The following is a 287,089-nucleotide window of genomic DNA, read 5'->3' on the forward strand; positions in this document are numbered from 1 at the left end:
CAGCCCGGGGATGGCAGGGGTCACAGCCTGCTAGACTCTGGTTAGAAATGGCGACATCTGAGCGTCAAGGCGGCACCATCTGTTCCCAAAATCGGGCTCAGCAGAGTCACAGCTGATCCAACCTTGCAGTCCATCTTCTCTTCCAGGTTTCTCTCCGGCTTCCTCCTGTGTCCTCTGGGAAGGCGCCCCCCAGGCTGGCCAGGAGCAGTCGTCAGCACCTGGCCGCCCCGCGCAGGGCCTGAAAGAGGGCCCGTGGGCAGGCGTTGTTAGGGAGGGCCCCAGAGCGCCCCAGCAAGGGGAGGAAGAGGGTGAAAGTGGAGGAGGAAAAACACTGCAAGACACAGGGGAGGTGGGTCACAAGGACTTGGGCCCCCAGGGCATCAGAGTTGTCAGGTGAGGCCAGACAGGGAGCAGCCTTGCCCATCCACCCCTGACTCCCAGAGTCAAGCGGTCACTCCCGCATCTCCTGGCGCCCCCTGCATGCCAGCTGGGCTCCACGAGGAGAAGCCAGGGGCAGGAAGTGAACAGGGGTCCCCCAGACCTGCCCCCGTAGTGGCGGCTGGGACCCCGGGGACAGGGCACAGGAGGCGTTGGGGAAACCAGTCCCCCATGACATTCCTTCCCTGCAAGGGCAAAGATGGTAATAAGTGAGTGGGCAGGCCCTTGCAGTTGAGTCTGGGTCCTGGGAACCGGGCCTCAGCCAGCAGGGGAGGCCGTGGAGAGCAGCTGGAGGCAGGGTGGGGATGGGGGAGGCCACCTTGCCGCCACTGACTCACAGAGGCAGGAAACACTCCTCCCTAAAGCCATGGAAGGCCCCAGATCTGTGCCCTACAGTCACCAGCTGACACCCAGCTGGTGGTGGGGGGGCTTCCTGACCGGCCCTCCCAAATGAGTGCAAACTGGGTGTGAGATGATGAAAATACCCATTTATTCCACACCTGCTACAAGGCTGGGGCTCCTTCTGTGGTATTTTATTGACCGTCCAGGATCCCTGCAGGGCAGGCATGTGTAGGTCCCATTTTTAGAGGAGGACCCCAGGGCTCAGTGGGGTTGGCATCTCAGCAAAGTCCACACAGCAGGCGTGAGGGTCAGAATGCAGGCCTGTCCACGCCTCGTTAGCCAGGCCCAGGTTGACTTGGTTTTATGTGCTTTGTCGACACCCTGCCAGGACACCAGTAGAAGGAGGGCCCCGCGGGAAGACTTGCAGGGGCCCTGCCATGGTGTGTGAGGGTGTGCACGTGTGTGCACGTGTGTGTATGCCTGTACTGGGACGAGGAAGAGCCACACGTCCTCAGAACCGCCTGCTTTGGTTCTCATTCAAACCTACGGAGGGAAAGAAACAAAACCAGGATGCCCAGTCAAACTTGCACTTGGATGTCAGATAAACAGATATTGCATACGATATACTTTTACCAACACATTATTTGTGTTTATCTCGAATTCACACTGAACTGGGTGTTCTGAAGCTTACCACTGGCTCTCATGAGCAGTCAGCTGGTCTATCCTCATGCAGTCAATTCCTCGCATTAAATACCATGTTGTAAACATTTAGAGGGGTTTCTGTATACCTAGTAGGATGCTGAGTTATACTCAGGGAAAATAACCTGGACAGAAATACACTAAATTGTTAATAGCCCTTGTCTCTGGTTAGTGGGCTTACAGATGGTTTTATTTCCTTGTTTATACTTTTCTATGTTTTCTAATATTTTCAACTCACATCTACTTCACAGAAAATATTTTAATGACTCCAGTAACAATTACTCTCTCCTTCTTGGCACCTGAGTCCAAAGGGCAGATTCTACCAGTGTTGGGGAGGGGACGGAGTGGACTTTGGCAGCTGTGGGTCCCAGGCCATGTGAATAATTAACCCTCAAGAGGGAGTTTTTCGGGGCTGATGAGGGTCTGAGTGCCTGGAGAAATGGGGCTGTGATGAGAGCAGTGATTGGAAAGAGTGGTTCAAAGGCAGTTCACGAATTGGCCACTTTGGATGAGAGGACTGTGCAGGGGCCACCCTGCCAGGTGCAAAGGCTGCTACCCACCTGGAAATGGGGAAGACTCAGGATGCTCTGGTGGAGAGGCTGAACTTCACCCACCGAGGGGCACATGTGCAGTAGGAACGCCACTAACATCGGCTACAGAGGCATATTCCCTGACAAAGCTTCCACTTCTCCCCAAAAGAAAAACGAAGATCACAAGACCAGGTGTGGATTACAAGCTCTTTTTTTTTTTTTTAAGGAAAGGGCATGCATCCATTCGCTTAGAAAAGAGTCGCAAGGCTATAAGCAAAATGAGAACTTGTCCTCTCTGGGTGCCTCTGCAGACTGGCTGCAGGAAATCAGGGGCTGAGAGGTCCCACACCCAAGCCATGGGGTTGGGGATGTGAGGTAGGCATCCTTCTAGGGGGCTGTCTTCATGCAAAGCCCATCCCTCTGCATCTCCTGGCAAAATGCTCCTTCTGCCATTTGAGTCATCCATCATTGTAATCAGAGCTTCTGCTATAAATCTCTCTGTCACTCTGTAATCTGATACATTCTTTATTACCTGACATATACTACAGACATCCCACAGCAGTCATCTAAAGGAATGATGTGTTTTTCACTTGTTGGCCAAAGTCAGCCAATAAAATGAAAATTGCATGTTTGTTATTCACTTAACAAATTCAGGTCGTTGATCCAGACATCATATAGTTCATTTTTCACTTATTTCCATATTAACCTTAAAATTACAAACAAACAAAAAAAATAACCCTCTATACTTTTGATATAATTGAATAAAAGACTTAAAAATTAAAAAAAAAAGAGTGGGTATCCTGAAGCTCCAGATAGGTCCTGGCCACTGATTAAATGCAGTGGGCACCTCCTTCCAGATTGTGACAGGTGGTCCAGTGGCCAAGACTCCACGCTCCCAGTGCATGGGGCCTGGGCTCGATCCCTGGTCAGGGAACTAGATCCCACATGCCACAACTAAATATCTCACATGCCTCAATGAAGATCGAAGTTGCCACATGCCAAAACTAAGACCTAGCACAGCCAAATAAATAAATAAATATTTTTAAAAGAAAAGCAAAGTGTGGGGCAGGATCTCAGAGCCCACCCCTCACTCATTCCCCAGGGCCTGGGGAAGGGGAAGCCCTGATTGCTTCAGTTCTTGCTGGGCTGTCCACTCCTGAGGAGGGGTTAGCCTCACACCTTAGAACTGCTTGGATCAAATGTGAGTGTGTATGTGTGCACATGAGTGTGGTGGGGGACACAGGCCATCCACCGCAGAGATCAGACACTTCGGGAAGCTCCCTGCCCCCGTTTCCTTTTCTTTAAAGTGCTTGAGTGTCTGACAGTGGCTGTGTGATTCTGTTTTGTCGGTGATCAGGAAAGTGAAGTCACCCAGGGCTTCTGGACAAGGTGATACAGAGCTGTGAGAATAGAAGCCCTTTGCCACCTGCCCCTCCCTGCATTGGGTGTTGCCCTCGGAGTATGTGATTCCTGGAACCCCTGCAGCCATCTTGTCACTGTGGGGAAAGCCAAGACAATCTCACCAACTCAGTGCCTTCCCTCCATAGTTTGTGAAATGATTGAAGGCATTACTATCAACTATACTTCAGTTTTTAAAATGCAAAAAAAAAAAAAAAATTAAAGAAAGCTTTGCTTTAGCTTCTGAGAGTTAGAGATTCTATTATTTATGACCAAAAGCACCCTATGACTACAGCCATTCTGTTGACAGACAAATAAATGGTCAGGAGGCCAGCTTAGTCATCTGGGTAGAATTTGGCTGAGACCTGTTCTGACACCTTTCTACTCAGGTACTATAAATGAAAACTTTGCCCCTTGATGTCTCCCCAGCTCCCCATTCCCACACGACCATAATCTTCTGTGTGTGAAATGATTCCCGGTTGCCATGGGGACCGGGACACCTGCATTGGAGACAGACTGCACAGTGGGGTTGAAGGTCAGTCTAGGAGTAGGGCGTGGGAAGGCAGATTCTCCTGGCCCTTCTCTTTAATGGCCTAATTGTTATTTCTCACACAATAGTCTAATTATTTCCCTGAGGTTGGGAACAACGGCTTGCCTGGAAGGACTTACTGAGTTGTCACAGGTCCCCTCCTTCTGACTTCTACTTGTGCCTAGCAGGGGCGGGGCAGCCTCCTGGCAGGCACTGGCTTAGCACCCCTGGAACAGCAAGGGGGGGCCAAGGGGAAGCCACCCTTAATCTCACCCTCCGCAGGACTGGACCTGGGCAGCACAGCTGGAGGTGTAAAGGTTCTATTTCTAGAACTCTTCAACCTGCCTGCTGAGCTCCAAGTCTCATGGCAGTCAGGCAGGTGGGCATGAATACTTATGAGATGCCCACTGAATTCATCATCCACCCCACTGCTCTCGAAGCAGGACAGGCTCTTATAACACTTCCAGGACCAACAATCAGGCCTAGATTTGGTTTCATCTGACCCCTATTCTTTCATTCAACACATATTTATGGAGCATATTTCTCTGCTCTCAGGTGGGGATGCCTATGGTGGGCAGAATAACCCCCCTCCACCCACCGCCCACCCCCCCCCCATCTAGGGATGATGATCCTGGCCCTGGGACCTGTGTCATTGCTTCTGGCAGCAGGGACCCTGTAGCTGTGGTTCAGGTAAGGATCGTGAGCTGGGAGATCATTCTGGATTATCCACGTGGGCCCAACGTCATCCCAGGGGAGGAGAGTCACTGATGGTCACCTTCAGGGAAGCAGAGAGGGAGGGATGTGATGGCTGGCTCTGAGGCTGGAGGAAGGGGCCAGAGGGCCAGGAAGGTGAGCAGCTTATGGAAGCTAGGAAAGGATTCTCCCCCAGGATTTACAGAAGGAACCTCCCTGCTGCCACTTGACTTTATCCCAGCCAGGCCCACATCAGACCTCTGACCTCCAGCACTGAGAGCTGATAAATGCAAGCTGTCTTAAGCCACGTGTAACAGCAGCCAAGGGGAACCAGCCCGGCGGCCCTCTCACTGACCTCCATCCCCAGACCCCGCCTCCTCCCTGCGAGTCACACCTTCCTCCTGCCACCTCTGAATCCAGACTTTTCTCTCCCAATACAGGGTCTGATCAAACCAGTCAGTCCTAAAGGAAATCAACCCTGAATATTTATTGGAAGGACTGATGCTGAAGCTGAAGCTCCAGTACTTTGGCCACCTGATGTGAAGAGCTGACTCATTGGAAAAGACCCTGATGCTGGGAAATATTGAGGGTAGGAGGAGAAGGGGATGACAGAGGATGACATGGTTGGATGGTATCATGGATTCAATGAACATGAGTTTGAGCAAATTCTGAGAGATAGTGAAGGACAGGGAAGCCTGGTGTGCTGCAGTCCATGGGGTCACAAAGAGTTGGACATGACTTAGCAACTGAAGGACAACTCATATACCACATAATTCACTCATTTAAGGTGTTCAGTGCAATGGCTTTTAGTACATTCACAGAGTTGTACAACCATCTCCCAACCATCTCCATGGTCAATTTTAGACCCTTCATCACCTCCAAAAGAAACACTCTACCCTTTCACTAGTGAAGTGTTGGTCGCTCAGTCGTGTCTGACTCTTTGCAAACCCGTGGACTGTGGCTCAACAGGCTCCTCAGCCCATGTGATTCTCCAGGCAAGAATACTGGAGTGGGTTGCCATTTCCCTCTCCAGAGGATCTTCCCGACCCAGGGATCGAACCTGGGTCTCCTGCATTGCAGGTAGATTCTTTACCATCTGAGCTGCAATTTCTGTCAGCCCCCAGGCCCTGGAAACCAAAACACTTACTGTTTTCTCTATGACTGTGCCTGTTCTGGACACTTCATATGAGTGGAGTCTTGTAACACATGTTCTCGCCCTTCCTTTTCCTCCTCGCCACCTCCAAGCCTCCACCTCTTGTACCCACCTGCCTGGCACCGTCTTCTCTAAGGGCAGGGGGGGAGGGCGTGTCACCTGTTACGGGTGTTATTGTTGCCTGTCCTAGTGGTTGGGGGAGAGGAGTTGGGAGATGTTCTCAGCGTTTCCTTCAATGCAGACACTGGGGAGAGTCCCACGGTGAGGCGGGGCGTCGTCCTATTGGCCCCAGTCACACCTGGACGTGGGGAGGACTTCCTGGAGAATGTGGCCAGGACTGTGTTGAGGAGGAGGGGGTGGGCAGCAGGCCAGCCAGGAAGCTCCAGGAGGAGGGGCATGGATGTGTAAGAGGGGCTGCCAGCCCCTCAGGGGCCAGGACGGAGGCCAGGGATGGTAACTGAAGTGCGGCTGGACACAGGCTAGAGGGAGCGGCCTTCATGGCGGCACAAGGCCTGGGGGTGTCAGTCCTGGGAAGGAGAGTCATGTTCCTTTAGAGGCCACTGGCTGCTGAAGGGAGAGAAGACAGAAGGTAAGATGGAAGGAGGCCTGGAGCCTCTCAGAGGGACATTCCTGGCTGGTGTCCTGAATTAACCTCGAGTTAATTCATGCTCAGAGCACGGACGAGGCCAAAGTTCCCGTCAAGTGCCCCGGTGAGCACTCACAGCCGCCTAATAGAGTCCTCGGCACTTTGCACCCGGGACCTCAGGGACTCCAGCCAGCACCCCCGGCAGCCCACTCTCTCCCAGCTCCCTCCCGGGCGCTTTCCAGGTTCTGGCTCCACCCCAGCTGCTTCACCACTGAGTGCCGCACCCACTGGGGGTACCTGCAGAGGGGGCCAGGAACCCCCACACCTCCCCCAGAGTCCTTGGTCCCGAAGCGGTGGCCAGAGACAAGAACAAGCAATTTAGCAGATTGGAGAGGGTCCTGTTCCCTTCATCTCCTGGCTGGCTTTGCAAATTGCAAAGCACATTGTCTTTGTAATGCAAGAAATGTAAGCTCTTTGCTAATGGTCATGACCCTGATGCTGGGAAAAATCAAGGGCAGGAGGAGAAGGGGGCAACAGAAGATGAGATGGTTGGATGGCATCACCAACTCAATGGACATGAGTCTAAGCAAACTCCAGGAGACAGTGAAAGACAGGGAAGCCTGGCGTGCTGCAGTCCACGGGGTCCCAAAGAGTCGGACACAACTGAGCAACGGAACGACAATAATGACGTCTGTGGGTTGCAGTAAACCCTATACGATAAACTTACTTGAGAGAAATTCAAATACTGAACTATTTAAAAACAAACTCTTTTTGGGGGGATAAATTAAGAGTTTGGAATTAGCAGAAATATATATATGTGCTAATATTTAAATTACAATATACAAAATAGATAAACAGCAACTGTACAGCACAGGGAACTATATTCATTATCTTATAATAACCTATAATGAAAAAGAATCTGAAAAAGAAATATATATATATATACAAGAAAAAATTTTATATATAATATAAAACTGATTCACTGTGCTATACACCTGAAACTAACACATTGTAAATTAACTATACTTCATTAAAACAAAAAATAAGAAAAATTTCAAAATTTAAAAGATAGAAACACAATTTTACACTCTTCAAAGAACCAAGAATTACTAAGAGGATGTTATGTAAGTAAGGTTGCCAGATAAAATGCCGGGCACCCAGTTAAATGTGAAATTCAGATCAGCAACAATTTTTTAGTATAAGTAGTCCCTGATAGCTCAGTTGGTAAAGAATCCATTTGCAATGCAGGAGACTCCGGTTCGATTCCTGAGTCGGGAAGATCCTCTGGAGAGGGGATAGGCTACCCACTCCAGTATTCTTGGGCTTCCCTGGTGGCTCAGCTGGTAAAGAATCTGCCTGCAATGTGGGAGACCTGGGTTCGATCCCTGGGTTGGGAAGATCCCCTTGAGAAGGGAAAGGCTACCCACTCCATTATTCTGGCCTGGAGAATTCCATGGACTCTATAGTCCATGGGGTCACAGAGTTGGACATGACTGAGTGACTTTCACACATACCCACAGTCATAAATAATAAAGTATAAGTGTAAATTATAAACATTTGTGTGAGCTATTCATCATTTTTTGTAAGTCCCATGCAATGTTTGGGGTATACTTGTGCTAAAAATTATGTGCTAAATTATTATCATTTTGTGCTAAAATTATTACTATGCTTTTATTATTTTTTATTTTTTATGCTTTTATTATTTTTATTATTATTGTACTAAAATTATTATCATTTTTAAAATTTCAAACAAAACATTAGTAAAATTGAGAATTGTACATTTTAATAAAAATTAATAAACTATATTATGGCTAACTTTTTATTATAAGTATGTCTCATGCAATATATGGGATATTAAAAAGTGATCTTGGGCAATAGCTTCACCTCTCTGGGGCCTCGATCTTTTCATCTCTAAGGTTGCAGTCCAGTATACACACTCCCATTCCCACTTAATCAGGATCCTCCTTGTCCCCCGGGAGTGATGATACTGGCCTCAGTTTTAACCAACATGGTCAGGGAAGTTGGCCCCTGGCTGTGACGCTCTGACTCAGGTCATCCTGGAAGCCCCTCTCTAAGGGGACTTGGGACCATGGGGAGTCATTCCTGGGGCTGAAGGTCGAGGGAGAGCTGGGTTGTGAGTGAGGACGATGGGGAGGCCACCCCAGGAAGGTGTGTTCAGGTAGGTCCAGGTGATGATTTCCTGTGGCAGGTCCCAGCAGGCCGTTGCTGCCTTTGATGAATGAAGGAAGAATGTGGCCAGATCAGCAGAAGCGGTTTCCTGTGACTTGGCGTCCTCGGCGGTGCTGTGGTTGTCTGCATTAACCTCTTCCTGCCTGATGTTTCATCTCCAGAGAGGATGTGTGGTCCGGGCCCCTAGTGGGACTGCCAGGCCACCCTGCATCCCTGGGGAAGCCAATATCTTCAACGTCTTGTGAGTTTACCTGGATGTAAGGTGGGGACAGTGACATTCACCCAACTGAACAGTGTTCAGTGGGAACCTAGTGATGCTGAGGGGGCTCTAGCACCCAGGGCTGCTGGTAAAGGGGAAGAGAATGTGATGTTTAATGCTATGCATCAGCTGGCTGGACCATGGTGCCCAGGCATATGGCCAAACACTTTTCTAGATGTTACTGTGAGAATGCTTTTGGATGAGATAAGCATCTAAATCGGTGGACTTGGAGTAAAGCAGATTGCCGTTTGTGGTGTGGGTGGGCCTCACCCAATCAGTCAAAGAACCCAATAATACAGAAGGTTGCCTTCCCCCAAAGAAGAGGGCTGCTGCAACAGATGACCATTGGACTTCAGCAGGGTCTCCAGCCATCTGGTCTACCCCATAGGATCGGGACTTGCCAGCCTCCATAATCTCATGAGCAAATTCCTCATGATAAATCTTTTACACATTTCCACATCCACTGTTCTGTTTCTCTGAACAGATGTGATGAATGCAGGGTGCATCGGGCCCACCCCCTCCCCCAAGACCAGGAGAAGCTGACAAGCATCAGACACACAGCTCCCCAGGCTGGACCAGGGCTGGGAGAAGCCTTCTGGAGGGGCCAGATTTGGGCCAAACAACTGGCCGAGCCCACAGAGCTCCCCCAGCTCCTCCTTCAGGGGCCAGCCCCAACCCTCCGTCCTTAACATGCTAGGACCAGGGTGTGGAGATCATTACTGCCACCAGCATAATCACCAGGAAACTCCACCCAGACTGGCACCCACACAGGGCTCCACAACAGCCAGGCCTCCTCTGGCTCCTCGGAAGCATGTCTGTTTTGCTGTTTCAGAGTTGCTCCAAAGCGCAGCTCTGGGGGCCCACAGCCTGAGATGCCTCTGCCTCAGGAAGATGTGTCCTTTGAGTGGATGATCATGCCCGGGTCCCATTGTGGCAATTTCCCTGGGGAGGGAGCCCTGCCAGCCAAGATGGAAATGGTGGAGGGCAGGGTGGGGGTGGGGGCCCCTGGACAGTCTCCCCGGCCCCAAGCCCAACTCTCCAGCCCATGAGGCCTGGTCCTAGGAGCTCGTCCAACTTGTTGGGAAGAGGCCAGGATGGCTCATTCCCATGCTGAGGCCACAGTGTTCTGAGCTACTGTCTAGCCGACTCCAAAAAGGGGCAGCATAGGCTGCTCCCCGTGTCTCCGCAGCCCCAGTTTCTGACCGGCATCCAGATCACTCCCACCACACCAGCCCATGACACACCTCAGTCCATTGTTCCCACCTGCAAGGGGTTTCCTGATCTCCCTGACCTCCCAACACCATCACCTAGCCACCTGAGGGCCAACTCTCCAGGCAAGGAACTTCCAGGCCTCCTCCCTCCCCTCCTCCTCTGGACTGGCTCCCTCTATCTCCCACTGTCCTCTAGAAGGTGAGCAAGTGTCAGAGATGCTAGAGGGCTTGGTGGCCTTTGTGACCGGGAGAGCAGGAGGTGACCCACACTGCTCGGTGGGAGCTTGGTCTGTGCAAACGATGGAAGAAGTGAAGGAACAAAAGACGGACTGAACGAATGCCTTGGTCTGACATGTCCATGCCGCACAGCTTCATTACATCCATAAAAGAGATGCAGTGAACTGTAAAACAAGACAGAAATCAGTGTAAAATAAGGATGCACCAGGCACCGCCCAGGTCCCTAGCGGGACTAGAAGAGGAAAACCCAAACAAGTGGCCCCTCGCTGGCCTTAGCTCAGGGCCTGGCAGCTGCGGGACTTGCTTCTGTTGAGGGACCTTTTTTTAATGTATTGAGATGAATGCACACAACATAAGATTAGTCATGTTAGAGGCAGTTGAGGAAGCATCTAACACATTCACAATGTTGTTTCAACCCTGTGTTTCCTTCCCTCCAAAGGAAAAACCCTGGACCTCTCAGCAGTTTCTCCCCAGTGCTCCCCCCAGGCCTAGCTACCACACCCAGGACATTTCCTATCCATGGAATCTACAGTATGTGACCTTCGTGTCTGCTGTCTTTCTCTGGACATAGCAACTTAGAGGTTCACTCACATGGGAGCGGGCACCCATCCTTCCTTCCTTCCTGGATAACTCGCTACTGTGTGGAGATGCTACTTTGGGTTCATTCAGGTACCCACTGACAGACCCTGCACTGTTCCCCGCTTGCTGGTTGTGAACGAGCTGCTCTGAGCAGAGGTGTGATTGTACTTCTCTGAGTCTCCATTTGCAACTCTTGGGGTGTAGACCACCAATAGTTCAGCGCTCACGCGACTGTGGATATTCAGTTTTCAGGCATCATAGCTTCACCAGCCCATGGTCAGGAGCAGAGGGCAGGCTTTGTACCCAGGTCTCCAGACTGCGTGCCATTCTCCCTCCATGTTGAGGCTGCTCTGGTGGTGAAGAAAGGGAACAGAAGGTGTGTCCGCTTGCCTTAGCAGGTGGGCAACACCCACCAGGCCAGGCCGCAGGCAATGTTGTTGGAGGTGGGGCCCACATAGCCTGCCACCACCCACCCGGGCCACATGAAATAACCAGGTTGGTCCACATGCCGCGGCAGCTAGAGGAAACCTGGTTGGCCTCAGACAGAGATCAAGGTTCAGCGTCCCACGGAGAGAGGCAAAGCCCGAGTCTGGGTGGAGGGAGGGAGGGGAGCGGGAGGAGTAGGCTCATGAGCGAAGCCTCACCCAGTTAGTCAGTGGCAAGTAAACATAGTTATTCCCACTCGGGGCTAAAAGAACGAGAAGGAAAGTTCCCTGATGATGCCACCATCCCGAGAAGCCACCATCAGCCTCTGAAGGTGGGTTTGCATGGACAGGAAAATCTGTGTGGGTTAATTACAAAGACAGTGGGTCAGATCTCAAGTCAATAGAGAAGTCTTCAGGGTCGATTTCGTGGACATCACTGGTGCGCCTTTTCCATTATCCCTCAGGAAAGCCCAGAGGTTCTCAGCTCCTAGCTCAGGCGCTGGCACTTGGGAAGATCTGAAGAATGCTTGTTGAATGGATGTTGAAAGTCCAGGCAGCTGCCTTAAAAAGTGAAAGCAGAGCCCCCAGAATCCTGCACTTGGGATCTTTCAGAGAGATGGGTCTCTGCCAAGATACCCTGCCCTGTTCATTCCCAAGCCTCTTGGGGCCCTCTCATCAGCAAATCAACATGTGTAGGCCTATTTATGTTGTTGTTGTTGCTATTCAATCACTATGTTATGTCCGACTCCTCGCGACCCTACGGACTACTTTGCGACCCTATGGACCCCAGCACACCAGGCTTCCCTCTCCTTCACCGTCTCCTGGAGTTTCTCAAACTCTTGTTCACTGAGTCAGTGATCCCATCCAACCATCTTATCCTCTGTCACCCTCTTCTCCTGCCCTCAACCTTTCCCAGTATCAGGGTCTTTTCCAATGAACTGGCTCTTCACATCAGGTGGCCAAAGTGTTCCTTGTGTGGTTCTCAATCAGATCAGTAAAAATACACAGTGCATAAAGTAAAGAGCTACAGACGAGGAAGCAGAGCACAGCTGTCCTCACTAGTCACCCACTGCCGAAACCAGCTCTCACACAGTGGGGCAGCCACAATCAGTCCTGAAGCTCGTGACTTCCTAGTGGTCCAGTGGTTAAGAATCCAGCTTGCAGTGCAGGGGACATGTGTTCAATCCCTGATTGGGGAACTAAGGTCCTACAGAGCAACTAAGACTGCGCATCTAAACTACTGAGCCCACACGCTCTGGAGCCTGAACACCACAACTAGAGAGTCCATGTACTGCAACAAAGATCCTACATGCTGAAACTAAGACGGAGGCAGCCAAGTAAATAAATACGTCTTTAAAAAACTTGAAGTCCAAATCTTTAGTGTTCATCCTGTCCTAAGTGGTCACTGCTATTCATTTGTGTTTTCTGTTTAAGTCTTCAGTTCTGACACAAAAGATGAAGATTTAGCCCTTTCATAACAACCCCACCCACACCCACAGTCACCCAGGGTGGTTATGCCACCAGCCACAATGAAATTAAAATTCACTGTTTGTACATCACTATGCCTAGGTCAATAGGCTTGGACCTGCCCCTTTCCTGTGTGGACCAGACAAGAAGACTTGCCTAATATACAGTTACAAATGTTGTGTAAAATATGAGAATCCCTTTACATGACTATCTAAATGTACCAGAAAAAAAGGGAGCAAAATTTCTAGGCACCAAAGGAGAAGAGAGAAATGAAGACCAACTTGGTAAACATAGCTGCCAGTCTCCAAACCTGGGAAGTTAGGTCAAACATCCCAGGACACAAGATAAGGCTGGGGCCCATGCAAGGCAGCTGTTGTAAGTGAGACCCTTGACAGCTCCCTCCAGAGGAATATATCTACCCACCAACAAAGAGAGAAGACCTGGAAACATATCTATCTCAGCCTGTGCCAGAGAAGAGAGAAGTGAAGTCACTCAGTCGTGTCTGACTCTTTGCAACCCCATGAACTGTAGTCTGCCAGGCTCCTTTGTCCATGGGATTTTCCAGCCAAGAATACTGGAGTGGGTGGCCATTTCCTTCTCCAGGGAATCTTCCCAACCCAGATATCAAACCCACATCTCCTGCGTTGCAGGCAGACTCCTTACTGGCTGAGCTATGAGGGAAGTCAGCCTGTGCCATGGGTGGTTTAAAAAACCAAGCAAAAAAAGCAAAAACAAAACCAATCTAGAGAATTCGTAATGGTGAGCCTGTCCTTTTCAGGTGTGAGATTGAAATGTGTACTACGTGCATAGTCTAGGACTCACAAAGCCCTGAGATTAGCATGAAAACAGTCACTGACTGCCAATACAAATGAGAATCTTGCAAACACAAAATCTCTCAGGAAAGACACATCCTCAGCTTAAGCACAAAATATTCCCACAGGCAGAGCCCTGCTGAAAATGAGCTCACAATCCAAAACTGTAAGACATGAGAAAACAATCCACCAGCAGACCCCATAAACAGGGAAATGAGATTCCTAAGAACCTCAGGTAATAGGACTATCAGATAATAGCTTTAAACAAACATGTTTAAAATGACTATAGATGTAAAAACAAGGAATTGAACCCAAGTACTGCTGAAAAAAACAAACAAACAAACAAGGGATATTCAGAAGGAATAAAATAGAACTTTTAGAAATAAAAAACACAATGAATGGAATAAAAATGTCAACGGATAAGTTAATGACAGGTTGGACACAGCCCCATTCTCACAAAGTCAGCTCCACTCTGCAACTAGAAGGCACAGCTCCTATATAGGGGCCAGTGATGCAGACCATAGCGAAGGGAGAGAAAAAGATGGAAAGACAAACAACATTGACGATTAAAGGAGAAAATTCACAGGAGTGCTAGACTGAAAAATTACCTTCCAGGGGACTTCTCTGGAAGTCCAGTGGTTAAGACTCTGCGCTTCCACTGCAGGGGCACGGGTTTGATCCCTGGTTGGAGAACTAAGATCAAATGCTGCTGGGCACAGTCAAAGAAAGAAAGAAAGAGAGAAAGAAAAACACTTTCCTTAGAATGTTGACAGCACTGTTCTCTTGTCTTCTAATTGCCCTTTGCTGTCTAGCCGTCCGATGCCACCTGACTTAGAACCCCCGCCCTGATGCCCTGGCAACCCCCTGGAAGTTTCCAGCACCACCGCTCCATCCCCATCCTGACCTTCCAGGGTGCCACGCTTTGACTAGCTGTCCACCCAGACATTGCCCTGCACCATGAGATGGGCCTTCTGTAGCTGAGGCACCCGTCCTTACTTTGGGTGTCTTTGCTTCCTTCTCTGTTTCTGGACATTCTCTCATTGGGATGTTGGGCCTCCTGGAATGATTCTGACCTTCTTTCCTTCTTTTAAGAGTTTCATGTCTCCCATCACATTTAAAAAAAAATTTTCAATTTCTGTTCCCGAAATGTTCATGTACACACTCCTGTTCCGGTTGCCATTTGTTTGAAGTCTTCTGCTTTCTCTCTGAGATAATTGTAGATTTTAAAGTTTTCCCCTGCTCCATACTTTGTTTTCTCTGCTTGTTGGGCTAGTTGGGGGTGATGTCTTTCTTTTTCTTTCTTTTTTTTTGACGGGGAGTAGTGTCTTTCTTTGTCTTTCTGGTGAGAGGCTCACTGTTTATCTTCCCAACATGAGTTAGTAACCGAAGTCTGGAAGACCTGTGTGCAGGGGCAGGGCTTACCAATGAGCAGGTGTCTCTGCAGGATGATGGAGGGTGGGGACCTTTAACTGTCAGGGCTAGAGAGCTTTTCCTGGCTAGAGGTGCTCAGTGCTGAGAGAAAGGAGAGAGGCCTGGGGGGAAGGGGGCAGGGGAGGCGCAGTTCCTATTTGTGAGTATAGAGAGTCACAAGGTCCAGGCACAACTGGTTCAAACGTGTCCCGTGTTCTGTCTTTGATGGAGCGGGGGCAGGGCAGGGAGAGGTCTGGATCTAAGGGCTCCTGGCAAGAGCGCTGAGCAGTTCACGTGTCTATCTCTGCCTTTCAGAGCCTGGTACCTTCACCCCTGAAGACTGACATTTTTAATGGCAGATTCAACACATCCAGTTGGCTTTGCTCCCGGAAGCGCAGAGAAAGATGGACAGGCAGGGAGGTGCCTTTCCTCCTGGGGAACTGGCTGGTTAATTAGCAGGGCTCTTTCAGGTGGCTCTAGCGGTAAAGAACCCACCTGCCAAAGTAGGAGATGCAAGGGACACAGGTTCAGTCCCTAGGTAGGGAAGATCCCCTGGAGGAGGGCATGGCATCCCACTCCAGTATTCTTGTCTGGAGAATCCCATGGACAAAGGAGCCTGGAGGGCTATAGTCCCTGGGGTCACAGAGTCAGACACAACTGAAGTGACTTAACATCCACGCACACACAGCTGCCCAGGAAAGACCAAAGAAAAAGGCCACAGCCCGCGGAGGAAGCAGCAGCCTGCCCGAGAGCCAGTTTTCCCTCAAGCAGGGGCCACCTCCCCACCAGCCACACTCACTGTCCCCATCAGGTGCCACTTCACCCCGGGCTCATCTTTCCAGTGGCCCCGCCGGCCCAGGCAGTGACTCAGGAGGAAGGAAGGAAGGAGACCTCATTCCCTTGATTGCCACAGAGGCACCCAGGCTTGACGAAACCTTCAGGCTGTGAGGCAAGTGGCAGCAGCATCTGACTCAGACACGAGTCCTAAAAATTGAGTGTCCTCTCCCAGCACCCTCGACCGTCATGCTCTGGGGCAGCACCCCGCAGACTCTGGGAGCATCCTTCTGGAGCTACATGCAACTATTGCTACCTAGTCACTAAGTCGTGTCGCATGCATTCTTTTGCAACCCCAAGGACTATAGCCCGCCAGGCTCCTCTGTCTATGGGATTATCCTGGCAAGAATACTGGAGTGGGTTGTCATTTCCTTTTCCTGCATTGGCAGGCAGATTCTTTACCCACTGAACCATCTGGGAACCCCACATACAACTATAGTTATTCTTTTCCCTACAAGTACTGGTAGGTATGAAATGCCCAGCAGGGCTGCCTCCCGCCCTAGGCAGGTTTGTCTCCTACTGCATGTTTTCTCATCCTTATCCAGCAGCTAAATGCTTTTTTGAAAAATGTGGGTCAGCTGGTAAAAAATCTGCCTGCCAATGCGGGAGACATAAGAGACACAGGTTCGATCCCTGGGTCAGGAAGAACCCTTGAAGAAGAAAATGGCAACTCACTCCAATATTCTTGCCAGGATAATCCCATAGACAGAGGAGTATACAGTCCATGGGGTCACAGAGAGTCAGATGACTGAGCACGCACTTGCATACACACATACATTACTTATTTTAGTGCAAACATTTTTATTGCAGATATTAGCACTTTCCAATAGTCATGGAGGACACTTACTCTTTGTGTAACCCCTTCATCATCACGGCCCACAGCCACCTGGGAGGTTCTGGATTGTTCTTCCCTCCCGCAGCCTGCAGAGGTGGCCACCTGAGCCACCTTTCTGTTATTCGGTTGCTTCATCCCCTTCAATCAGGTGGGCACCCTCTCAGGTCCAGCTTGGCTTAGGGCGAGCAGGGGCTCAGTAACTAGGGATGACTCTTCTTCCCTCAAGATACGGTGGGAGTTCACAGAGCCTGGGAACAGCGGTCCTCCCCCACCTCTGATGCACCAAGATACTCTCTCTGACCCACTGGCTGTGGCTTGGAAGCCACTGGGTACCTGTCCAAAGACCAGGCCAGTGGTCCTGCCAGAACATCCCTGCTATCCTCCTGGGGTTTCAAGAAGGGCCTGGATCAGGGAGACTTCTGTCCAATTCCTGAGATGCCCAGACACACATTCCACAGACATCTCAGGTCCCCAGGTGCCTCCAGCTCTTCTGAGGGCTCTCTGTGAGGGTACCTGTGTGGTGAAACCCGTGTCTGTTAGTTGTTCAGTCGCCAAGTCACATCACTCTTTGCGAATCCGTGGACCGCAGCATGCCAGACCTCCCTGTCCCTCATTATCTCCCGGAGTTCGCCCAAGTTCATTTCCATTTAACCAGTGACGCCACCCAGCCATCTCATCCTCTGTTGTCCCCTTCTCCTCCTGCCTTCAATCTTTCCCAGCATTAGGGTCTTTTCCAATGAATCAGTTCTTCGCATCAGGTGGCCAAATTATTGGAGCTTCAGCTTTAGCATCAGTCCTTCCAAAGAATATTCAGGACTGATTTCCTTTAAGATTGACTGGTTTGATCTCTTTGTTTTCCAAGGGACTCTCAAGAGTCTTCTCCAGCACTGCAGTTCAAAAGCATCAGTCCTTCGGTGCTCAGCTTTCTTTATTGTCCAACTCACATCCATGCATGACTACTGGAAAGACCGTGGCCTTGACTATACAGACCTTTGTTAGCAAAGTGATGTCTTTGATTTACAACACTGTGTCTAGCTTTGTCATAGCTTTCCCACCCAGAAGCAATCATCACTACCCAGCCTCTAATCCACCTTTCCAGCAGGAGTGTCCTGGTTTTCCTTTAGCAAACTACCACCCCCAAGTTCGGGGTGAGATCGACTGCCTGACCCAGCCTGGGGTCCAGGGCAATCTCTTCCCCTGGCCACCACAGCTTGTCTTGGGAATGGGCACAGCCAGGCCATTCCTAAGGGGAACGGCCACCGTACTACATCAATTCTGAGATGCCGTGAATGATAAAATGTACCCTTATCTAGAGCATCTCCAAAAGAGAAAAAAATGTTGCCAGCTTCAACTGTAAGATGCCATCCACTCTTGCAAGAGCAGTTAAAATGTGGGGAGGAAAAAAAGTAAGTTTCTATGTATGTGTGTGTTAGTCCCTCAGTCGTGTCCGACTCTTTGCAACTCCATGGACTGTAGCCCACCAGGCTCCTCCGTCCATGGGATTTCCCAGGCAAGAATACTGGAGTAGGTTGTTGTTTCCTTCTCCAGGAGATCTTCCTAACCCACGGATCAAACTCATATCTCCTGCTTTGCAGGCAGATCCTTTAGCATCTGACCCACCGGGGAAGCCCAAGTTTCTATGAACGACATTGAATTTGGGGTTTGAGAAGGGACAGCGACGACGAGAACTCTTTCTACTGGGATCCGTGGGCTGAGGTTAAGCTTGGAGATGCCAGAGCCATTTGTGTTTTTGTGCATGGAGCCTGCTTGCACCTTAATGAAATCAACACTGGGGAGGGGTGACTGTTGTGAACACTGGGTCCAGCCATTGTTCACACTGGATCATGGTGCAGCATATTTTTCTTTGCCAGTTGGGCCCAGAGTGATGACTAACACCCCTGCATGGTACACTGCCCATGTGGTGCCTCTCCTGACTCACCAGTCCCCACCAGAGCCACATGTCCCCGATCACGATGTCAGCGCGTGGATACAACAGGAAGCCTGGAGCTCCAGCACCTGCTGGAATGGCGGATCCTGACCCCCTGACCTCATACAATGATTGTAAAGGAAGGCAAGAGAAGGGAGGAAAAGAGGGGGATACGGATGGGAGGGAGAGAGGAGGGTGGGGGGAAAAGAATGAGGCAAGTGGGAGGAGAAGAGGGGAGGCTGAGTGGGGAGGGACCCTTGCCCAGGGTTAAGATCAGTTTTCCATAAGCTGGCCACCGAAGTGAAAGCCCAGGGAAAGGATGCTGAATGTCAGCTTCTCCGATGCCGGTTTCCGCTCTGCTGCCGCGTCAACAGGAGGCCTGAATCAAACCGCCCGCCACACCCAAGTAGCTGAGGCTGGGCAGTGAAATGCCTCCAGCCAAGGCCCCGAAGAACCGGCACCAGGGGCGGTGACCTGGAAGAAGACGGCAACTCTGGGTGAGTCAGCATTGGGTGTGGAGCGCCTAAGTGGAAAACCAGGGGCCCATGGTACCCAGGCCCGTGTGCAGGAGCTGATGGGTGGCGCCCTCAGCCCAACGGGGATTCAGAAGAAATTTGCACCTGGCTCAGAATGTCCTCACAGTCGTTGGACACGGAGTCTGGAAACCACAGAAATAAAAGGGCTACACGGGTCATAGTCAGGGGTCTGACCTCTGCTCGGAGGGAGGCAGCAGGTGTGTCTCTAGGGTGGACACAGTGAGAATGAAGTCATGAGACACCTGAGCCCATGGGAGCACGTCTCCAAGGCTGGGGTTGAGACACAGCAAGCAGATACTGTGTGCTGGGTGGTCCCCGCCCTGGCTATCCTGGTCAGTAACAAGGGAATGTTTGCTGCCGGGTCACCCCTGCTTCTTAGCTCAACTCCAGGCTGCCCTTCCAAAGGGCGTCTCCACACCACGTGTGACCGCCTCAACCTCTGGTCTGCAGAAATCCGATTATTTGAGCTCATGTATAAAAAGATGTAGTCTCACGGGCTTCAGAGAAGTAGGAAGAGAACTCAAGCTTTATTGACATCAAGCAGACTTTCTTCCACGTGTTCTACATCCAACAGTAATACAACATAGTAAAGCACAAGGCATATTAAAACATAGCCAGTTCTAAGCAGTCGGGATATTTCCTGTTATAGAAAAGAAGTAACCTGCCCACAGATTCACATTAACATACACGGTACATTAATATCAATCTCTGCTTCATACACCAGGCCAAGGGGCATGTGTACATACAGGCTGGGGTCCTTCAGCAAACTGACTGTCATGACAGCATCAGCGGGAGGTGTGGGACACACTTGACAACGAAAGAACAATCCTGGAGTTGTCTCGGGGGTCACACCCCGAAAGCTGAGGCCCCTGCACAGTGTAGCTGTTTGTAAAGCAAGTCAGGAGTCCCCTGGGAGACCTCAACACAGCATCTCTTGCCACAAACCACCATCTCTCCAAAAACAAGAACTGGAGAGAAAATGACGGGAAAGGTGGGTCACTGAACTCGGTAACACTGTTCTGAGTCCAGAACTGAGGCTGTCAGTTCATTTTTCTTGACTTTTGGACAGCTGACTTTAGATTTCAAATATTTTACGCAACATGAAATGAACAAAGGCAGGTGGCTCGGTTGGCATCTGTGTGTGGCCACCCACAAGGACTGAGTGATGGACAAACTTGGGTGTAAAAGGGCTGGTAAGACGACTGCTTTTGTTTTAAAAAACCAACTTATCAGTTTATGCTCATTGCCCACAGACTAGATTACCTACTTTTTATTTAAATTTTCATTATCTATTTGGCTGTGCGATGTCTTAGCTGTGCATGCAGGATCTTCAGTTGTGGCATGAGGGATCCACTTTCCTGACCAGGGCTCAAACACAGGCCCCTTGCATCGTGAGCATGGAGTCTTAAGCCACTGGACCACAAGGGAAGTCCCCGAAGTGCGTGCTTTTAACAGATCTCAAGCGACAGCTGACACTCTTCATCCATTAACGATATTCTATAAAACAAGAATCCCACTCAAACTTTCTGGAGCAAGCTTCTTCACTGCTGCAAATGGAGACAAAAGACTCAGCTCCCCCCACACCTGTGTTCCCGTGCACTCCAGGCAGCCGCTCAGGACAGGTGGGCTCACGGCTCTGTCACCCAGGGACCAACATCAGGAGTGAGGGACAACCAAATGCCTCCGGCCCACCATCCCTCCGACACGGGGTGCCCACTGGCAGCGGCCAAGCACACTCTGACCAACCTCATGGGGAGGGCGGGTAACACCTAAGCTTGGTCAGTGTCCCGCAGGCCACAGATGGGACGAGCAGAGCACAACGCTGGGACAGGAACCCTGCTGGGCCCCGTCTCCTGGGTCAGCAGGCTAGGTCTTGCTCCGCCGGAGGAGCGTGGCGGTGGGACTGGGGCCGCCCTGGAACTTGAGGCTCTGTAGGTTGACGTGGGCTCCATGTCTGAGCAGAGTCTCCACCGTCTTGGCATGTCGGCCCCGGGCGGCCAGGTGCAGCGCACTGAGGCCCTGCTCATCGGACAGGTCGAGCACGTCGGCGCTGACCAGCTCCTCCACCACCTCTGAGTGCCCACCGGCAGCGGCCAGGTGCAGCGCCGTCTGGTTGCGGGGGCCCCGGGCCAGCATGTTGGCCCGCTCCTCCACCAGCAGCTTGACGGTCGCCAGGTGCCCATTGCGGGCGGCCAGGTGCAGAGCGGTGCAGCCCTCTGCGGTCACCGCCTCTCTGCGGGCGCCCCGGTGCAGGAGCAGCCTGGCCGTGCTCGTGTGGCCCGTCTCCGCGGCCACATGCAGCGGTGTCTGCGCCAGCAGGTTGCACACGTTGACGTCTGAGTGTAGGTCAATGAGGACGCGGGCCACGCGATAGTGCCCACGCTGGGCAGCCAGGTGCAGGGGTGTCCTCCCGTCCAGCGTCTGGGCGTCCACACTCACTCCCGGCTGCTTGGCCAGCAGCTTGACGATGGGCAGGTGGCCCTGCCAGGCGGCATAGTGCAGCGGCACCCAGGCGTCCTTCCCCGGCAGACCTGCATCCACGCCACGGCGCAGCAGGATCCGCACGACGCCCTCCTGGCCGTGCTGGCAGGCCACATGCATAGGCGTCCGACCCTCGCAGTCTGCCTCGCGCACGGAGGCGTTCTTCTCCAGCAGCAGCCGCATGCTGCCCTCGTCCCCGTTCTGGGCTGCGAAGTGCAGGGCCGTCCACTGGTCCTCGTCCGCAGCATTGACACTGATCTTCCGGGCCAGCAGGAGCTCCACGATGCCCCGCACCCGCTTCTCCACGGCCACATGCAGCGGGGTGGAGCCCCTCCTGTTGGTTAGGTTGGGGTTGGCGTTGTTGAGCAGCAGCCACTTGACACAGTCCTCCTGCCCGGCCTCCACGGCCAGGTGCAGCAGGCTGGCACCCCCGTCCAGGACCAGGTCCACGTCCTGGGGCTGCAGGATCTTCATCAGCCTGCTGGTGTCCCCACTCATGATGGCGTCCACCAGCTTCTTCTTCTGGATGTCGGTGGTGCCAAGGTCTGCGGGGAGAGCAGATGCAGGGGTCAGACAGGGCGGCTCCCGAGGTCTGGCCAGTGTCTGAATGTAGCTACGGTTTACCTGAAATCGCTAAAGTGTTTACCCATGTGGTTTAATTTAAGATCTAGTGGGGAGACCTCAGGCAAGTCAATGAATATCCCCAAGGTGCTCTTTTATCAAATTGCAAAATGAAAATCATTCTAGCTATCCGATAAAGTTGTGATCAAATGAAGGATATAAAATTCAGGCCCTTGCTGGTGCTCAGCAATGGCAGTGACTGCTAACAAGGGAGAGGGGGCGGTGAACACAGAGCAGGCAGGAGCCCCCGACCCACTGGAGAGCTGGCAGCTCCCACCCCGGGGCACCCCTCCAGGGTCAAGCAGCTGCCTGCAGCCCAACCTCCAAACGGTGCCTCTTGTCCCAGTACCATCAGCTAGGACGCTTTCTAGAAAAGTCCTCCAAGGACTGAGACTCTCACTTTAGAAGGACTGTTACTCATGATGTAAACATGTACATGTTTGATTTGCAGGAAAACCCCACTATGTTGTCTGGGGTTCTGATATGTACGAAACAAGACACCTTCATAGGAACCATGCTCAAGGGGTCTTGCACAGCAGTGGGGGGTGCCGGGTGTACTAAGAACACAGTAAATGCAGTTGGGACTGGGTGTTTCAGCACAGGCTCCTGAGATGGACCAGTGACTGATCAAAGCACAAACACGTCACCTGAGGGTATCAGACCCTGAGAAGAGAGCGTGCTAATGACTTTCTCCTTGGGAAACAGGTGTTTCTTTCTTTCCAACCCCATCGCTGACTGCTCACCTCTGATGCAGCCAGGCCTTCCCTACCTCTGCATCTTGCAAGATGTCTCCTTACCCAAAATGCTCTCTTTAATCCCAAACACGCCACTCTAAAAATCCCAGGAGGTCCAAGGCATCTGGGCAAGGCCCTCATTCCAGGAGGAATACCCGATTCCCCAGGAAGAGCAAGCTCCCCTTCCTCCTGAGGGGAGGACCCTCCCCATGACCCTCTGGCCACCCCTGTACTTCAGCCCTATGCATGAACATCCGTTTTTTCCTCATGGGAAGAAAACCTCACACATTGTCCTCACTGGAGACGCAGTGAGGCCCTCACAGGAGAGACCCCATGCCCCAGGGCCAGCAACTGGGGACAGGGCAGGGGCAGGGAAAAGTGCCTTCCAGAAAGAAAACCCAAGCCGTATAGTCAGGACCAGGCAGTTATGACCTCCAATGACAGTGCACCCATCAACACACACAGGTCCAGGAAACGGGAGCCCACAAATAGGAAAGAATGGGAAGTGTACCCATCGATGCCTGAGAAAGGGGGTACAGGGCTGACATTACAAAAGAGAGAAAGGTCTCCAGGAAGAGGGGGCCCATCCGTTCACTGGGCTACCTGGTACAATCCAGTTTCTTCAACCTACACACCTGAGGTCAGTCCCTGCATGCGGCTTCGGCACAGGTGAGACCCTCCACACAGCCAGGGGCATGACCCACTCCCCTTACATCTAAGTGACATCCACTCAGCCCGTGTGCACCCCCAATGTGCACTGACACCCAAACCCAATAAGCAAAGAGCTGCCGAAAACACAGAAGAACTACAGCCGGCTCAAGAAACAAGACGCCTGATCCTTTTCAGTTGCTCACACCCTGCCTGCCCCCCCCACAAATTAAACCCATTATTTCCCAGGTGTGGGGGCCCCTGCTCACCACTTGTTGAAGGCTCCCGCTCGAAAGACAAGGACAGTGACCCTCGGGAGGAGAAGGCGGAATCCACAGAGGACACCCCCGAGAGCCTCTTGCCGCTGCTTGCCGACGGAAGTTTGGACTCGGAGGAGCTGCGGCTGAGCTCTTCCGGGCCCTCAAGGGTCTGGGAGATGCCCGAGTCCAGCTGGGACAGCAGCTCTGAGAGGCTGTAATCGTTGTCGAAGGTGGGGGCAGATGCACGCTTCAGCGGGGTGGGCACGGGGGCCTGCGGAGACAAGCAGACAGAAGAGATAAGGCTCCGTCCGTGACCCGATGGGGCAGGATCAGGGGATCAGAGAACTTAACTCCTATTCCCAGATGGTGCTGGTGCTAAAGAAAGTGAAAGTGTTAGTCACTCAGTCGTGTCCCACTCTTTATGGTAAAGAACCCACCTGCTAATGCAGAAGACCTAAGAGACATGGGTTCAACCCCTGGGTCGGGAAGATCCCCTGGAGAAGGAAATGGCAACCCACTCCAGTATTCTTGCCTGGAGAATCCCATGGACAGAGGAGCCTGGTGGGCTACAGTCCATGGGGTTACTAAGAGTTGGACTCAACTGAAGCAACTTAGCATGCAGCACAGAGCCCAGAGACTCCAGCAGGAGGACATCGTAAGACCAGACGGTGGGAACAGATGTCCATCGCCATGCTGAGCCCCAGTGCACCGCTATATAGAGACCGAATGTGAATAAGCCGCAGGAAGTGAAGCCTGTATGCCGGCTGGGTCCACCCAGGACAGGTCAGTGCCGACAGGAAACAGAGGAAGGAGATGGCTTCGGGTAGGGTCCTAACACCCTGAACCCTACGTGGGGCCGTGCAAGGCTGGCTTGGGGGCTGAGGGTGCACAGGTGAGGTGTGGGGCCCAGTCCTGGGGACGGTGCGGCGTTCCAGCTCAACCCGCGCTAACGGGCCCTGCACAGGCTCGGTCCTGACAGTGAGGAGAAAGGCAGGTCCTGGTGAGGGATCAGAGCCTGCGAGGGATTCACGACCCTTCCCCATATCCTCTGACCCAGCAGCCTGGTGCGGTGAGTCACACCCACGTGCTGGGCAGCTCTTTTCCTTATCGGGGGCCAGGTCCCCTCCACCGTCACTTTGCCCTCTGACCTGACACACACAGCCCTCATGCTTAGATAGCAGACACACCATAAACGGTTACTTATCTGCTGGCCTCACACCCAGCCAGGGATGATAACACCTTATAAACTCAGTTTATCAGCCTCCACTTTACAAGTCCTACTGCCTTAGAGGTATTTAGTTAGTTAGCATAGTTAGAATTTCTTATCACATCTTATATAACCTGTGTGTCGCTCGTAGAGGAAAAACACTTATGGGCAGTTAGAAAGGCGCCAATCCCCAACCTCGAGGTGCAGAAAGACACCCAAGCCCCCGGAGCCCAGACCCCTCTCTCCAGTGTGGCCCAGTGGGGTCTTCAAGCAGCTCCCCTGGTTCAAACAGCATCCAGCCTGGACTTCCCTCGTGATCCAATAGTTAAGACTGTGCACCTTCAATACAGGGCGTGCGGGTTCCGTCCCTGGTCAAGGAACTAAGATCCCACGTGTTGTGCAGTACAGTCAGAACACGCACAAACGCATACACACACAAAGTATCCAGACGGCGGCTACTTAATGTCAGCTGTGGGCCCACACTGACCTTCCCTAAGCACAGACAGGAGGTGGGGACGGGATACTGTCAAGCAGGAAACCAATCTGGGGCCAACACACCATGCATCTACCCCCGCCCTGGGACAGAACCCTGCGGCTGGCCCAAGCCTCAGAACCGGGCGAGTGGTCCAGGCTGGCAGGGCGTCTGCAGGAAGCAGAGACTCAATCCCTGAAGCTGATGTGGCGGAAACCAGGCCCCGGGAGGGTCCCCATTACCTCGGCCTCGGCATCAGGCGGGTCTCTCACATCTGGGTCTTGAGTCGTCTCCTTCACCTCCTCATCAGGTTTTTCACACAGGTCTTCGGTTTCAGAAGTGATTTCTTTGGAGGGAAACACAGACGGGTGTGTCACTCAGACAAGGAATTAGCAAATGAGCTACTTAAGCATGTGGCCTTGGAGGGGACCAGTGCCTACAGTGTTCAGTCTGACCGGTCAGCGCTGCCCATGCTGCTGGCCCCTGGCTGGGCTCACAGCGGACCCCCAGCACCCCCATCAGCAACCACAGGCGGGGTCCGGCCAGACTCTAAAAGGAGCCACCGTGTCCCTGTTTCCCCAAGAAGCTTTCGTCCAGGGAACCCCACTAGCCAGCCCAACCAGAGCTCATACCCCGACGGCCAGGGCTGCCGGCACCAGGCGAGAAAGCCCCCACCTCGTTCACACTCCTTTTCCTCATGTTTTAAACGTCATGATCAATTCCAGTGGCATCAGGATCACTCTCCTAACCAAAGGACACAGCTATTCCCTGGGAACGAGGCCCCAAGAGAAATGCAAAGAAGGCCACAGGCCAGTGGTCACGTGGTCCCCAAAAGATGCACTACTATATCTGAACCCGGAACACCAGGCTCCTCGGGACAGCAGGCCACAGCTGGAGGCGGACAGCTGGAGATGACCAAGCGGTTCCAGCCGCCCCTCCCTGGCCCTGGGAGCTGGAGGGCCACAGGCGGGGGCCCTGGGCGGGCACAGCCTGCAGGAGGCGGGCTCACTCTGGCACTCCTGTCTGTGGACAGCCTCCTCGTCCCGGCTGCCGCCTGTCCCCTTCCCGGCCATCAACTCCATCCCCTGGGATGACAGCATGAGCGTCAGGCCAGCAGGGCTCCCGGAGCCCAGGGCGGGTGCTCACCTTGGAAGCTGGGCCGCTCCCGGGGGTCCCCCTGCCAGCAGCGCTGCATGAGGCGAAGGAGGCTCCTGCAGGCGCGCGGCCGGGGTCTGCAGACAGGCGGCAGCTCCGGCCTGTGGCCCTTCACCACTTTCACCATGATGTGCAGGATGTTTTTCTCATCTGCAAAGGGAAGGCGCGCAAGTCAGGGCAGCTCCCCAGAGTTGAGGTCGATTTCTTATCTTCGGGAGGAGCCACGATGACCATGGGAAAGTTTGGGCGCCCACCCGGGAGACACGGTATTATTTCCTCTTCAAAGCACAGACGATTCTGAAATCCTTAACCTTGCTGGACACACCTGTCCTCTATTCTCCAGATGTTGGAAACCACCTGTGATCTACCAAGGGGAATCACTCTCTTGTATCACAGAGATCTTTCTGTGCAGCGAACTCAAAGAAAAATCAAGTTCAAAGAAGAAAAATATCTAACGGGGCAGGTTCCAAAGGGGCCCAAACAAAGGAAAACTGAACCGTGGAGTCACAGTGCCCAGCCCCCAAGGGGCCCACAGCTCCCTGCAACAACGAAAAAGTCTTTCTGAATTCCTACCCCAAAGCACAGGTGCCTGCCGATGAGCCAGCCCCAGTGATTGGTCACACATGAGCTGTGTAAATGGGGACCCTTCTCCTGCAATTCGTAATGTGGGGTCCCACCTGGCCTCCTTTCCAACTCCCTTCAGAAGCAGGCACGGACCCCTCACAATCATCATCTCTGTCACAGAATGAAGGGCCCAAGGCGACCCTCAGGGCCCAGATTTCCTCAGCCTAAGAGCCACACCGGCCAGCAAGCAGGCGAGCAAGTTTCTGGTTCCCACCACGCCCACGCCAGGAGACTCCCGAGATGCCGAGCCACAGGGGTGGAAAACTGGCCCAAAGTCCCCGATGGCTGCCAGGAGGCTGCTCTGATGTTTTGTTCCACTTTCCCGTTAAATCTTATGCAATAGCGAGCTCAGGTATCTACATGTTATCTCCACAATAACTCAGATTTCCAAAACCCAGCAGGTCCTCTGGATAAAACGTAAGTCACCTAAACACCTGGAAGGGTTTCTGCTGCCAAACACAGACAGAACAGGTTCATAAGCTGCCTCTGCACACCCTGGATGTCCCATCGACCAAGCGACAAAGCACGGGCACCTCAGCTCCCACGTTCCTTCCCATCGTGTGTCTGACCCTGGGGGCCATGTCCGGCAGATGGCTGTGGTCAGACGGGCACACAGCCACACTGAAAAGAACCCAGACCCTGGACCTCTGAGGAGGAGGCAGCGTCATGGAGACAGGGTAACAACTACGGACAAAACCCCACAAGGATCCTACTCTGCTTCTCAACCAACAGACCTAGGGCTGCACACTGACTCTGATCTGCATTTTTAGAACTTTTTGGTCAAACCAGAAAGGATGAAGTAGCCCAGACAGGCTTGGAGAGGAAGAGGAAATCTTTCCAAAATAAAGAGAAAACGTACTTGACTTTTCCAGTAAACCAAGTCAAGGTACTGAAATCTCAAGGCCAGAAATCCACATGGTGGGTGCCTGGTGAGTGGGGTGGGGGGAAGGAGGAAACCCCCAGCTCTCAGGCCGGGCGGGCTGACCCAGGGACTCTGACCTGGGGGCACCCCTCTGCGACAGCATCTACACAGTGATTCTGGAGACTGGCTGCCCCACAAGGCAAACACCCTTCACACGACTGCACCATACACTTCAACACGGTTCTGGTAGTCATTTCTGTTAGACATGTATTTTACAACCAAAAATTAAAAAAAAAAAAAAAAACCTAGCTGGAAATAAGTACAATAGACAAACCCACAGAAACAGAAAACAGATGAGTGGTGATCAAGGGCTCGGGGTGGGGGGTTGGGAATGACTTGCCTAACGACCTCGGGGTCCAGGTGGTGATATTGTACAACACTGTGAGCTTAATGCCACAATGCATAGCTTAAGTGATTAAAAATGGGAATTTCAGCAACTAAATGCTACTAAGAATTACTTTCAAAAAATTGTAATGGGAATTATATGCTATGTATATTATGTCACACAACACAGAAGAATGAGCTGGTACCTAACAAGATCCACTGACTGGACCCCATCAGATCTGTGTCTTTCCCTGTATGTGAACTGTATGGCAAGATCCCCTTCTTGATATATATGAAAGTCCGCAATGAGGTGGGCCGTGGGGCTCCTTGCTGACCTGCTGGGCTGGACAGAGCAGCCTCACCACCCCACCCGCCTGGACAGCCCACCAGCTCCACGACCCAGGGGCAGCCCCCTCTGCGATTGGCAGGCCCGCTTTACACAGAGCACGCCCTTCATGGAGCCAGGAGAGACGGCTGCACCACCCCCGACACGTCCACTCACCTGCAAACGGCTTCTTCTGCGTGAGCACGCCCCAGATTACGATGGCAAAGCTGCAAGGAGATGGGCACGTCAGTGTCTGCAAGTCAGATTCTCAAACAAAGCCAGAGCCTCCCTTCCCCTGACACTACAATAAGCTCAGGAAAACCACCCCCTCAACCAGAGTCTTCGAGAGACAGGGGGAGAGACAGAGAGAGAGAGAGAGAAGACAAGGAGGTATTTTTCATGAATTTTTTTAAATGGGCAAATACTCTTATGGTGGGACAAGGCATGCTGGAAGCTCAGATTTCAAACAACAGACAAACCTCCATCGACTGAACTGTCAGTCCAAACAGCAGGAAGGGGTCCCTGAGAGGGAGCCACCCTGTCCCTGGACCCCCAGCTTGTGAGGAGAAGGGCACATCTGCTTCATTCACGTCCTGTTCTTACAGACACGTCCACAAGATGCTGACTACAGCTCTAGGTGTCTTGAGTAACCTGCCCACTGATGTCATCCAAGTGCACGGAAACGATGAGCAGGCAGCCAGCTGAACTTTCCACAGCCCTTCGTGCTGATTAGGAGCTACATATACTTGTGTGGTAATGTATATATAAATGGGGTTGGCCAAAAAGTTCATTTGGGTTTTTCTGTAACATCTTATGGAACACATGAATGAACATTTCGGCCAACCATATAAATATACATAACATAAATGTGTGTGTGCATATATTTTTATATATGTACACATATTTATCAATATATATAATACATACATATACACACACATATACAGACATGTGTATACACACACACACATATCTATCTATATAATTGCTCTGGATATACCCCCCAAAGAGCTCAATCTGGTAAATAAAAAAAAAAAGAAATAGAAGAGGTCCAAACTTGGGCTATCAGCCTGCATTGGGTTACCAGCACCTGTTTATAGAGGCACAAAAAGTCCTCAGTGAAAATGAAGTGAAATCTGCCAGTTCAAAAACTGAAACTCTCAACTCTGAATAAAGAGAGAATCTTGTTCTCCCGAACCCTACGAGCCAGGCCCTGTACTGCTCGCCCGCAGATGGACAGGGAGAAGTCCAGCAGAGCGCAGACGGGGCGGCTGTGGTCAAACCAGTTGGCCAGGACTCCAGGCGGCGGCGATGACAAAGGCAGGGCTTGGGGTCACAGTCATCCATGTGGACAAGAACCACAATGACGGGCTGAAGTGCCGCTCGCACCCGCCCGCCTGCCTTTCTTCTTCGAGAGGTCTGAGGGATTAAGACCATGACAAGTTGGGAAAGGATGCTACCACATGACTCCTGATTGTTCTCTGGGTCGGAAATCCCCGATGCTGGCTTGTAAACATCCTCTAAGTGTCCATGTGCCTGTCACAGGTCAGTGATGTTAGGAAGGGTAAGTTCTGAGCCAGAGGGACTAGATTTGGGAGCCTGAATTCACATGCAGATAGCCGCACAGACCACCGAAAGCAGGCTCTCTCAACAGTCAAGTGAGAAAGCCCACCTTTTCTGCAAACACCAAAGCTCTCACCAGGCGGGAACTGCCCATCCGTTACATAACCGGCTGACTGACACCAGCCATTCACGACCTCCATCCTGGGCAGCATCACCCACAGCAGAGAAGTTCCTCTTGTAAGAAAGTTCTGGGGTTGGGACTTGCCTAACAGTCCCTGGTTAAGACCCTGAACTCCCCATGCAGGGGGCATGGGTCCGATCCCTAGTCAGGGAACTAAGACCCCTACATGCTGCCCAGCGCAGCAAAGAAAAAAGGAAAAAGAAAGTTCTGGGGTGGCTTGTGCCCACCGACTAAAAGCCCTCTCATCTGGACCGAACCTCTTCTCTGACAGTGCCTGGGAGCCCTTGGGAAAGCCCCCTGCAAACCCGAGGAGTGGAGGCACAGAGCGGGGGGCTCTACACCTGCCACCCACCTGTACACGTCATGCTTGGTGTCGAAGAGCCGGCTCTTCTCCCGGATGCGCTCTGGAGGGAGGTAGGCGATGGTGCCGAATAGGCCGTCCATGCTGAGGTCATGCGAGTGGGACAGCCCGTTGCACTTGGCCAGCCCGAAGTCGGAAATCTAGAACAGAGTGGCGAGGAAGGGGCTGGTCAGGTTTGGCTGACAGCGTGCCGAGTGAGGCAGCCCGGCTGCCGCTTGAGGACGTTTATCATCAAGTCCCCTCAGCAGTGTTGGGGGGCGTGGTCCCCCAGCCTGGCTGTGCAGGCCCCTTCACTGGTCAGGATCACAATTCTCACGTCAACTGCGCTCCCCGAGCAGGTGGGAAGGCCCGGCCAGCCAGGGAAGAGCCAAGCCTGAAGACATTAAGAGCTTGATGGACTGGGAAAAGATTACACGATCAGGAAGGAATTCACTGGGAGAGGAACTGAAGAATTACAGCTTGTCTGTGGGGCATTGCGTCTGCCCCGTCGCACAAAGGGAGGAAGCGGCCCTTCGTTTTCAGGTGTTGGGGCAAAGCAGTTATGCAATCTCGCAGCTGGGGAAGCAGGCAAGTGGCGGCATGTCCTTTAAAGGGAAATATGTTTTCAGAAGCCCTTTAAAGTGAGCAGAACACATGCAGCCAATCTGTCCTCCACGCAGAACGTTCTGGGGACAGACACTTGCTGGCTGCAAACACACAGCATCCCAGCTTCCCGTGACCGGCTCGTACACGGCAGAGCCCACCAGTCCAAGGACACCTGTTCCCAGGGGCTCAGCTCTCACACCCACTCTGCCTCCTCGGCTCCAGGGACAAAGGTGCCCACCCTGAAGGTCTGGGGAAGCCACAAAGGGGAAGTCACTGCAGGGACCCACCACCCTCCAGCCCTCCACCCTGGCTGTCAATCAGAGCCCTTGGTGGTGTTAAACGCCTCTTGCAGTTAAGCCACACTTGCTGGCCGTTTCCTTTATAAATTCTCCTCTGAGGCTCATGGATTTTTCTAAGCCTTCTAATTAATTCTGGGCTCCTCCTCAAACACACCTCTGGAGTGATCGGAAATGCGGCTGAGTCAGGCCTTTAGTTCTGGGCTCACCTGCCCACAAGGTGAGCCAGGGGCCTGGTGTCATCACCGCTGAGCAAGGGAAGTTCATGACTGGGGACCCGGTCCTCACATCTGCAGGGGGTGGGGGGTGGTGACGAGAAGAAAGCCTGCAAGACTGGACCTGGCCCCCTATTTCTGCGGCCAGGCTGTGCCGGGGTGGGCGTGGGTCCATGCGAAGGAGGCCAATCTGGCCATTTCTGGGCCCCCGGCAGCTGTCCGTTCTCTGGCTTCCAAGACACTTTCCACTCTGGAGAGCAAAGCGCCAGCTCCCCACAACAGACTTATCACCCAACCCCGCAGCTCGGGACCGAGGAGACAGCAACACAAGGAAATAGCTGGATGAGTGGAAAGTGTCAGGACCAGACTCTCAGAAGCGTGCTGGCTGCCCTTTCTTTTTATTTCTGCTGTTTTCAGGTACAGCCAGCTGCTTCATGATATATGGGGTGAAAAGAAAATAAGCATAATTCTATGTGAAAGCCCTGGCACCAAAATCAAACTCAGGAATGAGAATCCTCTGATGCCCACTGACCCTCCGGCCCACCAGACTTCTCCACCTGACCTTTCTCATCTCCCCGTCTGTCCCCAGGTTCCTGAAGAGAGGGACAGTGTGGCAATCCCAGTGACCAGCAAGTGTCTATAACTCACAAATGAATTCACACTTAGTGTCCACTTGGTACTGCCCGGAGCCAGTGTTCACACAGGCCCCGAGACACAGCCCTTCCCCTGCCGGACCCAGCTGGAAGAGACTAACAGAGATTAACCGAGAGCAGGGCCAGGGCAGCACCACCTTGGGGAGAAGGCCATTGTGGGCCACAGAGGACAGGACCCTGGGGGTCCCCCTGAATACAGTCTGGGGTGAGCAACCTGGGCCTCAAGTGTAGCCTGAGGTTTTAAATGAGTTATTTCATTATGAAATTGAAATGGGTTTACTGCTTATACTGAAATTAATATTTTAGTAGTGACACTTCATATACTTAATATCAAGTATTCATTTAATATTAAGTGTCTTGAATACGCATTCCAAAACATAGTGGTCGCTGTAAAATTTTCAGTTCCAATCCTATCTATGGACATAAATGTAGTCTGGAGGGATCAAGGGAAGGGGATGGAGTGCCAACTTATCATCTTAAGACTGCAGATTCCAGTTATATTGCTGCAAATAACCATCAACTAAGAACTGCCCAGAAATCCAGCAGATGACTTAAAACCTCAGACCAAGCTCCCACTGAGCCATTCCTGAGGATGAAAGAAATGCAGCCTGTAAATACATTTTCTGCTGGTCTGGGGCTATGCGTGGTGACTGCCGCCCTGCTTGAGAAGGGCGTCAGGGAGAAGTCTGTTCCTGACCTCTCCGGGGAAGTGGGGTGGTGCCCTGGCTGTATCCTCAAAGTGACAACATCCCCTCCCCACCTGTTCCCAGCCATTCCAGGTCCCCAGTGACAAGCCACACGGTCCTTTACGGAATGTTCACCCACTTCCTAAAACTGTCACAAAGCGCCAGGCCTGCCAAGCCAGGGGCTGCCAAGCGGAGGAAGAAGAAAGCGGAGGGAGAAAGTGCTCAAACCGAGGAGCCTCAGAGCCGACGCAGAAACACAGAGACCACAGGGACACCAGCCCCAGGTGCCACCCTGCTGGGCGAGTGTTCGGTCCTCCTGTGCGCCCAGCATCGGGACCATCCCTGGGTGAAGGTCAACATCCAGTACAGACAGAACAGAGGGACTGTGTCCTGGCCAATCCAACTCCCACGGGCCAGGTGCGGGGACCCCCCAACAACAGGGCCATCACCCCACCCACCAAGGGCAGAGCGCGGGAGGGCTATGCTGCTGAGGAGGGTGCTGGGAGGAAGGTCACCGTGGTCCTACAGGGCGTGGCCTCCTGCCCCAAACGCGGCTATCAGCAGAGCAACCTGCACTGTGGGAAGGGAATGGGCTGAAATGCAAGTCCCGCCTGGCCCACTGTGGTCCATGATGCTGAAAAGACAGCTCTGAAGGCCGGGCTGTGCCCAGTGGGGACTCCCTGAGAAAGGCGCATTCTATTTCAGCGATGGCTCAGCAACCCTCCCACACCCTGTATCCTAATCCGACTATGCCTGTTTCCCCTGCCCCTAAAACCCAGAACTTTCCATGACTTCCTCCACCAAAAGGCTGTTGCATGTGTGGCCCCCAATCCTGACTGGCCCCTCTGGAGACCAGCCCCATCCAAGGACACCCCACCCTGAGCTGTTCTGTGTGTCCCCACTCCTGACTGGTCCTCTCTGGAGACCAGCCCCATCCAGGGACACCTTACCCTGAGCTGTTCTGTGTGCCCCCACTCCTGACTGGCCCCTCTGGAGACGAGCCCCATCCAGGGACACCCCCACCCTGAGCTGGACTTACAGTGTCTCCTCACACTGCAGCCCAGGGGCTGCCTGGACACCTACCACCACCACCCACCCACTCCACCCCCGCGTGACAACGCGTGCCACCCATTATGTCTGTGAGCATCCCATGAGTGGCAGCAGGTTGGCTGAGGGACCAAGGGCTCCAGGGCCCCCGAACCTGGTTCTAACTTCTGCTCAACCATGTACAGTGGGACAACACAGGCCCTTGACTCAACCCTCCGAGCCCCAGCTTGGCAGGAGCCACCGTCCACTTGGTACTTCCCCTGGGAGAGGCGGCAGCTCCTGCAGGTGGGGTCCTCTGCACACAGCGGGGACCTGTCCTCACCTCCTTGTTCTTGTGCATATTCAACTTTGAGATCCAAGCTCCCACACTGATTGGGTGCCCATGGACCCCAGGCTTGCAGTCACAACCCCGTAACGTTCATGGGGGGCAGAGGGTCCACAGGTGACATCAGCACCCCAACCAGAAGGAAGCAGGACTGCAGGGGTGCAAGACCTGGGCAGACCAGGAATCACTCATTTGATGTCTGTTTTCTCAATTCCCTGCTTCACTTCAGCAGGAGCATACTTCCAATTTCTGCTAAAATCTGATCATTGAATGACACCTCCTTAGGGACACATTGTAACTAAATGTCTGATGTGAAAACTGATTTCCCCACCTGCCACAGGTGGACTTGGCCTGAGTTCTATGCCTGCTGCAGAGTCAGGATGCGGGGGGCAGGCGCGGCGTGCGGGGGCTCAGCCTTCCTTCCATGGGTGAGTGAGGATTCCGAGGAGCCAGAGGGGACCCAGGCCATGGCATGCGGGTCTTCCCACCAACTTGCCTTCCTGAGGCATGGGGAGACCGTGGCGGCTGGGTGAGCCCTAGGACCCAGGTCACCTCGTGTCCTCCATAGACAGAGATCTTCAAAGAAATGCAAACCTGACCACGCTAACAATGGCCAATTTCAGCGTGCGGCCCCTGGTTTTTAGTTATACCTCATGCTTTTCTGCTTTATAAACTTACCCAAAAAAAGATCAGAACTAATAGGCCTTGAGCGAAGACAACAGAAGGAATCCCTCCAGGGCTTCTCTCCATGACACCCCGAGACTCCCATCAATCATCCCAGGAACCACCAACAGGAAACACAGCCCCACCCAACCTCACACAGAGACCGCCAATCCATGGTTCACTATCTAAGCTGATTTTGTCAGACGGCCAATAAGCCTGGACTCCTAGAGTCTTGATCCAGAATGTGGGGCAGGGTGACCTGTGTTCCTAAGAGCCCATTTTCCAGCTACACCATCTGTGGCATTTGGACCGGCCACACATGACAGGAGTGGGAGTCCTGATGCTGAGAGAGCCTCTGCTTCGAGTTCTTTCCTGCAGGAGAACCACCTCCTCTTCCACCTTCTCGCTGGCCCTGAGGTTCCACCACCTCCCCCACCCCACCCCCAGAGCACCCAGCCCACCTTGACATGGTAGTGGGCGTCCAGTAGGATGTTGGCAGGCTTGAGGTCCAACCTCCTCCCCCCCACCCCCAGAGCACCCAGCCCACCTTGACATGGTAGTGGGCGTCCAGCAGGATGTTGGCGGGCTTGAGGTCCAGGTGCAGAAGCGGCGGGGTCATGCAGTGCAGGAAGTTCATGCCCACGGCCGTCTCATGGATGATGCGGAAGCGCAGGTCCCAGGGCAGCGGCTCGGAGGCCAGCAGCTTCTCCAGGGAGCCGGTCTCCATGTACTCCATAACCAGGCCCACGGGCTCCCGGCAGATGCCGTACACGGGCAGGATGTAACGGAACTTGGCCATCTCCATCTTCTTGGCTTCTTCCAGAAGTTCCATGCGCTCCCTGGAAAAGTTCAAAGACATGAGGAACATGGCGGGCAGCGGTCGCCTGGCTGCAAACACGGGCACCGCGGCCAGGAGACAATCAGCTCCATACGGCTGACAAAATTGCTAAAACGCACATACACATATGTACAAATGCATGGATGTGTGTGCACACATACACACAGGGCTCACTTTAGCGTCAAATACAGTGAGTCCCCTACATACAAGAGATCTCGTTCCTTTTGAGAGCGTGTTCGTAAGTCCAACAAAGTGAGCCTAGGTACCCAACTAACACAATCGGCTATATAGTACTAAACCGTCATAGGTTTATAATACTTTCAGAAATAATATATTAAAAAACAAACACAGATGAGAAAGAAAACATTTTTTAACCTTACAGCACAGGACCTTGAAAGCTCCAGTATACCACACTACAGCTGTCACACGGGGGCACATTCACATCTTTGAAAGTTGGCAACTTAGAGGTTCGTACGTAGGGGACTTACTATAATAAAATTCTGGGCCCTCCGATGCCTTCAGTTCCGTGGTTATTCAAACACATCTACATGTTTTGGGGTTATCAGAGGTGAAAGCAGAGACTGATTATGATCTGAAAACTCTCAGGCAGCCCTGAGCCAGTGCAGGCTCTGGGCTTCAGAGGGGGCGGCTGATGCTGACAAACCCTTCTCTTGGGATGACAGAAGGGACGTTCAGGCTAAAAGCTGTAATGAACTGTCCACCCAAAGAGCTCAGTCCCCTCCCTTCTTTGCGAAGCCCATCACTCCAGCTGGCCTCGTCATTCCTGACCGCAACCCCACACTGAAATTCACAGAGCACTGGTCTCAAGCAGGGTCTGCAGAGACCACTATCCAAAAGCCTCCTTGTCTTTAAAGCCACTGTAGTAAACTACACGTAACACAGTATTTATAACTGTGACCATTCACAAGTGTGCAATTCATAGGCATCAATATCCATTCACGAGGTTGTATAATCAACACTACTCTCTCCACCTAAACTCTATCATCATCCCCCAAAAAACCTACAAAAACCTCTGTGCCCACCCCAACAGGAACCCTCCTCGCAGCCCCCAACCTCTTTTCCACTTTCCAGGACCTCTATGGACTTCACATAAGTGGAATCATATAATACCTGTGACTTTAGTAACTTGCTTATTTCACTCATCATGCTTTCCCGGTCCACCCATGTTGGAGCACACACCAGAACATCACTCTCCTCAGAGCTGAGTAACATTCCATTGTAGGAACCAACATGCTGTGTTTATCTGCTCATCTGCCGATGGGCACTTGGATGGTCTGCACCTTTCAGTTACTGGGACTGTATATTTATACATACAGGTGGTTCAAGTCCCCGCTTCTACCTCTTGGATACACTCTGAGGAGAGTTGCCTGGTCATGTGGTATTTCTAGGTCTAACCTTTTGAGAAACTGCCGAACTGCTGTCCACGGCCAGCTCCTATTTTGTAAAGGAGCTCTGACTGGCTGGGAGGCTTGCCCATCCGTTCATGTCCCGGGGGCCGGGCAGCCTCCACACTCAAGGCAGAGATGCGTGGCCACAGCCCAGACTCCGTGGGCTGCAGAGCCTGAAAGATTCGCTCTCTCCTGTCACAGAAAGTCGGCCAACCCCGCTCTACGTCACTTCCTGGTGCAGCCCACGGCCTTACAGCCTAGCACCCAGGGCCGCGGTCACGGTCAGCGTGACGGGTCAAAGTCTCAGGGTGCATTCAGGAGAAGAGGCTGAGGCGCAAAAGGACAGCATCTGGCCACCGCAGAAAGGACCCAGGAGCTGGCTGAAATGCACATTCCTCAGCCCTGCTCCTGGAGAATGGGCTCCGGGTGGGTGCCAGGGACCTATTTTCTTGGAAGCTCTTAAGGGACAGTTCAGAAGCACATAGCCCACGGGGCGCTGGGAACTGAGGCAGGAAGTGGCGCAAGAGGCCGCAGGGACCACCCCCCCTCAGACAGCAGACGCCCACACCAGCCACCCAGCCAGACCCAGGATGGCTCGTTCCCACCGCAGGGGCTCTTCTGGAGTCTGCGTGCACCGGCCCAGCCCGCCTGCACCTGGTCCCGCTCCTCAGCCTGCTGGAGAATCAGAAACCACCGAGAAAAACGAGTCTGTTTCTCACTGCCCAGCCTCCTCTCTGTGACCACAGCTCACTCCCAGGCTCCTGTCACAGGTACAAAAGCACTTCCCAGGGTGGGGCCGCCAGCAAGGAGGGGCCGTGACACGCTGACACCGGCTCTGGCTCTGCTCTCGGTGGGCTCGGCTGGACAGCATCTCAGCACCTCTGCCCCCCTGTCCAGCCCCTGCATTTGGGAGCGGAGCCCCCGCCTCGTGAACACTCACCAAGGTGGGCGTCTCAGGGAGAGGATCTCTGGGTGTAGACCAGTGGTTCTCACCCAGGGGCAACTCTGCCTCCGGGGACGCTGGGCACTGCCTGGAGACACCTGGGTTGTCACAGCTCAGGGCTGCTGGCATCCAGCGGAGAGAAGCCAGGCGCACCGCCCGCCCCCTACCCTGCAGTGCGCAGGACGGCCCCCAAGGCCAAGACTTATCCAGCCCCCAAAGCCAAGGGTTAAGCCTGACAACCCCTGCCACAGAGCTAATGCATTTTTAGCCAAATTTAAAATAAACCACTATAGCCTGGAATCGCCCACTTCAGTACTCCCAGCATTTGCTTTAATTTTAATCTGTATCCAATTAAAATTCATTTATTGACATGTATTTACTGCACATCCTCTACATCAGTTAGAACTGATGACAAGAGACCCTTCTCCCTGCCTTCAGGATATTTACCTTCTAGGGGAGATGGAAAATTACCCCCAAAAAAGAGGTGTCGTTGAAAAATCCGAGATCTTTGAAGGGAAAGAACAGGGACCTGGGAGGTTTAAGAAAGGGGGTCCCTAACTTGGGTGGGCAGAGGGCAGGCAGTGAGGAGGTCACAACCCCACTTCTGCAGGGGGCCTCAGGCTAGGAACCACGGGAGCAGAGGGGCGACACACACTCAGGGTGGGTGACACACTCAGGGAGGTCACCGGGGCCCTGGCTGCCAGAAGTGGACGGGGAGGAAGCTGGTGGATATGGGGCTCATTTCTGAAAGAGAATCATTCAGGCTTGGTGACTGGATGTGAAGAGGGAGGGAACAAGGATGGCCCTAGAATGCTACTGGGAATCACTAGGTGGCTCCCCACTCAGGGAAGCAGCAGGAGGTGGGAGGTGGGAGGGGTTGGGGTAGGCTAGTTCTAAACAGGTTCAAGGAGCAAGAGAACCCCACTGGCCTCAAACACAAGTGTGACAGGTATCAGGAGTAAATAAAGACAACAAAAAATAAATAAAGACTACAAAACAAAACTGAGCTAACTGGCCTCAGTTAGATGCACTTCCTTAGCACTCGGGTTAAAGAGCCAATGAATGGACAGCGGGATGCCCACAAGAGCCCCTGGGGGGGCCCCAGGCTGGGCTGAAGCCTGGGTTTAGATGCCTGGCCCCAGCCAGCCCCTCCCTGCAGCCACACTGCTCGCTGGGCTCCAGGAAGACCTGCAGACAGACCCCAGCCCTGTACCCAATCTCGAGGGACATCTATACCAGAAAAGGGCTGGATCAAGCATCATTTAAAATAAAGGTAGTCAAGGACAGGGAAGCCTGATGTGCTGCAGTCCATGGGGTCACAAAGAGTTGGACACAACTTAGCAATCAAACAACAACACAAATCTCTTAAGGATCGGAAACGGCACCCTTGGCCCATCTCCTTCTTCCTCCTCCGGGGAGACCTCAAGTCACTTACACTAACCAGTTCAAGCACCCTCCTCTGACACTCACTACCCAGTGGTGAGGATTAGCACTGGGGCCACTTCTGTTCCCTACTGAGGAATCAGTTTTGTGACTTGTCTGGTCCTCCTGCCTTCCTTCATATTCTTTTAAAGTGATTGGTGTGCCACCGCTCCCCACCAGCATAAGTCCAGCATGCAACGCTCACGTGGCCCTGACATACGTTTGGCCACGGGATGGACAGAGACACACTTCCACCGGGAGTCCCCCCAGGCCTGCAGGCTTCCAGGCATTGCTGGTTCCGGAGTTTACAGGCCAGTCACTGAGGGACATTCTGCGAGCCAGCCCCAGCCCCACCCTCCTGCCAGCCTGACAACAGCCAAGGAGGTTGTCAATTACACTGAGGCTGAAGTTCTTATGAAGAGCAGCTCTGTGCCTCTCAGCAAAAGCATTTGCTTCCATTTGCCCAAAGGGCTGAATACGTAAGACCCAGGTGACTTCTGATGGCTGAGATCGTTAGGCTCAGAGGAGCCGCTGGCAGCAGATCACTCACCACCCAACCAGCCGAGGTCAGCAGGTTCCTGGCTCTCTCCCCTGCCCCAGGCCCTTCCCACCAAACTGAGAGCCCCCCACCCCCGTTTACTTTGTTTAGTGGGGGCGGGGGGGGCGGTGGGCGGCCCTGCAGCTGTCTGCTCCATAAAGTTGACTATGGCTGGACTGTTTGAAGACAGCCTGTATGTACCCTTTCGGGAAGCAACACCAGGCAGGCTTTGTGACTGACACAGGTCAGTGTGACCACTGACCACACATCTCAGGACAGTTGGAGGAGGAAGGTGGGCTATCCCGGAAATGAAGTCTGCGTTTCCAGGGACAAGTCACCCTCTCCGTGACAGCTCAATCAGAAACGCCTTAAAGCCGAGGACCCTACCCTGGCTGCACCCACCAGGGAGGGGAAAGGGGTTCCAGGACCATGCAGCAGGGGGATCAAGGGAACCCAAAAGGAGCCCCTCACACGGACCTGGGGGCGGGCTGGCCGAGCCCCGTAACCACCCTCATTGTTCAGGTTCAGGAGACACAAAAGGTGTCCATCCCATTTATCCTCTAGGCCTCTCTTCACTGGGCCTCTGGTACCCTGCCAGGACCCCCCACCCCACCCCACTCCCGGCAGTATCAGCAGTTCAATAAGTCGGGGCTGCGCTGGGCTGGGCCCTTTCCAGGAGCTGCTGGAAAAGACAGGAAAGTGCTTCTTACACAGGATGAAACCACCACTGTGTTTTCGTCAATTTAAATGCACTTTTCCTCGAAGCAGTGTTTCCAGTTTATGCTGACGACAACACACAAAGGATGGAGACTGGATATTGTGATGGCTGCTATTACTTAAGGACCAGGAGAGATTGTCAAACTGGTCCCAGAGCCCAGGTGCAAGAACGGGCCAGGGGCCTAAAGGTGCCTAGACTCCTCACCATCAAATCCCATTCCACCCAGCGACGGGTGAAGCTCCAGCCACCAGAGTCCACTACATCAGTCTTCATTAAACCCCAAAATGGTGATGTGCTAAAAGCGTGTCTACAATTAGGATAATTCAGTAGGGCTGGTATCATGTTTCTCTTCTGTAATCATTTCAATCACATCTTTCTCCCATTTGGGGAAGGGTTCCTGTCTCCCAGCAGGAATGGGGGAAAGCACCCCCACCCCACCCCCTGTGAATACCAAGCTGGGGTCCGATTTGTTAACGACACTTAGGTCAGTATACTTAGGTCAGTACAATTTTTCTTCTGGCTGAAACCCATTTCCCCCACCCCAGAGAAGGTGTGGGGTGGGGAGAGATGAGAAATCTCACCAGACTGATCATTCTTTTCTTTCTTTTGATATTTATTTGACACTGTGGGGTCTCAGTTGAGGCATGAGGGATCTTTTGTTGCAGCCTGAACTGAGCTGCCTTTCAGCTCCTCGGATCTCAGTTCCCTGCATCAGAAGGAGTCTCGGCCACTGGATTACCAGGGAAGTCCCAAACTGATTATTTCCAAAGGACCTTTTTTTTTGGAGAAGCCGTGGGGATCTACTCCAGTCTCAGGCAGAAATTCCAAAGACATCCAACCATATCTGGAAACAAGTACCTTGGAGGGAGGAGGGGAGAAAATGGGTCCTGGGACTCAGCCTTCTGAAAAAGGAGCAGCAGGAAACTGCGGGCAGAGGAAGAAGGGTGGAGGTGCAGGGAAGGGCATCTGGTAACAAAGAGCTCCTCAGAGAGAGAGAGCTGGGAAGCACCTTTGGGAAGAGGCAGCGGGAGCACCGTTTAATCATTCCTGAGTCTCCCAGCCAGGCCTCCTTTCTGTGCACCAACACAGTTACGTTCCCAGGGAGCCTGCAAGGGGTTCCCACACTGCTATTTTTAAAACTGACAAGAACCGGGCTTGTCGGACTGTCGGCTCTGTATGTACAAACCTGGGGTTTGCTCAGGCTCGCCCCAACGAGCCTTGGCCAATCACCCAGCAGCTGCTGGTGCTCAGCTATCCCGGGCTTCCTCTTAGCCAGGGGTGGGGGGCCAGAGGAATGGGCCTGCAGGGCTAGTTCTCACCTAAATGGGAATGCCCACCTGCCCTCCCCACCCCCACCGACTAAGCTCTGCCCGAAACCTCTAGATCCCCTAATGAGAGTCAGCCAGGGGGGACACACATCTCCCCTGAGCTACCAGATGTCCCCATGAGAGGAGGGGGTGCAGAAGAAGGGGGCATCAGTTCTCCCAGGTACCCCTTGGAAGCTACCTGGCAGGTGATCCTCTGCCTGCTGCGAACTTCAAGGGGTGTCTGGGACCAGGCGGCCCCTGACTTTCTCACAGAGAAATATCTGCTCACATGGTCCGGGGCAGCCTGCTGCTCTGAGGAGCCTGGCTCCTGAGGGGCCAGGAGACCCCAGACTCCCTAGAGGGAGAAGCAGCTGATGAAAATGAGCCCGCACCTGTACCTGCAGTGGGTCCCTATGTAACCAGTGGAAGAGGCCCTCAGAAGGAAAAGGTCAGGCCCTTGTGGAAGGGTTGAGAAGTACCACCCTAAAAACAGGTGAGACAAGACTTGGCCAGGAGGGGCATGGGGCTGGGGGCTGCACCCAGGAACCTCAGTCAAATCAACTCGCCGCTCCAGGAAACATCTTGCAAACAGAAGGGTCAAGATGGTGTGCAGCTCATCAAAAGAGCATGGAACCAACCTGTGGAAATCTGGCAGGACACTCCACCATTCCAAGATAGGGATGAAAGCCTGCTTCCCCTGCACCACTGAGGGAGGGGCATGAACTCCGAATGAGAATCTCAAACCGAAGCCGTCAATAATCAACCCTGAAGAGTTTTCTTTACAAAGAGCAGGGGTTTGACCATCTTCTCAATCAGAGGAATCCACTGCTAAAGCAGAAGCCAGCCTGCTCCACTCAGCCTGGCAAAGCGCAAGAGGTGAATTCTTCCTGCTGGGCAATGCTGACCTCGACCCAGCTGCCCAGCACATGCCTCCACCTGCCTATTTCAGGCAGGGCAGGAAAGCCTTCCAGTTACAGGACAAAACACTTTTCAACTAGGCCATGCAAGATCCTAAGTGGCCTGCCTCACGTGGAGAAACCCAACCGCCAACTGGGCCACCCAAGAAACAAGGGGTTGGACGCTGGAAATAACAGATCCTAGGGAGGGCTGATGAGTCAGCCTGGGGACCTGCTTGTTTACTCTGCTCTTCCAACACAATAAGGTGATGTTAAAAGCCTTCGCTGATGAAGAAAACTCAGCTGGAAGACTCCAGCAGACAAATAAATGTCCCCGAGAGCGTAAAAATATCTACACAGCGGCGAGTCTTACCTTTCAGGATCTAACTATTGGCTGGCATTCAAAGTGGTTCAGATTTCATCAAAATAACCACAGTGCCCTTCCCAGACTGAGAAGCTCCCAGGATCCGAGGCGCAGCTTCTCAGGCAGCTCACCTTTGAGCTGGTGATATTTCCATGACACTTGTCACCACTCTACTGAAATTTGAGGCTTAGAGCAAAAAGTCACCAATAGCTCTGCTGCATAATCTCTTAGGCCAGGATGAAAATGCAAAGCCATTGGATGTCCAGGGCTTCCTCCCATCTAGGACCACGGGCTGTGGCAGCACGCACTGTGATTCTGCGTACCTCAGTCCAGGGAACACACATGGCCACCCTGGAAATGAGCATTGCCACCACTGGGGAGGAGGGGGATGGGGGGAGGGGGAGGGGAGCTAGAGTTTGTAGGCCCCATCACTCAATAAGCCGAGGATTAGAAACCAGGTCTCTGAAATAGCAAAGGAGTCACCTTTCTAGTCTGTGTCTGTTCAGGGCTGACTATAGAGACAGCTCTCCAAGAACCCACCTGTCAATGCAGGAGACCAAAGAAACACTGGGTTCGAGCCCTGAGTGGGGAAGATGCCCTGGAGTAAGAAATGACACCCCATTCCAGTATTCTTGCCTGGGAAGTTCCATGGACAGAGGAGTCTGGTGGACTATAGTCCGTGGGGTTGCAAAGAGCCGGACACAACTGAGCAACAAGCATTGCATGGCATGGCTCCATACAAAACACAAATGCCACAAAACTTCCATGTTGAATGCAAACTTCACCAAAGGGTATGTAATTTAGATGCACTCAATTAAAGCTTATAAATTATTAAAATGCAACTATAAACAGTGAACAACCCCCAGTCAAAAAGAGCTGCTTTTCAAGACTCCCACCTCCCTCTCCCCTAAAATTACACACAGACCATAATTCGCCGACTGAATTTAACTGGGGCAGCTCTGGTCCCTTCCAACTGTCTTTATTTGAGCGCCCCTGTTACCTAGGGACAAGCAGATGTCTTCTCAGTTTTGGATGGGGAAACCCGGGTCTAGGAGGGCGCCGTGGCCTGGCCACAAAGCAGGTAAGTGCAAGGCCGCTCCCCAGAGGCTTGGCCTGGAAATGAAATCTGCCTAAAAGAAAGTGTGCGACCAGAAAGCGCTGAGTGTTGTTAACAGGACTCCCGGGCCGCCTGCCGGACCCCACCGCCAGGCCCAAGCCAGGTAGCGCCGACTCTCAAGTGCTAGGGCGCCGAGGAAGCCTGGCCAAGCCAAATCCAGGGTTTCCGACCGAAATAATTACAGTCTTACACCAATTTGTGCTCCAAAGTAAATTACTAAGTAAGTCGAAGGGAGACTAACTCACTCACAAAGCCCAGATCCCCACACGGCAATTTTTCTAAGCCGGGCGCAAACCGCAGCGCCAGGGTGGGACCTGGGCGGACCGGACGCGCCACCGAGGGTCGAAGACGCAAGGCGAGCCCGGGATCCTGAAAATCCGGGGCTCACCGGAAGCCGGGTAACAATACAAGGCACTTAACAACTCCTTAGGCGAACGCAGCTACCCGAGGTTCTCCCGTAGGAGCCGCATCCCGGGACCCCGGCGGGAGCAAACAGACCCCGGAGCTCGCCAAGCCGCCCCCCGCGTCCCTCCCACCAGGCCAGCAGCGCCGATCCCGCCGGGGGCTCACGGCCTCTCCCGGAGCTGGGTTTTCCTGCCGAGGCTGCTCCGGAGGCCACTCGGGTGGAGAGAACGGGAACGCCCGGAACCCAGGCTCCCCACCGCCCGCCCAGCGCCGCCGCCCCGGCCCCGGCCGCTGACCTGTCGTCGACATGCAGGCTCGGCGAGCACTTGATGGCGAGCCACGTCTTCCAGTGGACGTGGCGCACCTTGTACACCTGCCCGAAGCCGCCCGAGCCGACTTTCTCCCAGCCCGCGAACTCGCCCGCGTCGAAGGTGCGCAGCAGCCCCAGGGCCCACGGGCCCCGGCTCTCGCCCTCCATCGCGCGCGTCCAGCCGCCGCCCCGCGCCGCCGCGGCCGCCCAGGTGCCCAGGTGCGCGCCCCGCCCGCTGACGTCACGTCCGCCGCCAGCCCCGCCCCCCGCCGGCCCCGCCTCCCGGGCACCAGGTTGGGCCGAACGACCCACCCGGCAGGTGAGGTCGCAGGGCGCCCTGTGTGAGGAGGACCTGGCTGCACGCGCGGCTGCGGGCTTGCGTGTGTGCGTGCCTGTGTGTGTGTTTTAGATCATCGTACAGCCATGCGCAGTTGTAAAAAATAATTCACTCTGCCAAAGTGCTATCACTTTACAAAATTTTGCAAAAATAGAAAAAAGTAGATATTGACTTTGATACAATCCGCCCATCTTATTCAGATTTCTCCTATATTCTTTGTTAGAAAGAAGTTCTATACAATGTTACCACTTGTGTAGATTCGTGTATCCACCAGGACAGTCAACATTTGGGACATTACATCACGCGGGAACCCCTCCTGTGGCCCTTTTATACCCGAACTCCTAAGCCCCATCCACCACTAGTTTTCTTCTATTTCTAAAATCCTGTTATCTCAAACTACCTTATGTTCCCACACAGGAATCACAGCTTGGGAGCTTTTGGAATTGGCTTTTTGCACTCAGCATAATTCTCTGGAGATTCATGTCTCACTTTTTCACACCGAAGTTTCCACTTTGAAAGTAACTTGTTTTGTTTTGTTTTTCCATCACCCCAGCAGAAAATCTAAAGTGCATTCCTAAAACAGCAGAGGTTCCCATCTTTTCCTAGAGAGCAGCATCTTTTTACACATAGAAGCGGCCACTTGAAAAGATGCTTTTCCACCTTTGGAAGAGAAAAAAAAAAATTCCACTCCTGAATGCTCCCTGCTGTTGGAAAGATATCTGGATCAGAGGTCGAGAAGCGTGATTGTGAACTTCCATGCCTAAAATACCACTCATCGAGTGTATGGCTATGCGGTGAGAGATTTAGTTTTGGCCAAATAGATGAATAATGGGGGTAGGATGGGGGAGATGAGAGGGAGCATTTTAATGACATCAACTGTATTTTTGTGTTAGTCACCAAAAAGGAGACGTTGATCTTGGGCAGCATATGGAAGCCTTAGCTTTCACAGACCTTGCCTTCCCATAGGCACATAATCTTAGTTCACAGCCAGCACCTGATCCCCATTTTATCTTCTCTTTGGTGAATAGTCACAGAGTGAAACAGGGCAGTACTTGTTCCAGGGCCTCTTGGGAAGATCAGGAGACCGTATCCTTTTCCATATAATCTTGAAATCAACATTGATCTCCTTGAGACTAGAGTGGCAAATAGTTATCTCAAGCTTGCTCATGGCAAATGTAACTAACATTTTAAAAATCATTGGGATGTAAGATATATAAAGACAAGGTGAAACATATAACATGGTCATTGTTTTGAGGGGGAAAAAAACAAAACTGGGTAGAAAATGAGTCTCTTGGGCTCCTTCTGCCACCTTTCTCTCAACTTCCTATCAACTCCCGAGTCTCACCTACAGGAAGTTCAGCAGGCTTGGTGACTAACAGTCCACACCAGTCTAGTAATAAAACACACCAATTTCATTTCTTTAATCACCCGCTTGCTTCACTTGACAAATATTTATGGAGTGTCTGCTGCAGGCTCAGTGTTGGCCTCCTGAACTGGGGATCCAGAGCCCACAGGGCCCTGTAGAGCCAGCCCCCAGCTGCAAGTAGATGGAGCCAAAGATTTGGGCCAGGGCTGGCTGGACTGGCCCGGCTGCTCCTCCAGTTGTACTGGGGTCCTCATGTCTGCCTCTCTGAGGGTCAGGTTTTTCATCTGTAAAAGGAAAACAGTTTCCTTTACATGAATTGTGAAGACAGGTGGGTTCTAGACCTTTTGGGAATATAGGAGAGTAATCATTATTTATGTTAATGGTATTTATGTTATTTATGTCATTTATGGTATTTATGTTAATGGCAGGTAAGGCTGATATTTCCAAACATGACAGTAACTTACAATAAAAAACAGACTCATATATATATATAGAGAGAGAAAACCAACTAGTGGTTACCAGTAGGGAGAGAGGCAGTATGGGTTAGGTGATTAAGTGTTAGTCTCTCAGTTTTGTCCGACTCTTTGCGACCCCATGGGCTGTAGGCTGCCTGGCTCCTCTGTCCATGGGATTCTCCAGGCAAGAATACTGGAGTGGGTAGCCACTCCCTTCTCCAGGGGATCTTCCTGGCCCAGGGATCGAACCCAGGGATCGACCCCGGTCTCCTGCATTACAGGCAGATTCTTTACTGTCTGAGCTACCAGGGAAGCCTCTATATGAGTTAAGCATATACAACTGAAATGCAAAACGTGTAATGTTAGCTTTAAAATACAATAAGCCTTATTAGAATACTACATAAGAAATGCATACTGGAGTGAATTTTCCATCTTAAAAGAGCTGTATCGAGTTTCTTAGTAAACAGAGAAACCTTATCTGTATTTTGTGAGCATTCATATTCAAGGAAATGATTGAACTCACTCCAGCTTCAATACTTTTTATATCACTGGGAACTTTTAATCAAAGCACCAACTTTCACTTTTAATACATTTTAGGTAAAAGTAGACGTGGATTGATTTAAAGAAAAATATTAGGTGGATAACAGTGCAAGCCTTGCATCTCGCACTTGGCAAGTGGTGATCTTGAGGGTCCCTGCGGCCGCATCTTCGCAGTTCCTGGGTGCCCGATGCGGTAGGCAATCGTCAGCCCAACGGTGGGCGGGCGCTGCGCCCTGCACACCGCAAGAGCTCCAGGCGGGAAGTTTTTTTGTTAGCAGAGCCCCGAGGGCTTGATGCTCAGATAAGAGACAGCTGACCCGCCTGGGTGCCGAGCACGGGTGAGCAGGGGAGGGGCAGTGAGGAGGAAACCCACAGGGATGCTGCTGGCCCTTCTCGCTAAGAATTCCTAAGTCCGCTTCCTCCTCCTCGGGTCCTCGGCCGGTGCATCTCAATAGGGTGCACTCAATAGGTGCATCTCCCTCGGGTTGTGCCGGGCTGCGAGGAGATGTCCCCTTCTCCACGTGGCCATTTAGCACGGCGCGCTGACCCTGCGGGCCAGCCTGGGGCTGGGAACGGCCTCTGTCCCACCGTGGGGACAGGCCGACCCTGCAGGCAAAGGACAAGCAGCTGCGAAGATTCTCCCGGGGCAGGGTCCCAGCGCCGCTCCTGTGGATGAGTTTGCGGGTCCGTGAAGTGTGGGTGCCTGCCTCAGGTTGGCGACGGTCTCCAGGGAGTGCGCATGGCAGATACCTGGTGAAGGATAAACTGTGTCGGTTGTTCGTTACTTCTCAGCCGTGTGTCGGCTCCGAGAACGTACACCTCTCTTTGTCCTCCTTAGGGTCCCCGGAGCAGCGCGCCCCCTGACACAGCCTTCCCAGGCAAATGGCTCACTTAGGTACTGGAGCCAGGCTGGGACTCACCGTGGTCCCCGGGCCCAGAAGGAAGCCAGAGCCGCTAACATCCTCCCGGGGGACCGGCCCACAGGTAGAGGGAAGTGGAGCCCCGGCCAAGCCGCGGCATCCTCCACACCCCGTCCACCCGCCCACCCCCCGCTCCCCTGCCCCTCCCTCTTCCCACTTCCTCATCCTCCCCGCCCTCCCAGGGGCTCCTCCCAGGCCTGCCCCTTCCCCCTCCCCTCCTCCTTCTTCCCCCACCTCCTCTCCCCGATCTTCCCTCTCCCCTTCTCCCCATCCTCCCTGTCCTTGCTCCCCGGGGCTCCTCCCAGCCCTGCCCCCTTTTCCCCTCCCCTCCCCTTCCCTCCTCCTCCCCACCCTCTCCCCTCCCCCTCCTGGCCCCCACCCTCTCTCCTCCATTCTCCAGGAGGCTCCTCCCAGCTCGGCCCCTTCTCTGCCCTGCAGGCTCCTCCCTAGGAAGGTGTCCTTGTTCACCTGGAACTGGAACTCCTGCGGCAACCAGCGTGGCCACTTCGGAGAATTCCCGGCGTGATTTGAAAGCTATTTGCAAATAGAACCTAACTTGTTCACTGCCAGCGATACTGCCTCCCTGAATTCTGAAAAAAAAAAAAAAAAGTGATGTGGAAGAACAGGGCACCAGGAGCCAGATTCCTGGCAAGGATTTCCACAGCCGCCCCAGGGGTTGGGGTAGAAAGGAAGGAGGGGGAACTGACTCCCAATTTCTAGCTTTTCTCAAGCTACTGTGTTCTTTTTACCCAAACTCCCTTTTCAGAGACCACCTCCTCTGACCCTAGAGGTCCCATATATGTCCTCCCTCGGCTCTTCCTGTGAGGTCAGGGTCAACACCCTGGTTGGCCCTCAGGTGGAGTGCAACATTAAGCACTTGTTTGTTGAATTACACTTGTGATAGTGCTCTGCCCGCTGGTATTTAAGTGGTGGGCTCCATCAAGCCCCATCCAGGCCCTCTTCTCCCTCACTGGATATTCCTCTCTTTATCCCTAGTCATCCAGGCCTCAGTTTCCATCTACTCAACAAAGACTCCTATATGCATAACTTCAGGCCAGACCTCTCCTCTGAGCCTCAGATCCCCAAATCCAGCATGGCACCCACACTGGAATGTCTTTAAGCCACCTCAACGCATTTGAAATGAGCCTATAATTTTCACCCTCAGACTGGTTTTTCCACCCATCTCTGTGAATGAAATGCCTTGTGTTCTGAAGGCCTGGAACAAAGAAGTATGTGAGAATCTCATGCACCCTCCATCCTACAAGATCCAGTCCATCGCCAACAGCCCCACCCTACACATGGACCACAGAGCTGCTCCAAAGGGCTCCTGTCTGCCCTTCTTGGGCTTGCCCAGGGCCAGGAGAGGCTCACCCATTGGCATCAAGCTCTGGGCATTTGTGACCCCAGAATTCTCAGCCCAAATGTCCTCATGCCCACTCATCAGCCCCTGTGTGGGTCTGTCTTCCAGAGAATGACCCTGCTGCTGAGATTTGCCAGCTGGACTTGGGCTCTCCAAAGCCTGGGGAAGGTGGGTTTTTCAAAGCAGAAGGACAGAATACATTTTTTTTTAATTATTTTATTTATTTTTGGCTGTACTGGGTCTTCACTGCTGTGCAGGCTTTTCTCTAGTTGCAACAAGTGAGGGTTACTCTCTAGCTGTGGTGCATGGGCTTCTTATTGCAGTGGCTTTTCTTATTGTGGAGCATGGCTCTAGGGCATAAAGGCTTCAGTAGTTGCGGCACATGGGCTTAGTTGTGCCAAGGCATGTGGGATCTTCCCGGGATCAAACCTACATCTCCTGCATTGCAAAGCAGATTCTTAACCTATTCAGGAAAGCCCCAGGATACATTTTATTTAGTATTTTGGTAGCTTGACTTATCATCTTCACCAGTTTAGACAATTAGCATGTAGATTTCAATCTGAACCTGTCCCTCGAAGAAAAGTCAGCATAGTCTGATCACTGACAGTAGCTCTTCCCTCCTGAGACTCTCCCAAGAGAACGCCTTCTCCCATACTAGCCTCTGAGCTATTTGGTTATTTCCCAGCAGAGTCATTACAGCCCCTTCCCATCTTCATACTGTAGCTGATGTTTTGAAAACACAAATCCAGGACTTCCCTGGCAGCCGATAGTTAAAACCAAGCCTTCCAACCCAGGGGGTGCAGGTTTGACCCTTGGTTGGGGACTAAGATCCCACATGCCTTGCAGTCAAAAATCCAAAACATAAGAAGCAACGGAAGCAATATTGTAGCACATTCAACAAAGACTTTAAAATAGTCCACATCAAAAAAAAATCTTAAAAAAAAAAAACCCCACAACCCCAGTCTCACTGATTGAGGATGGAAATGAGCCTGCCCTTCTAGCTTCACCCTCTAGCTCCCCTGTTCTTGTCCTTGGTGCCCACCCCCCCCCTCCAACCGCCTCTCCCAGGTCCTCTGACCCAGTCTCTCCAGGGCCTTTGCACCAGCTGTCCTGTCTGTCTGGAAAGTTCAGCTGATGCCTGCTTCACTCCCACTCAGCACATCTCTCTATTTTCCCCGAGTCCCAGACTCGGTCACATGATTCTGTTACAAGCTCATGGGGCATGTGGCTGGGTGTATCATTGTGTTTACTGGGGGGCTGCTGATTAATACCTGCCTCCTCCACTCTGGGCCCCATGGGGATAGGGCAGCCCCTCCCCCTTCCCTGGCAGAGGCCCAGGTCTAATGTCACCCCACCCACTTGTGTGGGTTCATCACTGACCACCACCCCTCTCTGTCACCGCCACTGGCCTATTCCCCTCGGCCCATTGGCAGGTGGGGCTCTGGGTTCTAGGCGGCTGTGGCCCTAATCCTCAGTGGGCCTCACCTGCCTTCACCTCTTTCTGTTCGGTATCACCACCTCACGGAGGTCTTCCTGTCCATGAAAGCGCTGACCCACTCTACCTGGATGGCACACCCTCGGAGCCATGGGGGATGCTAGAGACTTTGTCATCTCTCTGCAGACACTTGCCCTTAATGAGTTTAGTTACTCAGGAGTGAGTCTTGCTTACCTGGCCTCCAAGCCTCTAGTGCCTGGATGATACAGCTCCCTAAGTCAGAGGCCCCCAAACTTCTTAATATCTCAGCGAGCCCCAAAGAAATGCCCTGAAGTTTCGTGTATTAAGCTTGCATCAGACAACTTAAAAAGTATTTATGGGAAAGGCATATAATCTAGCAACTTCACTCCTAGGTATATACCAATAAGAATCGAAGACAGGAATTGGAACAAAACTTGTACACAAAGGATCCTAGCCAGGAGGAGGCCACCTCCAGTCTCCACCCCCCCCCCTCGACCCCGCCCCCAGCACCTCCCGCCCACCACCCCTCCCAGCTCCCCACAAACGATCACTCCCTCCGCTCCAGGGCCCACATCCCGCGTTTGCGTTGCACCGGGGTCTGTCCTATCGCTGCTCCAGATCAGACCTCACCAGTCAAGGCTTTCCTCCCCCAAGATATCTGTGTGGAAAGGAATTCTCCTTGGGTCTTGCTTCTCACACAGGCCTAGGTGGCTTCGCAAAGTTCTGCAGGGAGCGTCCCGCAAGGTGGACGTCTGCCACCTGTGGGCCGAGCGCGGGAACTGCAGCGGGGGACGCTTGGGACATCCTCGCGGTGCGCGGCTGTGTGCCCGGCACCGCTGTGGGCACGGGTGGCCGCGGCCTCGCTTTGGCCCTCTGGATCTCTCAGCCTGGGCTGCAGCGGGCCGCAAGGGCTGCCCGGTGGTGTCCAGGCCTGACTCGCCGCCTTCCAGCAGGTGACAGAGTTTCTCCCTCTATAGGAGGAAGGTGGAACTGCGGCTTCCGACCGCTCAGGACTGAGGATTCAATAGACGTGACCCCAGGACAGTGTCAGCAAGAGTGTGGGCTCTTATTGTCTTTTTTCTTTCAGTCTGGGCTGCTTTCAAGAGCTTTCAGTGATGCACTGAAAACCGCTGCTGTTAATTCCATCTGGTGTGTCATCCCATTGAGAATAGGTTTTTGTTAAAATATGATACTATTTGCAAAAGCAAAACATTGGAAGCAACCCAAGTCCCCACTGTTGGGCACTGGGTGAATTACTGTCACTCATTCCCCTGGATGGAGCTTCCCTGCAGGCTCAAACAGTAAAGGATCTGTCTGCAATGCAGGGGACCTGGGTTCAATCCCTGGGTCAGGAAGATCCCCAGGAGAAGGGAGAGGCTACCCACTGCAGTATTCTTGGGCTTCCCTCGTGGCTCAGACAGTAAAGAATCCTCCTTCAATGTAGGGGACCTGGGTTCAACTCCTGGGTCGGGAGGGATTGAAACCCTTGAGAAGGGAATGGCAACCCACTCTAGTACTCTTGCCTGGAAAATCACATGGACAGAGGAGCCTGGCAGGCTATAGTCCTTGGGGTCACAAAGAGTCGGACACAACTTAGGGACTAACACACACTGGTCATAGCAAACACCCTCTTCCAACAACACAAGAGAAGATTCTACACATGGACATCACCAGATGGTCAACACTGAAATCAGATTGATTATATTCTTTGCAGCCAAAGATGGAGAAGCTCTATACAGTCAGCAAAAACAAGACTGGGAGCTGACTGTGGCTCAGACGGTGAACTCCTTATTGCCAAATTCAGACTTAAATTGAAGAAAGTAGGGAAAACCACTAGACCATTCAAATCAAATCAAATCAAATACCTCATACAGTGGAAGTGAGAAATAGATTCAAGGGACTTGATCTGATAGAGTGCCTGATGAACTATGGGTGGAGGTTCGTGAAATTGTACAGGAGGCAGGGATCAAGACCATCCCCAAGAAAAAGAAATGCAAAAAAGCAAAATGGCTGTCTGAGGAGGCCTTACAAATAGTTGTGAAAAGAAGGGAAGCCAAAGCAAAGGAGAAAAGGAAAGATAAACCCATTTGAATGCAGAGTTCCAAAGAATAGCAAGGAGAGATAAGAAAGCCCTCCTCAGTGATCAGTGCAAAGAAATAGAGGAAAACAATAGAATGGGAAAGACTAGAGATCTCTTCAAGAAAATTAGAGATATCAAGGGAACATTTGATGCAAAGATGGGCACAATAAAGGACAGAAATGGTATGGACCTAACAGAAGCAGAAGATATTCAGAAGAGGTGGCAAGAATACACAGAAGAACTGTACAAAAAAGATCTTCATGACCCAGATAATCACAATGGTGTGATCACTCACCTAGAGCCAGACATCCTGGAATGTGAAGTCAAGTGAGCCTTAGGAAGCATTACTACGAACAAAGCTAGTGGAGGTGATGGAATTCCAGTTGAGCTATTTCAAATCCTAAAAGATGATTTGGTGAAAGTGCTGCACTCAATATGCCAACACATTTGGAAAACTCAGCAGTGGCCACAGGACTGGAAAACATCAGTTTTCATTCCAATCCCAAAGAAAGGCAATGCCAAAGAATGCTCAAACTACCATACAACTGTACTCATCTCACACACTAGTAAAGTAATGCTTAAAATTCTCCAAGCTAGGCTTCAACAGTACGTGAACCATGAACTTCCAGATGTTCAAGCTGGGTTTAGAAAAGGCAGAGGAACCAGAGATCAAATTGCCAACATCCACTGGATCACTGAAAAAGCAAAAGAGTTCCAGGAAAACATCTACTTCTGCTTTATTGACTAAGCCAAAACTTTGACTGTGTGGATCACAATAAACTGTGGAAAATTCTGAAGGAGATGGGAATACCAGACCACCTGACCTGCCTCTTGAGAAATCTGCTTGCAGGTCAGGAAGCAACAGTTAGAACTGGACATGGAACAACAGACTGGTTCCAAATAGGAAAAGGAGTACATCAAGGCTGTATACTGTCACCCTGCTTATTTAACTTTTATGCAGAGTACATCATGAGAAATGCTGGGCTGGATGAAGCACAAGCGGGAATCAAGATTGCCAGGAGAAATATCAATAACCTCAGATAGGCAGATGACATAACCTTTATGGCAGAAAGTGAAGAATTTCTTGATGAAAGTGAAAGAAGAGAGTGAAAAAGTTGGCTAAAGCTCAACATTCAGAAAACTAAGATCATGGCATCTGGTCCCATCACTTCATGGCAAAGAGATGAGGAAACAGTGTCAAACTTTATTTTGGGGGGCTCCAAAAAATCACTGCAGATGGTGATTGCAGCCATGAAATTAAAAGATGCTTACTCCTTGGAAGGAAAGTTATGACCAACCTAGACAGCATATTAAAAAGCAGAGACATTACTTTGCCAGCAAGGGTCCATCTAGTCAAGGCTATGGTTTTTCCAGTGGTCATGTGTGGATATGAGACTTGGACTATAAAGAAAGCTGAGCACCAAAGAATTGAGGCTTTTGAACTGTGGTGTTGGAGAAGACTCTTGAGCATCCCTTGGACAGCTAGGAGATCCAACCAGACCATCCAAAAGGAAATCAGTCCTGAATATTCACTGGAAGGACTGGTGCTGAAAGCTGAAACTCCAATACTTTAGCCACCTGATGCAAATAACTGACTCACTGGAAAAGACCCTGATGCTGGGAAAGATTGAAGACAGGAGGAGAAGCGGACAACAGAGGATGAGATGGCATCACTGACTCAATGGATATGAGTTAGAGTAAACTCTACGAGTTGGCGATGGACAGGGAGCCTGGTGTGCTGCAGTCCATGGAGTTACAAAGAGTCAGACATGACTGAGCAACTGAACTGAACTGAACACTTACTTATCCCTGTGGAGGAGCAGCAGGCAGTGGGGAAGAGGGAGGAAGTCAGTTCTGAGAGGTGGCCCTGGGTGATCACAGAGATCTGTAAACAGAACAAGGGGAAGGAGCTAATGAAGCCCAAAGTATATATCACAGTTTTTCCAGGACAGGTGGGGAACAGGAAGGCGGTCAGCTATCATCATAATACCTATCTATCATCATAATCAATATATTGATCATATTTTTTGTCCAGTGGCTAAGTCGTGTCCAACTCTTTGTGACCCCATGAACTGCAGCACGCCAGGCTTCTCTGTCCTTCACTATCTCCCTGAGTTTGCTCAAATTCATGTCCATTGAGTCGGTGATGTCATCCAACCATCTTGTCATCTGTCATCCCCTTTTCCTCTTGCCCTCAGTCTTCCCCAGCATCAGGGTCTTTTCTGGTGAGTCAGCATTTTGCACCAAGTGACCAAAGTATTTCAGCTTCAGCATAAATCATATAATAATTTCATATAATCATAATAATTTCAATCAGCTATGTTGTTGTTGTTTAGTCTTTAAGTAATGTCCTACTCTTTACGACCCCGTGGACTGTAGCCCAGCAGGCTCCTCTGTCCATGGGATTTCCCAGGCAAGAATATTAGAGTGGGTTGCCATTTCCTTCTCCAATCAATCAACTATGCCTCAATTGTTTATTATCTACCCATCAAGATTTATCAACTATCAGCTCGCAGCTATCTATCATAATCTGTCAAGTATTTATCAACTTGTTATTGATATTATTCTGGTGTTATTATTCTGGGACTGGTATGTGTCAAGGGATAAAACAAATGAGATATTCAGATTCTGTTAATACCTGTGATGCAGAGGTTTTTGTTTTGAGAGGGTGGAAGTTAAGGAGCTCTGAACTTAAAAGGAATATTAGCACAGGGTCATCAGCAAAATTAATCAAAATGGATAATGGAAACACACTCTAAATCAGGCTGGTTAGCCATCATAAAGTAGTGTATTGGGGAATCGTTCCTTCAAATAGCAAAGGGCTCTCCTCCTCTGCTCCCTGTGTTAACTATGTTTATATACACATAAGACTCCCATTACTAACAAAATGAGAAGCACTGTTTACTGCAGTGAAACTTCAGGCCATCCTAAGAATAAAGGGTGAAATAGATTATTCAGGGTTTGCTTACAGTCTCATAATGCCAAAACCCTCCCCACCTGATCGGTTGCTTCTATCCATGATCAGCAATGAGATTATCATAATTTTTAATTTTTCACTATTAATTGTAAAAGTTAGCAAAACATTCACTTTCTAGAATAACATAGCATTTGAAAGCTATCAAACAACAGTAGGTTACATGCAACCAGTAAAATCATTCTGCAGAAATCAGGGTTTTTATGCTTTCAGTAACTGACTCCCCTTTGGATCCGAATTTCTGGGAGGGGACTGGGGTGAAATTCTGCTGTTGATCTGAGAAGGCAGGTCACGTAATTTCCCACATGCTTACCTAGGGCGGCACGTGCAGTTGTAAAGCTGGAGTGAACTCAGCTGAAGGTCATTAATGCCATCCTTAAATGATTCTCAGACTCACCTCTGCTTTATGTCAAGTCATTTCATTTGTGATTTAAAGATTAAACAAATGCTGCCTGATTTAAATGCTCCTTTTTGATTTGCAGAGAGAAAAGTCAATATTAATTATTAAAGATGGGACTGAGATACAAGTCCTGTCTAGTGGGAAAGAGAAAACATCAAATGTGTGACTGCAGAGTCCTTGACAAAATTAGTTAACTTTTGTAAAAATTTATCCTTAAACTGCATTCCTTCCTAAGGTCTAGAGCACCTGTCTTTCCCCTGTGTGCACACATGCGTGTTTGTGTGTGTGAACTCAGATTCCCGAGATCCCCCTCCCCAAGACACTGTCACCCAGACAGGCCCCCACACCCAATCCCATCACACAGATGACCCCACATTCTACACATAGCACTTGGGGACCCCTGGCAAGGGACTAAGGAAAGAGGCCCAGCTCACACCCAAAGAACCTTCCAGACTGGCAGGGATTTGAGAAAAGCCTCCAACGGGAAAGCAGTAAACAATTTTAAAAAGGGAACTCAGAAGAAACGGTTAAGAGACAACTGTGTGGGGTCCGGGGCGGGGAGGGGGGATGGCTTAAAACAGGAGACTTGCATGTAACCTTAGGGGAACAAGATGTTTGCACCCATGAAGTTAGAAGATGGGGGTTGGTAAGTAGAAAGACGACTAGGGAACCAGAAAGAACTCTTAGAAATTAAAAACATTTTTAAAAACCAAGGAAATCTTCTAGATAGTTCAACAACAGGCAGATATAAGAGGCTGAAGGAATTCCAAAACAGGAGGAGAGAGAAATGGAGGGATTGAAAGGTTATCAGAGAAAGAACAGAGAGAACTGCCAGGACTCAACGGACATGAATCTGAGTGAACTCTGGGAGATAGTGAGGGACAGGGAAGGCTGGTGTGCTGCGGTCCACAGGGTCAGAAAGAGTTGGACACAACTTAGCAACTGAACAACAGCAACAACCAGTAGGTTCGTCTTAACTAATAATTTAAAATTAACATTTAAATTAAGTGATTACTGTTATTAACCTCACATTGAAGACAGATTTTTTCATTTTAGGATCCATTTTTAAGTACTTTCACTTTCTGTGTAAATTGTTTTTTCTGCAACCAGCTAGTCTCGATGTACAAGTCAGGAGCATGCAGAAGGCAAAGAGGTGGGTGCCTGGATGGGAGCCAGGAGCACCTTAACTCAGTAAATATTGACAGGCTGGTGCCCAGAGGAGACGTCAAGATTGGCTGCAATTTCCTGAGAGCCCTGATACACCCTATGTTTAGGGTTCAAGGACAGGTCCCTGCCTTTCATGCCGAAGGCGTCTATAAACTCTCCTTGGAGATAATTTTGAGTGCATTACATTAAAAAGTACTCATTTTTTAAAGGTGCCTGGCATTAGCATATACATACTACAATATATGATAGGCACTTCCCAGGTGGCTCAGTGGTAAAGAATCTGCCTGCCAATGCAGGAGACACACAGGAGATGCGGGTTTGATCCGTGGGTTGATAAGATCCCCTGGAGAAGGAAATAGCAAACCACTTCAGTATTCTTGCCTGGGAAATCCCATGGACAGAGGAACCCTGTGGGCTACAGTCCATGGGGTCCCAAAAGAGTCAGACACAACTGAGCAAGTAAACAATAACAGCAACAATATATAAGATAGATCATCAACAAGGACCTACTGTATAGCACAGGAAACAACTCAATATTCTTTACTAATCTATAAGGGAAATGAATCTCAAAAAGAATGCCCACTTCTTATGTGTAACTGAATCATTTTGCAGTACGCCTGAAACTAACACCATATTGTAAATCAACTATACTCCAATACAAAATAAAAATTAAATTAAAAAGGTATGGCATCTAAAATAAATCATCATTATGAATGTTAATGGAGAAAATATTAAATTATATAGCCCTTTGCCTTTCTCTCTTCTGTTGGTTTTTTTCCATATCAATGTTAGATGTTAAATGAAAACTTGATATTTTATTAATTCAGATTCATATGATCATTTTCATACTTTAAGACTGCACAATATAAACCAGAAACACTTTTAAACCTTTCCATCATATCTGAAACTTGAAGTGCTGAAGATCATTCTTTCCTTCATTCAATAAAGTCTTATTGAATTAAAAAAAAAAAAACAAACTATCCCATTTACTTTTCTTCAAGCTGGTAAGAAGAATTTGTGTTATAATTGAGCAGATAACACCTCCCACGTGTATGTTTTCCTGGCTTGCTACCCATGTTCCCTGAGTACGTACATGGGTGCTAAGTCGCTTCAGTCATGTCCAACTCTGTGCGATTCCATGGACTGTAGCCCACCAGGCTCCTCTGTCCTTGGGACTCTCCAGGCAAGAATACTGGAGTGGGTTGCCCTGATCTCCTCCAGGGTATCTTCCCTACCCAGGGATCGAACTGGCATCTCTTTCATCTAACGTGATTGTCAGGCAGGTTCTTAACCACCTGGGAAGCCCTCAGTTACTTTCGTCTAATTGTCTTCTCCTTGATTCTGTCTTGTTATCACAGAAACCAGAATTCAAGAGTCATTTGTCTCAGAGATGAGACATCGACACAAACCACAGTGCACAGCAGTCAGCTTGAGTAGCTGATGAAAAAGAAATCAGTAGGAAAGTTAAAAACAATCCAGTTTACATGTGTCAAACACCTTAATTCTTCGATTTGCAAAACAAAGCAAAAGGCTTTGCAAGCACCCTCCATGATGTTTGCCTTACTTATTAGAAGGTAATTTGGTAGCAAAGATGTTTAAAACAATGTCAACTGTCTTGAATAAATATATGTTCTGTATCCAACAAACCCCAACTATTTGTAGGGCACTGTGGCATGTTTTACAGCAATGGTTTAAAATACGTTAACCTACAGCCCCAGTGGTCCAGCATTTCCAAGCCGGTCTCTTCAACAATCATCAGGGTGGGCTCGGGACCTCCCTCCTGCCCCCCATGACCCCATGCTGGCTTCCTGTTCCCTTCCTCACATTGACGATGGAAGGCTGGACAGGATAGGTCCTGCTAGCTGCCAGAGGCTCTCCCCGGCAACTCAAAGCTACAGGGAGAATGAAGAGTCCCACACATTGTAAGAGATTGCAGATGGTTTTGGTCAGAGGTAGGCATTGAAAGCAATTGTAGTTGCTATGGAAACCATACATTTTTCTATGCTAAACTGCTCAGCATCAAATCATGGCCAGGTGCCCAAAAATGATAATCACCAGAAAAAACCCTCATTATAAGGAAATTCAGAATATAAAAGTTTCACTTGTTTGTTTTCTTGAATTTGTCATATGAATCTCTAGGGATTCGTCTCCATTTTTCTTTCCTCAGATTGGGTACATTCTAATTAATCAAATTCCCAAACTTGATTTTTTACCCATTTCAGAATAGACTAGTACATAATTAAAAAACAACATATCTTTTTGAATGTAAATTTAGAAATCTCCATAAAGTGATCTGTGCATTATAATAAAAATATGAACAAAGCAAATGGAGGTGATGGAATTCCAGTTGAGCTATTTCAAATCCTAAAAGATGATTTGGTGAAAGTGCTGCACTCAATATGCCAACACATTTGGAAAACTCAGCAGTGGCCACAGAACTGGAAAATGTCAGTTTTCATTTCAATCCCAAAGAAAGGCAATGCCAAAGAATGTTCAAACTACCACACAATTGCACTCATCTCACACACTAGCAAAGTAATGCTCAAAATTCTCCAAGCTAGGCTTCAACAGTACATGAACTGTGAACTTCCAGATGTTCAAGCTGGTTTTAGAAAAGGCAGAGGAATCAGAGATCAAATTGCCAACATCCGCTGGATCATTGAAAAAGCAGGAGAGTTCCAGGAAAACATCTACTTCTGCTTTATTGACTACACCAAAGCCTTTGACTGTGTGGATCGCAACGAACTGGAAAATTCTTCAAGAGATGGGAGTACCAGACCACCATACCTGCCTCCTAAGAAATCTATATGCAGGTCAGGAAGCAACAGTTAGAACTAGACATGGAAAAATGGACTGGTTCCAAATTGGGAAAGGAGTACATCAAGGCTATATATTGTCACCCTGCTTATTTAACTTATGCAGAATACATCATACGAAATGCCGGGTTGGATGAAGCCCAAGCTGGAATCAAGATTGCCGGGAGAAATATCAACAACCTCAGATATGCAGATGACACCACCCTTATGGCAGAAAGCGAAGAAGAACTAAAGAGCCTCTTGATGAAAGTGAAAAAGCTGCCTTAAAACTCAACATTCAAAAAACAAAGATCACAGCATCTGATCCCATCACTTCATGGCAAATAGATGGGGAAACAATGGAAACAGTGACAGACTATTTTTTGGGGCTCCAAAATCCCTGCAGATGGTGACTGCAACCATGAAATTAAAAGACGCTTGCTCCTTAGAAGAAAAACTATGATCAACCTAGACAGTTTTAAAAAGCAGAGACATTACTTTGCCGGCAAAGGTCCATCCAGTCAAAGCTATGGTTTTTCCAGTAATCATGTATGCATATGAGAACTGGACCATAAAGAAAGCTGAGTGCCAAAGAATTGATGCTTTTGAACTTGGTGTTGAAGAAGACTCTTGAGAGTCCCTTGGACTGCAAGGAGATCAAACCAGTCAATCCAAAAGGAAATCAGTCCTGATATTCATTGGATGGACTGATGCTGAAGCTAAAGCCATAATCCTTTGGCCACCTGATGCGGAGAACTGACTCATTGGAAAAGACTCTGACGCTGGGAAAGATTGAAGGCAGGAGGAGAAGGGAACAACAGAGGATGAGATGGTTGGATGGTATCACTGACTTGATGGACACAAGTTTGAGCAAGCTGCGGGAGTTGGTGATGGACAGGGAAACCTGGCATGCTGCAATCCATGGGGTTGCAAAGAGCAGGACACAACTGAATGCCTAAACTGAACTAGGCTTCCCAGGTGGCTCAGCAGTGAAGAACTCATCTGCCAATTCAGGAGACGAGGGTTCGATCCCTGGGTTGGGCAGATCCCTGGAGAAGGGAATGGCAACCTATCCAGTATTCTTGCCTGGGAAATCCCATGGACAGAGGAGCCTGATAGGCGACTGTCCATGGGGTAGGAAAGAGTCAGATGTGACTTACAACTAAACAACAATAATGTACTCTGGCTCCATACTGATATTGATAAATATATGCTCTAAAGTTAAACATAAGCTCACCAAAAATGAGCCATAAACTCTTAAATAGAGTATGGTTTAATAAGTGAAAGTGACAGTCACTCAGTCGTGTCCAACTCTTTGAGACTCCATAGATTATACAGTCCATGGAATTCTCCAGGCCAGAATACTGAAGTGGGTACCCTTTCCCTTCTCCAGGGAATCTTCTCAACCGAGGGATCAAACCCACATCTCCCTCATTGCACTTGGAATCTTTACCAACTGAGCCACAAGGGAAGCCCAAGAATACAGGAGTGGGTAGCCTATCCCTTCTCCAGCTGTATCTTCTGGACCCAGGAATCAAACCAGGGTCTCCTGCATTGCAGGTGGATTCTTTACCGACTGAGCTATGAGGGAAGCCTGTGGTTTAATAAAAGATTCTCTAAAAATATAATTCATAATTCACATTTTTCCTGAAAAGCTACCTGAAATGAAAGTAAATACTGATCAGCCCACACAGAAAGGAGAGTTGAGCACAGAGAGAAAGAATTAAAATAAAATAAAATTGCAAAGAAAACATTTTAAATATAAACTATCATAATGATCAGCAAATATAAATATTTCAGAAGACATTTCTACCTATACTCTAAAGTACTTTTAAACACTCATTTGCAAACACTTGCTAAATGAAAATGAAAAATAAAAATGTATTCTAAAATGCTAACTGAAAATCTTGAACGTGAGTTGCATGTATGAATGTGTGTGTGACAACAGAAGGAAATGTTTTCTTATCGTAGCTGACATCTCCTGCAAGAAAAGCTTCCTGTGAGCAGGGCCTCAAATTTTGGAAGCAGAACTATGCCAGCAACAGATTTTAGTATGGGACATGAGAGCCTAGCCATATATTGCTGATCTTATAATGTGCTCCATATGCTTGCTTTTCATTTGTTGTTGTTGTTCATTTGCCCAGTCATGTCCGACTCTTTGTGACCCCGTGGACTGCAGCACGCCAGGCCTACCTGTCCCTCATCATCTCCTGGAGATTGCCCACATTCATGTTCATTGCATCGGTGATGCCATCCAGCCATCTCATCCTCTGACACCCTCTTCTCCTTTTGCCCTTGATCTTTCCCAGGATCAGGGACTTTTCCAACGAGCCATCTGTTTGCATCAGATGACCAAAATACTGGAACTTCAGCTTCAGTAAACAGTCCTTCCAGTGAATATTCAGGGTTAATCTCCCTTAAGATTGACTGGTTTGATGTCCTGGCAGTCCAAGGGACTTCCCATGTAGAAATGGACATATCAGGACACTCCAGCCCATTGTAATTCAGTAGAGATATTTGGGACCCAAGCAGCTTACAAGGACCTCAAGCTGCCCCAATCCATACAAAATCAAGAAGGAAGGTTCCTAAGAGCTAATGCTTTATTTATCTATTTTTTCTTTTATTTTTTGGCATGTGGGATCTTAGTTCCCCAAGAAGGAATGGAACCTGTGCCCCCTGCAGTGGAAGCTCAGAGTCTTAACCATTGAACCACCAGGGAGGCCCCAAGAGTTAATGCTTTAGCAAAGTGCTAAATTCTTTTCTTGCTCTTGAACCCAGAGAGCTCAATATGACCCTGATTCCTTACGAAGTCTGAGACTGCACCCAATTTGTCAACACAAAAGTTTACGTCACTTGTAGGTCACCCAAAGTTATGATAAGAAGACAAATGCTTTTACAAGCACCTTGGAGTTTTGCTAAAATGTCTTTCCTTATCATTATATCTAATAAAAGATCTTCAGTAATATAAAGATTTCAAGGAGTCTTTAAGCTAGAATGAAGCTACAATTAGATTACCTCCAAAAGCAAATGCATTTGATTGCTGAAAGAAAAAAAAAGTATCTTCTTTTTTTTTAATGAATGAAAAATGAATGAAGAACAATAACCACAGAAAAATATGCCATTCTCTTTAAAAAAAAAAAAATCTAAACCTTTTCAAAACCTCCAATTTCTAAACTTTCATTTTCCCGTCTTAACAATGTGATGCACTTTCTAAATCTTTCTTAAAAGAACTTCAAATCTAAATATGATGAACCTGAGGCACTTCCCTGGTAGTTCATCGGCCAGAACTCCACTCTCTCAACGCAGGGGGCTGGAGGTTCAATCCTTGTTCAGGGAACTGGATTCCACATGCCACATCTAGAAGACTCCACATGCTACAACTAAGACCTGGCATAGAGAAGTAAATAAAATACACACACACATACAGAAAATGAACTTGAAGAAAGCCCTTCTACAGAGTTGCACACAGTGTGTTCACAGTGACAGGTAAGAGGAAGCCAATGTTACAAATTTTACCTACATAGGCATTTGCCTGGACCCCAAGCTCATCTGATATTAGCATTACTGACCATAGCCTACAACTTCATGGTACAATAATGCCACAGTGAAGCTGATGTCAGGGTCTTGTCAGTTCAGTTTAACTCTAAGAGAAGTTGTTAAAGACCTACTGAACTACAGTGATCAACTGAGGAACTGTCTCTCCAGCTGTCCAGAAGAGCTGTGTATCACATGTACACAATCTCCCTTACTTCAGATTCAAAAGGAAGTACCAAGTTAAAGCATATTACTCTGGGGGCTTCCCTGGTCCACTGGCTATGACTCCATGCTCTGAATTCAGGAGACCCAGGTTCGATTCCTGTTCAGGGAACTAGATCCCACATGCCCCATCTAAGGGTTTGCATGCTGAAACAAAGACCAAAGATCCCTCTTGCTGCAACTAAGACCCGGTGCAGCCAAATAAAAAAAATTAAATAATCAGTTTTTAAAAAGCATGTAACTATGATTCAAAAACCTTCAACACATCATACTTTTAACCTCTGGATTGACTCTGACTTTAGGAAAATAAAATATTTGGCAAGAATATTTACTTTGTTATCAAAAAAAATAGACTGCTGTCTTCTGGAACCTGTAATTTCACAAGATCAAAAGTTTACACTTGGGGAGAACATTCCTGGATGAGCAGGACAAGCCAGAACTCCCTCCTGAGGGTGTGTGCCTGCTGGTTGATGCCTCCTGTTCTCCTGGGCCCCTGCCTTAAAGGTATGTCCTTGTAGGTTATAAAGAGATCTCCTTCAGCTGGGTCATGTGATAAAAGTAACATTATTTTTTGCAAGGCATTCTAAAAGTGAAAGGGAGATGATTAACTTAAGCAATATTTTCAGCCATTGTCTAAGGGAGAGCTCTATTTACATCCACTTGAAACGGAAGAAAAATACAAAGCACACATACAAAGTAATGTGATTCAAGTTACGGATCCTGAAAGCTTTATTCCCTGTCTAGTCAAGATGGGACATAAGGAACTGGATTGTCACTACTAGTACATGTTCTTTCAAAGAACAAGAAGAGACTAGGAAAAGTGTGCAGCCTAGGGCCACGCCAGCTCTCATCGTGGGCCAGCTCAGTTTAAGACATGATTTGGAAGGACATCCAGGTATAACCACAGTCCTTAGGGGAGGATGGGTACATTAAAAAGTCAAATTCCCCTGAAAAACTGAAAAATAGATCATCAGTGAAATTAGGTTCAGGAACTTTCCTGGTGGCCCAGGGGTTAAGACTCTGTGCTTCCTCTGCAGGGGCCGTGGGTCCAATCCCGAATGCTGCACACCTCGGTCTAAAGAAGTTAAGTTCAAAGTTTATATGGAGTACATGTTTGGATGAAAACAAAACCACAGAGGACCTCCCTAGCAGCCCAGTGGTTAAGACTCGATGCTCCCAATGCAGGGGGCCTGGATTCGATCCCTGGTTGTGGTACAAGGATCCCACGTGCCATGGGGTGTGGCCAAAAAAAAAAAGAGAGAGATGTTACAGAAAGCAAAGCCACAGAAATGCACAATAATGAACTGCTTCTGTTCAAGAAATGAAAATCAGATTGCACAAAAGTGAGCATAAGCTTGATGTCCATGAACAAACAGAGCAACCGGTAGATTTCTGCTTGGCTTTATCATTGTCCTTTTTATTAAGAATCATGTAAGGACTCTGTTTCTTATTTTACCTTACTTACAATGTTGTGTTAAGGGATCTATTTTTGAGCAACGTTCTTTGTACAAGACCTTTCCAAGAGCAGCTGAGCTCTCCCGACAGTTACTCTTTATCACCTGAGCTTCGACTCAAGCCCCCAGGGAGGGTCAACATGTTCAGTTTTACTTCCTCAGGTCACAGAAAAGTGGTCCAGACTCATTGTTTTAACCCCCAAGGAAAGTGAGGATTTTAAAAAGGCTATCATCTCAGGAATGTCCTGCAAATTTTATCACCAAAGACAGAACTATCTATGTACTTTGTTGTTGTTGTTGAGTTTCTAAGTCATGTCTGACTCTTTGTGACCCCCTAGCCAAGCTTCTCCGTGCATGGGATTTCCCAGGCAAAAACAGTGGAGTGGGCTGCTGTTTCATTCTCCAGGGGAACTTCCTGACCCAGGGATGGAAACTGCATCTCTTGCATCTCCTGAATTGGCAGGCAGATTCTTTACTGTTGAGTACTTAAGTCAGGTTTAGTTGAAGTAAAATGATTCGGAGTTGCTAATTCACTAGATACAGCCCTTGTCAGGAAGACCCCTAACTCGAATATGCAAAATAATACTTTTGGGTTTACAGTCAAAAGTATTTGGAACCCTTGAAGAGAATATAGGCAAAACATTCTCTGATATAAATCGTACCAATGTTTTCTTAAGTCAGTCTCCCAAAACAATAGAGATAAAGCAAAAATAAACAAATAGGACCCATTCAAACTTAGAAGCTTTTGTACAGCAAAGGAAACCATAAGCAAAGTGAAAAGACAACCCACAGACAGGGAGAAAATATTTGCAAACTATGTGACCAAAAAGGGCTTAATTTCCAAAATATACAATCAGCTCATACAACTCAATACACACACACAAAAAAACAACCTAGTCAAAAATGGGCAGAAGACCTAAACAGACATTTCTCCAAAGGAGACATACAGATGGCCAATAGGCACATGAAAAGATGCTCTACACGGCTAATTATTAGAAAAATGTAAATCAAAACTACATGGAACTATCACCTCACATTAGTCAGAATGGCCATCATCAAGAAGTCTACAAACAATAAATCCTGGAAAGAGTGTGTAGAAAAGGGAACCCTCCTACACTGTTGGTGAGAATGTAAGTTGGTGCAACCATTATGGTGAATAGTATGGAGGGTCCTTAAAAAAACTAAGAATTGAGTTACCATATGATCCTGCATTCCCACTCCTGGGCATATCCAGATGAAACTCTAATCCAAAAAGATACATGCTTCCCCATTTTTGCAGCAATACTATTCACAATAGCCCAGACATGGAAGCAACCCAAATGTCTATCGACAGATGAATGGATAAAGAAGATGTGGTGTATATAGTATATATACCATGAAGCATTACTCAGCCATAAAAAAGAGTCAAATAACGCCATCTGTAGCAACATGGATGGACCTAAGATTATCCATGCTAAGTGAAATTAAGTCAGGAAGAAAAATACAAATATGAGATCATATCATTCATATGTGGAATCTAAACTATGCCACAAATAAACCTATCTATGAAACAGAATCATAGAGAATAGGCTGGTGGTTGCCAAGGGGAAGGAGGCTGGGCAAAGGTTGGAGGGGAGGTTGAGGTTAGCAGATGAAAGCTAGAAAGCTTTCAGAAGGGACAAACAACAAGGTCCTACTGTATAGCGCAGAGATCTATATTCAATATCCTGTGATAAATCATAATAGAGAGGAATATATATTAAAAAGTAATGCGTGTATATATATTTATAACTGAATCACTTTGCTCTATAGCGTAATTAACACACTGTAAATCAACCATACCTTAATTTTAAAAAATTGGAACACTTCAAGGTTTAAGGGTAAATCGAAGAGGAGAAAACATCAAAAGTCTGAAGAGCTAGGGCAGGTTATGGAGCTAGTTTGTGGGTTTAAGAAGTGAAAGGTTATTGGACAAAAACCTGTAATTGGCTCTTCTTGATCTTTACCACAAACAGAGCAAGGGGGCATACCCTCAATTATCTGACACAAGGATGTTTTCTGCGCAGAAACAACTGCATTATGAAATCTCTTCCACTCGCCTCATTAGCAGTAAAATAAATCACTTCTGGGGGAGTTGAGTTGTGTTTCTATTCTTGGTTTGAAATAATGGTGCCGAGCAGCAGCTCAGGGCTATTAAAGTCTGAGTTGTCTCGAGCTGAGGAAAAGCCGCTCTGCTGGGTGTGAGTCACCAGAACCAGAGAAGTTCTCCCAGCGATTCACACGCAAGCCAGAGGTGACGGTAAGCTCTGGAGCGTCACAAGTCTGACTGTGGCTGGTGACTAAGCAGTTAAAACATTTAGGCTGTGACTCCACCTGAAGGCAGGTGTAGGGTAGGGGTGGGGGGTAATCACAGCCTGAGTGGGAAAGCTGAGCTCTGTTTGACAAACTGTCAGATGGGAGCCAGTAAAGTCATTTAATTTTTTCGTTGTTGCCTTTGCAGTTAAAAAGGGGAAAACATAGTATGGAGGTTCCTCAAAAAACTAAAAATAAAATTGCCATATGATCCGGTAATCTCGTTCTTGGGCACATATCCAGACAAAACTAGAATTTGAAAAGATACATCACCCCAACATTCATAGCAGCACTATTCAAAATAGCCAAGACATGAAAGCAAGGATGGAACCATTGACAGATGAATGGATTAAGAAGATGTGGTACATATATACAGTGGGATATCAGCCCTAGAAAAATGAAACAATGCCATTTGCAGAAATGTGGGTGGACCTGGAGATGATCATACTAAGCAAAGTAAGTCAGAAAGAGAAAGACAAGTATCATATGGTATTGCTTACATGTGGAATCTAAGGTATGACACAAACAAACCTATCTATGACACAGAAATAGACTAACTTAATAAACAAAGTTGAAGAACTAATTAATCATCTCATCAATAAGATTGAGTCATTGGAGACTAGGATTTCCAAGTCTCTCAAAGACTCAGAAGTTTCAGGTGATAATTCCAACTAGATATAATGAATTTCTGTTTTGGGGGGTTAGTGCTTCAAAGCTTTGGCGCTCAAGGAAGTATGTTGTCTCCCTTGATGCCTAGGAAAAACTTGCCTATTAATCTCTACTGTGGGTCAGGCTTACTCCATGGGGCTGGGGGTGGCTCAGAGAGAATGATGAAACGATGAGAAGAAGCAGTCTCTGACTGAGCAGCTAAGCACACACACCCTTTTGGAGCTTACTGAACGGCAGGGAGGCTCAGATATGAACAAAGTCATATAATGAGTAAACAGTGTAATTGCCGACTGATCAGTGCTGTGCTTGCTATCAGACGTGATATGAGGGTGACTCCAAGAGGCTTCTTTGAGGAGGTGGAGTTTGAGCCGAGATCTGAAGGACAAGCAGATTTAACCAAGTAAGGCTTGGGTGCTGGGTGGGTGGAGACCCTGGGAGTGGGTGGGGGTGGGAGGCAGGACAGCCACTGCAGTCTTGAGGCCGCAGAAATGATCAGGGTGTGTCCAGAGACCTCTTAGAGTCTGTTGGAGGACACTAACATTGATGCATGGGTGACATATACAGCAACACCTCCACAAGGGCCACTGAGGCCGCCGTGTGAAACGAGGGAACGAGGGGGGCTGACCGGCCCCATAGGGGTTGTCCACTGGCCACTTGGAGGGGGACAGTCACGGAGATGGTGACACCCAGGCAGATCCAAAGGCACTGGGGGTCTAAATGTGGCTCTGGGTTCTTGCCCCTGAGTAGGTGGAGAGCCAGGCTATCGGCTGTGAGTGGGGACAGTGGAGGGGAGGTGCCAGGTTCGGGGTCGGGGGTCATGGATTCCAGGGTCAGACGTACAAGCCTGACAACCCTCGGGGACATCCAGGTGGAGATGAGTCGGTGGACTTTCTGGGAACCAAGGATGGCAATGCAGGAACCACATAGTGCTGCTCCCCTAACTGTAGCCAGCCCCCCACTCCCACCCTAGATCGTCTAGGAAAAGCACACAGTGACGCCTGAGGACTTCTAAAACGGCTCCTGCAATGCAGCACCCACTGCCTCTCTTTCCTTGATGATCTTGCTACCCTGTTTTGTGGCTAAAACTTTGAAGAGAGAATTTCTGGGGTAGGAGGCAAGCTCCAGATGGTCGTGCAAGGGTATGACGCATGAGCGCCCAGGAGGAGTTGAGTCCCAAGTGGAACAGGTGGGGATTACTGGGTACTGAGTCCCGGGTCCTGCATCCTTGGTCTTCCAGGGAGGTGTGCTAGGCCAGGCTCCCTGCAAAGACTTGGGTAGGTCTGTGTCCCACTGACGGGCCATCTTGCCAGAGAGATTGGGTCCGTCTCCCTCCTTATGGAGCAAATGTGGGCAGACACACCTGTCAACAGGGAAGAGCAGACAGTTTGGATCCAAGGCAGTCTGCAGGCAGGTGCCAGCCCTCAGGTGTCTGGATGCCAGCTGCCTGCACCTGGGACCATGGGGCGGGAGGAAAGCCTCAGATCCTGGGGCACTGGGGCTTGGCAGATGGGGTGATCCCAGTCAACTGGTTGTGTGGGTAACCCAGAACAGCTTCCAGACAATTCTGTTGCCTCCACCATCACGCAAGTCAGATCATTCGCTGTCATTCCAGAACCAGGACACTTCTGATGCAGAGGAGCTCAAGCTGGATGAAAACAGCCAGAAGCCCAACTGTCTCCCCCTTTTCACTGGAATTTGTTGGACATACAAGAATGTGCTGACAGCCTGCTGGATACTGTGCAGGTGAATCCCACTCACTGGCAGGAGGGTTAGCTGCTATCAGCTGTCCTCTAAGACAGAATTGAAACATGTAAAACAAGGTTCTCCTAATTCAAATCCTTAGAAGGTCTGATGGCACACCAGGTGTTTTGTAAGTTTAAAATGATCACTCCTAACAAGTCAGAAAAATTTGATCAATACAATTTAAGGGATTGTTCCAGACCACCTGCCCAAAGAAATACCTTGCTTGTTAAGTTCTCCCTTCTCTGGCTACGCATCTTTTTTGGACTTATTCTCTCCGTTTGAACTGTGGTGCTTAAGAAGACTCGAGAGTCCCTTGAATGGCAAGGAGATAAAACCAGTCAATCCTAAAGGAAATAAACCCTGAATATTCACAGGAAGGACTGATGCTGAAACTCTAATACTTTGGCCCCCTGATGTGAAGAGCCGACTCACTGGAAAAGACCCTGATGCTGGGAAAGATTGAAGGCAGGAGGAGAAGGGGGTGACAGAGGATGAGATGGTTGGACGGTATCACCAACTCAATGGATATGGGTTTGAGCAAGCTCTGGGAGTTGGTGATGAACAGGGAAGCCTAGCATGCTACAGTCCATGGGGTCACAAAGAGTTGGACATGACTGAGCAAATGAACTGAACTGTCTGATTCTCTCCATTTAAGGGCTTACCCTGGTGGCTCAGACCGTAAAGAATCTGCCTGCAATGCAGGAGACCCAGCTTTGATCCCTGGGTGGGGAAGATCCCCTGGAGAAGAGAATGGCAACCCACTTCAGTATTCTTGCCTAGAGAACTCCATGGACAGAGGAGCCTGGCAGGCTATCTTCCATGGGGTCACGACTAAGTGACTAACACACACGTCTCCATTTAAACTTTACAAAAATTGCTACTACCACTTGCTTTGTTTTTCAAAAAATTGATGGATGCACTGTGAGACATATAGGATCTTAGTTCTCTGACCAGGGATTGAACCCATGCCCTCTGCATCTGCTCTGTTCCTTAAAAAAAACAAACAACAAAAAACCCTGTGAAAGCTTCTAATATTTTAATATCTTGTTTATTTTCAACGTTTGGGTCATTTAAAACAATCCAAACATTTCACAGGGTCTGAACTATACAGGAATTACAATCGTTCTCAAAATATACCAAGTGTGTCCATCACTCGGGAGGAGTGGTCTGAGCAGACTGTGAGCCATGGAAATGCACAGCTCCTGGCAAATCTTGTCTTTGAACAAATTGATGGGATTTGAAGGACATGTGACTTCTCAGCCTTGACACCTTTCAAAACCCAACAGGAAAGTGACTCACACAGCCCTGAGTTGGGAGCCATGAGCTCTGGGCGCCATGGCAATTAGGCCCACACATCTGCCTCCAGAGCCTGGACTCCTCCAAGATGGGTCACCCTTGGTCACATGGTCACAGTGGAGCAGCACCCAGCATGGGAACACATCCCCCGGGGGGCCCCCTCCGGTCCTTGCCTCACAGTCCACGTCAGGCAGTGGACCCTGGGGGCCAGCTCTGCGAGGCTCACAGCGTTGGGTGGCATGGAATCACACAACTTCACGGGCCTAGATCAAGCATCTTCTGTTTACTGATTTAGCGTAACTCAGAGGGATTCACAGAGCTCAGAGGCCACAGTGGTTTCATCCCATTTCCTCCTACAGTTGTATACCTGGGATCAATTAAAACACTCAATCCTTTCTACCAGGAGACAGGGATAAATGTGCACAACAGTCTAGAGCTGATGACTCTTAGGGCTGGGTAGGTGGTTTTTTTTTTTGCTCCCCTGTTTTACGACAGCACAAATCTATTTTGCCTCAGACAGTGATCCTATTAGAACAAATATTTCTACAGAAAACTCAGGAGTAAATCTGATTTTTATTTCGAGTTTTCGATTATAACAAGAAGTATTATTACACATCTGTGTATTTAAATAAACAGTGGTAAGTACACTGGGGCCACACAACCTAAATTAGGTTCTTTAAAAACATATGATGCATTCTTATCCTAGGCACAAAAACAACTTTTCTTAAAAAAATAAAACTGTGATTTAAAAGGCCTTTATTTCATAGGGAAGAGGAATAAAAGATAAATGCTAGCAGGTGTTCCATCACATCTGGGTTTTTTCCCTTGGTCATTTGTCCTTTATCTTCTGCAAATGCAAAAAGAAATGGTCAGCGATGTTTAAAAAAATACCTTAGGGGCCTTGGCGCACTTGATGACTCCACAGACACCTGGACCACTTACATATGGAGAACAGAGACAATGCTTAGAAAATATATCACCCCTAGCCCAAGTTCATTTGATGAAACTATTATGTATAAAGCATTAATTATATACATAAATAACATAAAAATAATTATCATAAATTAAAAGTCAAATAATCGCCCACGACAAATTCAATGGAGAGGTGCAAGCTGGGAGTTAGGGAAGAGCTGGGTGTGGAGGGTGAATTCTGCAGTCCCCTTTCACATGCTGCATGGGTGATGAACTTGGTTCACGAAGGCCTGTATTGCACACATCAAAACCTAGCCCTCTTTCTCCTCAACATCTTGTGACTTAGAACTATGTGAAGTGCTGAGAACGCTGCCTTTTGTGTGACAGATCACCCGCAGCCTCACTGGCAGCATCAGGTGAGTCTGTCTCATTTATTTACTCTTTACTGAAGAAGGTCTCCCAACTAACACAGGATCACAAAGAGTGATCGAGACAAAGCAAAGGAATCGTTATCTTTTCATTCTGGACAGGGCAAAGGCATCACTCAAGCTTCTTTTTTTTTTTCAATTTTTTTTTTTCACTCAAGCTTCTTCACCTGCCTCTTTGTCTCCCTGGCTGGGCAGCCAGAGGACTGGCTGCTGGCCGCCACCTCGGTGGCCCTGAGCCTCACCCACCCCCCTGAGATGGGTGCACACGTGTGACACAGCTGATGTCACTCAGCACATTCATTCATTCATTCATTCGGGGCGCTGATACTTCTACTGCTCAGCTAATGACTTTTTCTGCTTTCATACTACTTGGCAGGACACAGCACTACCTCCATATTTCAGAAAAAACCTACCCCTTTCCCCGTAAGGAGCAAAGTCCATTCAACATTTTTATAGAAAACTGGTCTTGAAACACATCAACCTTTGGAATTAAGAGTTTAAACAGAAAAAAGACATGAATTTCTTCCCTGTTCTCCAGTTCAGGGGACTCTAGCCGAGTCTCAGCCACAATAAATACGTTTGGATGGCAGAGTCCTGAGACGGCTCCAGGGAGCCTCCAGAAGGGCCAGCGGGAGGCCCTCTTGATGCACGTTAACAGCGACCCCTGCGGTGGGGCAGCTACGGAAGCTGGACAGAGGCCTACAGTGCAAACGACATTGCGTGTCAAAGGAAAACAGAGAAGAACGTGGTCTCCGCAGTTTCGAACACGCGAGATATGCTCGAGATAAAGTTTAAAAAAAGAACCATACTGAAAATCCATTCACGAACCCTATTACTAAGACGCCTTGCTGAGTGACCTCACATGACCGCTTGCCTGTGACCAACAGGAAGGCCAGAGGAGGGGCGTCCGCCCACAGGGCAGCTTCCCACCTGGTTTCAGCCAACGACTTTGATTCAACTGGAATTTCAAAGAAGATAAATGTGACTTGAACGTCTATCTGTTCAAAGTCCAGGAGCCAGGAGAAAACTCTGTTCCTGCCCAGCACATTGCTACATTTTAACACAGCAGCTGAGTCCTAAAGAGAAAAAGGAAACAAACCACTTCCCTTTGCCAAACCTCCAGTCCCTCCGGCTCTGGGAGGGAAGCCTAGGGGCCTGTCTCACCTGGCAGAATGCGGGAGGCTGCTCCCGGGGACAACTGGCCTGCCTGCCCAGGGTCACTTCTGAGTTCAGCTGACAGACTGCCATGGTTCTGGGGGCATTTGGAGATAATTCTGCAAAAGCTAAGTCAACCTTACTTACATTGCAATGTGTGTTTGTTTTTCTCTGTTTGGTATCCAGCCAACAAATCTTAAATGGAAACAAACCCCCATCTGTGGTTCTCTCCCTGGTCTCTGCAAGCTGCCTCAGTAGCTGTACATCTGCGGCTGCTGCTCAGCCGGCACCGGGGGCTGGGCGGCCTGTGGGGCAGGGGCTGGAGGCGGCGGGGGCGGCCCGTCCGTCTGGGGCACCGCCCGCCAGGTGAGCGGGTGCTGCTCACCCAGCTGGCTCCCCAGGGGCGTGATGGAGTTGACCAGGGTGGTCAGGTTGATGAAGTGGGCCACGGATTGTGGGTTCGAGGCTTCCGGCTGCGGGTGGATCTGGAGGTCGTTCTGGCGGTTGTGCAGCATGGCGGAGCCGCTGACGGTGTCAAAGGTCACGGTCAGGATGGAGTTGTCCAGCTGGAGCTGGCGTTCCGGAGTGGTCAGGTGCCCGACGGCCACCGGCTGGAGGTTGGTAAACTGGGTCCCGGCCGTGGTGGTGATGGGGGTCACGGTGATGTTGGTCAGGCCGACGGAGCTGGACGGGGTGGTCACATTGGGGTCACCCAGAGTCACCACCACCTGGAAGAGTCACGCACGACACGAGACCATTAGTTTCTGAAGAATTGAGAACAAGAGCAGCTTCCTGTGCTGTGCTTTGTAGAGGATCCCCGTGACACGGGGATCAATCACCTCACGCTTGGCCCAAAGGAAGGAGGTCAAACACCTGCTGGTGAAAGATTAAACCACGCTAGTTTTTCCTGGAAAAAGAATTCCAGGGAAAAAGAGAAACAAGATACAGATGTAATCATTGAGACCATTAGTTGGAACTGAGCAATAAATGATTTCAGTGTCAAGAAAAAAACAGAACAGTAATCACGAAATGAGCTAAAGTGAAGAGGAACTCAAGAGCCTCTTGATGAGGGTGAAAGAGGACAGTGAAAAAGCTGGCTTAAAACTCAGCATTCAAAAATACTAAGATCATGGCATCTGGTCCCATCCCTTCATGGCAAATAGATGGGGAAAAAGTGGAAGCAGTGACAGATTTTATTTTCCTGGGCTCCAAAATCACTGCAGATGGTGACTGCAGCCGTGAAATTAAAAGATGTTTGCTCCTTGGAAGTAAAGCCATGACAAACCTAGACAGCATGTTAAAAAGCAGAGACATCACTTTGCCGACAAAGGTCCATCTAGTCAAAGCTATGGTTTTTCCAGTAGTCATGTACGGATGTGAGAGTTGGATGATAAAGAAGGCTAAGTGCTGAAGAATTGATGCTTTTGAATTGCTGTGTTGGAGAAGACTCTTGAGAGTCCCTTGGACTGCAAGATCAAACCAGTCAATCCTAAAGGAAATCAACCCTAACCAGTCACTGAAGGACTGATGCTAAAGCCAAAGCTTCAATATTTTGGCCATCTGATGTGAAGAGCTGACTCATTGGAAAAGACCCTGATGCTGGGAAAGATTGAGGGCAGGTGGAGAAGGGGAAGACAGAGAATGAGATGGTTGGATGGCATCACTGACTCAATGGACATGAGTTTGAGCAAACTCCGGGAGATGGTGAACAGGGAAGCCTGTCGTGCTGCCATCCATGAGGTCGTAAAGAGTCAGACATGACTCAACAACTGAACAACAACAATCACGAGAACAACAGAGAGAATATTCTTTGTTGTCTCTTAACACACTGCAAAGCTCAGAAGGACAACAAACCCGTGTGCGGTGCCAAGAGCTAATAAAAAAGATAGCATCGCTCTCCCCACACGAAAAGGGACAAAAGGCCAGAGAAACACAGAAACACTTGCAACCAGGATGACCAGGGCCACTCAAGAGAGGTGCGGCATCCAACACATGCTGACAGAGCTGGGGGCCTTGAAACCCAAACAGGGACGGGTCGGCAAAGGGGAAGTTCTGGCTAAAAGCAGCAGCTGGACACACGCCCCCCCCGCCCCTGAGAACCTCCCCAAACTGGTCCCAGCCAGTTCCCAACCCCAGGGGTACGACTGCTTTTCACCATGATGGTGGTGACCTCTGAGTCTGCACTGGGAAACGCTCACAGGGAAACAGGGCACAGGCTGACAGCGGTCAGGGTCCAAGACCCCATGGGGAGAAGGGTCACAAGCCAGCCTCCCACACCCGGGCCCGACTCTGCACAAGCGTCACCTGCTGGATGCTCTGCACGGCCGAGTCCGTCTCATCCCCGACAGCCCCTGAGAACGTGCCCTCCTTCTCTGAGAATTCGCTGAAGGCGGCGTCCTCTGGCGCCGTGGCCCCCGCCTCCTCCTCCGGCTTCTGCTTCCTCTTGGGAGCTCTCCTGGCGGCTTTCACGTGCTTCCCTTCGGCCAGCTCCTCCTGCTCCAGACTCAGCTCAGGCTGTGTGAGCAGAAGGTGAGACAATGACAGGTCAGCACGTCGTGCCCCTGAGGCGGCCTGGCACCACCCCCAGACACCGGGTGACCAGGCCCATCTGCTAATGTGCACGTCTAAGGATGGCAGCAAGTTCCCGCCGGTCTCCGCGACTTTTCTTTAAAGTGAGGGAAGTTGGATACAAGTCATACTTTGTACTGAAATAGAATTATCTCTGAAAACAGAGGTTGTGAGCCCCTGTTTCAGCCCTGTTGAGCTCTGCCTGAGGCTGCAAAGGCTTTCATGTCGGGCTCTCTGCCCCAGGCTGACACAGGTTCACTGTGGACATAATCTTGGGTCAAGGATGAGTCTGACTGCAAGAAACGTGTGGTCATGGTTCTTAGGGACAGCAAATAAGGGCCCAGCGGTAATGGTGACCCCAGATGGGTGCCCGGCATACTTCTTTCCCTCCTGCTGACCCACAGCTGGCCCAGCCCAGGATCACAGAGGCTGCTGGGCAGTAGTGGCCCGCAAGGCTCTCTGCCCCAATCACCCACCACCCCTCCTGTCCTTGGTGCCATACCCATGAGGTGTGGTCCCACCCAGTGGCAGACAGACCCCAAGGAGGTCTGCCAGGACATGGCCACGAGGGGCTGCCCATGTCAGGGGTGGACGTGGTCCTGGGCCTCTGGGGCCTGGCTGTCCAATGCAACCCAGCCACTGAGCACTGTACTCAAAGCTCTACTGCAAAACAAGAGAGGGGTGAAGGCGATTTTAAAGTAACTGAGCATGAAATGTTCCCTTCAAAATAAGAGAAAACCTTTGTATAAAGGTTCTGACTACAGATTCCTTTTGAAAGTAAGCTCATCTAATACACTTAAGGTTATTTTGCTTGTAACAGTCTAATCACACTAAGCTCTTCTGGATGACACTTGTGATGGTTAACTAAAGCGTCATCTTTGTGAGGTTGGGGCGCCCAGTCGTGTGGTCAAAACACCAGTCCAGATGCTGTCCTGAAAGTGTTTTCCAGATGTGATTAACACTGAAGCCAGTAGGTGTTGAGTAAAACAGAACCTTCTGAAATGCGGGTGGGCCTGGACCAATCAGGTGAAGGCCTTGAGAGCCGACAAAGTTCCCAGAGGACGAAGGAATTCTGCCTCCAGCATCGGCCCCTCCTGGGTGTCCAGCCTCCGGCCCTCCTGGCAGATTCTGGACCTGCCAGACCCACAACTGAGTGAGCCAACTCCTTAAAATAAATCTAATTCTCTCTGAACATGCATGCACGTGCGTGCACACACACTTTACTGTTTTCTCTGGGGAACTCTAACAATCTATCCTCTAAAAAGACACACATCTGTTTTCAGAAAACTGAAATTCTAGAGATGTTCACAGAAACGAGAAGGCTCCTGGGGTGACGACCAATGAACAAAACAGGGAAATGAGTGTGACACGCGGGGGTTTCCCCCAGGGCTGCTCCTGATATCCACTGGGCTCCTCCGGTAAGATGCCCCACCCCGCGTGCTCTGCGCTCACCTGGACGATGCCGATGGAGGAGGCGTCGATGGTGGTGGTCTCCGGGAGGTGGTCCAGGTCATCAATCCTCACGGCCAGGACCTAGGAGTGGGCGCAGGGCCGTGAGCCCAGGACACGGTGCCTGAAGGCCAGCCCAGGGCAGGTGGGGCCAGACACACAGCCGCCGGGCCATCTCCCTCAAGGCCCTGTGTGCCCAACGGCTCTGCTTGGCACTCAGAAGCCTGGGATCCAGAATCCTGCCTGGCTCTCATTCCCTCCTCCCAGGTCCCCTACTCCTTAAGTGTCCGCCGCGTTCCCACACATGGGGGTGTCACCTCGCCTATCCGTGTGTCATCGCACTGTCCACTGCCCCCAGGTGGAGACCCTGCTTCCCCTCCTGTCCACGATGTCCGCTAAGTGCGTCCTCCCTCAATCTCAGTATCTCTCACTAAGAGCAGAGCAGGATAAGACAGTACAGCAAACCCGTCCTACAATGAGTTACCAAGAGTGAGACGTGTACGTGTAACACACCTTACCTTCCTACCTGCGCCCCCACCCGCAGCCCCCGTGAGCCACACCAGCCTGTCCTCAGGAGGCTGACCCTCACACCGGGACACAGGCTCGAGGTTGACCCGGCTCCTCCCTCATCCTGAACCTGGTCCACACACCACTGACGCTGGCTACACAGGTGCCTGTGGTCACCTAAGTGAACAAATCACAGGTGGTGCAGAGAGCACGCAGGACACCTGGGGAGGGAGGCTGTGATGGGGAGTCGCTAAGGGACGGAGGTGGCTGTGGATAAACGAAACGCAACCAGGGAAAGCACAGAAGCCTGTCCAAATGGCTCTGCAGTCAAATGGCTTTGCAAGCATCTTTCCATTTTCGTTCCAAAATAAAGAACAAAACTATAGGCTATATATCATGGGCGTGGCTTATTTAAGAAAGACGACAGACCACTGCATTTCTGGGCTTAGGATCCAAGACCAGGACAGCACATCCTCTGAGAGGATGGTCAGCGAGGCGGTCATGTGTGCTTCAACAGAAACGCTGATGTGGTGGCGAGAACCCAAGTGTGACTGAGGCTGCAAAGCTGAGTCAGAGCAGCAGGAGGCTCCTGACGGTTCTCTCCCACCACACCACCTCCACTGTCACCACGACCACCTCCGCCCCCATCACCACCCCATCACTGCCACCACCACCTTCATCATCACCACCGACATAATCAGCGTCCTAGTCACACCACCCGGAAGCCACAGAGAACCACCACAGAAGCACTTGTTGACTTTACTCTCGTTAGGAGATTAGACCACACGTGAAAAGTATTTTTAGTGCTTGAATTTTCCTCAATGTGACATTCATTCAAAGCAGAGGGAAAGACCATAAGTGGAAGTCACAAAATAGCATCAATTCAAAAAGATCCTGAATATGTGAGAGCAGTGTATGCTTAACACCCTAACATACACCCTAAGGTGTTCACTTAGGTTGGCCAGCCTTCACCAGACCCCCACGCCCGAGTCTGTGCCCCGCAGACCTGCACAGTCTGGCCGAGGGCGGTGCCGCCACCACAACAGAGCCTCCCCTGCCTCACTCCTGTAGTCTGGGGACGTTTCCTCCATTCCCTCTGCTCGCCTCTGTGTGACATGTCTGCATCCTTCTTCTTCTTCCATCTACCACCCTAGATCGTCAGGTCTAAGAGGACGGGGCACACCCGGTCCAGCCGGTCACCAGCGCTCATCCCTGCAGGCACTAAACTATTTGTCTGAACACAGAGAAGGAAACCACAGAGAAACATCAAAGGATCCAAGGAAAGCAGCCCAGGGGAAAGAGGCTGAAAGTGCCCGAGACAGAAGGGACTGAGAACAGAGCCCGGACAGAGGAGCCTGAGCCTGCTGGGGGCCCCTCCAGAGCACTCTGCAGCCCAGCGAAGTGGGTTTGAGAGGAAGAGGGGCCAAGAGGTGGCTGCGCAGATGGACCGATGAGGCAACTGATTGTTAACCAGAGGAAAACGTCTGCTGAGCCGCTCCGTGTCCGCAAGGCCCCTGCACCCAGCAGCACGCATCACACAGGCCATGGGCAAAACCCGCCGTGCACAGAGCTACAGATACCCACATGCCGAGAAGTCGCTCGCTCCCACCCACCACGAGCCCCCGGGGGAGCCCGCAGTGCCTGCCCTGGGCCCCAAGACCCAGGTGGCCCCACTGACACTGGGCAGCCGGATGGATGCTGACACGTCCGGCTCCTGCTCCCGACTTTGTTTCTCTAGGTGGAGACGCTAGCAGGCCACTAGGTGAAAGCGGCTGGAGTGAGGGGAGCAAAGCTGGTGGAACCCCAGCTCCTCGTGCTAAGCAGAAAGAGCCTGGGGTCCACGGGCCAGGGACCTGCGCAGGCTGTGGAGGACATAGCGAGGTGATAGGAGAAAAAGACGCACTTCTCAGCCAAATGAAGCAGAAGGTGCTTTTATAATTGCAAAAGTAATCCATGTTCATCAGAGGCAATTATTTGAAATAGAGAAAAACATAAAGATAAGAGATAACCAAAACTTCAGTGCCAGACCACAGTGCAATGCTTTCACCCTTTCTTGTTTCACCACCTTGTTTGTTACCCAGGTGAGTATCCTGTAAATACACAATGTGAATGACACGCTGTGGGGACACCTGTATTATCTGCAAGGTGTCACTGCTTTCTTACGATGAGCATTCACAGTGTTACTCAGAACTGTCTGCAAACACGTTACAGTCACGCACATCACTGAACTACTACTAACATAGTGGCATTCCTCTTACTGGACACTCAAGGGTCCAAAGAGTCATTTATTAAAACACTGGGGAGATGGTCACACTACCCTCAGGAGGACATGCAACGGTGCATGTCCTGGAATAGGGTGCAATTCCAGTCATTTTGAATCCCAGAACCTCCCCTAATTCAATGGAGGAAGGATGGCACCTTCTTCTGTTAAAGGCTTTCTCTTGTATCTCAACCACATGTGTTTTCCTTTTGTGAATCTCCTCTCCTCAGACACAGTGGGTTCTCTGTTATTCTCGTGGAAGGCGTGCTATCTTTACTATTAACAGCCAGTATCTGTTAATGACACTGACACATTTTTTAGTTTTCCCTTTGCGTGTTCTCTTGACCCCCAGAAACTCTAAATGTTATGTTGCTTAGTCAAATTGTTTGTTCAAAATTTTCACTGCTTTTGTGCTTATAAAGCGTCTAGTTTTGTTTTCAGTTTACTGCTCTTTCAAACCCAATGACTTATTCAATGCCCTGGACCTGCCTTTAGAACCAGGTTCTGGGTGTCAGGGTCTACCTACCTTCCTCGATACACTTTCTCCGTCTCAGTCCTGAGGGCCACTTTCTGAGCAGCCCCCAACACCACGCGGAGCCTCTGGTTCTGCACATTTTTTAGCTACTCTAAAGGGAGGAATGGGGGAGAGGGAGGGTGGCACCCCTGTCCTGCTGTAATTCCAGGGAGAGTGCAAGTGATTACTTCAGCAAAAAACCCATTTGGGGCTCTTGTATTCATTCATTCATTCGGTGCCTCCTACCTGCAGGCAGAGGGCAGCGTCGGACCCAGGCCCTGCCTCCGGGAATCCCAGGGGTGGGGACCCTGCGCGGCGGGGGTGGGGGGGGTCTCGGAGCGGGGGAAGGCCCCGCGCATGCTCACCTCGGGGTGCTTGCGCCGCATGTGCCTGCTCATGGAGGCCCTGGTGGACACCTTGGTCCCGCACAACTGGCAGCTCTGCGCCTCCACCTTGTCGTGGGTGAGCTGCACGTGCTTCTGCAGCATGTATTCGGTGACATACTTCTTGTCGCACACGGAGCACGTCCACTGCTTGCCCACTGCCCGCGCGCATGGGGAGGGAGAGACGGGCGGGGGTGGTGAGGGGGCAGCCTCTAGGTCACAGACCCAGTCAGCCACCCACCCGAGGCCAGGCCTCAGAAAGACCCTCCTCCCACCCAGGAATGCTTCAATCAGCGTCTGACAACGCGAGCATGAATATTTGAAGGTTTTGTGGCTGAATTTTAGGGGGCAGAGGGCCACCATTAAGGCACAATAGTGCCAGATATCCTGAAAAAGTCCACATAGAGCCTCGCAGCCAAGCTCTCCACACCCCGCACACCCAGACGGCCCCAGCAGAGACCACAGCGGCTGGCCGGCCGGTCCCCAGGCGCCCCCCACATACCCGTGTGGATGAGCTTGTGCGTCTCCATTGTGTTTCTCTCACTGAACGTTTTTCCACACAGTTCGCACATGAAATCTTTAATCCCTGCAGGAAAAGGCACATTTAATTTCACGATTCATGAGCGTTTTAACTGTACACAGCACCGGTCTTGTCCGTGACACGTTTCTGTATTTGTAAAGACTGTGGGGGCTGGTAAGTTACCCGGAGACGACGGACAGTATGCCTTCATTCCCCTACTCAACCGGCAAACTGTGGCTTGAAAACCATCCTACTGCAGGTGTCTTGGTCTGGGGTGGTCACCCTGCCTGCCTGCAACCTGGTAATATGGAAGCATCGAGCCATCAGACTGTCACACTCCCCGAGCTGACAAGAAGGTGGGCCCTTTACCTCTTAAACAAACATTTGCCCTAAATGTCAAGCAAAGCAAGTAAGTGACTTTCAAGGTCTGCTTATCTCGGTCCTGTATTTGCTGGGTCCCTGGTACTCGGAACCCTACATTCACGTGGCTCCTGGAAGTGAGAGAGACAGAGGCCACTGCACCCCAGTAGGTGGAGAGTTGCCAGACCCCCAAGGAGGCGCAGGACCCAGTCCCAGGAGGTGAGTGTTTCCCAGAAAAGGGGAAGCAAGAAACGGACAGACTTCCCCAGGAAAAGGAGAACGGCATGCTTTTGTGAAAGCCCAGTGCCCTGGGGGCTGGCACTCCAGGGGGACCCAAAGCGGACCTGAGAGGTGCCCTGGCCGGCCCTGGGGGCAGCAAGAGAGGTGAGCACACAGGTAAGCTGGGCCAGGCAATGGCAAGACCCAAGTCCATTTTAGAGGATATGAACCACCCAGATGCTCCTGCTAGAAACTTCACACACAGCTCCACCACCCAGGGAGGACCGTTTCTCATTCTGCTATAAATCTGATTCTGTCATATACACGTTTACCCATAGACAACCGTTTATAAGAAATGAGTTCACCAAAAAAAAAAAAAAAAAAAACGAGCTCACAAACGTCGATGCAAGTTAACGTGCATATCTCATCACTTGAAGGATGCACTGTCCTTTAAGGTGGACACACCACAATTCAGCCTCTGCCCTGATAGACACTTAAGGTGGTCCAGTTTCCTGTCCAGATGACATGATGGTCAAGGTACACACACGCCAGGTCTTTGTCTGATGGTTTCTCCTGGCTGAGTGGGAGGGAAGGGCACTGAAGGCATTGAGGGCGGTAACCAGTACCCGGTGTGTTTGGGGGGACGCAGGGGGCTTATTGCAGGGGATGGGGGAGCTTCTGGGAAACCGGCTAGTTACCCAGCTTCCTAAAGCTCGACCAGAGAGCCTGGGGCCTGCTGGGAGCTAAAGACCCTGCGGAGCAGCGGCGGCTCTGCTCGAGCGGTTTCTCACCAGCGGGCTGGTCCCTGTACACCAGAGCACCGCGGACTCACCCGTGTGCCGCTTGTAGTGCTTGAGCATGTTGACCTTCTGCGCGAACTTGCGGTGGCACTCCCTGCATTCGTACTCCTTGATGCCCTTGTGCAGCTTCATGTGGTGGCGCAGCGCGTGCTTGGTCTTCATGCCTGCGGGGCAGAGCGGGTTAGCCACACCCCATGCCCCGCCCCCACCCCTGCTCAACCCCGCCCCCAGGGCCCATGCCCCGCCCCCACACCCTGCTCGACCCCGCCCCCAGGGCCCATGCCCCGCCCCCACACCCTGCTCAACCCCGCCCCCAGGGCCCATGCCCCGCCACACACACCACCCTCCCCATGCCCATGCCCAGCCCGAGGAAATGTACGCAGTACAAGATGGGAAAACCGACCCCAGTACCTGCCCCAGGCACCCCTCCCCATCCAGCCAGGCCCAGTGAGCAGCACTCAGGGTTCAGGTGTGGCTGTCCCTGCCCACCTGGGGGTAGGGCCCACCACACCTGTCCCCTCCAGCCCTCCCCAGCTCCTCTCTGCAGCTCCAGCCCGGTGAGGATGGGGCTGGAAGAGCTGGGCAGAGATGGGGCTGGGGCTCCACCCACTATGGTCAGGGCTAAGACACGGGTAGAAACGTCTAGAAACATCTGTGTGCAACATTAACATGCTGCTTTCGAAGCACGAAACTGAGGTCTGAGGCGGGAAAAACTATTTTGCATAACCATTCCGGTTATTTACAAATAAATTTTTTTTTGGTTAGGTGCTTGTGTTACTTTTTCAATAGAATAATCTACACTGCTGCACACAGTTACTCTGGAGAAGAGACAAGAAACTGTCGCCTCTGGGGAGGGGGTCTGGGGCCACCCGGGGTGAGGAACTTCTCACTTTCTGCCCTTCTCTGGTTAACTCTTTTAGTCGTCTACATCTAATTTTATTTTACGAGGCTAAAATAGGGGTTGATCCAGTGAGTAGAATTGTGGGACATTTGTGTTTGCTTTATACTTTCCGGTTTAATTTTAAAAATCAAGGAAAAACAAAAACTTCATGAAATATTAAATTTTTAAAAGATGCTAATGGCATCAAGACAAACTTTTAAATCAAGACAAACTTGATTTGTCCTGTATCTGAAGGAGGGTGGCCCTGCCGCTCTTCCAGCACACACAGCACTGGCAGCTGCTTGAAACCACCAAAGATCCATAGCTCCAAGCCTTCCTCAGTTTGGGTTTAAAACAGAAACGGGTTAAAATTTTACGGTGGACTGGGATTACCTCTTTCTGATTATACTTAGCGATATGAGCTATTTTACTAACAGGTTCATTTAACTAATTCCACCTGATTAAAATAAAGGTCACTGTCATCACCGGCCACAGAAAGTCAGTCTGAATCCACAGCTGGTCCTTGTAAGCAGCTGAGGGTTCTGCACCTCCACTGAGGCCACATGGTGATTCTGAGGGTATTCTATATATCACACAGTCATGCTGCACTATCTCCCTGCTCTTAAAACAGCTTTAATCTATACCTTGGTTTTATGCCCCACCTTTGGACTGATTTGTCTTCTTGACCTGCAGTTAAATTCTCTGGGTCTTATCTTTCTTGAGTAAATGACTCAGGTCTGGGTGACCCCCAACTCCCACTTGGCCTGCTGCCCCTTCTGGATGATGGCCAGGCCCCCACCTGCCCTCACCTTTCCCACACTCCGCGCACAGGTATTCCCGGATGTTGTCATGGACACGCATGTGCTCCTTCAGCATGTCCTTCCTGGCAAAGGACTTCCCACACTGCTCACAGGCATGGCTTTTCACACCTACAAGCAAACAGGGCAGGCTGTCACCGCAGGGAATCCTGACCCAAGGTCACTGCGTGAGGGCAGCACCAGAAAGAAGCACATCCCACACCCCCCAACCCCACCCACCCCTTGCAGCTGGAGCCCTGGCCCCTGAGCCCTCCTTTCTCAGCCTCTGTGAGGACCCAGAGGGGGACTGGGCAAGGAGGGGCTGAGCTGGGAGGAGCAGCAAGTATGGATGGTGAAGGACCAGTCAGGAGACGAGGATGACCCCCGGGAGCAGGAAGCACGCAGAGGGGCCTGGCCCACTTGGCACCATGTCCTCCCAGGCCCGGCTACCTGTGTGGATCAGTTTGTGCCTCTCCAGGTTCCCGATGCTATTGAAGATCCGCCCGCAGATTTCACAGGGGTGGATGTACCTGAAAGCAGACACAGGCTCAGGATGGCACACAGCCTTGGCAGACGGGCACAAAGAGTACACTTGCATAAGCGCCTTTATCAGCAGGTGTGGTAGAAAAAAAAAAAGGTGCTATGGGGGTGTCAAGGGGCCCGAGACTTTAGCCTCCATCTGAGCTGAGTTGCCCCCTTGAAGTTCACATGCTGGCATCCTGACTCTCTGCACCTCAGAACGTGGCTGAGCCTGTAGATGGGGGTCTCTGCAGAGGTCCTCAAATTAAAGATGAGGTCACTGGATGGGCCCTAACCCAGTAACTGGGGTTCTTTCAAACAGGGACACAGAGACACGCACAGAGGGAAAGCCACAAGGACACACACTGATGCCAAGGAGAGAAGTGGGACTGATGCTCTCCCATGGCCACAGGGGGACTCAGAGCTCCAGCCTCAGCATTGACATAACACATCGCTGTTGTACAGGCTGCCACGTCGAGGCCCCAATGGAGGACTCAGCTCTAAACAAGGCTGTAGCCTGATTCACCCGGACACGCAGTATTGATTACTGGCTGCAGCCAGATGGGGGAGCTGATGTTCACAAAACCTAATTACTCTGGGGAAAAGGGTCTCTGGTCCTATGTAGGCAGGTCTGCAATGCCGTCCACTACTGTGGGTTCCAGAGACTGTGCGACCTGATGACGAGGCAAGGAGCAAGGCCAGCGCATCCCCCAGGCCGGCCCAGGGCTCTCCGAGGAGACAGTTGGCTCTGCGCTCACCACCCCTCTGTGGGAAATCAGCCCTCCCTCTGCACCACCCTAGAGTCCCGGGATCCTCACTTCTGCACGTTGGGGTCGGGCAGGTTCTCACGGTGGATGACCATGTGGGCGTGGTAGGTGGCCTTCAGGGCGAAGCGCCGGTGGCAGATGCTGCAGCCGTAGCCCTTCTCCTTGTGCACCTCCATGATGTGCTTCAGGTACTCCTTCCCTCGGCCGAAGGTGAGCTGTGGACGCACACGCTGTTTACCTGCGCACGCAGCCCATCCCCGCGGCTAACGAGGCACAGCCTCCACGCAGGTGCCCTGGGCACAGGGGGAGAACCAGCCTCCACGCAGTAGAGCGGAACTCCAAGGGGTAGGACCAGTGCCCGGCAAAACCGCGAAGCAGGGGGAGCCGTAAGAGGTAGACCCCAGGTCCTCCCGTAACTCTCACAGCAGGTCCCATCCCCCACCCCCCAAAGGCAGCTTCTAGAACTCCTCTCCTCTACACTCAACCGACCCCATCTCTCCCAAAGGTCCTGACAAGTGCAGGGCCAGGTGCGGGTGCCCAGCACACAGGTACCGGTGCCCCAGAAGAACACAGGGACCTACTTCGTGAAACCACAGGGTCTACCAATTGTTGAATATGGAAAGCTCCCCACTCGCCGCCCCCTCACTCCCCCCAGCCTCTAAGCAAGGCCCTCTGCTGTGTGGGAGGGCACAGCCAAGGAGAGAAGCCCCGGCGCACAGGTCCACGCTGGTCAGACACACAGGCACGTGTGGACCAGACTGGTTCTGAGACGGTGGTCCCTGTGATAGTGATAAGACCCACAACCATCATTCCTGAGAAGCAACGAGCCCTGGGGTGCCCTCCAGGATGTCTGGGAGGGCCCCCACCCATGCCTGAGCCTCTGGGGGCCAGCACCCCTGCTAGCCCATGCACTCAGCAGCCGTAGTCCAGTTACCTGACACCTTTTGCAGCTGTACTTGTGAGGCTCTGAGTCTGCACTCTCGTCTGAATGGTCATCGTTTTCTTCTGAGGAGATCCCAATCTTGCCAATAAACTCCTCTCTCTGGTGGTCATCCATCAGCGCGATGTCCTAGAAGACAATCACCATGTTCTGCTTCTAACCTGTTTGGCAGAAGCTTTAACCGGTGACCTGTACACTAGGTGCGGAAACTGTGTCCTCGGGTCACCGGAACACCCCGCCCCGACGATGGTGCCATCAGGTCCTGCTTGAGTTCAGACGACTGCACGCCAGGGCTGGAGCTCACAGGAACAGTCCCTGAGCCGGGCGGCGCCTGGAGGGCGTGTTCTCCATCCTCACTTGGGCACCTACCACTCTTTCACTTTTCCTGGATCGGCACTTCTACCCCCAGAGCGACCCTGAATCCTCACTACCCTGCACACTGGCAAGCTCTCATCTCACGTTCCTCAAAGGTAGGGAGAGAAGCAAAAGCCCCTGTCCTGACCCCTGGTCTTCGTCTTCTCCCAGGAGGTACCTGGCGCGCAGAGTTTTTAACGTGAACCCTTCACGTGGGCGTGAAACACAGCAAATACTCAAGAGAGCTCACCTGGAGAGCAGCAACAAGATCCCCCAGACCCCGAGGGCCGGTCCCGCCTCCCCGCGCGCCCCGCCTCCCCGCGCGCCCCGCCTCCCCGCGCGCCCCGCCTCCCCGCGCGCCCCGCCTCCCCGCGCGCCCCGCCTCCCCGCGCGCCCCGCCTCCCCGCGCGCCCCGCCTCCCCGCGCGCCCCGCCTCCCCGCGCGCCCCGCCTCCCCGCGCGCCCCGCCTCCCCGCGCGCCCCGCCTCCCCGCGCGCCCCGCCTCCCCGCGCGCCCCGCAGCTGCACCAGGCGCAGGACTCACCTTGAAGTGGACGTGGATGTGGTCCCTGAGCACGTCCACACGGAAGAACTTGCGCCCGCAGATCTCACAGGTGTACTTCTTGTCGCCGTGGGTCAGCAGGTGCTTGTTCATGTTGCTCCTGCAGGAGAACACCTGCGGGCAGGAGAGTGGGGGCGGAGATGCCTGTTACCACGCACCTGTTACCACTCAGCGAGTAAGGCCTCACTGATGGAACATAATCGGGCACAAAAAGGCAGTAGTTTCCTTCCAAAATATAAGTTGCAACAGATCCTCAGTGTTCGAGAGAAATAATCGCGTGGTGCTGCAATCATGATCGTTTAACCGTTTAAACTGGTGCTTACATTATAATACAGAACTAACCATTCTCTAGTCTTCACCATAAACTACTCTGCTCACAATTTTACTCAAATATTTCACTGGAATGGGGCCTAGCAAAAAGAGTAAGTCACACAAAGAGCTGCAGTCTTCTCAAAGTGAGTATCAGAGAGTTACAGTTTGTGTTCCCTATTTCATGCATAATTATTATCACCTCCCTCAATTTCTCAGTATTTCCTGTCTAAAGTGATGAGGGTGGGGACTCAGCCATTCACCCAATCAATACTAATCCAGATGTGGCTGCAGAGACCAACCCCCACGACCCCACTGATCTAAAGTCTCTGGCCACATGGCTTTCCCTCTAATGGTCAAGTAACCAGAGGAGCAGATCTCCTTAGAGCTCACCCATGTTCTCAGAAAGAGACTGAAACCTGAATGAAAGCGAAAACGGTTCACAATGAACAGAGGCAAATGTTTTTGAGGGACACTTCCTTTCAAGATCTGCAGGTGACTCGGGGCCGACAGACCTGAGACCACATAGCCCAGGGAGGCCGGGCAGGAAGTCGAGTCAGCAGAGCAGGAAGATGGGCACCTCTGGAGGGGGACAGAGGCCCTGGGTGTCCCCCAGCACCTGTCTTCCCAGGCAGGCAGGGCTGGAGACAAGGTATAGTTGGAGGCAGTGAAGAAGTCAGTTCTAGAGACATTCAGCCTCCCTTGTTGCCAGCATCCCTCTGTGAGCATTCAGTGAACATCTCACAGAATAAAACGTGTCTGAGTGTGAGTCACATAGCTGGCTGGTTCATGCACAGGGTCTCCCAAGGACACAGGAGGGACACGGTGTTGTCATTCCTTAGAGCCAGTGGTCAGCGGGCAGGATGAGCAGGATACGTGGACACAGGGCAGCCTCACCCACCCCTGCCTGGACATCTGGGCACAGGTGTGCATTCTGATGCACCAGCTCGCTCTGCCCCTCCAGCCTCTAAACCCACACTGAGTCAGGGCCCGCACTGTGGGTCCACGGGCCACACCACCCAGCTGACCTGTTTGCTTTGTGGTTTGGAAAAAAAAAAAAATCAGGAAATTTCCCATAAAAGCATGAATTTCCGTTTTCTCTTGAAAAGGTCAAAAGATCTGGCAATGTGGCCACGTGCCAGCAGGCTAGGCTAGATCACAGCTGGCCGGCAGCCTGGGGTTTCACTCTTCCATCGTCTGGACCTGGCGTCTGCTGAGGGTGCACGGACACTCCAGGGCCACGTGGCTCCCGCGGGCTTGTGGGACTGAGAGCCTGGGCCTCCTGAGTGGTGGGAGGCAAGTCTAAGGATGGAGCAACTGCAAGGGGCACATGCGCAATGACCACCACCATTTCCCGTGGTAAGCTGACGTGGCCTGGACGGCAGCACCTGGACAGGGTTCCCCACACAGGGCTGATCAATGCCCCTGCTGGACGTGGCCCGGGGCTGTTCAGATGGTCAGTGCACTCTGGCAGTTTAGAGTCTGCCGAGCAGTCGGGCCCCTCTGATGGCCAGCTCAGACACCTCAGCATTGATTTGCTTACTTGGGGCACCAGCATCCATGGACGTGCATGGCGTGTGTGGCCGTGACTGGGTCAGTGTCTCACTTGGAAATAGTGCGGGAGGATCACCACTGACCAAGATGTAAACCTAGAACGTCCTCCCCCTCCACCACACGTGCCCGGCTCCGGGCACTGGAGATGGAACATGCGCACTCTGGCGGCATCGGTGGCAAATCGTGGCCAAGCGGAGACAAGGCTGAGCTCCTTCACTGGAGACCCAACTTGACGGCAAGAGCGCAGATGGACCAAAGCACCGAGTGAGGGGACCCCGTGGCTCAGAACACCCGAGTATCCACTCGATCCTACACCTTCACCCCCACCCCTTCCCCGCGTGCAGTGGGTACAGCGCTGAGGTTTCCCAGAGAAAAAGGTGAGCTGGGTCCCGGGTCCCGCACCAACCCGTGTTACCTTGCCGCACACCGGGCATCCAGACGGTTCCTTCCTGTAGCGCACCAGGTTCTCGCCGCCACCGGCCTCCACGTCTTCCCTCTTCACCCGTCGGACTCCTGAAACCCCGGCCCGCGAGAGTCAGAGTCAGTGCGCCCCGGTCCCTTCCAACCTCCGCCACCCGCCAGGGGCACGCCCAACCAGCAGAGGTCAGGGCTGCCCACGGGTAGATCCAAGGAGCCCGCAGGGTCTCTTGTCCATGACGCACTAGCGCCACCTGCCGCTCGGAGACGGAGCCCGGGCGATGGGGGCAAAGGAGCCCATGCCTTACAGGCTCCTTACCGCCGGCCGCACCTGAAACTTGCAAATCCAAGGGTAGTGAGTTTTACAACGTAGAGGAGTCAGAATGCGTTACCGGTAAGGAAGGCATTTGTGATCAACCTAAAGGCTCAAGACAAAGATGGGATTCTTTGAGGCAGCTGCAAGTAAGCGGGCATATTTATTAAAAAGATAGTAATATTCATACTGTACATTAAAACAGCCCAATCAGGATCAAGGTAAACAGTAAGACAACAATAAAAATTTTAAGGCATAAGTGTTCATGTGTGCGTACTCAGTCACTTCAATGTCTGACTCTTCAACCCCATGGACTGCAGCCTGCCAGGATCCTCTGTCCATGGGATTCTCCAGGTAAAAATACCGGAGTGGGTTGCCAAGCTGTCCTCCAGGGAATCTTCCCCACCCAGGGATCAAACCCTGGTCTCTTACACCTCCTGCATTTGGCAGGCAGGCTGTTTATCACTAGCACTACCTGGGAAGCCCAAGTGTTCATAATTGGGATCAAAACAGACTGAGAAGTTCTCAGGAAAGAAGGAATTTTTGGATACAAACAAGAAAGAAGTTCTTTCTCGAGGTCTCTTACTAACCACTGACCTGTCTTTCTGGGGCATTCTCACATAAACCATGTGAACACAGAACCAGGCTCAAACGTGGCTGGCAAGGTGACCTGGAGACAAATAGTTCCCAGCAGGTAAAGCAGGCAGGTGTGAGGCAGGTGTGGTTTACGCTTCTATATAGAGGGGAAGGCCATGAACAGCCACACAGTATTCGCATGATCATTCCCAAGGAAAATGATCTGAGCTGTGTCAGCTGTCAAACGTTGTGAGATAAAAGTTGTAAAATGGGACTTCCCTGCTGGCCCAGTGGTTAAGACTCTGAGCTCCCAATGCAGGGGGCCCAGGTTCAATCCCTGGTCAGGGAACTAGATCCCACATGCTGCAACTAAGACCTGGTGCAGCCAAATAAATGAATAAATAAAAAGAAAAAAAAAAAAAAAAAGTTGTAAAATGCAACCCACACATCTGTCAATCAGGAAACACCTGACTTCTCCAGGTAATGGCAGCTCTTAGGGGCCCACCTGGGGCTTGATAATCAGGGTCCAGTTCAACCAGGCCAGCGGGTCAGTGCAGTGGTCATCCCCACTGCAGATGGTGAGGAGACAAGCCCAGGAGCATGCCCAAGGCCACCCAATCACTAAGTGGACACCAGGCCCTCGGAGCAGCCCCAGATCACAGAGGGAGTGGTGGAGCCTATGAACCTGGTGAGGAAGGGCCAGGTAAAAAGGCAGGATGCAAAGGTGAGGCAGGACGTGACCAGGCATGTATTAAAAGCCACGATGACACATGTACATACACAGCTGTGTGCAGTGGTCAGACTTCACGTACAACTTTGTTATCTGACTTTTTCCCCCAACAGGCATATACTCCATTCGTAATTCTTTGTAAAGTGATTTTTTGATTTTTTTTTTTAATAAGGTGCTCTGCTCAGTGAGTGCTGCTTACAGAGGCTGGTTGGCAAGAGAGCAGTGACCTGTAGAATAAAAATTAGGATTGTGCTGTGCTGCGCTTAGTCATTCAGTCATGTCCGCCTCTCTGTGACCCATGGACTGCAGCCCACCAGGCTCCTCTGTCCACGGGGATTCTCCAGGCAAGAATACTGGAGTGGGTTGCCATTCCCTCCTCCAGGGGATCTTCCCAAAACAGGGATCAAACTTGGGTCTCCCGCGTCGCAGGTGGATTCTTTACATCTGAGCCACTAAAGCTGAAATGCCACTTAAAAAGAGGGTCTGTCAGAGCAGGTTCTTGGAGAAAGCCTCAGATGAGGTGGGTGCTCAGGACACACCTATGGCCCAGGGGCCCAGGTCTCCTCCTTCTGTTTGGTGCCCTGGCCTTCCCGTCGGGTCTGCCCTGTGGGGTCCGCCGCACACACACCTCACTTCCTGTCTTACCTCCTTCCCTCAACTGCCCTGCCACGTCCCACCCCATTACTGACCCCACTTAAGTCCACCTTTGTCTCATGGTGGCCTCTCGTGAACCCACCACATGAAGGGCAGCCCCAGGCCCATCAGACTTGGCGAGGGTCATCAGGGCCCCTCAACAAACAGAGGGGCATGAGGGGGAGTCACTCGTGGCCCCCACAGCATCCTCCTGTGACGCTCTGTTCCACCCACATGGCTGAAAGCACACCCCATGTGACATTTCATATCCTGTCTTTTCCCTACTTGTATCAGAAGCATTTCCTCAATATTAAACTCCTTGGAAAAACTGTTTTGGGTGACTGAGAACATTCAGTCCCACAAAGAGTCCAGTTTCCCTAACATCCTCCCCGCGCCCCATGGAGTGTTCAGGATGGCTCCAGTCCCCACTGACGCATGACGCGACAGTTCCCAGCAGGACCTCAGGCTGTGCCAGTGCCCGTCAGGCAGCGCCTTACAGCGGGCAGCCACGGAGGCAGGGCGGCGTCACCCCATCCCCACAGGTGCGCTCACCTTCCAGGTGCCGCCTTTGGTGGTCGAGCATGACGTCCTTGCGGTAGAACATCTTGTTGCAGACCTCACAGGCGAACTTCTTGTCCCCGTGCTTCTTCTTGTGCTTGGAGAGGTTGCTGTTGGTGGAGAAGAACCGGAAGCACATCTCACACTGGAACGTCTTGTCGTCTGTCGAGGAGGTAGGGAAAGGAAGCAGCTTTTGGGTATGTTCCCCTGGGGCCGGCAATGAGGGGAGCGCAGAGGAGCGCACGTTCCCCTGGGGCTGGCAACGAGGCCCAGGGAAAGCGCAGAGCCAGGAAGAGGCACTGCCGCCACCACCTGAACTGAGAGGACACCCTTCCCGGCCAGGCCTGAGCCCTGTGCCGAGCAGACAGAGCTACACTCAGCCCATCCCCTCGCCCCCAGGACCCACATCTGCGGATTCCTAGCGAGGCAAGAGGCCTGGGCCCTCACCCCCTAACCTGACTGCAGCCCCCGCCCCCGCTTTCCCCCCACCCCACCTCGGACAAGCTGCCTCCCACCCCGCCCCAGGCTTAGCCCCCCACTGCTCCCCCAGAGCCCACCCAAAACCTGCCCCTTCTCTCCCACCTGGCCCTCCACGGGCTCCTCCCCCATCACACATAGACATCCCCTGTTTCTCCCACCTGTAAAGGCAGTCTCCAGACTGCCTTGTTCCTAGGGCCCCTTTAGGAGACATACACCTTCCATCCCCACGCCTAATGAAGCCTCTGGAAATACCGACAGCCGGTATCCCAGCCTCCCCAGAGGTGGCCAAACTGCCCACCAGGGCCTCTGACAGTCCCCACCCTGCTCTTTCCTTCCAGGCAAGCAGGGCACCCCCTCAGCCCTCCTGCCCACCCCCCTAGCCCTGAGGATCTGCTCCCCATGAGCACAGAGGGGCCATCCGGGGACCTGCAAGGCCCTGGCCTCTCTTCAGCTGTCCACCTTGGTCCCACCCGCCTGGCCTCCACCACGGGGTCTCGGCCAGCACTCTCCTCTCAGACTGGTCCCCTGCTCCCACCTCTCATGTCACCCCCTAACCTCCATACCCACCCTGCTCCTGCCAGGGTCTGTCACCTAAACCAGCCCCAGAAGGGAGTCCCCGCTCCCCACTGGCCCTCCTGCAGCCCAGGAGCCCTGCCCCGTGTCACCTATGTGTGGGGGCATGACAGTGTGCTTCCCGCTCTGGAGCAAGGGCCAGAGGATGCCCTGCATCGCGCTCATTTCTGGGCCCTTGGTTACAGCCCAGTGACCACTTCCCGTGGTCAGCCAGTGCGTGCTGAGTGCACCAATCCCCGAGTTAAAGTTTCAATTTCTACACTGATTCTGACTGGGTTTCTCATTCTGCTTCACAATGGACCCCCATCCCAGAATCTCAGCCTGTGCGCTGCCGACACTTGGGCGGGATCATAGTGGAGAGGGGCGGGGGGTGTCCCATGGTCTGCATGCTGAGCAGCATCCCTGGCCTCCCCTGCCCCAGACGCCAGCAGCACCCCCAGTTGTTACAACCCAACCAGCTCCAGACTCTACCCAGGGTCCCCGGGGGGCTCAGGCCTCAGCAGTTAACTTCTCTCCTGACCCCAACGTGCAGCCCAGGTGAGCCCCAGGGGTGTCCGCACAATGCCCTGGACCTGGGTTTGTGCCTGTGTGCACAGCACATGCGCTCAGCATGCAAAGATTTTCAGACTTATTTTAATGGCTACATAAGATTCTACTCAGTTCATGTATCACAAATTGACTTCACTATTTTTGATATTGCAGATAATTTAGTAGTTCTTGGTAACCTTTTTTTTTCCCCCACCTAGATTTCCCTAGCATTGATTCTTAGGAAGAAGACCACCAGAGACAAGGGCATCTGCCATCTTGCTTAGTGAAGGGCCACACCTCACAGTGTGCTGAAGCTGACGCTCCAATACTTTGGTCACCTGATGTGAAGAGCCGACTCACTGGAAAAGACCCTGATGCTGGGAAGGATTGGGGGCAGGAGGAGAAGGGGCTGACAGAGGATGAGATGGTTGGATGGCATCACCGACTCAGTGTACATGAGTTTGAGCAAACCCTGGGAAATAGTGAAGGATAGGAAGGCCTAGCATGCTGCAGTCCATGGGGTCGCAAAGAGTCAGACACAACTAAGTGAATGAACAACACCTTACAGCGCTATCCCATTAGATTACTGGAGGCCCCACCCATCCTGGGCCTTCCAAACCACATAGATGAGTCTCCCTCCCGGGCAGGTTGGCCCCATGACCCCAGACAGATCCTGACAGCCATGGAAAGTGCAGTGCAGCCCTTGGACTTCAGCTCCCTCTCTAACGAGTCCCTCCTAGCTAATGGAGACGACCCACTTCCAACCTTTCCCAACCCACGGAGGTGGCCTCTGCCTGGTGACCGTGGAGCTGGAGCAGCTGTCAGATCAGGCTGTCAGCTCGGGCGGCTTTTCCCGCCGCGGCATCCACGTGTCACCAGTTCAGGAATCCAGACAGGCGCTCAAGGACAACCTTCTCCCACCCATAATCCTGCTGCCCTCAAGGTCTACACTGGTGTCTTGACAAAATGCAGCGAGAACGAACACCTTTTACGTGGTGTGTGGTCAGGCCACGCAGGACGGCCGTCCTCCAGCTCTCTGTCCATCTGCTTGCCCAGCATCTGTCTCACCTCCACTCACATGAACCGCGTGCCCTCTGCCTCAGCTAGGGACTGTCCTAATCCTTAGGTCAGAAAGACTCCACCTGCTAGTTCATTAAAGGGAAATACTTACCCTCCTGCTGGTCCTGGCTGTTAACCTCAGGGGCTGGGAGGGGTGTGCCCCAGCTGCTGGATTCCCTGGTAACTGACAAGCCAACCTGAAGGCAATCTCCCCCTATAAATGGGTGTGTGTGTGGGGGGGGGGGTGTGTTTCTGACATGTAAGGTAATGTCTCTGTCTCCGGACTCTTTCTTTGGTCTCAAGGACAGGCAACTCCAAGGCTTGCAAGCGTGGGAGTGCAGCCCGACACGCAGGCTCTGGTGAAGGGTAGGTGTGCAGGAGATGGGATGGGGGATCTCAGGGGAGCTGGCTGCATGGGGGCCCAGGTGCCTCTGTCTTGCCTGATGGCCTAGACATGAACCTCAGCTCTTCTCTAGCTCCCTCAGAAAGGCTGAGAACAGATGAGGGCCATTTTACAAGAGTTAGACTCACGCCTCCTCGTACCCAGGACAGGCTCCGCCAAGCAAAACCTTGAGAAAAGCCCAAGAGACCATCATTTCAAGGCTCACACAAATCCCGGACTTAACAGCCTATGGAGGACACATTCTCCTAATATGAGTACTATACAAAAGTATAATGGTGCAAATATATATTACACAAATCAGCTCAGTTCCCAATTTATCCTTTGTTTTCCATTCAAAACTTCTAATGTTTTAAATTACAGAGAAATTACACTTTAATCGACAGCTGCTCTGGTACGTCTATAGAACAAAGAACCACAAACGTCTGTTTTAACAGAATTTTCTGCTGACGTGTAGCAACTGCTGCTTTGTCTTCGTACATTCTGTTTCATTTGTGTCCAGAGAAATAAAGATTAAAAAAAGGACAACTTTTGTTCCTCGGCTTTGAGCCAGCCTCACCAAACAGGACCTGTGTCACCCTCCACTCTGACCCACCCACCCAGTGCGCTCATGCAGAACCGAGCGTGGCCACACGGGGCGCCATCGTGCCACTGGGCACGAAGGTCAGCGCAGGCCCATCTGACTGTTGCTCAGTCGCTAAGATGTGTCCCACTCTTTGCGACCCTATGAACTGCAGCACACCAGGCTTCCCTCTACTTCGCTGTCTCCCAGATTTGCTCAAACTCATGTCCATTGACTGAGTAATGCCATATCCAATCATCTCATCCTCTGTTGTTCCCTTCTCCTCCCACCTTCAATCTTTCCCAGCATCAGGGTCTCTTCCAATGAGTCAGTTCTTTGCATCAGGTGGCCAAAGTACTGGAGCTTCAGATTCAGCATCAGTTCTTCCAATGAATAGTCAGGACTCATTTCCTTTAGGAATGACTGACTGGATCTCCTTGCTGTCCAAGAAACTCTCAAAAGTCTTCTCCAATACCACAGTTTGAAAGCATCCATTCTTTGGTGTTCAGCCTTCTCTATACTCCAACTCTCACATCCATACATGACTACTGAAAAAACCATAGCTTTGACAAGATGGGCCTTTGTAAGAAAAGTAACCTCTCTGCTTTTTAAGACACTGTCTAGGTTTGTCATAGCTATTCTTCCAAGGAGCAAGTGTCTTTTAATTTCATGGCTGCAGTCACCATCCGCATAGATTCTGGAGCCCAAGAAAATGAAATCTGACAGTTTCCACGTTTTCCCCAACTATTTGTCATGTGACAGGACTGAATGCCAAGATCTTAGTTTTCTGAATGTTGAGTTTTAAGCCAGCTTTTTTCAGTCTCCTCTTTCACCTACATCAAGAGGCTCTTTAATTTCTCTTCACTTTCTGCCATCAGACTGGTAACATCTTCATATTTGAGGTTATTGATATTTCTCCCAGCAATCTTGATTCCAGCTTGTTTCATCCAGCTTGGCATTTCTCATGATGTACTCTGCATATAAGTTAAATATGCAGGGTGACAGTATACAGCCTTGATGTACACCTTTCCCAATTTAGAACCAGTCCATGGTTCCATGTCAAAAGTTTAACTGTTGTTTCTTGTCCTGCATACAGGTTTCACAAGAGACAGGTAAGATGGTCTGGTATTCCCATCTCACTAAGAATATTCTTCAGTTTATTGTGATCCACACAGTCAAAGGCTTTAGCTTAGTCAATGAAGCAGATTTTTTTTTTAATTACCTTGCTTTTTCTATGATCCGGCATATGTTGGCAATTTGATCTCTGGTTCCTCTGCCTTTTCTAAATCTAGCTGATACATCTGGAAGTTCTCGGTTCACACACTGTTCAAGACTTGCTTGAAGAATTTTGAGCATAATCTTGCTGGCATGTGAAATGAGTGCAATTGTGCGGTAGTTTGAACATTCTTTGGCATTGCCCTTCTTTGGGACTGGAATGAAAACTGACCTTTTCCAGTACTGTGGCCACTAATGAGTTTTCCAAATTTGCTGGCTTATTGAGTGCAGCACTTTCTCAGTATCATCTTTTAGGATTTGAAACAGCTTAGCTGGAATTTTATCACCTCTACTAGCTTTGTTCATAGTGATGCTTCCTAAGGCCCACTTGACTTCACATTCCAGGATGTCTGGATGTAGGTGAGTGATCATACCATCATGGTTATCTGGGTCATTAAGACCTTTTTTGTATAGTTCTTCTGTGTATTTTTGTCACTTCTTCTTAATATCTTCTGCTCCTGTTAGGTCCTTGCTGTTTTTGTCCTTTATCGTGCCCATCTTTGCATGAAATGTTCCTTTGATCTCTCCAATTTTCTTAAGGAGATCTCTAGTCTTTACCATTCTATTGTTTTTCTCTATTTCTTTGCATTGTTCATAGAGTCAGCAAAAACAAGACCTGGAGTTGACTGTGGCTCAGATCAACAGCTCCTCACTGCAAAATTCAGGCTCAAATTGAAGAAAGTGGGTAAAACCACTAGGCTATTCAGGTACGACCTAAATCAAATCCCTTATGATTATACAGTGGAGGTGATGAATAGACTGAAGGGACTACATCTGGTGGATAGAGTGACAGACAGAACTATAGACAGATAGATAGTGATAGGTAGACAGAACGGTGGACAGTTTGTAACACTGTGCAAGAGGTGGTGACCAAAACCATCCTCAAGAAAAAGAAATGCAAGAAGGCAAAGTGGTTGTCTGAGAAGTCCTTACAAATATCTGAGAAAGGAAGAACAGTGAAAGTCAAAGGAGAAAGGGAACGATATTCCTAAGTGAATGCAGAGTTCCAGAGAATAGCAAGGAGGGCTAAGAAAGCCATCCTAAGTGAACAATCTGACTGATACAGCATCAAAAATTGGTGGGTCTCCCCAGGTTTGGGGCACATTGGACTGCAGACTGCAGGTGGCAGGGCACACTATATGGATCCACCTGCAAGCTTCCGAGTCCACTTCACCCCATGACCGACACTGCAGAGCAGCCTGAGGTCAAGCGAGACAAGCCTCACCTGCCACTTCAGAAAAGCCCCACGGTGGGTGGAGGAAACAGCCTTGGTTTCCAACAGAAGCCTGCAGAGTGGAACAAGCACACGAATCAAAGGGACAGAGCAGAGCCTGCAGGAGCAGGCGCCGGCAGGGAGGGCAGCGATGGTGGATATGATGGGTAAGGATGCCCCAAGATGAGGACTGGCCAGCACCTTAACAAGAACCAGCACAGAGACACAGAGTGAACAGGGACCCACATGGAGGGTCAACGGGAGGGGAATTCGGAATTAAGTGCTAACTTGGGAAGTGTCTAAACCGGCTGCCACCAGTACCCCCTCCCACCCCTCTGCCTAGGTGCCACGATTCCTAGAAGAGGGGCCGAAAAGACAACAGTGACCCTCCCCGGTGCCCATACTCCCAGGCCGGGGATGGGGGCAGTGAGCCTTCACCCACAGACAGAGGCCACCCCGACCGGCTGAGCTCTGCCCAGCCATCCCCTGGCCATCCTCAGGGATTTATGTACATCATGTGTGCTCACCAGCTGTGAGCTGGCCAGCTACTGAGCTCTGGATGCTTGGCTAGGCCCAGAAACCCATCCTGGCCACAGGCTGGTCTGAGCATATGCTTCAGCCACACACAAGCAGACGAAGGTCCAGAGCATGAGTGGAGACCAGGGACAGAGGCAAGCTCAGGGCAAAACCAGTCGGTGAGAGGAAGCAGCCAGGCCTTTGCTGGACACAAGTGGGTCCATGGAGGGAGGAGCGTGGACGGTTGAGTAAGGTCCTACTGATAAGGAGGCAGAAGCCCACTCCTCCAGCCGTGACCCCACCTCTGTATGTACTTCTTCCTCGATCCCTGAACAAACCCTCCACGGCCGCTCAACATTCTTGGTGAGGATGAAACCTCCCCAATCTCAAATGCAGCCATGTGCATGCTCAGTCGCTCAACTGTGTCCATCTCTTTGTGGCCACATGGACTGTAGCCCATCAGGCTCCTCTGTCCATAGGATTCTCCAGGCAAGAATACTAGAGTGGGTTGCCAGGCCCTCCTCCAGGGGATCTTCCCGACCCATGGACGGAACCTGCATCTCCTACGTTGATAGGAGGATCATCTACCACTAGCGCCACCAGGGAAGCCGCAAATGCAACCATATGTGGCTGCTTTTGATGAATAGTAGGAAATAAAATAAATTATATTTTAAATGGGAGCTCTCCATCTGCATGTCTTAGCGTAACAGCTGCTTGAAAGCAAACCACATGGAGCAGAATCTTAGAGGTGAGCTGCTGCTGCTAAGTCGCGTCAGTCGTGTCCGACTCTGTGCGACCCCATAGACGGCAGCCCACCAGGCTCCCCCATCCCTGGGATTCTCCAGGCAAGAGTACTGGAGTGGGGTGCCACTGCCTTCTCCTTAAAGGTGAGGTTACCAGTTAAATTCACCTTCACCCCCTGCTGGAGCATCTGGGTCCCCCCCCCACCAGGGACCTGAGCCTCAGCGCCGGGCAGGGCTGCTCACCTGTGCGGCAGTTGTGAAACTCTAGCGCACTCTGGATGCGGAAGGTCTTCTCGCAGGTGCCACACCGGTACCTGTACTCGCTGTCGACCTGGTGGGAGGACGGGGGTCGGGCAGCAGTGGGGCAGCGGGGACACCCTCTCAAGGGAGCTGCTCCAGTGATGTCGTGCGTCTCACAGCCCCTCCCTCTGCTACCCTCCCGCCCAGCTTAGACACACGAACCGTGCCTGGCTGACCCAATGCCCCGGACAGAGAAGCATCCAGGTGACCCTGGTGCCCACACTGGCCTCCGGCTCCTCCCCGATCCCCGGCAGCATCCCTCCGGCTCCCTCTCCCCACCCCCTAGCCCGGGACTCTCCGGCCGTCGTTGCTCTGATTTCCTCCATCACCCACCTCGTTCCTACTGTGCTTGTACGAGACGTGCTGCTTCAGGCTCTCCTTGCGGCTGAACAGCTTGGCACATTCCTCACACTTAAACAGCTTGTCACCTAAGGGCCAGCCAGTGACGAGCCCGTCACTCCTCCGGGCGCGCCGAGGCCCGGCCCCCCCGGGGCGGAGCGGGTGGCGGCGGGCACTCACCGTGGGAGCGCACGTGCCGGCTCAGGTTGCTGCTGTTCTGGAAGACCTTGCTGCAGATGCTACACTGGTACACGCGCCTGTGCTCACCCAGCTGACGCGCCACCTTCCGCCGGATGCCGTGCCGGCTCGAGAGGATCAGGCTCCTCTTGAGGGTGATGGTGCCGCTCTGGTGATGCGGGAACCTGCGGGAGAGACGCACGGGCTGGTGAGGCAGGCGGGAGGCAGGGTCGCCGGGGAGAAAAGTTCAAGGTTACAGTCATCCGGGAAAGAGCGCTGGTCGAATCTTCCGAGCTCCACGCCGCAGGGGGGTGTTGGGCTCAGGTGTCCCCCAGCTTTGGGGCTTCTGGATAAGGGAGACACCCTGAACGTGCAGTGGCATCACTCAAGTTTTTTCCACACCAGCCACTCATCTCCCTCGGCATTAACTCTGGTCACCAGAAGCCTGGAGCTCAGTGAGTGCGTTGGCCAGAGTGACCCCATCTCTTCTGCTTTCTTCACTTGCCTCTTCCCTGTTTCATATCCTCCCTGAACCTGATTTTTTCAAACTTCTTCTCCTTATTAAATGTGTTTCTAGCAGTAAGTTATCGAAATCCTCTGGGCAATAACACAGAGCATGAATAAGTAGGTCATGCTCACCATTTCTGATACTCTCTGCTCTGTTTTTACATAGCTTCCTGGACTGTCTAGGACCAGGCATGCTTTGACACTGAAGGACGCACTCCAAAAAGGACCTGAAACACTGTCACGGGCTTATTCAACTTCAGGGCAAAAAATTACTAAGAATAATAACTAAAATATAAACATTTTCCTCATTCATAAAAAGAAGAGAAATGCAGAATATTAAATTTATAGAATTCAGATACAAACTGTTCCATCATAGCAGCCTTGTTAGACACAACACAAGTATCAACTAGTGGACGACTGGATGAACCAAGTGTGGTCCTCCTGCATGATGGAGTAATATTCCGACTTAAACCAGACGGACACTCCAATACCTGCTACAACATGGATGGACCTTGAGGGCATTATGCTAAGTGAAGTAAACCAGTTACTAAAGGACAACTATGTGTGATCCATTTATACGAGGTCCTGAGAGACACGAGTACCTCCTGTAAGGTCTTTGCAGAGACAGAAAGCAAATAGTGGGTGCCAGGGGCTGGAGAGGGAGACATGGGGAGTTAATATTTCATAAGGATGGAGTTTCATCTTGGGGAAGATGAAAAAATTCTGGAGATGGATGGAAGGTTGCACAAAGAAGTTGAATGTATTTGAAACCACTGAACCATACACTTAAAAATGGCTAAGATGATAAATTCTATACTATATGTATTTTACTACAGTAGAAAGACTTTTTCATCTATTTTCACAGAGGCTGCACTAGTAACTCCCTGAGCTCCAGGACCTTCCTGCTGCTCCCCACACACGGGCATTTCCCATAAGAAGTAAACCATCCCCTCTCGTCAGGCTTTCCCTCTGAAATGGATTAGCCGCCACACGCCTTTGCTCGTGAAGCCAGGCTGAGTGCCATGCTGGGACTTACTTTGGCACTGAGCTGGTGTCGCTGGGGGTGGCGGCCAGCTTTCCCAGAACCAGCTCCATGATCCGCTCGTCTGGCGTCGCAGTCACGGGCTCGACCTCAGTCATGATCTCTGTCACTTGCTCTGCAAGAAGGGGATGAGACAAACTGTGTCACAGCTGGGGCCGTGGACAGAACACAGTTGAACCCAGACGATAGGCCCAAGGGGCCGCAGCCAGGCCAATGCCCTAGACACAGGTCACAAGATTGACAGAGGAAAAAAACCAGCAGTACTTTAGAATCCACACATTTGCCTGCAGACTGAAAAAAGCAAAATGTTATTTTTAACTCAAAACTGGAGTTGGAATCAGTGATTCTTTTTAAAACCACAGGAATCATGACTCTACTTCAATCCCTTTTCATACCACCTAAAACAAAACACTTTGATATATACTACGGTCTTATAACTTATTAAATTCATCCTGACAGAGATTTAGGAATACTAATTTCTGTAATTACACAGGTCATTGTGAGTATGTTCAAAAGCAAATAATCATTTTCTGTAAGAGTTAAATATCAAATGACCACAGTAATAGAGACCCAGGACTGACAAATGAAATATGGTAAGATTACACAAAAAGCTTTATCTACTTCACCTACTATGTGTCTTCCTAATGCAACTAATAATTAGTGAAATAATCACTTAATAAGCTTTTCACTTCTGTCTTTTTTTCTTGTTTATAGAGAAGTATGGAGACTGTCCAGGGGAAGCTTAAACCACCTTTCCTGAGAATATTATCTGAGCGCTGCTACTCTGAATTCTCTTTAATTCTGAGAGAGAACAAGAATTTCTTGTCACTCACAAAGAAATCCTGGGCTATAGCAGACAGCAAGAAGAAAAACTGCCCAGTGGGTGGTCAGTGAGAAAGGCAGTGAGGGGACTCACGAGTGTCTGAGCATCAAGTCTGGTCCTTACATGCCAGACCTGCCAGGAATCTGGTGGCACTTCTGGTGAGGCCATGAGGGCTGAGGGGACATGGCCTTGTGGGGACCCCTCACCCGAGAGACCAAGTTCCCTCCAAACTCAACTGAGGCTACTACAGTCAGAGTAACACCTTTAGCCATGGCCCAGAGCGCAGCCGCATGCCCGTAGGGAGCAGACGCTGGAGCACCCACATGATGGACCGACACGGTTCAGCACCGAAGGAGAGTGGGAAGCCCAATGTGGGCGAGTCTTCTCCACATGTGGCCTGGAAGATGCTGAGCACAGAGCTCCCAGGATGGGTGGCTGAGGAGATGGAAATGTTCTGTCCAGACCGCCTACACTGGGGAACCCGCCTATCAAAGTTCACAGCCCACGCACTCTACCAACCGCACTGGGAGTAAGCTGTACTCGAAACAGCTGGTTCACAGCAAGAGAAGGGCTTAGACAGCGCCTCCATGTAGACTCCGGACCAAGTTTTCCGGCCTGCCAAGGAGGCAATGTGGCCTCAGGCCCCTCTCGCTATCAGCACTCCTCCCCCACGACCACGCCCCAAGCTGACTCCTCCCCAGGACCACGCCCCCAAGATGGCGCCTCCCAGGACCACGCCCCCCCCAAGATGGCGCCTCCCCCAGTACCACCCTCACCTGCTGGCTCCTTGCCTTCAACAATGACTAGAGGCTGCTCTGGTTTGGATGCTTTGGGTTTTCTTCCCCTTCGAGGCTTTTTCTTCTGCTCTTTGGTGGCACTGACAGTCTTGGGAACCTCAGCAGGTTCCCCCCGGGGCACATCTGCTTCCTTCTCCGGGGCCGACTCCTGCTGGCCAGCTGGGGCGACGCTCTTGGATTGTTCCAAGTGGCCCAACAGGTGCTCTGCAGAAGATGCTTATGATGAGTCCACCAGGCTGAAAACACTTAGGCCACAAAAACAAAGACAGCCCCCACTACCCTCCTCCCCAGCTGAACTACTCTGCTGAGCTGGCGGAAAGAAAACAAGATCCCTCAGTGCCAGACATGCAGAGGACTTCAAGCCAAAGCACAGATCCCTGGGAGGAGGCCTGCAGGACACAGGCCAGGAGCGGAGCCAGGGGAGTCCTCACATCCTCGCCGATGGAAGTGACAATGCGCGTCTGGGTGAACGCATCCAGGGACTCCCTGGCGTCTGGCCCAGCAGGTGCCTGCCCCTTACCATTCAGCAGCTGCAGCTCCAAGAAGGTGGCTGAACACACCTTGCACACCCACTGGCTGGGCTCTGCATCCACTGGGGTGCTGTTCTCTGGGGTGCCTGCAGCTTTAAAAGATAAGGTGGGGGGAGAAGGTCCAGAAGTTCCTCTCTGTGCTGCCCAGCCCAGTGGAGGGCGCACCTGCCCCATAGGAGGTGACAACTGCCTTCTCTTGGGAGCAAATCCAACCCTCCAAACACTGTTCTCAGAGTTTTACCCACAGGGACTCTTTCATGCCCGTGAACACCCCCATTTCATAGATGAGGAAACTGGGCACAGATAATTGGAACCAGTCTGATGCAGGGGTGTCACCAGTCAAGGAAATGTGTCCTCCTCACAGAAGCCAGTCCAGTGGGACCAGATGCACACCCCTCCACACACACTGATGACTTCAAAGGGAAAAAAAAAAAGGGCATCCTACAGCCCACAGCAAATTCCCTACTCTCACTGGCTCACGTGACAAGAAGGAGCGAACCCACGACAGTTAGGCCCCATGCCCTGAGTCCAGTTTCACCATGGCGCCTGCCCAAGCACTGTCAACAAAACTTTTGCAATGACAGAAACGTTCTGTAACTGCCTTCCAGGTGGCAGCCACATGTGCCCAGGGCCCCTGAGGAACTGGACTTCGGCTTTTACTGCATTTGAATTTAGGTTTAAATAGCTGCCCCGGGGCAGGTGCTTGCGCTGGGGGGCAGTGCCTCTAGCCCTTCTGGTACCCCCACTGGAGTCTGGGGCGGAGGAAGATGACCAGGGTCCATGGAACACAGAGGGAGATCCTGGCTGGGTAGACTCTTTAAAAAAAAGTACTGATGTTCTTGTGAGTCCTCAGAGTTAGGGATGTCATAGAGAAGAACCTTTGTTTTCTATTAGAGGTGGCAATAATGGTCACCTGCAAAGCAGGAGACGTGAAGAAGAGACACAAGTCCGATCCCTGGGTTGGAAAGATACCCTGGAGTAGGAAATGGGAACCCACTCGAGTATTCTTGCCTGGAAAATCCCATGGAGAGAGGAGCCTGGGGGCTGCAGTCCACTGGGTTGCAGAGAGTCAGACATGACTAAAGCGACTTAGCACATAAGCACCCACAAGTTAATCACTAAAGGGATGTTGCCTATAAGCTTAAATTACACATCATGACCCATCCCTGGGAACCCTGCCTCTCAGGTAATGAACATTAAGCTGAAATACCTTTGTTTAGCTCACAGGAAACATCCTGACCAGGCTCACCTGTGAATGGCTGCAGGAAGGAAGAAAACACATCCCCTCTGGAGGCTGACTGGAACCAGGAAATGCTTGCCTTCATTCCCTCCCCTTTTAGTACACAAGAGGCCTGAATTCTAACTCAGAGAAGATGGTTCTTTGGGACATTGGTCCACTCTCTTCTCGATCTACTGGCTTTCCAAATAAAGTGGCTGTTCCTGCCCCAACAACTGTCTCTCAATTGACTGGCTGCTCATACAGTGAGCAGTATGAGCTTGGATTCTGTAACAGGGACGTTCCAAGTGAATGTATGTTCATGATATCCTGGCCCAGGAGACTGATTTCTCTAAACCCCACCTGGCAGCCTGTCAGGGCTGGGCAGGGGCCACCAGCTCTCACCACCACCTCCACTCCTGTCTCTGTGCAGCTTGTGTTGACACTCAGGACCCATCACAACACCCATCAAAACACACTGGGGCCACCCACAAAGCAAGAGCCTCTGGGACTGTGACTGCACATGCCTTCAGTTACCAGGAAAAAGCACACCTCTTTCTGTCTCAAAAACCAGCAATAAGCCTGCAAAAGATGGAAGGAAAAATGGAGACCACTGCTACAACTATTTGCGAGCATTTTCTGAGTCTTCGTCAGATAACAAGAGATTAGAAATGAAAGTGGATGTGAAATTTTCAGTTATACCAAAACTAGAAGAGAAGGAGCAGAGAGCGAGCAGCACAGAAGCAGGGCATGGTCTCGGGACGTGCCCTCCGGCTCAGCCTCTGCTCTTGCCCACACCTGCTCTCTGGGGAATCCGTGGAAGCGCATCAGGAAAAGATGGGGGCAACTGAAACCAAAATCCCGTATCTCACTCACCTTCCCCAACACACATGGTCTAAAGAGGGCGGAGTACTCTTGCACAGGAGAGTTTCAGAGAAGGAGGCTGAGGAGGGGTGAGCGGGCAGCGGACACGCGGGACTAAAGGCAGCTCCTTCTAACCCAAATGAGTTGCAGTCACTGCACCACGAGGTCCCCACCCAGGAGTGGAATTCACGCTGACCTGACCTGGGGCAGGAAACCTTTCTCTTCAGCCTGATGTCCGGAAGCGGGGCTGACAGGACCAACTTGAAGAACCAGTCATGACTGCTGTCCTCTCACTGAGGGCAGTGTTCTATTTCACAAGAACTATCTTAAAAGGTAAAAATTCTAAGAAAAAAAAAATATTAGCCAACGATCAGGAGGCAACTCCTGATCACAATAATGCATGTCCAACAAGAGAGATGCATCTATGCAAAATGAAACGGTGCTGCAGGGGAGGGGCAGCGATGACACGGAAGGCTCCCAGCAGACAGTCACCAAAACAAGTGATGAAGATCAAGCACGCAGTGTGTCAGCATGCTAGGCACGACCTCAGCCACGCAGAAACGCACGGCTGCTTAAACAATGGAAGAGAAATGGCATTAAATACAAGGACAGAGGATGGATGCTGGTCACCAGGGGACGGGGTCATACGAGGGAACCTTCTGGGGTGATGAGAATATTCTATATCTTTTTTTTAAAAAAGCAAGTTTGAATGTTTATTTTTTAATTTCTTTGGCTGTGCCAGGTCTTAGTGGCATGCAAACTCAGTTGCAGCATGTGGGATCTAGTTTCCTGACCAGGGATCGAACCCAGGCCCCCTGCATTGGCAACAAGGAAGCTTAACTGCTGGACCACCAGGAAAGTCCCAGACCATTCTCTATCTTGATTGCAATGGAGCTCATGCAACTGTGGACATTTGTCCAAACTCTGATACTGCCCACTAAAATCACTATTTTATGGTTTGAAAACTATATGCCCACTATGCTGGTTTTTAAAAACTGCTAGAAAATGCCAAGCAAAAATGCCAAGAGTTGTTAAGATGGTGATGTTGTATGTAATCAAGAAGTTCCTCAAATGTTAGGAAATGTATTTATAGCTCACCTCTTTTACTAGGAAAATGACTTTGAAAATCTGACACTGACAGCTGACTCTAAACCCTACACGCCTGCTGGCTGAGACGATGAGGCTTCATTGGCCAACGGGCCCAGGTGTGTGTAAAGAAGAGAAATTAACCTTCATGGATATTCAATGAAAACATGTGATTAGGAAAGTAAATCCAGTACCAGGGAAAAAAATATATAGATTAGGTTTTGAAAGAAGTGTGTGTCACTGCTCCTTCAGGTGGAAGGAAAAATACTTCCTTCCGTATTTAAATGTCTATTCTGGCAAACTGCAAACTGGCATAAAATCTGTGTAATTATTAATAGTGCCCAATGTTCTTAGAAGCCCAGAGGTGGAGTCACGGCTACCCTGGTGTTCCTGACCGAGAGCAGTCAGGACAGGGTGGGGAGGCAGATGTTCTAGACGACACGGTTCCAGGCTGATTTCATTAAGAACTGTTCTATCAGATTCAGGCCCCAATTAAGAAGGTCTCCTACAGGTAAAAAAAAAAAAAAATCCAACAGGACAACTGTCACTCTGATTGTTGTTCAGTTGCTAAGTTGGGTCTGACTCTTTGCAACCCCATGGACTGCAGCACACTAGGCTTCCCTGTCCTTCACTATCTCCTGGAATTTGCTCAAATTCGTGTCCAGAGTCAGTGATACTATCTAACCATCTCATCCTCTGCCATCCTCTTCTCCTTTTGCCCTCAATCTTTTCCAGTATCAGCATTTTTTCCAATGAGGTGACTCTTCACATCAGGTGGTCAAAGTACCTGGGCTTCATCTTTAGCATCACTCCTTCCAATGAATATACAGGGCTGATTTCCTTTAGGATTGACTGATTTGATCTCCTTGCAGTCCAAGGGACTCTTGAGAGTCTTCTCCAGCAGCACAATTTTAAAGCATCAATTCTTTGGCACTCAAGTCTTCTTTATGGTTCAACTCTCACATCCAGACTGGAAATACCATAGCTTTGACCATAAAGACGTTCATCAGCAAAGTGACGTCTCTGCTTATTAATAAGCTGTCTGGGTTTGTCATAGCTTTCCTTCCAAGGAGCAAGCACCTTTTAATTTCATGGCTACAATCATCATCCGCAGTGACTTTAGAGCCCAAAAATATAAAATCTGTAACTGCTTCCACATTTCCCCTTTCTATTTGCCAGGAAGTGATGGGACCAAATGTCATGATCGAGGTCTTTTGAATGTTAAATTTTAAGCCAGTTTTTTCATTCTCCCCTTTCACCTGCACCAAGAGGCTCTTTAGTTCCTCTTCACTTTCTGCCATTAGAGTGGGATCATCTGCATATCTATGGTTGTTGATATTTCTCCTGACAATCTTGATTCCAGCTTGTGCATTCATCCAGCCCGGCATTTCACATGATGCATTCTGCATAGAAGTTAAATAAGCAGGGTGACAACATACAGTCTTGTCACACTTATTTCCCAATTTTGAACCAATTTGTTGTTCCATGACTGGTTCTAACTGTTGCTTCTTGACCTGCATACAAGTTTCTCAGGAGACAGGTAAGGTGGTCTGGTATTCCCATCTCTTGAGGAATTTTCCAGTTTACTGTGATCCACATAGGATCAAAGGCTTGAGCACAGTCAATGAAGCAGAAGCACATTTTTTTTCTGGAATTCCCTTGCTTTTTCTATGATCCAACAAATGTTGGCAATTTGATCTCTGGTTCCTCTGCCTTTTCTAAATCCAGCTTGTACATCTGGAAGTTCTTGGTTCATGTACTGCTGAAGCTTAGCTTGAAGGAATTTGAGCATTATTTGCTAGCATGTGAAATCAGTGCAATTGTGTGGTAGTTTGAACATTCTTTGGCACAGCCCTTTGGGATTGGAATGAAAACTGACCTCTTCCAGTCCTGTGGCCACTGCTGAGTTTTCCAAATTTGCTGGCGTATTGAGTTCAGCACTTTCACAGCATCATCTTTTAGGATTTGAAATACCTCAGCTGGAATTCCATCGCCCACACTAGCTTTGTTTGTAGTCATGCTTCCTAAGGCCCACTTGACTTCACACTCCGGTATGTCTGGCTCTAGGTAAGTGACCATACCATCATGGTTATATGGGTCATTAAGACCTTTTTTGTACAGTTCTTGAGTGTATTTTTGCCACCTCTTCTTAATCTCTTCTGCTTCTGTAAGGTCCTTAGTATTTATGTCCTTTATGGTTCCCATCTTTGCATGAACTGTTCCCTTGATCTCTCCAATTTTCTTAAAGAAATCTCCAGTCTTTCCCATTCTATTATTTTCCACTACTTCTTTGCACTGTTCATTTAAGAAGGCCTTCTTACCTTTCCTTGCTATTCTCTGGAACTCTGCATTCAGTTGAGTATATCTTTCCCTTTCTCCCTTGCTTTTCACTTCTCTTTTCTCAGCTACTTGTAAAGCCTCTTCAGACAACCACTTGGCCTTCTTGCATTTCTTTTTCTTTGGGATGGTTTTGGTCACTGCCTCCTGTTCAATGTTATGAACCTCTGTCCATCGTTCTTCACTAGCACTGGCACTCCATCTACTAGATCTAATCCCTTGAATCCGTTTGTTACTTCTACTGTATAATCATGAGAGATTTAATTTCGGTTATATCTGAAAGTTCTAGTCGTTTTCCTTACTTTCTTCACTTTAAACCTGTATGGCAAAAACCACTACAATATTGTAAAGTAATTAGCCTCCAACTAATAAAAATAAATGAAAAAAAAAAGAAAATTAAAAAAAAAACCTGGATTTTGCAGTAAAGAGCTCATGATCTGAGCCACAGTCAGCTCCTGGTCTTGTTTTGCTGATTGTATAAAGCCTCTCTATCTTTGGCTGCAAAGAACATAATCAATCTGATTTCGGCATTGACCATTTGGTAATGTCCATGTTTAGAATTGTCTCGTGTTGTTGGAAAAGGGTGTTTGCTGTGACCAGTGTGTTCTCTTGGCAAAACTCTGTTAGCCTTGGCCCTGCTTGCTTCATTTTATACTCCAAGGCCAAACTTGCCTGTGCTCCAGGTATCTCATGACTTCCTACTTTGGCATTCCAATCCTCTATGATGAAAAAGATATCTTTTTTTTTTGGTGTTAGTTCTAGAAGATCTTATAAGTCTTCATAGAACCATTTAGCTTCTTCAGCATTAGTGGTTGGGGCATAGACTTGGATTACTGTGATATTGAATGGTTTGCCATGGACATGAACAGAGATCAGATCATTCTGTAGTTTTTGAGATTGCACCCAAGTACTGCATTTCAGACTCTTGTTGATTATGAGGGCTAGTCCACTTCTTCTAAGGGACTGTTGCCCACATCAGTAGATATATATAATGGTCATCTAAATTAAATTCACCCATTCCCATCCATTTTAGTTTCCTGATTCTAAAGATGTCAATGATCACTCTTGCCATCTCCTGTTTGACCACATCTAATTTACCTTTATCCATGGATCTAACATTCCAGGTTCCTATGAAATATTGTTCTTTACAGCATTGGACTTGACTTTCACCATGAGACATAGCCACAACTGAGAACTGTTTCCACTTGGCCTAGCTGCTTCATTCTCTCTGGAGCTATTAGTAATTGCCCTCCACTCTTCCCAGTACCATATTGGACACCCTCCAACCTGGGGTCTCATCTTCCAGTGCCATATCCTTTTGCCTTTTCATACTGTTCATAGGGTTCTCATGGCAAGAATACTGGAGTCGTTTGCCATTCCCTCCCCCACTGGACCACGTTTTTGTCAGAACTCTTCACTATAACCCATCCGTCTTGGGTGGCCCTGCACACCATGGCTCATAGCTCCAATGAGTTACACATGCTCCTTTGCACCAACAAGGCTGTGATCCATGAAGGAGAAACTCCGATATGGGGAGATAACCTCTGGGCTGGCTTTGACCTTGAGAGTCATGAGGCCTGTGCCACCCTCCAGGACACAACCGATAAGGTCAGACCCAAATGACGTGCAGTCTGGGCTGGTCACATGGAATAAGGAATCCAGGACATGAGGAAACCAGGTCAGGAAGATGCTGGTGACCCTGGAAGCAGTGCGGGAGCTGGCTTCACCCCACCCACTGCGGGTGCCTCTGGGGGGCAGGGCCAGGTACCCAGTTTTAGCAAATCCAGAGGGTGGGTCTAGGAGCAGTCTGGTGAAAAAACAAGGGTCTCTCCAAATTCCTTCTGTCCCCTTTCCTAGCAAAATAAAGAAAGGCCCATCAAGGCCAGGGTCCCTCTGCAAATATCCCTGTGAAGATGTAAACCCTCTGCTGCCATCAGGCCCCATCTGCAGTCATCTGTCTTTCCTGGGGGACCCCCCAGAAGCTCAGCACACCACCACCTGCACCCAGCCTACAGTGACTGAAGGAAGGCACTGGAAATTCACGTCTACCCAGGGGCTCTGGCTACGGGCTTTGAAGAAGTAACCAAGGCAAGGCAGGTTAGACTGGATTTGGGTGGTCCTAATCCCAGTGACTGGTGTCCTCATAGGGAGAGGACCCAGAGACCCAGGGAGAGATCCTGGCAGGGACGAGGTGATGCAGCAACCAGCCAAGGATTGCCAAGGGCCATCAGCAACACCAGAGCTGGAACAGGGGCCAGGAAGGGACCCTCCCTCCTGACCTCTGGAGGAACCAGCCCTACCCACACCTGGATCCTGGACTTCAGGCTTCCAGACTGTGAGACTGTACATTTCTCTCATTTAAGCCCTGACCTGTGGTCCTCTGACAAACCGTGTGGGCCACCTCACGGACCCCTCCCTCCTTGATACTGCTGGGCAAGCCCACTTGGAGTGGCTATGATGCAGGGGTCATGGGATAGCCCAGAGCCCCCAAAACTTGTTACCCCTCTTGCCCTACTAAGCCATCTGTAACCCACAGTGCTCAAAACGAAAGAGATCATCTCCTTGTCAGAATCCTGTGGTTTGGGGTCAAGAGGAAAGCCAGTGTCTGCTTCTCCCCAGAGGAATTCATCTTAGAGGCAGCCACAAGCGTGTCCGCCCCAGGCAGTCCCAGGTGGGGTGTGTGAAATCCCATTCACCCAGGTCACAGCACCACGTGTAACAGCCATTCACAAGGTCAGGTGGGGAGGACATGCACCCAAAGGACCGACAATGGGGGCAGAAAAGACTGAAGTTCACCAGTCCCCTCACAAGGTCAGGTGCCCCAGTTCAGGGTGGCAAGCCCTACATCTGATTTGCTTCTCCAGTACAATGCAGGTGAAATCACAGGTGTCCACTAGGTCTTTCTCTGACCCCACACACACACATACATATGCGTGTACACATGCATGGACGTGCATACACACACACACACATATATATACACACCCCAACCTCTAGGAGAAGGCTGCTGGAGCCAGAATCAGGGTTTAAATCCTGATTCCTTCACTCTCTGCTCTGTGACTCAAGGCAGGTTTCTTAACGTCTCTGTGCTCCATTCCCTCTGCCCAAACCCTGGGACCATAACCTGACCCCAGAAGATGGGCAGGTGAGTGATGTGGGAAGCCAGAGGACCGAGCTGGGAATGGAGCTGCCGCCAACAAGTCTGGCCTGGGGCGAGCTCTTCTAACAGCCTCTCAGGCCAGGCAATCAACACGCAGACCAACCAACCCATCCGCATTCCCCACCGCTGCAGGCCTGCCCAGCCAGACGCCTCTCGCTGACATCAGACTGCTGTGAGAGGCAGGGGCAGCAGGACAGTGGGCAGGCTGGGGGCAGGGGGCCACCACATACCCTGGAGCCCAGGGCAGGCCTGCCTCAGCATGGGCTTGTCCATCCTCTTGGCGTAGAAGGCTGCATACCACACACGCAGCTCGGTGCCCGGGGGGATGTCCCGGGAGGTGGTGAAGTACACGTCGCTGCCATGCTGGAAGGCCGTCAGGTTCTGGTGTCCCGGCTCCGCTGCCGGCCGCACCAGCATCATCCAGTTGCAGTCGTCCTCGTTGGAGGTGTCGAAGCACACGGGGTGCCCGTCCTTCTGGAACACCTGGGGAGGGGGAGCACAGCCCACCACAGGGCCGGGTGGGGGCTGGTTATCCACCAGTGTGCGTGTCAGCATGCACATGTGTGTGTGTGTGTGTGCAAGGGGCTGCTGAGTGACCAGTCTAGACACTGCCACATCAGTGGCCAAACAGGGCACTGTACGGACCTGTTCTACATTGATGGAAGGGCAGCGGAAGACCCCCGAAACAGGTCAGGCTAGTCACAGGCAAAAGGGAAGCAGGAGGCACAGCTAAAGGTCAGGTGTCACTGGGAGACCTGAGTTCTCAGGTGGGTACTGGGACGCCTCATCTCCACCTGTGGTCCAGGTGGGTACCTAGTCACATGTGCTCTGCTCCTGTTCCAGGATGCACGAGAAAGCCTGAGCTCTACTCCCAGGTCAGGAGTTCTCAGGAGCCCTGAGTTCTATGCATGGTCCTGTTGGGAATGAGGACACCTAAGGTCTACCTATGGTCCAGGTATAGAACATGGACACTCAGTTCTAATCAGTTTTCAAGTGGGCAAGAAGACACCTGAGTTCTACTCCTGGCCCAGGGTGTCACTGGAACACCTGGACTCTATACCTGGGCCAGGTGTATCAGGACACCTGAGTTCTTCTCCCACCTCTGTTGCAAGTATGTTCAATGACTTTGGCAAAGTTCCTCAATCCTTTTTTTAAAATTTTAGTTATTTATTCGTTTATTTACTGACTTTTTGGCCATTCCAGGTGGCATGCAGGATCTTAGTTCCCAGGCCAGGGATTGGACCTGTGCACCCTTCAGTGGAAGTGCGGAGTCTTAAGTCTAGACCATGGAAGTCCCATTCCTTGATCTTTATAAGCTGTGCCCTCATCTAAAAAGCAGCACCACCACTTTATGGATGGAATGCAGGCAGGGACAGGGGGAGAAGCTTGAATATTTTGAAGTTCAAAGTAACCACATGGAATAGGGAGCTCCCGTCCCCTATTTTCTGATGCAACTGTTGCTTCCTCATTATAGAAAGAAATCTCCCTTCTTCTCCTGGCTTTTCCAGTAGGGGCTCCCCACTTCTAATAGCTAGAGGCCCCCATCTGAGGCTGGAGCCCTCAGAAGCAAGGGGAGGGGGTGGAGGGGGCTGCCAGGTGCCTGATACCCCCCAGTCGGTATAGGGGGTGCTCCCCCTTGGCCTTGGCCTCCTTCTATGGACATGAAGGTGCCCCCAGCACCCAGGTGCCCAACCCTGAGCCTGTGCTGGAACAGCTCAATACCAGACACAGACCCTCGGAATCTTGAGTCACCGAAAGAAACTGAAACAGGCACAAACAGCTTTTTCAAAGAGGCCTTGGCCAACCACGGGCCCACAGTGATTATGCCCATCAGCCCCGGGTCTCTTGACATCACTCCTGCACATAAAACAGCCTTTCTTTCTTTCCTTTCTTTGTGAACAAATTAAGTCCCTTTCCTTTCTCTCTGCCATGCTGAAATCTGCCTATAAACTCAGTTCTCTGAGGACTGTCGAGTCCCCACAGTCGGCTGGATCATCTCTGTCCCAAAACACTTGGGTCTCTGCTAAGGGTCTCCAGGAAAGCTCGTCTCTGGGGCTCTCTGCTGCCCAACCAGCGCCTGTTCCTCTCAGTTTATTTCATGGATGTTTCTGAAGGCTGGCTGCAGCTGAACAGTCTGGGCATGGGGCCAGAGCTGTGACCCATACTCACAACCCCAGCCTCGTGGCACCTCTGGGGGTCTCACTTTAAGTGATCAAGTCCTCCCTGTGATTTTCTTCCATTTCTTTTTCTCCGTGTCACACAGAAGCCATCATCTCCCCGTCTGATGTGCTTTTCAGAGCTGCCAAATTTTGCACTGGTCTCTCATCAACACAAAACACCTTCCTTTCGAAAGAGCCTAGCAAAGTTCCCTACACTCCGCATAGGTGTGAAATCCCCATGCGGTCCTGCAAATTCCACAGAAAGCCCCTCCTACAGCCTGCACTGGGCGGGGCGGGGGGGGGGTCCACTCTTGCATATGTTTTAAATACACTCTTCTGAGTTTTGCAGAATACTAACTTAACTCATGTTCATATAATATAAACTAAAAAAAAAAAAAGAAACACTGTCTTGGAAATTCAGCAGAACTACAACACCAAGAGCTGTCTCTGGGATGTTTATAAATCACTGAACTCTTCAGTGAGCATCGCCCTTGCCCACCTGCACGTGAGGAAGGTCACAAACAAGGGTGCCGCAGCCCCCACCGGCCCAGCGTGTACCTTCAGTGGAAACGCGGATTCCTTCTCCCATTTGGCGACGCGTCGCGACTCAAATGGGCCGAACTGCGTGCGCTTGACGAGCTGGGTCACAGCAAACACCCCCTCAGCTCCGTCTTCCAGGCGTCTGATCTCCAGGTTGGAGGGAAGGGATGACCTAGAGATGGAACAAAGCAAGAGAGTCTCGGCCCCGAGTGCCCACTGGCCAGGGTGCTACCCTCACCAGGGGCAGAGGGTTAGGACGATGGAAAAGGTCGCTCCCGCTGGCCCCAGAGCAAGTGATGGAGGGGCACTGACTTGAGGATGCGTTTATACTCCCCACCCAAGAGACAGAGCCAATGCTCATGTGCACGCGTACACACACACACACACACACACACACACACACACACACACCCCTAAGTGTGGGCCCCTCTTTGATGGGCCCATAGAGAGGGAGGGAGGACCAGAGAGAGACCATGAAGAGGTGCCTCGTGGAAAGGACCACGGAAATGACAAGAAGTGCCAAAGAGAGTGCATTTTGAAGACCAGAAGAGGGCTTCCCGCGAGGCTGTACTGGGCTGGGTTCATCATGAATGTGGCCTTTTTAAGTCAACTCGGGCAACGTTAAGGAGAGGACATGTGTATCCCGGTGGGGAGAGGAAGGGAGGCACGTCGGCAGGGACCTAGCGTGAGCCAAGACCAGGGCATGCCTGACCCATGTCTAGGGTGGGACATGGACCCCTCACAGGAGTGGCAGGAGGCCAGCCGAGACGAGGAGCCCATCCGGGAAGGACCAATGGCTCCCACTGGAGCTTTGTGGGCAACGGGCAATCGCTGAAGGGTCTGGAAGAGAGCTGGTCAGATCTGTGCTCCGGGCCAAAATAGGAATCTCTTTGCTCTGCACAGGTAAGTCACAGTCAAACCAGTGGGGAAGCTTCTAGGAACAGCAGTGGTAAGATGACAGCCTGAGTGCCAGCCCGTTCCTAAAGCAGATGTTGTGATGACAGCCACATCCGAGGGGCCATCCTCTCCCCTTTACAGATGAGGCAACCGAGGTGCAGAGAGGGGCACGTCTCATCTAGGTCCAAACAGCTACTACGGGGCAAACAGGGCTGCGACCTGGGGCCCCCCAGGGGACACAGTCCCCCGCCCCCGGGGGAACGTGGACCGGCAGAGCCTCGGAGCCCCCGCACCAGATCTAGGTGCTCATCCAGCAGCTATTCCCCCTCTGCCTGGCCACCTGTGCTCACTGCCCACGGCTCCAGCCCCCAACCAGGCATGTGTCAGACAGCAAGCCTGGGTGCGAACCACAGGGGAGACTGAATGGGCAGACCTACAACCTCAGCTGTGGTTGCTTCGTGTATAAACCAATTCAGCACCCCAGCGGAACCAGGGACTAGATAAAAGACATTGACCCGGACACCTCCTCGACGTGCCCTGGCTCATCCCAGGGACAGGTAACCAGCTTGCAGTGGATGGAGATCTCTGATGGCATCGAATGAGAAGACGGTCCCTCTCCTCCTTATTTGCTGTCTCCTCCCTTTGTGTAGACACCGAGGTGGTCAGGCTCTCGCCACAGATGACAAACAGACAACCCTGTTTGACAGGCAGGATGGTAGAGACAGCTGGAGGGGGGTCACTCACCTGGCCCTGCTTAACACGAAGGAGTCTTTGACCATGACCACCGGGCCCAGCTCAGGACATTCAGAGTCGTGGTACTGGCTGCAGTCCTCGCACCCTGCAAACACATATCCCGGCATCAGGGGGGGCATCGAGAGGTGAGGGAGACGCCCACGGAGCATCCCGCAGCCTGGGGGTGACCCAGAGCGCTCCCCACAAGTGCAGAAAGAGAGCAACACAGGCCATGTGCCCCCAGGAGAAAAACCCAGCTCCTTGGCATGCTGCAAGGCTGACCGAGTCAGCTCTACGGGGATGCAGGACAGGGTCTCCGTAAAGGAGAGGAAACGAAAACTCACCAACATAACCTGTTTCTCATAAATCTAACATGCCAGAAACCCTTCTAAAACCCAGGGTTACCTTTCTGAGTCTGCTGCCACCCCTGCCCCAGTGCCCTTTGCCGGGAGTTCTGGGAAAGAAGATTCTTTGAAAATCGGACCCAGTAGCACATTTCATGTCATACACCATGGTTCTCAGTAACAGGTAAAATCCCATCTAAAAGGAGACAGCTTTTCTCTACACAAAGACCAGATGTGCACGTGGCTCTACCTGCAGGTGAGGGCGGGCCACGGGCCCTGGAACACTTACAGATGAACATGATCTCTTCATTCCCGTCTTCAGCCATCGCCGCCACCTGTCAGGACACAGCGCCGCATTAGTGAGCAGCTTTGGGCCCAACGCATTTTTTTTTTTTTTTAATTTATGGAGTAAACTTATTTACAAAGTGGTGTTAATTTCTGCTACATGGCGAAGTGATTCAGTTACATGTGCACGCGTGCTGAGTCACTTCAGCCGTGTCCAGCTCTTTGTGACCCTGTGAACTGTACCCACCGGGCTCCTCTGTCCATGGGATTTTCCGGGCAAGAACACTGGAGTGGGCTGCCGTGCCCTTCTCCATCAGTTATAAATACCATTCTTTCTTATATTCTTTCCCATTGGCACTTGTGATGATTCATACTTTTTGATTGGAGGATAATTGCTTTACGAGCTTGTGTTGGTTTCCCCTGTACAATGAAGTGAATCAGCTACATGTGTACATATATCCCCTCCCTCGTGGACCTCCCTCCCACCCCCATCCCACCCCCATCCCACCCCTCGATGTCACCGCAGAGCACCGAGCTGAGGTCCCTGTGCTTCTGGACCTGGAGTCTGTCACACAGAGTAAAGTCAGGAAGAGAAAAATTTCACATAGGAAGGCATATATGTGAAATCCAGAAAAAATTATACAAACGAACCTATTTCCAAGGGAGGAGTAGAGACACAGATGTAGAGACGTGAACACAGTGGGGGAAGGGGAGGGTGGGATGTATTGGGAGATTGGGATTGACATATATACGTTACCGTGTGTAAAACAGCTAGCTGGTGGGAAGCTGCTACAAAGCCAGGAAGCTCAGCTCAGTACTCCCCTGGCATTTTTTTTTTTTAAGTATTTATTTATTAGGTTGCACCAGGCATGTGAGACCTAGTTGCCTGACCACGGATCGAACATAGGCCCCCTGCATTGGGAGCACAGAGTCTTAGCCACTGGACCGCCAGGGAGGTCCCCCTCCATTGGCATTTTTAAAGACAGTTCCTGCTCCTGTGGATGGAGGAGCCTGGTAGGCTGCGGTCCATGGGGTCGCCAAGAGTCGGACACGACTGAGCGACTTCACTTTCACTTTTCACTTTCGTGCATTGGAGAAGGGAATGGCAACCCACTCCAGTGTTCTTGCCTGGAGAATCCCAGGGGCGGGGAACCTGGTGGGCTGCCGTCTATGGGGTCGCGCAGAGTCGGACACGACTGAAGCGACTTAGCAGTAGCAGCAGCAGCAACTGATGGCCCCCTAAACCATATACAGAGACTGACTTTGTGATTAGAAAAAAAAAAATATTTTTCCATTTTGTTTTTTTGGTCACACCATGTGGCTTGCAGAATCTTAGTCCCCTGACCAGGGATAGAACCCGGGCTCTCGTAGTGGAAGCACAGAGCCCTAACCACTGCACAGCCAGGGAATTCCCTGACTTTGTGCTCTAAAGGCAACATGCAGTACGGTCCTCTTTATTATGGGATGGGTTTGGGCCTTGAAATGTTTCCTCACCCAGAATGATGTTGCTTTTAACAAGCCACACATGTGCATGGCTCTGGATTTAGGACACTGTCATGAACTCTGGCTTTTACCTTTCCCGAGCAGCCGTCTGCTTCCATTTGTGAAAGAAATGTTGTTGTTGTTCAATCGCTCAGTTGTATCCAACTCTTTGCGACTCCGTGGACTGCAGCAGGCCAGGCTTCCCTGTCCTTCACTATCTCTCAGAGCTTTCTCAAATTCATGTCCATTGAGTCAGTAATGCCATCCAACCATCTCAACCTCTGTTGCCCCCTTCTTCTCCTCCTTTCAATCTTTCCCAGCATCAGGGTCTTTTCCAGTGAGTCCACTCTTCACATCAGGTGGCCAAAGTACTGGAGTTTCAGCTTCAGCATCAGTCCTTCCAATGAATATTCAGGGTTGATTTCCTTTAAGATTGACTGCTTTGATCTCCTTGCGTCCAAGGGACCCTCAAGAATCTTCTCCAACACCAGAGTTCAAAAACATCAATTCTTCAGCCCTCAGCTTTCTTTACGGTCCAACTCACATCTATACGTGACTATTGGTAAAACCACATCTTTGACTATACAGACCTTTGTCAGCAAAGTGATGTTTCCGCTTTTTAATACACTAAGTTTGTCACAGCTTTTCTTCCAAGGAGCAAGTGTCTTTTAATTTCATGACTGCAGTCACTCTCCACAGTGATTTCGGAGCCTAAGAAAATAGTCTGTCACTGTTTCCATCATTTCCCCATCTATTTGCCATGAAGTAATGGGACCAGATGCCATGGTCTTAGTTTTTTTAACGTACTGCCATTTAAAGAAAGCCAGTTTTCACGTGGCCACTTCTATTCTGCCTCCCTCACAAGACTGTGAATGCCTCCAGGGCAGCCTCGTCTCACACGACCTCTATCTTTCTCCACCTGCTAAACTCTGCGTAACACCACATTTCTCACATTTCTCTCGGGGACTAAGGCACCACCTAACATCACGGAGGGGAGCCCTCCTGCTCTCCACAAAACCTTTATCACATCTGGTCACTTCTATTTCTGATTCAACCTTGAGGTTCACCTCCATAGCAGGCAGCACGCCCAGGCCCACTACCTATTTATTTGTGGGCAATCTGAACATGTTCATTCTGGGGTCTCAGACTCCTGACCCATAAAAGGGAAATTAAGATGCCCACCCCATATAGTTTTGGGGGGAGTATAAAGTGAGATACACCTGGTGTGTGCCACTCAATAATAGTTCCTCTTCCCTCCCACCGCTCCATCCCCAATTAAGTCAACCCAGTACATCCTTCCTGTATCCCACTCCTGGCCAAGACCACCTGTGGTACCATTCTGGGGAAGTATGCAGGCTGGCATACTTCCTCAACGCTGATTCCACATGCCCTCTGCCCCATTCCCATCCCCAGGAGCTATTAAAGGATGAACAGCAGACAATGCAAAGTCCAAATGAAAATGCAGATTTGCTGAGCACACAATTTCATAAGTAGAGTAGAGGACAGAGTTGAAAATTCTACCACGGAAGTCGATTAGTTACAAGGAAGCAAGGTAGAGAGATGGGATTTCCAATTTGCCCTTAAAATTCCAGGAATTCATAACCAGGGCATATTTCCCCCCAAACACAGCACAGTACCTTCTTTTCCCACAAACACTCCTTTACCTTACAAGATGTCTCAGGTAGCTCAGCACGTTTAACTTGGGGCTTCCTGCCTGATGGCCTGCACGGGCAGGGTCAGGGGTCAGTCTGCTATGTGGGTAGCAGCTGGTCACACAGCAAAAGAGGAAGGACAAAGAGGAAGAAGTATGTGGAAACCCACTTTTGTGAGCTGCTGAGGTGCTCCCAGGGGCCTGAAAACCGTCTGCCCACTGGCAGGAGCCCCCTCCACTGGTCAATACCCGCTCATGTTCAAGGAAGTTCTTGAGAACAGATGCCAAACTGCAGCCAGATCATGGCAGAATACAGGGTTCCCACAAAGCTGGCAGCATCAGATGGTGCAAATGACGGAAACCACTCTGGCCTTTCTCAAGGCCTGATGTGGCCACCTGCCCCTGGTCTGGCCTCTCAAGGAATCCACTTCCTGGCTATTCTAAGTAGTCCTTCTATGAACACTGGGGTGCCAGAATCTTTCTGAATTGCAGTTTTCTCCCAGGGATATACCCAGGGATTACTGGATCATATGCTAGTTCTTAGTTTTTTAAGGAACCTCCATAGTTTTTTCCACAGTGGTTGTACCAATTGACATCCCTCCAACAGTGTAGAAGGGTGCCCTTTTCTCTACACCCTCTCCATCACTAGTTATCTGTAGACTTTTCAGTGATGGCCATACTGACCAGTGTGAAGTGATACTTCCCTGTAGTTCTGATCTGCATTTCTCTAACAATTAGTGATGCTGAGCATCCTTTCACATGCCCATTGGCCATCCCTGGGCTTCCCTGGTGGCTCAGATGGTAAAGAATCTGCCTGCAGTGCAGAAGACCCAGGTTCGATCCCTGGGTCAGGAAGAGTCCCTGGACAAGGGAATGGCTACCCGCTCCAGTATTCTCACCTGGAAAATCCCATGGACAGAGGAGCCTGTTGTGCTGCAGTCCAAGGGGTCACAAAGAGTCAGACACGACTGAGCAACTAACACTTGGCCATCCCTATGGCTTCCTTTGGCAAAATGTCTATTTAGGTCTTCTGCACACTTTTTGACTTGTTTGTTTTTCTGTTACTGAGTTATACAAGCCATTTGTATATTTTGGAAATTAAGCCCTTCTCAACTCCATCATTTGCAAATGTTTTCTCCCATTCCATAGGCTATCTTTTCATTGTGGTTTCCTTTGCTGTGCAAAAGCTTATGAGTTTGATTAGATCCCATTCGTTCATTTTTGCTATTATTTCTATTGCCTTTGGAGACTAAGAAAACATCAGTACGATTTATGTTAGAGAATGTTTGGGCTATATTCTCTTCCAGGAATTTTCTAGTGTCTTGTCTTTATGCCATTTTGAGTTTATTTTCATGTGCAGTGAGAGACCATGGTCTAACTTCATTGTTTTACATGTAGCCATCCAGCTTTCCCAATGCCAGTTGCTAAAGAGACTGTCTTTTCTCCATTGTGTATTCTTGCCTCCTGTGTTGAAAATTAATTGACTATAGATACTTGGGTTTATTTCTGGGCTCTCTACTCTGTTCCATTAATCCATAGGTCTGTTTCTGTGCCATACCAAGCTGTTTTCATTAGTATAGCTTTGTAATATTATCTGGAGCCTGAGTTATGCCTTCAGCTTTATTCTTCTTGCTCAGGATTGATTTGGCAATTCTGTGTCTCTTATGGTTCCATATAAATTTTAGGATTATTTTTCTATGAAATATGTCTCTGATCATTTGATACGGATTTCAATAAATTTATAGACTGCTTTGAGTATTATGGCCATTTTAACAATACTATTTCTTCTCATCACAGAGCATGGGATATCTTTCCATTTCTTTAAACAATATTTAATTTCCTTTATCAGTGTTTTATAGTTCTCAGCATATAAGTTGTTCATTTCCTCGATCAGCTTTATTCCTAAGTATTTTTTATGAAATTTTAAACAGAATTTTTTTTTAACTTTCCCTTTCTGATATTTCACTATTAGTGTAAAGAAGTGCAACAGATTTATGAATGTTAATCCTGTATCCTGCTACTTTGCTGAATTCATTTATCAGTTCTAATAGTTTTTGTGTGGCATCTTTTTTGTTGTTGTCCAGTGGCTAAGTTGTGTCTAGCTCTTCATGACCTCATGGACTACAGCACACCAGGCTTCCCTGTTCTTCACTATTTCCTGGAGTTTGCCCAAACTCATGTCCATTGAGTTGGTGATGCCATCCAATCATATCATCCTCTGTTGCCCCTTCTCCTGTCCTCAATCTTTTCTAGCATCAGGGTCTTTTCCAATGAATCAGCTCCTCCCATCAGGTGGCCAAAGTATTGGAGCTTCAGCATCAGTCCTTCCAATGAATATTCAGGGTTGATTTCCTTTAGGATTGACTGCTTTGATCTTCTTGCAGTCCAGGGGACTCTCAAGAGTCTTCTCCACCACAGTTTGAAAGCATCAATTCTTCCGCACTCAGGCTTCTTTATGGGTCAGTGCTCACACCCATACATGACTACTGGAAAAACCGTAGCTTTGACTACATGGACCTTTGTTGGCAAAGAGAGGTCTCTGCTTTTTAATCTGCTATCTAATTTTGTCATTAAAAAAAAAAAAAAGCAGAGACATCATTTTGCCAACAAAGGTTTGTTGTGATTTTGGAGCCTGAGAAAATAAAGTCTTTCACTGCTTCCACTTTTTCTTCCTCTATTTGCCACGAAGTGATGGCACCAGATGCCATGATCTGAGTTCAAAAATATTGGAATGGGTTACCATTCCCTCCTCCAGGGGACCATGTTTTGTCAGAACTCTTCACTGTGACCTGTCCATTTTGGGTGGCCCTGCATGTCATGGCTCATAGGGTCATTGAGTTACACAAGCCCCTTTGCCACAACAAGGCTGTGATCCATGAAGAAGTGGCATCTTTAGGTTTTTCTATATATAGTATCATGTCACTTGCATATAAAGACAATTTTACCTCTTCCTTCCAGTTTGGATACCTTTTCTTTTTCTTGTCTGATTGCTGTGGCCTGCAATTCCAATAACTATGTTGAACAGAAGCGGTGACAGTGGACACACTTGTTTCAGATTTTAGCAAGGATGCTTTCAGCTTTTCACTGTTGCATATTACATTAGTGATGTGCATGTCATAAATAGGTTTTATAAAGAAGCCTCCTGAAGTCTGTGCTATCCTGGAAAAATCCCTTTGGTGCATGAAATGCTCCTTTGTAGAAGGGAAGTTCAGTCTCCAGACTTCTCCAGCATGTAAGAAATCTTAGAATAAAGGACTGTAGATAGTACTGCTGTAGGGGAAAATGACAGAAAAATTCACAAAGTGTGAAATTCAGCCATTTTAACTACTGATCCTGGAGATACGTACCTTTACACCAGTGGTTTTCAAAGTGTGGTCCCTGGACTAGCAAACAGTAACACCAGCAGCACCAGGGAATTTCTTGAAAAGGCAAATTCTTAGGTCCCTCCCCAGACCTGCTGGAGCAGCCTCTCTGAACTGGGATCTCCATACTCTGCAAACCTTAAGGCATTTGGAAACCTTCAGGTTATTCTGATGCAGCTCAAGTCTGAGAACCGCTGCTTAACCTTAAATCTTTTTAAAACTTACATAGCTGCCAAATGAAAACAAACAACAACTGTGATCACTGGAGGACCATAGTAACAGCGTCAGGAAACCAGATTCATCACGAGTGTCAGTTAGGCTCAGGTCAGGATGACCTGTGTATAACTTGGTAAGAAACAGTTTGAAAGGAGGGGTCATGTGGAGCAGATGTTCTCTGTGACAACTGAGGTTTATGAGGCAGCCCCCGTAATGACAACTGTTAGAAAATGATTCTGAAAAGGAAGATTAAAGTGGGAGGAATCACCCTACCTGACTCAAACTTAATTATAAAGCAACAGTAATGAGAACTTGGGTTTAGGTGGAGGGATAGAACCAGAGGTCAATGGAAATGGAGAACAGAGTCACACAAATATGCTCAACTGATTTTGAACAAAGGGTAGAAGCAGCTCAACTAGAGAAAGATGGTCTATTCAACAGTGCTGGAGCAACTGGACATGCAGAGGCAAAAAAAAAAGAAAGAAAAAAAAAGAACTGTGACCTTACATCTTACACAAGGATTAATTCCTAACAGATCAGAAACTTAAAAGGATAAAAAGAATTTTTTTTTTTTATTTTTAGAAAAATAGGAGAAAATCTTACTAGGGCTAGCCAGCTTGTAGACTTGTTACCAAAAGCATAGTTTACTAAAGGAAAACTGATAAATGGGACTTCACCAAAATTTAAAGATTTTGCTTTACAGAATTCACTGTTAAGAGGATGAACAAAGTAAAGACCCTGAGACATTTTAACAAACCATGTATCCATATGTAAGATATGCAAAGAACTCTTAAATCACAAGGATAAAAATGCAAGCAACCCATTTATAAAGTGGGCAAAAGACATAAACAGACATTTCACCAACAAAAACACTGAAATGACAAATAAGCACATGAAATGATGTCCAACATCATTAGCCTCCAAGTAAGTACAAATCACAATGAGACACCACTACACACCTCTCAGAACGGCGGGGATGAGGAGACTGGGGCACCCACGTGCCCTGGTGGGAATGGAATTCCATTCAACAATTTCTGATAAATCAACATGGCCTATGACCCAGCAATAGTACTGGCTGGGCGGTCATCCCAGAGAAATGGAAAGTTAGATCCATATGGAGCAGCTTTATTCCTAACAGCCCCAGCTGGAGATAACCCAGAGTGCCTCATGAGCGACTGGTGCTGCGGCCCATCTACAGTCTGGAATACTAGTCAGCAACTGAAAACGTGGAACTCCTGACACATGACAGACCCTGATGAGTCTCCAGGACGCTGCTGGGTGAAAAAAGCCAATCCCCAGCAGTTATATAGCGTGTGATCCTGTTCACGTTCTTGAAATGGCAAAATTAGCGAGAAGGGAACTAGAGCAGTGAGTGGTTGGTGGGGGTCGAGGAGGGGTTGGGGTGGAAGGACAGAGGGCATGAGGCTATACGAGGGCTCCAACGGGGCTGGCATGTCCTGGGTCTGGACCCCATCAAGGTCACCATTCCTGCTGTGACCCGGTACCGGAGCTGTGCCTGGTGGTACCACCAGTGGGACGTGGATGAAGCGAACATGGATCTCTGCGTTCTTTTTTACAACCGCCTGGGTAGCCACAGTGATCTCCAAATCATAGTAGTTTAAAAGCGACTTCCAACACAACACGTGGCAATGGTCTGGGTCCCGGTGGAAATAAAGCACATATGACCTTGATTGGACAGGCAGATACTTGAATACCGACTGGGTATCTGGCCAGATTTTGACCACATTAAGGTGCCAGCATTAAATGTTTTAGGTGGGCAGTTATTTTTAGAGTCCTTTTCCTGAAGAGACACAGACTGAAATGTTTACAGATGCAATGATGTGACCAGTGTTTGCCTCCAGGTCCGACCAGTGGCAAGGCCTGGACGGGGTGGAGGGGGCAGTCAGGCCCCAGGCAACGGTAGCTGGGGTGGTGATGGACACACGACTGTTGCCAGCCTGTTTCTGTGTTCAGTTTTTCATACTAAAACCCCTTGTGAGCGGTACCCATACACACTTCCCCTGTCCTCTTCTTCCATTGACTGTTTTTCAGTCCTGCCCCCAGAGCTGACTGAAGACACGTGTCAAGTCCACTGAACATCTTTTTCTTCACCTCACTTGACCTCTGGGTCATGCCAGACGTGGCTGACTGCCTTCCTCTCCCCACGTTCACTCGCCATCACCTCCCACGCCTAAGCCCACCCAGGCTCTGACCCCACCTGACGCTTAGGTCCAGGCATGACCGACCTCTGTGCTGATGGTCCCACAAAAGTGTTGTGCAAAATGCTATTTCCTGCCCTTCACCTGACAATATAAGTGGCTCAGCCTTACTTGAAACAGCTGTGAGGGACGTAACTTCCAGCATATTATAAATATTGACTTCTTAAAATAGTTCTGTGGCTCTTTAAGCATGTCTATTGGAATCGAAGCACCAGAGCGTGACATCCGGTCATGGGGTATGTGGACAAGCTCTTCCCCCGCTTCAGGAGGTGCTTCTGTCTCTACCAGCGTGTGTTTCCATCACTGCAGGTGTTAAACCCCACGTGTTACACTGGTGCTTGAAATGACTACGGATCACCTTTTACACAAATACATCAAACCGGTCTTGATTTTCTAGGACCCTGAGTCTGTGGTAACTTCTCCTGGACTGAGCTATCGTCCCAATAACTGGGACACCACTGATCGAAATGGAAAGGCTGCCCACGCCGGTGACACAAAAGTTGGGCTTAATGAGGCAAACGGGGCTTTCTCCCCAGTCCACTCATGAATGGTGGAATTTGATTCAGCTCTCTGTTCCTATATGCACAGATGTGAGTGCAGAAGGCTCTGCTCCGCAGACAAGCAATTTTGCAGGGGAAGCGCTCTGTCACTCCTTAGCGACAACCACTGCCCGAGGTCGCCCAGACACCGAGATGCCCACACACCTGTGAGCTGACCACGGCCCACACCGAGACTGGGGCTGGGGGTTGTCATGTCCTAGATGATGGGAGGGACCTTTCTTAAGCCGGGAGCACTTCAGGAAGGTGAGGACCAGGGCCGCGAGCGCTGGGCAAGGGTCTCTCCCACCTTGAGGGGAAGTTTAAAAACGCGCTGGTCTCCTGGGCCCTGATTCCCCGACCACTCCCCGACCTGCACACCTGTCACCTGACTTCAGTGACCGGCACCTCCTGTCACCCCCTGCACCTTCCCCACAGTCCAGCAGCAAGGCCTGCCTCACTTTAGACACACTCTTTATCCTGTCCTGACACCTCATTTCCCCTCTGCCTCCACCCTGCTTCTAGGGGAAAGACACGGATTTGCTGGACCCCTGCCCAAAGCCCCCAGGGGTGTCCGGCTCTCAGGGTGAACTCTGAGGAGAGTACAGCCTGTGCTGCCCTGACTCGGCCACACAAAGCCTGCTGCCACCCCAGGGCCTTTGCACTTGCCCTCACCCCAGATCTCCACTGAGGAACACCTGTTTCCACTCAGACAGCCCCTCCTCAGACCTTCTGGGTCCCCACTGCTCAAGTGCACACACCCCTGCCCAAACCCCCACCTCCACCTGCCACCCTTCCTGCCTTCTCCTCCAGGCTCCAACCACTACCCATCTCCTCCCCTCCAGAACATTCGATCCATGGGGCAGGGCCTTCTCTCTTGTTCTCTGCAGCACCGGGCAAGTGACAGCTGCTTGATGGATGGCCCATGAATACAGACATACATGAATTGTTTGAGATGAACTCAGCAAGTGTCGTCATGGGTCACAACTGTGAAAAGGAGGCTGAGAAAGCATTTGAGTCCCTGCTCACAATCTCAACCTCTCAAATCCCATGTCCAAGAAACAGCTGCCTTCAATCTCTCTTAAATCTGCAGAATGGGTGCAGTGTTCTTCTCCTGGCCTTCGACACAGACAATGGTATGTGAGATGTATATGCCAAGCTAACATAGTTCTTTCTCAAATACAATCATTCCCAGAAAAGCTATTACCCTTGCAGTTGAGTTGTTTTTTTAATGGGTGTTCTGGAAAAATATAAATGTTTTCTGTTTACAAAATAGAACATATTACTACTGCATTCTTTGTTGACAACTTTTCTGCAAAAATATGAATCAAAGATATAGGAGAAAAAAACTACATAGGATAAATCCTACTATTTTTCCTCTTCAAAATTCAAACTATAGTTCTACTTTCTTAACCATTCACCACCATAAGGTAGTGATGTCAAGGAAATGCGGAGAAGCAGAGTGAAGCAGTGAAAATGTGGAAAATGTGAAAATATCCAGGTTTGAAACAAAATATGGTAGTGGTGTGTGTGTACTGGGGTGGAGAGAGAACGGGCAGGCTGACTTATAAAAACAAAGTGTCCACATCATTACAGGTTCCAGGGAGAGTTCATACTGTTGCCTCTTAAGATTTGTCACAAAACCAGTTGCTCATTTACTTTTCATCCTTAAAAATACTTCCAGGAACTTAACAGTGTTCTCCAAATTGAACTGGTGAGTCCTGATTTTATGACAGTGGTTTAGGCAAACGTAGTATTTGTGGGCTGGCAGCTTTAACTATGTACACGGTTCCACGTGTCTCTGATCACACACAATTTTCTACCATTTTAATCCACCCATGGTGTACCCAGTGGTGGGGAGGGGGCAATTTCTGAGCGTTTGTGGATAAAAAAAAAAATCTCATCCCCTACATTAAGAACTTAATAAACACATAATAACTATAACCATCAGGTAGATGGATATTTCCACAGGGCATTTCCACTTATCCCCTCAAAGCTGACCCTCACCCGTCCGACATCCTCTCCAGAGGCCACATGGCCTGCTGGTCCACCTGTCCGCGCCAGGGCGGGGCCAGCGCGCCCCTTCCCAGCACAGCCACCCACCCGGAGAGCGGGCACATGCCACCTGTCCATGGGTTTCACTATCTTGCCTCTGCCACGCAAGGGTTTACACAAATGGGATGCGGGGTGCTCTTGGGGGTGGGGGTGGGGTGGGCAGCCCCACCGCCCAAATTCAGGGGTCTGCCTTTGCAATCGCAGGAGCCAGGGGCCCAGGGACCCTCCCCGTGCGCCCCCGGAGGCTGGGACAAGGACTAGGGAGCGTGACATCACGAGGGACCGTCGGCGACGAGGGCGCCCGGGGGCGGGACCGCGGGCCGGGGGCTGGGGGCGGCGGACCCCCCGCGCCGCGCCCACGGGCGAGCGCGGCCCCGGCCCCGCGCCGGGAGCCAGCCGGCCCGGGTGCGGGGGGCGGCGGGGGCCGGCGGGCGGCGGGGCCCGCGGCGGGGCCGGCGGCGGCGGGCGGGCGGGCAGGCGGCGCGCAGGGCGATCCCGGAGCGGCTCCGGGAAATCCAGCCGGGTTTTGACTCCGATCGCCCACGGTGCCCGCAGCCGGCGAATGTAACAAAGAACAGGCGGCATGGCGGATGGACCGGGGCGGGCGGCGGGCCGGGCGGGGCCGGGGGCCGCAGGCCGGGCCGGGGCGCGCGGGGGCGGCCGGCCGGGGGCGGCTGGCCAGGGCGGCGCGCGCGGGGGCGGGCGGCGGGCCCGGGGCCCGGGCTTTACCTGCCTTTGGAATGTGCAGAGCGGGATCGGATCCGGACTCCGGGTTGCGATCCGCTCCGGAAACTGCGCAGCACCGGAAGCCGGGGGGCGGCAGCGGGGCATTGTGGGAGTTGTAGTCCTCAGGGGGCGCGGGCGGCGTGGACGGCAGAGCCTGGACAGGAGAGCGGGAGCGGGCTGCGTGGGCCTGGACTGGGCGGTGTGGCCGCGGAGCGGGCGGTCTGGACTGGAGAGCGGGCAGGGCGGACCGGGAGCGGGTGGTGTGGACGGGGCAGCGGGCGGCGTGGACTGGAGAGCCTGGGAGTAGGCGGTGTGGACGCGGAAGCGGGCGGCATGGACCAGCGAGCAGCAGGGCGCGGGTCGTGTGGGCCGAGAGGAGGTGGCACAGGGCGGTGGAGCGGCAGCGGATGCGGTGGACGGAGCAGTGGGATTGCGGACCTCATGGACGAGGGGGGCCGGAGCGGCGTGGACTGGACTGTGGCAGGGCGCGGGCGAGGCGTGGACCGGTCGCTGGGTGAACGGGCGGTGTGGATCTGGATCGGCCTGGAGACGCGTGGCGGGTTCCGGCTGCCCTTTCCCCGGGGCCGAAGGGGGCGTCAAGCGGCCGCGCGCGCCCCTTCCCCCGTGGCGCGGCGGGTCCAGATACCCATGACGGGTTCGCGTTGGCAACTCGCACACCCCCACCCCGCGCGGACCTTTCTTGTGACGGCTCCTTCGAGACTTAATTTCCTGGGGGGGATGGGGGGAGAAAGAAAGTCGAAGTTTCTTTTTTTCTAACTTATTTATTTTTTAATTGAAGGATACTGCTGTACAGAGTTTTGTTTTCTGTCAAACATCAACATGAATCAGCCATAGGGGCACCATGTCCCCTCCCTTCAGAACCTCCCTCCCATTTCCTTCCCCATCCCACTCTTCTAGGTTGTTACACAGCCCCTGTTTGAGTTCCCTGGTCATAGAGGGAATTCCCATTGGCTATTTATTTTACATATGGTATGGCTGAAACTCCAATACTTGGACCACCTCATGCGAAGAGTTGACTCATTGGAAAAGACCCTGATGTTGGGAGGGATTGGGGGCAGGAGGAGAAGGGGACGACAGAGGATGAGATGGCTGGATGGCATCACCGACTCGATGGGCATGAGTTTGAGTAAACTCCGGGAGTTGGTGATGGACAGGGAGGCCTGGCCAGCTGCAGTCCATGGGGTCACAAAGAGTCGGACACGACTGAGCGACTGAACGGAACTGATTGTAAATTTCCATGTTACTCTCTCTATACATCTCAACCTTCCCCCCACCACCCCACCCCGCCCGTGTCCATAAGTCTGTTTGCTGCCCAGGAATAACGGTTTCTGAATTTAGCCCACGGAGCTGCTTGCTACCCTTCTTGGTCATCTTTCTGCCCACTTGGTAAAGGCTTAGAGGCTCTTGACCTGCCCGCCAAGCTCATAAATTAGAGCAGCTCACTGGTGAGTGGAGATCCTGCCTTTTCAGTCCAGGCCCTGGGAGTCCCCAAAGTTCTGCCTTAACCACTGCCCCACACTGCGCTGTGCCAAGTACCTACAGGCACCCTGGATGCTGTGAACTTGAGGCCAGAGCGCCCCCGCCTGGCACTAACTGTTTCTGTCCCCTCTGCCTTCCACCCAAGCTTGGGGGAGGGATGGGGCTTGTATGGCCTCAACCCCTATCATTCACTGAACAAACAATCACAAAGGACTAGAAACAGAAGAGACCAGAAGGATCCTCATCTAGTCCTGGGCGCTCAGATTTGGCAATGTAGCTGCCTTGTACATTTCTGCCTGGCAAAAACTCATTAATAAAATCAAAGAGAGGGACTGAACTGAGAGCAATGATTTGAAATTGATATTAGAAAGGGCTCCTTCCCCTAATATATATAAAGCTCTTAAGAACCAATGAGAAAAAGATAAAGAACCCAATAGAAAAATGAACAGTCTATGGACAGTTCAAAGAAAATACAATGACTCCTATGTATGTTAGTCACTCAGTCGTGTCCAACTCTTTTTCAACCACATGACTATAACCCTCCAGGCTCCCCTGTCCATGGGATTCTCCAGGCAAGAATACTGTCCATGCCCTCCTCCAGGGGATCTTCCCAACCCAGGGATCGAGCCCAGGTCTCCCACATTGCAGGCAGATTCTTTACTGTCTGAGCCACCTGGGAAACCCATAGGAAACGCTAACTAACTATATTATTGCAGCTGTGTATGTAAGCAAAATTACAGTGAGATCATTTTTATCTTTTACATTAGCAAAGATTTTCAAAGTTTAATAGCATGATTTTGAAGAGACTGTAGAGAAACAAACGGTCTCATCCTTTCCAGGTTCAGATGTAATCAGCACAGCCTCCATCTGGGCCATCTGTTAATATCCACAGAAATCCTCAATGTCCAAAACCTTTGGCCCAGCAGTTCCACCTGCAGGAATTTATCCTTCAGCCAGGCTCACTTGTACAAATCGATCTGTGTACAAGGTTCATCTTTTTTTTCTTGGCCACACCTTGAGGCTTGTGGGAGCTTAATTCCCTGACTAGGGATTCAACCCACGCCCTGGGCAGTGAAGTTGATCTTAATTTCCCATCAGCAGGGCGTGTCCATAGGGACTGGGGAGGAAGTGCTGCTGGTGCTCCTTTCTCTGCCCCTCCCCCACCTTGACAGACAGCCTTCCCCAGTGGCTGCCCGGTGGCGGTCTCAGTAGGTCCAAATCCCGGCCTCCCACACCTGGATCACCTCACCTGTGCCTCCTCCTCAGCTCCGCCCTGCTGAGCCCCACCCAGTGGTGAGATTCCAACCTTCTGTTCCTCGAACACGTTGCCAAGGTCTACATTCACCCCTATATCTTGGGACATGTTCCCAGGTTCTCCCCATCATTCAGGTCTTTGCCCAAGTGCACCCCAACTCCCAAGAGCCCCAAACTGACCACAGCAGCTAATGTGCAACCCCCACCAACACATCCACCCCTCTTGAAACATCACTCCCAGGTCTCATCCCCGATGGCTGGTTCTCTGCTCCCTGCACACCAAATAAGTGCTGGTATATATGCACAGAGAAGGTTGTTTACAGAAAATAAAAATGACCTGAAGGTGTTCAGCCCAGGGCTGGGAATGTGGATCCCAGCCACATTGCATTTTCACAAGAATTCTCAGCCTGTTCAGTGTATTCCATCTATGAGGGCTGGAAAGAACTCATTTAAAGGCAGATTTGTATCCAAAATGATAAAGTCTAGGGGGGAAAAAAGTTTGTTGCTGGAAGTTTCGAACTCTAATTATTAACAACTGACGCATAACAGGTCTTCCCTGAATCCCAGACAGGAAAACAAAAAACACCTATAAAGGATGTCATGGAGGCAATCAGGAAACGTGAATATGGACTGTGATACTAAATTGCAATATTGCATCAATGTTAAGTTTCCCTGGCATGATCATTGTATTAATGATATGAAGATGCCCCTGTTCTTAGAACCAGACATGAAACAACGGGCTGTGATGGCTTACGGTGAACAGTGTCAGATTTGTGATCTCTGAAGATTTAACTTTGGGACCAGGGACCAGGCTTGATCACTCAAGAGCTTTTGTGTAGCAGAGCTTTATTAAAGTGAGAAAGCTTCTGACATAGACATCAGAGGGAGACGGAGAGTGCCCCCTGCTAGACTTTAGCCGGATGTTTCATGTCTGTCAGAAAGCCATTAATCAGATAAGAGGGACACCTCAGGGCTGACGGAGTCTCACCAGGCCCCTCGCCCACAACATGCATTTTTGAGATAGGATGGCACAAGGTGTATCATCCTCCAGCCATAAAACAATTGATATGAATACTGGTTTGTTGAGCTATTACCAGGCCAAGGTTTGAGAAAAGGAAAAATAGTTAGTCTTAGGTGGAACCATTTTGAAGAAAGGCAGTTCCAAAGCAAATACATAGTTTCATTACATAGCTTAAGAAAAAAATTTCCACAAGAAAAACACATGGTTAGCTCAAGGTTTGAGAAAAATTAAGTTCTGGTGGAACCAGGTGTCATCGTGGCAACACAGAATTTTAAAAGACACCTGCAGCCTATTTCCTCCATTTGGACACCCCTGGCCTTCCTGCCTGTTACCCTCTCAGCTGGTTCAAAATTGGGAAAGGAGTATGTCAAGGCTGTATACTGTCACCCTACTTATTTGACTTCTATGCAGAGTACATCATGCAAAATGCTGGGCTGGATGAAGCACAAGCTGGAATCAAGATTGCCGGGAGAAACATCAATAACCTCAGCTATTCAGATGACCCCCCCCCCCACCTTATGATAGAAGAGAAGAGGGATTAAAGAGCCTCTTGATGAAAGTGAAAGAGAGTGAAAAAGCTTGCTTAAAAACAACATTCAATAAACTAAGATCATGGCATCTGGTCCCATCACTTCATGGCAAATAAATAGGGAAACAATGGAAACAGTGACAGACTTTATTTTCTTGGGCTCCAAAATCACTACAGATGGTGACTGCAGTCATGAAAATGAAAGATGCTTGCTCCTTGGAAGAAAAGCATGACAAACTTAGGTAGCATATTAAAAAGCAGAGACATGACTTTGCTGACAAAGTCTATCTAGTCAAAGCTATGGTTTTTCCAGTAGTCATGTATGGATGTGAGAGTTGGGCCATAAAGAAAGCTGAGCGCTGGAGAACTGATGCTTTTGAACTGCGGTGTTGGAGAAGACTCTTGAGAGTCCCTTGGACAGCAAGGAGGTCAAACCAGTCCATCCTAAAGGAAATCAGTCCTGAACATTCATTGGAAGGACTGTTGCTGAAGCTGAAACTCCAGTACTTTGGCCATCTGATGTGAACAGCCAACTCATTGGAAAAGACCCTGATGCTGGGAAAGATTGAAGGCAAGAGCAGAAGAGGGCAACAGAGGATGAGATGGTTGGATGGCATCACCAACTCAATGGACATGAGTTTGAGCAAGCTCCAGGAGATGGTGAAGGACAGGGAAGTCCAGAGTGCTGCAGTCCATGGGGTCACAAAGAGTTGGACATGACTGAGTGATAGAACATGTTCTTAGAAAATGCATTCTGAAGAATTTAGGGTGAAACATGATGTCCTCAAACAATAATCGATCAATTGAGCACTAGATCCTGGATCGAACAAATGGAGCAAAGCCAGTGAATCTAGGTGAAGGATACATAGGTTATTCTGTAGGTTGGAATTTTAAAAAATAAATTGGGAGAATTAAAAACAGAAACACACAAGGCCCTTGTGTGTTTGAGTGGCTAAGTCTCCATGCTCCCCATGTAGGTGGCCGAGGTTTGTTTCCTGGTGGGAACTGAATCCCACATGCTGCAATTAAAGATCCTGCATGCCACAAAGATTCAAGATCCTGTGTGCCAGGAACAGTCAAATAAATAGATATGTATAAAACCCCACATCAACAGAGAAGTGCTTCCCATACTATCAGTGGATTGTCCTTCCCGAACAGAGAGCAGCTGTGACATTAAGAAAGATGTCATTGCTTTTCTGTGCGGCCCCAAATTGGGGCTCATGCTCTCAGCCCTGACATTGGCCTGCTTGCTACATGTCTCATAGCTCTGGTTTTTTGTTAATTTAAACATAAAGCTCCTTTGCTAGGGGATATTGTGGATGTACACATCCTAAGCTTCACTTCTCCACACCACCTTTAGCTCCTGCTTTCAATCTGGCTAATTCTTCCCATCCAGATAAAGACAACTAACCAGCAAGTAGTCTCATGCCTACTACGTGCCAAGCAGTGCATCTCATGTTCCGTCATTCTCACCCATAACATAAAGTTCGGGAAAGACCCCGTGAGGCCCCAAGTCCTTGATCTCTTCAGTTGACACGACGTAGGGGAGACTAGTGGTCATAAACATGGGTTCTGCAGCCAGGCAGCCTGGGCTTAAATTCTGGTCCTGCCAGTTACCAGCTGTGTGATCTTGATCAAGTGACTTAACCTATCTATGCCTCAGTTTCCTGAGATCATAACTCACAGGGTTGCTTCAAAGAGCATAGAAGTCAGTGTCTAGTAAATACTTTGCAAAATCCTGGCACGTAGCAAGCGCTCAGTTAGTTTTGGCAATAATTACTGTGATCGCGAGTCCTCCCCTGGTATTTCTCTAAAATATCAAGCTGCCCAGTGCACCTATACAAACATCCAACTTGATGAATATCGACAGCATCAGTATCATGAATAGTTCTGAATGCCTGGCACATGCAAGGCACAGCTTGGCCATTTGTATTACGGACAGTTATGGTTCAGAGCAGAGGTGAGCTGTAGACAGCTGTGGAGGGTGATGCCCCTGGCTCACCTTGGGAAGGGGGCCTGGTCTGGCAGCTTTCTCTTGAGGGCAGGCACTGTGCTAGGTCATTCATGCTGGTATCCAGCCCTCTATGGTGAGCAAGCTGCCTTTCTTTTGATAGATGATTTACTGACACATACATACAGCACTCAACATTTGTGAGGGACCAAGGTCCAGAGCAGCACTCTTTGTCACGCACATCCCCTCCATGTCCGCTCCATCCTCGGACCCTGGTGAATGGGGTAGGAGTGGGTAAGCAGAATTCTTGATACAAAGCTGTCAACTGATGTCCATCATCGCCCTTTGTGGGCACCATTCTAAATCCAGGGGATACGGGCACCCACATTCTTGCTGGGCTTCAAGTCTAGGACAGGGTGAGAAGGGGCTGAGTGACAGGGCTGAAGGATGCTGACAGAAATGCTCTGGGGCAGGCACTTCACGTAGAATGCAGGACTTGTTTGGTTAGACCATAAGGACGGGGAGAGGTGTGTCCTGGGGCTGAGGGGTGTGCACTCCACAATGAATGTGCTGAAGTGGCTGAACTGGATCCATCTGTGCTGTGTAGACGGAATTGGAACACAGTATGCACCTGCAAGTGACTGCCGGGAGATCGGGTTGGACAGCTGGTCATCCAGACTCCTCCTGGAGTGTCAGCACAGAATAGACCGCTGGCCACACAGGAAGCAGCTGTTCAATAGAGGGCCTGGGATGCCTTAATCCTAAACCAGACTCAGCGCCATCGCCACCTGCCATGTCCAGAGCAGAGAACCCAGAGACGAGCCTGCAGTGCTGGGGCTTTATGTAGGCGGACTCTTCCTCTGAAATGCAGGGCTGTCAGTCTTGGCCCTCAAGTGACCACTCCATACCCTAGAGAACTTTCAGGGTTAGGACAGCTGAGAGGAAGGGTGGGGGATGGGGATGGGGGGCTGGACTGGGGACCAGTTTTCTTAGGGCTTGGGCAGAGCAGGGGGGGGAGGAAATTGACACAAACAGGGAAGCTGATAGGCAGCCAAGACATGAGGCCTGCAGGGCTGGCACAGGATACTCTGTCTGTGCGCCCCTCCTGGCCCCTGCCCCACCCCTATCCCTAGAACCCGCAGCCTGGATCCCAGCCATCCTGGGGCCCCACCTGGCATCTACCCCTCCAATTCTTAGGCGGCTGGGGCAGGGCGATGATGGCGGCATGGTGGATGGATAGCAGTTTCACCCCAAGGGGAACAGTGCTCCTCAAAAAGTCCCTGGGGATCACTCGGGGTCACATAGCCACTGGGGGACCCAGGTCAAGTGACCCTGAGTAGCAGGCAGCACCTACAATTCACTGGGGTCCTAACACTCACTGGAGAGACTGTCGTTCCAGTCAATGATTTTAGCCCCAGGCTTAAAGCAGGTGCTTAGCGACATATGAATCATTTATGAAGAACGTTAGGACAGCTCCTCCTCCAACCAGCTGACCAGGGTCGCACGTGACGAGAGAAAGACCAGGATTCCCAGACCCTCGGAGAAGCTGTGGGACACTGGGGCAGCACAGGACTCAGCAAAGACAACTCAGTGTTTAGTGTTCTGTGGGCCCGTTTATTTCCTTCCAAGACCGTTTGCGTTCCAGCCACATCTTCCCGGAATGAACCCAACCACACAAGGTCAGTACGAGATTGCAGTCTGTTTTTAAAGTGCTACCTAGGAATACAATCACGGTCGGGTAAATTCATCACCATGCTTGGTCATCAAGCCAAACCTCTCCGCATACCTGGAAACCCTTTTGTTTTCTTTTTTGAAAAAAAAAAAAAAAACAACCTGTAGCTTTGATACAACACTGAGGAGGCGGGGAACTAGAAGCCTAAATTATAAATGGCACATTACTGGTCATTTGGAAGCTGGGGGAATGGGGCTGTGCTATGCTCAGTCATGTCCAGCCCTTTGTGACCTCATGGACTGTAGCCTGTCAAGCTTCTCTGTCCATGGGATTTCCCAGGCAAGAACACTGGAGTGGGTTGCCATTTCCTCCTCCAGGGTGAATGGGGCAGCTTGTTGCATTTTGACTGCTTCCTCATCTGGAAGGAAAGAATGCCAAAAAAAAGGAAAAGAAGGAAGCAGAGAGGTGTAACCTGAGTTTGCTTCACAGGACTAGCAGTGCTGATGTCCCCGGGGCCGCTTGCTTTGGTCATCACGCCTTCGCAGGTTTGGGGTGGTGGTGGCAGGACCGGGCAGCAAGGTCTAGGCTGGTGCTGAGACCTGTTTTTCATCTGATGGAGTTAAATGTTCTGACTTCCAATAGCCACCAACTTACATTTCAAGTTTCAGGACTGAGGGCCATGAGAACATTACTCAGAAAACATTTGAATTGAGTGGCAGCAGTGTAAATTAACCTTTCCCTTTCTGTCCAAGAAGAAAATGTACAGCATTCTTCTATAGATGTGACCAGTGAGACCAATCAAACATCTGGACAGGCACCCAGCTTGTGATTGGCTGGCAGCAGCAGGCCAGGTAATCATCTCTAGAAATCCAGGGATGCTGTGGACTTAAACTTGAGACCTGATTGAAATAAAGTGCTCAGTCTAAACCTTCTTCCTCACAGCAGGTTTTCAGCCAGAATGATGAGATGGGTACTTCTGTTGATGCTACATGAAAACAGACACACACCTAAAGGTCCATTTCATTCCTCAGGAAATAACACAGGCTTGTCCTTAAACAAATCCAATAGAAGTATTGAAACTTATTAAAACCGACATGAGCAGCTGGTTCCAGACATACAGATACACAATAATATTAGTGTTCATGAGAAATTGCTTTCAAACCACCACTCTGCAAGAAATTTCATCAAAACAATATCAAAAGCTGCCAAACCACTCTCACATGTGGAAAAGGTAAAGGGAATGAAGTGATTTACAATAAGTAGGTTTTGCATTTGGTGTATAATCTTAATTGATGTTTGGTGTCAATGACATTTAACATAAATATCCTACGCTATTAAAAAATACACCTGGATAAACAGCTTGGAAATGAAACATTCACATTATCAATACAGCCCATGTTCTCACGGCACTACCCTGACGCTACCTTTCATTTTTCTTGTCTTATTCCTATGTCAGTGTCCTCTGTCACTTCAGAAAAATCCATCTGCTGGAGACTAATGTATGTGCATCTGGAGGGTGGGCTCCTGGAGTGACCTAAATGTACAGGGTTCGTGATGTGCATCTAATAGACACCAGCAGACACACATCTCATCAGCACACACTCCCTCTTGTGTTAATCCATGTGTTTCTCCCTCACAGGTTGGACAGAAAGCCCCCGACACTTCCCCAGGACCCTGCAAAGGTTTCAGGTCTTGAGAAAGTTGAGAAGCAGAGCCCTGGATGAAGGTATGGAGCAGTGAACAGGATGCTCGTGGGGTTGTTCAGGAATGGGAATGGCTACGACTTCTTTTAGAGCGAGAAAGTCGAAACTAAAACTCTGACACCTTCACACTCAAAGAAGTTGAGTTCAAATCAAATAAAAAATTGCACTAACAACTTCTGATCACTGCCTGACATTCTGACACACACAGTACCCTCTTAGAATTAATTCTGAAACGTCACAGGTTCTGCCGACCACATGAAAAAGGACAAGAATCCCTCAAGTAAAACAGAACATTAATGAGACCATTGGTTCCAAAAGACTAGTAGCAATTTCTAGTCTGTGGGGACTAATTTGGTATGAACATACTAGATTTTGGAATGTCAGGTGCTAATTTACAGTGATAAATTAGCTAATTTATCTGTAAATGCTAATTGACAGTGATAACAATTGGAGTATAATCTTTAAAAGCAACGTATGCTAAAAAAGTCATTTTACAGTCACTTGATAATTTGTGGGATACCTAAGGATTTTGAAATGTGCATTTAAAAATAAAATTCCTGGTTTTCAAGTGTTTTTGATGTGGACCATTTTTAAAGTCTTTATTGAACCTGGTTCAATATTGCTTCTGTGGTGTATATTCTAGATTTTGGCCACGAGGCATGTGGGATCTTAGCTCTCTGGCCAGGGATTGAACCCCCTACTCTGGGAGGTGACGTCTTAACCACTGGACCACCAGGGAAGTCCCTAAAATAAAATTCTTAATGTTATTTTCTAATCTCATCCTCAAAAAGAAAAAAAGTAGGAAAGGGAAGAATTCCATAAACTTGATTTTTATAAAGGTTTCTGCTCATCCCTGGCTCTCTTATCCCTGAAATATATGTTGAAGGAGTCACAAAAGCACCTCTAGAAAGGGACTCACCCAATTTCATATCTGTGACAGAAGCCAAGTTTTCATAATTGGCTTTGAGTCTTATGGAGAAAAATGGATCTTATGCAAAACCTGTCATCCTGATGACAGGTGCTCCTTAATAAGCATTTCTCTTAAAAGTGGCTCATCCAGAAGGAGTGAAAAACTGTAACTGGACCCCAGGGGAAGGGCGCACGGGTGAGGAACGTGGTTTCCCCTAGGGGAAAGGCGAATTGATGAGGAAGGTTATTTGGAAGATCCATAGGGTACTAACATCGTGTGCCAAGCTCACTGCTTTTTCCACTAAATTAAAACAAGGGCCTCCCAAGAGTGGCTGAGCACCGTTCACAGTAGCATTCTGAAGAGCTCATAAAAGAAATCTGATGTATGTTTGGCTCATTTGTTATTAAACTTCCATTCCTAAGACTCACACCTGAGACATAAAATGATTTCTTCCTTTGCCCTGATAGTACTTTGTTTCAGCTGTTGGCAATATTTGGCAAAACCTTGAACTACACAAAAACCACGTATGTATGGTGAACACATCCTTGTGTCTGTGGCTTATTGCTCCTGACTTCATCTGACGGGCTGGCTGCTCTCCTGTGAGCCCGGACGGCAGACGGCAGGGAAAACATTCTGTGTGTTGACTGCTCTGTGGTGTTATTATAGCTTCTGACGCTATCCAGAAAAACGTAAAACCACATAAGGATTTACATATCTCCTACTTGCAAATAGGCTCAAAGTAAACTTAGAAAAGTGTTCAGCATAATATGCATAGGATATATTTAGTATTTGCATAATTTTTCAAGTTATATGGCTAATATCAAAGGCAAGTGTCTTCCTATATTTGTCATAGTGTCTGTGTTACTGCGGTGATTTCTCTGTTTGCCTGTATCCCACCTCTCAGTCTGCAGGGGCGGCTGCACTTTTTATTCTGAGTGGCCAATCAGGAGAGGTGACCCATCCATTCCATTCACAGTGACAACAGGTAGGGACCGTCCCCTTTGTTATGTGGTCCAGGCACCAACCACGGTTAGAGCACGGAGGACTGAGCTCGCTTCCCCAGCTGCCCGTCCACAGCCCCTTACAGTGAGTTCCACAGCTCACACGGGAAGCATCCTCCCATTCAACTTCAATCCTTAGCTGTGAGCACAGGCAAACGGTGGAGTCTTCGGGTCCCCTGGCTTCTGGTGGCAAATGGGGCTTTGCAGGTTCTCTTCAGGGAAGCCTCCTGGATGGAGACTGTACTTTTTTTCCCCCTTTAAAAGACAAAACGGTTGGAAGAAACCCAGCTAGATGGTGGACAGGGCGGCCGTCCGGCAGCTTGCTGGCCCCCTGGCTGTATCCCGGCAGGTGGTGATGGTGGGTCCGCATCTGCAGCATCCCTGGGGAGGAGGCGCCCGCCTACGGGCAAGGGTCCGAGGGGGCACCATTCAGGGTGCTCTGGCCCCGGTGCCTGGAGAGCAGCTTCTTGTTCAGGATCCGGGAGAGCGTCACCCCCTTCCTCCGCGCCCCATCAGGCTGCTGCAGGAACACGAGGTCATTGTGCGACTGGCTCAGGCCGGGGTCTTTCTGCTGGTGCCGCCGGCGGAAGAAGAGCTTGGCACCCTTCCTTAAAATTCCTCCTGAAAGAGCAAGGCACAGGGTCAGGGGGCTGTGGCGAGAGGCTGGGACGTGTCCGGGAGGGAAGGAGAGAAGGCAGCTCCAGTGACTAACACAGGCAGCCTGTGACTGCAAGTACAGAAAGGCAGCTGGGGCAGGCCTGCGTGCAACACAAGAGCTCCCAAGGTGTAGTGAGCAGAGCAGCTCAGAACATGAGTAGGGGCAGCGGGCTGGACTGTCCCTTGGAACCCAGTCCCAGGGAAGGCACTTAGATCCCCGACTTTTACGGGTCCCCCAGCCCTACCCACTCCCTGTCATGAGGAACAGTATAAATAGCAGAGCAGGGCTCTAATGACCCAGAAAGGATGCTCTGATATTAAAACCAAATTAAGGACTCTGACAGAAATGATATTCCCCTTCTTAGGAAAGTTGTTGTTCAGTGCCTGAGTCGTGTCCGACTCAGTGCAACCCTGTCGACTGTAGCCCGACAGGCCCCTCTGTCCATGGGATTTCCCAGGCAAGAATACTGGAGTTTGTTGCCATTTCCTTCTCCAGGGGATCTTCCTGACCCAGGGATCGAACCCGGGTCTCCTGCCTTGGCAGGTGGATTCTTTACCACTGAGCCACCTGGGAAGCCCCTTAGGAAAGTTAAATAACACTTATTCTTTGGGGGAGGAAGAGCTTTTGTAACTCCAGATCCAGCATGTGTCTATCAAGCTAAATCACATGAAATGTCTGTTACTTGATCACTTTTGATCGACAAAACCTCAATTTTGCTTGTTTCAACCTATGCGGATTTGACGTAAAATGATAGAACATGAAATAGAACAAATATAGCAGCAGCAATGATTTCAATGGCGATAGTTCCTTAAAGGTTAAAGGCCAGCTACCATAGCAACGGGACAGAGCCCACTAATCTGCTTTCACTTCCACAAACTAGTTTAACATCCTGTGAACAAGGCCCAACAGGGTCCCTTCCAGTCAGGCTGTGAAACCCATGACCATTTGCATGTAGGAGTTAAGGACTTTGAAAGAAGAATGGCTTGACCTTCCCAATAAGGAGCTTCATAGCTAATCTGGCAATTCATTCTTTTCATGACAGATCCAGCGAGTACTTCAAAAGCTGTGACATATGCAGAAACCATCCGGCTGTATCCAAACGCGAGGCCCAAGGGCAACACTTTGCTCTTCTAGCTGAAATCTACAGATAATTGTGGAATCTGACCCAGCCTTGTCCACAGACCTTTGCAGGATCAGCACTGACTGTGGGGAAGGCGGCAATCCCACGAATTTCAGAGCCCACACCCTAGACCTGAACTTAAGGATGCCCGTCCTACTTGCTCTGCCCAGAATGGATGGGTCTCCTCTCCTGACTGGTGCTCCGGATAAAACGTGCAGCCACCCCCGAGGACTGAGAGGTGGGACAGAGAAACAGAGACACCACCACGGGAACGAAAACACTATGATAAATGTAGGAAGACATTTGCCTTTGATATCAGCCATATAACGTGAAAACTTAGGAGCTTCTGTGCGGAAGCTCAAGAGAAATGGGCGGAATTTCACTGGGTCAAAGCCGCCCCCAAAGGCTTGTTTTGATTTTCTCTTTGGATACAATCACCTTTCAAGAAGGCTGATTAGGATACACATATATATATATCAGTATATATATATATATACACACACACACATCAGTCAGTTCAGTTCAGTCGCTCAGTCGTATCTGACTCTTTGTGACCCCATGGATTGTAGCACACCAGGCCTCCCTGTCCATCACCAGTTCCCGGAGTTTACTCAAACTCATGTCCATTGAGTTGGTGATGCCATCCAACCATCTCATCCTCTGTGTATGTATATATGTATTTACAGTTATATATATTTATAGTTATATATATTTATAATTATATGTATATGTATAATATGTATATATTTACAATTATTATAAATATATATATAATTGCAAATATAAATAAATATATATATAATTGTAAACATATATATACACAGAAAATGAGATGGTTGGATGGCATCACCGACTTGATGGACATGAGTTTGAGAAATGGCAACCCACTCCAGTATTCTCTCCTAGAGAATCCCATGGACAGAGGAGCCTGCAGGCTACAGTCCATGGGCCACAAGGGTCAGACACGACTTAGTGACTAGACCACCACCGCCACCAAAGTCGCGAGGTGGTGTGCGGGGGCTTGAGGAAGGCTGGAAAGGGGACAGAGCAGAAAGGTGAAAATAAGTCTCAGTGGCTTTACTCCTGTCAGCGGGCCTGACTGGCTGCTCCCTGGACCTCAGAGGTCCATTCCCAGATCCATTCTAATCCCTGGAAGATGCAGCATATCTCAAAAAAACCATCAGGCAGAGTGCGTGGTGGCTGGAGTCACCACAACCCATGGGGCCTGACCCTGGAGTCTGGCCAGTGGGGTGGATACAGTGATGCCTGCTGGTGAATGACCCAGGGACTCAAATGTCCCGGAGGCTCCCAGCGTGGCCAGGTTCCCTTGGGTTGGGGTGGGCGGGGGGCAGGAGGCACTTAGGAGGTGTTTCTGGTCTACAGGTTCCTGCTCTGGGTTAAGCTTTGTTTGTTGCACACTCAGTCATGTACGACTCTGCGACCCCATGGACGGCAGCACGCCAGGCTTCAGCCCCTCAAATGGCATGTAAATGTGGGGTGTCACATTAGAACACATGAGAGGGAGGGAAGTCCGAGGGACCCATCTGGTTAATCTAGACTCTAATCCCACTTCCCATTCCCATCTCCCTGGGGTGGGGGATGGGGAATGGAAGTGTGGGGAGGGGAGCAGACTGGTCTGTCCCCCAGGCCAGCTGCAGACCTAGGGATGTGGAAGCCAGCAGTAAGAGAACCTCCCCTCAAACACTCCATCCACAAAGCCCATTTCACACGTGTCCCTCTGCTGAAATCCCATCCAGGGTTTGGAGGCAGGGTCTGAGGTGTGAGTGGGGGCGGTGTCGCGGTTTGGATCTTGTCCATCCAGAATTCTTATGTTGGGGTCCTAACCCCAGGCCCTCAGAATGTGACCTTACTTAGAGATATGGTCATGACATTGACAATTCAGTTACAGCAAGGTCATTAGGACAGGTGCTAATCAAGTATGACTGGGGTCCTTATAAAAAGGGGAAGTTTGAACAGAGGCACACTGGGAAATGCCATGTGAAGATGAAGGCAGAGATCAAGGTGATACAACTACAAGCCAAGAGGCAATGTGCTATGTTGTTAGCAATCCCCCCACCCCAAAGCTGGGGGAGTGGCTGGGACAGACCCTCCCTCCCAGTCTCAGGAGCAACCAGACCTGCCCACACCTTGATCTTGGACTTCCAGCCTCTGGAACTCAGAGAAGAAACCTCTGTTGTCTAAAGCACCTCACCTGTGGAAGTCTGTTTCAGCCACCCCCAGGATCTAACACAGATGAGACAGGGAAGGGGAAGATCTGACTTAAGATGAGGATCCTGAAACACCAGCCACATCCTCCTGTATCCTTGAACCCTGGACACCGTGTGGAAGACTGCGCCTGCCCTGCCAGGCACACATGCGGTTTCTGTTCTTCATCCTCAAGTCCACCCTCTGGAGCAGGTGTGCTGTGTTAACTTTGCCTGTTCAGTGTCAATGCAGAACCGGATGCTGTACTCTGGTGCAGATTGACCCCTAACTTGACACGACTTGTTGAGGCTTCTATGGGGACATCGGCTTTTTGGACAGAGGATGGTCATATGAGGGGAGAGACTGAGGTTTGCACATCTACAAGCTGCAGCCCAGGTTATATTTCCCAGCCACCTCCGAGGGTGCTCTCATCTCTTGCTTACAAATAAAAAAGTAGAGACTCGGAGAGGGACATGCTCTGTCCTGCAAAGCTTGGCTCCTCTGTGCTGCTGAGGATGCATCTGAGCTGGAGGTGGCTGTCGGGCATCTGGAGGGCTGGCCTGCCAAGTTGCCACTGGGGAGTCCTCCAGAGGGTGGGATTGAGCAGTTCTCAGAGGGAGCGCAGAGCAGAGCCCTGCTCTTTGGCAGGGACTTGGATAGGCTTCTGGGCGTGATGAAAGGCATGCTAGTGGCCTGGGGAGGACAGAATACTCCAACGCTGTGAGCCCTTCTCCAGGCTCCACAGTTTAACTCATCACATGTGAAGAAGGACCAGTACAAGCCGAGGTTATTCCATTTTCATCACTAAATAATAATGTTGTTGTCTGTTTAAACTTGGCCCCTCAAGCACAGTGACCTTCGGGGTAAATAACTGGGGATGGACACAGCCACGGGTGCGCTTGGTGGATGCCGATACAGCCGCACCGTGGCAGGTCGTAGCTCAGACGGGCAAGCGCCCTCTTCTTGGCAGGGAGGCAGTACCGTACAGAGCCACGGTGACCCGGACGCTGGCTCCCAGTGTTCCGAGTCAGTCTGCCCAGCGTGCCCAGCGACTCCATCCGGCACTGAGCTGAGTGTTGCTGGGAAGCCCCTGTCCGTGTGGTCCAGGTCTCCCATCTGTGCCTGAGCCCTAGGAGATACCCCAGGTGACATGCGTGGCCTTCATCCAATCAACTGAGAACAAAAAGGAAGGATCCCCGGGGCAGAGATTCTGCCTCAAGACTGCGGCATCAGCTCCTGTCCGCCCTGTACGTTTCAGACTCACCCGCACAAACCTGCTCCTTGAAATCTAGAACCAATCCATTCTGTTTCCCTGGAGAACCCTGATAACACAAGAACTCTATAGTTTGGAAGGTCACACTTTCCCCGGGCCCCAGAATCTGTCACTCTTTGCTGATGAGGGAAGTCACAAGCATGGGGCAAGGGAGTGGGGCTGTTTGGATTTAACAAGCCCATCTCATCCACCTGACCGGCAAGAAGCAAGGCTCAGACCTCACTCCCGATCTTAAAGAAGCCTGAAGGTCAAATGTGAAAATGGGCTATGTGAAACTTAAGGCAAATAACCAAAATCTTAGATGGCACCAGGAAGAGAAAAAAAATCTTTCCCTGGTTCCAGCAAGGTTAATTAAAAAAAAAAAAAAAAAAAAATATATATATATATATATATATAAGGCTCAAGTATAAACACATTGTTGTTGTTTAGTTGCTCAGTTGTGTCTGACTCTTTTGCGACCCTATGGACTGTAGCCTGCCAGGCTCCTCTGTCCATGGGATTTCCCAGGCAAGAATACTGAAGTGGGTTGCCATTCCCTTCTCCAAGGGATCTTCCCGACCCAGGGATTGAACCTGCATCTCCTACATTGGCAGGTATATTGACAAGTGTATTCTTTACCACTGGCACCCCCACCGAGAAACCCCATAAACTCATATATGAAGGAATCAAAAATAATTATTCTATTTAATGTTGCAGATACTCCCCACTTTATTCCTGGTTGTTTCCACAATTTAACAGACATAAATTGCTCATGGAAAAATGTGTCCCAACATCTTACAGATAGGAGAACGGTGACCAAAAGCAAACTTGTAGATTGCAGTTTGCTACCCAAAGGACAGCTTTAGATTTCAAGCGGAACCATGGACAGCCCATTTATAGAAATGACTACCTTTTAGAACCAAGGCCAGTTAAGGAAGCCAGTCTGTCTGTATCTCTTGGCGAGGTGGTTTTGTCACATCAGCTAACACAGTTCTGTCTTTCCCTGAGACGCTGTTCCTCTACCACCTAACCAGGGCACTTTGAAGGAGGACGGTGGGAAAACTAGCATCCTGGGAAGGTCAGACTGGGAAGGGACGGGAGGAATAAGGAAGTGGGGAGGTTATTTAACTTCCAGCTCAGTTAGGATATCTGCTTTCCTCATAGCAAGACTATTCTTAATTAAAAAAAAATATATAAAACAAAAATAACTTACTGTGTAGGCAATTAACTCTGGTTGGCATAGCGATCCTCTTAAGTTAAAGGGGATGAGCAGGAGATGGAGAAAAGGAAGAAGTGAAAAGAAAAGTTTGCAACAGCAAAATCAGAATGCGAGACGGTAAGAGTTTGAAGCATTTACATCACACAACATAGGACGTTACTGTGTAGGACGTTGGTCTGTTTCTCTTTGTCTTACTTTTGAATATTTTTCAAAGTCTCCACCAATGCTTTTGTTCTTACTTGCGGTAAAACAGACATAAAATGCACCATCTTAGCCACTTCTAAGTTTGGTTTGTCTGAAGCACATTCGCAGTGTGCTGTAAGCATACCAGGGCTTTGTTAAGCTAAAAATAAAACTAATTTGAGGAATGTATTTCCTGTTTTGGCTGCATCATCACAGTAAGTAGATTTCCAATCAGCAGAATTCCAGGGGAATTCTAACAGGCAGGCAGGTCTCAGAAAGCTAACTTCCTCCTATGACAGGAGACACAGGTGGTTCTTAATCTGAAAACTGGTTTTAGTTTAAAAAGGAGAGCTGCCTCTTTATCACCAGTTTTGGTGGGAAACAACAACCATCTGCATAATGCAGAATCATCTAAGTTTCTGACAACAAATCTCTCAGATAACACTGGAATATAAAGCAATTTTTTAAAGTGCTACCAAATGGGTCCCTTTAAAAAATCCTGGGTCTGTGAAGCCCTAGGAGTGAGGTGCGTCCTGTGAGCCCAGGGCCGCCCGCGGGGCTCAGGGTGGAGAACCAGCGCACCTGTGGGCACCAGGTCCCCAGAAGTGAGGGTGTCACCCATCCCGCCGGCCACGGGAGAGAAGCGGGGTGTCCAGGACACAGCAAGGACACAAACCGCAGGGAAAGAACTCCCTGGGAGGACCGCGGAGGGAGGGAGGGAGGGAGGAGCAAGCTGCGGTCTCTGAACGCACCAGGGTTGGCGAGGCTCAGCCTTTCAGAATGAATTGAGGGCGGGAGGCAGGGTCGGCTTCTGTGAGAAGAGGAGACGCCTGCTGGTCTGTTGGGCACAGAAGGGGTGCACCCACCTGTTCCCCATGTGTCCACCCTGCCCAGCGCCCACCTGCCTGCTTTAGGTCCAGATGAGCCCCCTTGGGCGGCTCTGGCCCCAAGATGCCGGGGGTGGGGGGGTGGTACATGCCGGGCTGTGGACCAACAGCCAGGCCACCTTTTTTACAACAGAGGCCAGGAAGCCGCCACAGAGCCAGTGCTCAGGTCACCGCTCCCCACGCCACTCCTGGCCACCCGACGGGGCCCTGGGAATATCAGGCAGCAGGCAGATGGAGCCCGATCTTCATCTCAGGGTCTGGAACCACACCCAGGAATCCTCTCCTCTCTCTCTCCTCTTCTCACTTCTGCTTCCTCCCCGATCTGTCCCCTGATCTGCGGGGGTGGGTCGGGGGGAGAGACAGGAATCGAATGGGGAGGGCTCTCCAGCTCCATCCCAAGGATACCAGGTCTGTCCTGTGCCCCAAGGTGTGATGAGCGGCACCCCTGGCCTTGACCTGGCTGAAGCCAGCAGCGCCCCCCACTCCCCGCTATGACAATTGAAACTCTCCAGCCACGGCCAGTGTCCCCTAGGGAGGGGACACGATTGCCCCAAGCAGGAACCACTGCGCTGGTCCCCGGCACCAAGAACAAAGGAGCAGGAGGCAGAGCCGCTGACCACGGTTCCCAACCCGTGAGATTCTTAATGTCTACCCTCGCCGAGGAGCCAGGATGTAGCACAGAGCTGTACCCAGGACTCCCGGCTTGGCCCCAGCCCCTGCCTCGGCTCTCCTGTCCCATCCTCTGCACTGGGACCTCCTATAACTGCCCGGCCGCCCGGGAGGTTTTTGGGGAGGCGGGCACCGCAGTAGGTACATCCCCGTACATGGAGGAGGGAGCTGAGACTCAGCGAGTCTTGAAGCCTCACATCTAGAGCTGGCTGAACCTCTGGGCTAAATTCTCTTGGCAAGAATCTTCAGGTCACCATCGGGCCAAAGTGCTGTCTGGGTTAAACTGCACACTGAAGAAATGTACAGATTTAAAGCCCTGTTTTAGTGCTAATGTGAAGCAGTCGCGTATTCTAATACAATGATTATCTTACCTCTGCACATGTATTAAGTTAATTGGTTAATTTTCAAGGGAGCTCTCTCCCCGTGGGTCCTGTTAGGGATGAATGGGAAGGTCTGGTTTGGTTTCAGTTGGAGAGAAGAGTCTGAGAGGCATGCAAGTGCAGGGGAGCCCATCTGTGCAGCTGAGGGAACCCCAGTCTCTGCCCAGCAGGTCTCCTTGGCTCCATCGTGGTATGTGGCTCCTGGTGGCCCCCCTCCATTCTCTGGATGGTTCTATTCTCAGGAGGAGGGTGCAAAGACAGAGAACAGGGTGCCTCTAGCCATGAACACCAAGTGGCCCCAAGAACAGAGAGATGACCTCGCTGCTCACACTCAGAAGTGTTCTATACGTGCCCCAAGCCCTGCCCATGGGCTCGAAATGGGCTCAGACATTGAGTGCAGGTGTTTTTGTAGTCATGGGGGTGCAAGGGTAGGGTGCCCTTGTAGAGGAGAGGGGAAAGAGAGCAGAGACTGAGAACTGAATTTTAGCCTGGAAACTAGCAGGAGACCGAAGCCACGGACTGGCGGAGGGGAGTGATGGACAGCAGGGTCAGGGTGGGCAGGGAGGTAGGGAGGGGCTGGTACCTTTATGCTTCTTGGCAGCGGCTGGCTCCAACTCCGATACACTCAGGGAGCTCTCAGACAACTCGTCCCCCTCGGGGTCCTGCAGGGCCTGGCCACCCCATGCCCCAGCCGGTGGCTCCTTCTCCAAGTCCCAGGAGTCTAGCTCTATCTCCTGGGGCTCCAGGGCTGGCAGGGTCCCCACTGGGGCCTCCTCCTCCTCCTTGGGCAGGGCAGAGGTCACAGCCACCTCTGGCTGGTCCTGGGGGACAGCCTCTTGGCGGGCACCATCCATGGAGGCTGCGTAGTCCAGCATCAGGGCTGCGTCACTGTCCTGAGATAGCGAGGTCTGTCCGGGGGTGAGAGACAAAGTCAGGGTGAGGAAGATGCAAGGATACTCAGGAGGAGCAGTGAGCTGGAGAAGCCTTGACAGCCCCACCCACACAGCCGTGGGGTTGGTTTCGGCGTCCGAAGGTGCCCGGCCCTCCAAGGAGACAGCTAAGGAAGCTGAGAATCAGTGGACGCAGGTCTCCCAAGGCAGAGGGTCGGCCTGAGGTGCCAGGCCAGGGGAGTCTGGGGAAGAGCACCCCGTCTGGGTGCGGAGGTGGTACACAGTCTGCTTAATGACTGCTGACAACTGCCTTTTCTGACCCAAGTCAGAAATGCCCACTGATTCAATCTGAGACAATTTGACCTTCAGTAAAAATGGGGCCTTCTTGGTGGCTCAGCATAAAGAATCCGCCTGCCAGTGCTGGAGATGTGAGTTCAATCCCTGGGTTGCAAACATCCTCAGGAGGAAGAAATGGCAGGCCACTCCAGTGTTCTTGCCTGGAGAATCCCATGGACAGAGGAGCCTGGTGGGCTACAGTCCAGGGGTCACAAAGAGTTGGACATGACTTAGCGACTAAACAACCACAACAAAAATGGTAAGTCAGCTGGACTAAATGATCTAGAATAAAACCTTAGAGAAGACACAGAGGAGAGGGAGACAGTCACAAGTCTTGTCCTTATTTAACTCTTTTGTTCTTTTTTATTTTTGAAGCCTCTGGTGCCTCAGACAGTAAAGAATCTGCCTGCAAATGCAGGAGACCTGGTTTCTATCCGTGGGTCGGGAAGATCCCCTGGAGAAGGGAATGGCTACCCACTCCAGTGTTCTTGCCTGGAGAATCCATGGACAGAGGACCCTGGTGGGCTACAGTACATGGGGTCACAGAGGGTCAGACACAACTGAGTGACTAACACTTCCACTCTCATTCTTATTTTCTGGTTTTAGTTTAGCATAGCCACACCGCTTGGCATGTGGGATCTTAGCTCCCTGACCAGGTGATGGAACCCCTGCCCTCTGCAGTGGAAACTCGGAGTCCTAACCATTGGACCACCAGGGAAATACAATCACTCATTTATTCATCCTAAAGAAAACCCAACTACTGAACTGAGCCGGGTGCTTCCAGAGATGCCATCGCCCCCTGCTGGCTGCTTCTGGAAGTGCATGCAGGAAACCCAGAGGCATCACCTGGCTCTTGGAAGATAAGTTTCCAAGGCCACCCACAGCCTGGGTACAATTGCAACATTGGTGACTCGCCCCTAGCACCTCCCAGGACCTGTTTTGGCCCCTTTCCCAAGAGCCAGGGGCTCAGTTCTCAGCATGCCCTCCAGTCCACCTTCTCATGCCCTCAAGAAATCAAGCCACCTGCCGTGTCCAAAAATGCATCTTCCTCCTTGTCCCCTCCCAACTACTAAATTTCCCACCTGCTGCTCCATCACTCACATTTTCTTTGCTCATTCTGAAAGGTTAACAAGAGTAAGGGACTGTCACCTGGGCCCTTGCCCTGAGGGGCTGGCCTCTCCAGTAGCCTGGCCTGCCCACTGTCCACCTGGGATGCCTCGAGCCTGCCATCTGCCCTGGACTAAGGTCGCAGAACAGCACAAGAAAGGCACGGGGGCGGGGATGTGTTTTAAAACAAGCTTCATTTCTCTGATGGCAGGAGGCATAAACATTCATTGCAAAAGGAAGCATTTGGAAATGAGTCATGTGTAAAGTGAAAGTTCCCCAAGACGGTGGTGATGGGGGTGGAGGTCCTGTCCCGAAGGGGAGTTGACCTCATCTCGGTCTTTCTCTTTCAGTAATTTTTCTTCAAATGATTCACCAACCTCTCAACACCCAAAGCATCCCAGGTCGGAAACCGTCAAGTTCCTTCCTCAACAGGACAAGCTGCGTAAACAAAAATGCCACAAGTAACCCCTTGTTGGGGGAACACAACCTGACATTCTCCGGGCGGGCACTGGTGGTAAAGAACCCGCCTACAATGCAGGAGATCTAAGAGATGCAGGTTTGATCCCTGGGTCAGGGAGACTGCCTGGAGGAGGACATGGTAACCCACTCCAGTATTCTTCCCTGGAGAATCCCAAGGAAAGAGGAGCCTGGCGGGCTATAGTTCATGGGGCTGCAAGGAGTTGGACATGACTGAAGCCCCGTAGCAAGCATGCAGGTGACCTGACATTCGGGGGTGGAACTTTCCGGAGTTCAGTGGAGAGCTGGGGCGGGGCGGGGCGGATATGGGAGGCGGAGAGGCTCACCTTGGAGACCCCGGATATGATGATCGTGCTCTTCTTCCTCGGGGACTTGAGCTTCAGCTTCGAGGACTCGCTGAGCTGCCGGATGGCGACTTCAGCCACCGGGTCGGCCCCGTTCAGCACCAGCAGCTCTGCCGGGGGAAGAGCAGGGTCGGGCACATTAGCTAAACCTGAAACTTCGACCGGAACTTCAAAGACGGGGCAACAGATCTGGTCGTTAAGGAGGGGCTGGCAAACATTTTCTGCAAAGGGCCAGAGGGTGACTAGCTTGGGCTTTGTGGGCAGCTGGCCTGTCGCAACGACTCCATGCTGTCTCAGAAGTGGGTAAGCAGAGACCAGATGTAAGAGTGCGCACCGGGGACTTCACCCCAAATGTGGTCCAGTGTTTAAGAAGTCGCCTGTCAATGCAGGGGACATCAGTTTGATCCTCGGTCCGGAAAGATTCCACATGCCTCAGGCCAACTGAGCTTGTGTGCCACAACTATTGAGCCCAGATTCTAGAGCCCGTGCTCTGCAACAAGAGAAGCCACGGCAATAAGAAGCCTGTGCAATGCAACTACAGAAAGCCCGTGCGTAGCAATGAAGGCCCAGTGCAGTCAATAAAATAAAGTAAAATTTATAAATAATTTTTTTTACAGTGGGCATGGCAGGTTGTGGGGAAACTTCACAAGTGGGACAGGCAATGTTCTTGGTCTACAGCTGATGCTCTGCGCTTACACACACTCACCAAGGTGTATGCTTCACATCATGCACTTAAAAAATAATAATAATAATAATTTTGTTTACTTATTTTTGGCTTTGCTGCTGCTTGGGCTTTTCTCCAGGTGCGGCAGGTGGGGGCTAGTCTCCAGCGCGGGCTCTAGAGCACAGGCTCAGTAGCTGCAATGCACAGGCTTAGCTGCTCTGCAGCATGTGGGATCTTCCCAGATCAGGGATTGAACCAGCATCTCCCGATTGGCAGGGGGATTCTTTACCACCGAGCCACCAGGGAGACCCTCACATCATGCATTTTAATGTACGGAAGCGATGTCTCAGTGGAGTGATAAATAACTAAGGCATGTAAGGGAACAGAAACCTCTGAGCTTTGGGGAGATGTGAAGTCTGAAGGGCAATGCAGCTATTCCCTGGCCCTGTGGACACATAAGCTAGTGTTCAGGGTGTTGAGGGACCGTTCATGGAAGCTGCTCCTCCCCAGGATTGAGCCCACACCCCGGCCAATATCCAGGGAATGCTTAACTTGGACCCAAGTCCTGAAAAGAGCTCTGTGAGTGTTGTTCCAGGTAATTACCCGCAAGGTGTCAGAGGGGGGCAGCTTTTTCAGTCTCCGTTTGAGGAATGGGGAAGAGAGGAGGTGGCCAGGTGGTGGGCGGCAGGGCTGGGACCCCCCCACCCCCACCCCCCGCCACCTGGCCAGGTCTTTCCCACTCAAGAGATGCTGCTGGACCTCATAGGTAATCGCTGCTCTGGGACAATGAAAAGGACATGGGGTGAAGGGGCAGGATGTCAACAGGAACTTTTTCTCAGCTTGGCCTCAGTCTGTGGACCACAGATGCTCCACTTCCATGGCCATCGTGAAGGACCAAGTGGTGGAGACCTATATGTGGCCACTGACTCCACCCCCCATCCCCTGCCCCAGGGGAAGAATGGAACGTGGTGAGAGCTCCTGGGAGATGGCTGCGATGTTAGTCCCAGGTCTCAGGATGGGGGCGGCATCACCGAGCCCAGAGCTTCCGTCCATCCTCAGAGAGCCCATCCACGTGTTAGCTGTTCTTGAGAAAGCTCCCAGGGTCCCCGGCTGCACAGAGAGGGCTGGGGATACCACCCTCGGGCCAGCAGGGGAAGCACAGCGGGGACACCCCACTCAGGGTGAAGGTGCCCCCATGCTACAAGGCAGAGCTGAGCAAGGACCCTTGGGAGCAGCCAGAGGAGGGATGTTGCTTCCGCCGAGGATTCTGCAGTTGGTGGGCGGGGAGTGGGGGCTACCCTGCAGCTCCCATAGAACCAGGGAAACTCCCACGGGGAAGAGGCAGTTTCCCACTCCTGCCAGGCTCTGAGAACACACAGCCATCCCAAGACAGCACCCATCAGAGGAGAGTTGCCTGCCCACCGCCCACTCCTCCCATCCCATCCGCGACCTTAACAAGAAAAGAAACAGGACTTGGTGGACAGGGGCTGGTGGGCGAGCTGGAGAGAAGCTGCCTGCTCCATCCTTCTCAAACTGCAGGTCACATGTGATGATCAAAGGGAGGAAATTTAACCCCAAATTTAGATTGTGCTTTGACTCCAACGGCAGGGACACAAGCGACCAGGTAGTGGGAACCTGCATCCAGAGTTCTGGGAACACTAACCCAGTTACAGGGGCTTCCCAGGTGGCGTTAGTGACAAAGAACCCACCTGTCAACGCAGGAGATGTAAGAGACCCAGGTTCCATCCCTGGTCGGGAAGATCCCCTGGAGGAGGGCATGGCAACCCACTCCTATATTCTTGCCTGGAGAATCCCCATGGACAGAGGAGCCTGGCAGGCTACAGTCCAAGGGGTTGCAAAGAGTCGGACATGACTCAGTGACTTAGCATCCCACCTTCTTACAGAGGTTTCCGGAGACAAAAAATAAAGAAGTCTTTATAATTACATCCCTGAATCCTGCTTATTTGATGATACCCAGGTAACTGGCACATTGAACAAGAGGAAAAATAACAGTGATAAATTTTTCGCAGTGGGGCACGAGTTGGGTTTTGTGCTTCTTTTGTCCAAGTTCCCGAACACAGGGCAGGGATGCCAATGCCACCCTCAGTCTTCCATTGACTTCCACTTCCCTCTTGTTCTTCTAGTTCCTCACTTATCCTTGAAAAAAACAACTCTCCCCAAACTCTAACAAGGAAACGCGTTTTCTCACCAGATGAGAGCTCGCAAGCAGAGCCTGAAAAAGCCGACTGGGGACCATCTTGAGTGGTCTCACGTTACCTGTGTCTGAGGAAGAGAATGTTTTGCTGACGGGGGCACCGTGGCAGGAAATGGCCTGGACCGAGATGTCCTTCTCGATGACCTTCACCTTGACAGGTGTCCTCTGGGGAGACTCTGCCGGGAGAAATCCTGGTTATATCGGCCCTTCGAAAGCTGTCCGACTCTGCAGTCACCGGAAAGTGAAATCATGTCTCATTTCAGTTCTACTTCAGGCAGCCTGGGGGGCTTCCCTGGTGGTCCAGCGGCTAAGGCTCTACACTCCCAAAGCAGGAGGCTTGGGATCAAACCTTGGTTAGGGAACTAGATCCCACATGCTGCAACAAAAGATTCCCCAGTGCCACAACTAAGACCCAGCGCAGCCAAATAAGTAAACATAACTAACTGTAACAATCCAGAGGGGTGGGATGGGGAGGGAGGTGGGAGGGAGGTTCAAGAACAAGGGGACATGTGTATATCTATGGCTGATTCATGTTGATGTTTGGCAGAAACCAACACAATTCTGTAAAGCAATTACCCTTCAATTAAAAAATAAATAAATTTAAAAATGTATTACTAACTGTTCATGCAGCTGGAAAAGGTAAAAGGAAAACCTTAAGATATTTTTAACACACTCTCTTATTCTTTCTTGTGGGGAGGGAAGGAATGCCCCCAAAGGGGCATTGGAAACCTAGGTTTAAATAAAATTCCAGAAACCTTTGAATTAAGCCAGAATTTCACTTTCTGCTTTTCATTCAAGAACTGAGCCAAGTGATTTATTCTGGCACGATAATACTTCTGTATAGGCAGGAACACAGTACAAATTAAAAAGTAATAATAAATCATACACTTATACAGAAGTTGTCTCCAAGGTGGTGGATGTGGGGACAGCTACAGAATTTGGCTAGATCCGAAACCACTATGCATCAAGCCTCCGAATGAATGATTTTTAACATGAGAAAACACACTGGCTGCTCACACCTAATGTTTTAAGATAAAGTGCTGCCCCATGTAAATGTCATGGTGTACTTAATTTAACGAGATATTTCATCTAGTATCTTGACTTTGGTATCAGAATACACTGCAGGGTTGAACTTTGCTTTGTCTTGTCTGACAAGATAGAAAGATAATTGTCTTTAAAAAAAAAAGAGCTATGCAAAAGTCTTGCCAATTACCATTCTTCCTATGCCAGGAGATTTTTCTTACAAATAATCTTGCAGCCTACAGTGCTCTGCAGTTTATAGATGCAAGACATTTACCGGGGAAGCGTGATTTCAGACTTTCTGTGGGAGGAGCCTCACCAGAGCCCAGCAGGGACGCCCTCCCTGCGTCGAAGCGAGGCTTGGTTTTCACAGCAGTGACTGTAGTGACCACGGTCCCGCATGGCATCACAGTGCGGTCTTTTTCTATCTTTGCAGCAGGAACAGGTGGAGGCATTTGCCAGGGTTTTACCTCACCGGGTTCTATGTAAGAAAACTGCAGAGAAGGCTGGTTACCTGCTTTGCAGTCCGTGCCGACGGACACCTCGCCATGGCGCACTCCCTGCCTTTACAATAACCTCTGATATCTTTAACTGTCGCTTAGTATCATAATTAATGGGTAAGAATTGAGATTTTCCCAGAATTGACATAGGAGGATGAGACCCAGGCTCAGACCCAGCCACTCAGCTTGTAATGATGGGAACACAGGCTGGAGAACCAAACAATGTAAGATAGCCCCTCCTGAGTTAGGCCTGAGTGAACGGACACCAGGGGCAGTTACGTCGGGCAGACGATGCAATGTAACCCTGAGCAGGAAGCATCCCACTCCTGTCTAGAAACGTGTGGGAGGAAGCATCAAGCTCTTCTTGGACGAGCTTCTTGTTTCAAGGTGAATGAGAGCAGGAGTCTGACAGACATAAATTGTGGCGCCCTACACCGAGGTCACGGGTGTGGAGCCCTACACCGTGGTCACAGCTGTGTGCCCTGCACTGAGGTCACAGACATGCACCCTACACCGAGGTCACAGGAGGTGTGGAGCCCTACACTGCCGTCACAGCTGTGGCATCCTACACTGAGGTCACAGGATAAAAATTTCCGGAATTAACCAAGCCCCACAGCAACTGTTTACCATGAACCTCTGGATCTAAACCTGCCAGTTCCCTGACGTGTTAGGTAAAACACCCAGTCTACAGCATCCTAACCAATCACCTAACAGCACCATCCGAGCATGAATCTCCTCTGTCCTAAGGCGGTGAAAATTGGCCAATAGTCCTCGAAAGGGGTTGGCTCTCCCTTGAGCCTGTCCGCTGTTCTAACAGTGTCTCCTACTCTAATAAATTCTATTCTCCTCTCATTCTGCCTCATGTCTGGAAATTCTTTTTCAACTTGTGCTCAGACCATGACATCAACAAAGACGTCCCTTTGCTCAAGTGGGTGGAGAAGGACCTTGGCCTCATAGAGGACATCATACCTCTGCAGTAACTGAACCCAACGCCGAGCTGCCCGGGGAGGCCCCGCTGGTTAACGTAAAGCTCTGAGGCCCGGAAGGCTGCTTCTTGAACAAATCCAAGGGGACAGTCGTCATCGCCAACAGAGCTAAAGAGACAGGGGATGAGTGGGGAGAACCATGGGTGTCTGCATGGGGGCAGGATGGCCCAGAGCAGCTGCATCCAGAAGCAACCCTGGACGTGCCCCCCATCCCTCACCCCTCCCCACCCTCCTGCCTTGCTCCCCGGGAAACACTCCCATTTCAGAACATTTTAGAAAAGTTAGTGTTGTAAAAGATACAAGAAGGCCGTGGAAATGCCCCCAAACCAAGGTGGCTACAGAGCTGTGATGATCAGAGGTGGTATGTGATCCTATCCTGGACTGGGAAATACTGCTAGGAAGGACCTTAGGGGATTGGCTGATGGGAGCTGAAAAATCTGGTCGGTATATTAACAAAGTGAATCAGTGAGACTCAGGAAGCTGATAACTGCACTGTGGACAGATAAGAGAATGCCCCTATTCTTAGGAAGCACATACTAAAGAATTTAGGAGCAAAGGGCCAGGACGCCCCATACTTAAAGGCACGTGGTTTGCCCTGAGTGTGTGTGTGTGTGTGTGTGTGTGGCGAGACAGAAAGACCAGTGGACAGCAACCACCAGGTGTGAGCACAAACAATGAAGGAAAACGGGCAAAATGTTAAAAATATTTGATTTCGAGTAAAGGTTATATGGTTGTTCTTTGTTCTGTTTTTTGTTTTTTCTTAAGTGAGAAATTTCACAAATCCCATCAGGCTGGACTGGAATGAAATTCCCACATGGCCAGCAGGGGTGGTGCCCTGGGCATGGATTAGCAAACAGCAGTTCCACCCTGCGTTCAGACCACACACCCTCTCTTGGAATGTCAGTTCTTATCTCAGGAGCATCCCAGTTATCTCCAGACTACAGAGCTGAGGAAACTGCCTCAAAATTATGGCTAATTAACTAGGGAGCTTGAAATGCTTTTTCCTATGTCTTGGTAACTTTAGGAGATAAACAGATGGCTTAGTTTCACAGCTTAATTAGCCAGGCAAGGGTCACCTCTCCCTTTTGTTCATAAACATTTTAAGAAACCTAATAAATACTGAAACTATGGATTTACACACATGCATATACACAGGTCCACACTCACCCCAGGGAGTTTTACCTCTGATTATTGCTTTCTTGTATCTAAAGCATGTGCCCAATTTTGGAGAAGGAAATGGCAACCCACTCCAATATTCTTGCCTGGAGAATTCAATGGACAGAGGAATCTGGAGGGCTACAGTCCATGGGGTCACAAAGACTCGGACACGACTGAGCCAACTAACACTTCACTTCAAAGCATGTGCTCTATTTAAGCTGCTGGGGCTTCTTTTACAAGGAAAAGCCAGTTGTAATTCATGGAGACAGAAAGCAGAAGGGTGTGTGCCAGAGGCTACAGGAGAGGCATGGGGAGTGAGTGTAAGTTTTGTAAGATGAAGGACTGATATCGAAGCTGAAGTTCCAATACTTTGGTCACCTGATGCAAAGAGTGAACTCATTGGAAAAGACCCAGATGCTGGGAAAGATTGAGGGCAGGAGGAGAAGGGGGAGACAGAGGATGAAATGATTGGATGGTATCACTAACTCAATGGATATGAGTTTGAGCAAACTCCGGGAGATGGTGAAGGACAGGGAAGCCTGGCGTGCTGCAGTCCATGGGGTTGCAAACAGTTGGACAAAACTGAGTGAATGAACAGCAACAAAGATGAATTTTGGAAATGGATGGTGGTGATGTCTGTACAACCATGTGAATGCACTTAGTGCTACTGAATTTTACACTCAAAGATGGTTAAGATGGTAACATTTATACATGTTTTACCACAATTAAAAACTGAGATAAAATTTTTAAAAAAGAAGGTTTATTAAGCCCAAGAAGGCTGAGAATTGCTTCTCAAGCCAATGATTGTTGAATAAAAGATTTTGGATATTTGTATTAAAAAATGAAAAGAACTAGTTGAATATACTCTTTCTCAGAATGTTTGACCTTGTTAATAGCTAGAATAACTGCTGACAAAGGTCTATATAGTCAAAGCTATGGTTTTTCCAGTAGTCATGTATGGATGTGAGAGTTGGACCATAAAGAAGGCTAAGCACCAAAAAATTCATGCTTTCAAACTGTGGTGCTGAAGACTCTTGAGAGTCCCTTGGACTGCAAGGAGATCAAACCAATCAATCCTAAAGGAACTCTTTAGGATTTCCATCAGGCCACCTGATGGAAAGAGCTGACTCACTGGAAAAGACCCTGATGCTGGGAAAGATTGAGAGTAGGAGGATAAAGGGGCGACAGAGGATGGGATGGTGGCATGTCATCACTGACTCTAGGGACATGAGTTTGAGCAAACACCAGGGGACAGTGGAGGACAGAGGAGCCTGGTGTGCTGTGGTCCACGGGGTCGCAAAGAGTCAGACAGGACTTAGTGACTTAACAACAACAATAATTGGAATGGACTGTTGACTAAACATTCCCTTGGGAAAACCTGGAGTGGCTTAGTGGGCAGAGCGGATCCTTCTGCTGAATCTCCCACCCTCCCTGCCCCAAGGCCCTGGTCAGGGCTGCTGTATGACCCTCCCAGAGAGCAGGCCTCCTTCTGTCTGCTGAACACCCACCTTCTGAGGACTGCCCGTCATCTGAAATCTGCAGGTGCAACTCCCTCGACTTGGCACTCAACTCACTGTGGAAAGAAGGGCTGTGAGTCCTTAAAAACGCTTTACTATTTTCTTGAAATAGTATTTTTTTCTGATTTGACAGAAAGGAATGCAAATCACCATCAATATTTAAGAAACTACAGGGACGTATAAGTCAAGTAAATACAAAGATTATCAGCAACTTCACTATCCAGAAATAATTACTGTTAATATTTGGTGACTAGTCTCCTAGGATTGGGATTCCCAGGTGACTCAGTGGTAGAGAATTCGCCTGCCAATGCAGGAGATGCAGATTCAGTCCCTGGGTGGGACATATCCTCTGGAGTAGGAAATGGCAACCCATTCCAGTGTTCTTGCCTGGAAAATCCCATGCACGAGAAGCCTAGTGGGCTACAGTCCATGGGGTTGCAGAATCAGACATGACTTAGCAACTGAGCCCACATGCACATTCCTAGGATTATCCAATGGAACTTAATGAATGATGATGGAAAAGTTGTGTAGAACTGCCATCAAATTTGGTGGCCAGCAGCTACATTTGGCTATTGAGAAATTTATTTTATTTTTGGCTGCACTGGGTCTTCACCGTTGTGCATGGACTTTCTCTAGTTGCTACGAGTGGGGGCTACTCTTTGTTGTGGTGAACAAGCTTCCCATTGCAGTGGCTTCTCTTGTTGTAGGGCGTGGGCTCTAGGCACACGGGCTCAGGCACATAGGCTCAGTAGTCGTGGCTCATGGACAAGCAGCTCTGTGGCAGGTGGAATTTTCCTGGAACGGGGATCGAACCTGTGTTTCCTTTCATTGCAAGGCAAATCCTTAACCACTGGACCACCAGGGAATCCCAGCTACTGAGAACTTTAAATGTGGCCAGTGTAAACTGAGGAACTGGGTTTCATTTTGTTAATTTTAATTAATTGAAATTTAAAGAGCTACATGTGGTTAGTAGTTCCTGTATTAAAAGGTATAGCTGTATAACTATTTGAAAACAAATATAGAACATAATATGCTTCCCCATTCCTTTATAATCTGTTGTTTTCACTTAAGATTTCATGGATATCTTCCCATGTCAATAGGTATAGAGCAACACCCTTTTTCATAGGCATCTAGTACTCCATCATCTGGCCCTATGAGATTTTATTCAGCCAACTCCTTAATAACCAAGCCTCAATAATGGTTTGCCTCCAATATTTCATAATTATAAACAAGCTGAGATAAACATCCTCATATGTATATCTTTGCACACACTGTGTGATTATTTCCTTAGAAAAAGAGCAATTGCCAATCAAAAGGTATATGCATATAAAAAATTTTGTTTTTTTATATATATTGATGACTCCCAGAATAATTATATTCCAATATATATATCCACTGGCCACTTTCAGTTTTTCTCTACTCACTTGTAAGGGGAAAAATAATCTTTGCTTAAGTTTGCATCACTTTAACTATTTCTGAGATTCAACATCTTTTCAGATATTTCTAGCTATCTATAATTCTTACTTTTTTATTTCTAGTTGAGATATTTTGCCCAATTTTGTAAGAGAATCACATATTTGTATTAATAATTTATAAAAAGCCCTTTACATTATACATGGGACACCTTCTTCCTTTACTTTTCTAATTATTTACTATTTAACACCAGAAAGTGATTTCTATATTTTTGTAGTCAGCTACTTTACCAAAATACAACTTATATTAATTTTTGTATTATTTCTAATAGTTTCAATTGATTTTCTTGAGTAGCCTGTGTGTGTTAGTCACTCAGTTGTGTCCAATTCTTTGTGATCCCGTGGACTGCAGCCCGCCAGGCTCCTGTGCCCATGGGATTTTCCAGGCAAGAATACTGAAGTGGTTGCCATTCCCTTCTCCAGGGGATCTTCCCGACCCAGGGATCAAACCTGGCCTCCTGCATTGCAGGCAGATTCTTTACTGCCTGAGCCACCAGGGAAACCCTGAGTAGGCTAAATATGCAATAGTATCATCTCCAAGTAATGATTAGTTTTGCCCCTTCCTCTCAACTACTTGCATACTATTTCTTTTTCTTATCTAATTGCATTAACCAGCACTTCTAGAACAAAACACTGGGGATCCTTCTCTTGACTTTAGTGGGACTGCTTCTAATACTTATCACTAACATGATTTTTTAAAAAATCTTTTGGAAAAAAGTGAACATAAATCTTGTTCTAATTAAGTTTTAAAAATTAGAAACGGGTATCAAATGCCACTGACTATCTTTTGGGCCTATATAGAGATAATTACGTTGTGTTCTTCTTTGATCTAGTGACACGATGGATTTCATTAATAGATCTCACATTAACCCATACTTTCACTTTTGGTATGAACTCAGCCTCAGTGTACTATTCTTTTATTTTTTTTTAATTCAGTAGTTGTAGCATGATGCTCAGCAGTTGTGGCTCACAGGCTTAGCTGCTCCATGACATGTGGAATCTTCCCGGATCAGGGATCGAGCCCATGTCCCCTGTATTGGCAGGAGGACTCCCACCAGGAAAGTCCTTGGTATATTATTCTTAATGTGCTACTGGATTCTGTTTGATAATACTTTAGTTAGAATTCCTACATCATAATTTATAAGTGCTCTACACATTCCCTTTTTTCCATTCTCTTTGTCAGACTTTGGTATTGAGAGAGTTAATTCTTAGGTGGGTTGATAAGGAGTCTGGGGCCCTCAAGGAGGAGAAAAGGACCAACTTTTTTCCTACAATGCTTTGTCTTAGTCACAGAAGAGGCTATTTTCTTTAAGCCCAGAGCCAATGATGACACAACAAAACTCATCTTGCTCAAGGATCTGTTTTGCCTTAAGCTCTGTACTAATGATTCTATAACAACAATGTGTCTTGCTCGAGGACATGTTTCTTCTTCTTAACAAGAACATTCTGACTAATCTGGTTATCTTAAGATGTATGTTGTAAGAGTGGATCTGGTAAGACCTTTCAATTGTTAGTTCTAATTTTGCTAATTTAAGATTTATGTTGTGGGAGTGGATCTGGTAAAAGTATATAAGGCCTTGATAAAACTAGTAAGTGGGGACATTCTTCATCCCCCTTCTGATGTCTATGTCAGAAGCTTTCTCTTGTCCCTTTTCTTACTTTAATAAAACTCTGCTACACAAAAGCTCTTGAGTGATCAAGCCTGGTCCCTGGTCCGGAAGCTAAATCTTCTTCTTCCGGAGATCACGAATCCAACATGGTTCACTGTAAGCTATCAGTATCAATCAGAAGTTTCCTTTCATTCTGCTCTGCATGGCGTGTGTTTCTAAAGCAAGTGGGAGGTCCGACAACACATCTCTCTTGTCACAGCAGGGCATGGGAGTAGGTGAGGATACTATACTATACTATACTAGATACCGATACTAAGAGCTGCCTTCAAAAAGAAATCCATGTCTGACTTAGAGCCACCTCAGTGTTTCCCCCTTCCTCTCTTCCTTCCTTTTGTGCTGCGGGATGGTTTCAGAATTTGACAGCATCGAGTAGGTGAGGCCATGGAAACCCAAGTCCATGAGAGCCAGCTATACTCACAAGGTGAATTCTTCTTCCCAAGTGAGGGCAGCAGCGTTTCTTGCGAGGGTGCTGGAGAACTTCTGAACAGGATCATTCAGCCGAACTATACATACTGGGTTAACATTGCCTGTAATCAGACAGAAGGCCACCATATTAGCCTTTATTTCTCTCTTCTAGTTGGATCAAGACATTTTGCATATAAGAGAAAGGCTGAATTCGATGTCTGTGGTCTTGGCTCTCCTACTTCTGAGTGTCCATTTACAACCTCTCACAGCACATACTCTGGGGTGACAGATTCTATGCTCGCTGGATGTCCACAGCTCTAGACTGCCTCCAAGTCACACTCCTCCCCCTCAGCTCTGACTGCAGGCACTGCCCCCCAGGGGGGTGCCCTCCCTGGGGTGATATTACAGCAGAGATGTGGGCCCCACTTTGGACAAGACTGTTTGGAAAAGTCAGGGCATCTGGGGTAACTGCTAAATGTGGGGGTACCTCACATAGAACCTGCTTCCCTCTTACAAAGATGTGTTTTTACAGTTGACTCAGCTCAGCCAAAAATGTTTGAGGTGTCTGATCCAGGTAACAGGACATGTCACTAGTGAAGACTTGTGTCTGCTTTAAGGCTATGCTTGCCCTAGGGCATAACGCTGTGACTATATCGTGTAATCAGTGAGCAACGGTAGGACTTCCTTGGTGGCTCACTGGTAAAGAAACTACTGGTCAACGCAGGGGACACAGGTTTGATCCCTGGTCTGGGAAGATTCCACACGCCGCAGAGCAACAAAGCCCATGCGCCAACAGCCAGTGAGCCCCTGCTCTAGAGCCTGGAAGCTGTAGCCGCTGGGCCTGCACACCCTAGAGCCCATGCTCCACAACAAGAGAAGTCACTGCACCCCACCGCTGGAGGGTCGCCCCCACGCCCCGCAACTAGAGAAAAGCGTGAACAGCAACAACCCAGCGCGGCCAAAATTAAAAAGATAAAGTTATATATGTATATAAAAAGCCAGTGGTGAAGGACCGGGCTGTGCTGACCCTTTATCATGCACCAGGTGGTGTTGAGAGTTCCATGCATATCCCCTTACTAATCACCACAATCACCTTCAAGAGGAGACTCAGACCCAGATGGGGACTTACTGGCAGAGGTGAGAAATGGGGCCCCCAGTCCTGGCCCACTGGGTCCCGGGCGGCCCCTCCCACCTGCTAAGCCGTGTGGCCTCCAGAGGCGACCACTGAGTTACCAAAACAGCCACCTATGCCCAGCTCCACAGAGTCTTGGCTGTCAGATGTGCTCTGCCTGCACTTCTGGAACTGGATGAATCTCCTCACAAATAAACACAAGTAACCCCTGATGTTCTCAGACAATAAAAAAGAACTCATTGCTATTCTTGGCAAAAACCACATTGCAGTGGAAAGACGTGTCCAGTCCCAGGCTCCTCGGCATCTGGAGTCTCGGCAGTGATTCAGAGTCACCCGTTCTGCAATGCTTCTGTCCTCCTCCATAGCAGCCTCTCCTGGCAACACAGGGGCCCCCGGGGGCCCGACACCTTCGTGACACCCATAATCCCACGTGGCAGCTCCTCTCCCAGGAAGAAAGGCATGCGCTGGTCAGGGATGCTTAACATGTATTTACAGCATCACCAGGAAAAGATAAAAATAGAAAGGTGGCTTCCAGGCTAGAGAAAAGGACAAAGCAAAAAGTATCTTCCTTCTTCCTTCAGCCTCATGTGTGCAAAATCAGGACTGTGTTTCCACTGTCTTGCATCATTACTATGGTGTTCAGGAGGTCCTCTCTGCTGAAAGGCAGAGATCACACTGCATACCTGATTGCCGGGAGCCACAGAAGGAAGCAAAGACCACAGACAACCCAGGAGGCAGCCCGGCCCCTCTGCTCATACTGCAGACAGTCACGTCCACAGGCAGCCGGCACCCTGCCCGCCCCTGGGTGCCTTCTGCAGCCCCATCACCCACCTGAAGCACCAGGATGGCTCAGGAGCGAGACGCGGATGTTCTTCACCAACAGTTTGAGCTCATGAGCCCTTGGGGGTTTGGGAGGGCAGGATTCCTGAGTGGATGAAGTGCGCTGCAGATGCTGCAGAAGGGAAAACGGAGAGCTGTGACTCCTGGGGAGGAGGCAGTGGCCACCGGGCACCTGTTCCAGGGAAGGGATCTTCAAGCAGACCTGTAGAGGGAGCCTGGCACTCACGCCAGCTCTGGAGCAATGTTCCCTTCTCAGGAGGGTGGAGGGTTCCAGTCATTCACAGCCGCTTCCCACAGAAAGCAAGTGGAGGAGCAAGGTGTTCACCCAGAGAGGGCGCCCCAGAGCCCCACTGTGTGGGTGGAGAGGGGGTCAAGCCCAAGCCAGTCCAGGAGCCGAAGACAGAGTGGGACACGATCCCTGGGCTGCAGGCGCCCACTGCCCACCAGCAGCAAGCGGGACACCAACCAGGACACGAAGGACTGCTTCCCACCTCCGGGCAGACCCGCCATTCATGTGGGGAAGACCTAAGTGTCGGCCGGGTGCCACGCTGGGGACAGAAGAGAGGCAGGTGCCCCTGGGGCAGCTTTGTCACCTCATCCTCAAATCAGCATCGAGGCATTTCCAATGGAGAACCTCCCCAGGTTTGGGGGACCCCACCTTCAGACCAGCCTTTCCAAGCTAACTTCTGCCTCCCACTCACAGCTCTGAGTGTTCTTTAAGAGGGGCTCTTTAGACGCAAATGTTTGGGAGTCCTGAGAGGCTTCTCATAGACATCACAGGCCTCTGCACAGCAAGGTCTTCCATGAGAGATCCTTAAAGCTGACTTGACCTCACGGTGCTTTCCAGGGGGATGCTCCCTAACATCTCAAGGACTGTAGTCTCCTTCAGGTCACTACCTAGAAAACACTATTGCCAATTGTGAGCTGAAGGGACTGGGTGGCCAAGAAGTCATCACAGAATCCTTAAGATCCAGGTCCCTGAGCACCGGGGACAGAGTAACCCACATGTCTGGGGTGGAGTTGCAATGCTTTCTCAATTCTGTATGTGTGATGGCTAATTTTATGTGTCAACCTGACTGGGGTTGGGGTGGGGTGCCCAGGCTTGTAGCCCACGACTAAGCAGATAAGCACGCATAACACATTATGCAATTATATGTATATAATTGGCTCACACAATTACAGAGACTCTCATGTACATAAATATATGCACACACACATCCCTTAGTTCTGTTTCTCTACAGAACCCTAATATAGTATGCATGCTATTTTGGTGTATAAACTCTGCAACTTTATTTAAAAGCATTATAGAATGCATTACAGAAGCAGGCAAGAATACTGGAGTGGGTTGCCTTTCCCTTCTCCAGAGGATCTTCCTGATCCAGGGATCAAACCTGGGTCTCCTGCATTGCAGGCCGATTCTTTACCCTCTGAGCCACCAGGGAAGCATGTATAGTCATATTGCAAACAGGCAGCTTTGATGAACTGGGAAACCGGCACGAACACCCACAAAGCCCTCACTCTGCCTGTCTGCTTACTCAGGGGCTCCTTCTGCTTTGTCAGGAGGGTGAAGCCTACTTCTTACGTTCTGATAACCCTCAGTGCCAAGAGGGAACTACACAACACTGGACACTGGTATGTGCCCAGTGAATCAGAGACATTTTGTCTCCAGACTCTACACACTCACAGCTGGTGATGCCCTAAGAGGAACCAGAGCCCAAGAGCCTGGATCAAAGTCAAATTAAGGTTATATTATCATACTTTTTTTTTTTATATATATATATATACATTTCATTTCTCACAGTAAGAATACTGCAGTGGCTTGCCATTCCCTCCTCCTCCAGCATTCCCTCCTGATGCTGAAGCTGACGCTCCAATACTTGAAGAGCTGACTCATTGGAAAAGACCCTGATGCTGGGAAAGATTGAAGGCAGGAGGAGAAGGGGACAACAGAGGATAAGATGTTTGGAACACTGATTCAATGGAGATGAACTTGGGCAAATTCCAGGAGATGGTGAGGGACAGGGAGGCCTGGCGTGCTGCAGTCCATGGGGTCGAAAAGAGTCAGACACGACTGGGACTGAACAACTTCGTCACACCATATGATAATAGTGGCTATTCTACCATGTCAGATAAAAATACTGGAAACGCATATGAAGGACCACTTTAGGGACTGTACATGCCTGTTTTGCATAACTATCATAAGAAGATCTGCTCATAATTGGGAGAATTAATTCATCCCAAGCAAAGGTTTTTAGATGTGCTGCCAATAAAGATGTGAGAGGACAAGCCCAGAGGCTGGCCTGGATAAATGTCATGGATGTAAATTTAGCCAGAGAGTTATTAGCAGCTAATGAGGCAGTGGTGAGGGTCCCAGAATGGGAAGGGAGGGCAGGCAGCATAGGAAGGGACCCACAGAGAGGAGACAGCCTCGTGTGTCTGCACCAAGGGAGGCAGACCTCTGAGAGGTGGTGCTGTTGGAGGCAGAGCCTGGTCACCAGGCTGTCCCTGGCCTGGGCTAAAAGCCTGTGGCTACAGTGTGCTGGCTCTGTCTGTCTTAGGGTAAGTTCCCAGGTACTTCGATCCTGGAAGGATAAGGTCTCAGACAATAGGCTCTGAGTGGACAGTGAAAAGTCGCATACTGGTCCCTGAAAATGACAGTTTCTGGGATGTCCACTTAGACGTGGACCATGCTGAGTGGCCCAGACACCTCCTCCTTCCCTCCCACGGGCCCTTGGAACCCCGCGCCCTGAACTCAAAGCTTCGCCCCAGACTGCAGTCATCACCCACCAGCAGTTGTGCAATCTCGCTCTGCCCTGGGGGGGGGGGGGCAGAGGGATGGGAAGTGCCACTGATTCTCCAAGAGAGGATGACCACGGTCCCCCATGGGGTGGTGAAGCACCCGCACACGGAGAGCCGGTTTACCTGAACTTCTCGCAGGTCTGCAGACTTGGTGCTCAGAACCACCGATGGGGAGGCAGAGCTAACCAGGTGCTTCAGGATGTCCTTGAGGCTCTCAGAGACTGCCTCCGACCCAGTTACCAGGTCCTGTACAAAGAGGAGGTTGTCACCAGATCGTCTCCGAACCGGGCCGAGGGCAGAGGGCAGGCCAACACATGGCTCTCCTGATGCCCTCAACATGAAAAAAACTCCATGTTGCCGGGGCTCTGGAGTGAGTGGAAACACTCACTCGTTCTCATCTTTACTGACCTCAGAGGTCACTCATGCTCCTTACTCCCAAAAGTGGTTAAAAATAAGACACGTGCAACATAGAAATATGTCAGCATTTCCGTGTATGTTCTTCCAGTCTCTTTCCCCAAATACATACATGTGTGTTTTTTCTGTCTTGACTGACATCTGATTTTTTTTTTTAATTAAAAAGTATTAAAGGGACTTGCCTGGTGGTCCAGCAGTTAGGATTCTGTGCTTCCACTGCAGAGGATATGGGTTCGATCCCTGGTTGGGGAACTAGGATCCCACATGCTGTACAAGCCCTGATCTCCCTGCTTCTGAGAAATAAACTTTTGTATTTAAAAAAAAAATTTTTTTTAATCCAAAAAGTTGAAAAGCCCAAGAATGAAAAGAAGTTTGTAGAAGAACAAAGCAGGATGACGCACACCACGAGATGTCAAGCTCTATAAGATTACAATAATTAATACCCAAAAGAAATGTGTCTATATGTTCTAGAATGTTCACACAAACTAAAAATGGAACTACCAGAGACCAGACCCATGCCCCCTGCATTGGAAGTTTGGAGTTTTAACCACTGGACCGCTGGGGAAGTCTCTGGAAGAATTTTTAAATACACATATTTCAGCTGTGGTGATAGCTTTATAACAGAATAAGAGTCTGAAATAGAGTGAAATTTCAAGAAAATATCACAAAAGCCACTGCAAAGGAATAGCGTGACAAGCTCAGTCTTCGGTGTCCATGATTTTGCATGATCTTTCCAGCAACTAAGAGTGACCGCACTTACAAGACTTAGCAGCCTGCCCCACACCCCAAATCTCACTTCCAAAGTCACTTCCCCAAACACCCAAGGCCATGGGAGCAGGGGGATGACCTTCAGATTTGAGAGGCAGCTTTGAAAGAGCTGCGAGAGAAGGGAGGTGGTGGCCTTGGGAGCCAGGTCTTGGACCCAGCCCGAGAGGGAGGTGAGTGAAGCGCCCTCATGGGGAAGGAGAGCAACTGAGGCGCAGGTGTAACAGAAGGTCAAGGAAAACCTAGATGCTACCACTGCAGTGGCTCTCAGCCTCCACTGCACGAGAGGGCTTTGAAAGCTTTCCAGTCCAATCAAACCCGCCTGGGGAGGCGGGGCAGTCTTTGGGAAGTTTTAAAAGCTGCTAGGTGATTACAGGTGCAGGCCAGGTGAGAGCCTGGCATTAAATCCATGGAAGCTAGCCACCCCCACCCCACCATGCTGCGCTGTCTCTTCCCTGCCTGCCCATCCCCCAGGATCACACACCAGACGCCACCGATCAGAGGCTCCATCTCCCAGAGCTGGTAGTCACAACCTGCCCACATTCGCATATTCATGATGGGGGAAATCACAAAACCTCACAAACTGACCTCCCCTAGGACTTTGGGCTGGACTGTGATGGCCATCTCTGGGGCGCTGATGAAGGACCAGTTGATCTGAATGTCCTCCCTCTTCTCCTTCATGTGGAGCTCCAGCTGTTTAAAAAAAAAAAAAAGGATTATTGGAGGACTGCTCTCTCCACCGGAGCCTGGATCTATGTCTGTGTGTTCATTGATTTTCTTAGACAGTGGCTTGTCCCTTGCCTTGGCACGCTGTGTGTTTCAAAATGGCAAAGAGGGTCCCCAGTTCCTGCTGTGTAGCCCACCCCATCCCCACCAGCTCCTTCCTCTGCCTTAACCAGCCACTCAGAGAGGAACACCAGGGTCAGGGCTGAACACCAGATGTCATGAAAACCCTGCAAATCCTCTGCTTTGCAGCTCTCTTCTGCGAGCATCACCAAGACATACTGGAGCCGGAGGGACAGAGAAGGGAGCCGGGATGCCTTGTCCATTCCCACACACTCACACGGCCCCCTCCCCTCACCCCACCCAGGATTGTATGCATGGGCGAATCAGCACTCTTAGCCTCTCTTGCCTGGGCCACTGCACAACCTCCATATGGACTCCAATCTCTCCCAGGGCCCCATCCAGCCCTGCCTGTAAGTCATGGCAGAACCATGTACTGCCCCCCGCCACCCCCCACAAAGACAAGCATGCTCCTCGGAACCTGTGAATAGATTTCCTCACATGGCAAAAGGGACTCTGCACGTGTGATCAGGGTAAGGACACTGAGGTGCGGAGACAATCCTGCATGATTCCAGTGAGCCCACAGAGGTATAGGAGCCCTTAAAGATGGAATGGGAAGACAGAAGAACATGCGGAGAGAGGAGACTTGAAGACAGAGGAGGATGCCAGAAGCCCAAGGGTAAGGTTGCCTCTAGAAGCTGGGACCTACCCTCAGTGGACAGCCAGCCAGAAATTGGACCCTCAGTCCAACAACCATAAGGAGCTGAATTCTGCCAACAATGGGTGAGCAAGGAAACAGATTCCCTCCAGTGCTCCCAGAAAGGAAGGCAGCCCACCAGCACCAGGATTTTAGCCCATGTTGGACATTACACCTCCAGATTGGTGATGTGATAAATGTGTGCCATTTTCAGCTAAGATGTGGTGATTTGCTTCAGCAGCCACAGCAAGCTAAGCTACCATCCCTCCTTCTTCAGCAGGAGACTCCTTCTAAAGCCAAAGTCTTGACCCTTCCCATCTCTATGCTTCCTCCCACCACTCAGGGAAAGGGAAGGAAAGGATGGCTGTAGAATTGTTTTCTCAATACTGGGTCCTCCCACTCATGCTAGCAACCAGGTAAGACAAAGGATGCTCCTGTTGCCCTGTAATTCTGGGCGACTCTAGCAAAAGTGCACTTTAATTTCATTGCCACAGTCCCTGAGTTGTTCCATCAGGTTGGGGAGAGGGGGTAGCTGCTGGTCTCTATGTAGTTTTTATCTGAAGAACAAGAGAGGAGGGAATGCCTCCTGCCATGAGCATTAATAATTCACCAACCTCTAGCAGCTGCTTCTGCTTTGAGAGGTAACCCACAGGCTGCCTTTAAACTGTGTTAAGAGATCAAAGACACAATTGAATTACCTGTGTCTGAGCTGTGTAAAATGGCACATTAACAGCATCTCAGAAAACATGTTTCTTTGGTGAATGTTTGTGGCCTTGCTGAACTCACCCCATCCTGAACACATCCCAGACTTTAACACTATCTTCTAACCACACTGTCCAAAAAACTAGGGGAAGCAGGAGGGCTTTAACATCTGACAAGTCCATAAGGTCAACTTAACTTCCCTGACTCTTGAAAACGGATAGGGGTGGGGGATGGATTTCAGAAAAAAAGCCATTTAGGTAGCTGGAAATTTTTGTTTGTCCTGGTTGTTTAAAACCATGTCTTTTAAGAAAACCAAATGGAATAATCTCTTCTTGTGGTTGAGAATCTTGAAAGATTTGGGCTCATCCCCCAAATTAGCAGCCAAGCACAAGTTGAATTGGCAGTTACCCCTGAACAGACCCAGAAATTCACAATTTCTACATGTGAGCTAAACAAGAGCATCAGTGAACTTCTACTCTGCGTGTGATATACACAGTTTTCTGATGGGTTAGTCACCCAGAAGCTTCACTAAGTCTATTATAATTATCATCTCTATTTATAATTGTTCAATGTATAAAAATATATCAGTTATAAAAGTTACATACTATGTGTCTATTACAATCATTATAATAATGTCTATTATCCAAAAATAATGGTGATACTCATTTTCTAACATAATAATAATGAGCGTTTTAAAGTTGATTTTTTTCAAACACTAAAAGGAAGAATGCTAAGTCCAGACCTTGAGCTGTTTTTCCAAGCTGCAGGGGACTTTCAAAGGCCAGCACCTAATTCCAAATTATTAACAGAACCACCTTCCTCATCTCAGATGCCATTATCCTCAACCCAACAGTCAACAATATCTTGGACATGTGCCTTGAAAAATCTCCCACATTTGATAGATGGAAACTCTGAATTCATTATATATATGTATATATATATATGTATATACATATATATAATACATATGTGTGTATATATGGTGGTTTTGGCAGTTTAGTCACTAAGCCGTGTCCGACTCTTGCAACCCCATGGACTGTGGCCCGCCAGGCTCCTCTGTCCATGGGGATTCTCCAGGCAAAAATACTGAAGTGGGTTGCATTTCCTTCCCCAGGTGTGTATATATATATGTGTGTGTGTGTGTATATATGCCTGTGTATACACCTAAGTGTATATATACCTATGTGTGTATATATATGTGTGCATATACCTGTGTGTGTATCCATGTGTATATATGTGTGTATATATACCTATGTGTGTATATACATGTGTGTATTTATTTATTTATTTGGAGTGGGTAGCCTTTCCCTTCTCCAGGGAAATTTCCCCACCCAGGGATCAACCCAGATCCCCAGCATTGCAGGTGGATTCTTAACCAGCTGAGCCACAAGGGAAGCCCAAGAATACTGGAGTGGGTAGCCTATCCCTTCTCCAGTGGATCTTCCTGACCCAGGAATTGAACCAGGGTCTCCTGCATTGCAGGCAGATTCTTTACCAACTGAGCTTTCAGGGAAACCCATGTGTATTTATACATAAACCTATTACATGCACACTTTTGTATTTCCCACAAAGACAATATAATATGAAGGGAACAGTCTGAAACTAATGAAATGAACAGTAATTAATGAAAACAGGAGCATTCACATCTGTGACAGCGCTCCACTCACCCTACAGATTTATGAAAACTGTCTTCCTAGGACAGACTCAGTCTCCCAATTTTACCTGCAGATGGAGCGGAGAGAGCCGCACGCCATACAGCGAGCGCCCCGTGTCCTCAGACGAGGGCGGCCCCGCGCTGACCAGGAACTGGATGGTCTCGCCCAGCACGTGACAAAACACCACCTGGAGGAGGGAGCAGAGAACACCGAACTTTACGCCAGAGAGAGGAGAGCGTGCGCCTTGCCCATCTTCATTTCACTGAACAAAACAACCTGGACTCTCTAGACCAGCAAGCATGAGAACTCAGTCTCAAACGTGGGTGAATATCTAGATGCATATTTTCTATTACACCAGAGCTTAAACTAGAAACAATACTTCAAATCTTTTCTTTCTGATGTATTCTCAGGACTTGCCCAAATCTAGTTAGAATCTTTCCACACAATTTTTTTTTCCTTTAAATATTTCTTTTTTCTATTTCTTCATGCAGATGATTTTTAAATTTCCTGGGCAATTTATTCATATGGTGTGAAAGCCATTAGCCATCATCTCTCACTGAAAAATGAGCCTTAAAAAAGAAAATTAGTTCTGGATGTTTCCAGGTGAAAATTCTTTTAAAGTACCTAGAACACAAGAAATTGTTTCTATTTAAATATATTGTAAACTATTGTGGTTTACAAAGATGTGGGGATAATTGAAAGAACTGTGAAATATTGAACGGTTACAAAATGATACAGTCTTAACAAAAATAGAGTTATTAAAAGAAGCTCATTTAAAAACCTAGGAGACAAAGCAGTTACATCAGGAACAAACCAGACCATGTTCCTGACATAAATCACAAAGCATTTTAGAGAGGGGGCCGTGAATGCTGTCACTGCACAGGGAAGCATTCGGTCCCTGCCAGCGAGTCCCCACAGGAGCAGACCTTCCCAAATGAGGGACCGGCCACGCTCCCGGCAGGACGCCAAGCGAGCCCAGAGCAGGTCGACTACGAGGCCAGGTGTGCCTGGCAGAGGGGTGGTGGGGAGGATGAGGGGTGTCTGGTAGGGGGTCTGCGTGTCTGGCCAAAGTCAAGGCATCAGAGGCTGAGAGGAAGGCAAGATGGACCCCCACATTCCCAAGGGAACAGCTGACCCCCACACTGGATGGTGTCACTTGGGAAGGAAGGAAAAATTCTTTAACTCTCTGGTGGATTTAGAACCTAAAATACCAAGTAGAAAGATTAACAAAACAGTTATTTTGTCAGGGCAACTGCTATTTCACAAAGTTCAGGCTGAAAACATGTCTCCCTCCCCACTCCTGATCCCCGGCTCCCTGGCCCCCTCACAGGCATAGCCCCACTCGGAGCCCACCTGCCCCTCCAAAAATGACCTGACCTGTACTACACAGGGAGACCCCAGCAAGGGGTCCATTTCCAGGGTCCACTATAAAAGCTTTTGGCAGCATAGCGTTAGAAAAAGAGAACCTTGGTGGGAGGGGGAATCGGGATGGGGAATACGTGTAAATCTATGGCTGATTCATATCAATGTATGACAAAACCCACTGAAATGTTGTGAAGTAATTAGCCTCCAACTAATAAAAAATTTAAAAAAAAAAAAAAGAAAAAGAGAACCTTGCCTTTTCTAAATACTGGCAGAAAATTGCACAACCCTTATTTTCATCCGTTGTTGTAAAGGCCCTCTCTGAGGACTGACTTATGCAGATTAGTTACATATCTTCATCATGTTATTGCATCTCCAGAGTTCATCAAAGGTTAGAACAAAAAAATGTTTGTATAAGAAATGTCGCCTATTCACTTTAAAAATAAATGCTCTGTAAACAGTCCTTGGAGGAGGAATGTATTTTGATACCGGATGAGTTACACACACACAAGTGACATGATAGACAGAAAATTCTGTCCTTTGTCTCAAGAGCTGAGGTCGTTTTACTCCTTAAAGTAAAAAAAAAAAAAAAAAATAGTCAGTGATTGGTTGACTTCTGTTCTTTCTATGGAACTTTCTATATGAAGCTAATTAGAACGTCACTGAGAACCTTGACAGATTCATTAGCGCCCTGCCTCAAGGAAGAGTTTGGTTTCTGTTTGTATTCAGTTCTACAAAAAGCTGGACCCCTCTGCTGATCCAGTGGTTAAGAATCCATGGGGGCAGCCTAGATGGGAGGTGAGTTTGGGGGAGAATGGGAGAGTTGGGGTGAGTTTGGCTGAGTCCCTTCGCTGTTCACTGAAACGATCACAGTATTGTTTATTACTTGACTATACACCAACACAAAGTTAAAAGTAACTATAAGAAAAGAATAGAATCTGCTTGCCAATGCAAGGGACACGGGTTCCACCCTTGGTCAGGGAAGATTCCAGATGCCTCAGGGCAACTAAGCTCATGTGCCACAGCTACGGAGCCCCTGCTCTGCAACAAGAGGAGCCACTGCTATGAGAGGCTGCAAACCACAGCTGGAGAAAGCCTGCGTGCAGCACTGCAGTCAAAAATAAATCCATTAATTAATTTTAAGAAAGAATGAAAAAAAAATTTTTTTTTAAGTTACCCCACTGCTTCCTTTCTGATACACAGATAGCTGAAGCACCTGGTTAAAAGCAATTAAACCAATACTCCAGCATAGATTTTAAGACTTCAAAACTTCTAGAATGCAAGCCTCAAAGGTCACAATTACCATTCACGTCACATCTGGAAACTAGGTGCAATCATTAAAAACGGGACACCTTTTGCAGAGATCCCTGAGAGCCCTATGCCAATGCTCTCAGTAACACCTGTCATATGGACCAACCGTTTCTTGGCCTCTCTTCAGTGTTCAGCTGAAAAACCTAATTAAAACAACTATCTGATCATATTCAAGATGGGCAAACAAAATGCCCCCCACCATTCCTACGGGTCCAGTTGGGAGGGATAATGACCAGGCCTAGCCTCTGCTCCTCCACCCTGAGAGTAAAAGTCCCATTTGTCAAATGGACCAGAACAAAATGGAAAAGAGATTTTAAATATAAGTAATCTTCTTTCAGGGCATTATGGTGTTTTATACACAATGGGGATTAAATGATCTCAACCCAGGCAAATGGTGGCCAGGCCGTCCCTGTAACCAAGGGGTCCCCTCTTGGAATGGCAGAAGGCAGGATCACCCGATGCAAGGTCAAGCAGACCCTTCCAACCAGGGCCAGAGTAACCAGGGTTGATGTCTATTTAAATATGGATGAACAGGTAGAGACCCTGATCTTGACCCTATAGTCTCCCTACCCCAAACACAGACCTGTTCATGAGGCTTCCTTCTGAAGTTTATACATTAGGTCCTCAGAGCATCCCAATTACACTGAGCTGTTTAATATGGCTTGGGCTTCCCAGGTGCATGTGTGCTAAGTCACTTTACTCATGTCCGATTCTCTGTTGTTTAGTTGCTCAGCTGTGTCCAACTCTTTTGCGACCCTATGGACTGCAGCCTGCCAGGCTCCTCTGTCCATGGGATTCTCCAGGCAAGAATACTGGAGTGGGTTGCCATGCCTTCCTCCAAGAGATCCTCCCGACCCAGGGATTGAACCTAACTGGCTCAGTGGTAAAGAATCTGCCTGCCAATGCAGGAGATGCAGTAAACACAGGTTTGATCCCTGGGACCATAAAGAAGGCTGGAGGATGAAGAACTCATGCTTTCAAATTGTGGTGTTGGAGAAGACTCTTGAGAGTCCCTTGGACTGCATGGAGATCAAACCAGTCCATCCTAAAGGAAATCAAGCCTGAATAGTCATTGGAAGGACTGATGCTAAAGCTGAAGCTCCAATACTTTGGCCTGATGTGAAGAGCCAACCCATTGATTGGAAAAGACCTTGATGCTGGGAAATATTGAAGGCAAAAGGAGGAGAGGGCAGGAGAGGATGAGAAGGTTGGATAGCATCATTGACTCAATGGATATGAGGCTCCCAGCAAACTCTGGGAGATGGTGAAGGACAGGGAAGCCTGACACACTGCATGGGGTCTCAAAGAGTCAGACACGACTGAGGGACTTAACAACAATTGCCCCAGCTCCTCCTTCTCTGAGAACATTCTAGAGAACTGGAAATAATTTCATTACTTTTGTAATGAAATTAGAACTAATTAGAACTAGAAATTAGAACTAATGAAATTAGTTCCTAGTTTCAAAAGAACTAGGAACACAGCTGATAAAAGGGACCTAAAAGGTTTATGTCACTGAATAGCTTTCACTTTAATCAGACTACATGACATCATGGAGAAAGAAATTCAAAATAAAACAGAAGAAATGACCTTTCACTAATCATTCAGAATTCTTGGTCAGGTTTCCGACCCAACTCTGCACCCAGTCTTGGTCATATAAATATTCTTTAAGATGGCACGCATGTGTGTGTGTGCTCAGTCAATAAGTTGTGTCCAACTCCTTTGTGATCCTATGGACTGTAGGATGGGATTCTTCAGGCAAGAATACTGGAGTGGGTTGCCACGCCCTCCTCCAGGGGCTCTTCCCAGCCCAGGGATCGAACGAACGTCTCCTGTGTCTCCTGCACTGCAAGCAGATTCTTTACCACTGAGCCACTGAGATGGCATGAGTCTGATATAAAATATTACTTCTATTCTGGAACAGAAACTCATTTTAAAAAGCAAAGTGTCATTGGCTTAAAATTCTCAAAACATCTATAAAGCTAACCCTATTGCCTGCTTGTTCACAACACATGGCTGAAGATATATTTTCATATGCTATCTCCCAGTGGGCTAGGGGCTTCCCTTGTGGCTCAGCTGGTAAAGAATCCGCCTGCATTGCAGGAGACCCACGTTCGATCCCTGGGTTGAGAAGATCCCCTGGAGAAGGGAACGGCTACCCATTCCAGTATTCTGGCCTGGAGAATGTCCAGGACTGTATGGTCCACGGGGTCACAAAGAGTTGGACACAACTAAGAGACTTTCACTTCACCTCACTTCACTTCACTTCCCAGTAGACTGAGGTGAAAAATGCTGGAAACAAGATGGCAGCCAGCCCCAGGGAATGCTGGGTAAATGCTCTATTTCATCCCCTCGAGGGGTGTGCCTTGGACCACACAGGCTCTGACACCCCACCCCCACCCATACTCTCCATCACTTGTTTGGATTCTTTAAAATGAACAATGAGGCTTTGAAACTGGGGTGCTGGAGAAGGCTCTTGAGAGTCCCTTGGATGGCAAGGAGATCAAACCAGTCAATCCTAAAGGAAGTCAACACTGAATATTCATTGGAAGGACTGATGCTGAAGCTCCAATACTCTGGCCACCTGATGCAAAGAGTCGACTCACTGGAAAAGCCCCCGATGCTGGGAAAGATTGAGGGCAAGAAGAGAAGAGGGTGACAGAGGATGAGATGGTTGGATGGCATCATCGACTCAATGGACATGAGTCTGCAGTCCAAGGGGTCACAAAGAGTCAAACACGAATGAATGACTGAACAACACCACCACCAGGAGGTATTGTTACTACATAAAGCAGCTTAATGTGGGCCTTCCTTGGCTTAAAAATCCGAGAATGTGTTCTCCTCCATGGTCTCTGTGCATTAAAAGACACATACAAGACACTGCGTCTAAAATGAGGGCAGGAGCGAGCTGGGTCTTTTCCAGGCTGGCCATTAGTGCTCTAGTGCTCTACTCAGCCATATCTTCACCATTAGCCACTGCCTGTTTTCATTCCAATCCCAAAGAAAGGCAATCCCAAACAATGCTCAAACTACTGCACACGCTAGTAAAGTAATGCTCAAAATTCTCCAGGCCAGGCTTCAGCAATACGTGAACCGTGAACTTCCAGATGTTCAAGTTGGATTTAGAAAAGGCAGAGGAACCAGAGATCAAATTGCCAACATCTGCTGGATCATCGAAAAAGCAAGAGACTTCCAGAAAAACATCTACTTCTGCTTTATTGACTATGCCAAAGCCTTTGACTGTGTGGATCACGATAAACTGTGGAAAATTCTGAAAGAGATGGGAATACCAGACCACCTGACCTGCCTCTTGAGAAACCCATATGCAGGTCAGGAAGCAACAGTTAGAACTGGACATGGAACAACAGACGGGTTCCAAATAGGAAAAGGAGTGCATCAAGGCTGTATATTGTCACCCTGCTTATTTAACGTACATGCAGAGTACATCATGAGAAACGCTGGGCTGGAGGAAGCACAAGCTGGAATCAAGATTGCCAGGAGAAATATCAATAACCTCAGATATGCAGATGACACCACCCTTATGGCACAAAGTGAAGAGGAACTAAAAAGCCTCTTGATGAAAGTGAAAGAGGAGCGTGAAAAAGTTGGCTTAAAGCTCAGCATTCAGAAAACCAAGATCATGGCATCTGGTCCCATCACCTCATGGGAAATAGATGGGGAAACAGTGGAAATAGTGTCAGACTTTATTTTTTTGGACTCCAAAATCACTGCAGATGGTGATTGCAGCCATGAAATTAAAAGACACTTACTCCTTGGAAGGAAAGTTACAACCAACCTAGACAGCATATTAAAAAGCAGGGACATTACTTTGCCAACAAAGGTTTGTCTAGTCAAGGCTATGGTTTTTCTAATAGTCATGTATGGATGTGAGAGTAGGACTGTGAAGAAAGCTGAGCACCGAAGAATTGATGCTTTTGAACTGTGGTGTTGGAGAAGACTCTTGAGAGTCCCTTGGACTGCAAGGAGATCCAACCAGTCCATCCTAAAGGAGATCAGTCCTGGGCGTTCATTGGAGGGACTGATGCTGAAGCTGAAAGTCCAGTACTTTGGCCACCTCATGCGAAGAGTTGACTCATTGGAAAAGAACCTGATGCTGGGAGGGATTGGGGGCAGGAAGAGAAGGGGATGATAGAGGATGAGATGGCTGGATGGCATCACTGACTCGATGGACATGAGTTTGAGTAGACTCTGGGAGTTGGTGATGGACAGGGAGGCCTGGCATGCTGCGATTCATGGGGTCGCAAAGAGTCGGACAGGACTGAGCAACTAAACTGAACTGAACTGTGTTCCAACTCACAAACAAACCCCCAGCTTGCCCGAGGGTCTTTTCACCAGTCTACACCAGGCAAAGTACCTGAGGGTTGATTCAGCCCAGATTCCATCTGCCTCCCTCAAACAAACAGGTGGCCCTCCCAGAGGCTCTGCTCCCATTCCAACCTCAAAGGGTGGGGCCCCCAGGAAGGAATCTCTCACCTGCCTCTGGAAAGACTCTGCTTCAAAACAGTTTCACAAGCTGTTAGAATTTTACCATAAATACCAGGCTAATGGGGTACCTGGAATTTCAAGTCATGCAAAACCAAAAAAAAAAAAAAAAAAGTCAATTAGCTCCATGGTGGCTCAGTGGTAAAGAATCTGCCTGTCACTGCAGGGGACACCAGTTCCGTTCCTGGGTGGAGAAGATCCTACATGCTGCAGGGCAACTAAGCCCGTGCACCAAACTACTGAGCCTGTGCTTTAGAGCCCAGGAGCTGCAACTACTGAAGCCCGTGTGCCTAGAGCCCGTGCTCTGCAAAGAGAGAAGCCGCTGTGACAAGCAGCTGTTGCACCATAACTAGAGAGTAGTCCCCGCTCGCTACAACTAGGTAAAAGTCCCTGCCCAGCAATGAAGACCCAGCACAACCAAAAATAAATAAATAAATATTCCCTCATCCAAAAAAAAAAGTCAACCAAATTTCCTATTTGCAACTACAACTTTGTGTTCCACTACCCTGGCAAAGGAGAAGGGGGTGACGGAGGATAAGATGGATGGATGGATGGACAAGAACTTGGGCAAACTCTGGGAGATGGTGAGGGACAGGCAGGACTGGTGTGCTGCAGTCCATGCGGCTGCAAAGTCAGACATGACCTAGTGACTGACAACAATACCCTTGCAAAGTAAGGGGTTCACCAAGGTTTGGAGAGAGAAGAGGAGACCCCAGAATCCCTCAGAGTGTATTTTAGTGTATAAATGTATAACAGACAGCCTTTGATCTAAAAAGTCCATGTGTTCAGAGTACACAATTCATATCCAGGGAGCGTTGCGGGGTTTCCCGACATATCACGTGGAATAAGATTCTGGGGGAAATTCCAAGCGAATGCCTCAATCTGTTTGTTGCCATGGTTTCATGGAAGCAAAGGATGGTTAGTGCTTTTCAGTTCCCCCTTTTCCGTCTTCCCTCTTTCCTAGGGCGGGTGGGAGATTAAGTGAAATGATAAATGTAAAATGATAATAAAAAAGGAAAGAATAATAGCAACAGCACCATTTATGGTGTATCACAGTCAGAGCCTGTTTCTGGAGGCTGACTCAGGTTCAATTACAGCCTCTGCTTATTCAGTGGTTCTTAGTTCCCTCACCGGTCTCTCTCTGCCTAGGCCTCCCTCTCTATACAAAGGTCACCATGCTTCCTTGGGTAAAGGAGAGCTGTGGGTGCTAAGGAGAACAGACAGAGCCGTTATAGCCCAGTGACATCAGGAGCAGGTCCCTGCAGGTGGTTCACCTTTACAGACACAGCCCGTGGCTCAGAGGGAGAAGGAAATACCCAGGACAAGCTTGGAGCCAGCCTGGATCTCTCTGACTTCTAGATCTTCCTCCAGTCTGAGTGGATTGTTGTTTATTTAAAACTTTAACCTGCAGCTGATCACTGCACCATTAGAAGCCTCTGTTTATTTATAAATGATACAGACAACAAAGCTAATTCATACTTTTCATGGGGGTGGGGCCACCCACCAAGGTAAGCATCACTGCAGTCCCTCAGCACTGATGTCTGTTGCTTTCCCCAGTGAGCCTGCAGCATACTGTTTACGGGGACACTCACCACGCTTGCTAAGGAAATGCGTGGCCTTTGCAGTGAGTGCCTGTCCCGCACAATCTGCCTAGCCCCGGTTCATGTTCAGGGAGCTCAAATGCTGCCCGTGTAGACCTCATGTCTCCACAGACGCGCCAGGAGGGGCCCCTGCTCCCACCTGAGGACGAAGGGCTGCTCTCGGGCCACTTGCAATACAGAAATTAAGTCTCCATCTTCTGGGTCAAACATTCTGGAGCAAAGCTCTTCCAGGACATGAGCAAAGAGAATGCAGCTGAAACTTGTTGCTCTTGTGCAAGTGTGTAATTACAGTCTGGGAGAGAGAAATGTGCTTGGGGCGTGTTGGGACTGGAAGGGAGGACACAGAGAGTCCTGCAGAGAAGTTGAAGGGCGATGCCTTGCTCCACAAGTCCTGCAGACAGGGGTGCTTCCAGTCGCCACCTTGAATAGATGCCCTTCCAGAGGAACACAGCTGCCCTGTCCCAGAAGCACCCCCTTAGAGAAATGCCCCAGCCTCTGGTAGGCTTGTCTCTTGGGATAAATATTTGGTGGTGTCCTCAGCTCATGGCACACAGCTTCTAAAACCCTTGGAATCTCCGGAGTGATGAGAATGTCTTTTGGATGCTAAGGAGATACTGGCGGGGGGCCTTTAGAGAACAACGGGAGGCAGGCAGGAGGTTCCCACAATCAAGGTGTGATGAGAGGGGAGAAGCTTTGCCACCTGGAGCTCAGGGGAATGGACAGGGACTAGAGATGGGATCACAGACCCACGGCCTGTGGTTTAATCAGACGTCCTCTGTGATGGAACCTCCATAAAACCCTTTAACAATGGGGTTCAGAGAGCATCTGGTCCTGGAAGGGTGGTACACGTGCAGGGCGTGGAAGTTCCCGTCCCTTCTCCCTTCCCTGCTCTGCCATTTGGCTGTCTCTGAGCTGTGTTCTTTATAACACACTGGTAATAGTAAGGCAGGGCTTTCCAGGTGGCTCAGTGGTAAAGCACCCTCCTGCAATCCAGGAGACCCAGGTTCAATGCTTGTGTGCGCAAGATCCCTTGGATGGTAACCCACTCCAGTATTTTTGCCTGGGAAATCCCATGGACAGAGGAGCCTGTGGGCTGCAGTCCATGAGGTCACGAGTCAGACACGACTGAGCAAGTAAACAACAACAACAGTAAGTAAACTGCTTTCCCAAGTTCTGTGAGCTGTTCTAGCATGAGGAGGGGTTGTGGGAACCTCCAGCTTTATAGCCAGTTGGTGGGTACAGGAGGCCCAGACCTCGCCTTGGCATCTGAAATAGGGGGCAGTCTGGTGGGACTGAGCCCTTTGACCTGAGGGGTCTGCACTGTAGTTAGTGCCAGCATTGAATTGCATTGTAGGACACCCAGCTGGTGTTCAGAGGATTGGAGGACTGCTTGTTGGGTGGAAGAAAAAATGCACACATTTTGTGTCAAAAGAGTCATAAGTAAACCACTGAGAGGTCCCCATTCAGCCCTGGCTGCAGGGTGTAGAATGTGTAGCTCCCACGGGTCCTGACGACTCTGATGCTCTGAGCCATGCAAGACCCCACTCTCTGTGCAGGCCCGGGGCGGGGGGCTTGCTGATGAACAGACATTTGCAAAGGTGGTTACTCTGGCACACAGGGGTCTTCAGGGGCTGCAGGAGGTCAGAGCACACAGCACTTGGAGGGTGGGGGAGGCCCAGTTCTGTTTTGGGGGGTCCTGCAGGGAGACTCAAGTCCAAACCCAAGTAAGGAAGATATCCACAAAGGGAGACCAGAGCCCCATTCTCATCTGATCCAAGCCCCATTCAAGTCTTGATCCAAGACGTGACTACACACCAGCCCCCTTGTCCAGGCAGATTCATCCTCTTCGTTACCTCAAACACCACCCACATGTCCCCTGTCAGGGCTGAGACAGGAAGATGAGAAACATGAGCCCTGATGCTCTGTGGGGAGCAGAGAAAGGGCAGGGCAGGGTTGGGGGGGGGTGTCCTAGAATCTCCTGTCTGTATTCCTTGGACACATTCTGTTTGCATCCTGAGGTTCTGCTGTGGATTTTCCCTTCTCAGGAATTGGATTCAGGATTGGTACAGGATTCAATCTAAGTTTGGAGACCCCAGGGGTAGTTCAGACCCTGAAAGGAAGAAGGCACTGTCATCAGCTCCTGGGATAATGTCTGTCCTTCATTTAACTTGTGGATATTTGGGAACCTCCCATGGGGACACGTTACAAGAGAAATTGACTAGCCAGGTTCGATTGCTTTGCAAGTGGGGACCCTGAAATGGGCTGTGACCAGTCAAGATGCATGTCCAAGAGAGGAAGAGGTTGCGTACAGGATCCAAGCACTTGGGGGTATCCTGCTCCCCACTTCCCAGGGGCCAGGTGGATCCCCACAGGGCCCCTGACCTGGTTCCCTGGGACCACGACACTCAACCCACTTTCCTGCATTGCTCAGGGGGCTGGGTGCCTGCCCAAGAGGAGGGCCCTGATGCCAGCACAAAGGTACTGGCAGGCGCTCAGGTCCTCTCTGGCCAAGAAAACACAGGAGTCAAGAACTATGAAGAAACTTGTCAAAGAAAACAAGATTGTGTGCACTTCCCAGAAGTTTACTGGGTGAAAAGCTTCCTAGAACACAGTGTGGACTGCTGCCCGTGGTCCTACCTGCAGGGAGCAGAGGAAGGAGGGTTGAGGGCAAGGAGAAAGAGGGCAGACTTAAAAAACTTTATGCAGGGCTTCCCTGGTGGTCCCATGGTTAAGAATCCACCTTGCAATGCAAGGGACACCTGTTTGATCCCTGGTCTGGGAAGATCCCACACGCTGGGGAGCAACTAAGCCCATGTACCACGACTGCTGAGGCCACGAGCTGCAACCACTGAAGCCTGCGTACCTGGAGCCCGTGATCTGCAACAGGAGAAGCCACCGCAATGAGAAGCCCGCACACCGCAGCCAAGAGCAGCCTCCCACTTGCCCCTGCTAGAGGAAGCCCGAGGGCAGCAGCAAAGACCCAACATGACCACAATAAAAATTAATTAAGTGTTTAAAAAAGAGTTAATGATGGGCTTAAAAAAAAAAAAAAGCCTGTGTACTTCTATACGTTGTTTTCAACTTTTTGATGGGTGTGCAATATTTCTGCCATGGTATTAAAACAAACACAGTTTAACCATCCACTTTCCAAAGGCAGCGTTTCTGGCACCATCTATATATTAGGACCTTTAAAAATGGTCTGTGGCCATTTCTAATCCCTGCTCCCTCCCCAGCATCTCCAGGCCAGTCTCTGAGCTCTGTTCTCTTAATACTGACAGTGTCAGAAATCAGCTAACAGAAACTGTCCACCACAAAGGGACTTGAGGCTTATTTGTCAATAATAGGGTACTCAATCAATGCACAGGGGCACATCCCAAGCAGGGGACTCAGGCAGGTCAGGCCTACAGCAAGCTGCCCCCAGACCCCTAGCTTCTGACACCTGGACACTGCACCATCTGCTCACAGGGCCCCTTCCAGCTCTCACGGGCTGCACTGGTGCCAGCATCCTGCCTTGTTGCCACCAGTTTTCTCCCAACATCTCCCAGGGATTTCCCATGCTTCCTGCAGGGGTTATGGAGCTCTGAGACTCCAGGATCCACCAGGGCATGGGGACAGAGAGCCCTTCTGCACCGCCAGGGCAAAGGACGCTGGGTCAGTGCCTGGGTGACCGATTCTGGAATCCATGGTGGAGCCAACTGTGTGTACCTACAACCCAGGACCCCCACACCTGCCGCAGAGATACTCCCAGGCTTGAGTCTGAGGACTCAGGAGACAGTTCAGGGCAGCTTTGCTGCACTTGTGAAAAACAGAAAACCATCTCATTGTTCATCTGCGGAAGGTGGGCAAAGCTGCCTTTGTCCACCGAGTCGTGAACTGCAGTTCCAGCTAATGAACTGTTGCTGCTAATTCACGTCAGCTGTGTCTGACTCTGTGCGACCCCATAGATGGCAGCCCACCAGGCTCCCCCGTCCCTGGGATTCTCCAGGCAAGAACACTGGAGTGGGTTGCCATTTCCTTCTCTGTATGAAAGTGAAAAGTGAAAGTGAAGTCGCTCAGTCGTGTGACTTAGCGACCCCTTGGACTGCAGCCTACCAGACTCCTCCATCCAGGGGATTTTCCAGGCAAGAGTACTGGAGTGGGGTGCCATTGCCTTCTCCAGCTAATGAACTAGAGACCCCAAAATCAACCTGGGTGAACATTCAAACTGCCATGTTCTTATAAAGAGAAAGCTTATTGTGAAAATGTACATACAAAACAATAAACACTTGAAATGCACAAATGATGTTCTAGCTGACCCGGGGTGGGGGTGGGTGGGGATACACAAGGACCAGATTCCAGGGGCTGGGTGGGAGCTCCTTCTGGGCCCAGGGGCCACCCAGGTATCTCCTCCTCACAGTCTGCTAAATGGTATGCATTTAACTTGACAATAAAATATCAAGATCCAAGGGGAAGCTGATACTTAAGAGTCTCTCAGCACTTCACAGAGACTTTTTATTAAAAAAAATTATTCCCATTTTCTATGGTAGTTGACCAATGTAACAAGTAATTTCAGCCTGTAAACTGTTAGCAACTATAATATAAACTCTGTGTAATAGCTAAATGGCTAAAATCTCTATATCATGCTACAGAATTATTCACGTATTGCTTATAACTGCACCTATATAAATCTAGAGCTTCCCTGGTGGCCCAGGGGTAAGGAACCCGCCTGCCAGTACAGGAGACATGGGTTCCATCCCCAGGTCGGGAAGATCCCCTGGAGAAGGAAATGGCAACCCACTCCAGTATTCTTGCCTGGGAAATCCCCTGGACAGAGGAGCCTGGCGGGCTGCAGTCCCTGGGGTGACAGAGTCGGAAATGACTAAACAACATTTTATAAATTATAAAATGTATGTTTTTAATTTAATAAAATGTATATGTATATAAATTTATGTGTAATCTGATCATTTAAGCTATATAATCAAATGGCTTTTAAATATATTAAATATATGTTAAACATATTTCACATTGTTGTACGAACATCACCAGCACCACCTTTAGAACATTTCATCACCCCCTAAAATCCCACCCCTATTAGCAGTCACTGTTCACAGCCCACTCCCAGGCCCTGGACACCGCTTGTCTACTTTCTGTCTCTATTGATTTATGTATTCTGACTATTTCATGTAAATGGAATCTTGTAATATGTGTCAGGTCTGGCTTCTATCGCTTAGTGGAATGTCTACAAGGCTCATCCACGTGGGAGCACGTGTCAGAATCGCATTCCTTCATGAGGCCAAATAATACTCCATCATGTGGGAATGCCATATTTTATTTATCCATTCATCAATGATGGGCCATATTTTATTTATTTTTTTGGTGTAAGAGGTCTGGCATTTTCAATAATTCTAAGAATAAATTCCCCCACCCCAGTTTAAAAAAAAAAAAATTGAAGTATAGTCGATTACAATGTTGTGTCAATCTCTGGTGTACACCAAAGTGACCCAGTTATACACCCCGGTTTTAAATTGGCTTCCTGGGTGAGGAGAGGCCTCCAGCAGGTGACGGCGCCTGGCTCACCTTCTCCTGGGCCGACCGGGCCACGCTGGAGACTTGCTGCACGGTCAGCTCCAGGGGTGGCTGCAGCAGGTCCTCCTGGAAGCAGAGGAGCAGCGGGCCCTGGAACAGAAGAGCGGAGTGAGGGGACGGTGCACTGGGAGGGTGGGGGGCGGCGGGGGGAGCTACTTTCTAAAGGAGATGACGTACTTGCTGCAAAGCTCTGCAGATCTAAGAAGATGTGATATGACTTCATTTAGTTCAATGTGTGCTTCTGAAGAGCAGCAATGGACAGATATCAGTAAGAAGCTCGGGGACAAAATAAAAAATGTGGCTATGAAGGCGGCAGAGGGGGTTCTGAGAACTCAGGTTCACACTGAGAGCGGAGAAGCCCAGGCTCCCGGGAGGGTGGGTGCGCGGCCGGCCTGCAGGTGGGGCACGGCAGGTGCACGGGCTGTGTCCTCCCCTTTCTCTAGGAAAGCTCTCTGGTTTCAGAGAATCACCTCTCCCCGCCCCACGTGGGTGCTGGCACTCTCCTTAGGTTACCCTCTTCCCATCTCCCACTGCCCAACTGGCAGGTGGGCAGGAACCCGTGCGGAGCAGACAGGTGCTTCTCCCGGGAATTTGGGATTCCTTGCCTGGAAATGAGCCAGCCGGCAGTACTGCTCAAGGATCAGGTTCCCGAGTCCCTGCTTTGAGGACCCCCAGAGCTGCCAGGCTCCTGCCCACTGTGGTCTCCTGGTTTAACTCCACCTTCAGCTCTCCACATCCTCTCATACCCTCCCAGAAATGTCCTCCATGGCTTGTCACCCTGTCAGGTGACAAGTTCTTGCAACTAAAATCTTGCATTCAAATTCTGCATTAAATTTTGGTTCTTGCAATTAAAATCTTCAATGCAGGACATGCAAATCAATTAATATGACCACAAGGCAACAAGACTGATGCTTTATGAAAGAATAAATCAGGACTTGGATTACCAACCAGGTCTCGGTTTTTTAAAAAATAAGTTCTCTTATGAGGCTGAACACGTACGCCAACAATACGACCCTGGAGCGAAACTCTCCTTCAACTCTCTTCCTGACATGCTCCAGAAAAGCCCATCATCATCAAGTGAGTTCTGATCATGTATTTTAAAAAAAGACTCAGCCCCACAGCTCCCCACCACATCTCATCTATTTCCAAGACTCCCGGCTGTGATGAGCTGGTTCCAACTGCAAGGCAAGATCAAGGGTGGGGGATAGAAATGGTACAAACGGGAGCAAAGCTCTCCTGGCAAGTGCAGTGGGGATGAGCAAGAATGAAGTCAGCCCAGGGCTGTTTCTTAAGAATCCCCAGTGCTGCAGCGTACACCTACAGGCACAGAACATTGTCACTGACGTTCTTCTAACCTCATCTTGTCTTAGCAACATTAATCTCACCTCTACAAACCATCAGGGGAGAATTAAATCTATTTTTCGAGAGTGATGAAGTCATGGCTTGGGGGCTGCTCTGCGGATGTTCTCCATGACCAGAGCTTGTTTTGGTGTGACCTGCTGGCCAGTGGCTTGGGGGTGACATCACCCTGTGTGCCAGGCCACCTGGCTGAAAGAGCAGCCCCAGCACAGAGCGCAATGCTGGGCGGGAGACCGAGCCCTCGCAGGGGTCATTACAGCTGCTGGCCCACCACCAACTCTTTGTGACCCCATGGACTACAGCCCACCAGACTCCTCTGTCCATGGGATTCTCCAGGCAAGAATCCTGGAGTGGGTTGCATTTCCTCCTCCAGGGGATCTTCCCCAGTTAGAGCTAGAACCCATGCCTCTTGTGTCTCCTGCATTGCAGGCGGATTCTTTATCACTGCACCACCTGGGAAGCCCCACAGCTGGTGGGACTGCACGTGAAACAATGTACCTTCTACACCAGCCTGAAGAGACCACATAGACTTAAGCAGCCTGGATGTCATCTCCTGCCCCCGCCCATCAGCAGGTGCCATCTACACCCTCTTACCCATGGCGCCTTCTGAATGAAAACCCTGTAGATATTTTGCCAGGAAAGTTAATGTCAAGAGGCAGGCTCACAAAGAAAATATATGATTCAGTTAAAATAAGGACCCAAAAGTCCCTCTTCCCTTTCTGATTGATCCTGGAGTTTCAGAGAGCCCAGCCTGGGTGCAGCAAAGTCCCTCCATCTCTGCACTCTGTCCATGGGCAGGCAGCCTCATTCCAGACTCAACCCCACTCAGACCAAAGAAAGACTTTACATCTACGAGGAAAAGCAACAGGCAGGAATTGCCAGGAGAGCAACTGAGAAAGAAACACAAGATACAAGCTCTCCTGGACATTAATTCACACTACAGAACCTCTGTGGGCTTCCCAGGTAGCACAGTGATAAAGAATCTGCCTGCAGTGCAGGAGATGGGAGAGATGTGGGTTTGATCCCTGGGTCGGGAAGATCCCCTGGAGTAGGAAATGGAAACCCACTCTAGTATTCTTCCCTGGTTAATCCCATAGACAGAGGAGCCTGGTGGGTTACAGTCCATAGGGTCACAAAGAGTCAGAAACAACTGAAGTGACTTAGCATGCATGCATGTACAGAACCTCAGTGATTCCAAGTGTGTGGTACCAGCACATGAACACAGAGATGACCAGTGGGGCTAACACAGGGCATCCAGAATAGACCCCAACATGTATGGAGAAGGTCAGTGACAAGAGTGACATCCCAAATCACTGGCTAAAGACGGAGTTTTGAAAAATCTGGATGTGGGAGGAGCCCCAGATAGGACACAAATGTAACTACGCAAGTAAAGAACACAACTGCCAGAAGGGGCAGGAAACAGACTGAACCTGAGAAACTGTGGAAAACAGGATCCTGGCTGCACATAAACGTGAGAATCTAGCCAGGAAATGTGTTTCTCATGGGGGTATAGGTCAGCAATTCAGAAAGTACGTTATATGTCCGCTGGAGTTGACCAAATAAGTATGTTACAGACAGTGAGTCCTAGATGCCTCGCTCTTGGAGGAGGAAGTTAGAGATAAGGAAAGGGGAAGATGAAAATGAACTCTGTGCCATTGACCTGGAAACTGGGGTATCAGTATTTGTTGTTCAGTGGCTCAGTCATGTCTGACTTCTTGTGACCCCATGGACTGCAGCACGCCAGGCTTCCCTGTCCTTCATCATCTCCCAGAGTTTGCTCACACTCATGTCCATTAAGTCGGTGAGGCCATCCAACCATCTCATCCTCTGTTGCCCCCTTCTCCTCCCGCCTTCAATCCTTCCCAGGATCAAGGTCTCCAATGAGCTGGCTCTTCGCATCAGGTGGCCAAAGTATTAGAGCTTCAGCATCAGTTCTTCCAAAGAATATTCAGGGTTGATTTCCTTTAGGATTGACTGGTTTGATCCCCTTGCCATCCAAGGAACTTTCAACTGTCTTTCCCAGCACCACAATTTGAAAGCATTAATTCTTTGGTGCTCAGTCTTCTTTATGGTCCAACTCTCACATACATACATGACTACTGGAAAACCCAAAGCTTTGATTATATGGACCTTTGTCAGCAAGGTGATATCTCTGCTTTTTAACACATTGTCTAGATCTGTCATAGCTTTCCTTCCAAGGAGCAAGTGTCTTTTAATTTCATGGCTGCAGTCATCATCTGCAGTGATTTTGGAGCCCAAGAAAATAAAAATCTGTCACTGTTTCCATTTTCCCCCCATCTATTTCCCATGAAGTGATTGGCACAAGATGCCATGATCTTAGTTTTTTGAATGTTGAGTTTTAAGCCAGGATACTTGGAGTGGTTTGCCACTTCTTTCTCCAGCAGTATGACAAGGGGTATCAGCATAGGCGTGGTTTTGAAGATAAAGGCAGAGAGACATGTTACATGAATATGCTGCCATCCACACATATCTTTCCTGGGTCTGTTCACTAAGAGGGTCTAGAAGCAATGCGACCCCAGCAGTAATAAGCACCCTTGATGCCCAAATCTTGTATTCTAAATAATTCTTTAGTAAAAGGAATCAGAGCTGCTTGGAGAAGTGGCTGAATCCAGGGCCAGAAAAGAAGAAAATACAAGATGAGTCTAGAGCAAACATCTTTCAGATCCATCAAGGAAGTGCTAATGTATATATATATTGATGGAAGAACACAAAAGAGCTTCTAATGGCCAAAACAAGACCAGTTTAAACAACAAAACAAATAGTGATGGCACTGGATGATAGGGGTTCCCCAAGTGGCACAGTGGTAAAGGGTCTGCCTGCCAATGCAGGAGAGGCAACAGACGCAAGAGACAAAGTTTCGATCCCTGGGTTGGGAAGATTCCCTGGAGTAGGAATCGGCATTCCACACCAGTATTCTTGCCTGGAAAGTTCTATGGATAGAGGAGCCTGGCAGGCTACAGTTCCTGGGGTTGCAAAGAGTTGGACATGACTGAACACAGGTACACTGGACTGTAACCCACAGAATAAAATAAATATCCATGAATATATACTGATGTAAATACTCAATAAAATGTATAGATGGAAGAGAAGTGGCAGCTCTCTCTTGCAACAGAATTCCAATGAATAAATGCAGGAGGAAAGAGAGAAAAAGAAAAAATCATCATTAGGCAAACTCCACAGAGGTGTTGCAGACTAGATACATGGATGCCAAAATCAGCGTGCAAAAGTTTAAGGAATAACAGGATTTGTGCAGTCTCAAAGTATCTCCCCAAGATATTTGTTAACTATAGGGAGAAAGGAAAAGGGAGACATAAGATGTAAGAAGAGAAATGGGTGGAAATCACCTTAACACAGGGATCAAGGCCAAGTCCCCATTGGGAAGCCATGCTGACATCATAAACCCACGAAACAGTACACTCAAAGGGACACATCCCTTCTGTGGCTTGTGGGACTGCAGTCCAATTGTGCAAAACACCGAACTGAGGGATATTTGGTAAAACAGCAATCAATACTCTTCAGAGTTGTCAAGGTCATGAAAAAACAAGGGAAGACGGGGAAACTCTTACAGGCTGCTGGAGACAAACACAAAGCAACAACCCAGCGCCATGTGGGACCTGAACGGGACCCTGGAAGAAGAAAAGGACACCGGTGGAAAACAGGTGAAATCAAGTAGGGTCTTCTGTTTACTTAAAAAGTTTTGTTAATTTCTTATATTGTTACAAGGCGAATATCATTGTACCGTGACATATAGTAACACTGTGCCAATGTTAATTTGCTATACTAGAATAACATTAATATCATTGTACTGTGAACTGGCGCTGTGGTAAAGAATCCACCTATCAATGCAGCAGACACAGGTTTGATCCCTGATCCGGGAAGACCCCACAGGCCTCGAAGCAACTAAGCCCGTGTGCTACAGCCTGTGCTCCGGAGCCCGGGAACCTCAACTACTGACCCTACGTACTGCAACTACTGAAGCCCGTGCGCCCAAAGCCCATGCACTGCAACGAGGGGGTAGCCCCAGCTCTCTGCAACTAGAGAAAAGTCCAGCCCAGCACAGCCAAAAATAAAAATAAATTTAAAAATTTTAAATTATAGTAACATCGTACCAATGTTAATTTTTTATACTGTTACAATGTTAATATCATTATACTATGAATTATAGTAATATTGTACCAGTGTTAAGTTCTTATACTGTTGCAATTTTAATGTTGTACTATGAGCTATACTAATACTGTACCAACGTTAATTTCTTATACTGTTACAATGTTAATATCATTGTACTGTGAATTACAGTAACATTGTACCATTGCCTGGAGAATCCCAGGGGCCGGGGAGCCTGGTGGTCTGCCGTCTATGGGGTCGCACAGAGTCGGACACAACTGAAGCGACTTAGCAGCAGCAGCATCAACAGTACCAGTGTAATTTCTTGTTTCTGATTATTGTGCCCTGTATGGTTATGTAGGCTGGATAAGGAAAGGATAGAGACTGAATTGTTTTTACAACTTTTCTCTAAATCTAAAAGCAGTAAAAAAATTTTCAAGTTTTTTTTAAGGGGATGTTACAAGAAAGCAGCCCATCTTATTGACTCTATTGGCTAAAGGCTTCACACAGATCTCATCTCATCTGGACTGGATGCTGCTTCCCAGACTGAACCCAAAGTTATCCTCTTCCAGAGATGAAGCACAAGAGAGGTCAGGGCTTGCCCAAGGTCATAGAGCCCCAGAGCTGCCTTCCAACCTGAGCAGAGAACACACAGCTCTTCCAAGCAGCTCAAGAGGTCCCCTCCCTCCTCAACAACCCAGGGGGGCTGGCGGGAGTGGAAGTTAGCTTTGGCTGCATTTTAGTTGACATTAACACTACACCCACTCTTCCTTCCCCTGAATTCCCGTCTTGCTGAGAGAATGGGTGAACGCAAAGAACAACCTGAACTGGCATCTCTTCCTCGTTTCTACTGACAATCTGCAGAGTCATCAGTGAGCCTCCTTTAGGTTGATGCTTTAGAAGTGAAAAAACAAAGCACATTAAACCGCTTGTTTGGCCCAGGCTTGGCCAGCTCCCAAGCAGGGGAGGCCTGAGTCCAGACGGGCTGATGTACATCACGGCAGTTTCTCCCCTTCGGTGACAAGTTTCTAACAGGGGCTGTTATTCATGCCCTGAGACGGCTGAGCACTCCGCGCCGGGTGGGCTGCGCCTGGATGGACAGAGCTCTGGCCTCCCTCACAATCCTGGGAGCTGATGAGGGCACCAGTGACCACGCAGTGCTGCCGGGGTGGGAGCGGGGCAGCCTTCACCAAAAAATGGGGAGGAGGGATTTTTGTTCTGAGACCTGAAATATTGCTGTTGTTTTTTTTCAGTCGCTCATTCACGTCCGACTCTTTGCAACCGCATGGACTACAGCACGCCAGGCTCCCCTATCCTTCAACATCTCCCAGAGTCTGCTCAAATCCAAGTCCACGGAGTCGGCAATGCTATCTAACCATCTCATCCTCTGCCACCCCCTGTCCTATTGTTTTCAGTCTTCCCCAGCATCAGGGTCTTTTCCAGTGAGTCGGTTCTTCACATCAGGTGGCCAAAGTATTTGAACTTCAGCTTCAGCATCAGTCCTTTCAACGAATATTCAGGGTTGATTTCCTTTAGGATTGACTGGTCTGATCTCCTTACAGTCCAAGGGACTCTCAAGAGTCTTCTCCAGCACCACAGTTCAAAATCGTCAGGAAAAAGGTTGAATAAGTGTTGGGGACAGAAGGAATGCCCTGTGGGAAGACCCCACACAGGAAAGAACCCTGAATGTTTGAGCAACAGAAAGGAGAGTAATTTGAGGGTCAGGTGGAGAGTGACTTGACTCAAGGTCACCTTCCCATTCTTACCAGCTGACCTCTTACACTGTGGCCACCATCGTGCTCAGGGACCTTGAATTTCTGTGAGCAGCACTTGAAGGAAGCTCATTACAGAACAAGAAACCTCCAAATCCTGTCACTTTATTTACTTCTCAAATTGCTGCAGCTCATATACAAGTCAGAGCTATTAATACCATGGTTTAAGTTCACACGGCATCTTTTTTTTTTTTTTTATGAAGACCACAAATTGTCCTACAGTCTTGGTCATCTACATTTAGAACATTCCTCTGAAAAGAATCCTGGGGCAAAGGACTACAGAAACAAACAGCTCCATGACCCTCCCTGCCAGGGCCTGGGCCTACTCGAGCAGCCCATTCCCAGACAGGTCCAGAGCATGGGGCTCGCTCTCAGACCGCCGCTCCCCGCATGTAGTCCCAACAGCATCAGCCTTGGGAGGGAGGCTCTGTCCAGCCCGTGGGTAGGGGTCTCGGGACCGTGGGCTCTGGCTTTCAGAGCTGGTGACCTGCTGTGGAAAGAGCAGCCCCAGAGTCAACGGCGGGTGTCAAGTGTGGACTGCTGCTGGGGTGATGTCACCCCAAACCACTTTGTAAATATTCACACAAATGCAAAGGGAAAACCTCCAGTGTTGCCCTCAGATAACAGGGCATTGGTTCCTAGGTTAGTGACTGAACCAATCCTGGGATCTTCCTGTTCTCATGGGCCGAGCTGCAATGAGAGCAGCTGATGTCAGGTGTCTGCAATGCCAGCGTGGAGAGGTGTTGTTGGATGGGGGGACTTTGATTGACTGAATGCTGGTTGGCTTATGGACAGCGTGTGTGTCCAGCAGCTTCTCTCTAGTGAAGAGCTAGCTTCGGGAACTTGTGAAACATACAGTAGGCTCCCTGTACCCCTGCTGACTCCCTGAGTCTGAAGTGGGGGAGGTGGCAGGCATGTGTATTCTTTCAAAGGTCTCTAGGCAATTTGCCAGTGTTCCCCAAATACCAGGCATGTGCTGCCAGAGCAGCCGTGCTCTCCTCATCTGTCTCTCCAACTCAGCATCCTGTCTAATCATAAGGAGTGAGGGTCAAAACCCTGCAGGACCCCCTGATACAAGGAACCTGCCCGGCCTCAGTCATTGGTCATCCAGGGTCAAAGGAGACTCCACAAGTTACTAACCATCTTTAGCTCCCTGGAGACAGGAGCCCCATTGTTAGGGATGATGTATTAAACAATCGTACCCTTTGATCCTTTCTCGCTGGAGCTCAACTGAAGGAAATATTTGAGTCTCAAAGTCAAATTTGCTGCCCATGTGGGACCATGGACCCCTGCAGATGTAGATGAACCATGAAGACCCCTGGCCCTGGGTCTAGCTCAACACTGGCAAGTCTCTCCAGTTCATAGTCCTCTGTCTCCCCTTTTGGAGAAGGAAGAGGTGCTGCCAAAGGGTTTAGGGTTCCTTGCAGTCCTAAGATACGAGCTGGGGTAAGATAGGATGAGAGGAGCTGCTCCACTCAGGAGAGAACTCCATCTCTCACAGAAGATGCTAGAGATGACTGAGCTTCTGCCAGTCCCCCAGTGACAGGAGTGGTCTTCCCTTGGGCCAGGACAAACAGACAACAGCACAGGGTGGAGGCAGGAGGGGGCCGCTAAGCTGGCTCGCTGCGCCCAATGCGGACTTGGAGCTGTCAACCCTAATCGGGGATTAGTGGGACTCGAGCTGCTGAAGGGAGGACAGAGGGAGAGTCCCGCAGGGCTGGCTGCCGGGTCAGGACACCCACTAAGAAAACACCAGGGCCTGCTCACCCACACTGTCATCAGTGAAGCAATCGGGATGGCCCAGGACAGGGGAGGGGGCGTGCCAAGGCCGTAGTAGGAGTTACCCAGATCCTATCAGCCTGCTGAGCCTTCCATTTGAATTCAAATCAAGCAACACGTGCCAGGTACCAGGGAGAGCAGCGTGACACACACACACCACACTTACACACACACTGAGCCACCTGATACCACACTCAGACCCAACTGCTGTCAGAGTTGGGTCTGACATTGGGTCATTGGGTCTTGAGCTTATACTCAGCACATCATTGCCCCTTCCAGGCAGGAGTTCTGGAAAAACTAGTGTCTAAGCTTCTGCAGTGTGTGGTGAATAGCAGAGGACAGGCCAATAAGCCTAACCTCCCCCAGCTCTAGCCCCCAGCCGAGGTCTCCACCCACACAGATGCAAGGGCGCAGGAAGAAAGGTCTTCACCTGAAAACTCCAGGTATTTTCTCCAGTTATTGGAAGGGCTCCCCACAAATTCCAGGGCACAGATCTCCTCCTCTCTCAGCCCTCCAGGCACACAGGTAATCTGGAAGCTTCGAATCAAGGCAATTGCAGGTTCTGAGCCAATCAGGAAATGTCAGGGAGCCAGGCAGAATGGTTTAAGCAGGACTGTCCCAGACTTACAGGAGGGAGGGGTGTGCCTCTGCCTGACTCTCTCAAGGGCCCCAGGGCGACAACAGGACCCTACAGATCAGCTCAGAAAAGGCTGAGAAGCAGAAGCAGTGGCCCACATCACACCCCCATCTCTTCCAGCTGAGATAAGACTGTCACCTGCTCACAACTCTAGCCTGCAGTGTACTCAGCCCCAGAACCCAGGCCCAGGACACCCGGTCAGCCAGGGGTCAATGACAGCAGCTTCGTGGGGAAACAAATTTGTGTTTGCTTGTCCAGGTGAGGTCACGGGGCTTCCAGGCTCCCACCAGAAATGGGGTGGTTCCTCTGAAGCTGTCCAGTTCTGGCAGCGGGGGCACAGACTCCAGGCACCAGGGCAGACGGAAGTCAAATGACCTTGAAGGCTTTTTTTCATCCAAAAGGCATGGCTATTTTTTCCCAGGGCTCAGAACATGGTCTTTTGCTGGATTTATGCTCATTCGCACTCAAAGCTTTTGTTTTTTAAGTCCATGGCTACATGAGTCAAGGCCATGGCACAAGGACCAGACAGAGGGCTCACCATGGAGTATTCTGAAGGCTGACAGTCTAGACACACAGCATTTGCTGTTTCCAAAGCAAAAGGCCGTGGGCTTCTCCACTGGGTGCCCAAGCAGGTGGAGGAGCATGTACACCTCGGAGTAAGAAGGACTGGCAAAGACTTAGTGCCCAGACCCACCAGGCCTTCATTCCTCCTGTGGAATATTTAGAAACAGCAGACACCAGGAGCGCATCATTAAACCAAGATGCCTTAAAATTTTAGTAACAATAAGTCACCCAGTCATTAACTAGACCAGGAACACAACCGCAGGTGCCCGAGGCAGCAGAGTTCAGACTAAGCCCCTGAGTTTTCAGGAAGCTTCATTTCAAGGCAATCACAGGTTCTGAGCCAATCAGGAAATGTCAGGGAGCCAGGCAGAATGGTTTAAGGAGGCCTATCCCAACCAGCAGGTAGCTGGGTTCAAATCCCACCTCTGCCACCCATGGGCAGGGGAACCTCAGGCAGGCTACTTAACCTCTCCAGGCCTCAGTTTCCCCCACCTCTAAAATGCTGAGGACACCTTTGCTCCAGGAACTGTGAGGATTCAGAGACGATCATGTGTACCTGAAGCCCCCAACACACGTCTGGCCAGTGGCTGGCCCTCAATGGTCACTAATTTTAATAGGTGCAAACCTTCCGGTAATACATTCTGAGTAAAATTCAGCTCGGTAGTTGGAAGCATATTTGGTTCAGAGTGATTCATAAATCAGGTGCAAAAGCGGTCCAGTGTCCAGGCGAATACGGGAAACCACCTGGGACGCCAGCCAGGAAGGGCAGGTAAGACCCAGAGGGGAAGCGGCCCCTGGACAAATCCCTCCAAACAGCCAGGCTGTCCCTCTGGCACGCTTCACGTCAGGTTAATAAAACCTAATCACTCCGCCTTCATTCCCCATCGAGGGTCCTCCGTCTCCACGGTCTTTCTAACTTTCAAGGATGCTCTGCCCCTTGAAGCAGTCAAGGGCTGTGGCCAGGCTCCGGGGAAGAAGAGCCTGAAGACACCCCGCGATCACCGCGCCCGACCCCGCAGCACGACCGCCCTCACAGAAACTCACCCCCTTCCGTTTGGCCTCTTCGTTCAGGGCGGTCACCCAGGCAGCCTGCCACTGGCTCCTCCAGCTGTTCAGAGTCAGGATCCAAGCGAGCAGCGCATCCGACTCTGGGCGCTGGCCGTCGCCAGGCTCCGCCGCCCGCCTCCGGGAGCAGGGTCGCGCCCTGGCCAGCGCCCACTGCGCCAGGTACAGGCCCACCGTGCCCAGGGCCACGACGAAGAGAACCACCAAGACCAGCCACTGGACCTCATCGAGCCACGAGCCAAGGCGGGACATGGTGATGGCGCATACCCGGCACGCCTCGCCCCAACTTCCCAGGCAGCCCCCGGCCGGGCGCACAGCCCGCGGGCGGCAAGCTCAGGACATCAACTCGCCGCCGGCCGGGACTCGCGGGGGGCGGGAAGGGGGCGCGGCGGGCGGATCAGGGCAGCTGGCGGTGCGGGCCCCGGGCGCCGAGAGGCCGGGCGGACGGCGTGAACTGGAGGAAAAGCCGGCCGGCGTGCGACGGCCACGGCCCAGGACTGCGCCTCCAACCCCGCGCACCTGGCAGAAAGAGACGCGGCGGCCTGCGTTCCCGACTCGCGCGTCTGGGCTGTTCCCGGGCCGCGGCCGGCCGCGCTTCCTCCTGCGCGCGCCGCCCCAGGCGTCCCGCCCGCGGCCCAGTGGCGGCCGGAGAAGGCTTGGGCCGCGGGGCGGGGGAGGGGGCGCGGGAGGGGGCGCGGCCTGCGGGGCGGGGCCGGGCCGGGGTCGGGGCGTGGCCTGTGCCTCCCTTGTGCCTGGGTCGTCGCGTCCGTCCCCGCCCACGCCGGCCGCCCGCCCGCCCTCTTAAAGGCCCGGCGTCCGGCTCGGCTGTCGGCCCCGCCCCCGCCGCGGCCTCGGGCCTGGCCGGCCACGTGCGCGCGCCGCCCGCCCCCTTCGGGGCCTCTCCAGGACGGCGGCGGCGGCGCGGCGTCTTCCGGACCTGACCTGTCCCCGGCGTGGCGACGCGAAAGCGCGGGACTTTCCAATTAGCCCGACGCCGAGGCTGCAGTGGGGCGGTCTGGCTGGACTTCCATGAGCGTCTGTGCACACGTGTGTGCACGCGTGTGTGTGGGTGTGCATATGTGTGTGCGTGCGTATGGAAGGGTGATATCTAGGGTTGCCGTCTGCCGGCCAGCAGAATACTGAATCTGGTTTTCACATCCTTGGAAAGTCCCTGGAAACCCACCATTCGCACCCTGAAGTCTGGACCCTCCCTTGCAGAGCTGCCGGGATATCTCCCAGGAGCGTCAGGAAGAAGGCTCATTAAGAAGTTTGTGCGCATGGAAGTGTGTGACACCTCCTGGCGCCCCTCACCTTGCAGAATCAGCCCCCATCATTAGGAAATGCCTCAAAGGCACTAACCTGAGAATCTCAAAGTTCTAATGACAAACCTGAACCGTAAGATAGTGATTTGCTTGTCCTTCTGCAGCTATATGAAGGGGATTTGACTTTGAATTGGGTTAACTGAACCTGGGCACAGAGGTGCCTCTCTGGCTGGGTCTGATGGTGCCAACCAGGGTCTGCCTGTTTGATACCATCAGTGTGGGTCCTGGCCCCACCACTGCAGCAGAGGGTCCTCACTGATTCCTTCCCAACCCCTCCTTTCCAACATGGCTCAGGGAGAGATTGCTAAGACAGACTAGTGTCTGGCCAATGGACATTAGGATCTAGATCTGGCTGGAAGGTTGGTGGCATTTATTGACAATGATTATGCACAAATCCTGGAAACCGTAGAGCAAAGAGAACCACAGACAGATGCTCTGACAGATCTGCCCTGGATGTCAAATATTAGAGACTAGGCTGAGGTGCCGGCTGGAAAGGGTGAGCTTGGTGTAATGGTATTTGAAGTGTGTGTGTGCAAAGGCCCTGAGGCCCGCATGTGGCTCAGTAACCCCAGGCATAGGATGTGAGTGGGATGGTGTGAGGGTTGCAGGGGCGTAGGAGGTGGGGCAGAGGCTGCACCTGGAGCACCTGAGTTACGGGTAATAGATTGTGCCACAGACAAGGAGAAGCAACAACCTGTCTTAAGCAGAGTGGAAAAATTGAATTTTACCAAGATCACACCTAGCAACACGTGGGACTAGATTGGAAGAAAGTGGCAGAGGGCAGAGAGACCAACTAGAAGGGGATCCCAAGGGTCCACAAGAAGGGTTTAACACAGGCCTGGTGCATGGCATGGGGGAGAATGGGCCGCCACAGAAGAGGACATTTCTTTCTTAGAGACTGAAGGCAAGGAGATGAAGGGGGATGAGGTTTTTTTTGTTTTTTTGTTTTTTAATTTTATTGAAGTATGGACTTCCTAGGTGGTTCAGTGGTAAAGAACCCACCTACCAATGCAGGAGACACAGGAGACCTGAGTTTTATCCCTGGGTAGAGAAGATCCCCTGGAGGAGGAAACGGCAACCCACTCCAGTATTCGTGCCTAGAGAATCCCGTGGTCAGAGGAGCCTTGTGGGCTACAGTCCATGGGATTGCAAAGAGTCTGACATGACTTAGCAACTCAACAACAAAATTCAAGGATAGTTGATCTACAATGTTGTGTTAATGTCTGCTGTATAGCAAAGTGACTCAGATCTATATATACATTCTTTTTCCTGTCCTTTTCCATTGCAGTATTTCAGGATCATGACTATAGATCCCTGTGCTATATAGTAGGACCTTGTTGTCTATAGAGTGAGTTTGATGTGGTGAGAGCAGCCAAGGAGTTTACACTCAAGGGCCTGATTTTCTTTGAGCGTGAAGTCACTCAGTCATGTCCGACTCTTTGTGACCCCATGGACTGTAGCCTGCCAGGCTCCTCCATCCGTGGGGTTTTCCAGGCAAGAATACTGGAGTGGGTTGCCATTTCCTTCTCCAGGAGATCTTCCCCACATGGGGATCAAACCCAGGTCTCCCAAACTGCAGGCAGACTCTTTACCGTCTGAGCCATCAGGGAAGCCCCTTTCTTTAGAAGGAGGTGGGAATTGGGAGGTAGGTGGACTGAGAGCCCTAGTGGGAGACAGGACTGGAAGCTGGCAGGTAGGGGAATTCATCAAATGGCCCAGGTGAGCAGGAGCCAGAGAGAACCAGCTCTTCCATGGTAGATCTGATATCAGGTCTGACCTTCTGAAAGCGGAAATGCTGTGATCCAATCAGTTTCCAGCAAATTATCAATCCCTTAAACCGTAGCTCACCCCTCAGCCCCCACACCGGAAAGGGTTGAGAAGAATTGCTTTGCTTTTCTCAGAAATCTCTTCTTATTTGGCAGAAATGTCTAATTACTTTCTGATCTGTAGCCAGACCTATGCAGTTGAACAATCCAAGTCAGGCTGGCCCCCTTGCCAGAATGCCTGGGACAACTGGGTACCGCGGGCTGTCCGTCTCCCTGTTCCGTGGTGAGTACAGGTGTGCACCTGTGCCCTGGCTGGGTGGCGGGTAGGGGAGGGCCGTCCCCACCCCGTGTGACTGGTGGAACCAGTCTCATTCCTCTGCTGCTATATCTCTGGGGCACGCTACCTCCACTGGCTCATTTAGAGGCTTCTCACACACTGTAAACTAACAACCACTCCGGTTTGGAATTCGTCACATGCTCTAAGTTTTTTCAAGGGGAAGATAAACATATAAATATTGAATTGCTTCTGTGTAGAAGCAAAGTGAAGGAAAAGGAGGGCTGTCATGGGCTCACAGGAACACACAGCTGGCCAAAATGTGCAGTAGGAACCAAAACTCCTCTTGTAAGCCGAGGGAGAAAGAGCAGACTCCCTTCACTTCTGCTCTGTCACCTGGTCCCGTCCGTCCAGGGTGTGGAGGATACTGGACCGCTCAGTCTGCAGGGAGAGCAGCATTCCCCTGACGTGTGACGACAGTCCTCAGCCCCATAGCCCTTCAACCCAAGGGGCCAGGCCATAGCTCTACCTAGGACGGAAGTTTGTTGTCACCCCCTAAAAACCTCCTGACGGGTCGGGGACCGTAACTCTGCAGCAGTGGCTTGCTGCTGCTAACCCCACCTCAAAGGAAACCACTATGCTTTGAATCCTCCGAGCCCCGGAACTGAGCTTCTGTGAGCAGGTGGTATGGGGGTCTAGGGGTCTGGGTGCAGGGGAGGGGCTCATGGGTGCTTGCTGGCCGTTGTCCCCAAGCCAGTAGGCCCAAGGAAAACCATCTACACCTCAACCGACTGGGCCGCCAGCGGCATCCACCTGCCTGGAGTTCTCCAGGAAGGCCTGACTCTGAACCTTGGCCCATGTGGGTCCCAGAGCAGCAGAGAGGAAACGGCAGACACTGTGTTTGGAATGCCTCCTCAGACAATGCTCTGCAGTAACCGCTGTGAGCCTGCACACAAGAAGCGGAGGAGAGGCTTCGTTGTCCCATTTGGTGGCTCATCTGTGTTTCCATGCTGCTGTTCTAATGTCTCCCTCTACCAAGCCCAGGAGGCTGTGTGAGGATGATGTTACTTTTTAAAATAGTATGTCTAGTGTCATAGATGTTTCATAACTACATACAAAGTTATTAACACTAGAAAGTACTCCTTACCATTGAACCAGATATTCTTATGGTCTTTTAAAAAACACTTAACAAAAAAGTGGGATTAAGTACTTACTAAAAATGTCACTAAATTTCCGCCTAATTATCTTAAGTTTCCAGAAGAGGAAAGGGACAAATATAGTAAGCTTTTAGTTTGTCTCTGATTTGGTGGGGACGCTTCTCCTTCACCCTGTAGCACTTTGCTTGAGGGTGATGATGACAATGGCTTGAAGTATCAACTTGTGCCCGCACTGCCCGATGGACGGACGGACGCACTGACGGAGGGGCAGCCTGGGCCCCAGTGGGGCTGTGATGGGCCACTTGGAAATGCAAACGTGCAACTTCTTCCTCTGTGTTTGACAGAAGACATTCCGAGAATTCCTTCTTAGCGAAATGCTTTTAAGACTTGGCTCTGTGCCCTCAGCTGTGGGGGTCTGCGGGGACATTTGACCCCATCTCCTTGGCTGCATTGGCAGGACTTAGTCATTTCCACAGTCGGAGGTTGGGGGCTGGGGGCCGTTTCCTGTTGTGCTTAAGGCAGGGGGTGGGGGTGGGCAGGGAGGCAGGGAGCCTGTGCCCGGTGGCATTTGAGGCCCCGGATCCTCCCGCTGGTAATTTTCGTGGTTTTTTGATGCCATCCCTGGGAGAAAGGCTGCATCTCTGCATAACTGCCTCAATCCCAAGTACCAGCATCGGGAGGGCCGTGAGAAAATGTCTGAGGCCGACGATCAGACCACATACAGGTCATCCCTGGCTGCGTGAGATGGAGATCCCGTCTGTCCTGCGTGCCCTGTCCCAGAGGCCACCACTGCACCTGGGGGTGGGCCCCACAGAGGCACCTGGTGTGGGTGGGTGACTGCACGTGCCCACAGCGGGCACAGCTGGGTGCTGGCAACATTGAGGAGTCCCTGCCCTTGAGGGGCTCACTTAATTTTCATGGCACCGTGACAGATGTCACCGTCCAGTGTTAAAGGTGCGGAAGCTGAGTTCAGAGAGGCTGGGTCACTGGCCCAAGGCCACACAGTGAGAAAATGGCTGAGCCAGAGTCGGCCCCCAGCTGGTGTCGACCCCCAAGCCTGTGTTCTTTCCGTTAACTATCATAAAGTAAACACATTCTGCTAAAAATAGAAACCTGTTCAAAGCTGGAAATGAAGGGGTCCGGTTTCTCCTGTGCTCCCCTGAAGATCTGTCTAAAGAAGATGAATTGCCTTTTGTGTTCTGAAGTCCAGGAGAGGCGGATTCCTTCGGACCCAGAGGGGAAGGAAGTTCATTCAGGGGTCATTCGTACAAGAGGGGCTTGTGTGGTGCTTCTGCGGGGCCCCAAGCCCGCTCCTGGGAAGATCGCGGGGCAGTCAGACAGCTCTTGTGCAGGTGCGCGGCGAGGAGCTCGGAGCCCCACCCCCGCCCCCCTGCAGGGCACCCAGGCCGGCCACCTCTCCCCCAGAGCCAGCAGTCACCAGGATGTGCCCTCATTCCCGCCAATGGCCGCTGAGGAGCCTGAGTCACTGGCGTTGCAGGGCCAGAGGCAGGGCCTGGCAGCCTGCTGCAGGCCGGCCAGCCAGCCGAGAGCCTGCCTGGGCCACCCGGATGACACAGCTCCTGTGCAAGCACCCACAGTGGGTGGCAGGGATAGGGGGGCAGTGGGGGGCGGGCAGAGGAATGGAATCCAGCCTGGCCAGGTGGCTAGGTTCAGCCTCCCGTGTGACTGCCCGAAAGCAAGGGGGCTGGGCAAGCTTGCTGGCACCCGAGGCTAGGATCTACCTTATGAGTAAATATTTGAGCTCGTATGTTTTCATACTGTGAAACTGTCCGGAGGAGGCAGTTGCCTACACCTTATGCTCTCAGAAGAATGCAGCCCCGCACCTGTCCACCGGTGTCTGAAGTCACGCTGTTGGAGAGTCGGATGTATCCACCAAATAGAGGTCAGGTTGGTAGGGTGGCTGTGGCAGCCTGGCGGAAGTGCACGCTGAGGAAGAGAGAGAGGAAGATGCTGAAGACAGATGTCGCCCCTCCCTCACCTCGTTGGGACTTTGCTTGGCTACATCGGAGGCCCAAGGGGGGCCGCTGTGTGGCCACCCTGGGACCTTCTTGCTGGATGCAGACTCCTGGGCACGGAGGGGCACGGCCCCTTCTTTCTCAGAACCCCTGGGGTCTGCCTCCCCCCCTTGACCTGACCACTCCCGGTGCTGACTTCAGAATAACACGGATTTGATGCGGGGGATGGTGCAAACTGGAGAGAGGGCCGTACTTAGCCCACCTGTGGCCTCGGAAAACTTTTCCCGTCCCCCATCGAGGTACGTGCTGTATCATTAATATTTTGCTTTTATTCTGGCCCCCAATCTTCCTTTGTGCTATGTGTTTTTCTGAAAAGGCCTTGCTAGGCACAAGGTTAGAATCAACTAAATATCTGGAGGAATATTCAGTCTCTTTGAGAGTTAAAATAAAGTATTATTAAAGTGTTTTAAAAACAACACAAAGACACCTTAAAAAGAAAAGAACCAAAGACACCTGTTTACCTACAGAGAATGAATGTAGTAACTACAAATGGTTATTATCTATTGCTTCCCTGGTGGCTCAGTGGTAAAGAACATGCCTGCAAATGCAGGAGATTTAGGAGACTCAGGTTTTGGTTCCTGGGTTGGGAAGATCCCCTGGAGGAGGAAAGGGCAACCCACTCCCACTGTTCTTGCCTGGAAGATTCCATGGACAGAGGAGCCTGGTGGTCTACAGTCCATGAGGTTGCCAAGAGCTGGACACAGCTGAGGGGCTGGACACAGTTATCTACAGCAGTGGCAAGCGGAGGAGTCCAGTAAGACAAAGGGAACAATTTCGCTGGTCTGGAAAAGTCTGGAGTCTGGAAACAACTGATCTAGTGCTTAAAAGAGGGAAACATGAATGCCTTCTGTTTGCCTAGCACGCTGCAGTGATTCCCACAACAGGTGGCTCAGCAGGGACCACGTGGCTTGAGTGGATCTAGCCCCAGAATCCGGGTGCTTTCTGTGGGACCCTTCCTGCTGCACTGTGTCCCATCCCTTTGCAACTGAAGGGTGATTCTTCACAACGACTTATCACAGTCTCATTTTTCACTGACTGTGATGGAGTTGTCATCTCCCCAAGCCACTCGAGTGGGAAGTTCGACTGTACCTGTGAACACCTGAGGTCATCACACCTGAGGTCATCACGTGCATCTTCTGGTGCATCATTTCTGGCAGAATCACCTTCTAGAAAGTCTGCCAGCTCCCTCTCAGGGGCCCCGTTGAGCCCAGGGACCAGGGAGTCAGCAGACCATGGGAGAGGGACACCCCTGTGCCTCTAGCTTCCCTCCCTGCCCAAACAGGCCTGGCTCTCCTTGAGTTAAGGGGGCTCACAGAGATGAAGCAGAAACTCCAGCGTGGGAAGCAACTGAGCTCTCACCCTCCAGGCTCTTCCCCAGGTGACAGGAAGAAGGCAGCTGATGATCCCAGTGGGAGAAAAAGGTCCCACCTTGGCCTCACCCTTTCTGTTTGTGCAAACCTAATAATCCTGCCTGGAGTCTGTTAGCGGTACTGCAATTCCTGATTATTCAATACTATTATTGAACATCAATAATAGTATTGAATAATATTCAATACATATTGTTTTTTAAATATTTCTTTAATTTTTAAAAATTTTATATTGGAGTATAGCTAATTAGGCGCATCCCAGGTGGTGCAGTGGTAAAGAATCCATCTGCCAATGCTGGAGATGCAGGTGTGATCCCTGGGTCAGGAAGATATGGCAACCAGTATTCTTGCCTGGAAAATTCCATGGACAGAGGAGCTTGGTGGGCTGCGGCCCATGGGGTTGAAAAGAGTCAGACACAATAGTGCCACCACCCACAGCTGATTAACAATGTTGGTGGCCAGCAAAGTGACTCGGCCATACCTGTATCCATTCTCCCGCAAACACCCCTCCCATCCAGGCGGCCACCTGCCATCGAGCAGAGTTCCCTGCACTGTACAGTAGGACCTTGTTTGCCATCCATTTTATTTTATTTTTTGAATGTTACTCAGCCATGAAAAGAATGAAATAGTGCCACTTGCAGCAGTGTGGATAGATCTAGGGATTACCATACTAAGTGAAGCAAGCCAGAAAGAGACAAATATAACATGACATCATTAACATGTGGAATCTAAAATATGACACAAATGAACCTATCTGCAAAACAGAAACAGACTCACAGACATAGAGAACAGGCTTGTGCTTGCTATGGAGGAGAGGAGGGTGGGGAGAGATGTATTGGAAATTTGGGATTAGCAGGTGCAAACTAGTATATGTATAGGATGGATAAACGACAAGGTCCTACTGTTTAGTACGGAAAACTGTATTCAATGTCCATATTTCATTATGGACAAGAATATGACAAAGTATATATATATATATATACACACACATACACATATAACTGAATCACTTTACTGTACAGCAGAAATTAACACAACCCTATAAATCAACTATATTCAGTAAAATGCTTAAAAATTTAAAAATTAAAACCATGCTAAAAAGTCATCCATTTCAAATATAACAGTGAGTACATGTCCATCCAAACTCCTTAACTATCCCTTTCCCCGTCTTTTCCCCCTGGTAACCATAATTTCATTCTCTGTGAGCCTGTTTCTGTTTTGCAAGTAAGTTCATTTTTGTTGTTGTTGTTGTTTGTTTGTTTTAGCTTTAAAGTTTTTATTTTGTATTGGGGTACAGCCAGTTAACAGTGTTGTGATAGTTCCAGGTGAATAGCAGAGACTCAGGCATACATGTGCATGCATCCATTCTCCCCCAAAGCCCCCTCCCACCCAGGCTGCCACATAGCATTGAGCAGAGTTCCCTGTGACATACAACAGGTCTTTGTTGGTTATCCATTTTAAATACTGCAGTGTGTACATGACCTTCCCAAAGGCCCTAACTATCCCTTCCCCCTGGCAACCACAAGTTCATTTTCTAAGTCTGTGAGTCTCTTTCTGTTTTGTAAGTAAGTTCATTTGTATCAGTTCTTTTTAGATTCCACATGTATGGGATGTCATATGACATCTCTCTTTCTCTGTCTGACTTACAGACAGACTGTCTGTCTCTAGGTCCATCCATTTGCTGGAAATGACATTATTTCATTCTTTTCAGGCTGAGTAGTATTCCATTGTGTATATATACCACATTTTTTTATCCATTCCTCTGTTGATGGACATTTAGGTTGCCTCCATGTTTTGGCTACTGCAAACAACACTGCAGTGAACACTGGGGTGAGGTACCCTTTTGGACCATGTTTTTCTCTGGGTGTATGACCGGCAGTGGGATTGTAGGGTCATATGGTAGCTCTATTTTCAGTTTTCAAGGAACCTCCACACTGTTCTCCATAGTGGCTGTACAGTTTACATTCCCACCAACAGTGTAGGAGGGTTTCCTTCTCTCCATACCCTCTCCAGCATTTATTGTTTCTGGATTTTTTGACTGGTGTGAGGTAATATATCACTGTAGTTTTGACTTACATTTCTTTAATAATAAGTGATGTTGAACATCTTTTCATGTGCCTCTTGGCCATCTGTATGTCTTCTTTGGAGAATGTCTGTTTAGGTCTTTTGCTCATTTTGGATTGGGTTGTTTGTTTGGATGCTATTAAGCTTCATGGACTGTTTGTAAAATTTGAAGACTAATCCCTTGTGGGTCATATCATTTGCAAATATTTTTTCCCAATCTGTGGATTGTCTTTCTGTTTTGTTTATTGTTTCCTTTGCTGTGCAAAAGCTTTTAAGTAGGTCCCATTTGTTTATTTTTGTTTCTATTTCCATTATTCTGGTAGACAGTTCAGAAAAGATACTGCCACGATTCATGTCAGAGAGTGTTCTGCCAATATTTTTCTCTAGGAGTTTTATAGTGTCTGGTCTTACATTTAGGTCTTTAATCCATTTTGAGCCTATAAATATTTCTTTTTTTTTACTGAAGTATCATTGATTTATAATGTTTCAGGTATACAACAAGTGATTCAGTTGTATATATATATATATATATATATGTATGTATGTATGTATAATTCTTTTTCAGATTATTTTCTGTTATAGGTTATTACAAGATAGTAAATATAGTTCCCTGCGCTACACAGCAGGTCCTTGTTGTTCATCTATGTTATATACAGTGGTGTGTATCTGTTCATCTCAAACCCCTCTAAGCTTTCCCTCCAGCCCCCCTTTCCCCTTTGGTAATCCTAAGTTTGTTTTCTGTTTGTGAGTCTATATCTGTAAATAAGTTCATTTGTATCTTTTTTCTTAGATTCCACATATAAGTGATATCATATGATTTTATCTTTCTCTGACTTAACTTTGCTTAGTATGATAGTCCGGAGAAGGCAATGGCACCCCACTCCAGTACTCTTGCCTGGAAAATCCTATGGACGGAGGAGCCTGGTGGGCTGCAGTCCATGGGGTCGCGAAGAGTCGGACACGACCGAGTAACTTCACTTTCACTTTTCACTTTCCTGCCTTGGAGAAGGAAATGGCACCCCACCCCAGTGTTCTTGCCTGGAGAATCCCAGGGACGGCGGAGCCTGGTGGGCTGACGTCTATGGGGTCGCACAGAGTTGGACACTACTGAGGTGACTTAGCAGCAGCAGCAGCAGCATGATAATCTCTACATCCATCCATGTTGCTGCAAATGGCCCTATTTCATTCTTTCTATGGCTGAGTAATGTTCTGTCATATATATATGTATGTAGCAGTTGCTCAGTCATGTCCGACTCTTTGTGACCCCACTGAACTGTAGCCTGCCAGGCTCCTCTGTACATGGGATTTTCAGGCAAGAATACTGGAGTGGGTTGCCATTTCCTCCTCCAGGGGTGTACACAGATATAAAGAAGATGTGATATGTAATATTATATATATATATATCACATATATATAATATTGATATGTTGATGTGACACATAATATATATATTATGTATCACATCTTTACCCTGTCATCTGTCGATGGACACTTCGGTTGCTTCCATGTTTGGCTATTGTAAATAGTACTGCTGTGAATATAGAGGTGCACATTTTTTTTAAATTAGAGTTTTCAACTTTTCCACATGTATGCCCAAGAGAGGGATTGTTGGATCATAAGGTTACTCTGTTTCTAGTTTTTTAGGGAATCTCCACACTGTTCTCCATGGTGGTTGCACCAGTTTGTGTTCCCATCAACAGTGTAGGAGGGTTCCCTTTTCTACACACCCTCTCCAGTGTTTACTGTTTGTAGACTTTTTGGTGATGGCCATTCTGACTGGTGTGAAGTGATACTTCATTGTACTTTTGATTTGCATTTCTCTAATAATTAGCAGTATCGAGCATCTGTTGATGTATCTGTTGGCCATCTTCATACATAGCATGGGTTTTAGCTCCATTCTTCTGTGTCCAGCAAGATGGGGTGGGGGGCAAAACACCCTGAGAATCATCCTGCCCCCACACAAGGAGGAATCCTTTGGGGAGTGACACCAGCAGCCTTTCAAATGCATTATTGAGTTTGACTGGAAAATAGCCTGGACTCCAAGGCCTCCCCAGAGGAAAAGAAAGAAGCCAGGGTGGTTTCCATGCAACCAGGACAGGGCAGGCAGGGAAAGCTTGATAGTCTTTGTCACCAAGGAGCTGGGGGTTTAAGAAAACTGGGAAGCAGATGAATAAGAGCAGGTGGAAGTAAGACCCCCTCTCTCAAGTTGAACAGACCCCTTGGAAGGAAAAACAATTTTCTGTGAGAAAAGAATGATGTCAAGGAAGATAGTTTACATTTATATTAATTGAGCAATCGGAGAAATCCATGCAAATATTTATATAAAAGAGAATGCCCAGGGCACCTGCAGAAATCCCTCTGGAGAGTGATGTCTTTCATTGTGACGCTGAAGACCCTCGGCTAAACTGCTTCATGCAACATAGATGCCAAGTTACAAAATCTTTGGGAAAGTTGGCAGCTGAAACCACCCAGAATCTTAGCCAATGCAATTAAGCATAGACTAACCCAGAGTAAAAATGATCAGAGATTCTTTAAAGGGAGTTGAAAACATGAACGAGGAATAAGACATGGTTTGATTTTATCACAGTGCTCTGATGTGGACATGATTTGTGGCAGAAGCCTGCAGTCCAGAGGGTCTGCATTTACTACCGACATAGCTGAGGGGTCATGGGTGTGTCCAGGGCACTGCTGCTCCCATACCCTCCCCCTGATCACTGAGAACAGCCTTGGGGAAGAGAAGGGACCAGGGGCTGTGAACCTTACTCCTGACACATCGCCCTCCACCCTGGATGAGCCCTTGGGACCTCTTGGTCTTTAGCTTGAGCCATTACAAAGGGCTGGTTGGCATTATTTGCTCCAGTAATAAGTCCCTGAATATCCTTTAAGGAAATATCATCAAAGCGGCCCTCACGTGAGAAAGTGCACAGGCATCAGTGGGCAGGCTGCCGGTGATGGAATTGTGTGTCGCTGTTCAAATGCAGTAACCCACCTCGACCGGGGATTGTCTTTTTTTTTTTTTTTAAGTTTCTCTGAGAGGTTATGCAAAATTGAAAGAATAGAAAAAAAATTGTGGTCTATGTCAAGTTCTGTCACTGCCAGAGGTGTGTTTAGTGTGGAATTGTGCCCCTCTGAGGGGCAGACTGTGAGGGGCTATCATGCTTTGTGGTCCAGAAATGATGGGTGAGAACCACCCAGATACTGTCTGCTGACCAGTTTCACCTCCCTCCCAGGATGAGGTAGGGAATAAATGATGGAAAGTGTTTCCTGATGGTGGGAGTGTAGGATTTAAAGATTCTGGCAAGAGCTGGAACCTCCTTTTTTGTTGGGGAGAGCCGGCCTGGCCATGAGTGAATGTAGTTAGTGAGAGTCCTGGACGAGGGGGATGTTCAAGAAGGCCATTAGAGGAACTGTCCTCACGCACGAGGCCAAGGGCCAGAGCCCAGAGCTGGTCTGTTCATCGTATTGAACGAGCTCTGTCCTGAGAAGACCAAGGGAAGAGGGAGCCAGTGGGGAGAGATGATGCCAGATGAGCCCGGAGGCAGCCTGTCCTTCATGCTGTGGCTTTGGGATCAGCCTCAGGGAAGCCAGGGCTCGAGTCAGCAGAAATGAGCATGGAGACTCAGACATCTATCAGCAGATGAGCGATCAGCCAAGTGCATCACTTGGCCTCATTCACAAGGACAATTCCTCTAATGGCCTTCTTGGATGTCCCCCTGGTCCAGGACGCTCACTAACCACATTCACTCATGGCCACTCCAGCTGTCCTTAACAAAAAAGGATGTTCCTTGCGTCACCACTTCTCACCAGTCTGCCCCTCAGAGGGGCACAGCTACACACTAAACACACCTCTGGCAGCGGCAGAGCTTCACATAGACCACATCTGCTTTCTATTCTTTCCTGTTTCTCTTTATTCCATACGGTGGAGTAGTTCAGCCATGAAAAGGAACAAAGTTGTGAAAGGCTACAGCATGGATGAACCTCAACCCATGATGCCAAGCGAAAGAAGCCAGAAATGAAAGGCCATGCAGAGTGTGACCGAATTTATATGAACTGTCCAGACAGGTGAATGGATGCAGAGAGAAAGCCAATTTCCCTGCATGGCCAGGGGCTGAGGGTGGGGAGGGATGGAGACTGGCTCCCAATGGTTACGGGTTTCCTTTTGCAACCATCAAGACATCCTGAAATTAGTTAGGGTGATGGTTGCAAAACATTGCGCTGCTGCTGCTGCTGCTAAGTTGCTTCAGTCGTGTCTGACTCTGCGCGACCCCACAGACGGCAGCCCACCAGGCTCCACAACACTGCCAGTCAGAGAGTTCAGTCCAGTCGCTCAGTCGGGTCCGACTCTTTGAGACCCCATGAATCGCAGCACGCCAGGCCTCCCTGTCCATCACCAACTCCCGGAGTTTACTCTAACTCATGCCCATCGAGTCGGTGACGCTGTCCAGCCATCTCATCCTCTGTCGTCCCCTTCTCCTCCTGCCCCCAATCCCTCCCAGCATCAGGGTCTTTTCCAATGAGTCAACTCTTCGCATCAGGTGGCCAAAGTATTGGAGTTTCAGCTTCAGCATCAATCCTTCCAATGAGCACCCAGGACTGATCTCCTTTAGGATGGACTGGTTGGATCTCCTTGCAGTCCAAGGGACTCTCAAGTCTTCTCCAACACCACACAGTTCAAAAGCATCAATTCTTTGGCGCTCAGCTTTCTTCACAGTCCAACTCTCACATCCATACATGACCACTAGAAAAACCATAACCTTGACTAGACGGACGTTTGTTTGCAAAGTAATGTCTCTGCTTTTTAAGATGCTGTCTAGGTTGGTCATAACTTTCCTTCCAAGGAGTAAGTGTCTTTTAATTTCATGGCTGCAATCACCATCTGCAGTGATTTTGGAGCCCAAAAAAATAAAGTCTGACACTGTTTCCACCCACAACATTGTAAATAATGCTAAATGCCACCAAATTGTTCATTGTAAGATGATGACTTTTGGGTCATGAAATGTTACCTTTATTAAAGGAAGATTATAGTGAATGAATCAAACGAGGACACAGCACCTCACCCAAGCCAGCAATGCTTCTCTCCCTTAAACACAATCAAAGAAAGCGCAAAGGGAAGAGCTGCTCATTCATTCATGCAACTCGTGCTTACTCAGCACTTCACTGGAGCGGCAACAGACAAACACAATTTGAAATGTTTTTGCAACAACAGAAATATTCCTGCCTCCCCACTTCTCTGTCTGTTCCCCAGTGGCATCATTTTCTCTCACAAACACACCCAAATCATCTTTACCTGCCTCATGTCTCCAACTCTGGTCCCATCCCCTCTGACGGATCAGAACCCCAATCCTGTCCTTCTCAGTCTAAATGCAGTTTCTTGCTTCCTTCCTCCCAGGTCCTGTCTGCAGGGCTTTCCCGTCAGTCCTCCCGTGACTGGGTCACTTTCTCCTCCACGCCACCGGCTCCCAACTTCCGACCACCTGGGGTGGGTGGCTACTCCTCCTCTGTCCTGTACCTTTCAGACTGAGTGACCTTGATACTCACCTGACCTTCCTCAAGCTCACCTCCCCTCACAAAATGGGCACAAGAATGCTGAGCTCACCTGGCCACTGGGCGGCCTGGCGACCCCAGCCATTGTAGAGCTTTTGCACAGTGCCAGGCGCAAGTTGAGAGGGTCTGGTGTTGCCCATGGCTCCCCAGTGCTCCCAGGATTACTTCCTGGCACCGAGGTGCCCCCCGACCTCAGTTCCCTCCATGCACACGCTCAGCCACCCTCCAATGCCCATTCCCCCGACCGGCGCTCCCCCAGGTTACAGCTCTGGGCCTGTGCCCCCTGCCATGGCTTCTCTGCTCCCCGCCCCCCCAACCTGAGCCTGCACGCCGTCCTTCCCTGTGCGGACGTCAGGGGGATCTTCACAGATATTTCTGTGTATGTGTGTGTGTGTGTGTGCATGTGCACACACACGTGCACATGCCTGTGACCTCACTAGACTCTGGGTTCCTTCAGGACTGAGTTTGCAGTCCTTAGGATTCTCTGCAAGAATCTGCAGGTTTTCAGGAGCTGTCTGTTGGTCTGGAGTAGAGGTTTGTAGCTCGAGTCCCGGAGGCCAGTCTGGTGGAGGGCTGCAGTCTGCACCTAAACCCAGGTGCGCACAGGTGCTGCTCCAGCCGTGCCCTCTGGGGCTGGGCTGGGTCTGTTCTCGGGGACCAGAGGCCCTGCGCCCACCTCAGGCTTGGTCCTTCCCACGGCGGCCAGGGCTGTCTTTCTGTGATGCAGACAGGAGGGCAGAGCTGCTTCCCCTCAGCCTGGAAGCAATCAATGCCAAACTGTCCCTTTCTCCCCATCCCTCTGCGCCTCCTCCTCCCCCTTCCTCCCTCTCTCCCCTCCCCCTCCCTCCCCCTCCTGATGCAAACATCTCTCCTACCACCTAAATTCACCCCCTAACAGGAACTGTCACATGGGGGTTATGACCTCAGGCTCCAGGTCAGAACCCCTGGGTTCAAATTTGGGCCCCTGTGATTTAAGGCAAGTCCGTGCCTCAGTTTCCTCATCTGTAAAATGAGGTTATTTTTCTTATCTCCAAGAGGACTGGACATGCTAACACATACATGTAAGAGCACAGTGCTGGCAGCGGCCCGGCTCCCAGGCCCTCTTAGCACCTCTCTGGTGATGTGCAGATGTGGCAATCCCGTTTTCTGTGTCTCTTTCCCTCACAAGACCAGGAATTCCTGTTCTCTGCTGTGCTGTAAGCTGTATGCCCACACGGAATAGGAGACAGGTCAGAGGGCATGGACTCGACGGGTTGTTGCTCGATGTCTGACTGTGTCGACTGAAAGACAATGCACAGCCTGAAAGCTGAGAGTTGTTTTATTTGGTGGACAAAACTGAGGACATGAGCCCAGGACACAGCATCTCAGAGGTCAGCGGGGAGCCAGGATATATAGGAGTTTTTGCAACAAAGACCAGGTAGTTTAATTAAAGAAACCCAGACACAGCAGGTTAAGGAATTTGGTGCCCCTGTGCCCTCAGCATAAATAGCTTGACTGTATCTTCTGGTGGGCCCCTTCTCCCCAGCCCCCAAGAATCACTTTCAAAAGTGAGCCACCAGGGGGCAGGCTCTTATCCCTGGGGAAGCCTGGTGGAGGCCTGCACAAGGGTTCCTGGTCCAGAAAGATGGAGAAAGTCACCCCTGAAACCATTAGTTACAGAACAGTGTGCCTGGGGGGCACAGAAGAAGCATGCCCAGACTGCTAAGGGCAGCCATGGATGTAGGAAAGTCTGACCTGGGTCTTGAGTGCCAGCAGAAATCAACAAGCCTGGAGAGGAAGTGGGGTGGGTGGGCCAGGCACAGAGGGGAGGAGCAGAGCAGGTTCAAAGGCCAGGAAGTGAGAGTTGTGCTGGGGTGAGGCTGGGGGTGAAGGCAGGGCCTGGCCACACGTGCCCTGCAGAGAGTCAGGCCGTGGCCCCGAAGGGATGGGGGGCCAGCCAAGGCCTGAGCAGGGAAGACTTTGTGCAGGAGACCCCCAGAGCCTCACCGTGCAGAGCATGGCCTGGGCCCCGCTGCAGGGGTGTCACCTGGGAGCCTGTAGGAAACCAGGCTCTCAGGCCCCGCCCCTTTAAGAAGAGCCCAGGAGTTTCACTTTACAATTTGGGAAGTCCCATCCCAGGAGGCTCTTGGTGGGGTGGGTAGGGTGGGGACTGCGTCCTGTGGGGAGGGGTGAGGAGGTAGGGGGGTGGGCGGTCAGGGGCACCTACTGAGGAACCTGGGGGCTGGGGCAGAGGCAGTGACTCTCGTCCACGGGTGGGCTGAAATCCTTCGTGGGGCTGCGGGGCTGAGAGCACGTTGAGAGAAGAGGGAGGTGGCTGGTGGGCTCCGTGTAGGGGCTGTTACATGTTAGGTGTCTGTGGCTGCGGGTCTAGAACTTGGAAACCAGAGACATGTACTGGGAGCGGGTGGTAGCCACCTGGATGGTTTTGAGTCTCTCCTGAGTTTTCTAAATCTTTGCAGACTGTCTGCTCAATGATCCATCTGACATGCTGTTAGGGATCACTGCCAACACGGACAGAATGAAATTTCTGGGAGCCGCCTTGAAAAAACCAGGACATTTCCATTCCCCCTTCATTGCACCTTATAGTAGAATCTCTGAATGGGATCCTTCCAAAGTCAGCACCTTGCTTCCTCACTGAGGTTCTAAATAAGCTGGTAGTGAAGTGACCAGTTAACAAGGAGGGAGCCTGGCATCACTGGTACTGGTGAGCCCAGCGGACACTTGACCGGGTGTCTTAGCTAAGCCCCTGTATCAAGTAGGTGCAGGTGCCCGGGCACTGGCAGGGCTGGGCAGACCTGTGCCCTGCAGGCAGCTTGGGTAGCATGTCCAAGGACCGCTAGAGGAGAGTCACATGAAGGGGGTCCCTGGGAGGTTGGGGTGCTCCCCCAGCACACCTGTCTCTGCTCACCCGGTTCCAAGGACAGGGATCCTACGGTCACACCTGCAGTTGGACGTCCTTGTATTGACCCACCTAGGCCTGAGGACCTGACCCGAACAGTCTCCTCCTCCAGCTGCAACACCCACCCAGTCTGGCTGATGGTGTTTAGATTGGGGATGGCTGAGGTGGGTGAGAGATCAGAGGAAATCAGAACAGACTGAGGGCCCCTGTTTGGAGGGGTGGGGGGGATCCCAAGCTGCCAGCCTCTCCTCGCTCAGGGTCACCCAGGAGGACTCAACTTTGCCTCCAGCTGGCGGCCAGGGCGCTGCCATCGTGGGTGTTCTGCGAAGCCTCCCTCGAGATGAAGGGGCATCTCTGGGGTCCCTGTTCTCCTTCCCCACCGGCGCAGTACCCTCCCTGAGCCTCCTCTCAGCCTGGAATATGCCTCCTGCCTTTGGCTGGTTAAAATCATTGTTGAAAGTAGCTTCTGAAATCCCTTAAGCCAACTTTCTCATTTGGAGAAAAAGTGAATTCTAAGGAAATTCTCACCGTCCAGTGAAGCACTTGGGAACTTGACGGGTGTTTCCCAAGCCTGCCTAAGAACCACGGTGCTTGTTTAAGATGCAGGTCCCCGGGCGCCCCAGGCCCGCACAGACAGTGCAGGTGCGCTCCTGGGTGGTGCTGGGTCGGGTTTGTTCTAACACAAGCAGGAACGCAGAGTCCTGGGCGCCTGGGCCTGGGTGAGCAGGAGCTGCAGTTAACCAGGTGCCAGGCCAGTTGACGCCTGAGAGGCCCTGCCCTCGGTTCCTACATTAGAGTCTCTCGGGGGCTCTTGGAGGGTGGGAATGCCTGCCTCAGGCCTGGGGCTGCCCTGCCTCTCCAACCCTCCGGTCGGCCTGCGGGGGGCCCGGCACTGCGTGCCTTCCAGCTACGTTGTGAACGTTCGCTGCAGGTATCATGTCTCAAAAAGTGCCCGCACCTGCGTTTAGCTCTGTGTGTTGTCACTAATGGGCCGTCCCCACGTAACCCAGGTGAGGAATCTAAATGGGACCAGCACCTGGGGCCCTGCGGGCAGACAGACGGACTCCCTCCTGGTCACGCCCCCTCACACCTCCAGAGATAAGCTGGTGATGGTGCTGCCAGCCCAGGGTCACGGCTGTGGTTCTTCCAGAAGCTGCCGTGGGAAGCTGAGCTGCTTCACTGTTAGCCTGTGCACAAGCCCGTCATGAAGACTTGATGCTCCATCCATGCTACCCTCGCCTTGGGGGGCACCGGTCACCTTCTGTTTGGACTGCTGTGGATGTGGCACCGTTTCTCTTCACAGTTACCATGCTGACTTCAGTCCAGAACCAGGGCAGAGCCACGGGCCCACACGATGCTTTGTTCCCTCCGGCACCTCTGCCAGGACAAGGCCCACCCGGCCCCCAGCCCCTCCATCTTCAGGGCCCACTGAGTGGCGTTGGCAGAGGCCCTCTCTATCTTGCATCCAGCTGCCCTAGGATGACAGATGGTCATTTCCAGGACCGTCTGTGTTCCTCCAGGACAGTGGGAGCTGTGATAAATTTTTAAGTCCAACATTACTTTCTTCAAGTCAGGAGATCTGATAATGAACAACAATGTGACCTATACCCACAACCACGAGTCTTCAAGTGTCCAGCCAGGGAGAAGGCAGAATCTCCATCTCTGCCCACTCTCCCTGCTCCTGGTGGGTAGATGGCTCGAGGTGGGGGGAGGGGGGGTGGGAAACCCAGTGCCAGGGCGAGTGTAAGGTGAGGAAGGCACTTGTCTGGGTGCAAAATTTAAGGAGACTCAAACCCTCAGAAATCAAGATAATCACCATTTTTATGCAATATTTAAAAAAAAATGAAGATGAATGCATAAAATCCATGATGAACAAATTACCAACATTTTAAACAAAGGCCAGTGTTGAGCAGAGCCATACTGGATCACCAGCAAAACAATGTACACCCTACATACACGGTCTTCCCCTTCAAGGATCACAGCCTTGCCATGGTGAAGGGGCTTGCGTAACTCAATGACTATGGGCCATGCAGGGTCATCCAAGATGGATGGGTCATAGTAAAGAGTTCTGACAAAATGTGGTCCACTGGAGAAAGGAATGGCAAGCCACTCCAGTATTCTTGCCAGGAAAACTCCATGAACAGTATGAAAAAGCAAAAAAATATCACACCAGATGAGCTCCGCCGCCACCACCCCAGATCAGAAGGTGAAATATGCTACTAGGGAAGAGTAGAGAGCACTTACTAATAGCCAGAAAGAATGAAGCAGCTGGGCCAAAGCAGAAACAACCCTCAGTTGTGGCTGTGTCTGATGGTTAAAGTCCAGTGATTTACAAAAGAACAATATTGCATAGGAACCTGGAGTGTTAGGTCTATGAATCAAGGTAAATTGGAGTGGTCAAGTAAGAGATGGCAAGAGTGAATATCAACATCTTAGGAATCAGCAAACCAAAATGGACTGGAATTGGCCAATTTAATTCAGACAACCATTATATCTCCAGCCCGGTTGGGTCTGTGGGACCTGGAGAAGGACGTGTGCTTATCCTCTCCTGTGAGAATGCCAAAACTGCAACTAACAGCTGAACAACCATCGACAGGAGAATGTTGGATCCCACCAAAAAAACATACCCTATGCCCAAGGGCAAAGGAGAAGCCCAAACAAGATGGTGGGGGCGGGGGGAGCAAAACTGTGTTTAAATCAAACACCACACCCACCAGAGACCCTCGGAGGGCACAAATAAAACCTTGTGTGCACCAAGACCCAGGGATCCCACAAGAGACTGAGCCAGACCTGCCTCTCAGTGTTTGGGTGTCTCCTATGGAGGCACAGGTCAGCAGAGGCCTGCTGTGGGGACAGGGGCTCTGGCTGCAGCAGACCTGGGAGCCAAGGCATGTGAGCCCCACCATAGAGCCACCCAGCAGACAACCCACAGAATGGAGAATAATTATACCAAAGAAGTTCTCGCACTGTTGCAAAAGTTCTAGGGCCCACAACAGATTTCCCAACCTGGGGATCTGGCAAGGGACTGAGAACCCCCAGGCAATTTGACTTTGAAGGCCAGTGGGATTTGATTAGAGAACTTCCACAGAACTGGGGAAACAGACTCTTGGAGGGCACAAGCAAAACCCTGTACATAGGACCCAGGAGAAAGCAGCAGCAACCCCACAAGAGACTGAGCCAGACTTGCCTGTGAGTGTCCAGGAGTCTCTGGCCGAGGCGCGGGTCGACAGTGGCCTGCTGTGGGGTCGGGGCACTGAACACAACAGTCCTGGCATAAGTCCTTTTGAAGGAGGTCTCCATTACCGCCATCACCCCTACCATAGTTCGACCTCAGGTCAAACTACAGGGAGAGAACACAGCCCCACCCATCAACAGAAAACTGGGTTTACTGAGCATGGCCCTTTTCATACTGTTCATGGGGTTCTCAAGGCAGGAATACTGAAGTGGTTTGCCATTCCCTTCTCTGGATTTAGAAAAGGCAGAGGAGCCAGAGATCAAATTGCCAACATTCATTGGATCATAGAAAAAGCAAAGGAATTCCAGAAAAACATCTATTTTTGCTTTATTGACTATGCCAAAGCCTTTGACTGTGAGGATCACAACAAACTGTGGAAACTTCTGAAAGAGATGGGAATACCAGACCATCTTTTCTGCCTCCTGACAAATCTGTATGCAGGTCAAGAAGCAACAGTTAGAACTGAACATGAAACAAAGGACTGGTTCCAAATTGGGAAAGGAGAACGTCAAGGCTGTATATTGTCATCCTACTTATTTAACTGCTATGCAGAGTATATCATGCAAAATGCTGGACGGGATGAACCACAAGTTGGAATCAAGATTGCTGGGAGAAATATCAATAACCTCAGATATGCAGATGACACCACCCTTATGGCAGAAAGCAAAGACAAAGTAAAGAGCCTCTTGATGAAAGTGAAAGAGGAGAGTGAAAAAGCTGCCTTAAAACTCAACACTCAAAAAACTACGATCATGGCATCTGTCCCATCACTTCATGGCAAATAGATGGGTAAAAAATGGAAACAGTGACAGAGTTTATTTTCTTGGGCTCCAAAATCACTGCAGGTGATGACTGCAGCCATGAAATTAAGAGACTTGCTCCCTGAAAGGAAAGCTATGACAAACCTAGACAGTATATTAAAAAGCAGAGACATCACTTTGCTGATGAAGGTCTGTATAGTCAAAGCTATGGTTTTTCCATTAGTCATGTACAGATGTGAAAGCTGGACCATAAAGAAGGCTGAAGAATTGGTGCTTTCGAATTGTGGTGCTGGAAATGACACTTGAGATTCCCGTGGAAGCTAGAAAATCAAACTAGTCAATCCTAAAGGAAATCAACCCTGAATATTCATTGGAAGGAATGATGCTGAAGCTGAACCTCCAATACTCTGGCCACCTGATGCAAACAGCTAACTGCCTGGAAAAGACCCTAATGCTGGGAAAGATTAAGGGCAGGAGGAGAATGGGGCAACAGAGGATGAGATGGTTGGAAGGCACCATCGACAGAACGGACATGAGTTTGAGCAAACTCTGCGAAATAGTGAAGGACAGGGAGGACTGGTGTGTGTAGTCCATGGTGTCACAGAGTGGGACTTGACTTAGCGACTGAACAACAAGTAGGGTATCAGATGTAACAAACTCAAAAAAATAACCTCAGATGTTACAAACTATTCAATAACCCATCTGTTGTCTTTGATTTTGTGAACAGAAAGGGGTTCTTGATAAGCTCTTTGAGTTCAACTTGTAGACCCAACTTTAATGGGTGTGAACACCTACTTTTCTTCACTGAGATCATTAGAACTAAATCCCTGCTTCTACCAAATTTCCACTTTGAATGGAACAAATTAAGGTTTCATCCTGATGTGTCTGTGCTTCCCTGGTGCGCAGTGGCAAAGAATCTACCTGCCGATGTGGGAGACATAGAAGATGCAGTCCACCCCTGGGTCAGGAAGGTCCCCTGGAGGAAGAAATGGCAATGAACTCCAGTATCCTTGCCTGGAGAATCTCATGGACAGAGGAGTCTGGTGGACTACAGTTCATGGGATCTCCAGACGTGGCTTAGTGACTAAACAACAACAAATAAGAACAACCTGATGTGTTTATCACATGAGGGAGAAAAATAGGTTTGGCGAGCCTGCCACTTTAACTACTTATCATCTCTGCCATCAAAACACCAAGTATCGAAGGTGACAGCTCTTCACACAGTAGCAAGTTACAGGGTCCCTAGCGACCTCCTGGAGGACACCCTCGCCACCCAGTTATCCACATACCTGGGCAGGGTAAAGTGTCTAACTCTGGACTATGACCCATTACCAGATCAGGAAATTCATGTAATGGGTTATGATTGAGGTATTGTTTCTTTTACTTTTTTCTTTTTTTTTTTTTTATTACCATAAATGAATAAAACAAAGGCAGATCTACTGTGCAGCTAATGAAGCTAGGCTCCAGGATCCCTCACCTGTGCAGGCTACTTCATAAATTATCCAACTGTGGCAACTTATATTACAGAGTGACCAGGCACATACTAACATGAGAGAGAGAGGTCTGTCTGTTTTCATATTGCATCCCCTCGCCATCATTTCCTTCACGATGGTTGGTGTGGAGATGAACATATGCTTTGTGAGGTCTGCCTAAGCATAAGCTGGGGAGGGGACATGTTTAGTTTGGGTTTAGTGAGATGTGATTTTCTGCTCAAGTCAGGGAAAATCCTTATTGAATTCTTTCATTTATGAGTTGCTTGGAATTTGCAGGAATCCTCCATAGGCAGGTTTTTGGTGTAGCATCTACAGATGCACAGTGTTAGATGTGTTAGGACATGTTTGCTGACCTACTGATAATAAAATAACTAGTCTCAGTTCCCCTTTTGACCAAGACACAGTAGTAGGGACTACATTCACCATCCTTCTTGAGACCTCACATGTGAAAGGATGATGTTTAAAACAATGAACACCAGGCAGCGAGGAACAGTGACCGCTGAGGGGTGAGAAAGAAATGAAGCAGAGCAGCATCTCCATGGTTTAGGACGGAGCTGGGAGTCCAGGGAAGACATGGTGGCTGGGGTTCTGAGGGGCCCAGAGGGGAGAATGCGGCACAGAGAGGACTTGACTCTTCAGCCCCATCCTGATCAATACATGCAAGTGAGGAGACCTCTGAGGCCAGGAAAAGAACCACCTGAGTGAATCAGAAGGAAAACCCAGGAACTCACACTGCTTTAAGTAACTCATGGGACATTGGATAGGAGTGTATTTGCCTCAGCAGTGGAGCAAAATTAGTCCAGATAAAATGCTTCTGGAATCTCACTTAACATGGCTTAAAAACAAAGCTTAAAAGGATAGAGCTGTTTCCAAGTAAGTTAATTATGTCCCCCAAACAAAGCTCTAGAATATTTATAGAAATACAAAAATACCCAGCACTCAACAACATAAAATCCACAATGTCTATCATCCAACAAAAAATTACCAGATATGCCAAGAGGTAGATGTTACCCAGGATGAGAAGAGAAAGAAGCAAATTGAAACCAACCTAGAAATGGAACAGATGATAGAATTAGTATACAGGGACATTATAAAGTAATTATAACTGTATTCCATATGTTCAAGAAGCTAGAGGAAAGATCAAACATGCTAAGTAGAGATACACAAGATAAATATAAGGTCCAAATCAAATTTCTAGGGATGAAAACCATACCAGATGGTTAATGGAAGATTATACACTGCAGGAAAAAAAAAAAAAGATTAGTAAACTGGAAGCACAGCAAAAGAAACCATCCAAAATGAAACAGAAAGAAAAAGAGGGAAAATTTTAATAAAGCAACAGTGATCTCTGGGACAATTTCAAGTGGCCTAATAAATGCGTAATTGGAATGTTGAAGGAGAGAGGATAGCGGGCAGAAAAGCAAAAAATATTTGAAGAAATATGGGTGCAAATCTTCCAAATCGGGTAAGAACTATAAACTCATAAGAAAGTAAATGAGCCCAAGTGTACATGGGCGTGCGCGCGCGCATGTACGTGCACACACACACACACACACACACACACATACACACACCCATCAGAGTATACCATAGTATGCCATAATCAGATTGCACAATATTGGTGATAAAGAGAAACATTTAAAAGGAAAATTGGTATATTATGTATAGGGGAACAAAGATAAGGAGAGCAGATTTCTTGTTGGAAATAATTCAAGATAGAAACAGTGAAGCAATATCTTTAAAGTACTGAAAAAAACCAAAAACTATTCATTCTAGAATTCTATACCCAGCAAAACTATCATTCAAAATTGGCAAAATAAAACCCATAATGGAAAAGAATAACAAAAGAATTAGACATATACACATATACGTATGTAATTATATAACAGAATCACTTTGCTGTATGCCTGAAACTAACACAACTTTGTAAACCAAATATATTTCAATAAAAAGTAAACAAAATTGGCAAAAGAAAAGATTTTTCTGAACATACACAGTTGAAATAATTCAGCACCAGTAGACCTTCTCTGTAAAAAATGTTTTAAAAAAAGAAAGAAATGTTAATGTGCTTCAGGCAGATGGATAATGACATCATATGAAAACCTGGATCTGCAGGTAAAATGAAGGGATCCAGAAATGGAAATTTATATGGGTAAATATAAAGACTTTATTTTTTATTAATTAAATTCCTTTAAAATTTAATTATTTAAAGCAAAAATAATGACAATGTATTGTGGGGCTTATGCCATACACAGGCATGTATACATGAAATGTATGACCACCAAGCACAGAGGCTGAGAAGCTTCTGCTGTCAATTTTTATATCATCCATAAGATGGCATGACATTACTGAGAGGGGACTATGATGAGGTAAAGATGCATCTTGTAAACCCTAAAACAACACCTAAAACAATAAAGTTCTGGTAACAAGCCAACAAAGAAGATATACAAAATCATTAAAAAATCATTAATGAAATCATAAACAACTCAATTCACCTCCCTCTCCCCCACAAAAAGAAAGAAAACAGGGAACACAGAATAGTTGAAATAAGTAGAAAATGAACAATAAGATGGTAGATTTAAATGCAATATTTAATTATTTAAAGATTTAATCAATAATATTATTGATGCTAAGTCACTTCAGTCATATCCAACTCTTTGCAATCCTATGGACTATAGCCTGCCAGGTGCCTCTGTCCATGGAACTCTCCAGGCAAGAATACTGGAGTGGGTTGCCATGCCTTCCTCCAGGGGAATCCTCCCAACCCAGGTCTCCCGCACTGGAGGAGGATTCTTTACTATCTCAGTCACCAGGGAAGCTTAAAAAGGGGTCAGTTAATCAACCTTGTACATTTATGGACCTAATATCAGAGTGTTAAACTACATATATAAAAATTGAGAGAACTGAAAGGAAAAAAAAATAGACAATTATGATCCTCCATCCCACCCTCCCTCCCTTCCTTCTTGTTTCTTCCCTCCTTTCTTCCCCCATCCTTCTTTCCTTTGTTAAAAGCCAGTAGATAGATCCTCACATGGACAGCAGTCAGCCTGAGTGTGGAAGGGAGGCCCAAAGGGGCTGAAGATGCAGGGAGCTAAGTTCCTTACCATTGGGAGAGGAGAGATACAAACCTGGAGAGAGGCAGCCAGAGAATAAATCGTGTGGTGTTGGACTGTAATTGAAGCTGTGTGTGTGAACTCGTAGATTTCTGAGTATATCAATAGGTCTAGAAGATTCAGAAATAAATTCAGGTGTGTGTATCTGCTGCTCCTTTAAGCCTGTCCACAGAAGGGCCTGGGACCACCTACACTTTAGTCACGATCAGGAAGCACGCTTAACACCCAGATCCTGGTCTCCAAACACCATTCTCCACTAAAAGGAATCGGATTCTTTAGGGAAATGGCTTATTTCAGGGCTATAGCAGGGAAGAAATAAGACAGGTCTAGAACATCTTGATGTGTCAGCAAGCAAGAAAATACTCAAGGGATAAAGGGGACATGCCAAAGATCAGAGAAGACAGGGTGATGGCCCCACTGGCCAAATCTAGGGTAATCTGAGCATGAAAACAAACAAACAAACAAAAAATTATGGCAACTGATTGTAACCCATTGAATAGAACATGAATCCATGAATCCGCAACACATAAATAAGTGAATGAAAAAATTAATGGGAGAAACAGAACATTGTTTCCTTGCAGTAGAAAGCCCACAGATAAATGAAGGAAGAATGAAGGTTTGAGAAAATCTCCGCTTGGCACAACTATAAAGATAATTCAGGCAAGACACAGAAATATCAACAGTTGCTACAATTAGTAAGTAAAACTGAGATGAAGAATGTGACTTTATGTAGTCTCAGAATGTCTCCCTGCTAAGTATTTACTGATACCAAAGGGGGAAAAACCTAATGAGGAAACATGACAGAAAAGATCTCAGGCAAATGATTAAAATTAATACCCTCAGTAATAGGACACATGGGCATCACGTGCCACCCACTGGCTGAAATGAACACAGCCTCTGTGACATCCTGGTACAAAAAATGCATGACATGGCCTTGTCACGAGAAAACACTGGACAAACTCCAGCTGAGGGAATCTGCTAGATGGCTGGCCCACAGTCTTCATAATCATCAAGGCCATAAAAGTCAAAGACAGACTGAGGAATGTCCCAGATTGAAGGAGAACAGAGAGCACTGGGCTATCTGAGATGGGGGTGGGGGTGCCGGGGGCAGGAAGGGAAAGTCAAAAGTCATATGTGAGGAAAACAAGCCCTGCTGTTGCTGTTTTACAAACTCTCAGATACACATGTGTCTTGCTTCACACACAGTGAGCACAATACTGCTAGGGGAAGCACACTGACTGAAATCGCCCACCCTGACCAGGCACCATAGTAACCATTTGCCTGAGCTATTTTACAACTGCTGGGTCTGGAAAGGAACGTGGAGCAAGCCAGCACCCACTGGAAGACTTTGAGAAAGGTCAAAAGGAGATATCACGTGTCCTACCACCTCTGAGAATCCTTCTCGCTGGCAGCCATCTTTGCTGAGCAATGTGAGCACCACCAGGGAGGACTGTAAGAATGATTGGCTAGAGACAACCCATTGGCTAGAAACTAATCCCATCACCATAAAACCTGAGACTGGTCTCCAGGGTTCCCTTACCCTCCTGCTCTCCGCCCGGGCGCCCCTTCCCAATAAGTCTCTTGCTTTGTCAACATACATGTCTCCTTAGACAATTCTTTTCTGAGTGTTAGACAGGAGCTTGCTCTCAGGCCCTGTAAGGGGTCCCCCTTTCTGTAACAACACTAGGAACCGCTATCAATTAGCTACTGCTACTCCTGGGTTTGGTTACAGTCCATGGGGTCGCAAAGATTCGGACACAACTGAGCGACTTCACTCACTTCACTCACTCACTCACTCACTCCTGGGTTTAATGATGAGCTTATCTGGGCAATTGGCCACACTGGTGTTAACCAGTTGGGCACTTTGGCAGTGCTGGGACACATACAGAATGGTTAGCGGTACAAGGGTGATGCATGTACACAGTTGAAGGGGCTCATCAACCTAAGATTTGTTACTTGAGCATTTCCATTCCTCCTCCTAAGACTTGTTGTTTGAGCATTTCCACTCCTCCTCAGGCTAACTGAGAACAACAGGTAAATGAAAATACATTCTGGGTCTCTCGGGCTTCCCAGCTGGCACTAGTGGTAAAGAACGAGCCTGCCAATGCAGGAGACGTAAGAGACTCGGGTTCAACCCCTGAGTCAGGAAGATCCCCTGGAGGAGGGCAAGACAACCCACTCCAGTATTCTTGCCTGGAGAATCCCATGGACAGAGGAGCCTGGTGGGATACAGTCCATATGGTTGCACAGAGTTGGACACAACAGAAGTGACTTAGCACACACGCATGCATGCTGGGTCTCTTATTGAGTAGTTGAATCAAAATTGGGGGAATGCATGCAGAGGTATTCAGGAAGTTTCCTTCTAATATTATCTGAAAACCAACGGTCTGGTTGTCTCTCATCTTGGGCAAGATTTTTTGCTGTATTTATCAAATAGTTAACCCTTCCCTTGCCTGGCCCTGGAAACACAGATGGGTAATAACAGCCTCCACCCTTGGGCCTTTCCTAAGGAGCCATACCTGGTGAGACAGAGGTGGTAGAGGGATGGCAGGGTCATGTCAGAGTTTTATGAGAACACATTGGAGGACAGCTGCTTTGGGTTGGAGTGGGAGGAGTGGGCAGACAGAGGAAGGGAAGTACTTCTTGGAAGAAATGATGTCAACCACAATAAGTGGGATCTGAGACATTTGGCTGGGTGAAAAGCAGGTTTGTATTGTTGAAACCATCTACCTCAGATTGGGACTTGAACCCACATGCTGGGGCTTGAACCCAGCCAAAACTCAGTTTGGGACTCAAACCCACATGGCCAGGACTCCAGCCTGGCCAAAACCCTTCTTGGGACTTGAACTCACATGACTGGGACTCAATCCCAGCCAAAACCCATGGTCTCCCAACTGAGATCACAAATCTGGTTTCAGGACCTAATGAAGCTCAGGTTCTTGATGTCTCATCACAGAAAGAATTCAGTGAGAGACACAGTGAAAGGTAAAAAGTGGATTTATTTAGAGAGAAACACACTCCACAGATAGATTGTGGTTCATCACAGACAGAGAGTGCAATGGCTTTGAAATGTGGCGTGATTAGTTTTTATGGGCTGGGTAATTTCAGGATTATTCCAAGTATTTTGGGGAGTTCAGTTGCTCAGTAGTGTCTGACTCTGCGACTCCATGGACTGCAGCACGCCAGGCTTCCCTGTCCAGCACCAACTCCCAGAGCTTGCTCAAACTCTTGTCCACCAAGTCGGTGATGCCATCCAACCATCTCACCCTCTGTTGTCCCCTTCTCCTGCCTTCAATCTTTCCTAGCATTAAGGTCTTTTCCAATGAGTCAGTTCTTCCCACTGCGTGGTCAAAGTATTGGAGCTTCAGCTTCAGCATCAGTCCTTCCAGTGAATATTCAGGATTGATTTCCTCTAGGATTGACCGGTTTGATCTCCTTGCAGTCCAAAGGACTCTCAAGTCTTCTCCAACACCACAGTTCAAATCATCAATTCTTTGGCACTCAGCTTTCCTTATGGTCTTTATGTTGGGGAAGGGGTGGAGATTTCCAAGAGTTGGGCCACTGCCCACTTTTTGGTCTTTACCTTGGGACTGTTATGGTGCCTCTGGGTGTGTCATTTAGCTTGCTGATTGAGAATCAAGGTCTAGTCGAAGTTATCTTGTCTGCCATCTTGGGCCCACTTGATTCTAATGGGTTTACGTTGTGTCCTCGGGTTACCTCATTCTTTCTAAAGTTGTGTCCTGCCCTCCTTCCCTCCTGTTTCATTACCACGAGGTCAACACAGGGGCCCAGGACTCTACCCCAAGGTTGGGGGCTGATAGCCAAGTTCATGCTACAGCAGGGTTTCTATTTAAAGTGCTTCTGTGACAACATGGGGAATCATTTTCTCCAGACAAGTGCCTTGTAGGAGGTATACCTGCCACTCCACTTCCATGGTTCACAGAGCCAAGATTTGGGCCTCCAGCCAGGAAAGTGTTACATATTGGAGACATGTAATGTCATGCTTTTGCCACCACAAGCGTCTGTTGAGTGTGTGCCCAAGACCAAGGATGCAACAGGAGTGTCACTGTGCCAACCTCAGAAAGCCTGTGATTACTAAGAACAAAGGGCAAACCTAAGCTTTTTTTTTTTTTTTTTTAAGGAAACAACATTCGGAGGCAAATTGAACAGCAGGGCTAAGGTGGATTAAAATAAAGATTAAATCACTTACACCTGGTGCAGTGTGTTCGTAACTTTTAGATAGAGGATCCCTAGAAAAGCTAGTCTGGGGTATCAGGCAGGGAAAACAAAACCTTGAGAAGACGTGAGGGCAAGCCCAGGTGAAGGGAACTGGCCTTGATCACCCCAGCTCTTCACTTAGGCTAACATCTTAGAATGAGCACACCTTGGGTGTTCTGGAAGAGCCTGATTAGAATGATAAAAGATGCTATGTGGAATCCCTTAAAATGTGAAACAAAACTAGGGTGCTAATAAACATGTCCTTTTTTATGCATTTATCCCCACAATCACATTAAAAACTACCCATCTGGACAGTAAAGGAAAAGGTGGACAGGCAAATACTGCTGCTTATGGGTTTTACTATGTATCTGTGGTGCCTGAATAACTTAAGCTTAACCCACCTGGAGCGGTGGGGGGGATGAAATCTCTCTCACAGCTCTTATGTGGGTGGCAAGGGCTTTATCTCAGCTTCCATAAACTATTATATCATTCAAGTCCAAAACATACCAATGAGACAACTCAAAACAAAATACAGTACAAATTTATTGACTCCACTCAATCTTAGTTGAGATTTAAGCAAAGTAAACAGACAACTGGATACAAAGAAGCGATGGCTTAACATTAGATAGAATCCTATTTCACTATGAATTTTCAGTCCAAAAAAGCTTATTCCTAAATAAAACTGAACAATGATTTCTCTGCTGAGGCATATGAAACAAAATACACACAGCTATAAAACCACATTTGTTGTTCTTTTAGCAATAAGCATTTATTCAATAAAAATTTTGAAACAGTCTTGGATTAATGTCAAGAAGAAATTATCACTTTTGCAAATTAACCAAGTATAACTTTGTGGAAAATCTGGACAGCACGAATAAATGACTAAAGAGCACTGAATTCAATGCTTTTAAAGATTTACAGTAAAATACTTTGGTTCCCAAATGACTGCCTCTAAATGGGATTTTTAAAAAACCTGACATAGACTCATTTTTTTTCTCCTCCAGAATCTAAAGACAGACCATGAGTTTTCTCCAGTCACATGGCAACGTGACGCCCTGGCGCATACCCAGGAAGCACACCAGAAACTATGCAAACGCCAAACTCCTTAAAGTGCTAAAGCCACAAGAGAAAAAACTATGTGTAAAACTTAAAAAAAAGCCAGTGTTAAAGAACTTATTAAAGATATGTGCTAGCATTACTGAAATCAATAATGCTTTTCACAATTATTGCAAAAAACATCAAAGAGACATCAGAAATTGATAAACTGACTTGTAACATTCCAATATTAATTAGTGCAATTTATAAAGAAACCTGTTACGAATGACATGTAATTATTTTTGCAGTAAGAAATGAAAATAATTTTACTTTCTAAAGTTCCAGATTATGGTTGTATAAACACACACACACACACACACACACACAGAGTTTGAGGGAACAAAGGCCGACTTGGACCAGTCCATTCCTGTCCCTCCCTCATCCAACCACAGGGTTGGCCTGAACACACCTCTTTTCTCCATTGAAGGGCACATTTTATTCCGGTCTCAGTTCCTACTCTTAGCACCCATGGGTGCTATGTGTGGACCAGATGATCACCGATTAAGTGCTGGGGTTATATTTTTTAAGAGAAGGCTGGGATGATCTGTTCCCAAACAGAAAACCAGGAACCACATCCATCTCCCTACAGATGCAGACAACATCACTCAAACTGTTGGTTGTATATTTTGACAAAGTTATAAACGCATATTAACCATAACCAGTTCTAAAAGTGAATAGTCTCTTACTCTTTAAATATTTTTACTATTAAAAAAATGTACAAGATTTGTTACCTCCATTACTTATTTTGATAAAAAATGCCCTTTTTGTGGTGTTCCTCCCTCCCCCCAAATGAAGAAAATGATCAGATAACAAGTTTTCAGATTAACAAAGAATATATTAAAACATCTGACATTCTTTCCACAATTGCATAAAAAGGCAGGCATCCTGAATACGTACAAAGGAGTTAAGGAGCTTTCTACATTTCCCAAAATTAATTACAATCAGAAAAAAAAAAAAAGATTTTCAAGAATATCTTTACTAGCTAGCGCATTTCAGCATGAAAAGACCAATTTGTCTTATAACAACAGGCTGAGTTAAACAGTCTTAAAAAAACTTTACTGAATAAAGCAATTTATCTGTCTTTCATTATTTTACATCTTAACATTTAAAATAGTCAAATGAGAGGAAGCCTATTTTTTGACCACCAAAATAAACTCTTCCAAGCCTAATGCTTTTAAGGTACAGTATAAAAAATAATAGAAAAACCAGAACTGCATTATAAATGTTTTTGGTTCAAAATTTTATTTGAAAACTTATGTTCCTTGCCTAGACAAAAATGTGGACAAGACAAAACACTGGCAATTTTTAAAATCTAACAGATATGCGGAGCCTATATTTAGATCAAAAATATTTTTTTTTTTTTACTAATTAATGTTATTAAAAAATCTTCAAAAATGTAGCATAAAGGTTCAAGTCCTGGGATACTGAGTTTACAAAGCCAAGATCCCATGAATCAGGGAATTATCCACCCAGCCTCCAGCGCCATAAGAAAGCATTACTCTGGAGGGAAGTGTCTTCTTCTGAAGTGACAGCTACCAGGGTGTTCAGAGTGAGAAACACCACATTATCCAGGGAATGAACTCCTATCCTAACGCTTCACAGAAAACCACATGCTCTCACTCTGTCTTTAAAACGCATAGGTTTGTTCAAGGAAATCTAAAGATGGCAATAATCAATAATGGCAACTTAATTTTATTTTCTCCACCAAATTTAAGAACAAAACTAGGAAGTAACCACATTTGGGGACTTTTGATAGTTTCCAAATGAAAGAATAAAAGGCAAAATTGCATATGTAGTTTCTACAATATACAAAGTCAATTAGAACTTTATAAAAATGCTTGTGTTTCAATAAAAAAGTAAGAATCTCTTTCCTACTGTTGATATGGAATGTGGGTTATGAGACTATGAACAGACTTCTGCCAGAGGACCAGTTTAAGTACTCGGTAGAGTATTTCTCAGTCACAGTAGTTGATTTTCTTATCTGAAAAAAGAGCTTGCAAAAAAGTTAATAAACTTGGAGGCTTTACCATCAAGGTCCATCATTACTTTGAAAGAATTTAGGGGTTTCAACAATATTCCTACTTTTATGTATCTCACTTCCCCACCCCGGCCAACGAAATAAAATTCTTTTCCTTTTTAAGCGTCCCAATGAACTCTGGATTATACCGACTCAAAGGCTTTAAATTACAATTTATACAAAATAGGAAAACAAAAAAAGAAGCCCAAGCACTATGGGCCAAAATAAGTAGCAGAAACTAAATGTGGACCCTTGAGACTACTTTCACACATATTTACGAAATATTCAGCAGTGCCTTAAAGAAGGATGGTTCCACTATGGACATTTTACCACTGTAAACTCCAAAAAATCCTAACAGAAATCACAACACAAAGAGGCAGGAAAACTGATGACTGTACAGGTTGTTCTTGAAAAGGGTGTGGAGACCGTGGTGTGGCTCCTCCCTCTGCTTCAAGTGTCTCTGAAAGTGAACAGTAATTCGGGGTTTAGAGCAGCTGCACTCACTCTGGGGGGTGCTGTGTGAGCACATGTCCTGACTTTACCTCTTATACTAACGTTAAATTCAAAATTTGTGCCGTATGCTAACTGTTTTCTGTCCCTAATACACAGAGCTTCAACCTGTGATGGCACAAACGGGGGGAAGCAAACCTGCACAGCCCCTTGATGCTGGTCTGAATTTGGGGCCCTGGTGGGTGCTCTGACCACCACACCCACCACCACCACCACTTTGGAAACCAAGGTGGAGGGCTTCCAGAAATCTCCATGCTTTCCTTTCCTGAGTCTTCCATCACTAATTATATGAAATGACCCAAGAGCAAGTTTTTTGTTATTTTATATAAACCTAAGTATTACTATTGCTGATTTTAATTTCTCACAATTTTCATACAAAAAAGGTTCTAAATAACCACAAAATACCAAATATTTATTTTTATCAAGTGTCAGGATATCTATTAAAGTTGAGGTTTATTTTATTTTTTTTTAATTTTATTGCTGAAGTACTCTAGGATCTTAATACTGCAAACTACTCCACTTTGTTCTCGTGTGTTTGGACTTGAGAACATGGCTAAGATGCACGAACTTAGGTTTCTTCATAGAATCTAAAGAAATACTTTCATAGTGTTTCAATAACTGAAAATCAGTAAGAAAAACCCAAACCACCTCAAGTAGATTATACTGACACCATGGGATGCGCAACCATGCAGACAACCGAGAACAAGCTTCCACAGTAATAAAGGCGTTGCTGTAAGGTCCAGAAGCACAAGGCTGTGCGGAGTTTTCCTAGGTTGAGTAAGGACATTTCTCATTATATCAGTTTACCTCAAACTTATATTCAAGCATAATAATTTGCAACCTTTATTATTCTTCTTTAAAAAATATCTTGTTTTTTTTTTTTGACACAGTTCATGACTCGGGCTGAAGTCTGGAGACCAGCTCTTGTCTCCAGGGCTGAGAAGTCTCAGTTGTGGGTCTGCTCGTGGCTCCAGAGGCTGAAGGCTGTCTTGAATGTCCTGTGGCAGAGCTTACACATGAACTGTCTTTTAAAAGTGATGGCGGAGAGGGGGGGCGCATGGTAGAACAGCGTGTCTGACTCTCGGGGAGCGAACAGCTTGTCGGCGGTGGGAGTGGGGGTTTCAGGCAGGCCTGTGGGGCTGTCGGGCTCCAGGGGCTGGATCTTGGGCAGCGGCGGGGGCAGCGGGGGTGGTGACGGGGAGCCGGCGGGGCCCGGGCCAGCCTCGGGTTCCCGGTGCACAGGGTCCTCGGAGGCCTGGGCCATGTGGGACTGGAAGTGGCTCCAGAGCCGGAAGTTGGTGCGGAAAGCCTTGTTGCAGACGTGGCAGATAAAGGGCTTCACAGAGCACAGTAGCTCCTGGTGCCGCTCCAGCTGCTTAGGTGCCGGGAAGGTCTTGCCGCACTTCTCGCAGGGCCACAGGTCCTTGGGGGCCGCGCCGGCCTCGGGCGCCTCCTCCTCGGCCTCCTCCGGTGGCTCCTCTTTGACCTGGATCTTCAGCGGCTTGGAGAGGCTGAGGTCCTCGGGGAGGCAGGTGGAGTCTTCGGAGTCAAAGTTCACAAGCTCAGGGCCGCGGCCGCTCCCCGTGGGGTCGTCTTTGGTGGCAGGGGCCGCGTGGTCGGCTCGGCCAGGCTCGGGCGGGACAGGGGGCCGGACAGGGCCGGTGGCCTCGCCATTGAGGTCAGGCCGGGGTGGGGAGGTGCCGGCGGCCGGGGCCATGCTGTTCTGATTGTGCACCTCCACCTGGTGCCGCCAGATGCTGAAGGCCGACTTGAAGGTGCGCATGCACTCCAGGCACGTGAGCTTGCGGAACTCGCACTTGCCCTCGTGCTCGCGCTTGAGCTCGGGCGAGAAGAACCTGAGGCTGCAGTAGGGGCACACGGTAGCAGTGCGGCACAGGCGCTCGTGGTTGCCTTGCTCTAGGAGAGAAGAGAGCTTGGCGTTACAGAGGCGGCACAGATAGAGCTCCGGGCCGCCCGCTGCGCCCCCGGCGGCCACGCGCTCCCTGGGCCGCGCGGCCCTGGCAGCCCCAAGCGCCTTCTCCCCCGGGTGCATCTTCACGTGCTGCTTGAGCTGTGAGAGGAAACGGTAGGCCTTCCCGCAGGCCGTGCACACATACGCGCCCTTGGCCCGAGAGCGCAGGCCCCGCTTGAGGACCTGCGCTGGGGAGCTGCCAGGGCCCTGAAAGCCCGGCCGGCCGCGCCGCAGCTTCAGGATCAGCGCCTTCTTGATCTCCCGCTCTCGCACAATATCAATGAGCTTCCTCTGGAACTTCTCATCCAGGACAGCGTGGGAGCTGGCGGCCGGAGCCGGATTTTTCACCACACCGTGCTGCGTCTGGCAGTGCGTCCACACTTTGAAGTTGGTGTGAAAGCGCTTGTGGCAGATGTCGCAGGCGTACGGCTTCTCGGGGTTGTGGTACATGTTCACGTGCCGATGCAGGCCCGCCGTGGATCTAAAGATTTTAAGGCAATGTTTGCATTTAAACTTTTTGTTTGGTCTCGTGCCCTCCAACTCACCGAATTCGTCTTTGTTCAAGTCAGAGCCTGGGAAGTCGGCCTGGAGGGCAGATGGGCTCGAGCCCTCCTCACGGGGGTCTCCCGAGCCCGGTGAACCTGGGCTCTCAGCCTTGGGCTGCTTGGCCGGCAGCCTCCTGTCCGCCTGGAACCGCCTCTTGGCCGGGAGTCTGCTGGGGTCTTTCTGGTCGTCTTCTGTCTGTAGGGCCAGGTCTCTCGTGGCGGCCGCGGCATCCCCCACGGTGACGCGAATGATGTCGCATGGCTCCGGGGGGCTGCGCGGCTCGGCCTTGACCCGCACCTCCGGCCCCGGGGGCGCCCCCGGCCGCTCAGCCGGCTGAGAGGCGCTAAAGGACCTGAGGCGGTGAGGCTGTGGGGCAGGGGCCCGGGCGTCGGGGGCCGCCGTCTCGCCCCCGTCCTTGGAGGGCGGCCTCTGAGAAGAGAAGGCGCAGAGCACGCTGCCCGCCACATCGCCCGAGCCCGCGCCTGGGGAAGGCTGCAGCTCGGCAGTGGGTGTGTACACAGGGACTTGGCTGTCCATGGACAACGACCGGCGCAGGAGGCTCTTGACGAGCGGGCCGCTGCGGTCCACACCCTGGGCCCCAGGCGCCGGCGCTCCGGCTGGAATGACCAGCCCCAGCCTGGAGTAGTACAGCAGGTTCCGGTCCTCCCCCGGCCCACTGCCTCGGCCCGCCTCCTTCAGCAGGAAGGGCGTCTCGGGCGAGCCCCGAAGGGATAGGACGGGCGGCCGCGGGCTCCGCAGCGCCAGCTCCACGGCCACGCCTTTGGGGAGCAGGGTGCTGGCGCCTGGTCTTTCGTCCACGGCCGCCCGGTCCAGCGGGGACTTCGAAGGCGGTGCCACGGCCCGCTTGGCCAGGCCACCCCGGCTTGGCTCCTCTGAAGGCCCGGCGAGCTCAGGCGGCCTCGCCAGAACCACGGGGCCATCTTTCGGCCAGCTTTTTTCAGCTGGAGCCACGTGGTGCAGGGGCTCCGTGGGCTTGGGGCCAGGGGGCTTACTGGCGTTTGCCTTGACCGCGATGCCTGGGGAGGGCAGGGGAGGGTGGCTCAGCTCAGGGGTGTTCTGACTCCCGGCTTTCCCAGGGGCTTCATTCCTGCTCTGACAAACGATGACGCTTCTCTTTTGAGAAGCGTTCTCCTCATCCTCGGTGAAAGTCTTTTTTCTGTTGGGACACGTGGGAAAGGGGGCCTGGGGCGTCTTGGAGGCAATGTTCGTCAGGAAGGAGATGCCCAGGCTGTAGCCGAGCTCCTGCACGGCAGCCAGGCTGCTCTTCTCCACGAACAGAGACGAAGAATAGATGTAGTTCAGGACGTTGTCGAAAGCATCTGGCTCACAGAAGTCCAGCTGGAATACAGTCTGTGCCTCGTTCTCCTTGTTGGTGAACAAGCTCTGGAAGTATTCACTGCTGGCGGCCAGGACGTTTTTATGAGCTCGGAACTTCTGGTCACCCACGATGAGGAGTGCGTCGCACAGCTGCCCCTTGAGCCGCTCCTCGTTGAGGGCGCTGAGGAGAGAGATGGCGTGTGCGGGGTTGATGTAGTGCAGCAGCCCCTCCATGCTCGGCCTTATCTGAAAGACAGACAAAGTCACTGTGAACAAGGCCGTGCGATGCTCCCCCTGTGAGGGCTCCTCAAGGGCAGGGAACAGCAGCTGTCTTCTCACCGGTGTCAATATTTAGCAGACTGTGGCCTGACAAAAACTTCTGGATGAATAATCTTATTTAAATAACACAGGAAATACAAAGAAACAAGTATTACGGCTTAAGTAGGTCATCGATCATTAAGACTGATGAACTTGAGGAAGTAAGTCTCTGTAACAAGCGTTTCATACCATCAAAAAGGCAGCTAGAACTTGGCGGGTATGTAGAGAAGCAATATTTGAAAACAAGGTTTATTATTTAGGGCCCTTATGCATTTAATGCTTAATTCTATTCCTTATTAGATCAGAGTAAGAATGAAGTACCAAATCCTAGTCCACAATTCTGAAAGGAAACAGTTTTATTACTGGATATGATTAAACACAATGTGAATTAACAATAGGCTGTAGAGGTCGCAAAAACAGGTAAGAATTTGGAAAGAGAAATCATTTACTAATTACTATTGCATCAACGTGTTTAAAAAAGTTAGAAATATATAAAGAAAAGTTTCTTTAGTTTCTTATGCTGAACACCATGTAATCCGAATACTAATTCTTACCAAATTACACTTTCAACAATAGCACAATGGAAACTTTAGCCTGGATCTAAACTTAATTATACTAACTCTAAACCTAAGGGGTCTGACTTGAGATTTCACTGAGACTCTTCAAGTCTGTAGGTGAGATTTCAAGGCCTAGTGGCTGGGTGCTGGCTCCGCCCTTGTGGTCAACTAGTATCTGGGATCATCAGGTCCCTCACACAAGACCGTAACAACTGTGCCCTCCTTTAGGGCTGCACTGAAAATTACATGAGCCTGAATCTCATACCTGGTAAGGGCTTGACAAATGTGCCATTAATTTTCACAAATTGCAGGGTTACTAGACATTTAATTCAGAATAAAAGTGTCTAGATTAACTTCTGATGAAGATGAAGCCATTTCACACAGAGACGATGCTTGACTCTCCAAATCTTTCTCTCAGGCAGCTGCTGCCATAACATCATCTCATCTCTTTGGGCTGGTTTTACAATGCCATCTCTTCTTTAAAATACTTAAGACATTTATTTTTAATATAAAATGGATTCAGAGTAACTAAGATTGTTCAGAGAGTCTTAACCATTCTCTAGAGGGCAAACTATCAATACACAGACATGGCACCCAGCACACCTGCAGGTTCTCCTCTGGCTTCAAAGGATCAGCTTTTACTGGTTACCCAGCCTCTGGTCCACACCCTCTCAGTATCCCTCTAGAAATACCCACGGGACATTTCATGCAAAGATGGGCACAATAAAGGACAAAAATGGTATGGACCTAACAGAAGCTGAAGATATTAAGAAAAGGTGGCAAGAATACACAGAAAAACTACACAAAAAAGATCTTCATGACCCAGATAACCATGATGGTGTGATCACTCACCTAGAGCCAGAAATCCTGGAATGTGAAGTCAAGTGGGCCTTAGGAAGCATCATTATGAACAAAGCTAGTAGAGGTGATGGAATGCCAGCTGAGCTATTTCAGATCCTAAAAGATGATGCTGTTAAAGTGCTGTACTCAATATGCCAGCAAATTTGGAAAACTCAGCAGTGGCTACAGGACTGGAAAAAGTTAGTTTTCATTTCAATCCCAAAGAAAGGCAATGCCAAAGAATGCTCAAACTACCGCACAATTGCACTCATCTCACCTGGCTAGCAAAGTAATGCTCAAAATTCTCCAAGGCTGGCTTCAACAGTACGTGAACAGAGGACTTCCAGATGTTCAAGTTAGATTTAGAAAAGGCAGAGGAACCAGAGATCAAATTGCCAATATCTGCTGGATCGTCGAAAAAAGCAAGGGCGTTCCAAAAGAAAACCTACTTCTGCTTTATTGACTAAGCCAAAGCCTTTGACTGTGAGGATCACAACAAACTGTGGAAAATTCTGAAAGAGATGGGAATGCCAGACCACCATACCTGCCTCCTGAGAAATCTGTATGCAGGTCAAGAAGCAACAGTTAGAACTGAACATGAAACAAAGGACTGGTTCCAAATTGGGAAAGGAGAACATCAACGCTGTATATTGTCACTCTGCTTATTTAACTTCTATGCAGAGTACATCATGTGAAATGCTGGACTGGATGAAGCACAAGCTGGAATCAAGATTTCAGGGAGAAATATCAATAACCTCAGATATGCAGATACCACCACCCTTATGGCAGGAAGCGAAGAAAAACTAAAGAGCCTCTTGATGAAAGTGAAAAAGGAAAGGGAAAAAGTTGGCTTAAAACTCAACATTCAAAAAACTACGATCATGGCATCTGGTCCCATCACTTCATGGCAAATAGGTGGGGAAATAATGGAAACAGTGACAGACTTTATTTTCTTAGGCTCCAAAATCACTGCAGGTGGTGACTGCAGCCGTGAAATTAAAAGACACTTGCTCCTTGGAAGAAAAGCTATGACAAACCTAGACAATGTATTAAAAAGCAGAGACATTACTTTGCCCACAAAGGTCCATCTAGTCAAAGCTATGGCTTTTCCAGTAGTCATGTATGGATGTGAGAGCTGGACGATAAAGAAAGCTGAGCACTGAAGAATTGATGCTTTTAACTGTGGTGTTGGAGAAGATTAAGAGTCCCTTGGACTGCAAGGAAATCAAACCAGTCAATCCTAAAGGAAATCAGTCCTGAATATTCATTGGAAGTACTGAAGCTGAAACTCCAATACTTAGGCCACCTGATGTGCAGAAGTGACTCACTGGAAAAGACTCTGATGCTGGGAAAGATTGAAGGCAGAAGGAGGGGGGGACAACAGAGGATGAGACTGCTGGATGTCATCACAGACTTGATGGACACGAGTTTAAGCAAGATCTGGGAGTTGGTGATGGACAGGGAAGCCTGGTGTGCTGTCATGCATGGGGGTCACAAAGACTCAGACACAACTAAGTGACTGAATTGACAGCCTCTATGGTCTTCAGCAGAAGCCACAGAGGCTGCCACCTGGAGTGACCAGTGTCTGGTGGCCCCAGGTCTCCCTCCCTGCTGCCCTGGTTTCCTGCTGTGGTGCTGACTCGACTGACAGAGGCAAGGCTCTGCTTCCAGGGACGAAGCTCGGGGCCTGTAGCTTGTACATAGACAACTGCCTCGGTCAACCTGCGCTGAGTCGCTGTTCAGTCTTGCCTGGCATCGTTTCACCTTGATGGTGAGTGCCTCAGAGAGACATTTTCCCTTCTTTTTTTCTGATAGCCATTTAAATTTCTTCCTTAATCCTACTACACTGTACTCACACATCTAATTATGTGCAAAGAAATCCTCCATCATTTACAGAGGTCAGCAGAGAAAAAAATAAGCTTATAAATGCCACACTCGTAACTTAGCTGCAATCTGAGAACTATTTTTAGTGCAAATAATTTTTGAGACAGCTAGTTCAGATGTTGCCTCAGGGACAGAGAGGCTCAGGAGATGCAAAATCGAAAGTCTGGACAAGTACTTTCCAAAAGGGTTCCTTAAAATCAATTTAAAATTGATGTAGTCTTCCCTCGGTATCCACAGAGGGCTGGTTCCAGGCTCTACGGACACCAAAATTCAGAGACGCTCAAGTTCCTATAAAAATGGTGCAGTATTTGCATATAAGCTACGCACATCCCCCCAAACACTTTAAATCATCTCTAGATGCTTACATCAATGATACCTAACATGATGTAAATGATACTTAGATAATTGCTGGTGAGCAGCAAACTGAAGTTTTGCACTTTAGAACTACCTGGATTTTTCTCTTTTTGAATATTTTCCATCTGCAGTTGATTGAGTCCATGGATGTGAACCCCATGGATATGGAGGACTGACTACAGTACATTCCTTCCTGTGGCTCAGAGTTAATACAGTTAAATGTCAGTGCTCTAGATCCCCTAGATCATGGCAATTCACTCCAGTGTTCTTGCCTGGAGAATCCCCATGGACAGGGGAGCCTGGCGGGCTACAGTCCATGGGGTTGCAAAGAGTTGGACGTGACTCAGCGACTAAGCACAGCACAGCTCTAGGCTAAGGTGCTAGAGCTCTCTGAGCCTCAGTTTCCCCACCTAAAATAATGATAGTATTAATAATGCTACTGAGAGTTAAAGGAGAAAACCATAATTGCTACCATTTATTCAGCACCTATAACACACTACAGGAACTTCACATATCATTCACTGATTCACTCACTCAACAAAATAGCATTTGAGGCGGCCTAGAAGACACATGGATGGGCCCTGAGGATCACCAAGGGGAGGGCACACAGGCAAAGGGAAGACAAGGTCACAGCAGGGCTGGAGCAGAGCTGAGGGAGCTGTGGAGGAGGATGCTGAAGGAGCGTGAGGAGGCATCATGCAGGGCTGGGTGGGCCACTGGAAGGACTGCACTTTTTACTAGGGCAGCTGCTGGAAGATTCTGAGCAGAGGAATGACAACCACCTGAATTTTGTTTCAAAAAGATTCCACTGGTTATGCTGCAAAGAATGGAGCACAGAAGAGGCTGCAAGCTGGGAAGCCAGCTGAGAGTCCACTGCAGGGATACATGCCAGACAGCGTGGTGCCTGGACTGGGGTGGCAGGAGTGGATGCAAAGATAACCATTAGAATTTCTAAAGGATTGACTGCAGAGGATAGGAAGGGGAGGAGATAAAGTGTCTCCAAGGTTTCTGCCAGAACTGGAAGGATGTCCTTACCTGAGATGAAGTTTGACAGAAAAACTGGTGCAAAATTTTTTTGGGAATTTATTTAGATATTCTAAACATGCACAGGAACCTGGTCGTTTAAGGAACCCTTTGGGGGCACCCTTTCCTGCTCCACTTTCCCTACAAGCTTTCCTGTGCTGCCTGGGGTAACTTCCCAAATAAATATCTCAATCTGAATCCGTGTCTCAGGGTTGGCTTTTGGGGGAACCCAAACGAAAAAATCAAGGGACTGTGTGAAGACAAAACCAAGTGAGATGTTCTGCGTCCCTGGACAGAAAGCAGTGCTGACCCACACACCATCTGCTCCCTACTCCTACATTTTCTCACTTTTAATTGTTCAGAAAAGTTTCCTTGTCTCCCTTCCAATTATCATGACCTGTATTTCTGTTCTAAGTAACTGCTTCTAATCCCTAAACCACAGGCTTCTATACTCCTTGGATGAAACGGAATTAGGGAAAAGTCAACTTTGTCACTAACAGCTGGGTTGTTAAGAGGAATAGTCACTGTCCAGGAAAATTATTTGGAGTTGAAATCTATTCACTTAATTCTAGCCATCATTTACAATTATCAATGAGAGCCCTGCTTAAAAAGCAGCTAAATGTGTCCAAACCCGACAACCAGAGCAGAACACCTCCAGGTGCTGGTTTTCCACTCCATTCCCTAGACACTGATCAGACATGAGTGACAGCTGACATCTGAGGGTTTACTCTGCTGTAAACACACTACTGTAAACATCTTTTGTGTTTACATTATTAAACTCATTATTTACACCAACCCGAGGAGGTTGTACTACTATGATCCCCATTTTACAGCTGAGAAAACCAAGGCACATGAGGTGAGGTATCTTGCTCAAGTCTGCACAGACAGTGAGGAGCAGAGCAGAATTCTCACCAGGTGACCTGGCTCCAGAGGCCAAGGAAGATCTTTCCACCCACACACCACCTTACCTCTAGTTCCCTCTCTTAGTTCTCACATAAACATCTGAAATAGGCACTGTCATCATCCCTGTCTCACCAATCAGGGAACCCAGACACCGAGAGTCGGGGCAGTGTGCCGAAGGTCACCCACTCAACTGACAGTAGGGCTGGGAGCCTGGCCCCAGAGTCTGTGCTCTTAGTCATCATGCTGCACGCTCCTCATGGCCGGGCGCCTGTCTAGTGTGTGCCAGAACTGGCCAGACAGGGAGGCTGTCAGTCTTGACAAGCATGGTCCTGCCTGCCTCTCAGTCTTGCGTGGGAACAGGACAAATCGATCCCTCACACACTCTGGTGTGTAAACGCAGGTGGCAGGGTGCAGAGATACAGACAGGAGCAGAGGTGAGGCACTGGGTCCAGGTGAGAGGAAGGTTGGGGAGGCATTCCACAAAAGAAGTTTCCTGGAGAAGCTAAAATGTGGGAGGCAGGAAGGATGGGTGGAGGACATATCAAGGACAGGAGCAGTGTGTCCAATACACAGAGACAAGACCAAGTGCCTGGGGGAGCAAAAGACACATGCAGAGGAGGGCAGGTGATGAGGCTGTGGAGCGGGTGGAGGCATGAGGCCCTGGGAGCATGAGTAAGGCCCCTCCAGGGTCACTGGAGGACAGTGACCCCTCCCATCCTCTTCAGGAGACAGACCAAGGGCTCTGGGTGCTGGGGATGGGAAGGGTACGCAGGCACAGCAGCGCAGACTCCTCACCGTCATCCGTCATGCAGAAGCCCTTGCTGTCACCTTTCCATTCAATCGTCAAAGCTTAACAACGGAGCCCCTCCCGGGTCTAGCAGCAAACAACGATCATTGTGGACTTTAGTGTTTTCATGACACAGTAGGTGTACTTATTGAGCCTAAGAACTTTATTAAAAATATAAAATGCTACACTAAGAATGCAGGCAACAGAGATCATGCCTACTGAGTGTCATGTGATAATCAAGATTAGGGTGATAATCACACCCTTTGTGGCTGGTGGATATGCAGACTGAACTCTCAAAACCACCTGCCTTTTTGACTCTTCGCCCTCAGAGAAGGCCAGTTTTGGTGCTGGAGGTACTTTCTCCTTCATAAATCTGCTGACTCATCAAGCCCTCATCACTCAGTATGTTTTAATTGTGGACACACAGGGCATCCTGGGTCTGATGGTTCTGCTATAGACACGCGCTGTGACTCGGCCCCTCCCTCCCACTGCTCGTCTCCAGAGGCCCCAGTGCAGGAGTGCCCAACACTGCTGCAGTCACAGGGGAAACCTTGGCCCTCTTACAAGAAAAGTGGGTGAAACAGGGGAAAAAAGGTCCCTTCCCTATGGAAAAAGCTCGGAGGAATTCCCCTAGGAAAAGCAGACTCTGAAGCAGGGCTGGCTTGCTTACCACTTGGGTCCTTGAACAGAAATCCTCCCAAACTCTGCCTGAATTGTGTCTATTTCATGTTGTTTCCTGATATTTCAAAATGAGAAAATCTTTACAGTTAACACTCCATGGCAGTCACTACAGCTCCATGGGAAAGACTTTCAAAGTCATCTACTTGTCTCAAATCCTGGCTTTGCCATCACTAGACCTGAGTACAAGTTTCCTTAACTTATTCAATGAGACTAACAGCTGCCCACCCCATGGGATTCTTATGAAGGACAACAAACGCAGTATGTCTGCAAGTTTCCGGTACATACAGTGTTTCCTGTCTGTAAGCTGGCACTTGACTTCATCCTTCTCTTCCTTTCCTGAAAGTTTCCACAGTAGGAAAGACACATAAGGATACAAAAAGTGCTATGAGAATAATGATTTTAGCAAGCAGTTAACTTGGCTCAGGGGTGGGAGGGTAGACGAGTGAATGGTGGGGATGTGAGTAAAGATGGGGACTAGGTGCTCACTGGATGGTTATGTTACCACAGACTCCACTCTTCACTGTATTGTAGACATTTCCCAGAAACATGCATCTAACAGTGCCAGCCCAGGGCTTCAAAACCCCAGAAGCCCCTGGTTTGAAGTTCCAGTTCCCTAGAAAAGCTTCAATGCCCTTCACAACTGGATTCCAGAAAACTACTCCATACCATCACCTCAAAGTCCTCAGGGACCGTGTGCTAAGACGGAGACTCCACATCTTAATATAAGTTAATTCAATGCAAATAATTCCCTCTTTATACCAACTGCAGGAAGCTAAGATTTTTAAGGAGATGGCGGAAGGGTAGGCACTTTTGGACTATAGAACATTCTGGGGCTATAAACAAAAGAAGGCAAAGCAGAGCTGACACTTGGATAAAAGGAAACTGGGAGGTGGATGAGGGCCGAGAGATGAGGGGCCAGATAACCTCACACCAACCAGCTTCTGGAGACTAATGCCCAGACTGGCACCAGAGCTAAAGGTACACTGCAAATCAAATTTGCTCCTAGACTAGCTCATAAAACCCTTGCTACCAGATTTGTAGGGAAATATCTCTTTACATCCAAAACATTAATGTGAAGCTGAACTCTGGGCACACAATGCTTTGGAATGTTGGAGATTGCTTATATAGTCCTACAAAGCAAACAGAAAAACAAAGCATCTACATTTGACTCTGTAATATAAACACACACTGTTCACCCCCACAGCCTTACCTCTGGGCTCAGCCCTGACTCTCCTTGATATCACTGTGAGATGGTGACAGGAAGTCGGCTCTGAGGTGAGGTCTTATCATGGCTCACTTGGAGATAATGCAGACATCCAGACACCATCGACAGCTCCTCAGATTTCAAAGCGGGCCTGGCTGATCTGACCCTTGGAGAGCAATGATGTCACTGCCTTGGGTCCCATTTCCCCACATGCCCAGTCTCCCTAGAGAGGGTCTGATCCGGTCTAAGGTGTGCGCTTGGCCACGACCAGGAGAATGCGTCTCATCAACTAAAGCAGCTCCTGCTTGGCACTGGCCGCTGGGCAGCCAGTGCTCCTTGCACTAGAGCGCTCCATCCTGAGTGGTCTGTCGGGCCTCTCTCAGGGCTGGCTACACCACCAATGCTAAGTCTGCTAGGACACTCTCTTTTGAAAAATGGGCTCAGAACAACAAAGGCAGAACCGAGTGGAGCCGGTGCATCTCAGTCACAGCCCGAAAATGCAGCCCGCAGTGCCCACTATCCAGACTCCTGCAGTTACCCTGGTTTTCATCCTTCCTGGTCCCACTCTTTGTTTTTTCCTTCACCCTCAAGAGCAACCCTCCACTTTTAAAGTCAATTTCTTTTTCTATTTAAGCTGGTCTGTCAGTTTCTGCTCTTGTTACAAAAGGACCCCAACATATTTTCAAGTGGTATTAGGTTCTTCCTATCATGCCCTCCAAATCCACCTTTCATTATTACTGCTGCCAGATTGGCTTCTTAAAACAAAGCTCTGATCATTCCCTGGATGTGCGCATTAAGTATTACTATCATTAACTCAGCTTATTTACTGAGCTATTATGTGCAAGGCGCAATTAGACATAAGGAATACAGAGGTGCATAGGACAGACAAGGCCCCCACTTTCTTGTGGGGTAAATCAGACAGTGAACAAGGAAACAAAGAAGGTAACTCTGACTTTGTTAAGAGCTACAAGGTAATAAACAGGGTGCTGGAACTTGGGGGAGTAACCAGGGTTTGCAGAAGGTGGTAGGGAAAGGCCTTGACGTCATGGCTTAGCTGACACCTAAGACCTCGGTAAAAAGAAACAGAATGATGAAAACAATGGCTCTTCATAGGTTAAAACGCAAATTTTTAAAAACATGGACTTCAGGGTTCTATCAATCTGGTTTCAAACTACTTTTAAATTCTCTTTGCTTTAGTTATTGCCTTGTGATAACTTCCTGCTTCAGATACTTTGTCTCTGAGACACGACCTGCAGGTCTTGCCTCTTCTGTTATCCAATGTGCAATGTCCCAGAGGTCCTCTGACCCCTCCTCTGACACTGCTCAGCTGAACCTCACTCACTCTTCCAAGCTCAGCTCAAAGCCCATTTCCTCCATTAAACCTTCAGTCATGGGCTGGACTGTCCCACAGGGTCCTAACCCCAGCACCTCAGAATATAAGTGGATATGGGGACAGGGTCTCCTAAGAGATCAGATGTTACAATGAAGCTGTAAGGGTGGCCCTAACCCAACAAGACTGGTGTTTCTGTAAGAGGTGGGGATAACGACACAGACAGCGACAGAGACTTTGTAAACACAAAGACGACCATCCACAAGCTGAGCAGAGAGGCCTCGGGAGAAATCGACCCTGCCAAAGCCTTCATCTTGGACTTCAAGGCTCCAGAATGGTGTTCAAGGCCCCTGATTTGCGGTGCTCTGTTATGGCTGCCCTAGATCACTACACTACACACACCTTCCTGGACCACTGCTGTCTGTATCAAGCAAACACCTTTCAACTCCAGTATTATTCCACAGTGTTTCTTCAGTGCCGTGTACTGTTAGCTGTCTCTTCTCCCAGCAGAACTGTAAGCTATTTAAGGGTTAAGACTCTATTTAATGTCTTTTGATACTCTTCACAATGCCCAACATGGTACCTTACACAACAATAAATACCTGTTGATTTTTCTGGACTCTTGACACTCTAATTAGATGCAGGAGTGGAAACTGTGCCTTTTATTTGTTTTCCTAAAGCAGAGCTAGTCCCATTAGTGCCCTTTAGAATACTGTATCGATTTTTCTATTGCTCCCTAGATAAAACCCAACCAAACTCTCCAGACTGGCACACAAGAGTCTTCATATTCTGATCACAGTTCACCTCCCCACCCCTACTGGACAGCATACAGGTGAGCATTTACCCTACCCACGTGCACAGTTTCCACCCACTGTCTTTCTTACCTTTCCTTCACTTGTAGAACTTCTACAGAAAGATCCAAACGTCACTGCCTCTGCAAAGCTCCACAGATGGCTCCTGGCCACAGCACCTCATTCTTCTTCAGTAACATAGCTATCTTAAGTTACCTGCCTCCACATCTACCCTCTCATGAGAGTCCATGAAAGGAAGAACCCTTGTTTTTAGCTGTGTATTCCTAACGCTTCACGCAGGTCCAACAGGTGCCTCCTGGACAAAGAGCGAAACCATCAGGAAGGCTCGAGACCTGGGCTGGGCCGGGAGAGCTGCAGGTGGCAGCTATCTTTGCTTTTGGTATGAGTGGTTGTGGCCTTAAATCCTACTGGCCAATGACTCCCAACTCTGCACTCCTGCTTAGACTTCTTAGGACTCTTCCATTACAGGATATGCCCCTTGTCCAGAACCATACGTATGATCCTAACTCTGACCCCCACATCTGCTGGCCTTTACATATTCCATTTAGTTTGGTATGCTGCCAACCAGCAGGTCTCTCAAACTAGAAACCTCTTCTCTTTCCTTTCTAGCCAGTGACCCAGCCTGTCAAGCCCTGCTCATAAACAGCTCTAGAGTCTGCTCTCCTCAACCCCACTGACGCTGTGGCCAAGTGAAATGGTTCCTCACTCATCTCCCGCTAACCCAGACACTCACTCTCTTCAATAACTTGGCCCCTCTTCTGTTAGACACCTAATAGGCCCTGCCGTAAACTATCTTAAGTTCCTCAAAGGTGGGGGTCATAGCCTTTCCAACTTCTATTTCCACAGAATGAAGCACATTAAACGCGGGATAGTGTTAACAGGAAGAATGAATTAAACCTCAAGTTATTTTTAAGAAAACCAGTGCCCCAAATTTCTACTTTATTTTTTAACATCGATATTTAGCGATTCTCAAATTCAAATGTAACGACTATTACTCATTAAGGTGGATGAAGGATTTAACTCCAAACATCAGAGGGTAAAAGATCTCGAAAATAACCGTCAAGGAGTAATCTAAAATGGATTAACCCACTGTCTTCCAAACAAGGAAACAGTACACAATGCAGGCTCCGTCTGGATGACTCAGGGTCAGCGTTACGAACACTCATGGACTCTGCTGAACACGCTGGTGCCCTCAGATGCTAGCCGTGAGCCGCGCCTGACCTTCGGCACCAAGACCCCTAGGCTGCTAGACCGTGCGTGGTCTGGTTAACGCTTCCCCCACCTCTCACTGCCAGGCCATCCCGCCGGAGAACCTGTCTCTAAAATTACCCCGCCCGCTAACGTGCTGCTCGAGGGGCTTCTTACAGAAGCCACGCAGTGCTGCGGGCTGACTGCGTATCAACCCGGGTGAAGGGCAAGGACCGCGGAGCGCTCCTGCGGTCAAGGGCATGCTCTTCTGTAGTGAGTCAGTGAACTTGCTCCAAGTGAGGGGTCTGGGCGATGAGAGAAAAGATGTCGGGGACGCCGACAGAGGAGGTCGCTGGGGCGGGGTTACCAGCGCGACAGGTCGGGACTCAACAACTCCCCTCCCCCCCCCGACCCCCCCCGCAGGTTGCGGACCGGAGTTTTCTGAATTGGGGGCGGGGGGAATCCGCATTCCAGCACGACGCTCGCGACCAGCGGTGGAAAGTCGGGGAGCCGGGTCCTCCCGGAGGGGTCGGTCGGGGGACGGGGCGGGGAGACCAGTCCACTTGGGTCACTGGTTGGATGTGCCGCTGGCCGCCAGGCGGGACTCGAGGGGGCGGTGGGGCGGGGGTGCGGGCCGCGAGAGGTGCGGGTTCCCCTGCACCCCAGCTTCCGCGTATGCTCGCGCGCCCTGGTGGACACCGGCCGGCTTCCACGCCTGCCCGGCACGGAGCACGCGCCCTCGGCCGGAAGGCACCCCAACCACCCGGCGGAGGGGAGCCCGGCCCGGCGAGGGAAGCCCAGTGAGGGATGGAGCGTGCGCAGTGGCGAGGGCGAGGCCAAGTGCGGGCAAAGAGCATGCGCAGTGTGAAGGCACAATCGGCTACGTGGGAGCCCGGGGCATGCTCGGTGAGAGCCGGGCCCGGCGCACGCGCAGAAGCGCTCGGAACCCGCAACCCGCTGGCGGAGAGAAAAAGGAGGAGAGAGATCACCTCAGAGTTACGTCAGGAAAGGCCGCGTTTTGCGGGGAGGCTATGGCCTCCCACGAGCCCCGCAGTTCTCCTGGGGCGAGGGGCGTGACAGCTACTCACCGGTCTTCAGCCCCGAGGCAGACGCCAGGCCCCTTTCCGCTCACACTCGGCTCGCGCGCGCCGCAGCCGCCGCTGCCGCTGTGATTCCATCCATCTTGAATTTGACGTCATCCCACACCAGGGATGAGGTCATCGCAGGCAGCGCTCGTCACGTGCGCGGCGCTATGATTGGCCACCGGGCCGCGGGGGGCGGGGCGAGGGAGGTGCGCAGCGCGGGGGGCTGGGCGAGGGCGGGCCTAACGGCAGCCGGGTTACCGCCACCGCTGCTGCCGCTGCCGCGTCGTCCCGCGCGCGCCTTCCGCTCGAGGTTCTTCCTCCTCCCGCGCCGCCCGCGCCCGCGTCCTCTCCCGGCCCTAGGCGGGGTGCGCGTGCTCCACGGGCGGCCCTGAGGGGAGGCGGCAGCGGAGGCTAGAGGGGCGCGCATCGCGAGGGCGCACAAGAGGCGGCCCGGGTGGGCTTGGCGCCGCGGGGTCACGCGTTGGTGGGCTCGCCGAGTGGTGCCCCCGGGTGGGCGCGCTGCGGCGGCGCCTCCACTCGCCCCCTCGGAGGACGCTTCTCCGACGGCGGCGTCGTGGTACCCCAGGTACCTCCAGATCCAGGTGCCTCCGGCGGCTCAGATGCCTGTGGAGGCACGCGGGCTGCGACCTGCCGAGAAGAACCGACCTGGGCGGTCCGGTCGTGGGGACCACTCAGGGCTGACCTGGGGCGGACCGGCCTCCAGGTTCCTTCCAATTGAACAGGTGGGGGTGGCTGCTCTGCTTTGCAGCCTCCCGCGGCATCCGCTTGTCAGCTGCGCGTTCCGAAACGCGTTCACTCTTATAGTCATTGATTTAAAGATCACTGGGCAGCTAACTTCTCTCCCCTCTCATTAATTCTCACTTGCCATCTGGTAGACTGTCGTTTTCTTGTATGAATGTTACAAGCGCGTCAATTAGAAAACTCACTTCACTCATTCAAAACCGGAAAATTAGTGTGACAGAAATGCCAAACTGTAAACACTAAGAAAGGTTCTGTTAGGCAAGATAAACATACATCTGGATGTGTTCCCCAAAGCCAGAAGAGATCAGATTGGAAGGGCGAGGAGACTGCGTTTTTGTTTGTTTGCTTTGAGTAGAACATGCTGGATTTTAGTTCTACCAGGGGTCCAGTCTGTTCCCCCTGTGGTGGAAAGTCAGAGTCCTAACCTCTGGACCCTCAGGGAGTTCTGGAGACTGCCTTTTAAAGCGATAATTTTTAAGACTGATGCTTTAATTCCTGGATTTTAAACCCATGTTGTTTAACACTATTCAGATGTCTTAATTTTCAGATAAAATGTTTTTTTAAAGTTGAATTTATGCACATGACCCGAGATAAAATAATTTATGAAATGTTTGAAGAATGTGTAAGAAATTATCTTGTCTTAGGTTGACTAAAATGAAAAACGTGTCCCAAGTGAACAGCTCTATTGTGAATTGTTTTCGTTCCTCTCGTTTTAAGAGGACTCAGTCTCAAAGGAAGAAGCTTGCGCCTCAAAGTCTTTGCTGCAACTATTTAAAAACTTTATATAAGTTTTTTTGTATTTTGAACTAAATCGTGGTGGAGCAAAAAGTGGCTTTGAACATAAAAGAACAGTGATTGTAAGTCTTTCAAAAGGACCTTGAGTTTTACGGTTCTGTGTGGTTAGGCTGGGTGAGCATGCTTTACAGGTAAGAAAACCTATATACCAGCTGTGTAGCCAGAGCTAGAAACTCAGTTGTCTGGTTTTTAGTGTACTACACCAGATGCCAAAAGCAGTTCTCTGCCTTCGTCCCTTCTAGTTGCCTCAGGAGGATCCACATTGGTGTCTCCTGTTTGAGAACATTTCATGGAAAGGGGTCTGAGTGATAGGACTGGTGCTGTGGGTGAGAATCTGCCTGCCAGTGCAGGGGACCTGGGTTTGATCCCTGGTCCTGGAAGATTCCCCATGCCCCTGAGCAACTAAGCCAGTGCACTACTGAGCCTGCATGCTGGAACTACTGAACCCTGAGCGCCTAATGCTTGTGCTCTGCTACAAGAGATGCCATCGCAGTGAGAAGCATGTGCACCACAATGAAGAGTAGCCCCCACTTGATGCCACTAGAGAAAGTCCCAGCAAAGGGACAAAGACCCACCTCAGCCAAAAATAAAGCATAAATAAATGAAAATAACAATTACCAATAAAAATCAGGCTTCCCTGATGGCTCAGACAATAAAGAATCTGCCTGCAATGCGGGAGACCTGGTTTCCCTCCCTGAGTTGGAAAGATCCCCTGGAGGAGGGAATGGCAACCCACTCCAGTATTCTGGCCTGGAGAATTCCATGAACAGAGGAGCCTGGCAGGCTGCAGTCCATGGGTTTGCAAAGAGTCGGACATGACTGAGTGACTTTCAGACAGACCAATAAAAACGGGGACCCTGACTGCTAGATCCAGGGGAATCTTTCAGTCTGTTCAGCTGGCCCCGTTGGTTTGTGGCTCTACCAATTTAATCTTGAAAACTACTTGTTTCAGTGATGCCTCATTCCCCTGGATTTTCTTTTTCTTTTTTGGGCCATGCCATACGACTTGCAGGATCTTAGCTCCCCAACCAAAGATTGAACCTGGGCCCTCAGCAGTGGAAGTGTGGCGTCCTAACCACTGGAGAACCAGGGAATCCCCTGCTCTGGATTTTCTGCCTACTTGTTTAAGTGGTGCCTCCTCCCCATGAATTTCCTACCCGTTATCTGATCTTTGGCTCTCGGCCTTCCCTGTCAGCTCCTCTGCCCAGACCCTGCTCACACTTTGGGTCTCCTGATGTTCTGACCTGGCCCTCTCGTTCCACTCACCCCATGCAGTCCTGTCCATCCCTGGGACGTGAGCCCAGCTGCCTGAGCCAGAGGCTCTCCCTCACTGCCAGTGTTCAGCCCATCACCAAGGCCACGCCAACCACCTCCTGACTGTTCCTCTGATAACGTAACCACAGCGAGTCCAGCAAATTTCTAACTGTCTCCCCAGCTGCCAAGATGTATCCTTTCAACCCACAGTCATGCTGCAGTCCACATGATCTTTTTTAAAAGCCAGAAGTATCACACCATCCCCTTGCTCAAGTTGTTGATGGCTGTCCACTGCTTTAAGGATAACTTTCAAATTTCACAGTGTGGCTGACCAGCCTAGTGACAGCCCACTTCTAATTAATCCTGTGTGCCTGGCACCCACATGGACGCACAGTTTCTCTGAACAAGTCACGCTCTGTCTTCGCCTCTGAGCGTCCTCATGTGTGTATGCTTTCTCCTGAGAAGTTCCTCTCCCAACCCTGTGCACGGTCTGTCTTCCCTTGGTAATTTTATCTTCCTGGTTCACATTCTGCCTTCCTCCCCTGTCATCACTCAGCCTCATTCTTGGTTTGGTGCTCCTGCTTCGTGCTCTCATGGTTGCTAGAGAAGCTTGTTCAACCCTCATGCACATGCTGTTGGATTTGCCTGCCAGTAACCTCTCCCCCTCAGTAGGCTTCCTGTCCCCCCTCTGTCTGCCCAGTTCCCAGAAGGGTGCTGATGCTGCAGTTTTTTGGCCACCTGATGCGAAGAGCTGAATCATTGGAAAAGACCATGATGCCGAGAAAGACTGAAGGCAAAAGGAGAAGGGTGGCAGAGGATGAGATGGTTAGATAGCCTTAGCGACTCAATGGACATAAATCTGAGCAAACGCTGGGATATAGTGAAGGACAGGGAAGCCTGGTGTGCTGCAGTCCATGGGGTCACGGAGAATTGGACAGGTCATAGTTGCACCATGTAGAATCTTTACTTGTGGCACTCCAACTCCTAATTGTAACATGTGAGATCTAGTTCCCTGACCTGGGGTTGAACCTAGCCCCTCTGCATTGGGAGCACAGAGTCTTAGACAGTGGACCACCAGGAAAGTCCCCTAACATCTTTTTATTGCATATTATTCATACACAGATGCCTCCCAGTGGGATTTCTAGCACCATATACTTATATATTTATTTAGCCAAAGTTCAGTTTAGTCACTGAGTCCTGTCTGACTCTTTGCGACCACATGGACTGCAGCACGCCAGGCTTTCCTGTCCATCACCAACTCCCATAGCTTGCTCAAACTCAAGTCCATTGAGGCGGTGATGCCATCCAACCATCTCATCCTCTGTCATTCCCTTCTCCTCCTGCCTTCAATCTTTCCCACCACCAGGGTCTTTTTCAATGAGTCAGTTCTTTGCATCGGGTGGCCCAAGTATTGGAGCTTCAGTATCAGTCCTTCCAATGAATATTCAGGACTGATTTCCTTAAAGATTGACTGGTTTGATCTCCTTGCAGTCCAAAGGACTCTCAAGAGTCTTCTCCAACACCACAGTTCAAAAGCATTAATTATTTGGACATGGTTCAAAAGCATCAATTATTTAGACACAGTTCACTTCATTTATCTGGCCAGTTTCTTGTTAGACATCACTATTCAGATAACCTACAGCTCTGTGCTCAGCAGACTCATAGATTAGCTTCCTAGGTGCTTTCTCTCTTCCCTTAAACCTGTTCCTCCTCCCCTAACCCTGTCCTACTAAGTGGGGCTGCCCTGTCATCCCAGCCAGAAACCTGATAGTAATTTTAGACTCTCCTCTCTCAGTGTCTGCATTCAGCCATCACCCAGGCCTATCAGCCTACCTCTGAACACCCGATCTGTCCTCAGCTGCCCTTCTGCTGTTGCTCCCTGCCTCCAGGGCTTCTGGCCAGTCATTGTAGCCGCTCAACCAAGTTCCTGTTCTGGGTTTGCACCTTCCCTTCCCAGTCCAGTTCGTTTTTAGCCCGATATGAGTGCAAATCTGATGTCTGCACCCTCAGTGCTGGCAAGGCCTACAAAGTGGAGTGGAGGCGTCCCCACTGCACTGATAGCGCCAGCATGCGTGGCTGGGACAGACACCGCCTGGCTCCCCTTTTCTTATTCAATCTGTTGGCAGACCCCATTTCTCCTCCGGTCATCAGCTCAGGCCTCCGGTGCCTGTGCTGTGCTTGCTCTCCTGTGACACCTGTCCATCCATTACTGGCTGTTCACGGGCCAGCCGCTCCACTAGCCTGTGGGCTCCTGGTGCAGACGCTGCGCCCATTAACCTCTGTGCCCCCAGCTCCAGACCTGTGGCTAGCGTCCTGGGCCATCTGCCTTTGATGACCAGTTTTCCCTCAGGAACTGTCACCGTGATGTCCGAGTCTGAGTCAGTAATTCTGTAAGTTGACTTCTTTGCATTTCTGGTACCAAACACCTCTTTCATTAATTGGGGTTTAAAAATAGAAGCCTCTTCATACTTGGAAGTGGGACTTTTTCTTTTTTTTTAATTATTTTGTGCTGGGTCTCCGTTGCTGTACACAGGCTTTCTCTAGTTGAGGTGAGCAGGTGCTTGGGCTTCTCATTCGAGTGGCTTCTTCTGTTGTGGAGCATGAGCTCTAGGGCGCGAGACTCTAGTTTTGGTGCAAGGGCTTAGTTGCTCTGAGGCATGCAGGATCTTACTGTACCAGAAGTCAACCCACGTCTGCTGCATTGGTGGATGAGTTCTTAACCACTGGACCACCAGGAAAGTCCGGGAAGTGGGAAGGTTTAACCAGATGTGACTTTCCATTTCATTTTGAACTTGCATCTAGATGTGCGAATTTGCCCAACCGGTACGTTGAGGGGTTGTCCCTTTAAACGCTAACATTAGGGTAGAGGGTGGTGGTTTTATTTTCTGTGGCTTTCTAAACAAATTACCACATTCTGGGTGACTTAAAACAACAGAGATGTATTCTTTCATGGTTCCAGAGGTCAGAAATCTGAAATCAGTGTCACTGGGCTGAAATGAGGGTGCAGGCAGGGCCGTTCTCCCCCTTGAGGATGTGGGGAGGACAGTGGGGGGCCTATGAGCTGCTGTCTGCTGGCATTCCTTGGCTTTTGGCCTCTCTTGTCAGGAACCTTGGGATGGCATTTAGGCATCACCTGGGTAATTGAGGATGATCATCTTGCCAGGAGGAGAAGGGGACAGCAGAGGATGACATGGTTGGATGGCATCACGGACTCAATGGACATGAGTTTGAGCAAGCTCCAGGAGATGGTGGAGTACAGGAAAGCCTGGCGTGCTGCAGTCCATGGAGTTGCAAAGAGTCGGACATGACTGAGCAACTGAACAACAGCAACAGTCTCTCCATCTCAAGACCTTTAACTTAGTCACATCATATATGGAAAATATATGATCACATCATACGTTCCAGAGATTAGGACCTGATATCTTTTTTTAAACTTTTATTGTGGTAAAAGTCACACAATATGAAGCATACTATTTTAACCTTATATGACTGTACAGTTCGGTAGCACTAAGTGCATGGACATTGTTGTACAGCTCTCACCATCATTCATCGCCCAGATTTTTCAGCTTCGTAAACTGCACTCTGTCCCCATTAAACACTAACTCCCATTCCCCCTCCCCACCCCGCTCCTTCCCCCTTCCCCACAACTAGCCCTGGCCCCTGCATCTATTAATGCAATGCACTTTCTGACTGTGTGAACTTGACTGTTCTAGGGACCTCATATAAGTGGAATAAATAGTATTTAGGACCTGATACAGGATTTCCCATGTGGCATGGTGGTCAGAAACTATGGTGGAAGTAATGAAGATAATGGTGACCTCCCTCAAAAGATCCCAGGCATGTACTGCTACAGTCCACGCCCCCAACCCTGCAGCAGGCCATCACCAACCCATGCCTTCGCCGGAGACTCCCGGACACCCACAGGCAAGTCTCCTGTGGGGTCACTGTTCCTTTCTCCTGGGTCCTGGTGCGCAAGGTTCTGTTGTGCTCTCCAAGAGTCTATTTCCCAGTCCTAGGTAAGTTCTGGCAGCTCTATAGTGGGATTAATGGTGACTTCCTCCAAGACGACTTCTGCCATACCCAGAGCCCCTGTCCCTGTGGCAGACCACTGCCGACCTCCACAGGAGATGCTCAAACACAGTTCTGTCTCCGTCTCTGTGGGGTCCCTGGGTCCTGGTGCACACAAGGTTTGTTTGAGCCCTCTGAGCATCTCTGGCAGGAATGGGGTTTGATTCTAAATGCGAATTCACCCCTCCGAAATTAAAAGACGCTTACTCCTTGGAAGGAAAGTTATGACCAACCTAGATAGCATATTAAAAAGCAGAGACATTACTTTGCAAACAAACGTCCATCTGGTCAAGGCTATGGTTTTTCCAGTGGTCATGTATGGATGTGAGAGTTGGATTGTGAAGAAAGCTGAGCGCTGAAAAATTGATGCTTTTGAACTATGGTGTTGGAGAAGACTCTTGAGAGTCCTTTGGACTGCAAGGAGATCCAACCAGTCCATCCTAAAGGAGATCACTCCTGGGCGTTCATTGGAGGGACTGATGCTGAAGCTGAAAGTCCAGTACTTTGGCCACCTCATGCGAAAAGTTGACTCATTGGAAAAGACCCTGATGCTGGGAGGGATTGGGGGCAGGAGGGGAAGGAGCCGACAGAGGATGAGATGGCTGGATGGCATCACCAACTCGATGGACATGAGTTTGAGTAAACTCCGGGAGTTGGTGATGGACAGGGAGGCCTGGCGTGCTGCGATTCATGGGGTCGCAAAGGGTCGGACACGACTGAGCGACTGAACTGAACTGAACTGAACTGTCTTGCTGGGGCTTCTCCTCATGGCCACTCCAGTGCCTACCACAGCTTCATTACTCCACCATAGTTTGGCCCCAGGTAAATAGCAGGGAGGGAACACAGCTCCACCCATCAACAGAAAATTGGATTAAAGATTTACTGAGCATGGCCCCGCCCATCAGAACAAGACCCAGTATTCCCCTCAGTCAGTCTATCCCATCAGGAAGCTTTCATAAACCTCTTATCCTTCTCCATCAGAGGGCAGACAGACTGAAAACCACACTCACAGAAAACTAAACAATCTAATTGCATGGACCACAGCCTTGTCTAACTCAATGAAACCATGAGACATGCCATGTAGGGCCACCCAAGATGGATGGGTTATAGTGGAGAGTTCTGACAGAATGTGGTCCACTGGAGAAGGGAAATGGCAAACTACTTCAGTATTCCTGCCTTGAGAACCCCATGAACAGTATGAAAAGGCAACAAGATAGGACCCTGAAAGATGAAATCCCTAGGTAGGTAGGTGTCTGATATGCTACTGGAGAAATAGCTCCAGAAAGAATGAAGATATGGAGCCAAAGCAAAAACAACACCCAGTTGTGGATGTGACTGGTGATGGAAGCAAGGTCTGATACGGTAAAGAGCAATACTGCATAGGAACCTGGATTGTTAGGTCTGTGAATCAAGGCAAATTGGGAGTGGTCAAACAGGAGATGGCAAGAGTGAACGTCGACATTTTAGGAATCAGTGAACTAAAATGGACAGGAATGGGTGAATTTAACTCAGATGACCATTATATCTACTACTGTGGGCAAGAATCCCTTAAAAGAAATTGAGTAGTCATCATAGTCAACAAAAGAGTCTGAAATGCAGTACTTGGAGGCAGTCTCAAAAACGACAGAATGATCTCTGTTCATTTCCAAGGCAAACCATTCAATATCACGGTAATCGAAGTCTATGCCCCAACCAGCAATGTTGAAGAAGCTGAAGTTGAATGGTTCTATGAAGACCTACAAGACCTTCTAGAATTAACACCCAAAGAAGATGTCCTTTTCGTTATAGGGGACTGGAATGCAAAAGTAAGAAATCAAGAAACACCTGGAGTAACAGGCAAATTTGGCCTTGGCATACAGAATGAAGCAGGGCAAAGGCTAATATAGTTCTGCCAAGAGAATGCACTGGTGATAGCAAACACCTTCCTCCAACAACACAAGAGAAGACTCTACACATGGAAATCACCAGATGGTCGACACTGAAATCAGATTGATCATATTCTTTGCAGTCAAAGATGGAGAAGCTCTATACAGTCAGCAAAAACAAGATCAGGAGCTGACTGTGGCTCAGATCATGAACTCCTTATTGCCAAATTCAGACTTAAATTGAAGAAAGTAGGGAATACCACTAGACCATTCAGGTATGACCTAAATCAAATCCCTAACGATTATACAGTGGAAGTGAGAAATAGATTTAAGGGACTAGATCTGATAGATAGAGTGCCGGATGAACTATGGACGGAGGTTCATGACATTGTACAGGAGACGGAGCAAGATCATCCCCAAGAAAAAGAAATGCAAAAGAGGAAAATGGCTGTCTGAGGAAGCCTTATAGATAACTGTAAAAAGAAGAGAAGAGAAAAGCAAAGGAGAATAGGAAAGATATACCCATTTAAATGCAGAGTTCCAAAGAATAGCAAGGAGAGATAAGAAGGCCTTCCTCAGTGATCAGTGCAAAGAAATAGAGGAAAACAATAGAATGGGAAAGATTAGAGATCTCTTCAAGAAAATTATAGATGCCAAGGGAACATTTCATGCAAAGATGGGCTCAATAAAGGACAAAAATACTATGGACCTAACAGAAGATATTAAGAAGAGGTGGCAAGAAAAAAAAAAAAAAAGAAGAGGTGGCAAGAATGCACAGAAGAACTATACAAAAAAGATCTTCATGACCCAGATAACCATGATGGTGTGATCACTCACCTAGAGCCAGAAATCCTGGAATGTGAAGTCAAGTGGGCCTTAGGAAGCATCATTAGGAACAAAGCTGGTGGAAGTGATGGAATTCCAGTTGAGCTATTTCAAATCCTAAAAGATGATGCTGTGAAAGTGCTGCACTCAATATGCCAGCAAATTTGGAAAACTCAGCAGTGGCCAGAGCACTGGAAAAGGTCAGTTTTCATTCGAATCCCAAAGAAAGACAATGCCAAAGAATGCTCAGACTACCGCAGAATTGCACTCATCTCACACAGCTAGCAAAGTAATGCTCAAAATTCTTCAAGCCAGGCTTAACAATACGTGAACTGTGAACTTCTAGATGTTCAAGCTGGTTTTAGAAAAGGCAGAGGAACCAGAGATCAAATTGCTGGATCATCGAAAAACTGAGAGAGTTCCAGAAAAACATCTATTTCTGCTTTATTGACTATGCCAAAGCCTTTGACTGTGTGGATCACAATAAACTGTGGAGAATTCTGGAAGAGATGGGAATACCAGACCACCTGACCTGCCTCTTGAGAAATCTGTTTGCAGGTCAGGAAGCAACAGTTAGAACTGGACATGGAACAATAGACTGGTTCCAAATAGGAGAAGGAGTATGTCAAGGCTGTATATTGTCACCCTGCTTATTTAACTTATATGCAGAGTACATCATGAGAAATACTGGGCTGGATGAAGCACAAGCTATAATCAAGATTCCCAGGAGAAATATCAATAACCTCAGATATGCAGATAACACCACCCTTATGGCAGAAAGTGAAGAAGAACTAAAGAGTCTCTTGATGAAAGTGAAAGAGGAGAGTGAAAAAGTTGGATTGAAGTTCAACATTCAGAAAACAAAGATCATGGCATCTGGTCCCATCACTTCATGGCAAATAGATGGAGAAACAGTGGAAACAGTGGCAGACTTTATTTTGGCGGGGGGGTGGGGGGCTCCAAAATCACTGCAGATTGTGACTGCAGCCATGAAATTAAAAGACACTTACTCCTTGGAAGGAAAGTTATGACCAACCTAGAGAGCATGTTAAAAAGCAAAGACATTACTTTGCCAACAAAGGTCCGTCTCGTCAAGGCTATGGTTTTTCCAGTAGTCATGTATGGATGTGAGAGTTGGACTATAAAGAAAGCTGAAGGCTGAAGAATTGATGCTTTTGAACTATGGTGTTGGAGAAGACTCCTGAGACTCCCTTGGATAGCAAGGAGATCAAACTAATCAATCTTAAAGGAAATCAACCCTGAATATTCATTGAAAGGACTGATGTTGAAGCTGAAGCTCCAGTCCTTTTGCCACCTGATGCTAAGAGTTGATTCATTAGAAAAGACCCTGATGCTGGGAAAGATTGAAGATGGAAGGAGAAGAGTGTGGCAGAGGATGAGATGGTTGGATGGCATCACCGACTTAATGAACATGAGTTTGAGCAAACTCCGGGAGATGGTGAAGGATGGGGAAGTCTGTTGTGCAGCAGTCCATGGGGTCGCAGAGTCGGACACAAATGAGAGACTGAACAACAACAATGCAATCCTTTTAAAAGCTGATTCCTTTGGTAAAGGAAGATGGGTCCAGGGCAGACGTGAGAGCTGATGGTTCTTCTGGACTTTTAGACCAAGACAGCAAATTGTAGGGGGAAAAGGAACTCACTGAAAGGCATTGGTCAGGTGGCAGTTTCCAAACAGCAGTGGGTTATGGCTATCCACAGGTGGAATGGTGGTGTCTCTCGCCTGGTCACTCCTGTGACTGAGCACTTTTGTCCCATTTGAAGCTCAAGCTTCATGTGTTTCCAAGCACATAGTGAATTGAGGGCTAAAAGTGCTGACTAGGCACTTCCCCCGCAGTCCAGTGATTAAGAATCGTGCTTCCACTGCAGGGAGTGTAGGGTCGATCCTTGGTCAGGAAACTAGGATCATGAATGCCATGCAGTGCAGCCAGAAAATGAAAATAAAAATAAAATAAAACTGCTGACTAAATTGATGTGACCCTGAAGCCATTTTTAAAAGAGCAGAGATGTCACTATTTTCTGTTGTTTCTTTTTTCCCTTTAAAAAAGATCTTGGAGTCTAGAGCTTCATCCCTTTTCCTCTAGTAAGAGTCAGCCTTGTTGACCCTGGTCCAGATTGTGAGTCACTCTACTGAAACCAGGAATATGAACATGCATTGAAGTTTGATTTTAAAGCTACTTACTGTATTTAATCATCTCCAAGATTCCTTTTGCTATTTGGCATGTCTCATGCTATACATTTGACACATTTAAACACCTTTAATAGTTTAAAATTAATAGTTTAATTAATATTAAAATAGTAGCTATAGACCTAGACTCGATAAAACATTATAAAAATTGTAGTTTGCTTATGAAGCACTCTCATAAAAACTCGGTCAGATGATTTAATCTGCTTTCTCCATTAGTGTGTGTGCTCAGTCGTGTTTGACTCTTCTGTAATCACATGGACTGTAGCCCGTCAGACTCTGTCTGTGGGATTTTCCAGGCAAGAATACTGAAGTGGGTTGCCATTTTCTCCTCCAGGGGATCTTCCGGACCCAGGGATTGAACACGTGTCTCTTATGTCTCCTGCATTGGCAAGTGAGTTCTTTACCACTGGCACCACCTGGGAAGCCCTTTCTCCAATCAGCGAGCACCCCAATATGTGACCCTGTTGATTGGGTGCACTGTCTGGTTCCCTGATACCTGTAAGATTACTCCTCCTAAAATAGATGCCCTGTCCCTTTCTTCCTCCCTTCCTCCCTTTCTCTTTTCCTCCTAAAATAGATGCCCTGTCCCTTCCTTCCTCCCTTCCTCTTTTCTTTTAAAATTTATTTACTTGGTTGCTCTGGCTCTTCATTGCTGCTTATGGACTTTCTCTGGTTGCAGGGAGCTGGCTTCTCATTGTAGTGGCTTCTTTTGTTGCAGAGCACGGGCTCTAGGACGCTATTCTCTGAGTGTCCTTTCCCTTCAACCCAGGATGCTCACAGTAATTACGTGTCCTGCCCTCTGCCATTGGAGAGGACTGTGTGAGCAGTCATGGCTGGCGAGTTGGGAGAAAAGGTGATGTTTGTCACCTACAGCTTTAGGCAGGTGTTCGGTCAGTGCCTATTGAGCAGGTGCCAATGGGTAGGTGTGCTTTTGCTGCTGGTGGGGTGCAGAGATGTGCAAGGCTCAGACCCTGCCCTGAAGGAGCTCAACTAGTCAGTGGCACACATGAAATCGTCAACATGAAATCAGTGTGATAAAGTGTCTGTGTCCCTATTTCTGTTCACACGCCCCTCAGGTTCTCCTTGCTTCACTCCAGTCTTTCTGAGTCTCCACCCTTTGCCAAGGTCACTGGTAGCCTCCCTGTGCCCAAGCCAAGTGGTCACTTAATTGTCTTCATTCATTCATTCTTCTGCACCTACTACATGCTGAGCACTGTTCCAGCCCTTCGGATGGATCAATACGCAAAGCAAAGCTCCTGCCCTCACGGAGTCCACAGTGCACAAGTGTGGGCCCAGCTGGCACCCTCGAGGATGAGGGCTGAGCCTGGACGGGTGGAGGATCTGTGAACACGTGACCAAGGTCTTCCAAGGTCTTGATCGCCAAGGTCTTCCCTTGGGCGATCAGCACACAGTGAGGTTTTCCTGTCAGGAGAGACATGCCCAATTTGTGAGCCTCGGTGTTCTGCAGAGGACTGGAGGAGAGCAAAGAGCCTGGTAGTGAAGAGTCATCTGCAATGTTTACGACGAGGAATGGAAAGGGCCTGAAATAAGACAGCAGCCGTGGTCACTGATGCAAACACCCAGGAGGGAGATTCTAAGGTGCTGTGACTCCATGGGTTTGCCAGTCAAAGAGGGAAGGAGGTGGACCCCAGGCCCCAGCCCAGGACCGCGGCTTCCCCTCTCAGTTTCCTTCTCACACCCTTGTGCACGCTGTCAGCTCCACTCTGGACATGCTGCCCCAGCCCACGGTCCCTGCCTGTTGAATCTTTGCTGGCGGCTGCATTAATCAATCCGGGATTAATTAATTAACACTGCCAAAAACTCCAGAGTTCATCCGGTAGGTAGCTTTTGTCTTGGATGGGAAGGGCTTCAACTGCATTACACATATGCTAATAAGGAGAAAAGGAGAAAAGGAAAGATATACCCATTTAAATGCAGAGTTCCAAAGAATAGCAAGGAGAGATAAGAAAGCCTTCCTCAGTGGTCAGTGCAAAGAAATAGAGGAAAACAATAGAATGGGAAAGATTAGAGATCTCTTCAAGAAAATGAGAGATACCAAGGGAATATTTCATGCAAGAATGGGCACAATAAAGGACAAAAATACTATGGACCTAACAGAAGATATTAAGAAGAGGTGGCAAGAATGCACAGAAGAACTATACAAAAAAGATCTTCATGACCCAGATAATCATGATGGTGTGATCACTCACCTAGAGCCAGAAATCCTGGAATGTGAAGTCAAGTGGGCCTTAGGAAGCATCATTAGGAACAAAGCTGGTGGAAGTGATGGAATTCCAGTTGAGCTATTTCAAATCCTAAAAGATGATGCTGTGAAAGTGCTGCACTCAATATGCCAGCAAATTTGGAAAACTCAGCAGTGGCCAGAGCACTGGAAAAGGTCAGTTTTCATTCGAATCCCAAAGAAAGACAATGCCAAAGAATGCTCAGACTACCGCAGAATTGCACTCATCTCACACAGCTAGCAAAGTAATGCTCAAAATTCTTCAAGCCAGGCTTAACAATATGTGAACTGTGAATTTCCAGATGTTCAAGCTGGTTTTAGAAAAGGCAGAGGAACCAGAGATCAAATTGCTGGATCACTGAAAAGCAAGAGAGTTCCAGAAAAACATCTATTTCTGCTTTATTGACTATGCCAAAGCCTTTGACTGTGTGGATCACAATAAACTGTGGAGAATTCTGGAAGAGATGGGAATACCAGACCATCTGACCGGCCTCTTGAGAAATCTGTATGTAGGTCCAGAGGCAACAGTTAGAACTGGACATGGAACAATAGACTGGTTCCAAATAGGAGAAGGAGTATGTCAAGGCTGTATATTGTCACTGTGCTTATTTATCTTATATGCTTAGCCAAAGGGATGGAAGAGCCCCGTCCAGGGCAGCAGAAGCAATTATCCTGCCTCCTGAGGCCCGTGGGTGCCAAGATCTCTGTTCCCACAGCGTGTGCATTCAGGTGGTTTTTTCTATCCCCTGAGAGCAGGGCTCAGCCCTGGGGGAGCCCTGGGACACTGCCCGGCTTCCTGCCTCTTCCTCCCTGCCATTCCTGAGGACCCTCCATTCCTTGGGGCAGGTCTGAGCGCATAGTGGGTGGAAATGTTTCCCCAAGTATGTCCACTTCCTAAGCCCCAAACTTGTGAAGGTGACCTTATTTGGAAATGGAGTCTTTGCAGATGTAATCTGGTTGAGATGAGGTCATCCTGGAGTGAGGTGATCCCTAGATCAGAGATCCCATGTCTTGAGGAGGAAGAGCTGTGTCTTGGAGACACACAGATGCACCGGGAGCAGGCCATGTAAAGATGCAGGCGGAGAGTCGAGTGAGGCGGCCACAAGCCCAGGAAAGCCAAGGATTGCTGGTGGCCCCCCAAAGCTTGGAGTGGCACAGAGGGGCTCCTTTCTGGAGTCTTCAGAGAAAGCACAGTCCTGACCACACCTGGATCTTGCATTTCTGGCGCTTAAACTGAGAGAGTATATCTTATTGTTTTAAGCCACCAAGCTTGTGGTCCTTTGTTCTGACAGCCCTGGGACAAGAACACAGGCTGAACCACTTAGTGTTGAAGGAGGAGGCTGTGAGTCCAACCTGAGTCACGTCCCCACCTTGCCAGGGTTGAGCTGTGTGACCTTGGATGAGTTACCTAATCTCTCTGTCCCTTGGCCTCCCCCTGAGTTGTGGAAGGGCTGAGTTAGTGAGTCTCCAGTGTTAGACAGTGGACAGGTGCCCAGCATGATGTATGCCCCTAAGAGTGCTAGTTCCATGTTTCAGAATTTAAGTTTCCCGTTCACTTCAGCACTGCCGTGGGCTCTCAGAACACACACTTGTTCTGTGTCATTTTATGGGGGCTCATTCTATGCCCCACAGACCAGGCAGCTCAAACAACAGAGCTTTATGCTCTCAGAGTTCTGGGGGCCAAAAGTCCAGAATCAAGGAGTCAGCAGGGCCGTGGTGTCTCCGAGGAGTCTAGGGGAGCTAGAAGGTCCTCCCTGACCTTTTCCAGCTTCCAGGGGGGCCCGGCCCTCCTCCGTTTGTAGACACATCACTCCAACCTCCACCCTCCCTGTGTGTCCTCTATGTCTCCTTCTCTCTTTCCTCATGACCCCAGTAGTTAGATTGGAGACCAGCTCCTCAATGACCTCATGTTAACCTGATGACATCTACGAAGACCCAGTTTCCCAAGGCGGCCACCGTTGTGGGTGTTGCGGTCAGGACTTCAGTGTGTTTTGTGGGGGACACGATTTGCCCCACAGCACTGCTTCTTGTGAAAACTTCCCAAAATCATGGGGAGGTATTTTCAGTTCAGGCACTTAACAGATTTTTTTTTTTAATGTATTTTACCCATGAGCATTGGACAACCAGTGGAACGTGTGTTAAAACAGGTGCCGAGTATAGATGGCTGCAGCGTGAGGTTTCATGAATAGCTGGGACGTGGCCCAGATGCTCAGTCGTGTCCAACTCTTTGTGGTTCCATGGACTGTAGCCCATCAGGCTCCTCTCTCCGTGGGATTCTCCAAGCAAGGATACTGGAGTGGGTTGCCATTTCCTTCTCCAGAGGATCAGAAATTGACCTGTCTGCATGTACCCTCTTCTTGCCTGGGGAATTCCATGAACAGAAGAGCCTAGCCAGCTACAGTCCATGAGGTCACAGACTCAGACATGACTGAGCGGCTCACACACACACACACACACACACACACACGCACACGCACACATGCACACACCCACACACCCACATGTGCGTGCACGCGCGCACACACACACACACTTGTGCCCAGAAACTTCCTAGCTTTTGACTTTATGGGATTCACTCATTCATTTATTCATTCAGTGAGTATTTGTTGCATCCTTTGCATTCTAGCATCCATGGAAGATACAATGGAGTATGACGCCTTGGTCCTCTAACTCCGGTCCAGCTTTTTCTGGCTTGAACTTGTCCTGAGCATCTTTTCCCCATTTTGGAAAGTTCCATTTTCTGTTCCAAATCAAGCTGGTTTCCCATACCCTTCTCCCCATACCCAGGTGGGAGACACACAAGCTTCTGTTTGTGTCTTGCTTGCATCTGGATCTGGTGAAAACTTCATTCCTGAGGATCTCTGCTGTGGGTGGATGGGACAGCTACTTTATTCACCATTGTGATTTCACAAGCTACACATATGCATGGTGACCCAGGCATCAGTGGAATTAAAAATCTTTGTGAAGAACAAACTTTTGCACAGTAAAGGGAACCAAAAATAAAACAAAAAGACAATGTACAGAATGGGAGAAAAAACAATGCAACTGACAAGGGCTTAATTTCTAAAATATACAAATAGCTCATACAACTCAATAATAAAAAAGCAAATGGCTCAATAAAAGAGTGGGCATTTCTCTAAAGAAGACAAACAGATGGTGAATAGGCACATGAAAAAGTGCTGGATATCATTAATTATTAGAAAAATGCAAATCTAAACTACAGTGAGGTATCACCTCATACTAGCCAGAATGGCCATCATTAAAAAAGTCTACAAACAATAAATGCTGGAGAGAGTGTGTAGAAAAGGGACCCTTCTATTGGTAAGAATATAAGTTGATATAGCCACTATGGAGAACAGTATGACAGTTCCTTAAAAAGCTAAAAATAGTTACCATATGATCCAGCAATCCCACTCCTGGGCACAAATCCAGTTGAAACTCTAATCCAAAAAGATACATGCTCCCCTATGTTCACAGTATCGCTATTCACAATAGCCAAGACATGGAAACAACATAAATGTCCATTGACAGACGAATGGATAAAGAAGATGTGGTACATACATACAGTGGAATACTACTCAGCCATGAAAAAGAATGAAATGATGCCATTTGCAGCAATGTGATGGACCTAGAGATTATCATACCAAGTGAAGTAAGTCGGAGAAAGAAATCACTTATAGCATCTAAAATATGATACAAAGGAACTTACTTATAAAACAGACTCACAGACATAGATATCAAGCTTAAGGTTTTCAAGGGGAAGGGTGGAAAGAGGGATAAATTAGGAGTCTGGAATTAGCAAATACAAACTTCTAGATATAAAATAGATAAACAATAAGGACCTACTGTATGGCACAGGGAACTATATTTAATATTCTGGGGAAAAAAAAAAAGCCAATGTCATATGAATAATGCAGTGTCAGCCACTTAAAATCTCAAATGAGGGCCATTTTACAGGAAAAATAATAAATATAGTATATTTGGGTTCTCCAGAGAAACATAACAGATAACCAACAGGGTAACAGGGTTTGTGTGTGTGTATGTGTGTATCTATGTCTAGATCAAGAGAAATAAATATTTAATTTAAGGAATTATCTTACACATTTAAGGGGACTGGCCAATCCAAAATTTTCAGGGTGGGCTGACCGACTGGTGACTCAGAAGAGGTGCATTTTGAGCCCAAAGTCTGTTTTGGCAGAATTCCCTCTTCCTTGGGGGATGTCTTTCCTTTTTCTTTGTCTTCCACTGATTGGATGAGTGTGCTGTGTGTGTGTGTGAACTCAGTCACTCAGTCTTGTCCAGTTCTTTGCAACTCCATGGACTGTAACCCCCGAGGCTCCTCTGTCCATGGGATTTTTCAGGCTAGAATACTGGTGTGTTGCCATGCCCTCCTCCAGGGGATCTTCTCAACCCAGGGATCAAACCCACGTCTCCTGCATCTCCTGCATTGGCAGGTGGGTTCTTCACCACTAGCACCATCTGGGAAGTTGATTAGGTGGGACCCCCCTCCCCCAGTACAGACAGCAATTTGCTTTACAAAGTCTACTGATTAAATGTTAATCTCATCTAAAAAATACCTTCAAAAAAACATCTAAAATCATATTTGACTAAAATCTGGATACCACAGCCTAGCCAAGTTGATATGTAAAACTATGACTAATCAGATTTTAAATTTAGCTTTGTTTTTAAAAATGAGTTAAGCTTTTGTAAGCCTCCCAATGGAAATGAACAATGCAAGAATGAGAATAAGGAAGGCTCATCACTGAAGATGATGACACGTGGGTTTCTCAGACCTTGGACACGATGTTTGTGCAGGATGGATGTGCAGCTGTAACTCTGCGTCATCAACAGACACTCCTGTCTTCAGTCCCACCTACGTGCAAGTGATAGGGCAAGTGCGTTACTCACGCCCTCTTCATTTTGCTGTAGCTGTTGTTCAGTCACTAAGTCATGTCTGATTCTTTGAGACCCCATGGACTGCAGCACGCCAGGCTTCCCTGTCCTTCACCATCTCCTGGAGCTTGCTCAAACTCATGTCCATTGAGTCAGTGATGCCATCCAACCACTCATCCCCTGTCGTCCCCTTCTCCTGCCTTCAATCTTTCCCAGTATTAGGGTCTTTTCTAATGAGTTGGCTCTTCCCATTAGGTGGCCAAAGTATTGGAGCTTCCACTTTAGCATCAGTCGTTCCCATGAATATTGATTTCCTTTGGGATTGACTGGTTTGAGCTCCTTGGAGTCCAAGGGGCTCTCGAGAGTCTTCTCCCATTTTTCTTATTGCTTTTTTCCCTTATGAGGATGAAAATACAATGGAATTAATGGTAATTCATGAGAACGTGGCAGTTCATAAGCATTGCCCTGGCTAAAAGTACCACAGGTGTCAATGATGGGCTGATGCAGTGGACACATCTATCCCAGGCTGGATGCCTGACAGATATGAATCAGGAAGTGCTAGGGGCTGTTGAACCATTGCTGGGTGTAGGAGCCATCCTGTGCATAGTAGGAGGTTGTGCAGCATCGCTGGCCCCACACCTGTGAGATGTCAGTAGCAACCCTCTTAGTTTTGACACCCAAAAATATCTCCAGATGTTGCCCAGTGTCCCCTGGCTGGAGGGGGCCCCAGAGCATCAAGTGCAGGCAGCAGGATCCAGGCGGGGAAGGGAGTGGGAGGATCCTGGGAGTCACTGCAGGCTGAAGCTACAAGGCCGCACGGACTGTGCACAGGGACGCTAATGACCTTGGCGGAAGGTAGAGGTGGTACAAATGTGAACAGGAGCTCAGGCACTGCAGGGTTTGGAGCTTTCACATTGGGAGCTGGTATGCAGATTCAGAGTTCAGCAGCAGTCCATTCTGGGTGCAGCCCTTTCCTTCCCACCCAGAGCCTCCACTTGCTGCAGGAACCCTGTGGCCTTCACCACCGTAAGTACTTGATTAAGACTAGCTGAAATCCAACCATCCCTGAAGACCCAGCCCCAGGTGGGCTTAAGGTTCTGGGGATTCTAAGTGCACCAGCTGTGTGGTCCACGCTCTGTCTCCCTCTCAGGAGAGCATGTGAACGCACAACTGGAGAGTCACCTTACTGAACCATCCCTGGTTCAGTACAGAGCCCATGAAGGACTTCCTGACTCACAAGTGATCCACATGCCCAGGTACTAGGACTTTCCCCTGAGGAGCCTTCCCAGATGGCTGCGTGTGTCTTACAGAACCTCAAGGATGCTCAGGGCATCATAGAGGTGACATGAAGGAAAATGAGCACCAACAGACTGAGGTGTCTCCCCACCCCACTACTCGTGAGCAGCCTGGATAAGAAAATGCAGAGCTTCCATTTTCAAAAATAGGCTGAGCAGACTCCAGAGGAGAGATATAGACCCCAAATGAACATGTGAAAAGATGCTCAACATTGTTTATCATCAGGGAAATGAACAGTAACATGATCATGAGATACCACTACATGTCTATTGTTGTATCACTAAGTTGTGTCCAACTCCTTTTCGATCCCATGGACTGTAGCCCACCAGGCTCCTCTGTCCATGAGATTTCCCAGGCAAGAATACTGGAGTGAGTTGCCATTTCCTTCTACAGGGGATCTTCCTGGCTCAGGGATTGAACCCACATCTGCATGGCAAGCGAATTCTTTACCACTGAGCCACTTAGGAATCCCAACAGGTATCCATTCTACCCCCCAAACTCCCCTCCCATCCAAGCTGCCACATAACCTTGAGCCAAGTTCCCTGTGCTATACAGTAGGTCCTGTTGGCTATCCATTTAAAATGTGACAGTGTGTACATGTCCGTCTCAAACTCCCTAACTATCCCTTCCTCCCATCTTTCCCCTCAACCTCGGGCAGACATAAGTTCATTCTCTAAGTCTGTGAGTCTCTGTTCATTTGAATCATTCATTTGAATCATTTCGTTTTAGATTCCACATAGAAGGGATGTCATAGGACATTTCTCCTTCTCTGACTTTCTTCACACAACATGACAATCCCTAAGTTCATCCTAGAGGTTGCTGCAAATATTTCATTTGTTTTAATGGCTGAGTAATATTACATTGTATATATGTACCACGTCTTCTATATGGGTCTATTTATATGACATTCCGGGAAAAACAAAAATATTAGGACCTATACCAGGGGTGCTGAGGGTGTGGGGAGAGCTGACTGACAGCAAAGGCATAGGAGAGGGCTTTTACGGGTGATGGCAATGCTCTGTACCTTGATGGAGATGAGCTGTACATCTGAAAAGAATGCACTTTTTATTTATTGAGATACAACTGACATGTAACATCATATTAGTTTCAGGTGTGCAACATAACTATTCTGTATATATTGTGAAATGAGTAAATTTTATTGGCTGTACATTTTACCTCAATAAATCCATCTTAGAGAGGAAAACATAAAGAATGCAAAGCAAGCTCTTCTTCAGAAGATGTGAAGACTCAAGGTCACAGGATCCTGAAATCTTCTGAAATCTTGGGACTTCCCTGGTGGTCCAGTGGCTGGGACTCTGCACTCTCAATGCAGGGGACCTGGGTTTGATCCCTGGGTGGGGAACTAGATTCCACGTGATGCAACTGAGAGTTCCCATGCTGCAAGTAAAGATCCCACTTGCCACGACTTAGACCTGGTGCAGCCAAAAAATAAATACTTAGAAAATCCTCTGAAATCTCAGCATGGAAGGGCAGCAGGTTTTGCCATCCCCAAATAGGCCACTTGCAAATGATTATTTTGAGTTAAATGCAATCAGCCCCCAGGAGATTCAGGAAAGGCTCTGTACCTCCTCCTCTGCCTGTTTACATTGGAGAGGGAGCCTATACCAGAAAGAGAGCACTGACCAAGGAAACTTTTTTACCTAAGAAGCTTACCTGCCTAACAGGGCAGCTCCTGTTTTCCAAGCATCTCCGCTGCCTTCATGTGAAGGGTCCCTCTCGCCGTGGCCTCCCCGCCATTTGCCTTAGCTCAGGATGTTCTACAAGCTTCAGTTACCGGGTTGCCTTTTGAGTCTTTGTGTCTTTCTGGGGCTTCTGTATGTCAGTCATTTTTTTTGCTTCTTTTCCTGTGCATTAATGGGTTTAATGATCAGACCAGCCAAAGAACCTGAAAGAGCGGAAGGAAAAACTTTCTTTCCCTGTACTACATGCCCTGGAGAAACCCAGAGGAGGACAGAGTTTCAGAGCAAAACCTCAGGAATCTTTTCGTTTCTGGGTTTTAGGTTTTTTGTTTGTTTGCTTAAATATTTATTTGTTTATTTGGCTGTGCTGAGTCTTAGTTGTGGCATGTGGGATCTAGTTCCCTGACCAGGGATGGAACCCTGGCACGCTGCATGGGAAGCGTGGGGTCTGAGCCACTGGACCTCCAGGGAAGTCCCTAGATTTTAGGTCTGGGGTGTGAGCCACCTTATCTATTTAAACATAAGACACAGGGAGGCTTTCTGGGACTGTTCTAGCCTCCATCATGCAAGGATCCTTCTTCCGACTCCTTTCCCTAGATTTTAGGTCTGGGGCGTGAGCCGCCTTATCTATTTAAACAAAGACACAGGGAGGCTTTCTGGGACTGTTCTAGCCTCCCTCATGCAAGGATCCTTCTTCCGACTCCTTGCTGAACCTTTAGTGTAGACACTTAATTTTTCCATAAATAAGGATATTAGGAAATGATACTTTTGGCAGACACTGCTTTATGAAAACTTGTTCTCTTTGGATAATTCTATACGAGGAAACGGGGATGGTGAGATCACTCGTTTCGGTGAATATTTTTGAAGTGAAGCATCAAAACCAATGCTATGATGTTTGTACACCTTGAAATAAAACATTAGTGGGAAAACTGCATCTGTTGGGAGCCCATGTTGGACCCTGAACCTCAGAGCAGGGAAAAGCGAGATGGTTGTGATTGTGCCAGGCAAGGCTCGGCCTCTCGCCTCCCAACTCCTGGGTTTGCCCCCTACTTCTCCCCCGCCCCTCTGCACACTTCCCCCTGCCCCAGGCCCACCATCCGTGGGAAGAACTGCCATCCCGTGAGTCCCTGGCACGTCTTGTGGGAGGGCAGGGCAGAGGGCCCTGAAGGTCAGCCTGGGAGCCTTGGGCCTGTTCTGGGAGGAACTCAGGTTGCAGGTCTGCCCCCTCATCCTGGCCCAGACACTGTTCCTGCCACTTTCTGGATCTTTCTTTGGGAGGTAGGGTCAGGTCAGGAGATGCTGTGCTGGGGCTAGTCGGCCCCTTCTCCCTGCAGCTGGGCTTGAGCAAATAATCCAGGGTGTGGGTCTGGGCAGAAGCCAGTCTCAGTCCCACCTCCAGACTTCAGTTGTGGCCTCTGGACCAGCTTTCTCCAGACACCTGCATCTGGGGACTGGAGCCAGCAGCACCTTTCCTGGATGTGAAAGTGGTGACATGGCAGCATCTGGCCTTTGTTCTCATATAGCTCCCACTTACACGGGCATTTCCAGGTTCCCGTCCACACAGCACCTCCCCAGACCACAGCTTTGTCCCATGGGCCCCGTGCTAGAGGAGGCCTGAGGTGGAGGGCTTGTAGGGGATTCCTGGGTTGGGAAAGATTGAGGGTGGGAGGAAAGGGGATGACAGAGGATGAGATGATTGGGTGACATCACCGACTCAATGGACTTGGGTTTGAGCAAGCTCAGGAGATGGTGAAGGACAGGGAAGCCTGGCGTGCTGCAGTCTGTGGGGTCGAAAAGAGTCGGACACGACAGACTGACTGAACAACAACCTGGGCCTCTGAGAAGCTGATCTGAGGCTGCAGGTCCTCCAGAGAACACAGTTCTGGACCACCGTCTGTCTGGGGTTGCATGGAGGAGGGCTCTGCAGTTTGTTACTTGGTGTGATACAGGCTCAGCAGCTGCTACTTTAAAAAAATTTTTAAAGACATTTGGGGAATTCCCTGGTGGTCTAGTGGTTAGGACTCTGCACTTTCATTGCTGAAAGCCCAGGTTCAGTTTGGGTGGCTGGTTGGGGAACTAAGGTCCTACAAGCCATGCAGCATGGACAACTAAAATAAAAATTAAAAATAAAGAAGACATGATTTTTCTGGAATGGGTTTAAGTTCACAGCAATATTGAGAGATTTCCCATAAACCCCCTTTCTCTACTCAGGCACACCTTCCTCCACTATTGACACCCCCACCCCCAGATGGTACATTTGTCACCACCGATGAGCCTGCATCGACACATCATTATCATCCAAGGTCCATAGTTTGCATTAGGGGCCACACTGGAACGTAACCTTTAAAACTGTTATAAACATTTTTTAAACAAAAAGTTGCATTGAGCAGTGAGGTCATCACTGTGACCTTGAGATTTACTTGGGGGCAGTAGTGGAGGTGACAGGCTGATTAAAGTTGGTTCAAGGATGCAAGGCAAGGCATGAGGACACACTTGCATTCGGACAGCAAGTGTGTGTGAGTGTGTGTTTGAGTGTGCGCGTCGTGTGTGTGTGCATGTATGAGGATGTGCATGTATGACTGTGTGTATTGTGTGTGTGAGTGTGTGTATGAGTGTGTGAGTGTTTGTATGAGCCTCTGTGTCTGTTGTGTGTGTCATGTGTGTGTGTGTTTGAGTGTGTGTGTCGTGTGTGTGTGCATGTATGAGGATGTGTGTGTATGACTGTGTATATTGTGTGTGTGAGTGTGTATATGAGCGTGTGAGTGTGTGTATGAGCCTCTGTGTGTGTTGTGTGTGTCGTGTGTGTGTGTGTGTATGAGTCTGTGTGTGTGTGTGTGTGTGTGTTGTGTGTGAGTGTATGTGTGTGTTGTGGGGCTGGGGAACAGAGAAGGCAGGATGGTGTCCAGACCATATGTGAAGGTCAAAAGTTCTGTGGTTTCTCATGTAGGAAAGAGTAACTACACGTGAAAAACACTTAGGACTGTGCTTAGCATGTATAAAGGCTCCATCCATGTGAGCTGTTATCGTTGTCACCACACTGCCAGGAAAGTTTGCCTCTTCTTCCCTGCTCATGGGCCATAGGGAGCTCAGAGCCTTGTGTCTCCCTCCTTCCCGCTCATCTCTGCTCCTCAACATTGGGGTGGGCGTCTCCTTCCCGCCCACAGCCATGGCTGTGGCTTTTAGCCTTAAAGAGAGAAATCTTTGTCCTTCCTGAGCTTGCCAAGGTATGAACTGAGGGACACAGTGGTCCTAGAACCAGGGGAAGGTGGGCAGCCTGAGAACTCAGGCTGTCTGGACTGAGATGCAAAATGGGGGGCATGATGTCTAGTCTTGATTCAAGGCCAGAACAAAGTCTCCCAGTAAGACAAGGAGATGAGGGCATCCCCGACTGATGCACGCAGGCTTCAGTTGAGTCTAAATATTTTGAGAGAGGGCTCATAGTCCTAGCTTATCAACTTCCTCCTCGTTTCCACACCCACCCTCACCTTCTCTGTTCCTGGGTGTACAGGGCGACCTTAAACTCTGAACACACAGTGTTCACACTCACTGAGGTTGAAGGTGTCCCTGATGACATTCTCCATCCTCCGCCTCTTTTTCCAAACATGATGAATGCACTCGGTACCAGGGTGTGCAGCACACGAATACAGGAATTATTTTTGTCTTTTTTTCACCATGAAACATCTTTTTACCATTTTAACTGTGCAGGCTTAAAAAATTTTTTTTCATATTATAATTGTCTGAGCTCAGAAGAGCCAACAGTGTTACTCATTGTCACCAAAACCCAGATGGTATTTTTATTCTATGCTCAAATTGGCTTCCGCACTTCTTTCCAGGCCCTGTAAGTGCCTTAAAATTTCCATTTATCGGGTCAAGCTGTTCTTTAATCACCAGAAAGTGCAGGACACGTGTATGACTTAGTCCGTTTCAAGCTGAGATAAAGGAAGGTTGTTTAAAAAAAAAAATCTATGAATGTTTATCTGTTTTAAGAAGAGGAAAAAAGTGAGTTTGTTTCTAATACAGGGGGCTTCCCAGATGGCTCAGTGGTAAAAAAAAAAAATCCACCTGCCTATGCAGGAGACATAGGAGACTTGGGTTCAATCCCTGGGTTGGGAAGATACCCTGGAGAAGGGAATGGCAACCCATTGCAGTATTCTTGCCTGGAAAAAAAATTCTGTGGACAGAGGAGACTGGCAGGCTACAGTCCGTGGAGTTGCAAAGAGAGAAATGGCTGAGCATGCACGCACGCACTCTAATACAGGCGTCTCTGGGTAACCTCCGGGATTCATCTCGGGACCTTCCTTGGATGCCCAAATCCAACTCGAGTCTCTTACAGTTGTCCCTCAGAATCCATGGATTCTGCATCCTTGGAGGCAGAGAGCTGGCTGTATTTCATCATAACTCATACTTAATAAAGAGTGGTTTGCAGGTGGCCCTGGAAGACAGAAGGTGGTCTGAGTTCAGCTGAGCCTTGATAGAGTGCATGCCTCCACATTCCCTGTGGGCAAGGTGGGGGACAGGGCCCCAGAGAACACGGCAGATTTGGACTCCTAGATTAGCAGGGCACAGTTGCAACCCACAAGGCTGGTTCACAAATCAGTTCCTCTTGGTTCCCAAGAAAAAGTTGTAAGACTCTGGAGACGGACGGGAGCCTGGAGGTCTCTAGTTCCACTGGCTCACCTTTTTGGATGGGGAGCTAAGCATTCCAGCCTGGGGGCAGCATCAAGGCCAGAACTCAGACCTTGACTCCAGGGCTCTTTCTCCAAGGGTGAGAAGGCTGCAGAGAGGCTCTCCAGCCTGCGAGAGGAGTCTTTGTTTATCCTGTGCTGAAGCCCTGGTGTCAGGGTAAAGCCAGGCCTCCCGTGGGAGGGTGAGCTTGCTGGAAGAGGCCGTGGTGTCTGGTGTCCGGGACTGGACCGGCCTGGTCTTGCCCTTGGCTTTTCCTTCCCCAGCTCTGAATGTCTTTGCATATCCTGGTGCTGGTGCCCTCAGCCCCAGCATTGTGGAGTATGGGCCATTCTCCCTCAACTCTGCAGTATGGCAGCTGTCCACTCCCTCCCCAGCATTTGTGATGCATAGAAGAGTAGAATGACTGCAGCCCACCTTTGATTTCAGGTCTCCTGGGCCTGCACAGGTGAGCCATGTCCCTATTCCTGTAAACCTAAACTCCGCCAAGGGGGGCTTGCTTAAAAAATGCAGTCATGATGCAGTCACATTGAAGCAGACCGTGGCTGGGACTGATCTGAGAGGCTTAAGAGGGCTCAAGAAACTCAAGATTAGTGGTGAACTTATTTTAGGCTAAATGGTCCAAAATGAGAGCTCCTGCACTTAACTAGAAAAATCACAGAGTCCCTAAAATTAGTTTACTTTTTTTTGCCTCCAGAAACACCAAAAACTTGGCCCTTTGAGGCACTGAAGCTCTATCATAGCTTCCGGGAACCAGTCATCTGAACCAGATATTAATGTCTCTCTGCTCTGGGGAAACACTGAGGACTGGGAGAAACATGCTCAGAAATACTGAAGTGTAGTTCCATTAAATTATTAGCAGGGTCTTAAATAGAGAATGGTGACAGGAGTCCTGCTCTGAGAGGTGTTATGGGCTGAATTGTGTCCCCAGATAATTTATATATTGGAAATCTTCACCCCCAGTATCTCAGAACATGACCTTATTGGAAATAAAGTCTTTAAAGAGATGATTAAGCTGAAATTAGGTCCAGTCTGACTGGTGTCCTTCTAAGAAGAGGAGGTCAGCACACAGTCGCCCATAAGGGATCACCATGTAAGGCCCCTGGGAGATGATGACCATGTGCACGTTGATGAGAGAGGCCTCAGAGGAGCTACCCTGGCCGGAACCTCAATCTGGGATTTCCAGCCTCCAGAACTGGGAGAGAATGAGCTCCTCTTGTCGAAGCCACCAGGTCTGCGGTATTAGTCAGCAGCCGCAGCTGACTAACGGGCTGGGGATAGACACTCAGAAGCAGTGTCTGATATCAATTAAGAGTCCCACGGATGCTGCAAGCTCCAAGACCAGGGTCGGGGCAAAACTGAACGACTAACACTTTCGCTTCCGCACACCTTCCTAGGAAGACTGTGCCCTCATAATGTACAACTTTGATCCTCGTCACATGTTAACTATGGACATAAGGAGAAGACCGGTAGTGAGCATCACCTTCATATCTTTTCGACATCTGTGAGAGGTTGCTGGTACACACTCCTACATCTACCTTCCCCTTCCTTCGGAGCAGCAGAACACCAGTTTTAATTGAGGTGTCGGTGTGCTCGGCTTTTTTCTAGCCTCTTGGCCCTCGTATGATGTTCTGCCAAAGGAATGTCCAAGAAAATGTGGGAATTCTGCTCGGTCTCCTCCAAAGGGAGGAGGCGCTGCTCTCACATCCCCCTGCTTCTTTCCTCCCGCTGCCTGGAATGTGGATGCCGTGACTGGGGGTCCAGCAGTCATCTTGTTCCATGAGTTGACTCTCAGAAACCACATGTGGCAGAACAGAAAAAGAGAAGCAACCTGGGGGTCCATTGACTTCACGGAACTGCTGTATCTGCCCTGTAGTGTTTGCTTTAGAGTTCTTTTACATCAGAGAATTAAACCTTTGTGCCTTTAAGACACTGTCGCCAGATTTTTGCTATACTCAGCTGAACTGAATCCTAATGTTTTCCATGGACTGAGGTCAAATGAAGAATCTTTGGTACAAAGAGGTTAAAAAAGCACATGAGCACACATCTGGTGACTAGAAATTCCACCTTCTTTTGTGCTGCCTCGTGTGGTCTGAGAATCACTGAGTTAAATGGGGCTGGTGAACTCTGCAAAGTGGGGTGTCCTTCTGGTTCCCATATTTACCACTTTCAGTTCATGATGGACATGAAAGCCTCCAGAAACTCATGCATCAGCAGCCCTGAAGCCCCACTTGCCCCGCAGAGGAAGCCCTTTGGGACCCAGGCAGCTGTGCCACGCAGCAGTGAGTATGGGGAGCTGCTGATGGAGAAACTGTGAACAGCTTTTTCCTTTCCTTGTTTTCTTGGCTTTTGCACGACCTTAATCCATGTTAGCATTTCCATGTGTGTTCTCTGTCAAATGAGTGACTTTGGAAGTCAGTTGGGGCTTCACAGTTTGGAAAAAGATGTGGGGTGAAGGAAGGGTGAGGCCTGGGTGGGACCAGGCCAGGGGGTGGCCCAGGCCCTCAGCGCCCGCTGTCTGTGCCCGGACAGGTGCCAGGCAGGATGGTGGGGTGTGCGTGAAAGAGACCCCCAACGGCATCCCAGAAGGTCAGCACAGGGGGCCAAGTTTCCCATGGCCATGGTGCAGGGACTCTGGCCCAGCTGCAAGTAGAGTGGCTACTAACAAGGACAGGGCCAGAGCCATGAGCCCAGAAGACACTCAGTAATTACTGCTGATTGGCAGAAGGTATCTGTGGTCAAACCAGATGACTTATTTCAAAACAGCAGCCAGACGAGGCACAGCTGGGATCTTCACCCTCAAAGACGCTCTCTTTCCCTGTCTCTAAGGGGTTAGAATTCTTACAGATGCTGTGAGGACCTGGTGTGTGTGTGTGTGTGTGTGTGTGTGTGTGTGTGTGTGCTTGCATGCTCAGTCATGTCTGACTCTTTGCAACCCTTTGGACTGTAGCCCACCAGGCTCTTCTGTCCATGGGACTTCCTGGGAAAGAATACTGGAGTGGGTTGCCATTTCCTTCTCCAGGGGATCTTCCTGACTGAGGGATTGAACCTGCGTCTCCTACATCTTCTGCATTGGCAGGTGGATTCTTTACTACTAGCGCCACCTGGCAAGCCCAGGAGACCCAGTTACATCCAGAGGCTGCTCTGGCCTAGTCACGCCCCAGGGATAAGGATTTAAAAGGTGAGGGCCTAGAAGATAGTCCTTGGTGTCAGGCTTTCCTCTGGGGGTCCCGACAGTTGAGGCTCAGCCCTGGGGGGACTGGCTCCCATCCAGCCCAAGCTGATCCAGGTGAGATGCTCTCCGGTCGCTGGGTGTTCCCAGGACTGGCCTAACCTGACAGGCAGGTACTGTGCCCTCATGGGAGTGGCTCACCTTGAACCTGCCCCTCCAGGAGGGTGGCTGGTGGGGAACCACCCTCACCCAGCCCTATTCTCAGTCCTGGGTGCTCATCCATCCTGCTGGGCCTTTGGTTCGAAGCTCATTTTAAAACAGAGTGTCTCACGAATGACCAGATGTCGTGGTTTGCAGACTTTAGGTGTTTTTACATTGTGCATAACTGGTGACTGGCCTGCTGGGCAGCCTCTAGAATGAAGACGGAACCTCCCTTGCCCGATGGAAGTGGCCCTGGCAGCAGTAGTCAGCCTCATCTTGGCAGTGATCAGACTTGGCTGGGGAGTTTTCCAAAAACCTAACGTGTCGGCTGCATTCCAGCCCAATCTTCACTGGGGAGGGGGGCCCTGGCTAGATGGTGATACAGGTGGGTGTTGCTGCTGTCTGTTCACCAAGCCCTCCCCTCGAGGACCCCGTCTATGGACCAGGGTCTTCAGCCAGGAGGTCTGAGCTGATCTGAGGTCTTGTGGGCAAGCTCGGGCAAGCTTTGGTCCCAACCTCTACCTGGGGATGGCAGGTCCTCCTCTGCAGGTGTGCTGTGAAAACCAGGTGTGAGATCAGCTGGGCGGCCCTGCAGAATGCAGCACAGACACCCTTCCATTAACACCTTAACCTCACTTCTGGGTAGAAATCAGACGGCCCCGGAGGCTGAAACTCCCAGGCTGCTCCGCACTCCTCCCCTGGTCTTGGGGTTTCCACACACTGTCCCTGCTCCTTACAGCACTGACTTTTTCCTCCTAAGCATTCTCTCCCTCCCAGTCCCTGTTCATTTCATGTCAGTTTCCCTGCCTGCAGCTCCTCCCTGGAGATGCCACAGCAGATGTCTTTTGCTTTCTCCTTCCTTGGCCTTTTTCCCCATAAACATCTCAAATTTCCTGAACTTTCAGGGCCTCTCCCCAGTCTGTGCACTTGTCCAGGTGAAGTTGCCCATTCCTTTCTATCATATCCAGTCTTTCCGCTCTTTCCTTTCAAGGGGTTCTATAGTCACCAGGGCCTTTTCCCTGGGAAAAAAAAAAGCCTTTTCCCTTTTCCTCTGGAAAGTTGGATTTTGATGTTGTTCCCACATGGCTCCTAAAACACCTTCCATGTGACCACACCTTGGTTGGATGAGCTCGCTGAATGGTCCTCTGGACTTTTGGCTCATTGTACCTCCCTTTCTTCATAAGCTAGAGGGACCTTTAGGGGTCCAGATGGACAAGTCAAGACCACATGTGTCCACATGTGTCTGCATGTGTGTGCATGTTTGCACAGTTGTGTCATATGTGTACATGTGTGCATATGTGTGTATGTGGGGTGTGCATGAGTGTGCACATGTTCATGGGGGGGTGTGTGTGTGTGTTGGAGTCTGTAACCTGCACACAATGAGCTGCTTCTCCCCTTCCATCTGTCAGTGTTTCGTTCCCAGTGGGTGGAGATTTCGGTGAGATTCCCATCAATCTTCCGGCAAGAACAGAAGAAGTGAAACGTTGATTTCAGTGGGATTTGGTCCAAGGAAGGAAAGCAGAATGAGTTTACATTACTCTCCTGGGAAAGGTTTGGCCCTGAGGATGTTATAAGGATAGTGTTAGGGTGTGGGCAGCAACATGCATCATGGTGTTTTGATCAGGGTTATGAAAACTGACTCCTGAGTTTATAGTTGCTGCTGCTGCTGCTGCTGCTGCTGCTAAGTTGCTTCGGTCGTGTCCGACCCTGTGCAACCCTATAGACGGCAGCCCACCACGCTCCCCCGTACCTGGGATTCTCCAGGCAAGAACACTGAAGTGGGTTGCCATTTCCTTCTCCAATGCATCAAAGTGAAAAGTGAAAGTGAAGTCGCTCGGTCGTGTCTGATTCTTAGCGACCCCATGGACTGCAGCCTACCAGGCTCCTCCATCCATGGGATTTTCCAGGCAAGAATACTGGAGTGGGTTGCCATTGCCTTCTCCCTTATATACTAGCACTGGTGAATGATTGAATTCCAGAGCACCAGGCTACCAGAGCCTAAAGTCTGCAATTTAGATGAGATGGTCATGGCCCTGTGGAGGCTGTTGCCCTCCCCAAGCCTCCTGTGGGCCCCTTGGCTGGGTCTGGCTATGAGAGGGCCAGATGGACTCACCCTGGGATCCTCGGGGTTCATGGTTGGGCCCCGCAGGATGAGGGAACCCGCTGAAAATCCATACACCTGGCTTGACCTGATGCACAGACTCTTGGCAGCAGGAAGTGGTGTGTGTGTGCATGCCTAGTCACTCAGTCCTGTCCAAATCTTTGCTACCCCATGGACTACTACAGACCACCAGGCTCCTCTGTCCATGGGATTTTCCAGGCAAGAATACTGGAGTGGGTTGACATTTCCTCCTCCAGGGGATCTTCCCAACCCAGGGGTCAAACCCGAGTCTCCTGCATTGGCAGGTGGATTCTTTACCACTGCACCACCTGGGAAACCCAACATGAAGTAGGCCATACACTGAGCAAGGCAGTGTTGGCCATAAATTACAAGTGATGAAAGACTTGGGGTGGTTCCGAGGGAACTGGGGTACTCTCTGCATCTCCTGCCTAGGGAGGCAGAGAAGGGGTCACCAAAGGCCCCAGCCTAGAGCTGCAAACACAATTCTTTTG

The 287,089-nt window shown here is 49.5% G+C and overlaps 5 protein-coding genes and 1 long non-coding RNA gene across 11 annotated transcripts; all 6 read right to left on the bottom strand.

Moving 5' to 3' along the window:
* Nucleotides 1–19,598: 19,598 nt before the first annotated feature.
* RIPK4 (receptor interacting serine/threonine kinase 4) lies at nucleotides 19,599–45,949 on the bottom strand. The gene is made up of 8 exons (XM_043474459.1): nucleotides 45,692–45,949; nucleotides 35,986–36,277; nucleotides 30,960–31,108; nucleotides 29,041–29,090; nucleotides 26,660–26,818; nucleotides 25,756–25,859; nucleotides 23,844–24,105; nucleotides 19,599–22,116 (listed from the first exon to the last, which is right to left on the bottom strand). Exons 1-8 carry the CDS (start codon nucleotides 45,871–45,873, stop codon nucleotides 20,957–20,959), a joined length of 2,358 nt encoding a protein of 785 aa, XP_043330394.1. The 5' UTR covers nucleotides 45,874–45,949; the 3' UTR covers nucleotides 19,599–20,956.
* A 2,546-nt stretch (nucleotides 45,950–48,495) lies between these two features.
* On the bottom strand, nucleotides 48,496–53,039 carry LOC122445228. Its single transcript, XR_006270485.1, has 3 exons — nucleotides 52,770–53,039; nucleotides 49,792–49,913; nucleotides 48,496–49,153 (listed from the first exon to the last, which is right to left on the bottom strand). It is a non-coding gene; the product is annotated as an uncharacterized LOC122445228 (long non-coding RNA).
* A 20,319-nt stretch (nucleotides 53,040–73,358) lies between these two features.
* PRDM15 (PR/SET domain 15) lies at nucleotides 73,359–132,612 on the bottom strand. Of its 2 annotated transcripts, none has more exons than XM_043474470.1 (24): nucleotides 132,521–132,612; nucleotides 120,275–120,320; nucleotides 119,654–119,747; nucleotides 118,031–118,184; nucleotides 115,544–115,796; nucleotides 106,641–106,742; nucleotides 106,100–106,324; nucleotides 104,495–104,615; nucleotides 102,955–103,136; nucleotides 102,769–102,863; nucleotides 102,379–102,466; nucleotides 94,781–94,948; nucleotides 91,975–92,072; nucleotides 89,679–89,810; nucleotides 88,777–88,911; nucleotides 87,894–88,057; nucleotides 87,007–87,086; nucleotides 86,569–86,688; nucleotides 84,912–85,043; nucleotides 83,483–83,566; nucleotides 82,963–83,138; nucleotides 79,320–79,400; nucleotides 77,604–77,813; nucleotides 73,359–76,027 (listed from the first exon to the last, which is right to left on the bottom strand). In XM_043474470.1, the coding sequence occupies exons 2-24, from the start codon at nucleotides 120,309–120,311 to the stop codon at nucleotides 75,551–75,553; spliced, it is 3,408 nt and encodes a 1,135-aa protein (XP_043330405.1). In that variant the 5' UTR covers nucleotides 120,312–120,320; nucleotides 132,521–132,612; the 3' UTR covers nucleotides 73,359–75,550. The 2 variants fall into 2 exon arrangements, with proteins under 2 accessions (XP_043330405.1, XP_043330406.1); XM_043474471.1 differs by having other exon boundaries at nucleotides 132,525–132,583.
* LOC122445168 (vegetative cell wall protein gp1-like) lies at nucleotides 131,970–135,380 on the bottom strand. The gene is made up of 3 exons (XM_043474130.1): nucleotides 135,267–135,380; nucleotides 132,766–133,246; nucleotides 131,970–132,709 (listed from the first exon to the last, which is right to left on the bottom strand). Exons 1-3 carry the CDS (start codon nucleotides 135,378–135,380, stop codon nucleotides 131,970–131,972), a joined length of 1,335 nt encoding a protein of 444 aa, XP_043330065.1.
* A 4,985-nt stretch (nucleotides 135,381–140,365) lies between these two features.
* On the bottom strand, nucleotides 140,366–203,559 carry C2CD2 (C2 calcium dependent domain containing 2). Its single transcript, XM_043474472.1, has 14 exons — nucleotides 202,799–203,559; nucleotides 191,510–191,608; nucleotides 177,247–177,366; nucleotides 173,931–174,035; nucleotides 172,287–172,409; nucleotides 169,356–169,476; nucleotides 167,406–167,514; nucleotides 163,837–163,901; nucleotides 161,154–161,278; nucleotides 160,004–160,178; nucleotides 158,727–158,840; nucleotides 155,768–155,895; nucleotides 153,215–153,539; nucleotides 140,366–144,679 (listed from the first exon to the last, which is right to left on the bottom strand). The coding sequence occupies exons 1-14, from the start codon at nucleotides 203,069–203,071 to the stop codon at nucleotides 144,459–144,461; spliced, it is 2,103 nt and encodes a 700-aa protein (XP_043330407.1). The 5' UTR covers nucleotides 203,072–203,559; the 3' UTR covers nucleotides 140,366–144,458.
* Nucleotides 203,560–234,593: 31,034 nt separating this feature from the next.
* Nucleotides 234,594–254,665, bottom strand: ZBTB21 (zinc finger and BTB domain containing 21). Of its 5 annotated transcripts, none has more exons than XM_043474477.1 (3): nucleotides 254,516–254,665; nucleotides 241,050–241,792; nucleotides 234,594–240,950 (listed from the first exon to the last, which is right to left on the bottom strand). In XM_043474477.1, exons 2-3 carry the CDS (start codon nucleotides 241,778–241,780, stop codon nucleotides 238,637–238,639), a joined length of 3,045 nt encoding a protein of 1,014 aa, XP_043330412.1. In that variant the 5' UTR covers nucleotides 241,781–241,792; nucleotides 254,516–254,665; the 3' UTR covers nucleotides 234,594–238,636. The 5 variants fall into 5 exon arrangements, with proteins under 5 accessions (XP_043330412.1, XP_043330413.1, XP_043330409.1 ...); XM_043474478.1 differs by having other exon boundaries at nucleotides 234,594–239,607; nucleotides 240,208–241,792; XM_043474474.1 differs by having other exon boundaries at nucleotides 234,594–241,792.
* Nucleotides 254,666–287,089: the final 32,424 nt, after the last annotated feature.

This window comes from Cervus canadensis, chromosome 7, assembly GCF_019320065.1.
Source record: "Cervus canadensis isolate Bull #8, Minnesota chromosome 7, ASM1932006v1, whole genome shotgun sequence".
NCBI classification, from domain to species: Eukaryota; Metazoa; Chordata; class Mammalia; order Artiodactyla; family Cervidae; genus Cervus; species Cervus canadensis.

Coding starts and splice junctions, on each gene's coding strand:
- ZBTB21 (XM_043474474.1), bottom strand. CDS start 241,780: ATGGAGGGGCTGCTGCACTACATCAACCCCGCACACGCCATCTCTCTC.
- RIPK4 (XM_043474459.1), bottom strand. CDS start 45,873: ATGGAGGGCGAGAGCCGGGGCCCGTGGGCCCTGGGGCTGCTGCGCACC. Junction 26,819..29,040: donor GCAGAAGAAGCCGTTTGCAG/GTGAGTGGACGT, acceptor TTCCCTTTGCAG/ATGAGAAAAACATCCTGCAC. Junction 25,860..26,659: donor GGAGCGGCCCAGCTTCCAAG/GTGAGCACCCGC, acceptor TTCCCTCCAAAG/AAATCACTTCTGAAACCGAA.
- PRDM15 (XM_043474470.1), bottom strand. CDS start 120,311: ATGGCTGAAGACGGGAATGAAGAGATCATGTTCATCT. Junction 106,325..106,640: donor GGAGCTGCAGCTGCTGAATG/GTAAGGGGCAGG, acceptor CATCTTCTGCAG/AGCACCTGTTGGGCCACTTG. Junction 104,616..106,099: donor TGAAGGCAAGGAGCCAGCAG/GTGAGGGTGGTA, acceptor CCCTTCTTGCAG/AGCAAGTGACAGAGATCATG.
- C2CD2 (XM_043474472.1), bottom strand. CDS start 203,071: ATGTCCCGCCTTGGCTCGTGGCTCGATGAGGTCCAGTGGCTGGTCTTG. Junction 177,367..191,509: donor CCCGGTCGGCCCAGGAGAAG/GTGAGCCAGGCG, acceptor TCCCTCCTCCAG/GTGGTGTTTTGTCACGTGCT. Junction 153,540..155,767: donor TCATATCCGGGGTCTCCAAG/GTGAGCCTCTCC, acceptor ACCCCCGGACAG/ACCTCGCTATCTCAGGACAG.
- LOC122445168 (XM_043474130.1), bottom strand. CDS start 135,380: ATGTCCCAAGATATAGGGGTGAATGTAGACCTTGGCAACGTGTTCGAG. Junction 133,247..135,266: donor GAGCTGAGGAGGAGGCACAG/GTGAGGTGATCC, acceptor CATCCCCCCCAG/GAAATTAAGTCTCGAAGGAG. Junction 132,710..132,765: donor GTCCACACCACCCGCTCCCG/GTCCGCCCTGCC, acceptor CACACCGCCCAG/TCCAGGCCCACGCAGCCCGC.